The sequence below is a fragment of the Antechinus flavipes genome, chromosome 5 (genome assembly GCF_016432865.1).
Source record: "Antechinus flavipes isolate AdamAnt ecotype Samford, QLD, Australia chromosome 5, AdamAnt_v2, whole genome shotgun sequence".
Lineage (NCBI taxonomy): Eukaryota > Metazoa > Chordata > Mammalia > Dasyuromorphia > Dasyuridae > Antechinus > Antechinus flavipes.
Genome location: NC_067402.1, coordinates 174,012,863 through 174,301,220, shown reverse-complemented (window position 1 = coordinate 174,301,220; position 288,358 = coordinate 174,012,863). Strand labels below are relative to the sequence as shown.

Genomic DNA, 288,358 nt, shown 5'->3' with positions numbered 1-288,358 from the left:
ATTTTTGAAACCATGGAATTTCACAATGGCATAGTTTTACCACAGATAAAAAAGTATCCATTTCAGAGTGATGATTTTCATCCTCAAAAACAATCTGAGGATGAAAATAAAATCTTTTTTCTAGTTTTAGAAAAAAAATTCTTATTTTTAATGATGATAAAACAGCTCCCATTTTTAGACATGTAGGTGAGAAATAAAACTTATGTGAATCTTTGGTGGAAATATATTGAAAATTATTTATAGTATAAAAAAAAAACTCCTATTCACTTGTGCCCAAGCTCTTTTGTCTGACATTACATATCTCTTAGGGATTGTTGTGATATACCTAAAAAATCAAAGAAAGTCACAGAGGGGCCTTTAAGCAATTCAACACAATTTTGAATTGCTCTCTTAGAGACTTAGAGTTTCAGGATCCCAGAGTGACATTGGTTAAAAAAAAATTTGCATGTAATTTTGATTTAATTTCTTTCTCAATTACATGTAAACAAAAATTTTAACATTAAAAAAAATTGAGTTCCATATTTTTTCCCCCTTTTCCTATCTTTTTCTTGATAAGGCAGGAAATTTGCTATGGATTATACATGTTCAGTCATGCAAGGCATTACCATATTAAACATGTTACAAAAGAAAACATAGACCCCAAAAAACTAAGAATAATATAGAAAGTTTTTTTTTTTTTTTTTTTTTTTTTTTTAAGTATGCTTCAATCTGTATCCAGACTCCATCAATTCTTTCTCTGGAAGTGGATAATATTTTTCATCATAAGTCCTTTGGAACTAGCTTGAATCTCTTGTGTAACTGAGAATGGCTTATAGAATAGTTAAGTCATTCATAGTTGATCATTGTACAATATAACTGTTGTTGTATACTATGTCCTCCTAGTCCTGTTTATTTCACTTTGTAAGCAATGCGTACAAATCTTTTGAAGTTTTTCTGAAAGCATCTTACAGCATGATAATATTCTATCACAACCATATACCATAACTTGCTCAGCCATTCCCCAATTGATTCCCTCTACTTCTGATTCTTAGTCACTATAAAAAGATCTTGGCTGAAAATTCAATAGAAACTAAAAGAAGTGAATGGTGATTGAATTGGAGGTCACATGATATATAGCAATAAAATGAAAAAAAATTAATAGAACTATATTTTTCTATTTTGTCATTTTTTAAAAATTTTAAAACTTAGCCATTAGTATATTAGTACATAAGGTTAAAGAATAAATGAATGGCAGCTAAGTAATAGAGTAGATAATGCAGCAAGCCCTGGAGTTATTTTTATTATGCAACAGAGGCAGTGCTGTTTAGTAACGGGAGGGTTGGGTCTTGGATTCTGAATAACCTTGTTTTAAGTCTCACCTTTAGCATAAATTTGTCTGTTTGATCCCCAGGCAAGTCACTCAAATTCTTTGAACCTCTAGGCAAGTCTCTAAGACTAAGTTCCTGTTCTACCTGGTAGGAGTTTTCTCATATGTAAGTCCCTGTACAAATGCAATTATAGATTCAGTTCCTCTCCGTATAATTTCTTTTATGGATCTTACATATGTCGATATTGATACAGCTAGATGGTGCAGTAGCTAGAGCACTGGGACTGGAATCAGCAAGACTTGAATCCAAGTATGACCTCTCTTACTAGCTGAAAGTCACTTAACCCTATTTGCCTCAGGTTTCTTATCTGTAAAATGGTCCGGACAAAGAAATGGCAAACTAATTTAGTATTTTTGAGATGAAAACCCTGAATCATGTCACAGAGTCATACTTGACTGAAATAACTCAACAACAACAAAGTCTAAAATGAAAAAAAGGTTATCAGTACTTTATTATATAAGTATAAATTTTTATGTAAATACAAATTTATACATTTTTATATTTATGTTATATTTTATATCTAGTTCAATAAGACAAAGCTCCTGGAGGATATTCTTATAATTTTTTTTTTGATAATATATACTACATATGCCCAGGAAAACACTCAGTTGAGTTTAGTAAACCTGCCTCCTCTCTACAACTTCTTGAACCCTGTGTGAATGAATTCTCACTAAGCTGTACACTCATAGGTTCACTGAAGTGACTTTTGTGAGGATAGGGGCAATAAGGATTATGTAGTTGACAGTACATTAATAACAATGCTTATACTTTTTAACTGGCCCTCAGGCTTGCCTTTTAAAAGGAAATTAGGAACACTGACACAGGAGGGAGTTGAGGTAGAGAAGAGAGAAACAGATGCAGCCTCTGAGATGCCAGATGTCACATAAACCCTGAGAGGGGTCTGAACATACATGAGGCTGCTGCAGGAAAACATATGGGCTGAGAAACAAGTACCAGATGGAGATGTGAGGAAGACAGATTCTCCGAGACAGAGGAAAACGATTTGGAGACTGACTGTGAGAAGATGGGGGAGGAAACAGTTATGCTCAGCCTTACTTGAATATGGACGGAGGCTCACAGGCCACACCATCTGTGGGGCCCCAATGAGGAAGAAAAACTATCACAGCTGAGAACCAAATGCTTCTAGGAGCAGTTCAGATGAGGCTCTTTGTTGGTTCTGTGGACTATATAGACTGCATAAATCCAGAGAAAAATGGGACCTATCAGAGGGGAAACATTGATGCTCTCCAGAGAAGGAATAAGAATGAAAGTCTAGTGCTCAGATACACACAATTCTTGTCTTTGTATCTGTTTTTGTCTCTATCTGTTTCTGTCTGTCTGCCTCCTTGTCTCTCTGTTTCTGTGTCTCGCTTTCTTTGTCTCTCTGTGTGTCTGTCTCTCTTTCTCCTGTCTCTCTCTCCTGTCTTTTTCTGTTGGTCTCTCTCTGTCTCTGTATCTCTGTCTCTCTCTTTCTTCCTTCCCTCTCTCAAACATTATCGAAGAGAAGGCTCCCAACCCAGTTTAAAGTGATGGAGAAAATGTTAATAACACAAATTAAATTCAAAAGTATGTTGTACTTTTCAAGAGTTGGTTGTTAAACATTTACCAACACACAATTGGTTTTGGCCCTTGAAACTCTGGACTAAGTTGACCTTTGGGGCTTCTTTTCCCCACAATGTTTGTGACATGTTTTGTCCCTTTTCAATGTTTTTCTACTTTCTTCCCAGTTCTGAAAATAGTGTTCTACCCAGAGTATACTCAAAAAATACCTGTGGAATAATTTGGGAGAAAAAAAGAATAAATCTTAATCCAACTACATAAATCTTGCACTCTATATTGGTTTGTGAAAGGCCAACCTTATACACTGGGAATTAAAGGGCAAGACTGAATAGAGTTTGGGGACTAGAAGCTTCCTAGAAACCATCTCATGTGAATGTTTCCATGAAACATTTATGTCCTGCTATCTTGAATATGTCATCCTAAATCAAACAACATTATGTGACCTAAGGCAAATATTTTAACCCTCTTTTAAGCCTCTTTTAGAATTGAGAGGATTGGATTAGAAGATGTCTAACCAGCTCTAACTTTCACAATAGTAGGAAACATGGCACCCAAAGTGTCAAAGGTCTGACTGTGGATGACAACAAACATACAGAAATTGAAGGAATAGCAGATAATATTATTATCACGAATAACTATGAAACTTTTCCTTTGCTTGATTTTTTAAAAAAAGATATATGATAGTCTATTGACACATTTAACTGCAAGAAACTAGTATTTCCCATGTTTACCTTTTTTATTTCTTTTTTTTTGTTGTTGTTCTTTTTCAAGGTTTCAAATGGTTCGTTGCCTTTTATATATTAGGCTTTTTATATTTAAGAGAGAATTTTTTGGTGATTTTGTGGGGTTTTTGTTTTTTGTTTCATTTTGTTTTTCAACTGGGGAAAATTGCTATCTATTGTGGTCTGAGGCCTGTAGACAGAAGCTACTTGTGGATTTTGGCCCTGGAAATGTAGGAATTTTGTTCTCTTCTATGTTAAATCCCATTTTTCAAGGGTTTGTAAAATTTGCTGTCAAAATATGCTTGTGGCTTTAGATTTGGCAGAGAGTTTTGTAAAGAAAATATATTTAGTAATATCCAGAATTTTTTAAAAGTCATGCTATTCTAAAGAACGGGACAAAAAGATCATGATTATTATTAACATTTTTTGAATTTATTTTGCCAAAACTAATTTTTATTTTCAATTTTGTTTTCAAAAATCCATTTGAGATTCTAGAATCTGGATTAGTACAAGGCAGGTTCAATTGATCATGAAAAATAAAAACAAATTTTGCATTCAAAAATTTTGCCACAATGAGCTAATTTAGTTGAGGTCTCAATATTGCCAAAACAAAAGTTTGTAGAATTTAGAATTGGACAGGGGACCTTAGAGATCACTAAACATAGCCTCTTCATTTTATAAATTAACTTAGTGAAACCAAAAAATGTTTTGTTTAAGGTTCACAAAAAAAGTGTCATATCCTGAATTTGAACCTGGGTTTTCTGATTTCAAATCCAGTGCTTTCTCCATTGCACAATCATATAATTCTCCACAGTTATCCTTTCTATATCATGACTTTCCCTAACATAGTTTCAATATATTACAGTTGGCATAAGAAATTAAATGGGAATAGATGCAGAAAAAGCATTTGATAAAATTCAACACCCATTCCTATTAAAAACACTTGAGAGTATAGGAATAAATAGACTTTTCCTTAAAATAATCAGTAACATCTATTTAAAACCATCAGTAAGCATAATATGTAATGGGGACAAACTGCAACCATTCCCAATAAGATCAGGAGTGAAACAAGGTTGCCACTATCACCATTACTATTCAATATTGTATTAGAAATGTTAGCTCTGGCAATAAGAGTTAGAGATTAAAGGAATTAGAGTAGGTAATGAGGAAACCAAATTATCACTCTTTGCTGATGATATGATGGTATACTTAGAGAACCCCAGAGATTCTACTAAAAAGTTATTAGAAATAATCCACACCTTTAGCAAAGTTGCTGGATACAAAATAAACCCACATAAGTCATCAGCATTCTCATATATCACTAACAAAATCCAACAGTTAGAGTTACAAAGAGAAATTCCATTTAAAGTTACTACTGATAGTATAAAATACTTAGGAATCTATCTGCCAAGGAAAAATCAGAATCTTTATGAGCAAAACTACAAAACATTTTCCACACAAATTAAGTCTGATCTAACCAACTGGAAAAATATTAAATGCTCTTAGATAGGGCAAGCAAACATGACAATAAAAGATATAAATAAAGATAACAATAAAGATGACAATACTACCTAAAGTAATCTATTTATTTAGCGCTATATCAATCAGACTCCCAAAAAAGTATTTTGATGACTTAGAAAAAATAACAACAAAGTTCATATAGAAAAACAAAAGGTCAAGAATTTCAAGGGAATTAATGAAAAAAAAAATCAAATGAAGGGGGCCTAGCTATACCAAATCTAAAATTATATTATAAAGCAGCAGTTACTAAAACCATCTAGTATTGGCTAAGAAATAGACTAGTTGATCAGTGGAATAGATTAGATTCAAAGGACAAAACAGCCAATAACTTTAATAATCTGGTGTTTGACAAACCCAAAGACCCCAGTTTTGGGGATAAGAATGCATTATTTGACAAAAATTGCTGGGAAAATTGGAAATTAGTATGGCAGAAACTAGGCATTGACTCACACTTAACACCATACACCAAGATAAGGTCAAAATGGGTTCATGACCTAGGCATAAAGAATGAGATTATAAATAAATTGGAAGAGCATAGGATAGTTTATCTCTCAGACCTGTGGAAGAGGGAGGAATTTATGACCAAAGAAGAACTAGAGATCACTATTGACCACAAAATAGAAAATTTTGATTATATCAAATTGAAAAGTTTTTGTACAAACAAAACAAATGCAGACAAGATTAGAAGGGAAGCAATAAACTGGGAAAACATTTTTACAGTCAAAGGTTCTGATAAAGGCTTCATTTCCAAAATTTATAGAGAATTGACTCTAATTTATAAGAAATCAAGCCATTCTCCAATTGATAAATGGTCAAAGGATATGAACAGACAATTCTCAGATGAAGAAATTAAAACTATTTATAGACATATGAAAAGATGCTCCAAATGATTATTAATCAGAGAAATGCAAATTAAGACAACTCTGAGATACCACTATACACCTGTCAGATTGGCTAGAATGACAGGGAAAGATAATGCAGAATGTTGGAGAGGATGTGGGAAAACAGGGACACTGATACATTGTTGGTGGAATTGTGAACACATCCAGCATTCTGGAGAGCAATTTGGAACTATTCTCAAAAAGTTATCAAACTGTGCATACCCTTTGATCCAGCAGTGTTTCTACTGGGCTTATACCCCAAAGAGATACTAAAGAAGGGAAAGGGACCTGTATGTGCCAAAATGTTTGTGGCAGCCCTGTTTGTAGTGGCTAGAAGTTGGAAAATGAATGGATGCCCAGCAATTGGAGAATGGTTGTGTAAATTATAGTATATGAATGTTATGGAATATTATTGTTCTATAAGGAATGACCAGCAGGATGAATACAGAGAGGATTGGCGAGACATGAACTGATGCTAAGTGAAATAAGCAGAACCAGGAGATCATTATATACCTCAATAACGAAACCGTTTGAGGATGTATTCTGATGGAAGTAGATCTCTTCAGTAAAGAATGCTAATTCAGTTCCAATTGATCAAGGATGGACAGAAGCAGCTATACCCAAAGAAAGAACACTGGGAAATGAATATAAACTGCTTGCATTTTGGTTTTTCTTTCTGGGTTATTTATACCTTCTGAATCCAATTCTCCCTGTGCAACAATTTGGTTCTGCACACATATATTGTATCTAGGATATACTGTAACCTATTTAACATGTAAAGGACTGTTTGCCATTTGAGGGAGAGGGTGGAGGAAGGGAGGGGAAAAATCAGAACAGAAGTGAGTGCAAGGGATAATGTAAAAAATTTACCCTGGCATGGTTTCTGTCAATAAAAAGTTATTTTAAAAAAAGAGAGAGAGAGAGACTTACATGAAGTGATGCTGAGTGAAATAAACAGGACCAGGAGATCATTATATACTTCAACAACAATACTATATGATGATCAGTTCTGATGGACATGGTCATCTCCAGCAATGAGATGAATCAAATCAGCTCCAATAGAACAGTAATGAATTGAATCAGCTACACCCAGCGAAAGAACTCTGGGAGATGACTATGAATCATTACATAGAATTCTCAATCCCCCCCCCAAAAAAAAAAAAAAATTAAATGGGAATTTTTTGGGAGTTTTGCAGAAATCGCAGATGACACAAAAAAGATTTAGAAACTCAGAAATGCATAAATATATGCACAGTAGTTTATAATATCAACCCATATTTTATAAGATACGATAAACACCCCATAGAAGAAAAGAAAAAAAATTCAAACTTCTTCTTTGGTACAAAAGGAGGATCAAACAATTTTATCATGGAGGTAGCTACCTTCTAACTCATTGGAGGTGTAAGGGATAATTGTAGATTTTATATATATGTATGTATATATATATATGTATATATGTATGGATGTGTGTGTGTCTAGTCATTTCAGTTTTAGATTTTAATTTTAAAGTGAGACAATCTCATTTGTGTGTCTATTTGTTCTTTGTTAGTTCTATTAATTGAATAAGAATATGCTGAATGTCTACTGTAATCCATGAAACTGAAGCCAGGGATCTTAATGAATTGGGTTCAACCTTAGGAGCAGATCTCACAATTATATTCTTATTATCTTGCTTCCTTCCTCCTCAATATATTCTTCCAGGGCACAATACTATTCTCTACTCTCTACTCATTCTTGTATAAGAAATGGTTTATTTATGAGTGATGGCAAAATCAAAGTTATGACTAGCTGAAGTGGAGTGGAAGATTAGGTCATAAGAAGTGAATAGCTATTTGGTCAAGATATATCTTGAAATCTCCTAATATAAGGGCAAGAGTTAAGGAAGAGAGAAAAATTGTGAACCAAGTATTGAAATTCATGGAGGAAGTGGGGAGGGTTCCTGTAAGCAGCAGCTACGGGATTCTAATTGGGTGGTAGAGATGGATTGCATGAACTTTAAGGGGTGGCAGGTTACTGAATTATGGAGGTAGGAGGAAAACCCAGAAATAACAAAGGAGAGCAAAAGGTTTACTTCTCTTTCTCCTCCTCCTCTCTCTCTGTCCCCCCCCCCCCCCCCCCGTCTCCACCCCATCCCCCATATTCCTTTGACCTGTGTGCTGAGTCAGTGCAACTATTACTGGAAAAGGTAGTCAGGGAGACTATGTCATCAGAAGTGACAGGTTTCAGTAATAGCTAATAAACAAAGGAGTAGAAGGAAAAAGATTTTCAGATTTGGTAGTCTCCAGAGCACAGTGGGAGATGTGAATGGAACTCAGGGAGATACTATTTCCTCTCCCTGGTCCATAGTACTGCCTGTCTCCTTCCTGATTGTTGCCTGAGACAACTTTATCCTTGAATGTTTAAATATGGCACTTACAGCTTCTAGTTAGAGATAGTGCATTTTATAATAGCTGGACTTTAAAGAAAAGTTATGCCATTTTAAAGGCTTGGGTGGTCACAGTTACTATTACCACTTTTTGAGGTATCTACTATTAAATAGGCTTCTTGATGTCTTCCAATATTCCCTGCCACCTTAGCCACAGTTAAGGTCTGTGCCCAGACTTAGTGACTGTACTGGACTGGGCCTGTTTATTTTGTATTGGAACAAGATGATTTTCTTAAAGGTCTTTTGGAACAAAGTTATATTCTTGTAGGTCTTTTAGCAGTTAACAACAATAACGAGATTTACTTAGCCATAGCAGAAGAACATCAGAGATGATTAAAAACTTCCTGTTCTGGAGTTGACAATGTTTTCCACCAGCCAAGCATCAGAGATCTCCCTTTTTGTACTTTGACAATGAGGAAGTGACATCAACTGTCTAAACCTTTAGCCCCCTGTTTCAATCTTTTAATGAAAAACCATTTAATGGGGGTGGGTTAGGATATTGCTCCTATCACAGTGGATAAACTGCTTATCCCCTGGATTCATTAGTAGCTCTTTCCTCACTCTTCTGGCATTCTGGCTAGACTCAATGACTCTCCCCACTGCAGTGAATCTGAATCTTTAAGTGTTGAAGAATAGTTTCTCCTTTCTCCCAGCTGTCCGGTCCCTCATTCCCAATGACCTCAATCCTACTCTCCTGCCCTGTGCTCCATATTCACCTGCCTTTCCCACTGTGTCTAAAGGAACTGTGATATGCAAACTTCCCTTCATTTTAAACCTCTTCCTTTCTAGTGCTTTTCTTTTTCAGGCGCTCAGGGAGGCCTAGCTTCCTCTGGGTGTCCCTAGCAGTCCTGGCCATCCTTTGCAGTTTTGGTTGTGCTTTTTCTCCTAATACACAACTCATTAGTACAGGAGAGGGAACTGAAATATTTCTTGCTCTGAATTTCAAGACTCTTCCTCTAATGCCATTGTTCAGCAACTTCTCTTCTTTTGGGTCCAATGCTATTTAAATATATCACATAATACAAATTCTGATGATTCTTATCTCGTAACCTCCAGGACATTCTCTCTCTCTTCTCATTGAACAGTTTACTTTTCATCCCAACTCTTAATTTCATTATAGGGGAATTCAATGTATTTTCTGGAATCCTCTACTTCCCAAGTATTTCCATCTACTCAACTTCCTTTCCATGTTCTATTCTTCTATTCTCAATCAGTAAACTTTAACTCCTAATCTTGGCATCAGTAGTACTTAAAACAATGTCTTGCCTTGGTACTTCATAATTATTTGTTGAATTAAATAAAATTAAGGCTATTGAGTCCAGGCAACCATTTTTTTAAAAGGAAGAGTCACATTTTGAGACTACAGGTTGCCATCATTAACAAATTACATTCACTACAGGTTGTTGGTAAACCAAGAGAGCTTAATTCTAAAAACTATTATATAATTGCTTTTTGTTTTAATTCTCAGTGTTTAGTACAGTGTCTGGCACATAATAAGTCTCTGTCCCTCTATGTATCTGTCTGTTTCTGGCTCTTAGTCTCTTTCTGTCTCTGTATCTATCTCTCTCTGACTTTCTGTCTTTCTGTGTATCTGTCTCTCTCTGTCTCTGTATCTTTCTGGCTGTATCTGTCTCTGTATCTCTTTATCTGTCTCAGTCTCAGTCTCTGTCTGTCTGTGTCTGTCTGTCTCTGGATCTCTCTGCCTCTCTATCTCTCTTATTTTCTCTCTCAGCCATTTTTTCATTCTTCATTTTCTCATTCTTCATTTCTTATTTCTCACTCCTATTGGTCCCTCCCTCACTGGACAATTGAAAACAAAACTAAACAAAACAAAAACTAGTCATAACAAATATGCATGGTCTAATAAAACAAATTCACACACCTACTGTGTTTAACAATGCACATCTTATTCTGCATTTTCAGTCTGTGCCTTCTCTGGCAGGAGGTGGGTGGCTTATTTCTTCAGACCTCCGAATTTGTACTTTATATCTGGCTATTCAGTCATCCTGGATCTACTGTTTAATAGTAGATCTGGATTTTCATCAGAGATTGTTGATTGTTTTGATATCAATGTCAAGGGACTATAATGAAGTAGTATTAATGAAAATGTTTGACTTTAGATGATTTCTAAAGACATAAGGTGCTGAGAAAAGTATTTGGGAAGGAGGACGATGACACTACTGCATTTTGTGAGCTGCCTGAATATAACTTTTCCAGATTCTCATGAAAGGGTGTTGGAAAAGGAGGTACTTAGGAATGATTCACTAAACTTTTTATGTATAGTTAAGATTTCCTAAAGAAATTGAGACACATTGTAGAGAAGGACTAAAGATAATGTGAGTGGATTTGTGATGGGTGAGACACCCTTTTATTAGAAATTGATCCACTGCCAACACATGTGCTAATGTACCAATGTACCAATAGAGGGGGGGACAAATTGCCATTTAAACAATAAAATTGGACAAGGGGGAAGGTGACATAAAATAGGCAATATTGTTCTTCCCTGTCTTCTTCCCCATTTCATTATTTATTCATAGCATTTGAAAATTTTTGAGTTCCAAATTCTTTCCCTCTCCAGTCCATTGAAAAAGTGAGCAATATTACCTCAGTTATATATGTAATACAAAACATATCAGCCATGTTGCAAAAAAAGCAAGAAAAATTTAAAAGGTGAAAAATTATTCTTTAATCTGTACTCAGAATTCATCAATTCTCACTCTTTAAATAGAAGAATCTATCATTTCTCTCTCTGGAGGTGGATAGTATTTTTTATCTTCATTCTTTCTATATTTAGATGATATTATTTTGAGGATATTTTATTTCTTTGACTAGAAAGGAAGGACTGAGAAAGGAAGAAAAATATGCAAAGCTAGTTGTTAGAAAGACTGCTCTTGACATTATAAGCACATAGAAGACGAAATATTCTTTGGTCAAGGTTCTGGAATGTTTGTTGATACAGTAGGGCCACTTTGGAGGCAAAAAAAACACATTCATTTTTATTGGGCTCTAGCCTTTCACTACTTGAGATAAATATGTATTCTTGGTTTGAAATGGATACTATATATAATATGGAAGAAAATTCCATATATTCCTTCCTTTTCTAGGATATTTTGACAAAACATCTGTGGAATTTTGTCATAAGCTTTTTTTGTATCCATTTATGCAATAACATGGTAGTTATTACTTTTGTTTTTAATATAGTCAATTATATTCATAGTTTTCCTTGAACCAAGCCTGTATTACTGCATTGCTGATATAAATTCAACCTGCTCGCTCTTTATAATCTTTTAAATATAATCATAGTACACAATGCTAAAATCACTGTAAACAATATAATATTGGAATTAGCTTGTTCAATTTCTTTTTTTTAAAATGAATTATGTATTATTGTTCTGTAAGAAATGACCAGCAGGATGAATACAGAGAGGACTGGCGAGACTTACATGAACTGATGCTAAGTGAAATGAGCAGAACCAGGAGATCATTATATACTTCGACAATGATATTGTATGAGGACATATTTTGATGGTAGTGGATTTCTTTGACAAAGAGACCTAACTGAGTTTCAATTGATAAATGATGGACAAAAGCAGCTACACCCAAAGAAAGAACACTGGGAAACAAATGTGAACTATCTGTATTTTTGTTTTTCTTCCTGGGTTATTTATACCTTCTGAATCCAATTCTCCCTATGCAACAAGAGAACTGTTCGGTTCTGCAAACATATACTGTATCTAGGATATACTGCAACATATCCAACATATAAAGGACTGCTTGCCATCTAGGGGAGGGGGTGGAGGGAGGGAGGGGAAAAAAATTGGAACAGAAACGAGTGCAAAGGATAATGCTGTAAAAAAAAAAATTACCCTGGCATGGATTCTGTCAATATAAAGTAATTATTAAATAAAAATTTAAAAAAATGAATTATGTTCTCTTTATCTGGATATTTTATATTTGTGCAAATATTCATGCATTTCATTTAAGTCATTGGTTTTATTTAATAAATTTGGGCAAATAATTTCTAATAGTTTATATCTTCATTTGTGGCAAATTCTTTTCCTGTTTTTGATGTCATTTTTTTCTCTTTTTTTAAAACATAAAACTAGCTATTTTATTAGTTTTTGATTTCCTTTTTTTATTTATCAACTCTCTCTCTATCTCTCTCTCTCTCTTTGTGTGTGTGTGTGTGTGTGTGTCTATGTGCATATATTTGCCTTCAGACTTGCTTATTTCTTCTTTGATTTTCAGAATTTCTAATTTGATTTTGTAGAAGGAATTCTGTATTTTGTATTTTAAGCACAAGCCTGTAATGTTTATTAATTAATTTTTGGAACAATAAAACCTTAAAGTTCTATATAATTAATAACTATTATTATCTACAAGATATATTCATGGATAATTTTTCAGCATTGACAGTTGCAAAACCTTTTGTTCCAACTTTGTCCCTCCTTCCCCCACTCCCAATGTTTATTAATTTAGATTAAGCTAATTCTAAGCATTTTTTTCTTAGAGTTACAAAAAGTGGTCAGTTGCTTTATACCTTTGAAAATCTCTGATATAAGTCATTTTGGATGGAATTACAATATGTAATATTCTCAAACAATAGACAAAATTTCACAGTAAAGCTAGAATATCAGCCTATTGAAGCCTGTGGACACCTGTTTGGAATAATGCTTCTAAATGCACAAAACAAAATAAATATTATAAAGGAAATCAACCATATTGAAATACAGTTATCAAATTTTTAAAAAGATCCACAGATGCAGGGTTAAGCACTCTTCCCTTAGAGAATATTTTTTTCTAACATCTTTTTCATTCATTCCTTATAAAGATCTTTTCACCTTCTCAAAGTTGAATTCAGGATATTTCCAACAACTGAAACATCCACACCCATGCACACACCCACAACCCCTCCTGCCCCCCCACCCCCCACACACACTTCTTCCTTCTCTTAGTCTCATCATCACTCCAATGTTAAGACATGTTCTTAAGTGGATCAATAAGGACCTTTTGCCTTTGTTCAGTTACCACTCTTCTCTTGTTAGAAAACAGTTCCTACCTGAACCTACTTTCCTCAATAAAATGGTAGGGCTTTTTAAAAGGAAGAAATGGATTTAGTTCAGGACATTGTTTAAGATTTGATAATTAATGAAAGACTGAAAAAATTTTCTTTTTCAAGATGAACCTACAAATTTAAACTGAAACCTTATCTTAATGTCATCTTGTAATATGAAGCAGTGGGAGAAAAGTTTCCAGTAAGGATCCACAGTATGTATTTGGGATATTTCTTGATTTCTTGCTTTTCTTTGTTTTGTTGTTATTTTTGGTTATATAATCAATTCAACGATCTGTTTCTTCTCTCTTTTGTTGATAGAAAAATTTAGACACATAAATTTTCCTCTAAGGACTGCTTTAAATTCATCCTAAAAATCTTTGGTATATTGTCTCATTCTTAAAATTTTCTTCAATAATTTTTTTAAAATTTTACTATATCTTGTTCTTTGATAATGCCCCGATTCTTCCATTTAAAATTTTTTAGTCACTTGAGTTTGAATTTTTTCTTCAAAGGCTTAATATTGACTACTGTATTGTAGTCAATGAAGATTTTTTTTAATATTGGTACTTTTATACATTTAAGATATTTTTATACCCTGGCATGGTATATATGTGCTATGTACAGCTGAGACATTTTCTCTCTCTTTCTCTCTCTCCCCCCTCTCCTTCCTTCCCATATCTATCTATCTCTCACAAGAGATCTATTATTTTTACTTCTATAATTCTATTCAAATATTTAATTTCTTTCTCATTTACATTTTTATTAGTTTTTCTAGGTCTGCAAGTGGGTTCATTGAGGTCCCAAATATTGTATTTTGTGGAATCTTTTATAAACTGAAATGCTATACAATTTTATTATATATATATGCACATATAGAGAGAGCATTGATTTGATTTTATTATTTATCATGACTTTAAGCATAATTTAACTTACTGGTTTATCTCTTTTAATCATATCTATTTCTACTAGTCATTTGTCTGAGCTCATGGTTGCTACTTGCTTTTCTGAGTTTGCTTAAAGCATAATAAATTCTATTATAAGCTCTCTTTTTAATTCTGCATATTTATGTTTTGTGTGTTTGTTGAATTCTACTTTATAATCCATTCTTTTCTTTTGCTTTTTTAATGAGTTTTTCATATTCATATTTGTAGTCATGGTTATTAATTGTGTATTTACTCGTGCTTTTTCCTCTCTATTCCTTCCCTACCTCAAAACCTACTCCACTTTTTACAAAGAAGATAGCAAAGGAGCAGTGTGATTAACATTAATGATGTGAGAGTAATGAAATATACTTCTACTTTATTTCCTGTCTTCTTTTCCTTTCACTCAGACCTGTTTCACTGATTCTTAACCTGTTCTTTTTTTAATCTTACTTTCACAATCCCTGCTCTAAAGCTAGTTTGTTTTGCTTGTGACTATTTCCTTTCCAATGCTATCCTCTTTCTTACAATTTACTATTCCTGCCCTTATGTTTCCCTGTTAAGTTTAATATGTTTACCTATTAAAGTTTTTTGTATGTTTATGTGAATGAATGTGCTCAATCTTCCTTTGTCTAGTTCAAATGACAGCAATGATCATGATATCTTGTCCTCTGTACCATCCATTTCTCATGTTTGTATACTTTTCTTATAATGTTCCTCAGTTATATGAGATAGTTTTGCTCATTTATTCTTCTTTTCTTCCTTAGTGTAATCTTTTCCTTATTCCTTTGATTTTCTCTGTCAATGAAAACAAAACAAAACCACTCATTAGATTATCTGTTAATCTTACCTAACTTCCTTTGTGACTCTTGGAGAAATTAGAACTCAACTAGAACAAATTACCAATTAAAATGTAAAAAAAATTTTCCTTTATTCTAATAGGCCTGGGTGTTTTCTATTATAATTTCTCAAAATATAGCATTTGGACTTTTTCTTTGATTATAGTTTTTCAAGGCTTAAGTGATTCCTAGATTATTTCTCCTTGACCTGTTTTCTGAGTCAGTTGTTTTTAATAGGAGGTATTTTTTCATCAACCTATAAGAATAAGAAAGCACACAGAAGTGACAGCAGCCCAAGTAATCTGGAAATGTCCAGTAATCTGGAAAATATGAGTTCTGTTCCTAATATTTGAGCACTTGAAAAGTCAATCCATTTTTTTTTTTTTTTTTTTTGGCATTGAGAAGACCATTCCAGAAGCTAACATATTAGAACCTATATTTTCCAAAAGATACTGCATATCTGGAGTTCACCAATATCTATATGCAAAAATATGGATATAATTTACTTTTAAACACTTTCCTTTACTACTCTTCCAGCAACTTTGTAGTAATTTATAGCTTGGAAATAATTCTGGAGAAATCAAAAGTCCTTTGGGAAGATACAGAGTATTAACTGTAACTAAATCCTGTAAGAAGAGTTACATAAATTGTTTCTCCTTATTTGGCTAACAGATAATCTACTGCACAGTGACTCTTAGAAGGAAGGGTATAATTTCTTCCCTGGATTTTCCTCCTATGTATTTTACAAGTATTAAGATCTCAGAACTTACTCAATACATATTTATGTATAATGGTGAAATTCCTGATGTTTTCCTAGGATTATATAATGAGATGGTAACAGACTACAGATTAATTTTTGACATGAAGCCCTACACTAAACTATTACACCCTAAAGGCAAACATCTACTGGTTATCCCAAGCACTTTGTTTGTAACCTCAAAATCCAACACTCAAATGCATGAAAATAGATAATTTTTTCCACTTTTGATTTCTAGATCCATGACTATGAATGAGCACCAACTTCCAAAGATACAAATATACAGTCAAATACCATACTTTGCTTACTGTCATGAAGTATGACTCATAGTTTCAATAAGATTATCTGTCTGTAGATCTTTTTGTAAAGATACAGGAATGTAAATGCTTTGGGGCTAAAGAGCTCTGGCCCAATCTTTCTCCTGGGAAGCCAAAGTGCCTTGATTTTCTTCTTGAAGTGTTTATTTTAAACTCAAGCACCTAGTTTGATTTAAAAAAGCAATGGGCTCAGTTTCTGTTTTTCTGATTACATCACATACTGCTTCACCTCAGTTGTTTCTCTTATCATTTTCATCAAAAATTTATTATGCAACTACTTGACCATATTCCAGAGGGGTAGGAATTAGAAAATATATGCTCTCTAGCCCAAGCTTTAGGTGCATAGTTATATGAACCTAAAAAGTACAGAAGAAGTTTATTCAAGAGGAATATTAGCATTTGAATTCTCAAATTAAAAAGAATGATATCAGCCTGCCTGGTAATGGGATCTGTTTTCTACTTTGGCATTTTACCTGATGTAAAAAATACACCAATTTTGGTCTGATGACATAGATAGAAAACCATAAAGTAATATCAACATTGGAAAGTAGAACAATTCCTTTAAGACTTCAGGCATTTCATCTTTGGGAGATAGCTAAATAAGTTGGGTAGACAGATAAAATGGAATATAACTGTCCTGTAGGAAATAGTAAATATAAAGAAGCATAGGAAAATTTATATGTACTGATGAAAAGTGAAGAAGGTATCACCAAGAAAAGCAAGATATATGATAACCATGGCAATATAAATGGAAAAACAACCATAAAAGAAATGAATCTGAATGCTGGGAAATTATAATTATTAAATTTGCTCTCCCCAAAGAGATGTAAGAAGACATTTTAAGAAGAGGGGACAATGGATACACAACAGGAAGATAATATCAGACTTGCCTTATGTATTAGTTTTGTTAAAATATTTTTTTCCTCTTTCATATTCTTTAAGGAGTGGGTGGAAAAAGTGCATTAAGAAATGTGGATGATGCAAAAAATGTATAAATAAAATATTTTTTAAAAGAAAAAATGAGAAAGTAGAAATATTTTTTTAAAATCTTTTGCATTCAATACCAGTAACATAATTACAGAGAAGTTATTTTTGTGTGATAGACATTCTCTTGTTCAGAGAACAACTCAGTGACAAGATTCTGGAGAGACAGTATAATAAAAACTATTAGTCATTTAATTTAATATTCATAAAATAGCAATTTTTCAATTTTAAAGAGAAAGCACTTGCTGTATGTATATTAAATAATAAAAATATTATTGCAGTATAATGTAAGCTCCTTGAACGCAGAAACCAATTCTTTTTAGTTTTTTGCATTCCCAATAGTCACTTATTAAATATGTAAGTGATTTTAAGGAATTTAACCTAAGATATAATAACTTAATTAGTAGTTTATATTGCAAAAGAACAAATGCTATTTTTGTCTTTAAATTCTCTTTCTTATTGTTCCAAAACTGTACTTTTTCATTTTGTATATTCCAATTGGTGTGTCATATATTTTTGTATATGTATAACACTTTTAAAAGCATGTGCATCATAAGCTCTTTTCATTAAGTAATTTAAGTACATGTGAAAATGATTTAATTTAACAGAAGCTAACAGATACTTAAATGAAATAAAGTAATCAGGGTCTTTATGAAAGTAAACTGAAGGTGAGAATGGAAATAGAAACCTCTCTCTTCCCCTCCTCTCATTTCCTAAACCAGGAACCTTACTTCTTTAGATTACTGATGGATTGTACAATTTCTTCATAGAGGAACTGGACTTGAATGGTGAGAACAGTATATCCTCGCTAGCATAGGGAGAAATACAATGTGATAACAAAAAAGATCTTTTTTTGTGAATAGGGATAAGCTATTATTTCCAGCAGCAGGGGAATAGGCCCAGTAAAGACTGTAAAATTGGCAATTCTAGGTAAACCTATTATCACTGGAGGCTTCAAGGAACCCAATTAAAATACTACTAGTCTTTCTATTCAGATTGCCCTGAGTTAAGCAACCTAGAGAGTCAGGCAGGTCTCAAGACAATTAAAAATAAAGGGGTTTACTTAGCCAAGTTCCTGCTTTATCTCTGGCTGAGTAGGTGTGATACATAATTTCTCAGGACTCAAAGAGCAGTCCCCATCATAGATGAAACCGAGAAAGATTCTTTGTTTACCCATGTCTTTCCACATAAATTCTTCTGCACATCTCCTAACTCTTACATGGATGCTGATGGCTATCAATCAATGATCTAGTTTTAATTGACTTCTTGCTGCCAGACACTGTGCCAAACACTGAAAATAAAATCACAGTAGATACAACATTACTGCATAACCAGCTTCAACTACCAAGTTGCAATTTTACAATTCTGATTAAAAAAGAAAAATATGAGTTTTGAGTATTTTGTTGATTAGCTTAAGCATATATAAAGTTTGGTATCATGAACTAACACTTTACTTGTACTTTGTTTATTTTTTCACATTTTAAACAAACATTTATTAAAGATGGACTGTGTGAAAGTAAGAAAACCAAAGACTATAGCATTAGCTTTAGAATCAAAAGGTGCCCAAATCCTAATCTTAAATCCAACAATCTTTTGGACATTTTGAATAGGATATCCTGTAGACACCCTAAATTCAACACATCCAAAACTGTACTCATTATCTTTCCCCCTAAACCTTCTCCTCTGCCTAATTTTCCCATTTGCCACACAATATAATTCCTGTACTATTGCAATATTAGCCTTCTGGTTGGTCTCACTGCCACAAGTTTCTGCCACTATAGCCTACCTTCCACTGAGCTGACAAAGTCATGTTTCTGAAGTGTTCTCCACCCAGAGGCTCCTACTCAAACTCCAGTAGTTCCCTATCACCTCCAAGATCAAATTAAAAATTCTTTGTTTGGCATACCAAATAACATGCACCCATTCTAACTTTAGTCTTCTTACATCTTACTCATGCACATGTACTCTGAGAGCTAGTAGCACTAGTTTCTTTATTGTTCCTCTCACAAGGTCTTTTATCTTTCAACTTGAGGCATTGTCACAGGTAAGCCCCAAGTTAGGGGCAGCTAGGTGTTACAATGGAAGGAGCACTGACCCTAAAGTCAGGAAGACGTGAGTCCTCAGATATTTAACTAATGGTGTGATCTTAGGCAGGTCATTTAGCACTGTTTGTCTCAGTTTGCTTCTCTGTGAAAATGAGCTAAAGAAGGAAATGGCAAAGCACTCCAATATTTGCCAAGAAAACCCAAAATGGGATCATAAAGACCCCAATTGAAATAACTCAACAAGGACAACAAAAACAACAACCCTATGTTTGGAATTTTCTTTTTCTTTATCTTCACTTCTTGTCTTCTTTCAAATCTCAGCTAATTCAAATCTTTTATAAGAAGGTTTTTCTAATCCCTCTAAATGCTGGTACCTTCTATCTGTTGATTATCTTCAATTTATGACCTTATTACTTAGGAGAGTACCTGGTACATAGCAGGTACTTATTAAATGTTTATTGATTGACAGATCAGCCACCAACAGGCTAGGCTACCAGCAGCAAATTAAATTTTTTGAGCTTTGAGTTCCTCTTCTATAAAATCGTGATAATTCTTGTATGACATACCAAAGACTTACTATAATGAGGAAATGAGATAATGTATGGGAAGCACATTGTAAATAATGAAGCACATTATAAATTGACATTATCAGTGCTCTTAATGCCACTCTTGGATTGGAAAGGAATGTTTTATCCTATAAGAGACTCTTGCTGGACTTGTATTGACTGGGTTCAATTCTAAGGTAGTCTGACCTCAAAAAGAGATAGACTAGGTGTGTATGTGTGGTTTTTTTTCTTCATTCATTCTGGCTTTCCATTAGAATGTAAGATTATTGAAAATAGTGAATTATTTCATTTTTTGTACTTGCATCACTTCTTTGCCCCAGCCTAGTGTTTGACATATAATAAACACTTGATAAGTAATTGTTGTTTCAGTATTCATCCTCATCCCCAAGCAGAACACTGGGGAAAATTTTTTACATAAAGCTTAGGTTTGGCTCATGGTTAGGGCCTTCCTAAAAGGCATTAGGAGTATCTCTTCTAGACAAGTTACTTAATGTGTAAAGTAGTAAATATTATATATAAAATAGTCATTTATTTCCTTTACTACAAAAGAAATGTTTAAAAACAAAAATGCCTAAAATGCAGAAAAATGCATTGATGGATACTTAAAACATGAATATTAATCTGTCTTTTCTATTATAATATTCAAGAATCTAAAGACTGTTGGGAGATGTATACCTATTAAGTTAATTTCACTTTCACCTCAGTCTGAATTATTCTATTCTTTTTTTTTAATTTTATTTAATAATTACTTTATATTGACAGAATCCATGCCAGGGTAATTTTTTTTTTACAACATTATCCCTTGCACTCGTTTCTGTTCCGATTTTTCCCCTCCCTCCCTTCACTCCCTCCCCTAGAAGGCAAGCAGTTTTATATATGTTAGATATGTTGCAGTATATCCTAGATACAATATATGTTTGCAGAACCGAACAGTTCTCTTGTAGCACAGGGAGAATTGGATTCAGAAGGTAAAAATAACCCGGGAAGAAAAACAAAAATGCAGATAGTTCACATTCGTTTCCCAGTGTTCTTTCTTTGGGTGTAGCTGCTTCTGTCCGTCATTTATCAATTGAAACTCAGTTAGGTCTCTTTGTCAAAGAAATCCACTTCCATCAAAATATGTCCTCATATAATATCATTGTCGAAGTGTATAATGATCTCCTGGTTCTGCTCATTTCACTTAGCATCAGTTCATGTAACTCTCGCCAGTCCTCTCTGTATTCATCCTGCTGGTCATTTCTTATAGAACAATAATATTCCATAACATTCATATACCACAATTTACCCAGCCATTCTCCAATTGATGGGCATCCATTCATTTTCCAGTTTCTAGCCACTACAAACAGGGCTGCTACAAACATTTTGGCACATACAGGTCCCTTTCCCTTCTTTAGTATTTCTTTGGGATATAAGCCCAATAGAAACACTGCTGGATCAAAGGGTATGCACAATTTGATAACTTTTGGGGCATATGAATTATTCTATTCTTTTAACCAATATTCTGTTTTTTAGCCAAAACAAAGTCTTCAAAGTTATGATTGTAGAAGGGAACTCCTGGGGAAAATATCTGTTCAACAATTCCAGATGACTTGAATTCATAAGGTAATACAAACATTTAACTTATATCACTGTGCCCAAAGCAAAGAAGGCAATCAAAGACTTGAGGTCTTCATGCTCAGAAAGTCCTGGGTTCACCTGTGCTTGCATAGGTGCTTGCACCTGACTTTCCCTTTCTCTGACTCCTTTAAATGTCTGAGGAAGAAAAGGTGTTAACTGTACCTCAACAAAGAGGTATCATCAAAAGAGAAAGGAACATATACTAACATTGTCCTGGTTCAGTCATGAATGATTCTGCTAATGCCTTTTGGGAAAGCCCTCACCATGAGCCAGATCTAACCAGGAGGCTCTGATTACACATGTACATTATCAAAAACCCACCACATATCTCTCATTGGAAGTGGTTAAGATCACTGGAAAGTACTCTGATCCAATAATATAACCTTTGCCCCACTATATGGAATTACTAGAATAATTTTAATACTTATGATAGATACAGTGAGTATTTATAATTAAGCATACAGTAAGTCCTTAAGTGTTAACTGCTAGATATACAAGTAAAACAAGACAGTCCCTGCCTCAAGGGGCTTACTTTCTTTTCTTTTCTTTTCTTTTTTTAATGGCTTTTTATTTACAAGTTATATGCATGGGTGATTTTACAGCATTGACAATTGCCAAACCTTTTGTTCCAATTTTTCCCCCCCTTCCCCCCATCTCCTCCCCAGATGGCAGGATGACCAATACATGTTAAATATATTATCGTATAAATTAAATACAAAATAAGTATACATGTCCAAACCATTATTTTGCTGTGCAAAAAGAATTGGACTCTGAAATGTTGTACAATTAGCCTGTGAAGGAAATCCAAAATGCAGGCAGGCAAAAATATAGGGATTGGGAATTCAATGTAATGGTTCTTGGTCATCTCCCAGAATTCTTTTGCTGGGTGTAGCTGGCTCATTATTGCTCCATTGGAACTGATTTGGTTCATCTCATTGCTGAAGATGGCCAGATCCATCAGAATTGATCATCATATAGTATCGTTATTGAAGTATATAATTATCTCCTGGCCCTGCTCGTTTCACTCAGCATCAGTTTGTGTGAGTCTCTCCAGGCCTTTCTGAAATCATCCTGTTGGTCATTTCTTATGGAACAATAATATTCCATAATATTCATATACCACAATTTATTCAGCCATTCTCCAATTGATGGGCATCTACTCAGTTTCCAGTTTCTGGTCACTACAAAGAGGGCTGAAGGAGCTTACTTTCTAATGGGAGGGAGACAACATATAAAAAGGTACCAGGCAAGGGATGGCACAGAGACTACGGGAATTGACCTAGTCCTTGGCAAGATGCAGTGATTTTTTTAAACTAGAGATGGAGTCCCAGAAAATGGACAATTAGGCAAAGAGATTGCAGGAAAATGGGGTTTTGTTTTCCTAAACAGCTCAGAACCTCAGATGCAATCTAGCCTACTTCATCCTTTTCAGTTCTATACTGGGTCCAGTTCATTGCCCATTTCTATCAGTCTGCCAAGATATATGTAATAATGAACCAGAACCATGATCTTTTCATCCAACTGCAATGTCATAGTCTAGATAAGTCATTCTTTATGCTGTTTTTCCTTTGTAGATTATCGAAGGCTATTGATAATAACTAAATGGTTATGAATCTCATTGTGGAGATTGTCCACAATGAGATACATAACGATTAAACCATTATCAATATTCATCATCTTCATCATCTATGGAGATTCCTCTTTTCATTTGGTATCTTCATTTGACATTCTTTGTGACTGTAGCAGACATCTTTTCTGAGCGTTCATGTCATTGTTTTATGTCTTGTGGTGATCATAAACTAAAATTAGCTCTATTTTCATCTATCAAGAATTCTTTATTAAAAATCTTTCTGGAGGAGTGCCTTTAAGGTTACATTTTACTCTACTGAACAGAATGTTTTCTTATAGTCAACAAACAAGAAAGAACAAATAGCTGGATCTTGTAATCTTTATATTTTTCAGTCAATTGCTATAAAGATGTATACTTTTATAGAATATAATTTGTTAAAGTCTTCCAGAGCCTTTCTCATATTTTCCATCAAAGATTCCTTCAGTATATGAATAGAATATAGATTATTCTCATGAAGATTTTATAGGATTGGGGAAGTAGACAAATGGGCTATATTATATTTTTCAGGTACCTTTTTGGATAATCATGATGTTCACAATAATTCTCCCCAGTCATTTAATATCTTCCTTTTCCAGTTACCTTGGGACTCAAATCTTTCAAAGCCTTCAAAATTGTGTCATCTCCCACAGGACTTTCCTTTGGGTAAACTTGTTTTTGTTTTTTTGTTTTCCTTAGCTACCGTTGCTGGTCTTTGTTTTTCTAGGTTCCATGGCTACTTTTTCATACAACATTCAGAGCCTGAGATCACAGAATATCAGAGGTAGAGGTCACCTTAGAGTTTATCTAGTCATTCAACTTGAATTTGAACCAAAAAAAAAAAAATCTCTACAACTAATAAGTGATTATTTATATTTTGCTTGAAGATCTCCCTGTGACTGGGAACTCACTACCTCCTAAATTAGCTTAGTATTAGAGATTAGACTTTCAATGAAATGGTTCTACTATTAGTGAAATATTAATAGATTTCCTGCCCCTACCACCACAATTCCCTTATATTTTTGTTTCTTGTCTATTTACATAATTTCAGATATAAAAGTTTCTGAATAAAGCAAACTTTGCTTAACATTTTCAATCAAACTGTGTTAGCTGAGGGTCAACCAGATGGCATAGTGGATAGAGTTCCAGATTTGCAGTTGAGAAGGCTTCTCTTCTTGACTTCAAATGCACACTTAACTAGTTATGTGACCCTGGGCAAGTCACTTAATCCTGTTTGCCTCAGTTCCTCATCTATAAAATGAACTGGAGAAGGAAATGGCAAATGACTTCAGTGTCTTTGCCAAAAAAATTCCAAATGAAGAGTAGGACATGATTGAAAAAACTCAACAACAACATGATAGCTGATGTACATCAGTCCAAGATATCTAATATAATAAATCAATTAGCATTTATTAGACATCTTCCATATGCCAGTTATTATGGTAGGTGTATGTGAAAATCAATAGTCCAATTATGAGTCTGAATAATTTGGTAATATTATTTCCTTAAAGAAAAATAGAACAGAGTCAGCAGAAGTTCAATTTTTTTTAAAAGTGAGCTAAATAATAGTGTTTCTGTTTGAGCCAAATTTCTAGAAACTATTTTGTAAAGGAAAGGCAAGTCAGAAGTTGAGACAATGTTAGACTATGTATATATTCAAACCTGTTCAACTCTTGGTCTAGCAATGAATTTACAATTTATGTGAACTAAACTTTTTCTTCCTTCATCATCCCCTAATACTTCTTAAAACTGTAGAGGTCTCAAAAAATTCCCTAGCACTTCCTTCCCCAGGAAAGCCAAAAATAAAATCATCTAATTTAACTTACTATTCTCACTTTATATATGAGGAAACACTTTAAAAAGCGAGACAAATTTGTCACTCTCTGTCTGACCAGAGCAATAAAGAAACTTGATGGGTCTATCCATGTCACCATAAAAATTATAGGTTATTTCAACTTTAGAGTTCAGGAAAAGGGGATAACAAAAATAGAAGTTGATGTCATAGACTGACTTTGATGGTGGGAGTAGTAGCAGCAACATATTATATATTTTGAAAAATCAATTGTAAAACTGCTTAAGAGCTCTATTTTCATGGAAAACAATGTTGAGGCCTGCCATGATGACCTCTCATCACTGACTTAAATAAATGATCCACCCACAGTTACTTCTTCCTAGGAACTTCATGTATATCCAATATTGTTAAAGTCTCTTTGTTTGTGGATACCTAAGAACATGGCCAGCTTTAATTAATTAATTAATTAGATTATAGATATAAATAAATATTAAAGATAGGAAGTAATACTGTTTATAGTATTACTCCAGTCTTTCCTATCAATTAGTTAATAAATTCATTTAATTAAACTATTCTACAGGCCTGAGTGCCAGAGTACTATCTGAACTTGTCAGGGTCACCTATCAGCCATATAAAGAAGGATCATAATGGACCTAAAGGATCTGCTTTAGTCCTTAGTCGTCTCAGGAAAAAAAGGAGTTCTATAAGTATGTGCAGCCCACTGAAAGCTTGAACAACTCCTGGGAACAGCTTAAGGATGCCCTTAATAGTTCATAGATCATGGAGCTAGAAGGGACCAGCCCAGAGATCATTCAGTCCTCATTTTACATAGAAGAAATTGAAGTCCATGGAGATCTGGTGGTATTTGAATTGAAGACTTTCTAAGGACTTCTAATGAGGCCATTTGCTGTGAGCTTCCCTTTTCTCTGCAATTCCATATCTCAAACTCCTCCAACACTCCCCTAATTCCACATTCTTTCTGCTCTTGCTCCAGTTTCAGTAAAGGAGGCCCTTTTCTTTGCCAAGGTTACTCTTTCTCCTTGTGCAGTTTATCCCACTTCTTCATTCTTCAAAGAACCAAAGGGAAAAAAAAAGCTCCCTTGGATTCTGCAATCCTCTCAATTGCTGTCCTCTATCTGTCTTTGTCACTGTTGCTGAATCCCTAGAAATACAGTCATTGTTCTCTTTCTCCACTCACCCTTGGCAAACTGGCTTTTGATCTCACTCCCCAATTGAAACTGCTCTCTCCAAATTTACTAGCGGTCCCTCAATTGCTAAATCCAATGCATTTTTTTCATTCTTTTTGACATTTGCCATGACATTACTGATTACCTAGATACTTTTTTGGTTTTCATGACCTTCCTTTCAGGCATTGGGAAAGACTTTCTTCATGTTTTAGCTAAACTCCTGTTCTTTATAAGAAGCCTTTCCCAGTCTCTTTTAATTCTAGTGCCTTCCCTGAGTTAATTATTTCCAAATTATCCAGTAGATATCTTGTTTGTAGATGATTATTTACATGTTGTCTGCCCCATTAAACTATGACTTCCTATAGGGTAGGGACTGTCTTTCTTTATATTCCCAGATCTTAGAATAGTTTCTGGCACAGACTAAGAGCTTAAACGTTTGTTGGCTAACTGGATCCTCAATAAAATAAGACAATAAAAAGAGAGAGGAGAAGCCAGGTATAGGCATAGGTATACTCCAGGATAAGTCCTGGCTTCTCCTTTCTCTTTTTATTGTCTTGGTGTTGTCCTCTGAGGCAGCTAGGTATATTGAATACTGAATCTAGAGCCAGAAAGACATGAGTTCAAATCCAGTCCCCAAAATTCACTTGCTGTATGACCATGAGCAAGTCATTTAACTACTGTCTACCTTAGTTTCCTCAACTGTAAAATATGGATGATAATAGCACCTACCTCACACAATTATTGTATGGATCAAATGACATATTTGTAAAGTACTTACCAGAGTGCCTGACACATAAAGATGTCTAATAAATCGTTATTTTTTCTATTCATTCCCTTTTATCAGCCTCCATGGATTCAATTAGTATTCCCTTAAGTAGGTGACTCTTAGTCTACATAGCTGGACTTCTCTCAAGAGTTTCAGTAAAGAAGATGATTAGATCACATGGTAAAAGTGACATACAACAAGGTGAAAACCAGAGTGTTTCCCTGGTACTTTTGGTATTTCAGAAAAAATAGTCCAGCTCTTTGAATGGACTTCTTTTGGTGAACCTAAGAGAGAACATGGAGTGGCAGTACACATGCACACACAGATAGATTGTGATTTGCATTGGGTTTATTATGGAAGGGGACTAATAAGATCTCAGATTTGAATATATGAATGCTAATTAACATAAATATAAATAATATATAAAATATAAACATAAATAATAACATAAATGTTGTAAATGCCTTCATTATTTCTTTCCTGAACAATAGTCTCATGTTTCTGTCCACTCTGTTTCTAACAAAGAAATTTACTTACATCATTTTTTTTTTTTTTTGCTCACAAATCTTTCAGGGACTTCCACTGCTCTACTCCCCATCCCTTTAATTTTCCAAATCAAATTATCCCTCCTTGACTGTTAGTCTCCTATAAATGTTATCTTCAATTTAAATAACTGTCAATAGTATAAAATATTGGTAATCTATCTGCCAATGGAAAGTCAAGAACTATATGAGCAAAATTACAAAACACTTTCCACACAAATAAAGTCAGATCTAAACAAGTGGAAAAATATCAAGTGCTCTTGAATTGGTGGAGTGAATATAATAAAAATGACAATGCTACCTAAACTAATCTTTTTATTTAGGGCTATACCACTAAATAAAACTCCCAAGAAACTATTTTACTGACCTAGAAAAATAACAACAAAACTCATCTGAAAGAACAAAAGGTCAAGAATTTCAAGGGAACTAATGAAAGGCAAAATCAAATGAAGGTAATCTAGCTGTACCAGATCTAAAACAATATTATAAATCAGTGGTCATCAAAACCATTTGGTATTGGCTAAGAAAAAGAATAGTTGATCAGTGGAATAGGTTAGGTTCACAGGACAAAATAGTCAACTATAGCAATCTAGTGTTTGACTAACCCAAAGAACCCAGCTTTTGGGATAAGAATTCACTCTTTGACACAAACTGCTGGGAAAATTGGAAACTAGTATGCAGAAACTAGGCATTGACCCACTCTTAACACCATATGCCAAGAAAAAGTCAAAATGAATTCATGATTTAGACATAAAGAATGATATTATAAATAAATATAGAACTTAGAATAGTTTGCCTCTCAGAACTGTGGAGGAGGAAGAAATTTGTGACCAAAGAACTAGAGATCATTATTGATCTCAAAATAGATAATTTTTATTATATTAAGTTAAAAAGCTTTTGTACAAATAAAAATAATGCAGACAAGTTTAGAAGAGAAGCAATAAACTGGGAAAACATTTTTATATTCAAAGGTTTTGATAAAGGCCTCATATCCAAAATATATAGAGAATTGACTCAAATTTATAAGAAATCAAACCATTCGCCAATTGATAAATGGTCAAGGAATATGAACAGACAATTTTCAGATGAAGAAATTGAAACTATTTCTAGTCATATGAAAAAATGCTCCAAATCACTATTGATCAGACAAATGCAAATTAAGACAACTCTGAGATACCACTACACACCTCTCAGATTCGCTAAGATGACAGGAAAAGATAATGACAAATGTTGGAAAGTATGCAGAAAAACCGAGACACTGATAAATTGGGTTAGTTTTTTAAAAATCATTTATTTATTTTTATTTACAAAGCATATGACATGGGTAATTTTTCCAACATTGATCTTTGCATAATCTTTTGTTCCAAATTTTCCCCTCTTTAACCCTCTCCCCTCCCCTAACAGATAGTCTAATACATGTTAAACATGTTGAAATACATGTTAGATCCAATATATGTATACATATTTATGTAGTTATCTTGTTGTGCAAGAAAAATCAGATCAAGAAGAAAGAAAAAGAGAAACTGAGAAAGAAAACAAAATGCAAGCAATTAACAACAGAGAGAGTGAGAATGCTATATTGTGTTAAACACTCTGTTCATGGTTCTCTCTCTGGGTATAGATGGCTCTCTTCATTAATGCACAAGTGGAACTGTTCTGAATCATCTCATTGTTGAAGAGAGCCATATTCATCAGAATTGATCGTCATATAATTTTGTTATTATCTGCATAATAATCTCCTGGTTCTGCTCATTTCACTTAGCATCACTTCATAAGTCTCTCCAGGCCTCTCTGAAATCATCCTGCTGGTCATTTCTTACAGAACAATAATATTCCATAACATTCATATACCATAATTTATTCAGCCATTCTCCAAATGATGGGCATCCACTCAATTTCCAGTTTCTTGCCACTATAAAAAAGGGCCACCACAAACATTTTTGCACATATGGGTCCCTTTCCCTCCTTTAGGATCTCTTTGGGATATAAGCCTAATAGAAAAACTGCTGGGTCAAAGAGTATGCATAGTTTGATAACTTTTTGAGCAGAGTTCCCTATTTCTCTCCAGAATGGTTGGATCTGTTCACAGTTCCACCAACAATGATACTGATACATTGTTGGTGGAACCGTGAATTAATCTAACCATTCTGGAGAGCAATAGGGAACTATGCTCAAAAAGTTATCAAACTATGCATACTCTTTGACCCAGCAGTCAAATTGAGAGATCCACTAAAAACTGAGTAGATGCCCATCAACTGGAGAATGGCTGAATAAATTATGGCATATGAATGTTATGGAATGTTATTGTTCTGTATGAAATAACCAGCAGGATGATTTCAAGAGAGGTCTGAAGAGACTTACATGAACTGATGCTGAGCAAAATGAGCAGAACCAGGAGATCATTATACATGGCAACAACAAGATTATATAATGGTCAATTCTGATAGATGTGGCTCTCTTCAACATTAAGATGATTCAAACCAGTTCTACTTGTGCAGTGATGAAGAGAGCCATCTACACACAGAAAGAGAACCATGGGAATAGAGTGTGGAACACAACGTAACATTTTCTCTGTGTTGTTATTTGTTTGCATTTTGTTTTCTTTCTCAGGTTTTTTTTTTCTCTCTAGATCTGATTTTTCTTGTGCATCAAAATAACTGTATAAATATGTATACATATATTGGATTTAACATATTTAACACATATTAGACTACCTGCCATCTAGGAGAGAGGGTGGGGTAAAAGAAGGCAAAATTTGGAATAGAAGGTTTTGCGAAAGTCAATGTTGAAAAATTATCCATGCATACATTTTGGAAATAAAAAAGCTATAATAAAAAAAAAAGAAAAAAAAAGAGAAATGCTATTTCTTCCTATGAGAATGAAAGCTTATAAGGAATTCAATTACTTAGGCAATTTATATTCCCAATGTTTGTCATACAATAGGCACTTAATAACTTTTTCATTCATAGATTCATTCTCCACTTACAGAACCCATTCCAAATCACTTATCCAAGTCAGGCCCTCCACATGCTGGCTCTAAGAAACCTTTCTCTGTTTATTTCACATGACTCCCCTCTATATGCTTTATTCTCCCTATCAGACTATTGACCATTCCTTGAAAATATCCTACCTCTCTGCTTTTGCCCATATCATGCCCCACACATGAATTGATTTCCATTCCCAGATTTACCTGTTGAAATTCTAGCTCTAGTACCATCTCTTCCATAAAATCTTTTCTCTCCCCAGTTCCTCTGGCTAGAAATAATATTTCTTTCTTTTGTACCCTCAAAACTCTTTCAAACCACATCTATGTATTTAGCACATTTCTTCTATAGTAGGGCTTCTTAAACTTTTTCCACTGGTGACTCCTTTTTGCCTGAGAAATTTTTAATTGACCTTGGGTATATTGGTATGCAAAATAGTCATACAAATCAAATACTTACTGATAATAAATCATGATTTCATGATTCTCATATTTAGTTACGAGACCTCTTATGGGATCATAAACCATAGTTTAAGAAGCTGGGCTCCATGGCATATTTGTTTTGTAATATTTTATTTGTTTAGATATCTAATTTTAAATCAAGAAGATCTGAGTAGAATCCTGCCATAATCAATTCATCCCATTGGGAGTAAAAGAGGACCTCCTTTTTTCCCAATGGGCATAGCAGAGTATGATGACTCACATGGTTTTGGGACATCTGCCAAGTCTGAAGGGCAAAGACCCACATGGGTGGGCCTTTTAGTGCCCTTGGGTGACTAGAAAGTCACATCAATAGTGCTGCAGCTGCCCGGAAATTATGTCAAGGGAAACATAGTCCCTGAGTCAATCATGTCCCACAAATAGTTTTGTAGCCTTTGAAAAAAATCAGCCCAACATATATGCGTGAGAGAATTGCCAGGTGATCCTGGGCAAAGTACTTAACCTCTCTGATCATTTGTATATCTCTTTTAGCATTTTATGATCTGCTCTTAGAAGTATCTTTTTATAACATGTAAAGGATGTTGAAATGATTTTTTTTTCCTGGTTGAGCATCAGTTTGGCTTAATTCTAGAACACTGCCACCCAAAGAAAGGCAGCATGCCAGAAGAGGTAAGAAGAGCACTAAAAAATGAACTTGAACTTGACTTATACTTCCACTAAAGTCAGAAACTAAGCTGTTTGAATGTGCTGTACAGGTTAATTGTGTTTCTAGGAGAATTCAGCAGAGCCCCAGAAACAGGGGAACAGCTCAAGTGTGTCACTAGTAATTACCCTATGAATGATGATTCAGGTGTGCAGAGGAGGCATTAAGCTCCCATTTATGAAAACTCACATTGATACAAAATAAAACTCAGTTTAAAAAAGTTTCCCTAGACACCTAAAAAATGTAATATTTCTCTTTTTAAGGAAACATTGTAACAACCTAGGAATCAGGAACTGCAAGCCAATGGCTGACACATCTAGAGACCAATTCCAGACAAAAAACCCTCTGATATTTGCACCTACAATTTCGTGCAACTTAAAATTTTCTCTTAAGGATTTCATGTAGGTATCTTATATGGAAGGCTCTTGCAGCATATCTGCTCCATTAACTTCTTTGAGGTCTAAAGAAATGGTCTTGGAAGTAGCATACTTAATTTAGAGGAAAGGAAAGAGAATATAGTATCATTTGTGAGTGTGTGAGTGTAAACCAAACCTTCATTTTAAATGAAGTCAGACATCCCCTAGAGACTTAAGAGTTTGTAAGGTGAAAGAGTAGATGTCTGCCATTACTAAAGTCAGGTAGGAGAGGATGAAAGAAAAGAGTCTGAAATTGTCATTGTTCATACCAATCTTTACAGTTCAGGCATCAGGAGACTTCATTTCAAGACTGCTGCCCTGTGGGATCCTGGTCAGGTCACTTAATCCCAATTGCCTCAGCAAAAAAATAAAATTAAAAAAAATAAAGACTGCTGCTCATATATCATGTAAACCTTCTTGTATTTTACTGTGCTTTGTTTTCCTTACTACTATCTGCTACAGCAAATATTAAAACAGAGCAGTCAAAATTCAATTTTCAAGGCTTATATGTAAGTGAAGCCATAAAGTTAAAAGGGGCAATTGGTACTGAATTTTGAAGGCTTCTACTGTCTTTTGTACATATTGTACCTGCTATATTGTACATTACTGCTATTGCATAGAAAAACAAGCAAATTTAAAAAAAAATACAAGCTAATAAAAAATGTTTGGTAACACTAGGATTGTCAAGATATTAAGATTAATTTACCTGAAAGACAAAGAAATTGAATAACAATTTTGTTTGCAGAAGCTTTCTGGTAACTCCTTTTTTAAATTAAATTTAGTCAATCTCAAAATAGCAAATTAAATCATAGTGTCTCATGTGACCACTGGTTTCTGGTCATGGAAGTATTCTAAGAAGTCCATATCTCCAAATGAGTTCACTACCAATTAAACACTTAATTACACCCCTTCAGCCAATGTAATCTTACTGAGAAAACTAGAACTACTGTTCTCTTTACTGGTAATAAAAGATTCAGGCAAGAGCTGAGGTCATTAGCAAAAGAATACAAGTTTGTTCACAATGTGGTAACTTCTATTCCACCCTACCCAGCAGGTTTTTTTAAACCCTAAAATAGGAGAGAGAAAGAGAGAGAGAGAGAGACAGAGAGAGAGAGAGAGAGAGAGAGAGAGAGAGAGAGAGAGAGAGAGAGAGAGAGAGAGAAAGAGAGCGCTTTTTATTTTAAAACTTTGTTGACTAAGGAACTAGGATAGAAAATGTGTCCTACTGAAATATTTTTAGTTATGTAAACTCTTATTGCTAAAGACAAGGTCTTCTGGAGCTACCCATGTTAATTTTTTTTTTTTTTTTTGGCAACAAAGACTGTCATTTAGCTGTATGCTATTAAAAGAATTAGAAGGTAAATCTTCCAAACCTTTATTGAAGGTAGAGAAGGAAAAATAAATAGAATTAGTTTAGTAACATGAAAGCAAATGAATTCAAACAACCTAGCAAGTATATATCCAACTTTTCTAAATTAACAACTTGAAATGTGCCACATGTTGGCATAGAGACATCACTTGCTAGGAAAAGGGGGGTGTCTACATGCAAAGCTGTGGCCCTCTATTTGCCACAAAATAGGCCTCTGGATAAAGCCATAAGATTTTTGATAGAGGCTAAAAATGAAATGTTCTAAGCTTTATTTGCTTCAATGTCTGCTGATCTCAATGCTCAGATCTTAAGTGGGCATTCTGAACCTGCTGTTAGAATCCAGTTCAATTCAATAAGTATTTATGGAGTGCTTACTCCATATTGAACATGGGGGAGAATACAGACAGAAATAAATCAGTCCCTTTCCTCTACACAAGACAGTCCCTACAGCTGTTAGAGCTGCCATGTATCTGCATGTCTTTGGGGGGTGTGTGTGCGTATAAAATACACACACATCTATCTATATGTATAGATCTCTCATTTATCTAGTTTTTATATATCTTTTCCATTAGAATCTGAGTTTTTTTTTCTTTTGAGGATAAAAAGTGACTGACTTTCTTCATATCCCCAGCATTTATCACAGTGCTTAAATCATAATAAATGCTTGATAAACGGAAACAACATGTATACAGATGAGTCAATAAAATATATGTGTGTATATACATGTGTATATACACACATTTTATACACACACAAACACATGAATACAAGTAATTTTAGGTGAAGAGAATGAACAGCTAGAAGCATTAAAAACAAAAAATCTAAAGATAGAAATGGTTATGTTTTGAAGGGAGATAGAGGTGAGGGGAAAACACATTCCAAGTAGGAGGGACCAAGCTAGAGACCGCTAGAGCCAATTAAACCTGGTTCTCAAGAACTGGATGTTAAATTTTCAATATGAGAATCCACATCTCAGAAATCAGCAAATGCTACAAACCAAGGATTGCTCTACTGTGTTATTCCCTTTGTTTAGATTGAAGAAAATAGCCATAATATAGATTAAACTTAATATGAGTACATTCTTGCCCTTCCCCCCCACACCTGACAGATGTTAAATATTTAACTAGCATCTTGATGGTCAAACTTGTGCAAAGATAAGAAAGTGGAAGATGGAATGTCACATATAAGGAACAGCAAGCAGACTAATGTGAACACAAAGTGCATAAGGAGAATTGTGTACTTGGCCTGGGGAAAGATAGATTACAAGCAGATTGTGAAGGGCTTATGTGAAACATAGTCTATATTTTGTTCTAATCCATGAATTCTTAATCCTTTTTGTGTCATGAACTCCTTTAGTCTGATGAAACCGCAGAATGATATTTTTAAATGCATAAAGAAAAAGGTATAGGATTACAAAGAAAATCAATTACATTGAAATACATTTATAAGGATGTTGAAGAAACAAGTTCATAGATCCCAAGTTAATTAAGAATTCTGACCTGACTGAAAGAGGAAACGTGAAGTCTTGAGTCAAAAAGTAGCTTGGTCAGACTCAAGCTTTAGTAATATCAATCTGACAGCTGTGCAGGAGGTAGATCAGAGAGGGCAAAGACAAGGCTGGGGACTAAGTAGAAGGCTTTTTTTTTTTTTTTTTTTTTATAAATAATAGTCTAGAAAAGAGGTAATGACCACCTGGATTAGAGTGGGAGCTGCAGGGGTGGAGAAAGGAGGGTAAATAAGAGATATTAAGGGAGATCAAGCAGATTATATTTGTTATTGAATGGATATTGAAAATAATGGAGAATAAAGAATAAAATAATTTTTAAGAAACAAGAATGACTTCTAGGTTTTGTTCTTGTGGGTAGCAGGTAAATAATTAGAATGACAAAAGAATGTCAGGACCTTTGACAGAAACAAAGACAATGAGATGAAGGGTGGATTTTGGGGGGAAAGGATAAGGATCCAGTGTACTTCCTGACACAGTTATCTGTAAGAACACTGAAATGACAACCATGGCAAATCTAAACTAGAACACTGAGCCTTTTAAAGAAGATGAGAAATCTTCTCCAGACATAATTTTAGCCACTGTGTCTCATTCCTCATATTGACTGATAATTTCAAAAGCTTTTTTCCCTTCAAGTCCTCAACTATACCCCACCCTATACTCACAATAAATGGCCTAGTCTTTTATTTCCTTGAAGTGACTATGGCTACCTTCCAGGCACTCCTATTGCTTCAAGAATCTGAGAATCGGCACCCATTCTCTCCTCCTTTACTCCTGTCTCTGAGAAAAATAGGAAAGATATAAATGTCTTCCTATATATTGTTCTTTCTGTGTTGGCATCTCATTTTGCTTCCTTCAATACCTTTCTCCAACAGTATGGTAAGAACAACATCCTATTCCCTTACCCTATTGGTGTTAAGCTACATTTTCCTTAAACGGTATTGAGACATTCCCTGACACTTCATTGCATGAGAGGACTAAATGCTCAGACTATGAATGAAAAATCATCACCTGAGTTCAAAGCAGCCAAGAGAAACACCAGGTAGGTAGGTCACTGATGCTTGGATAGTAGAACACTCAGACAAGATTGCTTTGCTCAGCTAAAATCAATTCAAAATATCTTTAATAACTATTCTTATGAACTAGAGTAAATCTCTTTTTTGTTAACTATTTAATGATATACATTCTTTTTTTTTTTTTTTTTGCCAGTACTGATCCCAAAGTACCAGGGAACTGGCCTGTCAACCCGCTTTTATACATCTTAAATAGATTTTTTCCACCTATTTAAAAGTAATCTAGCCCAAGTCCCTTAAATTGAAGCTTAATGTAACCAAGAAACGATCAAAGAATTGTGGTGAACTTGGTTCTTTTCAGCAATGGGATGATTCAAGGTAATTCCAATACACGAGATAGAAAGAGCCATCCAGAGAGAGAACTATGGAGATTGAATATGGATCAAAACATAGTATTTTCAACTTCTTGTTGTTATTGTTTGTTGGGTTTTTTTTTTTTTATTCTCTCATGTTTTTCCCCCTTTTGATATGATTTTTCTTGTGCAGTATGAGAAAAAATTTGGGACATCAGAGCATCATTGCAGTAAAAGGGGACTTTCTACCTACCTGACCTTGATGAAATTTGTTTTTCTTTTCTTAAAATTATTTAATAGTATTTTATTTTTCCAAATATATGCAAAGATAGTTTCAGCATTCACCTTTGCAAAACTTGGTGTTTCAATTTTTTTCTCCTTTACTCTTCCTGCCCTTCTTCCCTAGGCAACAAGCAATCCAATATAGGTTAATATTTCCCTATTTCTCACCTTTACTGTCAGATTGCTTGAAAAACTACTCAATTCTCTATACTTCTTCATTAAAGCAGCTACTTTTCAAGCCTTACATTGTAGCTTCTATCCCTAACACTCTACTGACACTTTTCTCACTACCCATTTTCTTAACTTTTGTACAGCATATGGCACTTAACTACTCTGATTCTAGATACTTTCTCCTCCTTTGGCTTCAGAGATACATGATACATTTCTGCTTTTTTTCCTATTCACTTCAAAATTATTAAATGCTTGATATATGTTTATACTAGTCACTGTGCTAGGTGCTAGAGATACAAACTAAAAAAATGAATAATCCTGCTCTCAAGGAACTTAAATTATTTTTCTTTTTTATATATTAGCTTTTTCCAAATATTTTTGGTATTTTTCCAAATACAGACAAAGATAGTTTCCAACATTCACCTTTGCAAAACCTTGTGTTCCAAAATTTTCTCCTTCCTTTTCCTTTTTTTTTTTTTTTTCCTTCTCTGGATAGCAAGCAAACCACTATAGGCTAAATACACACAATTCTTCTAAACATATACATATGTTTTTGCTGAGGCAATTCGGGTTAAGTGATTTGCCTAGAGTCACACAGGTAGGAAGTGTTAAGTGTCTGAGACCAGATTTGAACTCAGATCCTCCTGACTTCAGGGCTGCTGCTCTAACCATTGTACCACGAAGCTGAAGCTGCCCCTAAGCATATTTCCATATTTGTTATGCTGCACAGGAAAAATCAGATCAAAAGGAAAAAAAAAAACCAAAATACAAGAAAGAAAAAGAACACACAAGAAAAAAAGCACTACCACCACACATACAAAAAAGGTGAAAATACTATGCTTTGATTCACACCCACATGGCTCTTTCCATCACCAGTCTATGGGAATTGCCTTGAATCATCTCATTGTTGAAAAGAGCCAAGTCTATCACAGTTGATCATCACATAATCTTGATGTTACTGTATAATATTCTCTTGATTCCACTTGCTTCATTCAGTTCATGGAAGCCTTTTCAGGCTTTTCCGAGATCAGCCTGCTCATCATTTCTTATAGAACATGATAAGAACATTATATTCATACACCATAACATTTAGCCATTCTCCAACTGATGGGCATTCATTCAATTTCCAGTTTCTTGCTATTACAAAAAGGGCTGCTACAAACATTTTTGCACATGTGGGTCCCTTTCCCTTTTTTATGATCTCTGGGATACTGACCCAGTAGAGATACTGCTGGATCAAAGGGTATGCACAATTTGATAGTGCATTGAGCTTAGTTCCAAATTGCTCTTCAGAATGGTCTGATCATTTCTACCAACAATGTATTAGTGAAGGAGCCTATATTCCATGGAGGAGAGAAGGGTAGAAAGTGGGGATGTAGGGTACACAGATAAGCATAAAATTCAGACTATTCCCCAAAAGTTCAAATACTGAATCTTAAATATTTTGGCCTTATATTAAGAAGATGGCACTCATAGGAAAAGATCCTAATTTGGGGGGAAATTGAAGGCAAAAGAACAAGAGGATGGGAGATGATGAGATGGCTATGTTATAAAAGCAATGAATCTGAAGTTGGACAGAGCATAGAAAGGCCTGGTGTTCTATAATTTATGGGATCATGAAGAGCTGGATAAGACTGAACAATGCCAACAACAAAGTATAAAAATATGTGCCACATAAACACAAAGTATTGAGGAGCAGTCTTTAAAGATTGGAGGGATCTGACTTTGTATTTTGTTGTTTTTTATTCTTTTCCTTGAATTCTTATATGGATGTTTCCTAAGGAACTGGTTTTGAAGGTTCTTTTAAGAATATATAATGGTTTTTAACTTAAATTTTTTTAGGGTTTTTATTTTCATTAGGATGGGAGATCTGTTTTTTTTTTTTTTCATACCTTGACTTTTATGGAAATGTTTTGCATAACTTCACAGTTACTTAATTGTGGGTGGGGATAAGGGAGAGAATCTAGAACTCAACAATTTTAAAAATAAATGTAAAAAAAAATGTTGTGTTTTGAATGTAACTGGGGGAAATATGAAATAAATAAAAAACAGAAAAAACAATTAATAATGATTTTGCCTCTAATCTTCTTTGTCTTTACTCTCTTCTCCAGGCTATCTAATTGACTTCAATAGACAAGCAAGGCATATGTGCTTGATGCCTTGAAATGCTTAACATATTCAAAACAATTTAAAGCTAAATAAAGTTAAAATGTGTTATTACGGAGGCATTTATTTTGTCCCCCTTATTTCACGTATTCATCTTTAATAGTGTCTTATCATGAAATGATTCCCAAGCACAGAAATAGAAGAATTTATACCATAACAACTTGGATAATAGTCATATGATGGGGCCAACAGAATAAATCCTTGCCTAAGAGACTCATTTCCCATGTCTGATTTCTCTGCTTTACCAAATCAACACACAGAGATGATCATACCCTCAATCTTGCCTTCATGTTTGAATATTCAATTTCCATGTTCAGTAACAACGAAATTTCTTTATCTGTTCCAAATATCTTATTATTCCACATTTCCTCTGGCCATACAACCCTTAACCCTATTTTTCATCCTTGTCATGTCCTTCAATACCTTCACCCTGCTCACTTCTTTTTTAGGCCATTATCCTTTCTTTCTTTCTTTCTTTCTTTCTTTCTTTCTTTCTTTCTTTCTTTCTTTCTTTCTTTCTTTCTTTCTTTCTTTCTTTCTTTTTTTATATTTTATTTTATTTTATTTAATAATAACTTTATATTAACAGAAACCATGCCAGGGTAACTTTTTTACAACATTATTCCTTGCACTCATTTCTGTTTCGATTTTTCCCCTCCCTCCCTTCACCCCCCTCCCCTAGATGGCAAGCAGTCCTATATATGTTAGATATGTTGCAGTATATCCTAGATACAGTATATGTTTGCAGAACCGAACAGTTCTCTTGTTGCACAGGGAGAATTGGATTCAGAAGGTAAAAATAACCCGGGAAGAAAAACAAAAATGCAAATAGTTCCCATTCGTTTCCCAGTGTTCTTTCTTTGGGTGTAGCTGCTTCTGTCCATCATTTATCAATTGAAACTCAGTTGGGTCTCTTTGTCAAAAAAATCCATTTCCATCAGAATACATCCTCATACAATATCGTTGTCAAAGTGTATAATGATCTCCTGGTTCTGCTCATTTCACTTAGCATCAGTTCATGTAAGTCTCTCCAAGCCTCTCTGTATTCATCCTGCTGGTCATTTCTTACAGAACAATAATATTCCATAACATTCATATACCACAATTTACCCAGCCATTCTCCAATTGATGGGCATCCATTCATTTTCCAGTTTCTAGCCACTACAAACAGGGCTGCCACAAACATTTTGGCACATACAGGTCCCTTTCCCTTCTTTAGTATCTCTTTGGGGTATAAGCCCAGTAGTAGCACTGCTGGATCAAAGGGTATGCACAGTTTGATAACTTTTTGGGCATAATTCCAGATTGCTCTCCAGAATGGTTGGATTCGTTCACAACTCTACCAACAATGCATCAGTGTCCCAGTTTTCCCGCATCCTCTCCAACATTCATCATTATTTTTTCCTGTCATCTTAGCCAATCTGACAGGTGTGTAGTGGTATCTCAGAGTTGTCTCAATTTGCATTTCTCTGATCAATAATGATTTGGAACACTCTTTCATATGAGTGGTAATAGTTTCAATTTCATCATCTGAGAATTGTCTGTTCATATCCTTTGACCATTTATCAAATGGAGAATGGCTTGATTTCTTATAAATTAGAGTCAGTTCTCTATATATTTTGGAAATGAGGCCTTTATCAGAACCTTTAACTGTAAAGATGTTTTCCCAGTTTGTTGCTTCCCTTCTAATCTTGTTTGCATTAGTTTTGTTTGTACAAAGGCTTTTTAATTTGATATAATCAAAATTTTTTATTTTGGTAATGGTGATCAGTAATGGTCTCTAGTTCATCTTTGGTCACAAATTTCTTTCTCCTCCACAAGTCTGAGAGATAAACTATCCTATATTCCTCTAATTTATTTATAATCTCATTCTTTATGCCTAGGTCATGGACCCATTTTGATCTTATCTTGGTATATGGTGTTAAGTGTGGGTCCATTAGGCCATTATCCTTTCATGGATTATACTGTTTTCCCTTCCCAATTCTGATTCCCGGGTGAATTAATTCAACTTTACTGAGGTAGTGGGGATAAATGTATGAAATGATATGAGATGAGGAGGACAGTAGAAGGAACTCATCATATGGCCTTAATTTTTTCAATGAACTATGAGACAAGGACCTCAGCTTAAGGGATTAAGGGAAAGTATGCTGTGGGATACTTGAAGAAAGATCAGAAGGCTTGGAATAATTGTCATGGTGAGTGGGAAAGTAAATCTGTTATGAAGTATAAGAGGATTGCCTTGTTGTAGTGGGAGCCCAGTTATGATTATATTAACACGAATTTGTAGTCACCAGTGTTTCCTGATTTCCTCCATGTTGGAATCCTTACTAACTGCTAAGTAATTAGAGTTGATCTAATCTTACAAGAAGTTGTTTTGGCCAGAACCTGAAACAAGGTACTAAGTAGAACTAATCAAGACAAGGCTTGTGTTCCCACCTTTACTCAAAGTCCACACCTTAAAGCTCTTTGGGCCAGAGAGCACTATGGGAGAAAACCCATAATCCCATTCTCTCAGAAGGTTCACATATAAGGCGAGACAGCCATTCCAGAATACATATTTTCCTCTTGGCTGGCTGATCGCGCTAGACTCGAGAGAAACGACTCTGCTGCAGAGAACACTTTTGGGATTTCAGTGGAGCTACGCCAGAAGCCCTCTCTCCGCGGCAAGTTGGTGCTGGGCTCCCCAGAAGGAGATAAGAGAGATCTTCCATCTCTGTTGGAGGCAGAAGAAGGCAGAGGCAGAGGCTGAAGGACAGAACCTTTGGATTTGGAGACATCCGAAGGGCTCTAAGCCTCTAAACCGGCTGTCCTCTGAGAACAAACTCCAACATTTTGAACTCTTAACACCTCCACATCTCTTCCACAAAAATAGGGATCAAAGATGGAAATATTATAAAGTTGAAGTTGGGAATAGGTCAAAGAGCAAGTGATTGCCATATTAAACAGGGCTTCTTAAACTTTTTCTGTTCATAATCTCATTTTGCCTGAGTAATTTTTATAGACCTCAGGTCTATAAAACAGGTACATAAATTAAACATTTACTGATAACAATCATAATTTCACAGCCTCCTTCTTCAGTTCATCAAACTGTCCAAAATTAGACAGTATTTTCTCAACCTCATTATAGACACACTGTCCTCCCAGTCACCTGGGCTGGCAATCTAGGTTTTATTTTTGATTCTTCTCTCACATAGTCAGGTTGGCAAATCCCTTTGCAACATCTCTCAAATATGCTCTCCACCCCTCTCTCCATTCAAACAGCCACCAATTCAGTTCAGGCCCTCATCACCTCACACCTTTACTATTTCAAAAGTCCTTTGGTTGGTCTTGCTTCCTTGTTGCATACTCCACTTCAGTCCATCCTCTATTCAACTGCCATCTTCCTAAAGCACAGATCTGCTTTGCTACCACTTATCAATCACCTCCAGTTATCTCTAAAACAAAATATAAAATTGTCTGGCATTTAAAGCCCTCAATATCTTGCCATTTTCCACTTATATCCTTTATTCCCCTCCAGACATCCTGTCTTTCTTGCTGTTCCTTGCACAAGCTACTCCATTTTTGGACTACATGACTTCTCATTTTCTGTCTCCCACATGTGGAGAGATCTTCCTCCTCACCTCTACCTCTTGGCTTCCTTTAAAGAGTGTGCTTGAATCTCACTTCTCCAAGATGCCTTTCCTGGTCCCTACCTCTGCTATAGCCTTCACTTTGGAATTAGTGTTCTCTCTCTCTCTCTTTCTCTCTCTCTCTCTCTCTCTCTCTCTCTCTCTCTCTCTCTCTCTCTCTCTCTCTCTCTTTCTCTCTCTCTCCCCTTCTCTCCCTCCCTCTCGGTTTCTCTCTCTCTACCTCTCTCTCTCTCTCTCTCTCTCTCTCTCTCTCTCTCTCTCTCTGTGTCTCAATGTCTCTCTCTCTTGCATGCACATGTGCCTCTCTTTCTCTCTTGTATATGTGTATATTATATATTTGTATATCTTGTATATAGTGCCTGGGTGTTCTCTCTCCTATTAGAATGAGCTCCTTTAGAGTAGGTATAGTTTTTAATTTACTTTCTTTATGTCCCTAGCATTTAGCAAAGCTCCTGAACATGCTAAATATTTAATAAGTGCTTTGATTATTGATTGATTGATTGAAGTGGGAGAGAAAATACAAAGAAAATTAAACAGATGAAAGATTTTCATTTGTACTTGAGAGAGATATATTTCATATTGATAAAACTACCAAAGCAATTTCATAGTGCTGAATGTTCTGCAAAGGAAACAAGGTAAAGGTTAGATGGTAGCAACTGACCAAAGAATTGTTTAGAAAAGTTTTCTTGGAAAATCAGTCAAAATGTATTTATTAAATGTTTACTACAGGTCAGCTACTCCCAGCCCTTAGCATAGTGCTACATAAATATATAGTAAGCACTAAATAAAGGTTTATTACTTATTATTATTATTTTGTGTGTGTATGGGGGAGGGGGAGTAATATGTGTGAAAATTATAAAAGTTGAAAGGGTCAGGTTATGAAAGACTTTAAAAGAGGAAACAGGATTTTATATTTGGTCTTGGAGGTAATAGGGAGTCAACTACTGGAGTTTACTGCATAGGAGGGTCACATTGTCATACTTCAGTTTTAGAAAGAATTCTTATGCAGTATACTTTTCTTCAAATTATATAATGAGCTCAATATGTAACTTTCAAGACTGTCCTGCTTTAGACAATCTATTATTAACTACTTGGAATAAAACAGTCAGATGTATGATCAAAGTTTTTAATATCTGTGATAGAAACTTTCCTTAATAATAGTTATGGATATTAGGAAGTTATTGTAAAAGAAGTTATTTTACCTTAAAATAGTTTGACTACCTCATGGTGAGTTAAAAGCAAGCATTATACTACCTAAGTATTCCAGTTTATAAATGTGTCATTGTGAATGACAAGTTGTTATGTGAGTCAGCAGTGTAAAAATGCTATTTAAAAAGCTGATGATCCTGGATATATTAACAGGAATATGACATGCAGGAACCATGAGGTAATCCTCTCAATATATACCGAGTCCACATGTAATTTCACTTTTTTTTTTTTTAATGGAAAAACTGGAAAGGATATGGAAATGTAACCAAAAATAACCAAGGGATAGGGAAAGTGATTTTACTGATACAGGGAATTCTATCAATGCATGTCAGTTCTTAGATTGTCATATAAGTGACTTCTCTAAGGCATACAACTTAGATGTGGGACTAGAAAACAGATGTTTCTGGTTTTGACTATCCACGATGTTATGCTGCCTCTCAAAATGATCAAGTCTTTGGAAAATAGGATGTACATGATAAGGTGAAGATACTGCCCTTTTATGAAGACATTTTACACTAAATTTGAAATGTAAATTTTTTTTATCTCCACAAAATAAGTATCAAAAGAATGTAGGCATTGCATCTATATCTTTAGATGTAATTGGATCTACACAGATAAATAAATGATTCAATATAAAAACTAGAAAATAGGGCTGAATAGGAAATCGTTCTGTTCTTTGATTCTATAATAGGCCATCACTCAAAAGAGTCAAAAGGTGAGAATTCCAATTGAGAGGTAAAAGAACTTACCACTGTCCTGTGGGTCTGAAGATTAGAATGGAATCTAATGATTCACTATTTCTATGGTAACTATGGTGACCATAGGTTGATATACTAAGTGAATGTTTAAATATTACAACAAGGACTTGCCTATCAATTATTTATGATGACAAAAAGCTTGTTTTAAGAGGGAGGCTAAACTGTGGTTATAACATTTGTAGGGGTCATGCTCATTTTCAGAGCACCGTACCCATTCACATGGTCAACATAATAATAAAAGAAATATTTATTTTCTACAGACAGGTTTAAAACTGAAGTAGTTTATAGTTGTACTCCTTAATGTTATTTCGGATGCCAATAGGAAGGAACACTATTAGCTTATAGGTGACTAAATTCACTTTGTCACATCTCAAAGGTAAGTCTCTTTCTGGGGCCAAAACTTAAAATGACAGAAAAATTGCTTTATGATACATGTTGCTTTTAAAAAAATATGATTTTAGAAAAATAAAAAAAGCAATTATTGGTTGAAGGAAGGGATGATTGTTCTAACTCCGTTGTAAATGATTTCTCTGTTGCATTTATAAATAGGCTAATAGAAAAACCAATAAGCTTTCCTTGCAGTTTTATTATCACAATCACACTGAAAGCACAATTTAGTAATGGTGTCTAAAGCTGAAAAATTTTAAAATGTTGACATTTTAGAAACACTATTTTTCTATGTAATTAGCTTAATGTATTAGTGCTGCTTTTCTATTAAGTTACTCTAGTCTAATTTTACTTAATCAATTCTATAGGTACTTGAAAGTACTCAAACATTTCTTTAATAGATTTGATGACTCATGTTTAATTATTCCTACCAGTCTTTCCTCCACTTAGTAAGACACATACCTCCCTATAGAACTCCGCAGCTTCTAAATCTTAATTTAAAACTAGCAAATTTGTTGCCTCTATTGATTATAAGATTCTTTTATAATTAGTTACTTGCTTAGACTATATAGACCTGAGTTTATTAGCTCAATAAATATTCCAATCCCATTTATCCCAATTTCTGAGGCTATAAGACCCATATTCAAATACTCTGTTCTAGAGTTATCTGTGATTTCATCAACTGACAATCTGTGTGTATATTTCTTCCAGTGATGCAGACCGAAATCCTTTCGTGTCTGTTTGACTAATGGTTTTTGTTCCTCCTCCCCAATATAATGGGGTCTAACCAATGTGTCCCCGCATTTTTCAATTTCTCCTAATCCTTAAGTGGACCAGGGTAAGTTATGGACTATCTGTCCACAAGTTATCTCTCCATCTCCGCACTTGACCTATCCATTTTCTTTCTAAATTATATATTTTCCTTATGATATCATACTGTATTCCCTCTCACACTTCTCTTTCCAGCTTTGTCTTTCAGTTTATTTCTTTATTAGGTTAAGGACAGAGATTTCTTTTATAGGAAACTCATCAACGAGAAAAATCCTTCTACCACCTTTTAAGCAACCTGTAGTTTTTAGAGAGTTGTCTAGAAAATCGATCGGAGATTCAGAGGATTAATTTGCTCAGGACCAAACGACCAATAAGTGCCAAGGAGCTATGATATGTGTTCCAGGTTCTAAGGCCAACTCTTTTTCCCATCACAGCTTCTAGCTCTCATTAACAAGATAATAAGAATTTTACTTGCTGAGTACTATACATAAAAAGTTTTTTGAAAGGCAAAATTTCTTATGGGGAGGAAAAACAAATCCATAATAAATAATTGAGGCTTATTTTATTATGGATAGGGGGCCAACCCATTGACTAGCTTCTGAACCAGACAGGTCCTCAGACCATAAAATCAGTCTGTCATTGGGGTAGACCTGAAGCATCTTCAGTTAGGATCTGCCAGGGCTTGCTTGCATTACATTAGCATTCCTGATCACCTTTCCATCAAAATGAGTTCTTAGTAGTTTAATAAAGATAGGGATGATCCATTTTTCATCCCTAGGGAGTATGTGATTGGAATGATAAAAATGACATTAAATGATATTATGTTCCCTTTGATATAAGCTCTACTTTGGCAAACAGGTACTACCTTCTTAATTTTTTTTTAAACCAAAGCTGTGAATAAATTAGAAAGCTGATTTGAAGTTCATTTCTTTCTCTTCACTAAAAAAAAGCCCCAAAACCTCTCTCTCTCTCTCTCTCTCCTCTCTCTCTCTCTCTCTCTCTCTCTCTCTCTCTCTCTCTCTCTCTCTCTCTCTCTCTCTCTCTCTCTCTCTCTCTCTCTCTCTCTTCTCTCTCTCTCTCTCTCTCTCTCTCTCTCTCTCTTTTGCTGAGGCAACTGGGATCAAGTAACTTGCCCAGGGTCAGACAGCTAGGAAGTGTTAAGTGTCTGAGACCAAATTTGATTTCAGGGCTGTGTTCTATTCATTAGAACACCTAGCTGCCCCTCCTCCCTGCCAAAGAATCTCATGCATCATTTTGCCATTTGTAGCAGAAGAGCAAAAAAGAAATCAAGATTATGAGTAATTCACAAACTGGATTAATTTACAAGTCCTTAACTGAAGTTGACCGTAGACAATCACAACAAAATGGTTGTTCCCTATACTACTCATAAGAAATGAGAATTAATTTATGGACTTATTTTTTGGGGGTACAAGTCCTGTGGGACTTCAAAGCTTAATTATTAATTTTAGAATTCGAGGAAGAAATTACCATAGGCCTTATGTAATGTGGGGTTTTCTGAATTTGTCATATAAAAGCAATTGATTATGTATGCTAGTAGTATTGTATGGGGTATGAGTCATCTTCTCCACCCTTCCTATTCCACTCTTCTAGAAGTAGTAAAAATGTATCGATAGAACATTTTCTTCCTCTCCTAACTCACTGTCATTAGCTAGCTATTAGTAGTTAAATGGCAGGAAGAGAAAAGGGGGCACAATAATTGGTTCTCAGAAAACCCTTAAATAACTGGTCATTTATATTTTATGGGGAGTGAAATTCTCCAAAGTTAGATACACCACAATTTTTTTCCTAACACCAATTCTTCTGGGACTAAACAGACAAACAAATCCCAATAAGAACAAAACTTCTCATGTTAAATGCATTATAATACAGTGTTTTCCTCTATCACCAGCTGAGATCTTTGGGCAGTTTTTCACCTTCTCTTAGATCTTCAGAACTGTCTTAGCAGCGAGTTAACTTGAAATTAATCAATTATACTTCTAAAGTAAGCTGAGTGTTTTCTAGGAAATAAGTGACCTCTTATGTGACTGTCTTCATGGATACCAAATTCCTTTAATTAAAAAAAAACCTGATTTACACAGCAAATTCTTCCTCTTCCTCCCCACTCTTTCATTTGGGATGCTGAAATATTTCCCCTGCTATCCGATGCATAACAGATCCCCACCTCAGGAGCCCCGGACAATCGCCCAGTCGCTACGTGCCGGCCGGCAGTCCCGAACCAAAAAGGAAACCCCAGACCTTGAAGCCCACCCAATCCCGTCCAAAAAAGTTCTTAGAATCCAACCGCAGCAATTTAGGCTTCTCTTCTCTTTTCGACTTCAAGTCAATTTCCTGTTTTCGAACTGTGGTTTGTTGGTCAACTGTGCCTAAAGATTAAATGTGACATAATCATTGCCACTATCTGGAATGATTTTCCACGAATATTCCACGTCAATTGATATATTTCCTCAATAATCCCGCCCTTAAATTCCAAGAAATTTAGCTTTTCACGGAGCATTATTCTCTCCTACACTCTCTCCTCCGTTCCCCTCCCCCTTGTTCCCCAAGGGTTAACAGGAACATTAATGCATACAGTATGACGAAACTGCTTTGGGTCACATTTCAGACTATTTTTTTTTTTTAAGGGTTGTAGGTTCGAGACCACCCCTACCCCTCGCCCCCAATCTAGCTTTTCAGCTTTCTAATCTCCCTGTTTTGTTTAAAGGCCAATGATAATAATAATAATAATAGCAGAGCACCAGTATTTATTTCCTCCTCTCTTCAGAAACCAAGCTAAGCAGCGGGGGAAAACAGGAATGAAATCTTCATTAATCCTGCTCCACCCCAAAAAGGGACGAGACGAGACGAGTCACACTCGTTCCTCTCCTCACGTGTGGCCATAGCGCAGCAAGCTCCGCGGGGGCCGCCGCCCAGGCAAGCGGAGCAAGACTCCCAAGGGCTCTTTAAATACGATCTATAAATACTACGGGCTCTGCGGGGCTCACGTCACTGCCAATCCGTCTTCTGATTGGCTAAAACTCCATCTGATTTGCATTCCGGGATTGCACAACGGGGCGGCCCGAGGGTGTCAGTTTCCCTCCTCCTGCTCCGCCCCTCCTTCATTAGATTAGCTGAGTCGCTAAGCTGTAGCTGCAGGAGGGCGGCGGGTGCTGTGAGCCCTGCTACCCGGCCGGCGGTCGGCCCCTGAGACGCTGATTGGCAGGCTTGGACGCCACGGTAACTAACGTGTGTAAAGCTGTAAGAAGGGTCCAAACGCCTTTGAACTCTGCAACCTTTTAAGTCTTGAATCACGTGGGGGAGAGTGATTGATTGTCCTGGAGCAGAGTCGAGTTTGGCCAGCAGCAAGCAGATTGACCCATTGGAACGTGTATATTTTTTTTATTACCTTCCAGGAAAAAAGGGAAGGCTGATAGATTGCACCGAGGCAGATTGCACCTCTATGTGAATCCCAGAGGCTGAAATTAAGCCACGTGAGATCTCGACACGCAGCCACCAACAAGCCCGATGATTTGTGACTTTTGATTTTCAAAAAATGCTTTTGGGGTATCACCAATAGGACTTGCAGAGAAGAAACAGAAAAAAAAAAAAAAAAGCGGAGGAGGGGAGGGGAAATCCAAAAAAATCCTATTCAGGAGAATTCTTTAAATTTGACTTGAAAACGCACACGCACAGTCAAACATGCCAAAAAATCTGCCAGTCATTATGACAAGACAGCAACTTTTCTAATGCAGTTCTTTCTTTCTTTCTTTTTTAAAGAAAATGTTATGGAACAATGTAAAACTCTTTAATTCTGTGATTCATTGTGTGGGGGTTAAATAAGTAGTGTCATTACTAGAGAATAACAATTGAACTATAGAGAAATTTGACGGTTTTTGATAGTTTGAAAGAGTCTGTTGGAGAACAAGTAGGTGATGTCAAAGAAAAGATCGTGAATTTGGCAGCATTCAACAGTTCTGTGTAGGGGGCCTCTGTCAAAATAGATCCATTGTGGGAAGACATCTTTTGACAATCTGGATTTTCTTATGTTTTAAACTCTTCAGAATATAAACTCTGAGAATAGAGATTGTCTTTTGGCACGTTCTAAGAAGCACCTGGCCTCAAGAAATTTGAATGTTAATGCATAATAAATATACACAATTTATATCATAATTTCTAGGCTGGTGTTTGAGATAAAAAAAAAAAAAGATTGAAATATAGAAGAAGCTGTGTATCCCATGAGGTAATGGAAAGACTTTTGCAAAGACTTTGAACGGAGATAATGGGTTCAAAGTCTTCTTAACCTACTTACTGGCTCTGTAGTCTTAGGCAAATCACTTCATTTATCTGGCCTGTTTTTTTTTTTTTTTTTTTTCATCAGCCCTCTAAATGAGAGGGCTAAGTCAGGTAAGGTCTTCTTAACTCTGTGTGTGTGTCTGGGTCTGTGTGTGTGTTGGACACCTTTTACAATCCAGTAAAGCCTATCGGCCCTCAGAATAATGTTTTTAAAATGCATAACATAGAATGCAAAAGACTATGAAGATAATCAAAAATTAGTCAAAAATAGAAATGTAATTTCTTCCCAATTTGAATCTTCTGAAATCTATCCATCGATTTGAAGTTGAGAACCCCGTGGACTAGGGAATCTCTTTTAGCTCTAAATTATCTGAAATGTGGACAAGTAAATTTGACTTCCGATTTGTGGGGAAAAAAATTATGCAAAGACCCATGGTATAAATTCAAATTTCAAGATTATGTCACCTAGAACAGAAAACATTCCATCCTATCTTTAACATAGTAGATGGTCAATGAATATTTCTTTAATTAAGTAACTAATTTATTTAGTAGCCAAATAGTACAGTGTATAGAGCATTGGGCCTGGAGTCAAGAAGATCTGAGTTCAAATACAGCTTTGTGACCTTGGGCAAGTCATTTAAACTAAACATTTAAACTAAAATGGAGATAATACTAGTACCTATCTCACAGAGTTGTTTGAGTATTAAATGAGATAATATTTGAAAATATTTGGAAAGTGCTTATCATAGTGCTGGTATTACATAGGTATTATATAAATGATTATTTTGTTTCCATTCAGATGCCAGAAACAATATTGTTACCAATCTAAAGTGATCATAGATTTAGAGTTGCAAGGGATATCAGAGTCATTCTAGTCTAACCTAGATTTTTATAGATAAGGAAATTGAGTTTAAGAGAAGTTAAGTGGCTTCCCTGAGCCCAGGGTTATGCTGGTAAATGTTTAACAACTGGCTCTCCAGTATATATTCTGAGGAAACCCTTTTAAATTTAATCCATGTTAACATTTTCTCCATCACTTTTAAAATTCTTTTAAAAATTTAATTTAATTTTTTTATTTTTTTTCACTTTTAAAATTCTATTCAACTAACAAAACAATGTATCAGATGACAATTTGTGACGTTTACTAATTTCTGAAGGGTAAATGCTCACAATGAAAATTTGATATTCGTCTTGGCCTGACTGGCTGCAGTAAGTACACCCCTGCTAAGGTTACATAGGAAGTATCAGAGGTAAAATTTGAATTCAGGGTTTCTGATTCCAGAACAATGTTTTTCCCAGTGAATAATATTGCACTGATGATGCATACAGTATCATTTTTTTCCTCAAAAATCGTGTATGCCTAAGTAAGCAAGATGTGATTTGAAACATCTGGTTTCATTAAATTTTATAGCTGAGTTTGGGAAAGCATTTGATTTTCAAGAATCTTGGATTTTAGTAGAAGAGCTCCCCCTGCCTGTGAAATGGTTGACAGTTAAAATGTCTGAAAGCTGTCAAAACACCTGTGTCAGTCTGAAAGCCAGGAAATTCTGGAAAATCTAACAGATTAGATTTCAGAATGTTTGGAGCAATATCTAGTTTGTGGATTGTTAATTAAATTAAAGCCACTTCTTCAATCAAGGTGTAATTTCAACTATGTGACTGCTAAGTGTGTGTTGCTATCCAGATGTTGAACAAATCACTAGTTAAATGTTATCCTGAGGTCTTTTACATTTTCCTAACGACACAGAGTCATTATGACAGTGACAGAAAGCTTACATTGCAAGCACTGCTTTTTCTAATGAATATGAAATATCGAATCTAAATCTAATTAAATTGAAATGAAACATTTATATTCAGAAATCTGTGCACTAAATGATATCAAAGAATGTTCTTTTTTATTAAAGCTTTTTAATTTTCAAAAGATATGTATTGATAATTTTTCAACATTAATCCTTGCAAAACCCTGTGTTCCAATTCCCCCTTTCTTCCCACTCCCTTCCCTAGATAGCAAGTAATCCAATATATCTTAAACATGGTAAAAATACATGTTAAGTCCAATATATGCATACATATTTATACAATTATCTTGCTGCATAAGAAAATAAAATCAAAAAGGAAAAAATGAGAAAGAAGATAAAATGCAAGCAAATAACAACAAAAAGAGAATGCTATGTTGTGATCCACACTCAGTTCCCACAGTCCTCTTTCTGGGGGTAGATGACTCTCTTCATTACAAGGTCATTGGAACTGGACTGAATTATCTAATTGTTGAAAAGCGCCACGCCCATCAGAATTGATCATTATATAATCTTGCTGTTGCCATGTACAATGATCTGGTTCTGCTCATTTCACTTAGCATTAGTTCATGTAAGTCTTTTCAGGTCTCTCTGAAATCATCCTGCTGATCATTTCTTATAGAATAATAATAAGGAAAGTTCTCCTTCCTAATAATTAGGTAATTTTGGACAACATACCAACTGAACCTATATCTGTACCTACTTATTAGGTATTTTGCCAGTATTTTCCTTGTCAACTTTGCTTTCCTACTTCCTTAATCTAGACCCATTTTTTGAGATAAATTTGTTTTGTGGGAAGAAAAAAAAGAGGGAAATGATAAGAGTCCTTTCTCAGCCTCAAATCTCTTAATAGTTCTACCTTGTTGCTATTTCACATCAATTTCCTCTCAATATAGAATAAAAGAACACATATATATGACTCAATCAAGAATTTATTAAGTACCCACTATGTAACAGACACTTTGCTGGGAATATACTCTGTGTATGTATGAGTATGTGTGTGTGTGTGTGTGTGTGTGTGTGTATGCAAAATTAAGATCTATATTTTATTTTTCTTAAATTTTATTTTCAATTTCAATTTCTTTCTCCTTTTATCCCCTTCACTCATTTTCAAGAAGCTTATATTCTATTGGTTGTTGTTCAGTTATATTCAAGCTCTCTAAGATCCCATTTGGGTTTTTTTTTGGCAAAAATATTGGAGTTCTTTGCCATTTACTTCTTCAGTCATTTTATAGGTGAGGAACTGAGGCAGATAGGGTTGTTACTTGCCCAGGGTCATACAGTACCAAGTATCTGAGACTAAATTTGAAACTCAGGAAGATGAGTCTTCCTGACTCTTGGCCTGGCACTCTATCCACTGTGCCATCTAGCTGCTCCATATTCTAATGGAGGAAGATACAAATACATATATGAGGGATAAGGACTAGATCCTTATTTTCACTGTTTTAGGGAAATCCCCACTGAAGAAAGACCATCTTCCAATGCAACTGGCACTTTTTTTGGCACTTAGATACTTATGTAGCTCTCCATTGAGCACTAGAAAGTTAAGGATCTTGCCCAGGCCCCAAAAACAGTGTCAGAGGCCAGATTAGCATTGAGGACTCCTGGCTCAAAGATAGTCTATGTACTCTTCTATCTGGCTTCTTTATTTACTCATACAGAGAATAAATATGAGTTATTACAAAGTAGGTAATTAGAAGGTAGTGAGAGCACTAGCAATAAGGTCTAGGAAGGCCTTCATATAAATTTCAATAGTATTTTATTTTTCCAATTACATACAAAGATAATTTTCAGTATTCATTTTTGTAAAGTTTTGGGTTCCAAATTTTTTCCCCCTTCCCTTCCTTATCCTTCCCCTCCTTAAGATACAAACAATCTCTTATAGGTTATATATGTACAATCATTTCCATATTAGTAATGTTGTGAAAGAAAACTTAGAACAAAAGGGAAAAACCATGAAGGAAAAAAGTAAACAAAAAAGGTAAAAATAATATGTTTCAATCCACCTTTAGTCTCCACAATTCTTTCTTTGGATGAGGATGGCATTTTCCACCTTCAGTCTTGAATCACTACATTGCTAAGAAGAATTAAATCTATCATGGTTGATCATCATAATCTTGCTATTACTGTGTACAATGTTCTGGTTCTGCTTATTTTACTCAGCATCAATTCATATGTCTAAGTTTTTCTGAAATTAGTTTGTTCATCATTCTTATAGAACAATAACATTCCTTTACATCCATATACCACAACTAATTCAGTCATTCCTGAATCGATGGACATCCACTCAATTTTCCAATTCCTTACCATCACAAAAACCTGCTACAAACATTTTTGCACATGTGGGTCCTTTCCCCTCTTTTGTGATCTCTTTGGTAATAAAGACCCAGTAGTTGACACTGCTTGGTCAAAGGGTATGCAGAATTTTATATCCCTCTGAGCATAATTCCAAATTGTGAAGCCTTCATTTAGAAGGTGATTCTTGAATGATTTTTTTTAAAGAAAGAAAAGTATGTGATGAGGCCAATGAAAGAAGAAAAATGGCATTTATTAAGCTTTTATTATGTACCATGAACTGGGGTTACAAACAAAAACAAAAGGAAAGTTAATCCTGGCTACTAAAAACTACCTTCTAATGGGAGAAGATGATATACAAGAGGGAGTAAAAGTGAGAGGAGGAGAAGAGCATTGGCTATATGAGGTGTCAGAGAATGAGAAATTAAAAGATAATGGCAAATTTAGAAAGGTGAGAGACTGGAAGAAAGGTTGTGCCTTTAACAGAAGGAAGGAAATTTGGGAAAAATATTTTGGGGGACAAAACTAATGAGTTTTAATTTAGATGTATTGAGTTAGAACTATCTCTGAGATACTGAATTTGAAACATTTAGTATGATGCTGTAGAACTGAAGTACAGGGAAGAGACAGATTAGAGAGTTAGATGTGTGAGTTTGTCTATACAGAGATAAATGATAATTAACCTCTTGGAAGATGATGAGAATATAGAAAGAGAAGAGAAAAGGGCCAGCGGGTTTAGGGTATGATATGGAAAATGATTCCATAAAAGGAGACTGAGAGGCATGATTTGGCAAATTGGAGAATTTGGTAGATGGTAGTATGTGGTGGGGCAGCTAGATTGAAAATAGAGAGAATATCAGGTGTAGAGTCAGAAAGACCTGAGTTCAAATCTGGATTCAGACATCTACTAGCTATGTTTCCTCATCTGTAAAATGATCTGAAGACGGAAATGGCAAACTACTCTAATAACTTTGCTAAGAAAACCCTAATAAGGTCATAAGGAGCTAACATAATTGAAAAATAACTGAATAACAGTAAAATGTCTCTTAAACCCAAAGAGATAGAGGATCCCAAAAGAGAGACTGGTTAATGGTGTCAAAAGCAGGGGCTAGGTCAAGAAAGAGTAAGACAGAAAAAGACCAAAAAAATTGTCAAGGAAAACATAATTGATAATTTGGAAAAAAGCTGTTTCAGTTGAGTAATGAAGTCAAAAGTCAGATTTCTAAGTGGTAAGTGTGTCAGGGAAAAGTGAGGACAAAGAATGTAAACATCTTTTTCTAAGAATTTGGTAGGAATAAGAAAGATATAGATTAATTGTCTGAGGGGATGGGAGAGACATATTTGAAGGTGACAGAAAAAAGACAAAAATATGTGAAAGGGAGGGACTGTCAGCTTTCTCTTGTTAGAGAAAATATTAGCCATTATATCTGAGTAGACTGAAGCTAAGTTGGTTTTGAAGAAATGAGCATGACAGTGGAGACTGTGACTTTAGCAGTCCAGGAGAACAATGCATCCAATGGAGAAGGAACTCAGTGAACCCAGAGGGGCAATGTGTCTGATGAAGAACAAGTTCAGTAAGCCCAGAAAAACAATATACTCATCTAGTGAGAAACACATTCATCAGAGATGCTATATGAGTCAAGAAGCAGGCCTAGTGAAAGCAAATTCAGTTGCCAGAAGACATCTTGGGTCTTATAGCATTGGAGACATTAGGTTGCCTCTCTACATATATTTCCCATGTCTTAGACATGCTCACTTTTCCATTAGTGATGTATATTATTTCTTTTTGCTTTGAGCTAATTTGTCTTCTTTGACTAATGAATGGAAAAAATAAACACATTAGTAGAAAATTATGGCTATCCTTTTGAGTGGATGGTGCTATCCTTGTAAGGGGGAGTATTGAGCTTGAAAGAAGGTATATTTAAAATGATACTTAAATGTGAGTTGTTTTTCTTTACCATGAATTCTCTGTGTGATCTTATTTCACTTCTCTGACTTGGTCTCCTCATCTATAAAATGGCAATAATAATTATTAGAAAGAAGGAAGGAGTGAAGGAATGGAAGGAAGGAGGAATAGCTATTTATTAAGTACCAATTATGTGTGAGGCATTGGATTAAGCACTTTACAAATCTTATTTCATAATCTGGGAAGGTTGATGTGAATTGATGCAAAATGAAGTGAGCAGAACTGAGAGAACGTTGTATATAATGATAGCAACATTTTGTGATTATCAACTGTGACAGACTTTAGCTCTTAGCAATATGGTGATCCATGACAATTCCAAAAGATTCATAACAGAAAATGCTATCTGTATGGTCAGAGAAAGTACTATAGTCAGAGAAAGTACTATGGAATCTGAATGAAGATTGAATCATACTTTTCTTTTTTTTTGTTTTTCTTTCTTTCTTGTGGTTTTTCTTTTTTTGTTCTGATTATTCTTTTACAATATGACTAAGGCAGAAATATGTTTAACACAATTGTATAACTTAGATAAGATTGCTTGCTATTTTAGGGAGGGAGGGAGAAAAATTTGGGATTCCAAATCTTATAAAAAAGGAATGTTGGTATCTTTATATGTAATTGAAAAAAATATTTACCAAAAAGAGAGAAAGAAAAATGCGATCTACTGCCAGAGAAGGAACTGGTGAAATGTGAATTCAGATCAAAGCATACTTTTAAACTTTATTTTTATTTTTTGTCTGTTTTCTTTTATAATACAACTAATACGGAAATATGTTTATATGACTGCACACGTATAATCTATAGTCAATGACTTGACTTCTCAAAGAGTAGGGAGGAAAAAGAGAAAGAGAGAATTTTGTAATTCAAAATTTAAAAAAATTAAGATTATTTTTACATGTAATTAAGAAAAAAAGAGGTAACTTAGGTGGCCCAGCTGGCCCTGGAGTCAGAAGGACCTAAGTTCAAATTTGATTTCAGACATTTATTAGTTGTGTGACTGGGCCAGTTTCATAACCCCGATTGCCTCCCCTCCTCCCCCCCCCCCCCAAAAAAAAAAAAAAAAGGGAAAGAGGGAGAAAGAGAGAGAGAGAGAGAGAGAGAGAGAGAGAGAGAGAAATTCAAAGGTTATTTCATTTGCTCTCTTGTTTTACAATGTTATAAGGAACATATGTTGCCAACCATAAAAGTTTACTTTGTAAACTCTTCTTGTTCTCTTTTGCTCCCTTGGAGAGCAGAGAAGAGAGAATAAATATGATTTTTAAAAATTCACAACCACATATCATAATTATTTATGATTGAACACATAAAAGCACCTGCTATTATTTTAGTCTGTCTTCTATTATCACCATTCCTTTGAAGAACACAATAGCTACATTGGAATTCTGGCATGGTTTTGAGTCAGCAGGCAACAAGGAGATAACTAATAAATAACAATCTCTTTTAAAATAGCCAAAAGAAAGAATTGTCTCTTCTGCTGAAAATGCTGATATGTACATTTCATCTGCTTTTTTTTTCCCCACCAGGATTACCTAATTTACCCTTCTCAGAATCATACAGATAACATGTTATGTGGATTTGTGGTGTCCCTGTTAAAATGACAAAAGTGGAAATAGTTGGTTGTTGAGAAACTGAAAACACGTCTTTGAAAATTTTAGAAATTTTAAAAGTAAACTTTAGTGTTGTCAAGCAAACCCATGTCTCTGTTAAAAAAAAAAAAAAAAGCAGGAGCTTTTAACCACCTAGAGTTACAAATACTTTTAGACATCTAGTGAAGCTTATTGATCATATCTTAGAAGAATATTTCTTGCCTGTATTCCAAAGGGTAGGAAATACTAACTTTTAGTTTAAGGTGAAAATAAAGACCTCTTTCCCCCCAAACAAGTGGACCCCTTTAGAATCTATCTATGCTCCACTTGTCTATGCTCTGGATACCATTTCATATTGGTCAAAAGTTTGTACTACCTTTAGACTACTCAAGGACACATTTTTACTTTTACTCCACTCTTTTCATGTTTTTCTAATCAGTGTCTTCCCACTTTACCTCAATTTATCCCAGAATACACCAGAAACAATAGAAATTAGAATTTTCCAAAGTGTTCCCAGGTAGCTGTCACTGATTCAAGGGTTTCACAGACATATTTTCCCCTTCTTGTTGAATTGTAACCTCCCAGAGGGCAGGTCTATGTGGAATTTGGCTTTGTATATAGATCTATGTTGTATTATTGCAATAGAATAGAAGTTTCTTGAGTATAGGAGCTGTTTTGTGTTTGTTTCTCTAGCATTTATTTCAATACCTTATACATAGAAGATATAAAATAAATGTAGGTTGAATTTTTTAAATGGGAATCTTGTAGACAATATGGAGATCATAGTCATGTGTTACAGTTATGGGCTATAATCCTGATCCAAATCCAAAACATGAAATTTAATAGGGAAAAATATAAAGTGAATAAAGGTAGAATGATTTCTTTCTTTTTTTCAATCATTTTCTTTACCTGGTTCTATACAATTTAGGAAAAGTCCCTACTTGGTCATGGATTTAGGTGTGACTTTGTATTCTTGAATTGGGCAGAACCCCCAAATTCAAAACTCATTTTTTTTAAAAAGAGAAACTACTTCTGCTGACCTCCAAGGATGGTAAAAGTTAGAATAGACAAGATATGATTCTTTCAACGTACAATATGGGGAGGAGCTAAAGAATAGGCTTAGACATAGCAAGCAGGCACATGACTAGGAACAAATTATACTAGAAATAGTACAAACGAACCGCAGATTGGTCCTTTAAGTTCTTTATTCTTATTCTTGAACTCTCACTCTTCTCTTGCATTGGAATAATGGCAGGCTCTTATTTCCATATCCCCCACCTCCACCTCCTCTTTCCCTCTTGGTTGGCGAGAGGAATAGAGCTTTCTTTTCCTTCCCTCATCTAAGACCTTTTCTCCTCATTGCTTCCTAACCTCCACTTCACTTTATGAGTTTAAAAAATGTAAACAAAATGCAAAAGGTAGAATAGCCAAGGAGTGTGATTCTAATAATTCTCTAGATTTCAACTTTAACACTACTTTAAGTATTTTAATGAGGAGAAATTCTAATCAGGTTCTCCCCCCCCCGCCCCGATTGAAGCAGTCTGAAGCAGAAAAGGAAGAGAAAAGGGGAATTGCTGGCAGATGCTTACTTTTTTGGAGTGTCCAAGGAAAAGAAAGCATCTTTGGCTCTTACAATATTTTGTTTGTTAAAAGTTCAACATAAAGAATATATATGGATTGGTTTTGTGCATAGGCTGATATAAATCAGAATACTAGATGACTTGCCTAGGATCACAAAACCAGTATATTAGAGAGGATTTAAGCCCAGGTCTTACTGTCTTTGAAGATGTCTTTTTTTCCCCAAATGCTAATTTGGATCTAAATTGATTAAATCTCCTTATTATTCCTTAAACATGTAGCTCACTATTTAATTTCAATGATAGTTGCTTCCCTCAAAGTTCTTGAAGTTTTTGCTAGTGGATTGTAGGCTGTAACAGATTCTATCATGTTGGAACAGCTTCAGATATGGTCCTGGCAACAGAGCATGTTTTCCAAGAGTAGCTTAGCTTAGTACAGAAAGGTTTATTGCTAATAGGTTGACTGACTCCTTAGTGATTTATTCTTTGGCCATGGCAACCTTTGAAAGAGCAACAAAACAATTAAAAATGGCCCTGAGCAGAACCTCATCTTTTTTTGCAGGGGCAGTGGTAGAGGGAAAGAAAAGAGGACAGGTTCCAAAAATATTGTTTTTATAATATTTATAAACTTGAATTTAGCTATCGGTACTTGAAGATGAGAAATTTGTTCAGTGACCAACAAGTATACTAGAGGAAGTGAACCATGTCAATCATAATATTCTTGTGTGATGACCGTGTTAGCACCCTGAATACCTTAGAATCAGCCAGAGTCAGGATAAGCAAAAGTCCTTGGTCTTTAGAGGTAGGAGTGAATTAGATGGACGCAGAATCTCCACTACCTCCTTCTTCCTCATCTACCACCAAAGTGATCCTGGCTAGTCTTACTCTACCCCCTAGTCCTTCCTACAATTCTCTGTATATACCAATTATCGAGTCATCACAGGATAGTGGGAAGGGCCATTTTCCAAGCATATGCTTATAGAGTATTGTCCAATTGGTAATTAACCATAAGTGTTTGGTTGTCCGACCTCAGTGCATGAACTCAAGAGTTACAGCCCTTTATATTCTTGTTATAAAAGAAACCAGAAGGTAGAAGAAATAATAAACAGGAATGTTATTACAGGTTCTCCTTGGAGATACAAATAAAGACATTGGTAACATTGGAACACCCAAAAGTAAAAAGAAGTAGTCTTATTTCACAGGACTTTTGGTCATGTCATATTTCAGTGTTCATGAAAAGTATTTGTAAAAAGACAAATAAAGAAGATAATTGTCACTTTTGTGTCAAAATCTTTTGTAGAAGACAAATAAATAAAGACATTCTATGAAGGGAATTTGATAAGAACTTCCAAATTAAATCAATGCATATTTTGACACAAGGTGTCTTTATTGCAGAATTGGAAATAAGAAAGAGTGACAAAAAATAAGAAAATGTAAATCATGTAAAGGAATAAGAGGCCAAAGACTGCAGACTTCAAAGAAGATATATATATATATATATATATATATATATATATATATATAATGACTATTTTCTTTGAGAAAAGAATAAAAAGGTGTTAGATTTAGTGAGAATCAGAAGCATATGGTAATCATAGAAATTTAAAATTTATTATATTTTGGCAGGAAATGACTTATTCTGATGTGGAAGTCATTCCTGAATCAGCTTTCTGTGTACAATTCAGATTACCAGTTTGTTTGAACAAAGCTTAAAACTAGAATAAAAGAAGAAGACAAAAAATGAGAGAAACCATTATTGTTATACAACTAAAACAATTTCAATATTTCTTTTCAAACAAGTTATTGATTTATCAAAATGTGATGTGGCTAAACAATCATATCTTATTGATTTCTCAAAATGAAATGTGGCCAGATAATAATTTCATTCAGAAGTTTAACTGATATAAATTAATTATCATAACAGCATCACCCAAAGAATCTAATTAATACCTTAATCAGCAAATATTTGACTTAGCAAAGAGACATGGCAGCTAAAGGCTATATAGTTGAGAATATAAATTTATTTTTAATATAGTAAGGAAAGAGGTAAAAGATTATGAGCAGTTCCATCTCAGTAAACGTAGAGAAACAGTATAAGGTAAAACCAGTTTAAAGAAAGTTTGTCAAGAGAAGAATCTAATGAAAGTCAAATTGAAAACTATGTACAACTATAAAGGAGACAACAAATAGAAGAAGTATAGCAAAGATTTAAAAAGATTTTTTTATAATAAATCCTTTTCATCATTGAAGAAATCAGTCATGAATTCAAATATCATAGCACTATATTTGCTTATATAGAGAAGATAGAAATGCTACTAAAAAAGAGAGAGAGAGATGAGGGAAATGATTGGCTAGGACTAAATAGAACAAAAAAGATGTTTTCTGGAGAAGGCAAAATTTCAAGAATTCTGAGGGATACTCAAGCTATGCGAAAAGGGGAAGATACTAAAAAAAAAAAAAAAAAAAAAAAAAAAAACAAAACTCTAGGTTCATAAATATCTCCCAAATGGTGACTGAGCTGACTGTCAGTTTATATACCTGCTTTCTTATCTACATAAAATATTTATAGGAATCATCTAAATGTGCATTAAAGGCATCTCTGATGAGGGTATTAATGGGAAACATCTTGGCTCCAATCCAAAGACTTTTGAACTCCAGTTTTTGTACCTGGAAACTGATTTTCTCTTCCTCTGCAGGCTGTGATATTAGATGTTGCAACAAGACCAAGTTGAAAGATGGAGAAAAGACCAATGAATTTAGAGATTAAAAAAGAGGTCATTGATAGTCTTTGTTTGAGATAGTAATTTTAATAGAGTATGAAATGAGCATGAAAGTTCAATTGCAATGAGTGACAAGATGAGTGAATAATGGGAAAAAAAAGGAGTCAGTATAGACTACCTGTTCAAGGATTTTTGACAGTGAACAATGGAAAGAAAGAAGGGACCAATAGTTTGAGCTTTTATCAGAGTTTTTGAATAAGGGCATGTTTATAGAGGAAGGAAGTAATATGGAGAGGGAAAGACTGAAAATTAACAGAAGAAAGAGAAGACTGATGAAGTAGAACTAAAGAAAGGGGAAAAGGGATGGGATCATTGATATCTACAGCAAAGGAAAGAGGAGATAAAAAGTTCTCTGTAGAGGAAGTAAAGATGGATCCTTGTTCAACCTCTGTTGACATTCAGTAATGTACTAAGGGCAACACATGCAGACTTTGAAGAGGATTCTTGGAAGAAAACTTATTTAGGGAAAAAGTAGAGTTAAGTCCAAATACATCTCCAAAGGATGATTTTTAAATACATCTTTCTTTTGCATGCTTTTCTCAACTGCTTTTCTTTTCTAACAATTTATCTTTTTTTTTTTTTTTTTTACTGTTCAGATTCACTATTCACTTTGTGAAGAGTGGACTAAAATTTGTAGGCTAGGTAAGATGTTTCCAGATGTTTCCTTTTGAGGAGATGACTCTTAAATATTCTTTCTTCTTGCCCTCCTTTTTTCTGCATGTTTGGGACTTCGTGTGTGTGTGTGTGTGTGTGTGTGTGTGTGTGTACCAAATGTATATGTAAATATATACTTTGGTTTCATAGTTACAAAACATGTGATTTTGTTATAGTATACCATATTATTTCATGTATTTATATCTCTATACATCCCCTAATACATGGCATATATAATATACACATGCACAATACACAGGTACATGTTATAACATTAGGTATATATATATATGCATACACATGTCTGTACATATATAACTTAATGAAAATAATGGGTAAATTCAAATGTAGCTCCCAAAGAAGATTCTTAAATGCTATTACATCTTTTTTGTTTGTTTGTTTTCAGTGTTTCTCAACTTATTTCTATAAGGATAAAATCTAGACCTATGATTTCATTGGTCTAAAGAAGTCTTGCATGAGGAAACTACTTCTGCCAATTCAAGTTGGCATCTTCTCTTCAATTTATAGCTTTAGAAAAGTGGATAAAGCATTGAAAAGTTAAAAGAATTTGCCAAGGACCATATAGCAGAACGACCTTGAACTAGGTCTTTTTGGTTTTGAAGCCAGCTCTGTATTTATTGTAACTTTATGTTATGCTTCTTTTTTGGGATATTAAAAAAAATTAATCAGACCTCTTGAATCTTAAAATCCAAATAAGAATTTTTGAAAATGTTTTTCTTATTTTTCTGTATAAAAAAGGACTGTCTACATACTTGAAAATTCTAGCGCTCTAGTTGCTATTGAATTAAATACTTCTCTGTATTGAAAACACACAAGAAGAAAGAATGATTGATGGTTATCCTGTAGATTATTAAATTGGGGAAAGAGTGCAGTTTATTTTTTGTTTTTTGTAGCACATACTTCAGGAAGGAAAACAGAGGCACTCTTATAGATTACCATTTTGCAGAGAATGCTACATAAATTCAGAAGTCTTGAAAGAGCTAAACATGTGTGGTTACCATAGAGTAGTGTGGAGAATAGAGAAAGGGGAGAGTTTTTTTTAAAGTCATAGTACAGAGTTTTTCTCAAAAAAACTAATTCCTTGTCTGTGTTTTAGTTGATTTAAAAAACTGTTTACCCAATGAAAAGAGAGCCACCTTGTGCTTATACAGGGACTATTTGCACCCCTCCTCCTAGTTCCAGTTCCTAAGGTTAGAATTCTGTATAAATGGGACTAAAAATACCTCACATTGGTACAACATACAATCATTTATTGTATTTTTTTTCCATTTTCCATCATTGGCAATAAAATTTGGTTCAGCTTGTTAAATATAACACCTTGTATTTAGACAGCAAAGACTCATCCAAAATCAGCCTGAATTACTTTAGGAAGCAAAGCAGTAGTGATTTTCTGTTTTCACTTTAGCTAGAAACAAGACAATCCAAGGGAGTGGAAAAAAAAATGGAAGGGGTTAGACTAGATAATGTGTAAGGGCTCTTACAGCTATAAATACTATTATTTCTGAGTGTCAGGATCTTAAAGAGGCTGTGCCACGTGAAGAGCCTTTACAGCTATTGCTACTAGGTCTTTAAGACAAAGGCCCTGTTAGCTTGAGGTTGTAAAAGATCACCAATGAAGAAGTACTTGGCACTTTGGCATTCAGCAATATTAAGGGGAAAACCATATTTGAAAAGGAGAGCAAAGCACATTTGGCCTTATGACCAGACCTAAGACTTGTATCCTTGAACTACAAGGATATAGGTGTAAAGTACAGGCTAGCTTCCTGGAGGGCCTCGGGATCAGCCAGAATCAGGATAAATCAAAGTCCTTGGTCTTTAGAGGGAGAAGTAAAGGAGGAAGGCAAGCTGCCACATGGCTTGCCAAAGATGTATCCTGGATTCTGGAGTCCGGAGTCTTCGGCCTCTCTCTCTTTCCTCTCTCTCCCCCAGCCCTCCAATCCTTCCTGTGATTACCTCACTACCACCCATTCAGCCACTGCTAGTGGTAAGGAGAGCCATCATCTATATATGTGCTAATAGAGCCATTGTCTTACATCAAATAGGTAATTAGCCTTAAGGGCTCTGCATTCTGATTCAAGTACACCTTTTCAGAGTTTCAGTCCTCTACATATAGGAAAATCTTATTGGGGGATGACAGATTCTAGGCGTTTACACTTATACCAAAATGACCAAATTGGTCTGGAGAATGATTGTTTCTGATAGGACTTTTTTTTCCTGTTTATCTCTTAAATATAAATCTGTTATCTTCCAATCCATTTAGTTTTATATAGCTTTAACATGTATCTGGCTCTGCACAAGACTGATTTTAAATCTAAGTAGTAGAGGGAGCTGGAGGAGTGCTAAGTGACTTCCTGGTTAATGTGTCCTTCCTGAAATTCTGAGTGTCATTTCTTAAGGGTTGTTTTAAATAATTGTGGATTTTATTTGGGTCAAAACATTGTGTTATTTAGTAGAGCTAGTGCAATAGACTCATTATCAGGGAATAGTCTCTAGGAGAAATCCATGATCACGTAGGGATTTTCCTTGAAGGAATTGAACATAGGAAAAGTGGCTTTTTGATGAAGACAAGAGATATAAAAACATAGATCTCTTTATCTGGCAGTTGATAAAACTTTAATATTGAACTTATATCATCAGAACATACTTCACAAAGATGGTTTGCCAGAGACAACATTTTTTCCTCAATCCATATTAGTTTCTATTGCTGATATTCTACTAAAAACTTTCATCATAATTGTTGATGCCATAGGGTTGAAACTAATGTTTCATATAGAACACTCATCTTGAATTTCTTTGGGGAACAGTAATCTCTAACTACTGTTTCCACAGAGACTATTAGAGATTATAAATACAAGAGGACATTATCTTAGCTGCAGAAATCTCTTTAGTATTTCATGTAAAATACTTGGATCTTTATAAATTTGATTTTCTTTGACCAAAATAATTGTATCAGTGTGCAATCATCAAGCATCTGTAGTTTTTTATATTTATTTACTCTTAATAGGAGCCCTTGAAAAATAGTTAAACTGACCAGGAACCATGTGGAAACTTGATTCAAGATTAAACTCATCCTTCATATCATGTTTTTTTTTGGACTCTAGAAAAACAAGGTTAATCCATTCTTGTACTTCAATGCAGAGCTCCTTAGCTAAAGTTTTTTTTTTTTCCATCACCTAGCAGGACCTGTAATTATTAAAATAGATCCATCCCATTTTGGTTGTTTCTTAAAAATATGAGCTTTTAATCAGGTTTCAAGTTCTTCAACTTTCTTTTTATGAATAGCAAGTTCATTCTGAGTTTCTGGTTTGTATTTACCTACCCATGGTTCATTTTTAGACAGATTTTCATTTAATTCTGCTTCCTTCAGTATTCTGTTTTGAAGAAAATGATTTTCCTTGTTTTTCTAATTAAAAACTTGTTGCTTTCCAGTGTGGAAACAAATCTTTTCTTCTTCAATGAAAATTATTTACTTCCAGAGATGCAATTGTAAGAGACAAGATGTAAGTATACACAACAAAATAATCAAATGAAGGTTTCAGACTTCGTTATTTTTGTGGGAAGCCACCTTTCAGCTAAGAAAAGTTTTTGACATTATAAACCTTGATAGTTCCCATCCATAGTGTGGAACCTCCAATACATTAAATATAAATCACCTGAAGGTAAAGGGCCATGATCCTGTGGCTTCTCCTCTCCCTACTATTCTCTCATTCCCCTCTACTTCCTCCCTCCCTTCTCTCCTCTTTCCCTTCCCAAGGAAGCAGTAGGTAGTGACTCAGGTCCAGAGATGGCAGCCAACAGCACTTGGAGGACCAAAGTAGGAGTTCATGCTAAGGTTCGGCCTTCTGAAGGGAAGGGAAGGGGGTTTCATGGCATAGTTGAAGGATTTTTTTGGAACATGTTGGATATTTCCAGCATTCCGGGTGATAAATACGAAGCTATTATATGTCTGTTAGAAACACTAAAAAAAAAAGAAAAAGCAAAATTATAGGAGTGGGGCAGATGTGACAATGACATAAAATTTAAAATGAATGACACAGATTCTTTGATTAAAATATTAAAAAAAAAACCTTAATGGGGATCTGAAAAATATATCTTCATTTAGCATGAGAAATAATTATCTTAAAATAATAAAATTAAAAGCCCCAAGCAATTCCCAGAAACAGGAAAATAAAAATGTGCTTACAATCACATATACTCATCTTTGTTAGCACTTTGGTCAACCAAAAATAATTGTAGAGCATATTTAGAATATAATGATAAGACATGAAAGGAAAATACTTTCATGTCTTTAATATATCATATTCCCATTGGGCTGCTTATCTAACATGTACTCAAGCTCTGATTGTGTCCTCGGAGGAGAGCTCTTACTTCAGTTTTTAGGAATAATCCTGTGGGTGGCTACTTTTAAAATTGTACAGCCTATGAGCCTCCATCAGTCTGCTTCCTATTAATAATTAGCCAATAGAATGGAAATCAGCTTTCAGCAAAGACATTTACAAAGATGCCATCGTAAAAACAGTTGTTGTAGAATATCTCCTATTCCTGATACCCATCCACAAATATACATGGATTCCATGGGAAAAAAAATGGATCAAACATGGAATACAAAGGAAGTAAGGCAATGTATAGGATATACATGTGACACTTACCATTCCTGGTGCTATGGAATATATAGGTTCTTTCTCTCTCCTTAGAGTTCTCATATAGTTCCCCTTGGGTACAGTGTCTCTATTGGACAATTTGCTCAGCTAGGTTTCCTCATTGTTCTTTGCTGCCAGAAATTATGGTGCTTGAAGTACTTCTTCAGTGAAATAACTTTACATCCCTTCCTGTTTCAAACATATATCTTTATTTCCAGATAAATCGGATGTCTCTTATTGTAGTTTGAGTATCTCCCTTCAAAGTTATACAGTCAGTAGAAGAAAGGAAAAAAAGTCTTTCTTTCCTCTTTGCAGGAGTCTCCTACATGGACTGCTCCTTGCTTGTAATTTCTCTGATTTGACCTCTATAGGGAGAAAAAAAATACATTGTTAGATACCATAGCTGATAAAAGAGAAATCCTTTTTTTTTTCCCCAGTCCTCCAGAGGTCTTATTTCACTCCTACTCTGCTTCTTCCTCTCCATGTTTAGATATTTAAAGTCCCCAGAGTCAGACTATATTTATTTTCTCAATCTCACTTTTACTTTTAATGCATTGGAGAAATGTTTATATATCAGAAAGGTATCAACTGTGTTAATACCTAGATAATAAATACTTCATTACCTCTGTTTTCTGCTTTGTTTTCTGTGATTATACCAACTGAGGTGAGGGAAGCTCTTTTATAAATCCATTTACATGTTGAATGTTAGCCATGTAAAGGCATATTTTTATGGATTAAAAAAAAAAAACTCAACCTAGAAGCTAATAATTGAAACTATCAACATTCTCCCCTTTACCCTCCTCTCATGAGTATTCTTCAGGAGGTTGCCTTTGAAAGGGAGGAAGTAATTTTGTATTTCTAATCCTTTGTGAATAAAGTGCTTTGAGTCACTTTCTCCTGTGTCCTTTTTCATTGTCCATATTATTTACCTTTATAAAACAATATCCATAATTCATTTTGTTGAAAGTTCCCCTGGCCAAGAAGAAGCAAATTGTATTTTGTGACAATAAATATGTATGAATTTTAGAAGAAAAGAAAGTCCTTAGATGTATCTATTGCCAAGAATGCTTAAGGAAAAATAAAGCAAAATAGAAATAGGAAAGATTACATCTTTGAATTCTGCAGTATAAGCTTGGTCCTTAAAAAAGGAATGCAAGGATTATTATCTCTTGCTGAAAAGCATGTAAAATTTCAAAATGTGGTTTAGAATTAGTTAATAAGATTTTTTAAAAAAGGAAAACTTAATTATTTTATTTGGAAGGTAACAATCCCTTTTGGGAGATATAGGACAGAAGACAAGGCAGAGTTTTAGCCTTCTATTCTAGGCAAAATTGATTTATAGGATGACTTGGGGTCCTTTACTGTAGTTTTCCTCTATTAGTTAGCATTATATTGGCTTTTATTTCAAGGTACTGAATTTAGTCAGGATTTCAAAGAGAGTTTCTGCTTGAATGAATTTATAATCTAATAATAAAAAAGAAAGATAAAATGCCTCTTCCTCACCAATCCATATCCATTCAGTCCTTTAAATATACTTCAAACCTCACCCCACCCAAAGGTGATTATTCTTTTGACAATGTTCTTTTTCATCATTGCCTGTAATTTCCATTTACATGATCAAAAACTTGCTTTTTTTTTTCTTTTTGTGTTTCATATGATTCTTGTTTTCTCATTTAGAGCGTAAGCTACTTGATGGCAAGATTTATTTTTTAATATCTTCACAGGAATTTCCTCCACTGTATTAATTGCATTCTCTTGCACAAACCTAAGAACCTTCAAGACCAAGTTCAAGAAGTCAACTACTGTATGAACTCTCAATTCCTCTACTTGTTTGTGCCTTCCCTCTCAAAAATTATTTTATATTTGTTTACCTCTCCTGCTCCAATGCCTTCTCCCCACTTTAGGATCCTTCAAAGAAAATCTTAGATGCCTAAGGGTAATTATTTTTAAATTTTGTCTTTGTATCCTTCAGCACCTTGTGCTGTACTTGATACATAATTGACATTTAGTAAGTGCTTATTTAGTTGCTGAATGAATAGTAAATGGCTACTTGATAATACTTCCTGAATGAAACTATTCCTTGAATTTGATTTGCCCCTATTAATGTTCGTGTGTAGCATCTTATATTATACTTATTTGGGTATGTGTCTTGCCTCAGACAAACTTTAGAAAGGCCAAGGTCATCCACTGCACCTGAGCCATTGCTGGTCATCTTGACTTTTATCTTGCCACTGAACTTTGACTTTGCAGAGTGAGGCTTTTTGCTTAACTCTACCTCACTTAAATCCAATCCATAGATTAAGACATCACTCTCAAGATATCATTGGTCCTTTTCAAAAATGAATGAAAGAGCACCTAAATGGCGCAATAGATAGAGAACCAGCTCAGAAGTCAGGAAGACCTGAGTTCAAATCTAATCTCAGATTACTTCCTGGATGTATGATTCTGGGCAAATTCCTTAATCCTAATTGCCACACACACATACAATTAGTTTTAAAAAAAAAAAGATTAACAACATCACAGATTATGCCTATGGTCTCCATGAGGGCTGTAATTTTAGGCAAGTTGTCATCTGTTTTAGTGCTGAGAATTTCTACATCAAAAGTCTTAGAGAATTTCCTGAAGCACTGAGAGATCAATGATTCACTTAATGCCTTACAAGTAGTATGCATCAGAAGCACAAGCCTTCTAGACTCCAAGGCCCCCTGACATTTGCTCAGCCATACTGCCATTGTCTTGCAGACTCATGTTTTTTTTTTTTTTTCCTTCCCACTAAATTATTTTTCTTTCCCTTCTAATATTCCTAGACCACTTTGTCTGGATCTTTTCTTTCCTCCCCCTTCCCTCCCCCCTTCCAGCATCTATGTGCCTTGTATCATACTAAATCTATGTGTAACACAGTGTCCAAGGCTCCTTACTGGTACAAAAAAGTCTGGGTCTCTTTGAAAGTCTTTAAGGTCTCTGGATCAATTGCTACAAGAAGTTTTTTGTACAAGAAATATTTTATGTAAGTATGGATTCCCAAGGATATTGACTGGCTCCTTTTATAAGCATTCAGGCTAACAAGTTATCAAATACAGACAAAGTTTTATTTATCTAGACAAGAACACAGAAGCAACTTGTACCCAAATCCATAAAGGATCGATTAGGCCATTTCTTCCTTCTAGTAGGTCTTACCCCTTTCATTTTCAGTCTAAGAGAGAGCTATATGATCCGTCTGACACAAACTACATCATTGTGTGAAGTTCCAATGGAGCCAAGTTCGAAGACTCATCGCTACAGCTTTAACTCCCATCATTCATCACTATGTTCTTGTTCCCACTGCTGCTCCGATTTTCCTTCCACAGATGCTCCTTTTCTAGGACTGACAGCTCTTGAATAGCTGAGGTGGTAAAGACTGATTGTCCCCCAGCTTCTTCATCCCCAGGCTAGAATAGCTGGCTGTCAGTCAGTGTCCATCTCTCAGCATCCAGCTGGGAGCAAACAAGAATTGAACTTCCATGTTTTTGCTCTCTCTGATGCTTGGATGGTTTGAAACTCAGACTGAATGAAGGCCACAGCTTGGAATGTGTGGGGGCTGAGTGCTCTGATGTTAACTGATTCATCTTCCTTTAACTATGTCAATTAAATGCTTCTAAAGTAATAGCTTTGTTGAACATAATGTAATAAGGCACACATTCACAAGAAGAAAAAACATTTCTAAGTAGGTGAAGTTCATAGAGATATTTCATTGGCAGAGAAAGATACACATACAAACCTGCACACAGATGTCAGAACCAGAGAGCAATTTACCCACATTGTGTAGTTGTTCTAAGACTAATAGAAAGGCTCTTGTAGTTTGTCTGATACTATGAGCGCCCTCTGGTGATAAGTGGTTATTACAGATAGTAAAAAAGATCTGCACATGGAAAATCTGTCTCAAGATTCCAGGTCCGAACCAATGGAGGACTATGGTATGATAATAATTACTTACACATGTAGCACTTTAAGTTTTACAAAGTAATTTATACATATTTACTCATAGAACCTCACCTCTGTGAGTATAATTCACATTTTACCGATGAAAAAACTGAGGCTCGAAGAGGGAAAATGCCCATGGTTATGATTTTCCTCTCCTTCCCCTCAACCCCCTTCCCAGATGGCAAGAAATCCAATATATGTTATACATGTCAAAATATGTTCTACCATGTTTCTAACAAGTTCAACAACAAATCAATCCATATTCATTAAGCTTCTGGTATATACAGAGAGCATTCTGGTATACGCAGGACAATAAGATAGGTGACAAATAGAAAAGATTGCTTTTATCCATCAGTTTGTTTTATTCATCAACTTATTTTAGTAGTGTATTTTATCCATGAATTATAGTTACAGCATCACATTTAAATTCCAGTGGTGCAATCCTCAATAGCTTATATTACATGCTATTAAATATTAAATGGTACTAAAGAAAGCAAAAATGGGAAAAACCATCTAGACTACTTAGAAGCAGACTTTGTCCCCATAGAACTTATAATCTAGTGGAGAAGCTATGGTATTTATACTTCCTCATGTTTTCTTAACTCAAAATTCATATACATGGTCTGATATCAATTCAATTTGCTCAAAATTACAAAACAAAGCAAAGCATAAGTTTATAAGAGTGGGAAGCTTATCTCCAAGTAGACTATAACCAGAGGGGAGAGTGGGGTCTTAGCAGAGCCACTTAAATCATTGGCCAGATGTATGAATTTGATTGGGGCTGTTGGATGACACAGTGGTTAGGGTGCCAGGCCTGAAGTTTTTATGAGTTCCAATATAGCTATGTGACCTGGCCTAACCTGTTTGCCTCAATTTCCTTATCTGTAAAATAAACTGGAAAAGGAAATAGCAGATCCGTCCAGTATTTCTGTCAAGAAAATGGGGACATGAAGAGTGAGATATGAGTGACAGCAAAATGAATTTGATGTAAAGTAAAATGGCTATGAGCTAGAACCAGTTTGAGATCTCTAATGGAGATTCCAAATATACTATTTGGAGGTTCAAATCTCGGCTCTGATATCTTGAGCAATTTAATTAACATCCTTGGTTTCAGTTTCTTTATCTGTAAAATGAAGCAGTAGGAGTACATGATCTCTAAGGTTCTTTCCAATGATAAATCTATGGTTCTATGATCTGCTGTGATAAAAGCGATGGTAAAGAAGGATCAGATGAAAATGGAGAATCCTAGCTTTTAGAGTCCTCCACAATCTGACCTCTTCTTTACCTTTTAATTTTTCTTATGCCTTATTTATACCTTACTTCTCCCCTCCTGCCATCATGTACTCTTTTGTCCAGTGATACCGGCAACCTTGCTGTTCCTCACACATAACCATTTATCTCCTGACTCTTTGCATTTTTACTGGCTGATCTTCATGCCTGGAATTTCCTCCCTCCTCATTTCTATCTTCTCCAAGTCCCAACTAAAGTTCTATCTTCTGTCAGAATCTTTTTCTGATTTCTTTTAACGCTGCTGCTCTGTCTCTAGGATTATCTTTAATTTATCTTGTATATATTTTGTTTTTACAGGGGCCACTAAACCCTACATAAAGACCTTTTCAAATGCATAATGACTTAGAAAAATTAACATCATCTATATTTTATTGTATATTTGTTTACTTTGCTAAGGATTTGCCAATTATATTTTAATATGGTTCTGCCTACATTACACTAAGGAATATTGTAGATAATGTTTGACATATGCTTTACATAGTTGTTTGCATATTATCTCTCTCGTTAGTTTGTGAGCTTCTAGAGGAAGAACTAATTTTTTTCTTTTCTTTGTATCTCTATTGATAAACACAATGCTTGGCACTTTGTAGGCACTTAATAAAATGCTTATTAACTTGACTATAACAAGCAGAAAGCAGGTTGAAGATGTGACTGTCCAAGGTCCAAAAACAGAGGCTAATGAGGTGCAGTATCAGGGTCCAAAGAACAAAAAAGCTCATTTTGATCTAAAGTTAAATTAAAAACACAGAATGCAAATTGGAACTCAGTAGGAGTGGTTCCCTAAGTCGGCAATGATCTCTGACTACCTTATAGAGTCACAGCTAATTATCACAGAAGAGATTAAATATAATGGCCATTATATGAAAAGATTTTTCAAGACCACCCACAGTGGTTAAATATGGATCCTTTTCCAGAGTTATTTTTAAGTGTGGATTTTTAAATTAGTTTAAACATACAGATTTTCTTGGAATTCTGATTTTTGAAGACATTTCAGAAACACTTTCCTTCTATTTTATTTTGGTTTTGATCACTACTATTATACCTATTTCACCTTGTCTGTCATGTCCTTTCATGATGAAAGAAAAATTCTAGTCATATCACTTTCTCTACTTTGTGGAGTTCTTTATATAGTTTAGTAATCAGGCTGACAAACTTATCAGCTGAACTCATTTCTTTCTCCCTTCTCTCCCCTAGTTGTGGCGAGAAAGAGGGGATTACATCAGAAAATTCATCCTGATGGCTTTTTTTTTTGAGGCAATCAGGTGACTAAGTGACTTGTATAGGGTCATACAGCTACTATGTAGCAAGTTTTTCAGGTCACATTTGAACTCAGGTTTTCCTGACTCCAAGGCTGGGGTTCTACTCACTGTACTATCTCGCTGTCCCTGGTGCCTTTTGACAGTGAAAACATGGGAACAATAAGATAGATGAAAAATGGAAAAGATTTTATAACAATTTATTTTGTCCATCAGCTACAATTGCATTATCATATTTAGATTCAAATTGTGCAATCCCCAAATCTTATATGAAAAATTACTAAATATTTAATGATACTAAATAAAGGAAAAATGGATAAACATCTAGACTACTTCAAATATTCATGGAAGAGGTTTCACAAACTGTTGAAAAAACACTATTTGAAGGCATAGAGAGTGATTTTCAAGGTACCCCAAAGTAGAGACTATATCAAAGGCCTGGAAAATATTTTGGTCCTCACACACCCCCACCAGAACAGATGACAAAAAGAATATTAATAACTACCAATCCATTTCTACAGCAATTTTAGGAAAATAATTTACATATGGAAGACAGCCTTCATGAAAATATAAGAATGGAATAGACAGGCTTGTACAAACAATATTCCACAGCAGACTACAGCTTTGAAGTCACAAAATTGACTGAAAGATGGAGAGAATGTAAAATCTTTGATTTTTAAAATAGCATTGATTTGGTAAAGCAAAATACTCCCTTAATGCTGTACTTCAACAAAGTGTTTCTCAGATACATGTCATTTTTGAAAGATGTAAATAATAAATGATTTTATTTGAAAAGTTTATTATTATTCCTGTTAAGCAAGACATAAAACAAACATATGTACCCCCAAGGTGTTTGCCATCATCTGATTCATGACTTTTGAAGAGTGTAAATAGAAGAGAAGAGGAATTCCACAGAGATTGTGAAATCCTCCAGAGGCCTTTGTTTGCAGATTACATTATACTAATTGCATTAAATTGCAGAATATCAAAGTAAGAATGTCCAGATTAGATCCAAAACCCCACAGAACTGGCCTACTAATCCACATAGGAAAAACTAAATAGATAGAGAACATCTGCTTTCCCAGGCCATGTTATTTAGCTGTTAAGGGGATAGTAGATAGAGTTTGTACTATAAGAGCTATGTCTTAAACAGACATTGCTCATGGAAATCAAATTGAGTCTAGAAATGAATAGTGGGGAAGTGAGGGAACTGGATTGCCTCTGGAAAACTGTTCAGTGTCAATGACCCCAAGCTTCTCTCCTATACAAAAGACATAAGCTTTTAAGCAACAATATTTTTCTAGTGATGTTGTATGGTAATATATCATAAAGTAACATAATCTCAGTACAGTTTAAACTGTGAGCCATTCAAAGGGCCAAGAAAGGTTCATGGTACAATGCTATTAGGTTGAGAAACGTTACCAATCAAGAATTGTGTAAGAAAAACAACATTAAGGATGTAACCAGATATATATAAGACTGGAAAATAAGGTGGGCTAATTCATGTGACAGGAGCAGCTAGATGTCTCAGTGGATAATCTACTGGGTTTGAAGTTAGGAAGACTTCCTGAGTTCAGAGGTGGCCTCATATATTAGCTTTGTGATCCTACTAACTTACTTGACCCTGTTTATCTCAGTTTCCTTATTTGCAAAATGAACTGGTAAAGGAAATGGCAAACCATGCTAGTATTTTTTTTTTTTTTACTAGAAAACCTCAATGAGGGCAAGAAGAGTTGAACACAACTGAGCAAAAATTATGTCAAGATTGAGAAATAATAGATGAACAGCCCATATACTCCAGTAGTGTTCGTACAATATCAAGACAACCAGAAGATGCCCCGTATTTTGGGTAGGGCACCCCTTGGAGGATTTTTGGAAAGATAGAAAAGTCATATAAAATGAGAAGGCATGAACAGGTTTTGATTTGTGTCACTGGAGGAAATATCTATATTAGGGAGATAATGGGTACATCAAAGATTCAAAATAATTCATTCAGACATCATATAATTGTTGGATTCATAGGCAGTTTCTAACTTTTTGCTAATACCAATATCTTCTAATATCAATTTTTATACTGTAAGAGTATACATTATAGAGTTATTGCTTATCTTCATGAGTAAGGAGAATTTACTCATTGGAGTTGGAAGTTTTCTGTGTCAATGATATCACAAGTCCATAACTCCCCATGTACACTGCTCTCCCTAAATAATAAAGCCACCATAACTACTTCATATGGATTGAATCTTATAAACCTTTTAAAATTGCATTCCTAGGATGAAATCCAATAGAATCATTGGATCAAAAGACAAGACTATTTTCTATGACTCATTTAATGCCATATTACTTTTCAATATGCTTGTACCACTCTACAATTTCATTAACAATTATTAGTTCTTTTTTTTTCTAAAAGTCCTGACTATTAAATTCTCTCTTTTTTGTGGTTTCTACTTCTGCCATTCTAATACAGGGTATCTCAGATATCTCAATATCTCAATTGTCAAGATTCATCTCAACTCCTACCTCTAGATGGGCCAAAGCAGAACTTTAGAGAAGAAAAAAAAGAGAAATACTTTAAAATAGCTATTTTGTGGGGAGACAGAGAAAATATGAAGCTGAAAATTGTTTGAGAGTTAACAAATCATTTATACACAAGAAATTACATATATACAAATATATGTATATATTTACATAAACATATACATATACATATATATACACACACACATACATATACTGATAACTGAGATATCTCATTCAATTCTAGAATCACATCCCTATTTTGGTGCAATGTGAGGGGGCTAATATTTAGCTTGAGTACCTATCCAGGGCTTTTTTACTAACAGACACCATGACTCAGTGAGCAAAACACTTAATTAAGTTAGAATAGCAAAAATAAATAACAGAAAATAAAATAAGAGGCTAATTCTTGCCTCTTCAACATGAATAAGTTCAATAACCCATACACTTGATTGCTAGTAAGGGAGAAATTAACTTTCCAGTAATTTAATGCTCCAAAATGAGGAAGAGTTGTGTCATAATTGGACTACTCTGGCCCAACTCCTCATGGTTTTGCCTCTTGGCAACCAACTGCACTTACCTATGTTTAACTGGGAAAAAGTCTTCACGCCAAATATTTCTTATAAGAATCTGATATCCAAAATATACATACATATACATATTTTATATTTACATGTATGTATGTTATACTTACATAAATGAACATATACATATACACGTATATGTTTGTATATCTATTTGTGTATACACATACACATAACTAAATCCATCAGTAAAAGCAACCATGTGCCAAGTCTATGCTAAGCACTGGGGAAACAAAAAGAAGTAAAAGATAACCTAATGGAGGGGACAACAAACAACAAATATATACAAAAAAGCTATATACAGGTTAAATAGTTAACAGAGGGAAGGTATTGGAATTAATAGTGATTGTGAAAGGCTTCTAGGAGAGGATATGATTTTGCTTAGACTTAAGGAAGCCAGAGAAGCCAGGATGAGGAGGGAGAACATTTTAAGTATGGCTGGGTAGAGAAAATGTCTGAAGCTGGGAAGTGAAGTGTCATGTTTGTGTAACATCCAGGAGGCCAGTGCCATTGGATTTTAGAATTGTGGCAAGGGAGTAAGATGTAAGAAAATCAGGAAGGGAGGAAGGGGATAGGTTATGAAAGGCTTTCAATGCCAAGTAGGAGATTTTGCATTTGTTCCTGGAGGCAAAAAGGAGTCACTGGAATTTAATGAAAAGGAGGTTAACACAGTTGGACCTGCTTTAGGAAAATCAATTTAATAGTTGAATGGAGGCTGGACTGGAACAGGGAGAGAGATGGGATATGGGCAAATACATCAGAGGGCTATTGCAATAATCCATGTGTGAGGTGATGAAGGCCTGAACCAGCATGATGGCAGTGTTAGGGAAGAGAAGGGGCCTATGTGAGAGATATTGCTGAAAATGAAATCAGCAGGCCTTGGCAATAGCTTGGAAGTGGCAGGTTGAGAGACAATGAGGAGTGCAAGATAATTCTTAGCTTGTACTGTTGAGAGACTGGCAAAATGATGTTGCCCTCTAGAATAATAGATCTTAAGGGGGAGAGATAATGAGTTCTGTTTTTAACTTGTCAAGTTGAAGATGTCAGCTGGACATCCAGTTTGAGAAGTCTGAAAGGCAGTTGGAGAGACAAGATTTTAGTTCAATAGAGAAACTGGGGCAGTCTAGGTAGAGTTGAGAATCATCAGCATAGATGGAGTTTTAACAATGAAATAGTATAGAGTGTAGAAAAGGCCAAAAAGAACCCAACACAGAATCCTGAAGCCACCTACAGTTAGAGCTTTAAAAATGCACTAAGACTTTTGAGTTACTTTATATGCATACACATGCATGCACACACACATATATACATATGAATGGACAAAAGCCATTCCCCAGTGGATAAGTAATCAAAGGATATTAACAATTATATGAAAGACTTTCCCAGCCCAATGATAAGAGAAATGCAAATCAAAACAACTCTGAGGTTTCACTTTACCACCTATAAATGGCAAAAATAACCAAAGATGGAAATAGTTGATGTGGGAAGGGTTGTGGAAGGACAAGAACACTGATATATTGTTGAGGGGATTGTGAATTGGTCCAACCATTCTGGAAAGCAATTTAGAGCTATATTAAGAAAGCATTCACCTCCCACACTTCCCTGGAGCTCTACTGCTATTGCTACTCCATTCTCTCTTTGGAACCATCATCTGCTCACTGATTCTCTAATACTCCATTAATATTTTGTTAAGCTTTCCTCTGTTACAACAGCTGTTTCTTCATTTTGGGGGAAGCGAGATAATGCTAGGTCAATATGCCTTAGACTAATCAGAAAATTTTCATCATTTTTTGTTATATCATCAGCTGACATATAAAAGGGTTACCCAAGTGGCTGTTGAGACCTTGTTCAGAGCTGGATTTTAGGAAATGAATTCCTTTCACTTCTCCACATACATGCTGATAAAAGAGCCTTTCTCAGACTGGGGATAAACACATTTACGTCTTTTCATCCTTTCAACTTTGATTACGCTCCACATGCTAGTGTAAGGGCCATGCAAATTTTCCTGAAACTACAATCAGCCTCCAGGAGGCACTTAGCAACATTGAAAGGATGATCTGACAGTTTTTTTTTTTCCTTTACATTTCTTGCCAGCAAAGGTCTATGCCTTTTTTTTTTTTTTTTTTTGTTAGGAGCTTTTGATTTTGTTAGTATAGGTTGGCAACCAATCTGAGTTTCTTCTTAGAGAGCTGTTTGAGTCACTGTTAATGAGTTAATTCTCATGTGGTTACTCATGTGTCCTAGGCAAGACCTGAGTCCTTGGACCTTAAAGCCTTTCTACTCATTATACCATGCTACTTCTTACATTGCTTGGCACGTGCACACACACACACACACACACACACACACACATACATACATACACACAATCACCAAGGAAGGCAATCGTCATTTTATATCTTGGTCCCAACACATTTGGATTACAGTAGTTTGTTTGAAGAGCCACATTTTAGGATATTAGTACATATGTTCAGAGAAAGGCAGAGGATTCTGAGGAGACAAAAATTCTGAGGAGACTCAAGTATGGGGATTGAAGAAACTGGGGATGTTTAGCTTTGAGAAGAGAAGGCTTGAGAGACATTCTATCTCCATCCTAAAATATCTGAAGGATTATCTTGTAGGAGAGATATTACTATTTGATCTCGAGAACAGAACTAGGACCAATATTTAAAAAGACAGAAATATAGTTTTAGAAAGACTTTAAATAAGATTTTTTAAAAATTAGATTTATCTAGAAATTGAATGATTCTTTTTTGGGAAGTAGTGAATTCTTCAACATTAGAAGTATCTAGGTAGAGGCTGGTTGATTGCTTATTGAGCATAGTGTAATAGGGATTCATGCGTCAGGCCAAAATTGGATTAAAAGATCTCTGAAGTCCCTTTTGTCTGCAGGGAATAGTAGTCTCATATAATCTCCTATCCCCACCTCTTTTTTTATTTTGTTTTGTTTTGTTTTTGGTGAAGCCATTGGGATTAAGTGTCTTGCTCAAGGTCACACACCTAATAAATGTTATGTTAAATGTCTGAGGTCTTATTTGAATTCAGGTCCTCCTGACTTCAGGGGGCTGGCTGCTCCCCACCCCCCTTTAATGTAGGGGAAGAATTAGTCACTTGGAGAAGAGGCTATCTTCACTTCTCATATGGAACACTCAGAAACCACACAGAAAGCCTCTGTCAGATGAATAATCAATGCAGATGCTTCAGGAAAAAGGAATCAGTATTGGGAGGACTATCATCCCAATCAACCAACAGTTTCTTCAGCCCTCCCACCCAAAGCAATGGAGGTTGGAGTTCTGAGCTAGTTGTCTGGTTTGGCTTTTTTGTCTAGCTCATGCAGGATGAGTTACTGTCTAGACAGATATGTTTTTTGGCAGATCTAATTGTAAGTCCACCTTGGTGGCTTAGTAAGCTCTTCATCTGCAGGTCAGAGAGACAACCTTCTCTTTCTATTCTCCCCTTCAGGACTAGGACTAAGAAGTTGTCTTGTCTCAATTTCCGCAGTGGGCATATTTTCTTTAAGGTGAAGGCTCTGCTTGTTTTCTCTGAGTGTCATAAGGGATTCCAGAATAGAACTCAGTAGTATAGAGAGTGCCATGAGAAAAGCCACATAATAAGTTGTAGCCTCTTGTCTGAGATTGTTGTTCTGAAATATTGAGACATCAGAAGGAATTGGCCCACATTTTACCAATTTGAGATTTTATGACATTTAATTGATTAGTTTCTAATTTAGATTAGCATATGTACCTCCTAGCTATTTATAAACCTTGAAAGATTGCTAAGAAAAGTTCTTCAGAGGAGTTGGCATTTGAATTCAATTCACCTTGGGGACTGTGGTCTCACTAGAATGAAGATAGAATATTTTAATGACAAGACTCATAATAGAGGGTTTTTCCAAAACAAACAAACAAACAAACAAAAAAACCCAATATAAAACCTAGCCAACATTTGGCAATTATAGCATATCACAATCTACATTTATTTCTAAGGGGATTAAAATGAATAACACATTATTGTCTTACATTATGTTGCTCTCAATATTTTTTTTTTGTTCTACTTAAAAAGGAGACTGAAACACAATATAACTAAATAACTTAGAGGAAGGACTCTTCTGGAAATATAGTTATCAGTATGGCACCCGAAGGCCTCACAAAATCAAAGGTATAATCAATTATTGAATGGAATTTAGGCAGCCTCCAGAGAGGGAAAGAAGAAGACAAAGAAAGCAGGGAAACAATAAAGGAAGAGAGGAAAAAAGTCATTATTTGGATAGTTTGGGATTATGTTGATGCATGGACTGAATTGTGAATGTAAGTTTTTATCCCTCCCCCTCCTTTCCTTCAATTATATTGGAATTAAATACTCAGTATATGTTTGTTGAGTTGAACTGAGTAGAATTGAAGTGAGGCTGTTACTTTGCATTACTTTGATTGTTTTTCATTCAAGTCCTGTACTTCAGGACTTGGGAGGCCAGGCTAATAATCAATTAATCATTCAACAAGGACTAATTAAGCTTCTACTCTGTGTTTGGTACTTTATTAAGTTCCAGGGATTTAAAATAAAACAATGAAACTGTACCTGCCTTCAAAGAGCTTGAATTCACTTGGGGGAAGAAAACTATACACATATAAGTATATATAAGTATATAAAAAGTCTCTTCAGTGTGCTCTGGACAGATTGTTTCTTTCTAGAGAACTAGTCTGAAAATAGGTTGACTATGCAAATGGGTGTTGATTTAGCTAATTAATACCTGGAAAGGAATTGCGAGCGTCCTTATTTGCTAAGACTGTAATTCTGGCACCGAACTAGATTTAATAAAGTATTATTTGAGTTCATGAGTTCATCATCAATAAAAGTAATATCTTTTTTTTTGTTTGGAATACTCAGTGGAACTTGGATCTAAGAAATGGCCCTATAATTTCTAACAGATGTTTTTTCTCTTATGCTATTTGGAATACGTTCAAGAAAACAGCAGGAAAAAATGGCTCTTGATTGATTTTTCTTTAACATAGTTGCCAAAAAGCTTCATAATTACCTCTTTTGAGCGGCCAAATACAGCATTCAGATACCAACTCATAGTGCAAAAAGTTCATATTTTCTTGGAAATTAAAAGATTTTAACAGGCCTAGTTTTTTTTTTTTTTTTTTTTTTTTAAGTAAAAAGTGGTCACTAGGGGGCACAATTAGCAGTGAAATAAATGAGAAAGCAAAATATTATTCCTTTGTAATTTTTGAATAAAAACTGTTTCTGCCTGCTTGCCTGCCTGCCTGCCTGTCTGTCTCTGTCTATCTGTTTCTGTCTCTGTCTGTCTCTGTTTCTGTGTCTGTTTGTCTCTGTCTCTCTCTGTCGACATCTCTCTATCTCTGTCTCTGGCTGGTTGGCTCACTATCTCTTTGTCTCTCTGTTTTTCTCTGTCTCTCTAACCATCTGTATCTCTAGCCATCTGTCTGTTTCTCTCTGTCTCTCTTTGTCTATCCATCTCTCTCTGTCTCTCTGTTTCTCTGAATGTCACTGTCTGTCTCTGCCTCTCTCTCTGTCTCTTTCTTTCTGTGTCTCTGTCTCTTTGTATGTCTCTCTCCCTCTGTGTGTGTATCTCTTTGTCTTTCTGTGTGTCTCTCTGTAGGTGTCTGTGTCTCTGTGGTCTCTCTCTGTCTGTCTCTCTCTGTCTCTGTCTCTCTGTATCTCACATTGTGTGTCTCTCTCTTTTTTTTTTTTTGGTGTGTATGTGTGTAACTGTCTCTCTGTATCTCTGTTACTTTGTGTCTCTGTGTGTCTCTCTCTGCCTCTGCCTTTCTCTCTGTCTTTTTTTTCTTTCTCTGTGTCTCTATCTCTGTGTCTCTACATATCTCTCTATCACAGTCTCTCCATGTCTCTCTGTGAATGTGTATCTGTGTCTGTCTCTCTTTTGCCTCCCTCCCTCCCTGTCCTCCATCTTTGTCCCCCCCATCCTCTCTTCTATATTTCATGTTATTCAACAAACTATGTTTCACATTCAGAGTTTTTATTTTACTTTGTTTATTTTTTTCTCTATTCTTGTTTCCTTCTGTTGCATTTTTAGTTTTTAATACACTGACTTGATTAAAAAAGAACTGCTCTAAAATTGGATTACAGGATTACAATATCTCAATTCTGGACTCTCTTTTATAATGTCTTGTTTTAAAAATTTTTCTTTTCTAAACTTTCATGACTTTTTTATATCCTACTCTGACAAAGTTGTGTAATATGAGTAAGGAGTAAGGAAAAGTGAGAGGGAGAGAAGATAATATTTAATTTAATTTTTAAAAGTTTAATTTAATTTTAATTTTAAAAAGTTAATCAAAAATAAATATTATCTAACATTTGAAGACCACTTATTCATTTTTTTTGTACAAACTACCCTATTGTCAGAATCTTATCTCACAGAGTGTGTCAGTGGTTCCAGTAGTGAAAGGACTGAAAAAAATTGGCTGGCAAACAGGAAACTGAATCTTTCTCTGTTGAAATAGAAGTGTTTTCATTCCAAAAATAATTCTTTCTTAATTTTGTGGATTGGTTTAGTTGAAAATTGATTGGACTGGGGTGGGAGGTAGGGGGGGAGAATAATCTTTTATTTTATTGGAATAGGGAACTCCTAGTGTCAAAAACCCTGTAAAAATGCTGAACAGAATTACTCTTTCAACTTTTAGTTTTAGAGTGTAGTCAGGAGAACTGAGTAGTTTAAGTCACTTGTTCAGGAACACCTAGCCAGCACATGTTAGAGGTAAGACTTGAACCCAGGTCTTCATTACTCAGAGGTCAGCTTGCTCTCTGTTATTCCTCTTTTTGGTTAATAAGCAGAAACTTTAAAAAATATTAGCTTTTATGAAATAAATAGAAATTGTCATCTAATTTCAAACCTAGAATTTTTCTGATTCTAATTTAAAGACACCTAACTCCTATCTCTGTTTTTTTTTTTTTTTTCTTTTTGCTGAGGCAGTTAGGGTTAAGTGATTTGCGCAGGGTCACACAGCTAGGAAGTGTTAAGTGTCTGAGACCAGATTTGAACTCAGGTCATCCTGGCTTCAGGGCTGGTGCTCTATTTACTGCATCACTTAGCTGCCCCTTAACTATCTCTTTCTTATAGGAACAGTGGAATAAAAAAGCTTACATCACAAACAAAAATAATTTAAAATTCAGTAATGCTTTGAAGTAAATGGTATAGCCATGATTTATTTTCAAGCTATACAAGAAATTCAATTTCTTTATGTAATTTGTAAGAAGAGGTGGGATACAAATTTATCTTATTAATTCTATATTGTTAAAATAATATTTAAATTTATCTGCCTTCTCTGAGCATGGAGTAGATTTAGAATAAATGGAACAAATGAAGTTAAAGTGAAATGCTGTTGCAAGGGATTCCAAAGGATTTTCATTATGTTATAATGAATTCAAAATGGAAAGAGGAATTTTTGTGTTCCTCACATTTTGGAAGCTCTAGAGTTAATTTTGCAATACATACACACAAATACATACATACATATCTTTGCCAAGAAGACCCCAAAGGAAGTAATAAAGAGAACGTTATGCCATATAAAATATAAATACACACACATATTCATATACATTGACTCCTGTTTTGAATACACCCTAACTGATGGCAGAGGGAGAGTAGCTGAAATATATATTAAACAGGAATATGAAGCCAGTTTGAGTTTTAAAAGTTGCTATGGCTCATGTGGATAATTTAGGATTGAATATTATGGATTCAAGAATTAGACTATACCTTTTTGCAAGAACTGATAACTTACAGGTCTCTAGAAGTGTCTCTGAAAACAGCTAGCTGCACAAAAATATGAAACCAAGGACAGTGCCCCCTCTCTTCCAGAAGCAGAGCCATACTTTAGTCGAGTCAAAAGTCAAGGGATAGGCTGGAACAATGAGCAAACACAAAAAATCCTGACTATAGAAATTGTCACTATGGTGACAAGGAAGATCAAAATACACACTCAGAAGAATATAAAGTTAAAACTCCTAAATCAAAAGTCTCAAAGAAAAATTTGGTTTGATCTTAGGCCATGGAAGAACTCAAAAAGGATTTAAAAAATCAAATAAAAGAAATAGAGGAAAAATTGGGATGAGAAATGAAAGTGATGCAAAAAAATATGGAATAAAAGAGTCAACAGCTTGGTAAAAGAGGCACTGAAAAATGCTGAACAAAATAATGCCTTAAAAACAGAATAGATCAAATAGTAAAAGAGGTAGAAAAAATCCAATGAGTAGAAGAACTTAAAAAGCAGAACTGGCCAAATGGAAAAAGGGGCATAAGAATTCACAGAAGAAAGGAACTCATTAAAAAATAGAATTGCCCAAATGGAAAAAGAGGCACCAAAGGGCACTGCAGAAAATAATTTCTTAAAAATTAAAATTGAGCCAATAAAAGCTAATGATTCTAAAAAATATCAAGAAATATCCTCCCTGCCCCATCCCTGAAAAAAAAAAAAAAGAAGACAATGTGAAAGATCTCATTCAAAAAACAATTAACCTGGAAAATAGATCCAGGAGAGGTAATTTTAAAATTGTTGTACTTCCTGAAAGCCATGATCAAAAGAGAAGCCTAAATATCATCATTAAAGAAATTATCAAGGAAAACTGCCCTAGGGTAAAATAGAAATTGAAATAATCATCTCCTAAAAGAGATCCCAAAATGAAAACTTCCAGGAATATTTAGCCAAATTCCAGAGTTCCCAGGTCCAGAAGAAAATATTGCAAGTAGACCATAAAAAACAATTCAAATATCATGGACCCACAGTGAAGATAACATGAGATTTAGGAATTTCTACATGAAAAGATTGGAGAGCTTAGAAAACAATATTCCAGAGAGCAAAGGAGTTAGTATTACAACCAAGAAGCATCTGCTCTACAAAACTGAGTTAAATCCTTCAGGAGAAAAAAAATGAATATTCACTGAAATAGAGGATTTTCAAGCATTCCTTATGAAAAGACCAGAGCTGAATAGAAAATCTGATTTTCAAGTACAAGACTGAAGAGACGCATACAAAAAGAAATAATAAGGAAACTTCATAAAATTAAAGCATTTACATTTCTACGTAAGAAGATGATACTTATAACTCATAAGAACTTTGTTATTGTTAGTATTAATATTATAATTAATAATTAAATATATAATATATGATTATAATTAAATATAATAATTAATGACAATATGTTATTATTAAGGCAGTTAGAAGGAGTATATATAGATAGAAGGCAAAAATATGACTTGAATATGTTGGCATAATCTCTAAAAATTAACATGATGTGATAAGAAAGGAATACACAGAGAGAAAGCGAAAGAGAGAAGTAGAAAGGGGCAAATTATCTGACATAAAAGAGTTGTAAAAGAGATTTTTATAGTGGAGGGAAAGTTAGGGAAAGGGGTGAGGAATGCTTGAAACTTTTATTAGAAATGACTCAAGGAGAGAATAATATACACATTCAATTGGGTATGGAAATCTATCTTACTCAATTTTCATAGGAGGGAAATGGGATAAGAGAAATGGTGTACTTATAGAATGAAGGGTATATTGGATGAGGCAGTAGTCAGTACAAAAACACATTTGAGAACATATAGGGTAAAAAGAGAGAGAATAGAATAAACAGGGGAGAAATAGGAAATACAGTTATCACTCATAACTATGAAAAAAATTTTGAAGCAAGTTCCTCTGATAAAGGTTTCATCTCTTAAATACATAGAGAAATGGGTCAAATTTATAAAAATAAAAGCCATTCCCCAATTAACAATTGCTCAAAAGATATGAACTAGAGAATGTAGCTCATGGTGAATTCATTGGATTATGACTATAGAAATATAAATGGTACAAATCCAAAAATATAGGTTTGATAAAGTTCAGACATCTTAGAAACTGCTTCTTCTTCTTCCTTTTACATATGATAATAGAACAAATGAAATGTGAGTGCTTATTATTACAAAGTTATCAGCATGTTTATCCACATTTTAAAGATGAGGAGACAGTATGTTTTAGTGGAATAAACCTAGGCTTCGGAGTCAAAACACTTGGAATCTAATCTAGCCTGTGATACTTGCTTACCTGTGTGCTTGTTCCCTCATTTTTAAGCTTGAGATGGGTTTGGATTAAATGGCCTCTGAAGCTCCTTCCTGTTTTTAAGTCTATGATCCTATGAAACTAGGGTTTAGAGAGGTTAAATGACTGTCAAATGTAATAGAGTAATAGAACAAAGACTTGAATCCAGGTCTTTGGGCTCTTTATCATTTATCAAATTGTTAGAAATCTAAATGTCATCTATCTTCATACAATGGATACACAAAGGAAAACATAATTGTAGCACTGTTCAGGATTTGGGTTTAACCAAATGTAATTGACTCTAAATCACAATCTAGCTGGAAATCTAGCTGGAAAATTAATAGTAAACTGCTGATCACTTTGATTATGACACAATTGAGGTTTGAACTTAGCATAAAATCAATTAAATTGCTGTGCTTAGATTCAGGAAAACTGGTTTCAAGTCCCAGCTTTGAAACCTATAGGTTTGTTGAGGTCAATTCACTGAGCATATCAGAATCTCAGTTTTCTAATATTTATATAGAGATAATATTACTCACATCACATTAGGTAACACGTGTAACATGTTTTTCAAATATAAAATCATTTACTTTCTCTTTGTGTACATATGTGTGTATATATGTATATATGTATGTCATTTCTTTCTTATAAAATGAGATAGCATATGTAAAACATTTTTAAATGATGAAGCACTGAAGAAATGCAACTTATTAATATCATTATTTATTATTACTGTACAACTGAAAGATGAACAGTCTGGAAGAATTTAGAGATTGCTTTAAGATCAGAGTCATCCACCAGGAGATCATTATATACCTCAATAACAATACTGTTTGAGGATATATTCTGATGGAAGTGGATCTCTTCGATAAAGAGAGCCTTAATTGATCAAAGATGGACAGAAGCAGCTACACCCAGAGAAAGAACACTGGGAAATGAATATAAACTGCTTGCATTTTTGTTTTTCTTCCCGGGTTATTTATACCTTCTGAATTCAATTCTCCCTGTGCAACAGGAAAACTGTTCGGTTCTTCACACATATATTGTATCTAGGATATACTGCAACCCATTCAACATGTAAAGGACTGCTTGCCATCTGGGGGAAGGGGTGGAGGGAGGGAGGGGAAAAATCGGAACACAAGTGAATGCAAGGGATAATGCTGTAAAAAATTACCCTGGCATGCGTTCTATCAATAAAAAGTTATTAAAAAAAAAGATCAGAGTCATCCATGCCATTTTTGCCTCTTAAGTTATAGGGAGGAGGGAGTACTTTTATATAGCAGGTGAATGAATGAGTTATCTAATTTTTTGGTGCTTGTTGCCACATCTAGATCATTTTAAATTTGTTATTTTTTTTATAGTTCTTTAACATTTGTCAAGTACTTTGCATATATTATTCCAAATTTTCTCCTCACAACTCTGGGAAATAGATGAAATCAATATTTTATTTTACAGATAAGGACATTGAGGCAGATAGAGTTAAGGGATTTGCCTTCAGTTGTATTGCTAAAGTTTAAGAGGTGGATTTAAACTCAGTTTTTCTTGTTCTAAGTCTATCTCTATCTATTATACCTCCTAGCTGCCTTAGTATTTATAGTCAACATTCAAATTCTTCCCCTTTCACGTTCCTGAAATCTATTTTCTATCACCCTATCCTTACTGTCTCCCAACCTCTCAGATGTTCTTCTATATACCTCAATGACTTTTTTTGTACTTCAACACCTTCAGTCATCTTTATTTTGATGACTTTTAACAATCTATCAGCCTCTCTAATTTCCTAAGCTTGTTTGCCTCAAGCCCAGAATGGAAAACTAAGTAAGGCTATAGCTGGAGGCATTTGTCCATGCTCATGTAGTTACTAGTTCTTTCTGGGGGAGAGAAACACATGAAACTACATGTTCAAACATAATAGGACTGTGCATCCTTGAACTTAGATAAGGTTACATTTTCCTTTACTCCTTATTTAGTTCAATGTAAGATTTCTTATAGTATTAAAAATTGGTCAGTAGAGGGAACCAGAGACTAGGAGTTCAATCAACTTGTCCCATTGCCCCAGATTTGTGAAAATTTAATCTTTTTTTTTTCTTTTTAAATATCAATCCAGAAGTTAATGAATTCCTGCCTCCAGTAGCACTTTAAGGCAGCAGATCTGGCCTCAGATTGTCTCTGGAACCTAACAAATGCTTTCACTAGGTGATTGGATGACTGACTTTTTAGGATTGTTTTTGGTCCTTCACTACTGGGGATCCTCAATGAAATACAGAAAGCTAAATTTTTGTAGTTTTCCATCTCCCTGACAATAGATAGACCCCTTCTGAACTGCTGCTGGTATGGTAGTATTCCTTCCAAAATGAAATAAACTTTAGATATCCAAGATTTTTAAAATGAGATAAACTGTCCCTTGTCCTTTATTTTTAAAAATGACTAATAGGTCACAGAGTGATGTCTTTTTTTTTTTTTTTTATAATAAATTTTATTTTATTTAATAATAACTTCGCATTGACAGAATCCATGCCAGGATAATTTCTACACGACATTATCCCTTGCAATCACTTATGTTTCGTTTTTTTCCCCTCCCTCCCTCCTCCCCCCCCCCCCCCCAGGATGGCAAGCAGTCCTATATATGCTAAACATGTTGCAGTATATCCTAGATACAATACATATTTGCAGAACCAAACAGTTCTCTTGTTGCACAGGGAGAATTGGATTCAGAAGGTAAAAATAACTCGGGAAGAAAATCAAAATTGCAAATAGTTCACATTCATTTCCCAGTATTCCTTCTTTGGGTGTAGCTGTTTCTGTCCATCATTTCTCCAATGAAACTCAGTTAAGTCTCTTTGTCAGAGAAATCCACTTCCATCAGAATACATCCTCATACAATATCGTTGTCGAAGTGTATAATGATCTCCTGGTTCTGCTCCTCTCACTTAGCATCAGTCCATGTAGGTCTCTCCAAGCCTCTCTGTATTCATCCTGCTGGTCATTCCTTACAGAGCAATAATATTCCATAACGTTCATATACCACAATTTACCCAGCCATTCTCCAATTGATGGGCATCCATTCATTTTCCAGTTTCTAGCCACTACAAACAGGGCTGCTACAAACATTTTGGCACATACAGGTCCCCTTCCCTTTTTTAGTATCTCTTTGGGGTATAAGCCCAATAGAAACACTGTTGGATCAAAGGGTATGCACAGTTTGATAACTTTTTGGGCATAATTCCAGATCGCTCTCCAGAATGGCTGGATTCGTTCACAACTCCACCAACAATGCATCAATGTCCCCGTTTTCCCGCATCCCCTCCAACATTCATCATTGTTTTTTCCTGTCATCTTAGCCAATCTGACAGGAGTGTAGTGATATCTCAGAGTTGTCTTAATTTGCATTTCTCTGATCAATAGTGATTTGGAACACTCTTTCATGTGAGTGGAAATAGTTTCAATTTCTTCATCTGAAAATTGTCTGTTCATATCCTTTGACCATTTATCAATTGGAGAATGGCTTGATTTTTTATAAATTTGAGTCAGTTCTCTATATATTTTGGAAATGAGGCCTTTATCAGAACCTTTAATTGTAAAGATGTTTTCCCAGTTAGTTACTTCCCTACTAATCTTGTTTGCATTCGTTCTGTTTGTACAAAGGCTTTTTAATTTGATATAATCAAAATTTTCTATTTTGTGATTGGTAATGGTCTCTAGTTCATCTTTGGTCACAAATTTCTTTCTCCTCCACAAGTCTGAGAGATAAACTATCCTATGTTCTTCTAATTTATTTATAATCTCGTTCTTTATGCCTAGGTCATGGACCCATTTTGATCTTATCTTGGTATGTGGTGTTAAGTGTGGGTCCTTGCCTAATTTCTGCCATACTAATTTCCAGTTATCCCAGCAGTTTTTATCAAATAATGAAATCTTATCCCAAAATTTAGAATCTTTGGGTTTGTCAAACACTAGATTGCTATAGTTGACTATTCTGTCTTGTGAACCTAACCTTTTCCACTGATCAACTAATCTATTTCTAAGCCAAAACCAGATGGTTTTGGTGACTGCTGCTTTATAATATAATTTTAGATCAGGTACAGCTAGACCACCTTCATTTGATTTTTTTTTCATTAATTCCCTTGAGATTCTCGACTTTTTATTGTTCCATATGAATTTTGTTGTTATTTTTTCTAAATCATTAAAATATTTTCTTGGAAGTCTGATTGGTATAGCACTAAATAAATAGATTAGTTTAGGGAGTATTGTCATCTTTATTATATTTGCTCGGCCTATCCAAGAGCACTTAATATTTTTCCAATTATTTAAGTCTGACTTTATTTGTGTGAAAACTTTTTTGTAATTTTGCTCATATAATTCCTGACTTTCCTTTGGTAGGTAGATTCCCAAATATTTTATGCTATCAACAGTTATTTTGAATGGAATTTCTCTTTGTATCTCTTGCTCTTGGATTTTGTTGGTGGTGTATAAGAATGCTGAGGATTTATGGGGATTTATTTTGTATCCTGCTACTTTGCTAAAATTATGAATTATTTCTAATAGCTTTTTAGTAGAATCTCTGGGGTTTTCTAGGTATACCATCATATCATCTGCAAAGAGTGATAGTTTGGTTTCCTCATTGCCTACTCTAATTCCTTTAATCTCTTTCTCGACTCTTATTGCAGAGGCCAGTGTTTCTAATACAATATTGAATAATAATGGTGATAGTGGGCAACCTTGCTTCACTCCAGATCTTACCGGGAAAGGTTCCAGTTTTTCCCCATTGCATATGATGCTTACTGAAGGTTTAAAATATATGCTCCTAACTATTTTAAGGAAAAGTCCTTTTATTCCTATGCTCTCAAGTGTTTTTATTAGGAATGGCTGTTGGATTTTATCAAATGCTTTTTCTGCATCTATTGAAATGATCATATGGTTTTTGTTTGGTTGGTTGTTGATATAGTCAATTATGTTAATAGTTTTCCTAATATTGAACCAGCCCTGCATTCCTGGTATAAATCCTACTTGGTCATAGTGTATTATCCTGGGGATGATTTTCTGTAATCTATTTGCTAATATTTTATTTAAGATTTTAGCATCAATATTCATTAGGGAGATTGGTCTATAATTTTCTTTCTCTGTTTTCAGCCTACCTGGTTTAGGTATCAGTACCATATCTGTGTCATAAAAGGAGTTTGGTAGGACTCCTTCAATCCCTACTTCTTCAAATAGTTTATTTAGCATTGGAGTTAATTGATCTTTAAATGTTTGATAGAATTCAGATGTAAATCCATCTGGTCCTGGGGTTTTTTTCTTAGGGAGTTGATTGATAGTTTGTTCTATTTCTTTTTCTGAGATAGGAGTGTTTAGGATATTTACTTCTTCCTCTGTTAGTTTAGGTAAGCTATATTTTTGGAGGTATTCTTCTATTTCATTTAAGTTGTCGAATTTATTGGCGTAAAGTTGGGCAAAGTAACTCCTAATTATTGCTCTAATTTCCTCTTCGTTAGTGGTGAGTTCTCCCTTTTCATTTTTAAGACTAACAATTTGATTTTCCTCTTTCCTTTTTTTAATCAGATTTACTAAGGGTTTGTCTATTTTGTTGGTTTTTTCATAGAACCAACTCTTAGTTTTATTAATCAATTCAATAGTTTTTTTACTTTCAATTTTATTGATCTCTCCTTTTATTTTTTTAATTTCAAGTTTAGTGTTTGATTGGGGGTTTTTAATTTGTTCCTTTTCTAGCATTTTTAGTTGCAAGCCCAATTCATTGACCTTCTCTTTCTCTATTTTATACAAATAGGCCTCTAGAGATATGAGATTTCCCCTTATTACCGCTTTGGCTGCATCCCATACATTTTGGTATGATGTCTCATTATTATCATTTTCTTGGATGAAGTTATTAATTATGTCTATAATTTGCTGTTTCACCCAATCATTCTTTAGTATGAGATTATTTAGTTTCCAATTATTTTTTGGTCTACTTTCCTGTGGCTTTTTATTGAATGTAATTTTCAATGCATCATGGTCTGAAAAGGATGCATTCACTATTTCTGCCTTACTGCATTTGAGTTTGAGGTTTTTATGTCCTAATATATGATCAATTTTTGTATAAGTTCCATGAACTGCTGAAAAGAAGGTGTACTCCTTTCTGTCCCCATTACATTTTCTCCAGAGATCTATCATATCTAATTTTTCTAGTATTCTATTTATCTCTTTGACTTCTTTCTTATTTATTTTGTGGTTTGATTTATCTAATTCTGAGAGTGCAAGGTTGAGATCTCCCACTATTATAGTTTTACTATCTATTTCTTCTTGCAGCTCTCTTAATTTCTCTTTTAGGAATTTAGATGCTACACTACTTGGTGCATATATATTTAATATAGATACTTCTTCATTATTCATTCTACCCTTTAGCAAGATATAGTGCCCTTCCTTATCTCTTTTGATTAGATCAATTTTTGCTTTAGCTTGATCTGAGATCAGGATGGCTACCCCTGCTTTTTTGGCTTCACCTGAAGCATAGTAGATTTTGCTCCAACCTTTTACCTTTAACCTGCATGTATCACCCCGCTTCAGGTGTGTTTCCTGTATACAACATATTGTAGGATTCTGGCTTTTAATCCATTCTGCTAACCGCTTCCTCTTTATAGAGGAGTTTACCCCGTTCACATTTATGGTTAAAATGACCAATTCTGTATTACTTGCCATCTTGTTGACCCCGGTTTATGCTTTTCTCCCTTCTTACTCCCTTACCCCCTCCCTTACCCCCCTTCCCAGTATTAAGCTTGTGAGCTTCCCTTGCTTCTCACAGCCCTCCCTTTTTCAGTATCCCTCCCCTCCCCTTAAAGTTCCCCCCCCCCCCCAACTTACCCCTTTCCCTCCCAGTTCCCGTATTCCCTTCCACTTAGCTTATTCCTTCCTTTTTCACTTTTCCCTTCTCACTTTTCAATGAGGTGGGAGAAGTTTCACCATAGATTGAATATGTCTAAAATTCTTCTCTTACTGCCAATTCTGAAAGCAGTAAAATACTCACTATTTTCATTCCTCTCCATTCTTTCTCTCAGATATACTAGGTTTTCTTTGCCTCTTCATGAAATGTAGTACCCCCACTTTCCCTTTTTTCTAGTACAATGTCCTTTCCTCAACTAGTTTCTAGAACAAGGTATACATGTATTTTTTATACATCTTTACAGCCGAAATATAGTTCCCAAGATTAATCTTTACCTTTTTAGATTTCTCTTTAGTTCTGTGCTTGTAGATCAAATTTTTTGTTAAGTTCTGGCTTTTTCATCAGAAATAGATGAAATTCGCTTATTTCGTTGAATGACCATCTTCTTCCCTGGAAAAAGATGCTCAATCTCGCTGGGTAAGTTATTTTTGGTTGCATACCAAGTTCCTTAGCCTTTCGGAATATCATATTCCAGGCCCTTCGATCCTTTAATGTGGATGCTGCCAGATCCTGGGTGATCCTTATTGTGGCTCCTTGATACTTGAATTGGGTTTTTCTAGCCGCTTGCAGTATTTTTTCCTTTGCCTGAGGGTTCTGGCATTTGGCCACTATATTCCTTGGTGTTTTGATTTTAGGATCCCTTTCAGTAGGGGATCGATGAATTCTTTCAATGTCTATTTTACCTTCTGTTTCTATGACTTCTGGGCAGTTCTCTTTGATAATTTCCTGGAAGATAGTGTTCAGGCTTTTTTTTTCATCATACTTTTCTGGAAGTCCGATGATTCTCAGGTTGTCTCTCCTGGATCTGTTTTCCAGGTCTGTTGTCTTCCCCAGAAGGTATTTCACATCCTTTTCCATTGTTTGATTTTTTTGGATTTGCTTGACTGATTCTTCTTGTCTCCTCGAGTCATTCAATTCCAATTGTTCGACCCTGATTTTCAGTGAGGTATTTTCTTCACTCACTTTTTTAAGATCTTTTTCTAATTGTCCAATTGAGTTCTTTTGTTCTGTGGAATTTTTTTCCATTTCGCCAATTTTGTTTTTTAGAGAGCTGTTTTCTGTTTCCAGTTCACTAATCCTATTTTTCAAGGATTTGGTTTCTTTATCCACTCTCTCTTTAACTGACTTCTCCAGGCTCTTTTGCCAAGCCTCCCTCTCCTTTTGCAGAGCCTCCCTCTCCTTTTCCCATTTTTCTTCTAGCTCCCTTGTGAGAGCCTTTTTAATTTCCTCCATGAGATTCATCTGTGCTGAGGGATATAAGGTCTCCTCCTTCGGGGATTCACCTGGGGACTGTTTGTTTTTAGTCTCCTCAGGGTTTGGAGTCTGCTCTTTATCTGTATAAAAGCTGTCCAGGGTTAAATTCTTTTTCAGTTTCTTGCTCATTCTGTCTATTTATCAAAGACAAACTATCAAAGAAACAGAAGGAAAAAAAACCCCTTGAATGGAGGCTGCTTTCTTTGGGGGAGGGGCAGGGTATTCGTGAGGCACAGGTCCTACTGTGCTATGGCGCCTGCGCACTGAGATCCGAGCGCTCTGAGATCCGAGCGGGCTAAGACACTGTGGGGGAGGGGTGGCCAGGTCCCTAGAAACTCCAGCTGTTTGGGATTGTATTCTTCACCCCCGGTGTTTTTAGCTTCTCTGCTGGGCTGCTGACTTGCTCCTATAGCAAAGCTCTCACCGCAGAGACGGCTGCGGTCCTACCCCCTCTCCGCTCCACCCGGTTCTGAGCTGCTATCTGTGCTCTGGTTGCAGCTGCTGCTACCCGCAGACTGCTTCCAAATACCGTCCCCGCCCTCGCGCAAAAACAGACCTTTCTTGACGAGTCTCAAGGATGGTTTCTCTTGGTAAGTAATTGTATGGTTTTTTTTTTCAGTCGAGCATTAATTCAGAGGCATGAAATGAAATGAATAGTGAGAGAAAAACACGGAGATTACACAGAAGTGTATTTCCTCTCCGCCATCTTGGCCGGAACACAGAGTGATGTCTTAACTCAAGTGTAAATTGGATTTAAATGAGGCAGAGTTGCACAAATCATCAGTCTCATTCTCTCTTTCGGAGTCATCGGAGTCCAGTGGTAAGACAGGAGTCAGGATAAACTAGTGATGGCCTAGGAGACAGTGGGTGATCTTGGCATTTTCAATAGCTGACCACACTGCAAGTGCTCCACAGCATCTGTTTCAGTTACCTTCATGACTGTTGGAATAAATGTTTCCTTTCTGATCATTCCAACAGGGGAAGTCTCCACACGATTAGAGCAGACACTCCACAATTCACTGATAGGTTTGTGATATGTTGGCTATCCACAATCAATCCATTGTAATCCATTTGCTGAGACTTTTTATGGGGACATGGCTACTGTGTTTGCTACAGCTTCTTGAAACCATAGGTGAGTGTTAAAAGTCAAGTGGATACTGAATGAAGATGAACAACCCTGAAAAGAACTCATGTAAACTCTCACACTGGAGATGCTATTCCTCTTTGAATGTACTCTTCTTATGAAATACTGGTTTTTTAGTAGATCATTTTTTAGAGAATTTAACTGGCCCATCTAGGGTGAATTAGCCTGAATGGATGATATTACTAACATGATTACATTGCAATCTGCTCTTGATCATAACTCATCTTGTGGTAGATACTCAAGCCCTATCCTACCATCTTTCCCCTATCTCAAGATGGATATACAAGAAGGAGGAATTTGTGGAGGTCATGGAGTTAACAAGCAAGGTAAAAGAGGGTATATGCATATTGCATATAGGGTGAAAATGACTCCACAGAAAGAATAATGAGTTTGATGTTCCATATTTGTGTAGGACACATGGTGAGCTGATTCCAGATATTCTGGGAGCTAAATACATGGAGAACTGGCACAGTGAGGAGGAGAGAGAAAAGTACTTTGGAAAGATAGATAAATAGAGAAGCCCAGATCAATTATGTTTTTGGAATTAAAATTCTAGAGACCACTAGAATGGATCTCTTTTTAGTGACAATGTCCATTTTCTGTTCTTATTTGAGCATATGTATATTTATGTTATTTCCAACTGGAGTTCATTTATCTTTGTGTATTATTGGTTATATGTTGACCTATATAACTTTTAAAATTTGTTTGTCATTTGATTGGATAAATGGGCTTACTCATTATTTGCTATTTTATGTAACTTGTATTTGGTGGAAAGAATCTAAACTGCAGAGTGTAAGCTAAGGGCTACTCTACCTCTTAAGAGCAACTCAAGAACCCAGACTTGTAGGTCAGACAGAGATGTGACACACAGACATAATTCTAGCCCAATAATACCCTTCTCAGAGACTGGAGAAAAGAATATTCAGCCTTTGCAATTATTCTGGGTTTGGCTGCCTTTTCCTTCCTTTCCCAAACTAGCATGCTATAGTGTAGTTACTACTCTCAACTTTCCTCCTCCCCAAGAAGGCAGACCTGTCCCCCAATTCTTTCTATCCATGACCCCCATAGGTCATGTCTATACATTTACACTTTCTATGTGTACTACGTGTACATATCTTATATGGGTAAGGGGCATCAAGGGCCCAAATTCACTCTTATTTCTAGACAGACTTACACCCATCAATCCATTTCCTTCTAACTCTTAAAATTGTACTCCGAGGTCTCGTTTGTTGTAGTTTGAAATGTAATGAATTCAGAAACTTCTACAAACTTTATAGACTTAGTGTTGAGATAGAGATATCCTGTAACCCTAGATCTGTTAAAAATTTGACTAGATGAAAGTCAAAACAATTGTTAAATGCCTACTCTGGTCTGAATTAGTAATATAGGAGACCAAACATCTTTGAGTCTGAAAGGTGAAAGTTTGCAAGGTTTACAATGCCCAGACATAATCTAAAAATACCCTTTTTCCCCCTAGTAGTAGTGGGAATTGGTTCACTGGAGCAACATACCACATGGGCCTTGGAGAAAGTCACTTTCCTTTCTCAATACTGCTAGTTAATAACACTGGGCTAATTTCTTTCTTTCTTTTTTCTGAGGCAATTAGGATTAAATGACTTGCCTGGGGTGTCTGAGGTCATATTTGAACTCAGGTCCTCCTGACTCCAGGGCTGGTGCTCTACCCACTGCACCACCTAGCTGCCCTCTGTGTTAATTTCTTAATCCAGCTTCATACCAACTAAACCCCTTAGCCAACAAATGAATTTCCTATGAAATCTCCTCTTCCAAGAATGTGATCATGATGATGAGTTAAACCTGATTGAGTAAGAGAAGTTGCCTCCATTTAAGCTTTTCAGTTATGTCATCAATCTGATTCTAGGAATTCTAATCCCGACTACTTAGATCCATTTACATCAGGCTAGATAAAGAAAATCTAATAGGAATTCTTGCCAAAAAAAAAAAAAAACTAGAATAAGGGGTTTAATGGGTCGCCCACCTATGTTGTGCTATTAGTATTATTACTTCTGTTCATTCAGTGCTGTCCATTAAAGAACAAAGGTGGCTGACTGAGGCCCCAAGACAACTATAAGCCTGAAATAGTATCATCTCTATGATGTATCCTTCCTACTCCTGACAGCCAGTTTGATAAATAAATTGGCAAAAGTGATGAATTTATCAAATGGGAAGTAGGGGTTTTGAAGACACAAGGAAGATAAAATGGACTTCTAGAGACAGTATAGCAAGAATAATTGAATTATGCCATTTGGTTTGTATAATATCTTTGTAATTTTTCAGACTAATGAATTTTATCAAATCAATATTTGTTAAATCAAGTAATTATGACTTATTATGTGATACTCTTACCAATTCCAGGGATCCTATCTAATAAATACAGTCTTTTCCCTTGATTTTCCAACTTGATGGCACACCTGATCAACCTGCTGAAGCATCTCATATCTTTCCAAAAGATACCAGGGACTACTTTAGAATCTGAAAAAGAGCTTATCTCATTCCTATTCTTGATATTTCTGACTTCAGAAAGAATTAATTATGGAGATTGATACATATAGCCTTGCCCTGAGAGCCATCTTTTTCACAGGACAGACCCTCTTCTTCATGCCCCAGCTCCACATCATTCTCTCACAAAGCCTCACTGTGATCTCTAATCAATAAGGTGTCCTTATTTTTTCAGTTAATCACCTATCATCCATACTGTACTCATTTTACCTCTTTGAAGACTTGATCCTAGAGTTGAACAGTTCAATTTCCCCTCTCTCCCCCTTTCATTCCTCCTATCATCACTCATTCCTTTCCAATCCCCAGAAATGAGTTACTCTATCTATCCAGTTCTCCACTCCTATTTATATGTGACTGAGCCACTGGAGGAAATCACACAGCTATATTGACAGGGTCTACTACAATTTTTTGTTATCTCAATTGGCTCCTCACTGTTGCATAGCAATTATTCAGTTCTTCTTTGAGTGACTTTCATTGTACTCCCCACAAGAATTGTGTCAGACCTTCTTGGCTCTCTCCTGAGGCCTCTGATGTCAATCTCTCTTCTCTTTCCTTTAGCTGAAGACCTTTTCTCTCTATTGTTAGTTCCATTTTATCCCCATTTTATATCTCACAACACCTTTAAGAAATTCGTCTTTTTTTCTATTCTCTGACAAAAAGGTGCCCTTTTCCTTATCAAGACCATTCCTTGTGCTCTTTTATTTCATTCCTTCCCATCTTCTCCAATAGTTTATATCTTCCATTATTCTCCTCCTTTCTCTTGTCTTCAGTTCCTTTTTATCTATTAGCTTCATTCAGGCTACTTAAAATGTGTGTATTTATCTTTTGTATTAGTCCTTTCGATTAAAAATAAATCTTCACTTGGTCCTTACAACAACTGAAGCTTTGAGTGCTATATCTTGCCTTTCAAAATCAGACTCCTGGAAAAATCTGTCTATGTTTTTTGGCTTCTTTTTCTCATTTTCCACTCACTTCTCAACCTTATCTCATTTGATTCTCATAAAATTATTATCTTTATTCTTTATGTATTTACTATTTTTTCCTTATTGCCTACAAGCAAAACCTAAAAAAAAAAAACAAAAAAAACCTTGAACTTGACCCTGCTAACTCTTCAAGATATTATATTTCCCTTTTCCCACCAATGATATATTCATAACTTTTTCTTAATTTTCATTTTCCTTTTGCCATTAAGACAAATTGATATTTGTGGCAATTTTGTCTTTAAGAACAGTACATTTCTTAAAATTATTTTCTTACTAGGATACTACCATGTTTCCCCGATAATAAGACACTGTCATTAATTTTTTGGACAGAAAACCACCAGAGGGCTTATTTTCAGGGGAGGGCCTATTTTAATGAACATTGACAGCAATTTTAATAAACAGGTAAATGTGAACAAAAAAAAGTACCTTTATTCAATAATGATCATGTCATCTTCTTCAACAACATAGTCATAAGTGTCCATACCCTGAATTCCGTCTGCGCCTCTATTTCCTTCAGAAGAAGTGGACCCAATCTGTCATGTCCAGCAATATAGCTCTCTTTAAATGAACATGTCTTGTCCAGGTAACCTGCTCGTAGTGCCTTGGTGACACAGCTATCAATAATTTTATCCCATGACTTCTTCACCCAAGTCACGACTTCTTGCAGACAGGGCTTCACAAAGTTTCCACGCTGATTTCTTTCCATTCTATTTTCAATGTAGTCATTGACTTCCATGTGCAAATGGTCCTTGAATGGCTTATTTATTGCAATATCAAGGGTCTGGAGATAGGCAGTCATTCCTGCAGGAATCATTACTTGATCTATTCTTCTCTCTGCAAGGAAGTTCTTCATTTCTTTAGCGCGGTGAGTGCTGGCTGAGTTCTTCTTTTATCCTCCATCATGCCCCTTTTATCCTCCATCATGCCCCCTCACTCCCGCTTACATACCGGGTTTTTATGTTGTCCTGCCTCAGCTCTCCTCTGCGGCACTGCTCTCAATGGTGCCAGCAAGCAAATCACTGGGGAAGAACAGGATGATGCGCTCACTGCTGCAGCTCTGATTGGATGAAGCTTGGAGCGCGGCGTGCGTTTCACCCAGGGGGAGGGAGGGAGACGGTGCATACAGAGGGTACCGTAATGTAGCGTGTAGCGCAGGGGATCACCTTCACTACAGTATCACTCTCAATAGGGCTTATTTTCGGGGGAGGGCTTATTTTAGAGGAATCTTACACAGTAAGGGAAGGGCTTATTTTGAGGATAGGTCTTATTATCGGGGAAACACAGTAGGATAAGCAACATCTCTACATATAGGAGTTCTGGCTCTATATGTATTAATCTAACAAACTTTTAAATAATGCAATTTTGTGAATCACTGTTGTCATTATGATTAATTCTCTTTTGAAGGAGATGAGCATAATACGTTCGTGTTTTGGTTGTATCTGCCTTTCACCCACTGCTCTAGCTGGTAAGGTACATATGTAAATTTCTTTAATCTTTTTCTTTTTTCTTCTTTTTTTGGGAAGCAATCAGGGTTAAGTGACTTGCCCAGGGAAACACAGCTAGTAAGTATTTGAGGCTGAATTTGAATTTGGGTCCTCTTGACGCCAAGGCTGGTGCTCTATCCTCTGTACATTTAGCTGCCCCTGCACTTTGCTGCTGAATATAGGATGTGTTTTGATCTTTTGATTTGTTCATCCCCAAATAGTACCACTTATAAAGCCTGATAAAGAACGCACAGTTTATTTGGCATTAGACAGAAAGTGATATAATTCATTAATGCTGTTTTTTCCTTATACAAGGAGCTATTTTTAAAATGTAGACTGACTTTAAGGTCAACAATGCCCTATTTAATAAATGGCAAAAAGTGGAGAGAAAAAATTAAAGTTATTTAAACAAAAAATATGTTATCTTTTTAAAATATATTCTATTATCTCACTATTAAGTGAATACTTAAAAATATTTTTAACATTTATTTAAAATTTTTTTGAGTTCCAAATTCTTGCCCTGCCTCTCTCTCCTTTCCCCTCTTTGAGAAGGCAAGGAATTTGACATAGCTTCTACATACAAAGTCATGTAAAGCATTTCCATATTAGCCATGTTGCAAAAGAAAACACACTAAAATAACCTTTACTATCAATTTTGTTCCTTAGTAAAATATCACAAAAATTTTCTTTAAAAAAAAATGATTAAAATCAGGAGATGAAGGAGATCATGAAACTTCAAGACAGAAATCACAACCGCAACAGGGGAATTGATATAATATAGATTTACTGGGAGTTGGGCTGTTATTATAGAGGAACATTAGGATCAGAAGTCTTAGGACTAGAAAGAATTTTAGAGGTTATCTCATCCAATAGCTGAGATTAGAACCCCATGGCTTCTGACTGAAAATCAGGTGCTCTTCCCACTAGATTGACAAATCTAGGAAACAAATCATAATAATCAAAGATTTCCCCTTTAAACCTTGAGTTTACTCTATGATAAATATACATATTCAATGGAGAGTTTAGATCTACAAAAGAATTAAAAGTGATATATACATATAATGCCATGTCTGTGACTAGATCATTTTCAGGAAGGGATGCACACACAGAATGGGTGTCACCCAAATACACAAGTGGAAGAACAACTCATCTCTTGGATTTTGGAAAGCTGCCTGTGTCATATTCAAGCTACTGTCAAATCATATTGTTCCTATCTTTGTAGTATCTTTTGATTCCATCTCCTTATCTCCACTTACACAGTTGCCATTCTAGTCCAAGCCTTATCATCTCTTGTTTGGAGTGTTATGATAGCCTTTTGGTTGCTTTCCCTAACTTAAGACTCTCCCTTCTTCCAATCTTTCCTGAATTCAGCTGCCAAAATCATTTTCCTAAGGAATAGGTCTAATTGTATCTTTTCCTAACTCATTAAACTCCAATGTCTCTCTGTTAACTCCAGGATCAAATACAAAATCCTCTACTTGACATTTAAAGCTCTTCACAGTCTGGCCTCTTCCTATCTTTCCAGTAATGTTATTTTTTGCTCTCCTTTACAAACTTAATGATTTCAGTTATATTGGCTCACATATGACATTCCATTTCCTGTCTCCTCACCCTTGTACTGACTGTCTCTTGTGCTTGGAATACTCTTCCTTCTCACCTCTGACTCTTAGTTTCCCTGCATTTTTCAGGACTCAGCTCAAATTCTGCACTTCATTCCAGCTACCTAGCATCTTCTTCTCTGAGATTACCTTCAACCACCTCTGTATATATCTTCTATATACCCAGTCATTTTCATGTTGTCCCTTATTAAAATGTGAATGCTTAAAATTATTTTTAATATTTATTTTCAAAAATTTTGAGTTTCAAATTCTTGCCCTGCATCTCTCTCCTTTCCCCTCTCTGAGAAGGCAAGCAATTTGACGTAGGTTATACACACACAGAGTCATGTAAAACATTTCCATATTAGCCCCATGTTGCAAAAGAAAACACACACCAAAAAAACCCCAAGAAAAAAAAGAAGTTTAAAAAATCTGCTTTGATCTGGATTCAGACTCCTTCAGCTCTTTCTCTGAAGATGGATAGCATTGTTCATCATAAATCCTTTGGAATTATCTTGGATCATTGTATTATTCAGAATAGCTAAATCACGCATAGTTGATCATAGTACAATATTGGTGTTCCTGTGTTCTCCTGGTTCTGCCTGCTTTACTTTGTATCCATTCATATAAGTTTCCCCAGGTTTTTCTGAAAGCATCCTTATCACTTCTTGCAACACAACAGCATTCCATCACAATCATATAGCACAACTTATTCAGCCAAAATGTGAATACTTTGAAGGCAAGAATTGTTTTTGCCTTTCTTACAACTTAACATGGTAAATGGCACATGGGAAACATTTAATAAATCCTTGGTGACTAATTGATTGACTATTTTCTGTTGATTTCATTATTAGCTTTCTGCTGGATCCCTGAGCATTTCTTTTTGTGATTCCCTTTAGCATTGCATTTTAATTTGGCATTGGCTGATGTTCCTTGCTGTGCATTATGTCTCTTTTTTAGCTGATCTTCAATGATCTATATATCTTTGGGGTCATTTAGTGCCCTGTTTAACATTCACTTGGGATTCTGTGGTTAGGAAGCTTCTTTCTTTCAAAAGTTTTATCTTTCTTGATCAGCTCCTTTAGATGCTACCATTATCCACTGGGGAGTGCTATGATTATTTTTTTTCTCCTGAATAAAAGGTCTTTTAGGTTACAAAGCATATTTTTTCAGCTCTTTCTAGTCTACTACTATCCTGTCTTCATTCATGGAGATTCTTGACATTATTAACCTTCTTCCTTAGAGAAAAGAGCTACATAGCTCTCATCAGCCAGTTTCACTCAGGAATTATGAAGAACTTTTTAATTACCCTAAGACAGCCTTTTCATCCATTGGCTATATTGTTCTCTTCAGCTCTCTTGAGAAGTCATCTTAGAAAATTGATAAGAAACTCCTCCTCTCAGTCAGGCCATCCAAAAGTAGCAGAGAAGAATATATTTATGTTGCATGTGTAAGCTATATCAAATTTGTTCTTTTATTCTTCTTATAAACTCTTCTATTTGATTTTCCCTTGTACTGAATTTTTTGATTCTGAACTACTTCCTCCCCAAGATCCTTTAGTTCAACTGTAACCTATATGACTTATATAAAAGCCCATTTTAAGTTTTAGTTTTTCTAGCACCCCTTTGGCTAGGTTAATATACCTAAGGCTTTGCTTTGGTAAAATGGTAAAGGATGCTTCCTTGAATGTTGCAAGGAAATTGGTTTTCAACCTTCTCTCATCATCCTCCCAACACAGCCTGGTTTCTTCTGAGTTTCTCTATATAAAAATAAAACAAATTCAAGGAAATTCATCTGTGAGGCAGCTAAATGGTATGATTGGAGTAAGGAAGCTTTGAGGTCTAATCCTCCCTCAGACACTACACTAACAGTGTAACCCACAGACAAAGCATCTGACCTCTTTCAGATCCAGAGTCCTCTTCTCTTAAATGAGGAATCTAGATATGATGACATCTAAGGTCCCTTCCAGCTCTAAATTATGATCCTATTAATATTGTTCTGTACACTGAAGCTCTTGATGCATTAGCCTTTTTTTTTGTCTGTCATGTCCCTGTAAGGATTCAAATTGAGCTGTGATCAGCAAAGCTTCCTGATCTTATTATCTCTGTGACCTGACTTCAGATCTCAACTCCATCACTTGCCAGCTGTATAACTGTAGGCAAATCACTTAATCCCTAGAGATATTTCACAGGGACAGATAAGTGGTAAAATGGGTAGCACTAAAGTCAGGAGAAACTGAGTTCAAATCTGGCCTCTGGTGTTTATTATGTGACCCTGGGCAAGTCATATAATCCTTACCTTAAAAATGTAATTTAATTTGATTACTGGTCACAAAAATTAATATATTTGAACCTGAAGAAAATTATTGAATGAAGAGAATACTGTAGCTTTGATCTTTATCAAACACAAGAAATAACAGAAAAAGTGTTATGGTTAGAACTTCAGATGTTTATAACCCCTGTACCAAATATAATAAAATAGAAACCTGGGATGGCTCTATTTGATTTATACTTAAAAAGAAACAAGTTTCTTTTTTAGTTATTAAAGAAAACAATCTTTAAATTTAAGCAAAGGGAAGAGGGATTTGTATGGGTATTATTGTTTGGTTTCATAAAGTTCTATGCTTTGTTTTACCATGTTCATATCTGCAATGAAAGCACAATTTCTACATGGTCCATGATGCTGAGTGAAATTAGTTGCTAATCAGCAAGCAGTGGTAGTAATTTTGATATTCTCATATCATTAATGTTTACTATCCAGGTTACATCATGGAATTCTGGAAAAGAGGTGAAGGAAAAAAGGTGTGTGAGATTTTCTCTACAGGATTTTGAGTTTTGATTATATCATTCAAGTTTTGTCTTCATAGTTCTTTTCTGATTCAACTAGGTAAGATATTCTTTAACTCTATTCAATTTAAATTTTAAATTTAACATTTGTTAAACCTAGAAATAAGAGAAATTTTTACAGAAACTCGACATGTTGGTGAAAAGTCAGTAAATGGACCATTTGGTTTCTCCTATATGGATTTTTAGGCTGATCTCTTTTGAGAGACCATGGATCTCACTGAAGAGAACTCAGTATTTTGGTACTTGGTGTAATTGTCACAAAATCCCAGGAACATTCATCTGTAGATATGATGGAGAGGGCTCTGGGATTGGAATAAGGAAGCTCTAAGGTTGAATCCTCCCTTAAACATTTTAGACTAATGATGTAACCATGGCAAGGCATTTGATGCCTCATCTGTTAAATGAGGAAATGTTCTCTAAGGTCCCTTTCAGCCCTAGATCTATGATGCTATGAATATTATTCTGCAATTGAGCCTCTCAATGCAGTCTATAATAGCTGTGTAAGACATTTTTCTTGCCACTGGTAAACAACTTTGATAAGGAAAAATTTGGTCTTCTCCATTCCTGTGTACTTCTTAAAAGAGAACAGTTAGACACTTAAGAGAGGAATCTTCTTTCCTCCTAATCTGCTGTAGGAAAGCAGAATTGAGAGGACTGAAAAAGAGTCAGAGATAGTAAGATAGCTCTATAGTGATGAGGAATCATTTCAATATTTTTTGGCAGGAGACCAACTCTGACTTCAACTACTGAGATAATAAGTCTTTACATCAGATGAAAAGTGGCTTATCCTATCATCACTCTATGAAAGATGCATGTCAGCCAGAGGGCATTTCCATGAGTATTTATTTAGATAATTTTACAGGGTGAGAAAGTGAACCTCTTGGCAGTTCAAGCAGGGATATGTAGATAATGAGGTCTAGATTGGACTTCCATTACAATCCTTTTTGCTCATTGAAATCCTTAATTTTTTTTTCAAGATCCAAATCAAATGCCATCTCTTAAATAAAAATTTTTTTGGATCCTCCCCCCCAGAAATTATCTTTCCTTCCTTACTTTCTGATCTCTCTTTTTTGAAACTCTCCTTTGAACTTAATACATTCTTACTAACATTATTGTTATTTAAGGTTATCAACCACTCACCAAACTGTTAAGTTCCTCAAAAGCAGACTGTCATTTTTTATCTTTGTCATCCTTGACACAAGTCCCTGCCCTCCTAGTGCTTACAATCCAGGCCAGGGGAGCCAGGTTATACAAGAAACTTAGACTCCAATCTTTCAGTGAATAAAAGATAGTACCTTTACTATACACACATCTTTGGCTATATCCCTCCATAAGCCTGCCATATATAATTCACTTAAATATACTGGAGACCTTCCAGTGCAAGTTCTTTGAGATCAGAAACTATTTCATTTTTCCCTTTCTACCTCCAGCACTTAGCACAATCCTGAACAAGTGCTTTAATACAGGCTTGGTAATTGAGATCATAGATATAATACAACAATTGGGCTATTGATCTGTAATACTTCATTCTTTTTTTTTAAATACTTCAATCTTCTTAAGTGACTGGCTCTCTCACTCTTTAACAATTATTTATTTCTTAGATAAATATATACTATGTGGGAAAATCTTACTTGTGCTCAAATGACTTGGAAAAAATATGCTGAAGCCTATTTATGCCTCCCATCCCACTCTTCATTGACATTTTGGTCATCTACAATTTTAAATCTTTGGAGAATGTGTTGTTCCATTATTCATAGCCATGGAGCATTACTGGGAACATACTCATGTTAAAAAGATGAGACTCTGTGTCAGGGATCATGTCATCAAAAGTATTAACCCTATTTTTCAAGTGCAATTATGCTTTCTGTTCAATTGTAGACCTAGTCCACTTATGGTGCCTGTCTAAGATCACAGTACTAATGGACTTAATTAATGAGCTTCACATGTCATAGACAGAAAATATGTATTTTCAACTATTTGATTTCTCCTATGTGGAATGTTAGACTGATCACTCTTGAGAGGCTATGGATCTCACAAAGGAGACTTTGTAGTATTTTGGGACTTGGTGTAATCAGCCAATATAATAGGAACACTATCAACAGGGAATTCCACCTTCCATTCTGATTCTGAATAAGACATTCAACTTCACTCTGGTGAACAATTCTGGTAAGTAATATCCCCTATTTTGTCTTTTTTTTTTTTTCCCCTGAGGCAATTGGGGTTAAGTGATTTGCTTAAGGTCACATAGCTAGGAAGTGTTAAATGTCTGAGGACAGATTTGAACTGTCCTCCTGATTTCTTCCTCCTGACTTCAGGACTGGTGCTCTATTTACTGTACCACCTAGCTGCTTCTTATTTTGTCTCTGACAAAATACGGGTCACTGAAAAGAATCATTTCTTTTTCTAGATCTTCTGAAGAGTCTTGTATGATCCTACTATTTGCCTAGGAGACACTTGAAGGAGAGTCTTTAAGGTTTCCTTTGGTTTCAAAGGATCAAATTTCTTTTTAAAATCAGTGAAGACAGTGGATTTATATTCTCTACATTTTTCAGTCAACTATAAAATTGTGAAGATGTTCTCTACCTAAAATTAATTGTGAAAACTTGACTATCCCCTTCTTGGGTTTTCATCAAAGCTATACTTTCTAGATATATTTGTATAAAATTCTCATCAGGAGAAAGTAAACCTATGGCTCAATACCTGCAGCTATCCTTTAAATCATCTTTTTTGGGGGAGGGGAGGGTAATGGCCTCATTTGTAACTTTTTCAAATCATTTTACATCTTTTCCTCTTTAAAATATCTTCAAGGCCTTAATTCTTTCAAAATTGCATCACCTCCAGCACAATTTCTTCAGGGTATGCTTAATCTGATTCATTTGCTCTTTTCACTTTATTTTCTTCTGTTATTTACTTATATAGGATTAGATACTAAGATTTTAAGACTATTTATGGGGTGGTTCTGTTAACATCGATGGTGGGAATACATTGAAATGCTGACAAATCTGTTGAATTTTTTTGTGTGTATATGTTAGTTCAGCTTCATTTCTTAACAATTTAATTGAGTTGGGTTTCATCCCAAGATTTCCATAGACTCATTTTCTTTTCTACTATTTTTCATGTTTTGCAAGTCAATCTTGCTTATCCTATTTAACTATTCTCCTGTTAGTAACAAATTTGCTTAGGCTGCATACTGGGTGTTGAATAAGTTTGGCTATCATATCTCTTTGTTGGTAAGGAGATTGCATTTTCAGGCTGAATATTTTCTAGGCTGAAGAAGTTTTATGGATTGTCATGGCTAAAGAGCAGTAGTCAATAGTAATAGTAGTAGTAGTCATATTTGTCATCATAGCCATTGTCATAGTAGTACTAGTAGAATTGGTACTAGTCAGATGTCATTTAGGGGTCCCAAACCACTAATATAAGTACAGTTGGGGAAATGATTAGTATACTATTATATGTAAAATATATATTTTGTAGGAAACTCCACCATATTATTTGTATATTTGCAAATGACTTCTGCATTTGCTCTATTGTAAAAAATGTGGATAGATAATTCTATATGCTATATATTTGCATGTGACTTATGTTGTGTTATTTGTGATGTCATTTATAATATTTCTGTATATCATGTACATATTTGATTTATTTCATGTAACTCTAACTTGGATGTTATGTAATATGATTCTATATGTGGCCTTTGTATCTATAAAAATTGGTTGTGCTTTTCTTGTATGCAAAATAATAAATGCCTTCTGATACATATGATCACCATTTATGATTTGTAAGTTCTGAAAATTTTTTCAGGGAGGATGTAATAGAAGCATGTTCTGGGAAAGTTTTTAAGTTCCCACAAAGCTCTGGACTAGGTGGAGCCAAGATAGTAGAGAGGAAGCAAAGACTTGCTTGAGTTCTCCCCCAAATGCCTCCAAACAACTTTAAACAACACTCCAAAACAGATTGGAGTGATAGATCCCACAAAAGGATGGGGTGAAAAATTTCCAGCCCAAGACAACTTAGAAGATTAGGAAGAAAGGCCTATTGCACACAGGTGAGAGTAGAGTGCAGTTCAGCCTAGGCTGTACCCCAATAAATCAGCAGAAGACTTGAAAGGGGTGACTGAATCATTGGGAGGAAGAGTAATTTCCAGTCCTCTCATCCTACAGATGGCGAAGGGATTGGCCAGCTGGCCAGAAGAAAATTATAAGGGTACCTATGCTGGCACAAGAGACAGGACTTTATTGCATTGTTCTTATTTAGTTATAGTTTGCAGCTCTGGCTCTTAGTCCCAGGGTAAGGAGGAATACTAGCACACTAGAGCTTGGGATTTTGGTCAGAGTTTGAGGACAGAAAAGAGTGCTTGTAGTTACTCACAAGCCAGAGCACAGATCAGGAAAGTGCTAAATAAATTTCTCTCTAGCTCATGCCATTTTGGAACAATCAAAAATTTACAAGCCCCCTGAATTGTCAATGAAACAACTAGCTGCACAAAAAGCTGAAGCTTGGGACAGTGCCTCCTCTATTCCAAAAGAAAAATATCACTTTAGCATAGAATTAAAAATTAAGAAATAGATTAGAAAAATAAGTAAGCAGCAGAAAAAGATCCTGACTATAGACAATTACTACGGAGACAGGGAAGATTAAAACACACACTCAGAAGTTAAAACTGCTACATCCAAAACCTCCAAGAAAAAATATGAATTGGTCTTAGGTCGTGGAAGAACTCAAAAAGGATTTTAAAATCAAGTAAGAGAGGTAGAAGAAAAATTGGGAAGAAAAACAAGAGTAATGCAAGAAAATCATGGGGGAAAAGTCAACAGCTTGGTAAAGGAGAAAAACAAACTGAAGATAAGAACACTTTAAAAATCACTTTTTACAGTAAAAGAAGCACAAAAATCTAATGAGAAGAATGCCTTAAAAGTAGAATTGGCTAAATGGAAAATAGTATATGAAAACTCACTGAAGAAAATAATTCCTTGAAAATTAGAATCGGGCAAGAAGAAGCTAATAACTTTATGAGATATCAAGAAACAATAAAACAAAATCAAAAGAATAAAAATAAGAACATATGAAACATCTTATTGGAAAAATAGCTGACATGGAAAATGGATCCAGGAGAAATAATTTTAAAATTACTAGACTTCTGAAAGCCATGATCAGAAAGAGCCTAGGCACTATATTTAAAGAAATTATCAAGAAAAACAGCCCTGATAGTCTACAGCCAGAGGGTAAAATAGAAATGGAAAGAATTCAGTTATCAAAATTCTAAAAGAGATCCTGAAAAGAAAACCTCAAGAATATTATAACCAAATTCCAGAGCTCTCAGGTCAAGGAGGAAATATGGCAAGCAGCCATAAAGGAACCAATCAAATTCTAAATTACCATTTAAAGACTCAATTAAAAGACTCAAGGAACATAAAAAGTTAAATAGAAAAGAGAGATCATAAAGCATTCAATAAGGTTAAACTGCTTACATTTCTGCATGGGAAAATAATATTTGTAATTTAAAATTTTTCTAATTATTAGGACATTTAGGAGGAATAAAAATAGACAGAAGACATGAGTGTGAGTTAAATGTGATGGGATGGTTATTTCAAAAAATTAAGGGGCAAAAAAAGAAAAAATGCATAATTTAAATGAATGGAGTATATTAGCTAATATAAGAGGTATGAAAAGCTTTTATAATGGAAAGCAAGTGGGGAAGGGGGAGCATGTGAACCTTTCTTTCACTGGAATTGGTTCAAAGAGGGAATAACATACATGTTGGGATATAGAAATCCATCTTATTCTACAGGAAAGTAGAAGGGAAAGGGGATAAGAGAAGAAGGGGAGAGCTGATAGAAGGGAGATTGGTTTGAGAAGGAAAAAAGTCATAAGCAAAATAGGGATAGAGTGAAAGGAGTGAGAGTAGGATAAATGAGGAAAATAGGATGGAGGAAAATACATAATAATTATAACTATGGAAAAAATTACAGTAAATTTCTCAGATAAAGATCTTATTTTTCAAATATATTGAGAAATGATTCAAATTTAAAGAAATAGGAGTCAGTTCTCAATTGATAAATGGTCAAGGGATATGAACAGGCAATGTTCAGATGAAGTCATCAAAGCTATCTATAGTCATATGAAAAAAAATACTCTAAATCACTATTGATGAAAGAAATACAAATTAAAGCAATCTGAGGTAGTACTTTGTACCTCATCAGATTGGTTAATATGACAGAAAAGGAAAATGACAAATGTTGGTGAGGATGTGGGAAAATTGAGACATTACTGATTAAGTTATATGCTGATTCAACCATTCTATAGAGCAATTTGGAATGATGCCCCAAAGATTCTAAAACCATAAATACCCTTTGACCAACCAATATCAACTACTATGTTTGTATCTTAAAGAGATAAAAAGGAAAAGGACCTATAAGTACAAAAATATTTATAGTAACTCTTTTAGTGGTGGCAAAGAATTAGAAATTGAGGGAATATCCATCAATTGGGAAATGACTGAGTAAGCTGTTATATATTATTGTGATGGGATACTATTGTTCTATAAGAAATGCCAAGCAGGATGCTCTCAGAAACACCTGAAAAAATATATGAACAGATGCAAATTAAAATGAGCAAAACCAAGAAAATATCATAATAGCAATATTGTATGATGGACAATGACAATTCTGAATGATGTATGATGAAAAATGCGATCCATTTTCAGAGAAAGAATTGATGGAGTCTGATAGCAGATTGAAGCATACTTTTTCTTTCTTTTTCTTATTTTTTGTCTGTATTTTCTTTCACAATATGACTAACATGGAAGAGTTTCACATAATTGCACAAATATAAAATATATTAAATTGCTTTTCTTTTCAAAAAGAAAAGGTAAAAAAGGAAGGGAGAGAGTTTGGAATTCAAAATATTGTTTAAAAAGAATATTATAATTTGTTTACATATGTAACTGGGGAAAAATAAAATATTTAATAAAATAATGAATATAATAGTGATTCTCAGGTCTGAATTTTCCATAGCATTATGTGATTTCAAGCTAGGGTAACTGGATCATGTGAGAAAGACACTAATTGACATGTAGAGATTTCGGTAAAGAAAAATGGGAGACCGGCAGAGATGCAGTCATGGAGGTATGGGGATCTAGTAAGAGTGACAGCAGCAGTGCATCTCACTCAATAGTTGCTGAGAATAATGTAAGGTGAACTGAAAGAGTGTGGGGGAAGGGAAGGAAAGAAGGGGTGTTTGGGTATGGGTATATTTGTATATGGGAATATCTCATTGTGATTAAGGTTGTAGAAAATGGCAGATGCTGGGAGTTGGGTTTCTGGGTTTTTTGTGGAGGGCGGTGAGGGAAGAAAAATACATTTAGATGCAGCAGGCATCAATCTTTCCTTTTGTATGATCTCTCAAGAGACATTTATTATTCCCTCATCCACAATAGGACATGTACCTCAAAGCAATATTTTTAGTTGCACTAATAATTTAGCAATTCTAATTTTAGAAGTGTATATATGTGTATTGTTTTGCTAATGTTGTAGATTTAATCAGATATTTCAGTTTAAAAATGTAAACTCCTTGTCTGTTCAATTTGTTTATAAATTAAGCTTAAATGATTTTTGGAGGGTTTCATTTGGGATGAGGTTACAAGCCAAATGAAGTATTCTTGCCATCCAAATCTGATATTGAAACCATTAATTCATATGGATTCAAAGTTGAACAGTATGTAAAAGTTTGTTATAAAAGAGATTAGACACATAGATTTTTAAGTCTATGAATAAAAGTATATACATATATTTATATCCATTGGTAATTTCTCTATCCTGCATATGATTTTATGCTCTAATGGGGAGGAAGGCATTATAAAAATGATGAATGTTTTATGATATTTTTGTGAAAAAATTTTGATCCTAAACTCATACATTTAAAGTAAAAAAAGTTGTCATTTCATTAGAAAATAGTCATAAAATAAATTGTGAAGCAGAAAACACCAGAATATTTTGATCAATACTTTGTGAAATATCAGTGCAAACCTGTGAGATGATAGGAATCAGACAATCAGCTAAGTTTCTCACTTTGGTAGAAGGTGAATCTAGAGGAACGGGTACTCTGTTTACTTGGAGAAACTATACCTAATAGAAGTATTAGCCCAGTTTAAAAGGATAGGAAATCATGTGGAATGGGGCAAAACATGGAAGAATGGCCATCTGAATAGATGTTGAACATGATAAAAGAAAAGCAAGCCATTGACAAAAGAGGAGAAGCCAGTCTGGCAAGGGGACTTCCATAAAGTGAAGAGAAACTCCTGGATACTGGATACAAGAAAATGGAACCAATTTGGCCCTAATATTTGGAGTTCTAATAGGATGATATAGGCTAGATGATGCTCTGATACTGAGAAAGTGATTTAAATGGAATTTTTCTTTCTATCCCTTGCTGCCGGGATTTGTTGGTAACATGTGGGAATGCTGATGACTTAGGTGGATTTATTTTATATCTTGAAGTTTTGCTAAATTTGCTAATTATTTAAAATAGTTTTTTAGTTAATTCTCTAGGATTTTCTATCATCATATCAACTGCAAAAGATAGTTTTGTTCCCTCATTGCCTTTTCTAATTTTTAAAATGACTTTTTTTTTCTCTTGTGGTTAAAGCTAACATTTCTAGTACAATATTGAATAATAGTTGTGATAATGTATACTCTTGTTTCACCTCTGATCTTATTTGGAAGGCTTCTAGCTTATCCCCATTTTAGACAATTCCTTAATGATAATTTTAGATAGATATTACTTATCATTTCAAGGAAAGTTTCTTTTAGTCCTATGATCTCAAATGTTTTTAATAGGAATGGGGGCTATATTTTGTCAAAAGCTTTTAAAGAAGGTGATTTAGCAGAAACTTTACAGACAGTACTCTCTAGTACTCTAATATTTGTTGGTCATGAGTTTAAATGAACAGTGTCTTTCAAGAAATCAAGAAGCCTGAGGCTCACATGGGACTATAAATCACCAGTTGCCTTAGGGCATTTGGGGAAAAAGTTTCCTGGTCATGGGCACCATGGCACACTAGTTACCTAATTCATGCCCTTAATTATTTACCTCACATTGCATTTTCTTCTTCCTTTTGTGGTCCAAATTCTTGAGGTGGCTGTCCATAATAGGTGACTCTGCTTCTTTTTCTTCACTTTATTCTCAACTTTTTGCAGTCTTGATTCCATAATCCTCCTTCAACTGAATCGGTTTCCTCTAAAGTTAGTAATGATCTTTATATTGTAAAACGTAATGGGCTTTTATCAAATCTCAGTCTTCTTGACCTTGATACAACCTTTATTTGATTATTCTTTTTTTCCTTGTTACCTTCTTAGTTTTCATGACATTGGTTTTTCCTGGTTCACTTCCTTCCTGTTTGACTACTTCTTCTCTATCTTCTTTTTTAGACCTGCCTCCATACCCATTAAATATGGAGGCTTGGGCTTTCTTCTATTCTCCCTTCATGCTATTTACTTGATGAAATAGTTTCATGGTTTTAATGATCATTCTATGCAGACGATTCTCAGATTTGACTAGCTGTCTGACCTTTCTGCTGACTTACAGTCTTGGATCTCCAATTGTATTTTAGATTGAATTAGATGGCTGTAGAAATCTTAAGTTCAGAATGTCTGAAATGAAACTCATTACCTCCCCTTTAAATCCTTCCCTCTTCCTATAATTGTCAAGGACATCTTTTCCCTCTTAGTCAGCTGGCCTGGCAACCTAGGTATCATCCTTGACTTCTCATTCTGTATTATCTTTTATATCCAATTTGTTGTCAAGGTCTGTTCTTTTTACCTTTTTTTTTTTTTTTTAACATCTCTGGTATTTAACCATTTCTCTTCTCAGATATTGCAATTACCCTGTTGTACCTTGCTCACTTCGTGTATAAACTATTGCTATAACCTATTGCTTGGTCACTTCACCTCAATTTTCTTCCCACTCCAATTCATTATCTACTCAATTATCAAATTGATTTTCCTAAAAAAAAAACCCTAAAACATAGGGGCACATTACATCCATAGAGGAATCCAATGATTTTCCCCTTACCAACAGGATCAAAAATAAAACCCTCTGTTTGGCTTTCAAAGTCTTTCATTGCCTTTCTCCTTTCCATCTTTCTAGCCTTCTTATACTTTACTACATTCCCTGTACTCTTTAATTCATTGTCAGAGACTTGTTGTTCTTTTTCACATTTACTCCATCTCCTGCAAGTGTTTTTACTGGCTGTTCTTCACGTCTAGAATTCTCTCTCTCTTCATTTTTACTCCTAGTTTACCTGGCATACTTCAAGTCTCAGCCAAAGTAACATCTTTTCTTAAAAGCCTTTACCAGCTTTCTTTAATATTAGTACCTCTGCTCTAAGATTACCCCCAATTTATCTCTTCCTCCCTTTTTTCCTTCCTCCCTCCCTCCTTCCCCACCTCTCTCATACATACACACACATACATACACACATACCACTTTGTATGTCTTTCCCTCCATTTGTCTGTTTTGTCTGTCAGTTCCTTGAGAGTGAGGAACTTTTTGTTTTATTTAATTTTTTTTGCCTTTCTTGGTATACCTAGAAGCTAGCATTGTATCTGGCTCTTAGTAGATGCTTAATAAGTGCTTATTGACTTAGTTTCACCATCTATAAAAGAAGCATGTAAGCTTTTGTCTTACCATTTTAGGCTTTTGTTGCTGTTGTGAATTTTTATTCTTGCTTTGATGTATTACAAAAATCTTTTGTAATTTTTTGGGTTTTTTTTAATCTATAAACTGATGGATCAAAATCCTCTGGCCTCAAAAGCTTGTAGTGATACATTAACAGTTCTTTTAAAGTTGCCCAACTCTTCTTATGGTTGTTCAATTTCAGAGATCTCTATTTACCTGGGAAAAGTTCTGCTGCTATATATTTAGTATTTAATGTAAGTAATTGAAATAAAAATTGTATTTTGGAATTCTAAGGTGGGATGGGAGGGATTTCTTTCTTTCTTTTTTTTTAGAGAACAATTTAATAGTTTATTAAATTGAGAGATTTATTGGGACCAAATGATCCATGTTTGGTCCCAGGGCTGAACGAGACTATCGTCTCAAAGAATCCAGCCAGATGGGAGGGATTTCATGTTGTCTTATGATACCCTGGGGTGCCAGAAAACAGGGGCCAAGAAGCACTGCAGTATTCTATTGTAAGTCTTCTTCATCTTATGCTGTTCTCTTGGAAAGTGAGTGCTAGGATCCCAATGAGACAGACTACTAGATCTAATTTTTTTAGATGTTGTTTAGAGCTTTACAAGGAAAAATTTTATACTATTTTATAATTACCTATGAACCTCTTGCCCATCTGGTTTCTCTCAGAATCTGAGCAAGGAGAAAAGGCAAGGCAAACATGTTTTAGACTCTCTCCTCCACATTATACCACATAGGGCCTCTTGATTTTATTAAATTCCTAGGGATATATCTTAATTCCACCCAGAATCATGACAAACCTCAGATCATGACCTGCCAGTAGTCTTATTCTTCAGTTATCACCCATTCTTCCATCTGGATTCATCTCTCTGGTCTGTCACTCCCTTCTGTTCTCTGATATTACCACCATTTTAGTGGCTCTCATCAATAGCCTGTTGGCTTATGTCTTTGCCTCAAGTCATTCAGTCCCTACTTCATTCTGTTGGCAAAGTGATTTTTTAAAATTACAAGACTGACCATGTCATCCTCCATTCAATCAATTCCATTGTTTCCCTATTGCCTCTACCTTCAAATATAAACCTTTATGGTTGTCTAAAACTCTTCACAAACATGGCCCCTTCCTACCTTTCCAGTCTTCTTAGTAGCACTTACAGCTCTCACTCACACAGAGTCTGGGATCCAGTGGCATTGGTTTCCTGATTTTGTACACAATACTCCATCACTATATTTTGGGTATTTTCACTGTCTCCTCCCTACTTCTGAATCTCTCTGTTTCCTCATCTTGAACTTCAGGCTTTCTGCAAGTCTAAGCCAAAATCCCTTTGCTTTTGCCTTTACTAATTTTCCTTAATCTTGCACTTTCCTTCTGATACTATTTCCAATTTGCCACAATATATCCTGTTTGTGCATAACTGTTTGTTTGTTCTAACCTAAAATATTGAGCAACTGGAGAACAAGGATTGGATTATTGTATCCAGAATTTAGGTGCAATATAATGTTTAGTAATAGGAGTCTAATAAATTCTCTTGATGATTCTTAGAACTGTTGAAAAAAGAGACAAATTTATATTTCTATCCTTTTATTATTGCCTCAGAAATAAACATATAAAACCCAAATTTAGGTTTAATTTCTTCATCTGTAAAATAAGAGATTGTAAATAAGGGAGATGAGGGTAGAGGTTTCATTTCTTTTTTTTTTTTAATAGCTTTTTATTTACAAGCTATATGTATGGATAATTTTACAACATTGACAATTGCCAAACCTTTTGTTCCAATTTTTCCCCTTCTTTCCCTCATCCCCTCCCCCAGATGGCAGGATGACCAGTACATGTTAAATATGTTAAAGTATAAGTTAAATACAATATATGCATACATGTCCAAACAGTTATTTTGCTGTACAAAAAGAATTGGACTTTGAAATAGTGTACCATTAGCCTATGAAGGAAATCCAAAATGCAGGTGAACATAATAGAGGAATTGGAAACTCTATGTAGTGATTCATAGTCATCTCCCAGAGTTCTTTCTCTGAGTGTAGCTGATTCAGTTCATTACTGCTCTATTGGAACTGATTTGGTTCATCTCATTATTGAAGATGGCCACGTCCATCAGAATTGATCATCATATAGTATTGTTGTTGAAGTATATAATGCTCTCCTGGTCCTGCTCATTTCACTCAGCATCAGTTCCTGTAAGTCTCTCCAGGCCTTTCTGAAATCATCCTGCTGGTCATTTCTTACTGAACAATAATATTCCATAATATTCATATCCCACAATTTATTCAGCCATTATCCAATTGATGGGCATCCACTCGGTTTCCAGTTTCTGGCCACTGCAAACAGGGGTGCCACAAACATTTTTGCACATATAGGTCCCTTTCCCTTCTTTAAGATCTCTTTGGGGTATAATCCCAGTGGAAATACTGCTGGATCAAAGGGTATGTGCAGTTTGATAACTTTTTGAGCATAGTTCCAAATTGCTCTCCAGAATGGCTGGATGTGTTCACAATTCCACCAACAATGTATCAGTGTCCCAGTTTTCCCACATCCCCTCCAACATTATCTTTCCCTGTCATTCTAGCCAATCTGAGAGGTGTGTAGTGGTATCTCAGAATTATTTTAATTTGCATTTCTCTGATTAATAATGACTTGGAACATCTTTTCATATGGCTAGAAATAGTTTCAATTTCTTCATCTGAAAATTGTCTATTCATATCCTTTGACCATTCATCAATTGGAGAATGGCTTGATTTCTTATAAATTAGAGACAATTCTCTATATATTTTGGAAATGAGGCCTTTCTCAAAACCTTTGACTATAAAAATGTTTTCCCAGTTTATTGCTTTCAGAGGTTTCATTTCTGTATTTTGATTCGCAGGTTTAAAAGCCATTTTAAAAGGTTTGTTATTGGTGGGAACAATTTAACAATTTTTGGCTGACACTTGTTAAGTGTGTACTAAAAGCTAGTGGCTCAGTGGATTGAGTATCACATCTCTAATTAGGAAAAGCTGAGTTCAAATCTAGCCTCAGAGACTTACTACCTATGGCTCTCAGTAAGTCATTTTAACTCTGTCTCAGTTTCATCAGCTATAAAATAGGAATAATAGTACCCCTTATCTCTCAGGATAGTTGCAAGATTAAGATGACACAATATTTGTAAAGAGCCAGATCCTGGCACATATTAAATGTTTAATAAATGCTTATTCTAATCAGACTTCTATGAGAAATAATGAGCAGGTGGATTTCAGGAAAATCCTGGAATGATTTACAAGAACTGATGAAGTGAGCAGAATTGGGGAAAACATTGTACACAGTAGCAGCAATATTCTGTTATGATCAACTCTGATAGACTTAGCTCTTCTCAGCAATACAATGGTCTAAGACAATTTCAATAGCCTTATGATGGAAAATGCTATCCACATCCAGACAAAGAACTATGGAGTCTGAATGCAGATTGAAGCATACTATTTTTACTTTTTCTTCTTTGTCATGGTTTTTCCCTTTTGTTTTGATTCTTCTTTCACAAAATTCTTAATGTAGAAATTTATTTAAAATGATTATAACGTACAATGTTTTTCAGATTGTCTTGGGGAGGGGGGACAAAGAAAAAATTTGGAAATCAATCTTATGAAAGTAAATGTTGAAAACTATCTTTACATGGAGGGAATAAAATGCTGTTAAATGGGAAAAAAACTTCTAAAATCTATTTGCTCTGAGAAAAAAATGCTTATTCCCTTTCTCTCCCCTTATGGTGAATGGAAAACTATACTACAATAGAGACAAAAAGCTTGTCATAATCCCTGCCACCATAAAAGCTAACACACTAATAGAGGGATAAAATTGATACAAAGATGGAATGGAATGGGATGGAATGCTTACCATATGCCTGGTAATGTGCTAGATACTGAAAGTGCAAACAGAAAAAAGAAAGTTCACATTCTACTGGGGGGAGACATCTCATAGGATACCTCAGCTGCTGGGTAAATGGAAAGAACTCATGGTTCTTAGATGCTCAATTGGAAGGGGAAATTGTGGTGGGATCCAGGTAGAAAGGGTTTGGGGTGAGGTGCTGGGGGAATCAAGGAGTCCCAGGGTGGTGGGGTAGACTCTACATTCTGGAACACTTTGATGATCTCTGGGCTCAGGAATGGGTGTGGAACAATTTCTGATGATTATTGACAAAGCAATTAGAGGATTTCTGTAGAGTCCCTTAGTGGCCCAATAGGTTCTGTTCTGCTATACACTACTGTAGTCTCTGGGCAGGGTTGGAGCGGGATGTTTGGGGAACATTTCTTAGACACACAGATATTTAAGGTAAACAATAACAATGATAAATGCACCAAAAAAGTACAAAACAAGGCACTATATGAAGTCAGGGATCTGAGAAAATGAAATTTTCTTATCAGCCTCAAAGAAACACTATTATAAAAAAATCTCCAAGTCCTAAAAGGAACAGAAGATTTGGGTTGTCAGTGATGAGTAAGTGCTATCTGAGCTGCTGGTTTGTAGTTTAGATTTCATATCCAAAGCAAAGCCCCAATTTCCTAGGTGGCCCTCCTGAGCCCTTTGTGTCATCTGCCTTGCCAATTTGAAATTCAGAGTGTTTTTGTGATGAATATGAATAGCTAAACTTACCCGAGAGACTTTGTCTCTCAGGTTTTAGCTCTTCCTATCCAAGCTTTCAAATATTATTCACCTGTCATCAGTCACAGTCTCCCACTCTTGATTGCAATAGCAGCTCTCTTGGCCTATAAATTCTGATGGAAGAAAAGTTGAACAAATCTGTCCAATCTTAATCAGCATATAGTTGGATAGAGACTTAAGGAGAGAAGAGAAATAGATTTTATTACTGGAATGAACCTTAAAAATGGTCTAGTTTAGTCCTTTCATTTTACAGCTGATGATCTAATCCAGGGGTCCTCAAACTTTTTAAATAGGGGGCCAGTTCATTGTCTCTCAGACTGTTGGAGAGCCAGACTATAGTAAAAACAAAAACTTTGTTTTGTGGGCCTTTAAATAAAGAAACTGCATAGCCTTGGGTAAGGGGTATAAACGTCCTCAGCTGCGGCATCTAGCCTGTGGGCCATAGTTTGAGGACCCCTAAATCCATCCTCCTTCTTTGAGGGAGTAAGGTATAAGAAGATTGGAAATGTAGGAGGGGGGGTAGATTACGAGGGGCTTTGAATACTAAATAGAGCTTGTTATATTTAATATTGTAGGCAATAGGGAATCACTGAAATTTGATGATGGGGGTGGGAATGGGGGGATATCATAAGACTTGTGCTTTAGGAAAATAACTGGGTGGCTGAATGGAGGATGGATTAGAATGGAGAGGGCCTTGGAACAAGCCAATCCACCAGCAAGCTATTGCAATAATCCAGACATGGGGTTGTGAGAACCTGTGCCATAGAGATGTCAGAACAGAGAAAGTGGAATATGACAGATCTTGGTAATAGATTGGTGAATAAGAGAGTGAGGAGACTTGGAAGACTCTTAGGTTGCAAGACCAAGCAACTGGGAGGATGATGTTGTCCTATACAATGATAGCAGGGCTAGGATTGGAACCCATGATCTTCTGGATTTGAAATCTACTGCTTTATCCTATTATTACTATATATATATATATATACCCTAAATCACTGAATTCAGCAACCAGTTTAGAAATACATGTGAAACAAACCATACCTCCTCTCAACTCTGAACCTGGTTCCACTATCAATCTTCTCCTTGGCCTGAAAGGAACATTTATTTGGAGAAAGTAACATTGATGGACACTATGTAAATAATAAATGGAATGATGGTATTTGATAATGTGCATATGTCCATTCTTGATAATCTTCTGAAAGCTTTTATAAGTATCATAAAATCTTACTATTCTGGTTTAGGGTCTGTAATAATATAACATAAAAACAAGACAAATATTTGTCTCCCATTCTTGGCATTTATAAGTCTCTCTTTTAATCTTTCCTGTCTCCTTTATATAGATATGAAAGGAAAACCAGCAGGGATATGCTGGAGTCAGCTGGTTAAATTTTGAATATAAGCATTTACATCTCAGAAATGAGCAAACTAAAAACAAAGCTTGACATAGTGTTTAGCTGATTATCTATATTTCAGAAAGTGATCAAAAATATTAATAAAGCAGATTAAATTAAAAATTTATGAGCTGTTCCTTCTCCCCCTCCCCCAGGGAGTCATTGTTAAACATTTGCCAGCATATTCTCGAAACTAGCTCTGTATACCTTTGTGAAAAGTACCTAATTTAATTCAATTCAATAAACAGTTGTTGGCAAGGTATTATGCTAAGACTAAAGATAAGTAGACAAAAAAACAGTCCCTGCTTTCAGTAGTTTATATTCTACCAAAAAAGATAAATAACATGTGGCACAGTGGATAGAGCAAAAGGCTTAGAGGCAGGAAGATTTTTCTTTCTGAGTTCAAAACTGGCCTCAGATATTTACTACTTGTGTGAATTGGGCAACTCACTTAATACTCTTTACCTCAGTTTCTCTTTTGTAAAATGACTTGGAGAAGGACAAATTATTCCAATATCTTTCCCTATTGGGGTCACAAAGAATTAGTCATGACTAAAAAACAAGTGAATAACAACAAAGTATGCAGCTTATTTCAGAATGGGCAGAAAATTAAAAATGAGGGATTAAAAAAAGACCTAATTTAAAGTGGCCTCCTAACCAAAGCCTAGAAAGAAGCTAGGGATTCTAGGAGAAAGAAGTGAAGGAGTGCATTTGAGGGATATAGTTGAGGGACCATTTCCACAAGGGCAGAGGTAAAAGTAAGTCTTAAGGGTTAAAAGGCCAATTTACTTGGAAAGTAGATCCACTAAAGAAGAATTATGTGAAATAAGACTGAAAAGATAGGTGGAAACCAGTTTGTAGCAGGTTTTCAATGTCATGCTGATGAGGATGTATTTCATGTGAAAGGTATTAGGGAGGCACTGAAAATTATTGAAGTGACTAGAATGTTCAGTGATGTGACTAGATCTCTGTTTCTAAAATATTCTTTGACAACTGCATGGAGAATGTATTGGAACCAATGAAGTATACTTTACATTTTATCTCTTGCTATAAACATTTTGTTTCACTAGCCATCCATTCTGGAAGTTGTTTTAGCCATGTACCATGACATCATGGCAGATGTTTCAAATCCTACTATTGTTCAAAGCTGAATGAAAGTGAATGAGAGAAAAGAAGGAAATTTCTGAATGACTCATTTAGAAAACATCTTATTTTAGTTTGAAATCTAAGATTCTAACATGCATTTAATGCCTTACCCTATTTAGCTCCTCAGAACTCAAAAGTTGAATCTGCATGTAATTTTCACTGAAGGATTGTGTTACTTGGTTTTGCTTTGCTCTCCAGTTCAGACTTTGTGCCTTCTTCAGCTTACTTTACAGAAAAGGAAACTGGAGCAAATACAGTTAAATGATTAGCCCAGGGTCACACAGCTAGTAACTGTCTTAGGTCAGATTTGAGCTCAGAAAGATGTCTTCATGATTGAAGCCCAGGGATCTATTCACTGTACTACCTACCAGCCTTTTTGTCCACTGTGCCATTTATGTATTTTACAGCTTCTGCATACAATTAGGGTTGGATCTGATTCCATTTAAAATATTGTCAAGTTCTAAATCTGTTTTTCTATGAACATAGAGAGCACCTTTTATTTTTCTGGTTTTATAACAATTTACATTATTTGATTTCCTGATCAGTTAGAACTCACGATGGTTTGAGTATTGGACTAGGAGTCAGAGAGACCTAGTTTGAATGCTATAATTTTATATTGTCCAAGGACCTTTTTCTAAAGGCAATTCTGGGTTTTCAAAGGTTACACTAGGGAAATGTAAGCTCTGGCATTTCTTTCCCAGGTGGAAAGATATTAAACATAGGATTGGTTTGAAGCCCAGCCCAGCCCAAATTCACCATTTCATCAACAGGACTATTGAAGGAAAATAGATATTTTGATTATAAAAACTTTTTCTTAGGACCATCCAGCTAGTTGCGATAGAATTGTGATTTGAATCAATAAAAATAGACATTGAAAGCTATACATGTGACATAACACTTGAAATTATTGAAGGAAATGCATAGAATGCAGACAAAAGTTGACTATTTTGTTGATAACATGACTATTTTTTTCATTCAGTCCCAAAGTATTGAAGAGGAATGAATCAAAGCAGACCAATATCTTCTACTTTTTATTCACTGGGAAGTCCCTTCTTTCTACTTTTCTTTAGGAAATCTACATTCCAGGCAAATTGGCCTTCTTACCTTTAAGACATACTTTTACCTCTGCCCTTGTGGAAATGGTCCCCCAGGCCTCAAATTCATTCCTTCACTTCTATCTCTTAGTCACCAGTTCTGTTGAGGGAGGTAAAGTCTGCCTAAACTATTAATATTTTTTAAAGTTTTTCTTCTCCATTTTCATAGATTTCTAAGTCATCTTAATGCATAGATCTGACTATACATGTTCTTGCTCTGAATCTTTTGGATAGTTGGGCTCTTCTACAATCTGAAATGTGGTATTTTTTTTCTGGTATTAGTTCATAGTGGTCTCCTTTATATACTCTGAATTAACCAAATGGGACAATCAGATATCTTTTTCTATTGTCTTATATTCTACCAACTTGGCACATTTGTGTATTTTATTCTCCATGTTTAGGCCATAAAAATCTCCATTTACACTGAATGCTTCAAATAACTATGTTGAATCCTGATTGAAAAAAAATACATATATATATATACATATATATATATAACAAAGAAATAGGCTAATAGTCGTCAGCTTGTCCTGCTGAGAACATAGCTTGATCACAAGACTCTGCCACTCCAGCAATCTGGACAGGAAAATCTATCTTCATGAAGACCACCCTGGTTGATTCTATCCTTCATATCCTTCACACTACATTCTAATGGAGAGTTACAAAGACAGAGTTGTTCTCCTTGAGTCAAGAATTTAACAAGACTGGATTCTGTTTATAATCTACTCTATCCTGATTGGGTGGGGTCAGCCCAAGATTAAAGAACATATTCCCCATAATCTCATGAATCAGCCATGTATTTCAGAGACTGACCAACTAACCTATAGGGGCTGGGCCCTAAGTGAGCAAATAAAGGAGAAAAACCCCTAGATTCCAGATTGATAATTGGTTATTAACATAATAACCAAGTAACTATTTCTCTCAAATATTATATTCTTTCTCTCTATGTATATGTATATGTATATGTATATATATATGTATATATGTGTGTATATATATATGTGTGTGTATATATATATATATATATATATATATAGAAAATTTGCCTTTTCTTCTTTTTACTTTCCCTTCCCCATTTGAGAAAGAAAGAAACACAAAATTCACATTGCAAACAGGCTACTGTTGTTCAGTCATTTTTCGGTGCTGTCTAACTCTTCGTGATCCCATTTGGGGTTTTTTTTGGCAGAGATACTAAGGTGGTTTGCCATTTGCTTCTCTAGCTCATTTTACAGATGTGGAACTGAGGCAAACAGGCTGAAATGACTGACCCAGAGTCACACAGCTAGTAAATATGACTGAGGTCAGAGTTAGAACTTATAAAGATGAATCTTCGTGACTTCGGATCTGACATTTTATTTTTATTTTTAAAACATTTGCATGGATAATTTTTCAATATTGATCCTTGCATAGCCTTGTACTTCAGATTTACCTTCCTTCCCCCTACCCACTCCCCTAGATGGCAAGCAATACAATATATGTTACACATATTAAAATATATTTTAAATCCAATATATGTAAACATATTTATACAATTCTCTTGCTGCACAAGAAAAATCAGATCAAAAAGGAAAGTAAGAAAACAAAATACAAGCAAAGAACAACAAAAAGAGTGAGAATGTTATGTTGTGATGCACACTCATTCCCCACAGGCCTCTCTCTGGATATAGATAGTTCTCTTCATTACAAGATCACTGGAACTGGCATCAATCATCTGATTGTTGGAAAGTCATGTTCATCAGAACTGATTGTCATATAATATTGTTGTTGCCATGTACAATGATCTCCTGGTTCTGCTCATTTCACTTAGCATCAGTTCATGTAAGTCTCTCCAAGCTTCTCTGTATTCATCCTGCTGGTCATTTCTTACAGAACAGTAATATTCCATAACATTCATATACCATAATTTATTTAGCCATTCTCCAACTGATGGGCATCCACTTGGTTTCCAGTTTCTTGCCACTACAAAAAGGGCTGTCACAAATATTTTTGCACATGTGGTATCCTTTTTCCTTCCTTTAAGATCTCTTTGGGATACAAACCCAGTAGAAACACTGCTAGATCAAAGGGTATGTGCTATGAGCCAGAACTCTGAACTTGAAACAAGGATGCTTACAAGGTACTAAGTGGAATTGAGGAGACATTGGTTATCTAGTTTTGCATGGTTTAATATGATTGATTTAATCCTACAACAAATGTTGGTTTCCTAGTGATATGATTGGTTTATACTCAGTGTAGAGCATATAAGCTAGAAACTTCAGCCAGATAGAGTAGGAGAGATTCAGAGAGGCAGCGGCAGAGAAGACAAAGGACTGATGGCAGAAGCTTAAGCTCTCAGAACCAAGGGGAGAAATTCAATTCTATCTTCAATCTTCCTGGTGGCTGGCCTGGACTCTTGCACTTCTCCCACTGAGACCAAGGCCAGACTGAAAGGCTCTCCAGAAACTGCCAAACCCCAGGAAGGAGATAATAAAGCATCTGGACTATAAGAAAACTAACTGGGCCCCAGGAAAGGAGACAAGACTTAGAAAGAGATAATAAAGGATTTGGACTTTTAACACTTGGCTGTACTTATGGTGATTACTTGGACTGAAAAGAAGGCTGCCCAGAGACCCCAAGAAAAACAAAACAGAGAACATTACAAATATGCACAGTTTGATAACTTTTTGAACATAGTTCCAAATTGCTCTCCAGAATGGCTGGATCCAGTCATAGTTCCACCAACAATGTACTAGTGTCCCAGTTCTCTCAATCTCCTCCAACATTTATCATTATCTTTTCCTGTCATCTTAGCCAATCTGAGAGGTGTGTAATGGTATCTCAAGAGTTGTCCTAATTTGAATTTCTTTGATCATTAGTGATTTAGAGCACCTTTTTCATATGATTAGAATTGGCTTTAATTACTTCATCTGAAAATTATCTGTTCATATCCTTTGACCATTTATCAATTGGAGAATGGCTGAATTCTTATAAATTTGAGCCAGTTCTCTATATATTTTAGAAATGTGGTCTTTATCAGAACCCTTGAATGTAAAAAGGTTTCCCCAGTTTATTGTTTCCCTTCTGATCTTGTCTGCATTAGTTTTGTTTGTACAAAAACTTTTCAACTTAATATATCAAATTATCTATTTAGTGTTCAATTATGAGTTCCAGTTTTTCTTTAGACACAAATTACTTCCTTCTCCATAGATCTGAGAGGTAAACTATCCTATGTTTTTCTAATTTGCTTATGATATCACTTTTTATGTCTAAATAATGAACCCATTTTGACCTTATCTTGGTATGTGATATTAAGTATGGATCAACGCCTAGTTTCTCCCATACTAGTTTCTAATTTTCCCAGCAGTTTTTGTCAAATAGTGAGTTCTTATCCCAAAAGTCTTTGGGTTAGTCAAACACGAGATTGCTATAGTCATTGACTATTTTGTCCTGTGATCCTCTATTCCACTGATCAACTGTTACTCTATTTCTTAGTCAGTACCAAATGATTTTGATGACCGCTATTTTATAATATAGTTTTACAAACCCAACACTTTTTAGTTAAGCAAAAACAAATGTCCACATTGGTCATGTAAAAAAAAATACACAAATATTTATAGGTATTTTTTTTAAGTGGTAAAGATTTCTCCATCAATTGGAGAATGGCTTAAATAAGTTATGGTTTATAATTGTAATTCCCAAATTGTAAGAAGAATATTTTTCATTTAGAGGAATCTTTAGAAAATATTTGGAAAAAAATTGTTTTCTCTCCAGAGAAATATTTAAGGCTCCTTAAAATGTGAAATTCAAAGGGAAAGAAAAAAAATTTTGTTAAAATAAAATCATTGCTATTATTTTATTTATTGGTGATCTTTCAATCCATCTACCTATTTTAATCTCTATATTACAAAAATATTTCTTTACTGCAATTGAGAAGCAAATAGCACATTTATGTTAATTTTGCAGATGGAGAGGGATTAAGACTCAGAGAGTGAAGGGAACTACCATCTGAGTCTCTTACTAATAGGGAGAGTAGAGGTAAGATTTAAACCTGAGGTCTTCTGAGCCACATCTAGTGCTTTTTCCACTATATCAAGCTACATCAACATACACTGGTTTTTAAATTAGGGTCATAGGATAATCATAGGACTTAGAGATAGAAGGCTGTTGGATTAGCTGATTTCTTATTTTTTCCCAGTAAGGCAAACCTAAGATCACACAGCCTGTAATAGTAGTAGTAGTAGTAGTAATAGTAGTAGAAGGAGGAGGAGAAGGAAGAAAAAGAAGAGGAGAAGAAGAAGGAGGAGGGTGAGTAGGAAGAAGAGGAGGAAAAAGGAGAATGAGGAGAAAGAAGAAGAGAAGAAGGAGAAGAAGGAGAGGAGGAGAAGGAGGAGGAAAAGGAGAAAGAGGAGAAGAAGAAAGGAGAGGAGGAGAAGAAGGAGGAGGAAGACATTTTTTTGAGTTGAGCTGTGTCATCCTCAGCAAGTCACTTAACTGTGCTTGCCTCAGTTTCCTTATCTGTAAAATGAGCTGGAGAAGGAAATGGCAAAGTACCCTAGTATCTTTGCCAAAAAAAAAAAATTCTCAAATGGGATCACAGTGTTGGGCATGATTGAAATGACTTAATAACAAAAAAATAAAATAAAACTATTCTGTACACTAGTACCAAACCTACAGATTGATCATTTTTTAGGAAACTTACATCAAAATTCCTTTATGGATACTTGGAAATTTTTCTTTGCCTTGGAACAAGGGAATAAGAATTTATTAAGTGCCTAATACATGCGAGGCACTGGTGTTAAGTGCTTTAAAAATATGATCTCATTTAATCCTCAAAACAGTCCTGTGAGATAAGTGATATTATTCCTATTTCATAGCTGAGGAAATTGAGGAGGCCAGATGTTGTGACTTGTTCAGGATCATACTGCCAGTATCTGAGGCTGAATTTGATTTTCCTGACTTCAAGCTTTGAACTTTATCTACTGAGTCAATGAGCTCCTCAATTCTAGTTCCACAGAAGATTTAGCAAGTAAGTGAATGCTTTGGATATGGCTACTTTGACAATGGAGGACCAGAGCATTCCAAGTGGTTAACCAATCCAGGGATAAGGAATTCACTGCTTGTTGAGGCAGATTTTCTTATGCTAAGCCAAATCATATTGCCTTAGTTTATAGATAAGGAAGCTTATGTTCCAGAGAGAATTGATTGCTCAGGTATAGGATTAAACACAGGTATTCTTATCAAAATACTCCTTCTATCATACCATAGAGCTGAATTAGGACACTTTTCTGAAGGTGCACATCTACTTATCACCAAAAAATTTTCAGTTTTCTATCTCAGAAGTTTCTAAAATGAAAAGCCTCAACTCTCTTAAAACTTCATTAATAAATCACAAATTTTGCCCTCACTTGGCTAGTATAATAAGACCTCACTAATTCAGACCAATTTCATGGAAAGACTTCAAAGAAAAGTTTTTCTTAAAGAAAAACAGTTCTAGGAATTACGGTCTAATTCTGTTTCTTTAAAGATTGTTTGATAGTCAGAAGTAATTTCCTAGGATAGAATTTTAGGGAAATTGCTTTAGAAAGCACATAGCAAGTGCAAGTACTCCTTCCATCAAGAATGAAGATTTTAGAAAATAGCATAAATTATCCCAAAATTGTCAATGAAGTATCATATAAATGAATTTTCTACATAATTGAAGTTTGCCCCTTTATTTGTTCCATTTATTTAATTACTTAATTTTATATTTATTTATTTAAATTTGTTTTATTCTATTTATTTATTTATATTTGTTTTATTCTAGTAATTTCTGCGAAGAATTTACTCAATAATTGTTAAGCTCTTAAATGCAAATCACAGGCACATGGAACTTTCAAGTAGGTGTGATCTCAGATTTATTTGAATATCTGAATATGCACAAAGCACTGTCCTATATAATAAAGGAGACACAAATGTAGCTAAAACAAGATCCCTGCCATTATTTTTATGGAAGTAATTCATGATATCTTGGATTAAGGAAGAGCTACTATGAACTAATTTATCAAATTTTAAATAAAGCCATTATTATAAGCTTCATTATTTTAGCCATGACATCTTTTCAGTTTGCCATAACACCAACTAGCCCAGGACTACAGATTAAAAAAAAAAGTTTTATTTCACAACATAGCTCTTTTCCCTTCATCCCTACCTTAACAAATCTTACATTGTGATAAAGAAAATCATCAACAAATGACTATATGAAGGTATTTTGCAGCCATTATCTCCCATTTCTCTAGCAAGAAGAGGGAAAGATCTTTCATCATCTCTCCTCTGGGATAAAGATTGGTCAGAGATAGTAATGTGAATTTTGTTGCCTCTTAGGGTTGCTTTTGTTTGTATCATTATTGTTATTTTCTACAGTGGTCCTTGTTCTACTTCTCCCTGCTTCAATTCATTCAGCTCTTTCCATATTTCTCTGAATTCCTCACATTCCTCATTTATAATAATATTCCATTATATTTACATACTACAATATATTCATCACTCTCCAATTTGGGGGCATGCCCTTGATTTCAAGTTTTTTGTTACCACAAAAGTGCTATTATGAATATCTTAGTATACATATTACTACATACTTTTGTATGTCTTTGACTTCCCTTTCTTAAATAATTCTTAATCATCGTTCAGAATTGGCTAGATCAATTCATAGCTCTATCAAAGCTGAGCTCTTTTAGTAATACTAAAAGATCTGTCCCCTCTCTTCACATTGGCTTTAGATATTGTTTTTTCTACATGTCATTGACTTTGCTCTTCTTTATTATTTATTATTTCCATTTTGCCATCAGTTGTAACTTAGGAACAACAAGGAAGTTGCCACAGAAAACCAGTTAACCAAAGTTGTTTAATTCATCCAACATGTATTGAGTTCCTCAGAGCTTCTAATTAATGTGGAAATTATAGGGGAGCTCAAATAGCCTGTTGCCTGAGAACCCTCCCAGGAACTAATCAGAACCACAAGGGGACAACTCCTTTATTTATCCAATGTTTCTCAGAATTATGATCCTGAACACTCTATTTGACCATAAAATACTATTCACCCTCTTGAGTATCAGGCTGTCAGGTAATGCTGAGCAATGTCACTACAGGTGATTATTTTAAAATTTTATTTAATATTCCAATTCTTATATTTATAGAACACTTTATACTTTCTAATTTCTAGTAGAATTCTTCTTTAATACCCAGTCCCTATGGGTTTGGGAAAATGATTTTCAGTTCTTGATGACCACATCAGGGGAATGGAATATCCTATAGAATGGGAAAGGTTTCAAATACACACAAATGGATTGTATCTGAAGTATCTGAAGACTACCCAAGCTAAGTTCAGAGATTTGTCATACCAAAAAAAACTCACTGTTTATAGCTTGGAATATAAGTTAATAAAGGTTTATTCTATATGTTGTTACATGCCAAAGTAGGGAAAAATATAAGTTGGCATGTAGACAAAGTATATCTTAGCGATACAAGTGGGCTTCTGAATATATCACTTCACATAGATACTTATAGGAAACAAAACATCAAGTTATATTTGTTTAATAACTAATATGTCACTGGCTTTGGGGAAAGTTGGTAGTGCTTCAGAAGAGAGGAGACAGAGACTTTTTGGCATCATTCATGTTAAAAAAGGGACAATATTGAATACCCTTCTCTTTGTCACCCCAGACCCATCCCTAGGTTGACTTTAAGATAATAGATTTCTCAGTCCCAATTTCCAAAGGTTAGTGGTGTTACCAAACTTTTTCTTTTTGATATTATTTTTAGCAGTGAAGAAATGGGAACATCATGGGAGGGTCAGGGGACTGCATGGGTAATTTTACAGCATTGACAATTGCCAAACCTTTTGTTCCAATTCTTCCCCTCCTTTCCCCCACTCCCTCCCTGAGATGGCAGGATGACCAACACATGTTAAATATGTTAAAGTATAAATTATACAAAATAAGTATACACGTCCAAACTGCCATTTTGCTGGTTCAGTTCATTACTGCTCCATTGGAACTGATTTGGTTCATCTCATTGCTGAAGAGAGCACGGCCATCAGAATTGATCATCATATGGTATTATTGTTGAAGTATATAATGATTTCCTGGTCCTGCTCATTTCACTCAGCATCAGTTCATGTAAGTAAATCATATCCTTTTGAGATTCCAGGATGATATTGGCAAAAAATAAATGGGATAAAAAGGAACAGGTTTATGTTTCAATGATGTTCTGTTTTCATGATCAATGTCAGTAGAACTATCTATCCTATCTGGTGAAGATGTGGTATACAAGGAAGTTGAAACAATATTTATAGAGAAAAATTAGGAAGAATAGGTGGAGCAGGTCAAATATAGAACCAAGAAATATATATTAAAGACAGCATAAATCTTGAAGCCATTAAGGCAGGGGTTCTTAATTTTTATGTGTGTGTCAGAGATCTCTTTGGAAGTATGAAAACATCTATTTTTTGACTCAGAATAATATTTTAAGCAATTGAAACACCAAATTTCAATTAGAGGTTAGTAAAAACAAAAATGTAATTATTTTTACCATCCAAGTACCTAGAGCCTCTGAAATCTATCCATAGATTCCTTGGATTAGGGGGCAAGGATGTTAATCTGTAGAATCTAGAGTTAAGAACCTTTGCATTAAATAAACATTTTAAAAAGAGATCTCTATTGAGATAGAAAACACAAAAAGATTACTAGGATGGAAATTAACAGAAAATATCACTGTCCTCCCAAAATATTTGAACCTATCAATAATCATCAATTCATAAATCTGATTTCTTATTTTTATAAAATCTTTGGGAATGATCTGCACATATATTGAGTGTACTCAAGATGAAAATGAGAACAAGTCATCTTTTTCAAGTTCAAATCAATGATCACATATTTTTAGTTGTAACTGACTGGAAGGTTCAGATAATACTATACAATGTACTGCTTTATTTCATTAAAAATTTTAAAAAGCATTAGACTTGGTAATGCAAAAAGTAAAACCTTCCAACACTGATAAATACAACCACAGAGACAACTATTGAGTCACATTCTAATTATTTCTTTTTATTATTATTAACTTTTTTTAAAATAACTTTTTATTGATAGAACTCATGCCAGGGTAATTTTTTACAGCATTATCCCTTGCATTCACTTCTGTTCCAATTTTTCCCCTCCCTCCTTCTACCCCCTCCCCCAGATGGCAAGCAGTCCTTTACATGTTGACATTCTAATTATTTCAAAATAAGATAAGGATAGAAGGAAGTTTAGTCATCAAGGATGTATATTTCTCTCATGAAGGATGTATTGTACAGAATATATATAGAATCCCTAGAGGCAGTTGAGTCCTATATTGCTTATACAAGTTCATTGACTCCCAGAACATTAGAAATCTCAACAATGCGATTCAAGATTTAAAAGACTGAACTTTGATAATTAACACAGGAAAAACATAAATAGATGAAAAAACCCCAACCTATTTTCTAAATGACCAGAAATACACACACACACACACACATGTTGTCACACACATGCACACACACATATTATACACAGTAAATTGGGTCCATAGTTGGGTTTAGGATAAAATTCATATGGGAAAATTTCCAATTAATTTAATAATCCCAAGTCCTACACAGTATAAATGCTTCCCCAGGGTTGCTTTATGGTTGTGAATTATGGAACACTACAAACTTCAGTAGCATCTAAGTTATAAATGATTCAAAGACTAATGGAATGGAGTTATGGTGGACATTAAGAGACCACAGTATATATGTAATATCTATATGATATTTGATAATCTATAAGTGAGAAGTGATATAAAGTATGTAATTCAGGAATATATAATTTGGGATGGCCTGTTATGTAATAAGAGTAGGAGATCAAAAATGAATGCTGAATTATTACTCATATAAAAAGCCCTACAGGAAGGCCTATAGAATGTTGGAAAATTCTCATGAAAATTCTAGAGGAGAATATGAGAAACATAGGATAATTTGTAAATTATTTCATGTCTTGAAACTTGTACTGATGGAAAGAATACTTGCATTAATGGGTGTACAGATCTGCCGAAGTAATCATAGCTCATTTCTGTAGTGCATTTAGGTTTTACAAAATGCTTTTCCCCCTTATTGTGGTATTGATTCAAGATAATGTTCAGTTAACTCAGTTATGTCCAACTCTTTCTGATTCCATTTGGAGTACTCTTGGCAGAGATATTGAAATGATTTGCCATTTCATTTTTCAGCCATTTTACAGATGAAAAAACTGAGGCAAACAGAGCTATTAAGTGATTTGTCCAAGGTCATAGAGCTGGTCTGAGGTCAGATTTGGACTCACAAAGATAAATCTTTCTGACCCTAAATCTTGTACTCTACCCACTGAATCACCTAGCTTCCCCAATAAAAATAATAGCTGATATTTTAGTGCTTTGATTGCCAAGTGTTTTATCTTATTTTATAGACTGAACCTGTAAAATTAAATGACTTGCCAACGGTAAAGACAGCTCAGAATTATGTGAAGTAGGATTCAAAATTGTGTCTTCCTGCCTTTAAGTCCAACTTTCTCATCAATATATTGTGACAGCTTTCAAAATGAATTATATTACAATTTTAGTATATGTTTTTGCCTCCTGGATATTTAAAAAATTGTGATACCTGTGTGAAGTGAAAATTAAAATGCTTGAGGTGATGATCTAAATGTTCAGACATTTTGGAACCAGAATTCTACATATTAAATCTTTCATTAAACTTTATGTCTTGATGTCAAGTACTTTAACTGAAGGTATATGCAAAGCTCAAAAGGCCAAAAAATTATCTGTAAGATGATACAGTGATAAAGTGCTAGGTCTGAAGTGAGAAAGATGAGTTCAAATATGGTCTCACAATCCTGCCTCAGACAAAAGGCATTTACTAGCTGTATGACACTGAGCAAGTCACTTAACCCATTTGCCTCAATGTGCTCTTCTGTTAAATGGAGTTCATAATAGTTGTGAGGATCAAATGAGACACTAATTGTAAAGTACTAGGCACAATGTCTAGTATATATTAAATGCTATATAGATGTTAGCTGTTATTGGTTAAGAATTTGCACATCTGCTGAATGACCCTTAAGGTTTTGTGAGCCTTATGAAATGAGGTGTGAAAATGAGATTTGAAAAATTCAGCTAAAATATGATTCAATTGAAATACTAGGTGTAGCAATTTTAGGAGCATTGTACTTATAATCTATCTCTTCAAATGTACTGCTTTGAGAACCCAAAGATACCCTTTCCATATAGCCATGGATTTGTGTAAACTCGCTTTAAGAGCCAATGACACAATTGAAAAAAAAATTCATGTTTATATAGAACTTTTAAAAGCCTACAAAATGCTTTCCTTAAAACAATCCTGTGAGGAAGAGAGGCCAAATATTATCACACTTTGTAGATGAGGAAGATTTCAAGATTTTTTTCAGGATCACACAGCCAGTATTAGTTTTACAGTTTATTATTCCTTGAGAAGCATTTATAATGTATGCTTTAAAAGTCTATAAAGAGAATCTCTTGATATGAACTGCTTTAATTTCTACCATTTATGCACTCTAATTTCTATCTACCTTAATTTCTAATTAGTGTATTCTCCTGACTTGCATTTTTAGAATTTTCATAGGAACTGTTGTCCAGTCATTCCACAGAGATTTTTTGGCCTGTCATTTGCCAGCTTGCTTATGGGGACCATTGAGTTTGCTCTCCAACGAAGGCATTTGGCCTGAATTTTGTTAAGCTTCTAATGGCACACAAAGAAAATACCTTTTTCTCTTTTCTGACTTTAAATGGATAGCACCTGTGCACCTCTTCAGCTTTGTGTCTTTCTTAGGGACAGTGGGTCATGAATGATCTTTAGGGGTCTCCTTTTTTTGTCCCAGTTCTGGGTTTGGGTTGAGGATCATTCAACTGAAGATAAAAGAAAATTGATCACTGAAGCCCCTGCTTCCTGCTGACATTGCAAAAACTTATTGGAAAAGAACTAAATTTCTTATAGAAACTTATTCTCAGGGTTACAGCAAAACCATTTAATTCATTTTGAAGAAGTAATTTTGATGCAATCACAACAATGTTTTCACTCATTAAAATCCTCTATTTGTGCTTTACTCAGTGTTGTTTCAGAAATAATGTTAACCTGAGGAAAATCATTAGGAAGGTATATCTTTTTCCAAAGCCTATAAATTTGGACAGCCATGGCTGAATTCTGGCTGCTGAATTCTGGCTTTTGCCCATTTTTGCCCATTATGCATAAATATAAGCATAAAATATAAATACATAAGCAAAAAATAAAAGCATAAATGAGGCTATTACAGCAATTTAAAAACTTATCCAAATGGCTAAATTAAAGCAACATGAAATAACCTCTTCTATTAATAGCAAGGGATGGTGGTCTGGAAAATCTCTAACTTTAACATCTTTCCTAAAATTTAGATACTTCAAGGTTTGTTGCCATTTTGGAACAGTTCATCATGGGACCTGTGTTTAGATTCATTTTTATTTTATCATGTCTAAATCATGAAATTATGTGCATGTCTTTAAAATCACCCAACTCTGGGAAATACAGGAAAACCTATAAAAATAGGTTTATAAGTTTATAAATTCAGGTTTTTTGTTTTTTTTGCTGAGCCAATTGGGGTTAAGTAACTTGCCCAGGGTTACACAGCTAAGAAGTGATAAGTTTAAGTGATTCAGTTTTAGAAAATTAATTTGTTTTGACACCAACAGTTACATAAATACTTTCTTCCTCAGCAAATAAAAATATTTATCACCAGGCTACAGATGGGAAAAATAACATGGTGAGTTTTCTGTGGTCCAAGAGTATCATCACAATTGTGTAGTTTTTAAAAAAATGTTTAATATTTTTATTTTCCCCAGTTACATTTAACATTTTTTCTATTTAAAAAACTTTGAGTTCTAGACTCTTTTCCTTATCCCCCCTTAACCCCTATTAACAAAGTACATGTGAAGTTATGCAAAACATTTCCATAAAAATCACGTGAAAGAAAAAACTCTCGTCCTCCTTGAAACCTTAAGAAAAATCAAGTTTAAGAGTATGTTTGAATTTCTATTTAGATAGTTTTTTTTCTGGGTATGGGTAGGATTTTTCATTATTAAGTCCTTCATAGTAGTCGTGGATTATTGTTGTGCTAATAGCAAAGTCATTCACAGCTGATCATCCCAGAACATTGCTCTTTGTACACAGTATATTTCACTTTGCTTGAGTTCTTGTGTCTTTCCAGATTTTTCTGAGTGTATCCTGGTCATCATTTCACATAAAATATTCCATCATAATCACATTGCATAATTAAATCATTACTGAATTGATGGTCATCCCCTCAATTTCTATTTTTTTTTTATTTTTGCTCTGAGAGCTGGTTTTGGGGAAGGAGGTTTGTATATAGGTCATTTTCCAATTTTCTAAATTTGGGATTCATACCCAGTTAATGTTTGTAAGTCAAAGGATATGTATGGTTTTATAGCCTTTGGGGAATAATTCATATTTTTTTTTATTATTTATCAATTGGGGTATGGCTCTTATTTATAAATTTGACTTGGTTCAATCTATGAGAAATAAGGCCTTAGAGAAAACTTGCTTCAAAAATTTTTTTTACAATTACTATTACTATATTCCCCCATTTATTCTATTGTCTCTCTTTCACACAATCCCTTCTCAAAAGTGTTTTGTGGGGCAGCTATAGTTGATGCAGTGGATAGAGTACTAGCCCTGAAGTCAGGAGGATCTGAGTTCAAATCGGGCCTCAGACACAATACTTCCTAGCTGTGTGATTGTAGGCAAATAGTGTTAATCCCAATTGCCTCAGTGTAAAAAAAATTTTTTTTACTGGCCACTCTGCCACTCCCCCCCCCCCCTTAATATGCCCTCTCTTCTATCACCCTCCTCTCCCAATTCCAGTTGTACTTTCCTGAAAGGTATGTATGTTATTTCTTCTGAACCAATTCTGATGAAAGTACACTCACTTCCTTCTTTCCTTTCCCTCCACTGTAAAAGCTTTTTCTTGCTTTTTATGGTAGATAATTTATACCTTTCCACTTCTCCCTTTCTCTTTCTCCTAGTACATCTCATCCCTTAACTTCCCATTTTTAAAATTACCCATTTCATATTAAACACACTTGTGCCCTCTGTCTATATATCCTTTCTACCATAATAACAGTTTTAATGAGGTACAAATATCCTCCCCATGTAAACAGATAAATTGTATGAAGTCCCTTATATCATTTTCCTGATCATCTTCTTAGGCTTCTCCTGAGTCCTATATTTGAAAATCAAATTTTCTATTCAGCTCCAATCATTATAAATGCTTGAAAATCCTCTTTCGGTGAATGTCTACTCTTTCCCCTTAAGGATTATTCTCAGTTTTGCTGGATAGGTGATTCTTGATTGTGCAGCTAGCTTCACTGTTCAGAATATCACAAATCACACCCTTTGATCTTTTAATATAGAAGATACTAAGTCTTGTGCTATTCTGAGTGTGGCTCCATTAGAATTGTTTCTTTCTGGATGCTTGCAATATTTTCTCCTTGATCCAAGAGTTCTGGAATTTGGCTACAAAATTCCTGAGAGTTTTCATTTTGAGATCTTTTAGGTGGTGATTGGGGATTCTTTCCTTTTATATTCTAGAATATCAGGACATTTTTTTCTTGATAATTTCTTGAAAGATAAAGCACAGGCTCTTTTTAAATGACTTTTAGATAGATCAATAATTTTCTCTTCTGGATCTATTTTCTAGGTCAGTTGTTTCCCCAATAAAACAGTTCATATTTTCTAATTTTTTCAATATTTTTTGGTATTGCATCCTGATTTCTTACAAAATCATTAACTTCTATTCAATTTTAAGGGATTATTTTCCTCAGTGATCTTTTGTATCTACTTTTCCATTTCGCTGGTTTTGTTTTTAAAGCATTCTTCTCTTTATGGCTTTTTGAATTTCCTTTTTCACCCCTCTCAATTCTCTTCCTAATTTTTCCTTTCTCTTGATTTTCAAAATCCCTTTTGAGTTTTCCCATAGCCTGAGACCAATTCTTGTTTTTCTTGGAGGCTTTGGCTTTAGGAACTTTGACTCTTTTTGTGTTTTAAGCTTGTCACCATGGTAACTTTCTGTGGTCAGAATCTTTTTCTGCTGTCTGCTCGTTTTCTTAGCCTATTATTTAGCTTTTAACTCTTTGATAAAGTAGGACCACCAGTACTGCCACTTATTCAGAAGTCCCTAGGCCTGCTTTGTTGGCACAGGGGCCAGAGTTGGGGATAAGGCTGGGGCTGTATAAATGTAGCCTGCATCAGAACTGCACACTGCACTCTCACCCTTCTGTCACAGACTTTCTCGCTGACTTTCTAAGTTGTCGCCAGCTTTATAACGTTCTACTCCATGTTTCTGTATGTTCTCTTAAAAAAGTTTAGAGTCATTATTTAAAGGAATTTGAGGCAGCTTGGAGGAAGAGATGAGTTCCTATTTTTACTCTAACATCTTAGCTCCCCCTCACAATTGGGTAGTTTTACAACAAAAAGGTACCAAATTCTTCTTGAAGGCTGCTTAGGACTGCTTAATCTCCATCTTTTAATTTTCCCTATGGAATATTTCAAAGATTCCTGGATATCTGGCCCATCTACTCCTATCTTACTGTCACTTCAGGATCTTGTCATTATTGTAATTAGAAACCCTTGTAGATAGAGAAATTAAAGACTCTTCAGTCATGAGATCGTATATATTTTGATAGCTATTTCAATGTCTTAGTTTCCTCATGTGTAAAATAGATAGTACCTACTTTCCAAAGTAATTGCTATCCATCCATCCATCCATCTATCCATCCAATCATCTATATCACTTTGCAAACATTGAAATGCTCTATCAGTGTTAATTCTTATCATTATTAGTATTTTGGCTTTGTACCTGCTCTAAAGTGAGATTCTATAAGAGAATTTTTACTTTAATGAAGGCTGGCTAGGTGTGGGGCCACTTCAGGATCCAACAAGGATATTTGTTACTGGACTATCACTCTATATAAGCACAAAGGATTGAACTTTTTCTTCATTCTCTGAATATCTTTATTTCCCTACATTTCCACTATCCCTTCTTGAAATTCTCCTCTCTTCTTTCTTCTCTGTCTCTTCTGTGTTTCTATTTCTCTCCTTCTATTTCTCTCTTCTCTCTCCTTTTCTCCCTCTTTTTCTCTGTCTCTGACTCTTTCCTTACCACCCCCCACTCACACCACAGACACAGACACATTCTCCACTTACTCTTTTGAGTCTCAAAGTTTTCTCTTTGAACTAGATATAATGCATGTCCTTCATATTGCTTGCCCATTTATTTGGTTGCCAGATTTTCCTGTCTCTGCCCTCCTTTACCCCAGATACTGGATACTCCCAGACCAACATTTATTGATTTATGACAATGGAGTATCATCAAGGACAAAACTGTTCTGTGTAGAAACTAGTTTGGAAAAGTGCTATTTGAGGTAGCAAATGGTAAGATGCTCTAAGAAGCATATACTTCAGCTGCAATTTTCCATAAATGAAATCAAAGCATAAATATATTGGTCAGCACTGAACACCCCAGGGTGCAGGGGATCCTGTAGAAAAGAAATCAAAAGAGACAATATTTTATTAAGTTTAATGAACTGGAGACATTTAGATAAGAAATTTTGAAATGATATAAACTTAAAGTGCAAGGAAAATTGCTCTATTTCAAAAATGTTTCGAAGCAGGTAAACTATGCTCATCCTGGGAGAATAGTCTGCGACTCTGAGCTTAAACACTATTAGATATATGGTGGGAGGGAAAAGAGGTGAAAGGAGAAATTATCAAGAAGGAGATTTCTTATTGGCAATAGTCTTCGGAGCTAATTTGACTTTATGTTTATATTCTCAATGTGAACAAGATAATCATTACAAAAAAAGACAGCTGGAAGCAATGATGAATCAGGGAATTGATTAACTTTTATTGTACACTTTTGGATGCCCCTGTGCTCCCCTCACAACATTGTGATCGCATTGTTTCTATAGCAACTACAAAATTAAAAAGGCAGAACAATCTCATGCAACGTGGCAAAACATATGCCCAAGATATCATACTTAAGAATACAAAGTGGCATGAAGTATTGTTGACAGTGTTCTGAAAATGTACAAGTGATTCCTGAGGGACCTAATGGGGAGCTATTAATGTGAATGGTTTGGGCAATGGATAGTAAATCATAATGTGACATCATTACACAAGGATTTATGTGAATCCTTTTTATTATAAATTCCAAAATATATGACAAGTAATTATGTGAAACAAAGGATATTAAAGGGACAACAAAGGGATATCTCCACATTTTAGGAAAAGCATACGATCAACAGAAAAAAATACAATGTTTTAGTCTTAAATGGCTAAATCTGGCCTGATAACTAGTATATTGTTCTCATATTCCATGTTCCTCTTCATCTATCATGTCCAGGACTTATATCCCACATCTTTCTGCATATATAATACTTTCTTAAACACCCTAGAACATAGCTTTATAAAAGCAGTTATTCAAATGGATAGAGTTATAAGGCAGAGAAACTTTCTCCTTAAACTAAGAAGACCAGTGTCCTGATGCAAGCCACATAGACATTAGAAACAGGCCTACATCCTTTATTTTAATCTCTGAACTTTTGATAGGAACAGGTGAGACAGCACAGTTTCAATTACACTACACAATTTAGAAGATGATTATCCTACTGGAACTTCCCATTCATGAGATTTTCTACCCAATTTTGCAAATCTTAGGGATGAAAATAATTTGGGTAGTGATGAGCTATCAATAAGCTAAAAAAATCCTAACTACTTACCTTCACATATCACTTCCAGACACTAGAAAGCCAAAGTAACTAAAGCTATGCAGTGTGTCTATTTTCAAGAGAATGTACCCTGAAGTAGACAGACTGTCTAGATCACAGACATATGATTTTCTGTCACAATTTGATTTTGGAAAATGCATCTGCATAAACAGCAGGAGTTACAGATCTGCCACTTTGTATGGTAAAAATGATAGAAATATAAATGATTTTCACGCATCCTATGCCAAAATAAAGGCTAGACTTAGTTTTGCTTTTGATCATCTTATATGCTTAGTTAATAAACTTTAGCCTGATCAATACTCTCCTGCTTTGAGAAGCTGACATACCAAAGTTATATAAGAAATTATTCTTTTTCAAAAAAGAACCACCTTCTTGCTAGCTGCTGACTTTGTCTCTTAAATGATGAAGGTTGAGCACAGCACATTGTGGTATCTTATTGTTCACTAGATTTGAATTTCCTCCTCCTGGATAAAAATAAAATTAATGCATTGTGAAATATATCTTAGAGAACATGGCGAAATTGCTAACAGGGAAGTTAAAAGTTCTCTTGTATTTTACTTTAATTACTATTAAAATGTAAGTATGGTATATAATGGGCTGTTCTTGGAATTAGGAAGACTTGCACGCCAATCCTACTGTTGACATGTACTAGCTGGATGATTCTGGGCAAGTGGCATGCTCTCTGTGGCCAAAGCAATTTTTTTTCCTCAATAGTATTTTATTTTTCCAATTATATGTAAAGATAACTTTCACCATTCATTTTTATGAGATTTTGAGTTCCAAAATTTTTCTCCCTCCTTCCCTTATCACCCTCTTCCCCAAGATAGTGAGCAATATGATATAGATTATACATATATAATTATCTTATTAGTCATATTGTGAAAGAAAAATCAAAAACTTTTTAAAGCAAGTGTTTATAGTTTTCCTTAGATATCTGATTTAGGCAAATAACTAAAAAGAAACTAGGAACTGCATTTACAAACTCTCCTAGGAATAGACATAGTATATGATGATGATTCTGTTTTCCATAAACAAGGAAAGATTTTGATATGGGGTAAAGACTTTGAGGGAACATATGAAGAGGCCTGGATTGAAAGCTTTCACATAATTTACCTCTTCCTACACATCTATGGCAAAGCAACAATATTAGTAGTAACAAGGAATAGGATATTAGCAGAAATTGGAAGGACAGTTGAGGAATACAAAGTATGCATAGAAATCATTAGAATAGTTTTATGAACAATAGATTTGAAAGCTGAAAGAAAGAACAGAATATCATTGAAAGGAAAAAGAAGAAATGGAAAGACAGTAAAGGAAGCAACAAAAATTGGTACAGAATTTGAGCCTACAGATCAAACCAAATAAAATCTCTCTTTTAGTATTTTGTTTATGCTTCAATTTGCAAAATAACCTTTTAACAAAAATCCAAATGGAAAGATTTTTAAAGAATATCTATAGACCTGAGAAGCTGTTTTTTTTCTTGGCTAAGGAGCTCTCAAAAGAAAAAAAAGAGAGAGAGAGATATCCATGAACAGGTTCTTCTCTGCAAAGAACAGAATTCTGTACTAAGTGCTTATTGTTATTCAGTTGTTCAGACTTTAAGTGACTCCATGGACATTTGTCTATAAGATTTTCTTGGTAAGGATACTAGAGTGCTTTGCTATTTCTTTCCCCAGCACATATTACAGATGAGGAATAATAAATAACTATACTAATATATATATGTAATATATGATATAATAAATAATAATAATAAATAAAGATTAAGGGACTTGCCCATGGTCACACAGCTCATGAGTATCTGATGCTAGGTTGGAACTCAGATCTTCCTAACTTCAAGCTTTGTGCTCCAACCACTGAACTACCTAGCTGTTCCACAATAAATGCTAGGATCTGTCTCATTCAAAATCTATAAATGATTTGCTAGAATGATAGTACTTTGAAATCCAAGCTTGCACAGGGTGGCCTCAGGGCCCCATAATATCCAACTGCAAGGATTCTGAAACTTTTCCTGCAAGTAAGCTCAAGAAAATATGTGTACATAAGATGTTTTTATTTTCAAAGACATGAGTTTTTTACACTGTGACCCAAATCAGCACTATCCAGAACTACTAATAGCATTTTACAATGTGGTCCAAATATAGAACACATACCTTGGCTCAGGTCCTTATTTTCCTCACATGGATACTTTGAATTAGCCTACTTATTGGCCTTTCTCCTTTTATTCATCCTAAACACTGCTGCTAGAATAATCTTTCTAAAACAGACATCTATTCTTATGACCATTTTGATCAAAAACATTCAATTGCTTCTCAATGCATACAGGATAAAACAAAAATTCCTTAACATGGCTTTCAAGATCTTCCAAAATTTGACTCCAACCTCTTTTCATCCTTATCACTTATGATTACCTTACACACACATGCATTATTAACCAAGTTACTTATAAAAACTAAAACCTAAACTCATCTTGTGTTTTCCTACTTTAATGACCTTCCTTGTGTGTGTAAGGTAGTTTTGCCTTGCTCATGACCTCATAGTCTAATATATAGCTGGGTGCCTTGCTTCCCTGTATTCCTCTGTCTCTCTCTCTCTCTCTCTCTCTCTCTCTCTCTCTCTCTCTCTCTCTCTGTGTGTGTGTGTGTGTGTGTGTGTGTGTGTGTGTGTAGTGCCCTTAGCTGTATAGCTATATAAAAGGCTATATCTTTAAAAAACTGCCATTCTGGGACAGTCTCTTTTCTCCAGCTTCTCTCCTACTGAGCTGAGAGGGTTCACCCTTATCTTGGCATGTGAACTAATTGAAAGTGGGCAATACCTTCCCTCTTTTTGTTCCACTTCCAAGAAACGGCATGGGAGTACTTTTGTTCTATGTCATTTGTCCTCAAGTTTTAGGCGCTAACAGCAAATGGGAATTTGAGTCATGGCAACCTCTGGAGGCAGAATTTCAGGTTGGATGTTGCAGTCAACCAGCTTGGCATGGAAACCCTGAGAGAGACTGGGATTCAAATCCAAGGGGAACGTTGGCCTTGGAGCTTGATACTGTGGTTTATGGAAAGAGAACTAAGCTATAAACCCAATGCCCTTCTCTTCTTCACTGTTGGAGATCATTGGCAGGAGAGCAAGAGGAAGGAAGGCTCATAATAAGATTGTACATTTGTGACTATTTTAGTTGTTTAGTTGTGTCTGACTCTCTGGGGTCCCATGAATTACATACTAGGCCCAGTCCCTTCTATCCTCTCATATTTATCTTTCTTAGTCTGTGCAAGTTCATGTTTATTGTTTCATGATGCTATTTATCTCATTCTCTGCCATCCTCTTTTCTTTTTGCCTTCAATCTTTCCCATCATCAGGATCTTTTCTAAAGACTCCAATCTTTTCATCATGTGGCCAAAGTATTTAAATTTTAGCTTCAGTATTTAATCTTCCTGTGAAAAGCCTGAATTAATTTATTTTAAGTATTGACTAATTTGATTTCCTTGTTGTCCAAGGGACTCTCAAAAGTGTTCTTCAGCATCACAATTGCAAAGTTATTATTTCCCTGGCAGCTTTCTTTTTAGTCCATCTTTAACAATCATACTTAGTTAATGGAAAAACCATAGCTTTGACTATATAGGTCTTTGGCATGGTGAGGATGTCTGCTTTTTAGCATATTGTGAAGATTTGCCATGGCTTTTCTTCCAAGAAGCAGGCATCTTTTAATTTCATGGCTGGAGTCATAATTAATTGAACTCTAAGTGGATAAGTGAGCCTAGGGTATAGGGGATCCACCCCCTATAATTGGGGGAACATCATAAGTGGGAACTGGAGCCACTGGCAGAGAGTCTAGACATGGTCAGTCCCTGTAAGGGTATTGGAGAACTCTGAAGAAGGGGTAACATCTAACTCACCTCTCCTTCAGGCAGTAGAGGGCATGGTAGTCAGTATCATATTTAGAATGCCTTTCCCCTGTATATGTGTGTTAAAATCCTATTTATTCTTTAGCTCCATTTGAAATCCCCCTACTACCAACTGATAGAACATTCCCTGATCATCCTAATCATAAGGAATTTTACCTTTTTCCATGCATCCATAACATTCCACAATTTACCTCTTCTATTTGCAATGATCACATTCTGCCCCTATTATAGCTATTGTGTTCCTCATTACTAATTATATAACTTCCTTATTACTAGCCTGGAACATGATCAATGGAATATGTGATGGGAAGTATTACAAAAATATCTGGAAAGGTAGATAAGTACCAAGTGATGGATAACCCTGAAAGATAGGCAAAAGTGTTTGAATTTTGTTTACTAGGCAAGAAGGAACCACTCTAGGATTTTAAGCAAAGGAGTGTAAGTCCAGAATAATATAAAAAATAGATTTTTCTGACAGATGTATGAAGGACAAATCAGAAGGTGAGAGGAGTAGTGAGAAAACTTGTTAGGAGACTACTACAATAGGCATCTGTACAGAAGAAAGGGAGATCTGATATGTTGGGAAAAGCACTAGGGCTTGGAATCAGGAGAGATTTGGATTTGAAACCTGTCACTGACACTTAATTTGTTGAGCTACAGTCTCTTCATATGCCAAACTGTAGCCACCCCACAGGGTTTTTCTGAGAATCATACAAGATAATATATATGTAAACCTTTGTAAATCTTTATAAATATCAGAAGGCACATATGTTTAACAAATGCTTGCTGATTTATTTACTGATTTATTGAAGGTGGCACTTGAGGGGATAAGATTGCCGAAGAATAGGTTAAAAAAAAAAAGAAATAAAAAGGGCCAACAACAGATCCTTGAGGAGCATACATATAAAGGGTCAGTTAACAGGTATGTGATGATAATACCAGGGTTTCTTTTTTCCCTTAACAGGGATTAATTTTCCTCGCCCCCAAAAAGCATCAAAACTGGTCCCCAGATCCTGATTAGCTCCAGCTTTCTAGTCATTTAAGGGCATAAAAAATTCTACCTACATGGAGTTGGGGCCTTTTAAATTGATGAATGTCTGACAACCACTTAAGTTGTCATTCCTTATTGATTAGATGCATTTCTCTGGGAAAGGAGATAAGGAGGAGGGATGTACTAAAGTACTGCTTTATCTCTGTTACATATCATTGCCTCCTACTCATATGGAGAGATTACTTCACTGAGTTCCAGAAAAGGTGGCCTAGAGGATTAAAATGCCACCTCTAGCACCTTTTGGTTGCTGTTGACTATCTTGCAGAATTAGGACTGACAGCGTAATAAAACTGGAAGTGAACTAGCTTATATATTCAGCAACTAGAGACTGTGATTTTGGCTTAAAGGGACTGTGCAAAGAATTTGAAGGGGCTAGTAGCTATGGATGTAAAGGGGCCTTTTTTGATGAGGATGGAGACTGACAGGTTGAAACCATGAACCCACTTCATTGTTTTGATTTAGAAGTTCTAATTCCAGAGATTTCATTTCCATTGTGTCCTTCTGAGATTGAAATCATCACACAGGAAAATGAGACCAGAAGAGAGGAAGAGAATTGAAAATTCACATAGTGGTTTAAAAAAAGTCCTAGAATTATTTTTGCTTTAGAAAAGAAGGTGACTCCTACTTTGGGAGCAGATTTGCAGGATAAATTCAAATAGAAAAATGACGAATCACTGAATCAATGGTTCTTAACATGGTCTAATGTAGCTAATGCTGAGATGCTCTTTGCAGTTGAATTCCATATTTTTGGGAACTCCAGGATTTGTTATTACAGTCAGATGAATTGATTTGAGCATCCAGAAGGAGAGCTTTTGTCTCTTTTTAGGTCACTGAAATGGGCACTTCTTAATACTTGGCCCCATAAAGATGAATTCTTATTGTAGTTGCAGCAGACTGCCCAACTAGGATCAGCAAAGGGATCCAAAGCTCCCAAAGGAAATGAGTTTGAGAGATCGCATCTATTTGGCCATCCCATAGACTACTATACCCTAACCTAGCTTGTCTTAGATGTAATTAGAACTGATTTTAGGGGTGGAGCCCAATTAGAGTAGCTTCAGACTTAAACACCATAACTATGGTGGTGTGGGCTGAAGAATTGGTGAAATTTGAGGATGAAGCAGGGATAGTTGTGGGTTTGGCAAATATTGTTATCAATATGAAGAGATGCTCTGGGAAAAGGGAAGGTGATACAAAGCCTGCTGCCTTGACAGATGGGGCAGAAGGCATAGACGCTGTCCAAAGGGATCTTTGGTGTGGTTCTTAAGACATGAAATTGATAAGAATTGATGGCTAGCCTATGAGGTTGTTAATTAAACTTCCCAGGGAAATTTAGCACTAGGGTTCATTGGTTGTTGTCCTTCACTCTTGAAGAGGGACAAAATGACATCACTAGGTTAGAGTCAAGTTACAGTGTGTTCAACTATGGCCTATCAGAACAATATGAGCGCAGAACGCTATGCCATAGGTCAGACACAAATAGTTCCTATAAACATTTGTGTGTATTCTCTAATTTTGAGCATCTCCAGTTTCTTTTTCATCAAATCAATTCTGCTTTGCTCAGAGAATACAGCACCTTTTCTGATGAGGGCATGCCATGCTGGGCAGTCCTGTGCCAGTGTTTTCCATGCAATCAATTATAAAGTTTTTAACAAAGACTTGAAGTGTGTCCTTGTATCAAATTTTTTTCTGACTACCTTGTGAATGTTTGCTTTGTGTAAGTTCTCCTTAAAATAATCTTTTTGGCAAGCACACATTTGACATTTAAACAACATGGCCAGTTGAATGGAGTTGTGCTCTATGCAGAATTAGAATACTTGGCAGTTTAATTTAAGAAAGGACACTTTAGTGCCTGGTACCTTATCCTGCCAGGTGATCTTCAGATAATTCCTAAGATAATTCAAATGGAAATGATTCATTTTCCTGGCATGGAGCTACTATGCTATCCAGGTTTCACAGGCATACAATAATGAGGTCAGCACAATGACTTTGTAGACTTCAATTTGGTAGTCACTCCAAAACCTCTCCTCTCATACTTTCTTTTGGAGCCTCCCAAACATAGAGCTAGCTCTGGCAATGCATGTGTCAATCTCATTATCAAGGTGCACATCCCTGAAAATTATACTGCCAGGATAAATAAACTCATCCACGGCATTTAAAATTTCATCATTTGCTATAACTGATGGTTCCCTGTATGGCAACAGAGAACTGATTCATTCTTTGTTGTATCTTGTCTTCAGAGACTGCAGTGTGTGCACAATCATCTGCAAATGAAAAAATCATTCACCAATACTCCATCTACTTTAGTTTTGGTTTACCATCAGTGTGTTAACCAACTTTAATGCTATGTTTGTTCTCATTGAAGGTATTTGACAACATGGCTGAAAATATCATGCCAAAAAGCAGGGGAATATGCACACATAGTCTTGGTACTCCACTGGTGAGCACTGCCCATTGTCCAGAACCAGGGCAAGCATACCATCTTGAAATGGACTACTATACTAAGGAACTTCTCTGAGCAATCAAATTTTGACATAATTTTCCATTAGCCCTCATGACACAGTATTAAAGATTTCAATCTGGTCCATAAATGTTGTATATAGACCTCTGTTCTGATTCTGGCATTTCTCCTAGAGTTATCAGGCAATAAAGTCTATATTGATTGTTCCTCAGACTCTTCTGAAGCAACTCTGGCTCTAAGATAGATGATCTTTTTCCAGCCTATTAAGGGAGGACTCTGGCAAGAATTTTGCTAGCAATAACTAAGAGAGAGAGAGACCTCCTTGTGACTGTCACAAGACAATCTATTCCCTTTAGCTTTATAGAGATGGACAATGGAGGCATCCTTGAACTCCTGGGGCATAGCCCCCTCTTGCCATATTTAGCCCTTAGCTCTTTCTAAATATAAAGCATCTTCTAAAGCATCTGTACCATTGGATCATTTAGGGGAGGCCACAAAAATAGCAGTATTAAGGATTCTTACTAGTCAATACCTGTGAGGGCCCTTGTAAATATCCTGTATTTACAATACATGTAAAATTTTGAGAAGCAGCTGAGATCTTACTAATCACTAAACAGATGACTCAGGATGATATAATCATTCTTTGGTGCTACTTATTATACATTGGGTAATTCAAGATGACTCTTTTAACAAGATGGATGTAACCTACAAGGCTGCTATTGTTAAATAGAAATGGCAAACTTGGTGGGTTCCCTCTAGTGTCAATGCCCATATGTAGCAATTATACTAGAGACTGGGATTTCCAGTTCAATTCCTGGAATCTTATCTCCTCTGCTAACCTTATGATCCTCTCTTTCTAATGACTTAGAGCTTAAGAAATGCTCTTTTTCCTTCTGATGCTATTTTTTATTATAGTTTTTTATTGACAGAATATATGCATGTGTAGTTTTTCAACATCGCCTGTTGCAATCACTTCCGTTCCATGTTCCCTAGATGGTAGGCAGTTTCATATATGTTAAAATATGTTAAAGTATATCCTAAATACAATATATGCAAAATGCTATTGAGAGGAGCATATTTCACCAGCCACTTACTAGGTAACATTGATGTTTGTTTTTATAACACTAATAATTTTCTTCTGTCTCATTCCAGGCACTGTCTTTAGTCACCTACAATTCCAGCACAGTTGTACTGCCTGAGCCTGTGGTTGTGAGCAGCCATTCCATTAATGTGTTCATTTCCTAGGTCCTTCCTACTTCTTCACCTTGATGAAAAGCTACTGATAAAGATGGTCATACCTTGATCTTACCATCACCCATATGTGTTCCACTTTCATTTCTATATTTATGAAATCTGAAATTACCTTGTCTAATCAAAATCTGTTATGGCCTTATCTCTCCCTCCTTCTTCCTTGGAACTCCAAACTTTGTTCTTTGTTTTTATTATATCATCTAATCTTTCCCTCCCTCGGTTCTTTTCCCTTCCTTTTCTTGACTCCTTGGTAAAACAGTTTCAGATATATTAAAATTCTTCAGCTTATAAACTGACAGTTAAGTTGGAATAGTCATCTACAGAATTATGATGCAGATAAAGTGAAAAAAGATTTTATTTCCAAATATTAAAATAAGATCAGAATTCCAAACCATCTGGATAAAATTATGAGTGGTAGCTATAAAGCTACTAAGTGATGTTGGAATAATATGTCTCCTGGGACTGCTTTTGGCAACTGACCCCTAGGCTGAATGGTCATCAATGTGATATAGTATAGCACTTTCTATGTTGCTGCCTTGTAAGAGCAAAATAGCCAAAGAGGCAACAAGAGATGAAGAACTGGGAAATAGATCTAAAGTTGCAGGACATTGCCAAGTGTATATTATTTGAGTTTTTCGAAATGAGTTCATAACTATGACTACTTTTAAAGATGATGAAATTCAGATCTATAAAGTTTTTTTAAAATAAGCTTTAGGATTTATAGCTAGTTTGTGGAAGAGTTGAGATAAGAACCCAGTTTCATTGACTTTTAGAATATCTTTTTCCGTATGTCCAACTACCTCATTATTAGAAACTTAACCTTAAGAGGAAGTGATCATGGAAAGTTCCATATTTGATTGCTTTAAGGTCCTAAGGAAGAGGACATTGAAGAGCATGGAAACGTGAGCAATTCTAAGTTGTATATGCTGGCCCATTGAGAAACAAGTAAAAGTGGATCCAGGACATGTGCTCAAACGATTAAAATACTTATTCCTGTATGTGATACAGTAGATAGAGTACTTAGCTCAGAGACAGGAATACTCCCTTTTCTTGAGTTCAAATCTGGCCTCAAACATTTAGTAGCTATGTGATCCTAGACAAGTCACTGTTTGTCTCAATTTCCTCATGTGTAAAATGAGCTCGAGAAGGAAATAGAAAACCACTTTAATATCTTTGCCAAGAAAATCCCAAATGGGGTCATGAAGAGTTGGACACGACTGAAATAACCCAACAACAAAAGTATATAAAGCTCTATTCTGATGGTTATTATCATTGTATGGAGATATGGGAATAACTATGAATTTCTGATTGTTATGCCAAGTCCTACCAGGTTAAGAAAACATTTGAATACTAGCTCTATGTATATCTGCTGTAGAAGAACCAAAACTTTTTAACCTTTTTTTTTTTTTTTTGATAGCCTGATCCTTGGATAACAGACACATTATTTCTCTCTCTCTCTCTCTCTCTCTCTCTCTCTCTCTCTCTCCATATGTATATTATATATGTAGATCACTTGGTAGGCAACACCACCTCCCCCTACATATATTTATATGTATATATACATATATAAATATTCATTCGTGTGTATATTTGTACATATATATATACACAAACTTTCTGGCAGGAACTTGTACTAGTTGCTTTGTGAAGGGATTTAAGTCACTAAAGATCCTGGAAATTCTATTTTTTTTTCCCAACCAGATAAGGCCTGTCTAATGCAGAGGGTATTTTAAAAAATCTCTTTGGCTTCAAGGACAGAGGAGATAGTAGTAGCAAATGCTGCTTTTTCCTTTTCCTGGATAGCTTGGTTTATTAAGAGAATCTAACAGAGAGTGATAGAATTATGGTTTCTCTAAGAAACTGTTAGGAAATGAATAATGAATCTATTGGAGTCTCCTCTGCTGCCACATGCAATGGGAGATAAGCTTCATTACTAAGGGAGTTTTCCCCTTCTACTTAAAAGTTTTGCTTGCTGTTAATTTATACTTTTAATAATAGTTTGCTAGAAAAAATAATTTTTCAATTTATTTTGATAGTAAGAGTGAAGGATAATTTGTAGATAACTGATTATGCTAAATTTAACTGGTTGGGAGATTATCTTCTTCATCTAGCAATCAACCAATTGCCTGGGAGTTCAGAACATTTTACTAGTTAGTTGAAATTTTTTATTTAAAGTTCTTTTTTAGTTTTTAAATCATCACAAGTTAATCTTATCTAACTAAGTAGACAGATCTTAGCTCTACTCACTGAAGGAAATGAGAGGAAAGGGTAATAGAGACCTAAGAGATCTCTAGAGAAGATCACACTGCTGAGCAGGTTAAGGTGATCTCTGTATGTGTGTGTGTGTTTTAATTTGGTAGCAAATATTTGATAGCAAACCTGGGTTCAAATATTGATATATATGAGAGGTAGCAAGGCATAGCAGATAGATCTCTAAATTTGGAGTTAGGAAAATTTGGCTTAAGTCCCATTTCTGACTCAAAATCAGCTGCATGTAATTCAGGAAAAGTCATTTAATCTCTCAGTGCTCGAGGCAATGTTTTCAGACTATAACTTGTAAAGCAGATACTGATATGCATTAGTAAAGAGGATATAATAAGAGCTAACATTTCCTCATCAGGAGTTTCCTCTGTCAATGAAATCACAGGTTTGGTCCAAATATATGTGTATAAGTATATGTATATCTATCTATATTTGCTACTGCACATCATTAAATATCTGCTAAGGTGTAGAAGGGCATTGACAAAGAGAGAAACTATATAGAAAAAATCACAGATTCTTGCAGTATTTATATGTGTCAAGGCTTACACTATTCTGGGAAGAAGAGCATGGTCTTTCATTCAATTAAGAACTTACTCATATCTTGTTATACATTTCCTTTACAATCCAGAACCTCTATAAGTCCATCCAAATCCCATTCCTAACTCCCTCCATTTGATTCCTTATTATCATCCTCCTCAAATCTTCCATCCCAAAGTCCCAATCAAATGCTATCCACCCTTCTACTATGCCCTCTGAAATGCTTGTTGCATAAGCAAACTTAAGTGTAAACAACTTTATCTGACCATAAGCTAATAATTTCCCACTTCTTGCTCTGCTTTTCCTTATTAAACCTCACTCTTCATCTACATCATGATCTTCAATACCTCAGTCCCTCAGTGCTCTTTCAGGCTACTACCTGTGCACTATTTACTCTCTCCTCTTTTCCCCTTTTTGACCCTTTGGTCAATTCTACACTGTTCTCTCCTCTAGAATCTCCGGCCTCCTTTTCCTACCAATTATTTCAGCATTTCAGTGTTCAACCTTGATTCATTCCTTTTTTCCTATATAGGTGCTACTAAATAAGATAGAGAAAATCACACAACTATATTGATTGGGAACATTACAACTTTATCTTATCCAACTGAGATTTCATTGCTGCTAGACAATCTTTCTCACCTCCCTTATTAACTCACTAATAACAGCTCTTCTAAACCTTTTTATCCTTCCTTCCTACCCCACTTAGATAAGAAAAAATTGAGGTCATTTACCATCACTCTCTCTTTCCTCTTCTTTCTCAGTTCATATTATTCACATGCTATTTGTCATTATCTCTCTCCTTTATTCTTGTCTCTACATCTCTTGCTCTTTGTGGTTAAAGTCTTTGAGAAAGCCATTTACAATAAGTATCTTCCACCTTCCTCTCCTCATGCTCTCTTTTTAATTTTCTACAAACCATCTTCTAACTTCATTACTCTCCTGAAACTGATATCACTAGTGGTCTTCTTAATTGTCAAATCTAGTGACCTTTTCTTAATCCTCATTCTTACTGAATTCATTTCAGTCTTTGAAATTATTGGATCAAAATGTTCAAGACACCACTCTCTCCTTATATCCCTTCTTACCTATTTTCCTTCTCTGGTTTCTTTGCTGAATCCTCATCCTGGTCACACTTACCTACTATTGGTAACCTATAGGGTTCTTACCTGGACCTTCTATTTTTCTTCTTATATATGATTTCATTTGGTAATTTTATCAGTTCTCATAGATTTAATTATTATCTCCATGCTGGTGATTCTCATCTACCCATCTTGCTCTAACCTTTTTGTTGATCTCTAAAATCACCTTTCTATTTGCCATTTAGACATCTCAAATTGGATATCCCATAGACATCTTAAACTCAATAGGTTCAAAATTAAACTACTTATCTTTCCCTCTCCTCTACTGAATACGGTTAAGAACAACATAAATGTTCCAGTCTTAGAGGCTCTCACTGTAGGTGTCCTCCTCAACTTTTCAGTATCTCTCACTTTCCAAATTAATCCAAATTGTTGTCAAGGCCTATTAATTTTATCTTTGCAACATCTCTCTAACATGCCCCATTCTTTCCTATGATACTGCCATTACCCTAATATAAGCCTTAATCACTTCATCATAATAGCCTGCTGGTTGGTCTGCTTGCTATAAGTCTCTCCCCATTTAAGTGTGATTTTTCTAAAGTGCAGGTCTGATCCTTCTCAATAAATTCCAGTGGCTCCCTATCATCTCCAGAATCAAATACAAAATATTCTTGTCTGGTGTTCAAAGTCCTTCATAATCTAACCCCTTTATCTAGCTTACCATTCTTTGTATATTTCACTCTTTTTACTATATATTCTTCCTTCTAATGACACTGGCCCATAGTTCTTCTATGAATTAGATTCCTCTATCTAGGCTCCAGGCATTTCTCTGGCTGTCCCCCATGGTTGAAATTGTCCCTCCTCATCTTCATCTCCTGGTTTCCTTTAAGTCCCAAATAAAATCTCACCTTCTAAAGGCAGTTTTTTCCAAACCCCTCTTAGTTCTAGTGCCTTTCCTCTTTTAATTATTTCCTATTTATCCTTTATGTGTGTGTATATATCTTTATATATTTGTACATATTTATTTGTATTATATATTGAGTCCTATAGATACAAATATGCTGTACATGTTCTTGTTGTCTCTTCCAGCATACTAAGCTTTTTGGTGGCAGGAATTGTCTCTTGCCTCTTTTTGTATTCCTAGTGCTTATTAGCACAGTGTCTGACACATAGTAGGCATTAATAAATGCTTATTAACTGACTTATTGCTAAATATGTTTTTTTTGGAAGAGGTACTCTCTAGCTCAGTGTTTTTGCCTACATTGATTACTTACTACTATTCATAAAGCCAGTTCTGAAGATGTTACATATTCTAGCTTCTTATTTCATTCTTCTTTGTCTATTACCTCCCAGTCAAATGTAGGACATTTGCGACCACATGTTGCAAGATTTTGCCAAATGGAAAAATAACCTTTTCCCCTCTAAAATTCCTTGATTATCCTCTGCTACCCTTACTATTATGGGAACTTTTGAGAAAGTTGTATATGCAGCTGTTTTTCATTTTTGTTGCATCACCACACCTATGCAATCCATTAGTCTCACAACAAACTCCCCCATATCCATGGAAAGCAATGGGATCTGGAAGTTATTGTACTGGGAGTGGAATACATTTTTAACTGCTTTACAGGAATGTGACTCATACTCAAAGGACCTTGAATATTGAACAATCCTTTTGTTTCGTTTGTTCCAAACTATTATGGTTAAATTTGTGATTTTGAAAATAGTCCCTCAGTTTACTTTGCAGCAAATATCAGCATTAAGATTTTTTACTATTCAATCTTCTTCTATTGGTAAAAGCAAAACATTCTTCACTGTTTATTAAAAAGATCAAGTAGAGTTAGTGATTATTAATGTTATCATTAGTACAAAAAGGGAAAAAAAAAAAAACAAAAGAAAATCCAAACACTTTTTACTTGTATTCCCTCTTCAGTCCCTAACTTATCACTGAGGGATGTTTATGAATTCTAGTTGTACTAATGAGAGCTGAAAGATGTCTTTGTTTCAGAGAAGGATTATAACATAATCTTTAGTGAAATGCTAAACTGTTAGGACATGTACACTTCAGACTAACATGTTTTGGAAAGAAACTGTTATTTCGCTAACAGGAACTCCTTCCTTTCTTACCCCATCACCCCCACCTCCCCTCAAAAAAATCTCAAACAGCTTTTGTTCCAAGAAAATTATCTTAGGATACAAAAAAATGGCTAGACCTAAAGACACCAATTAGATGGAGGTGGAGGCTGTAAAAAAATGGAACTAAATATATCTTCAGGGGATTAGAACTTTTTAGAGTAATATAAGTGGGGCCAGCTTAGGGGAAAACAGATTTAAATTTGCCAATATAACTAAAGTGGAGAGAATCAACTAAAAAATTTCCTCATGAGTTCTAGTAATGGCAATGGAAATCTTAAGAAATAATGGGTTTTGGTGCTTAATGGCCAAGGAGACAGACAATTTTTTTCCTCCTTATCTCATGTCATTTTCTTGCCTTAGTCTATAGTAAAACATACAAAAAACTCATATTGCTAAAATTTATGTAATTTAAGAATATTTCTATTCTATATTGAACCAGGAAACCAAAGGGCAGTTGAATTGTGGACATAAAACCGTTTTCTCAGATGACACAATGGTCCAGGAGCATAGAGACTGACTGGAAAAAGTGATGAACTCCCTAAGGGTATTTGTGTTTACCTGTCATGGTAAATTGAAGGTGCTAGATGGTAAGTGATGATTAGTGGTAGTTGTTAAGTCACTCAAGACATGTCCAACTCTTTATAAGCCAATTTTGGTTTGCCATTTCTTTCTCCAGCTTTTTTTTTTTACAAAAGCGTGACTTGTCTAGGGTCACACAGCTAATAAGTGAATATGGTCACATTTGAACTTAGGAGGATGAGTCTTCCTGACTCCAGGTCAGATGCTCTATCCACTGTGCCACCCAACTACTACCCTAGTAGTAAGAAAAGTATAAAGAAGAGAGCAATTGAAAAACTCAGGAGTAGATGGTTAATATTGATAATCAAAATAGAATAATTAGTCTTCTGCAAAGGCATCAGAATCAAGAACATGTGAAAATAGAGCAAATAACAGACAAGAAAACTGATTAAAAAGTAGTTTGGAGTTGCTAAATAAAGAGCTGGTTCCAGAAATTTCTATAGTTATAGTCTTAGACACACTGTGGAATTAGGATTTAAGTGGTTTTGTTTTTGATACAAAATGAAGGGATAGATCTGAGTTCCAATCAGAAAAAGACCTTGCTCATTCAGAGATCAAGGGAACCGAGAAAAAGAGTTCAGGCTAAGGATGACTTAGCAAAGAAAGCATAGTGACAAAAATTACTTGGGTCAGGGAAAATGCTGAAAACAGACCACATTATTGCTTTAAACTGTTTTAAAATACTAAGATGTGGTCCTTGAACTTGTAATCTATCTGTAGTCATTTGTTTCTTCAGTTTTCCTAATACTGTAAGATACTCTCTTAAAAACAGCTGCCTATTTATGGCATAATGGAGTGAGCTCTCTGGGGAAGAGATAATAAAGAATAAGTCATGAACTCCTGGGAGATAGTTCTTAGAAGAAGAAAAAAACCACCTAGCTTTGATTTTCTGAATACAGCATAAAAAGTTATTCAGAGAGTAGAGTGAATTGGCCAGAAAACTTGATGTTTGGTAAGCATTAGGACATTAAACGGCTGAGAACCTGATACTTGGCAAGCATTAGATCTTGCAGTGTAGTGAAAGAATACTGAACTGAGAGTCAGGAGATTGGGGTTCTGGACTTGCCCATGTTACTAACTAGCTATGGGATCACGAGCAAATTTGCTTAACCTCTTTGGGGATGGACATATTAGATGTTAGTACTAACATTCATTGAAATGGTAATTTTTAACAATCGAATTTTCATTTTCTAGCTATCAGAACATAATGCCATGTTCATATTTTAGGTAATAACCCAGAGCAATCAAAAATACCTCAGTAGCTTTAACTCAAGTATTTCATAATTAATATATAAATAGATATTTCTTCATAGGCTACAGCATAAAATATCTTTCTCAGTGTCAACTATAATAAATGTATCCTTGTAGAACATTTACTTTAGTATCATTCCTAAATATAGTATCATTTACAAAGGTCTTTAGATTCCAGGAAGACCATAGTCAAGTCTCCTGCCTCCCTCAAATAATAAATACCTAAGAAGAATCCTTAAAAGCCAAATATCTTCAGATGTTTCTAGCCTCTTTCCTACCACTGTAGTCTTCTAGTTTAATTTTAAGAAACAATAATACATTTGATCCTCAAGACAATTTTGGTAGTATAAATATATTGTTCTCCATTTTGCAGAGAAAGTAACTGAAGATCAGAAAGATTACCTGACTTGTCATGCAACTAGTTAAGAGACAAAACAAAGACCAATACATAAGTCTTCTAACATCTTATCTAGCAATTTTTTCATTATCCTCAGGTTTGTCTACAATATCATTAAATCAAAGTTTTAATATTTTCAGAAGAAGTTGTTCCAACCCCATGCCTAATTTAAATTTATATTACTGAATGGTCACCATTAAGCTGATAGGCAATTCTGCCTAACATAGGGCTTACTTAAGATAGACCTTTAGGGATAGATGAAGGCCATTTTTCATTAGCTCTTCTCATTGTAGTTAGGTATTGGGATTTCTATTTAGTAGGTTAAAAAACGAAATGAAACAAAGCAACACTGTAGAACTTTGTTACAATCCAAGCTTAGAAAAACATTTCATAATGAAAGCAAGTTTCTAATGGAAATAAGGGTACCACAAAAAGATAGATTTTTGCATAAAAACTTACAATCTTTTCCACTTAAATAATTTCAGCTAATATTCTGTTAAATCATAAGGGGTTCAAAAAAGACTGCTGATGTTAATGGAACTGAAAGATACCTTCAAACTATTTTTCCAGCTCATTCTGGAAATTTTTTTTTTTATAAAGTACTAGGCACTTGGATATAGAATGTAAAAGTGAAGTTTATTTCCTATCTTCACAGACTTTGCTAGCTAATAGGGAAAACAAAATAAATGTAGATAAATCATCAAGTTTTTATGAAAAACTACTGACCTGAGGCTGCTACAGAATGTCCAGTTCCACAATAGGTTTTAAAGAGACTTCTAATGATAAGGTTGTTTTCCTCCTAAGATTAAAAAAAATACACACAAGATTTACAACATTCTTATGTACCCCTAAAGATAAAGCTGATCTTCTGCCACTTTTGTGATTTAGATGGACTGTATTCATAGTTTTGTTTCTTTAGATTCAAGCAGACAAAGAGAAAAAAGACTAGGAAGGGAAGATGTGATGTAAGAATCAAGTTAATATTTCAAATGGAATTTAATTTTCTGCCATGGCACTAGTAGACTGACTATTCAGATTTCACAGGACATACTACAACAAGGTCAGCACAATAGCTCTGTAGACATTCAGTTTGATAGTTGGTTTAATAATTTTCTTTTCCCACACTTTCCTTTGGAGCCTCCAAATACTGAGCTAACTCTGGTAATTCATGAATCAGCCTTATTATCAATGTGTATATCCATGAAAAGTATACAGCCAAAGTTAAGTGAATTCATTCACAACATTCAAAATGTCTTTATTTACTATTAACTGATGTTTCCCTATGTGGATGCTGTAGTGCTGGCTGATGAAGTGTGTCTTCTTAGTATTAATTGTAGGGCCAAAATAAGCACAAAGGCAAAAGAAATAATTTTTCAAAGGAATCAGTGATTATATGGATAACAATTTTTTATGAACATTCAAGAGAATCTCTCACAGATAATCATTGTCAATTGAGAGATGAGAGAAAAGAGAGGAGAGGAAAAGAAGTTAGATTAAGTAGTAATTGATAAGAACTAAAATTTAATGTGAAACCTGTAATTATTCTGTGCTCTTCATATTTTTAATTTTGTTCTGTAGTATTTCATTTGGTTATTTTTTCTTTTGTCTGCTTTTGTTTTTTAGCAAAAGGGATCAACTACTAACACTATCATTTCAGTATTAGAAGGGCCCCATTTTGATCAGTGTAGTTTCCCACTAACTTAGTAAATGGCCTTCCTCAGGAATTGCTGTATACAAATTCATTACCTGCTTGCCAACCTTTTGGTGATTATCTTCTCTGCACTTAGTCTAGTCCTCATGTGACAGATACTTAATCTATGTCTGTTGGAATCCTTACTAACTGCTAACTAATTAGAGTTGATCTAATCTTACAAGAAGATGTTTTGGGCAGAACCTGAAACAAGGTACTAAGTAGAACTACCCATAATCCCTCTCTCTGGAAGGAGCATAAATAGGCCAATGGGCCAGTCGGAGAGTTCTTCAGAGCAAGAAGCTACAAGTTGAGATTTCACCGGAATGACATGAAGACTGGAGCTGGCTGGAGGCTGAAGACAGCAGAGGCAGAGCTGAAGGACCAGACCTTTGGATTTAAAGACATTTGGAGAGAGCTCTTGGAACCAAGCAGAGAGATAGGCCTCTAAGCTAACCAGGCTAGAAGAAAAAGCTCACCACATATGTCTTCTTTTTTTACTTGGAAACTTTCAATTGTGGTAGTATTAGGGCCAATGGTAAAATCACAGCTACAATATCACAGAATTTCAATGTTGGAAAGAACTTCATAAGCCATATAATACAACCCATATTTGAAAAAGGATTCCCTATTAATATTTATTGATAAATAATTATCCAGCCTCTACTATAAGAATTACAATGATTGTGAACCCATTATCTCTGAATATTCGGCTTTTATAAAGGCCTAATTGTTAGGAAGTTTTTCTAGACATCAAGTTGTACTTTGCAACATCCCTCCTTTTTCCTGCTTCTGATTTTATTTTTTTTGAGGGGTCTAGTCTTTTTTTTTTAAATAATTAAAACTTTTTATTGACAGAATAAATGTCAGCCCATTCTGGCCTGGGTAATTTTTTACAACATTATCCCCTGCACTCACTTCTGTTCCGACTTTTCCCTTCCCTCCTTCCACCCCCTCCCATGTTAAATATGTCACAGTATATCCTAGATACAATATATGTGTGTAGAACCAAACAGTTCTCTTGTTGCACAGGGAGAATTGGATTCAGAAGTAAAAATAACCCAGGAAGACAAACAAAAATGCAAACAGTTTACATTCATTTCCCAGTGTTCTTTCTTTGGATGTAGCTGCTTCTGTTCATCCTTGATCAATTGGAATTGAATTCCTTGTTGAAGAAATCCACTTCCATCAGAATACATCTTCATACAATATCATTGTTGAAGTATATAATGATCTCCTGGTTCTGCTCATTTCACTTAGCATCAGTTCATGTAAGCCTCTCCAAGCCTCTTCAAGCCTCTCTGTATTGATCTTGCTGGTCATTTCTTACAGAACAATAATATTCCATAACATTCATATACCACAATTTACCCAACCATTCTCCAATTGATGGGCATCCATTCATTTTCCAGTTACTAGCCGCTACAAACAGGGCTGCCACAAACATTTTGGCACATACAGGTTCCTTCCCCTTCTTTAGTATCTCTTTGGGGTATAAGCCCAGTAGTAGCATTGCTGGATCAAAGGGTATGCACAGTTTGATAACTTTTTGGGCATAATTCTAGATTGCTCTCCAGAATGGTTGGATTTGTTACAATTCCACCAACAATGCATCAGTGTCCCAGTTTTCCCGCATCCTTTCCAACATTCATTATTATTTTTTCCTGTTATCTTAGCTAATCTGACAGGTGTGTAGTGGTATCTCAGAGTTGTCTTAATTTGCATTTCTCTGATCAATAGTGATTTGGAACACTCATATGAGTGGAAATAATTTCAATTTCATAATCTGAAAATTGTCTGTTCATATCCTTTGACCATTTATCAATCAGAGAATGGCTTGATTTCTTATAAATTAGAGTCAATTCTCTATATATTTTGGAAATGAGGCCTTTAACTGTGAAAATGTTTTCCCAATTTGTTACTTCCTTTCTATTTTGTTTGCATTAGTTTTGTTTGTACAAAGGCTTTTTAATTTGATATAATCAAAATTTTCTATTTTGTGATCAATAATGATCTCTAGTTCATCTTTGGTAACAAATTTCTTCCTCCTCCACAAGTCTGAGAGATAAACTATCCTATGTTCCTCTAATTTATTTACAATCTCATTCTTTATGCCTAAATCATGGACCCATTTTGATCTTATCTTGGTGTATAGTGTTAAGTATGGGTCCATGCCTAATTTCTGCCATATTAATTTCCAGTTTTCCCAGCAGTTTTTGTCAAATAATGAATTCTTAACCCAAAAGTTAGGATCTTTGTCAAATACTAGATTGCTATAATTGACTATTCTGTCTTGTGAACCTAACCTATTCCACTGATCAACTAATCTATCTCTTAGCCAATACCAAATGGTTTTGGTGACTGCTGCTTTATAATATAGTTTTAGATCAGGTACAGCTAGGCCACCTTCATTTGATTTTTTTCCCCATTAATTCCCTTAAGATTCTCGACCTTTTGTTCTTCCATAAGAATTTTGTTATTTTTTCTAGATCATTAAAATATTTTCTTGGGAATCTGATTGGTGTAGCACTAAATTAAATAGATTAGTTTAGGGAGTATTGTCATCTTTATTATATTTGCTTGGCCTATCCAAGAGCACTTAATACTTTTCCAATTATTTAAATCTGACTTTATTTGTGTGGAAAGTTTTTTGTAATTTTGCTCATATAATTCCTGACTTTCCTTTGGTACATAGATCCCCAAATTTTTATGATATCGACAGTTATTTAGAATGGAATTTCTCTTTATATCTCTTGCTGTTGGATTTTGTTGGTGATGTATAAAAATGCTGAGGATTTATAGGGATTTGTTTTGTATCCTGCAACTTTGCTAAAGTTATAAATTATTTCTAATAGCTTTTTAGTAGAATCTCTGGGGTCCTGCTTTTGATTTTAATGCCAAAAAGAAACAAATATAAGCCCTGTTCCACATGGCAGCCCTTAAAATACTTGAACATATCTATCATGTATTATTTAAGTTCTCTCTTATCTAAGCTAAACATCTCTAATCATTCCACTCAAAGCAGTTCATCATATTGGTACTCTCTAATTTATCAGTGTCTTGTGTAGAGGTAGTGTGAGCATGACAGAGTATAGAGATATTGTCATTTATTTGTTCCTAAAAGCTATGCTTCTCTTAATGCAGTTAAAAATTATATTAGGGTTTTTTTTTATTGCCATATTATATTGATGACAACAGCAGTATGAAAAACCTAAACCTTGGGTCAGTGCTCCCTCAATCTTGGGAGCAGACCCCAATTTTAACATAAAGTTAAAAATCAATAAATAGGCTAGGGAAAATGAGCAAAGAACAACAAAAAAGAACTTTGACTATACAAAGGTACTATGGTAATAGAGAAGGTCAAAACAGAAACTCAAAAAAAAAAAAAAAAACAAGGTCAAAACAGCTACATTCAAAGCCAAAAAGAAAAATATGAACTGGTTTCAGACCCAGGAAGAATTCATGAAAGAACTCAAAAAGGATTTGTAAAAATTAAATGAGAAAAAAATGCAAAAATTGGAGAAAAATGATTTAGCTGTTCTTAGCAACATAATCAGCCAAGACAGCTCTAAAAATCTGATGATAAAAACTGCTATCCACCTCTAGAGAAAGAAGTAATAAAATCTGAATGCTGATCCAAACATTTTTTTTGCATTATTTTTCCTTTTTTTATGACAATACACATATAATCTATATTAAATTGCATGCTTACTCAAGTTGGGGTAAGAAGGCAAGGAAGGAGAGAATTTGGAACTCAATATTTTAGAAAATGTTTTAAAACATTTTTACATGTACTTGAACAAAAATAAAATATTTAAAGGATAAAATTTTAATTGTTAATAAACTAAATTTTCCCTCACTGCTGTGACCAAGATGACACTGGACAACTAACAACTATTCTTCAAGTCTAATCATTAATTCCTTTTGACTCAAATTAAGATAATATTTGACTTATCAGTTGATATCTTTCCATGTTATATATAATTACTATGAGAAATTTTATCAATTGTATAGCTAAAAGCTAGATAAGTTACACCTACAACAGTTTTCTGATCAATTAGTTTAATAACTTGTCAAAAAAGGAAAGGTTAATTTGGCATGACCTATGGATGCTTGTGATATTTTCTCCTTAACCTAGGAGTACTGGAATTTGGCTATTACATTCTTGGGAGTTTCCATCTTAAGATCTCTTTCAGGTGGTGATTGGTGAATCCTTTCAATTTTTATTAATCCTCAGGTTCTAAAATATCAGGATCACTTAATTTTTTGAAAGATAATGTCTCAGATCATTTTTTGATCATGGCTTTCAGGTAGACTAATAATTTAAAAATTATCTTTCCTGTCATGTCAGTTGTTTTTCTAGGTTAGTTGTTTTTCCAATGAGATATATCACTTCTTTTCTATTTTTTCATTCTTTTTGATTTGTTTTATTGTATATCTTGATTTCTCATAAAGTCATGAGCTTCCATTTGATCAATTCTAATTTTTAAGGAATTATTTTCCTCAGGGACCTTTTGTACTTCCTCTCCCATGTGGCCATTTTTGTTTTTTTAAGGCATTTTTCTCTTCATTAGCTTTTTTTGTATTTTCTTTTACATCACTCTCATTTCTCTTTCCAATTTTCCTCTACTTCTCTTGCTTGATTGTCAAAATCCCTTTGAGTTCTTCTGTGGCCTGAGACCAATTCTTATTTTTCTTGGAGGTTTTGGATATAGGAAATTTCCTATCATCTTCTGAGTAAGTGTTTTGATCTTCCTTGTCACCCTAGTAGCTATCTATGGTCATACTCTGTTATTTCCCAGTCTATTACTTGACTTTTAACTCTTTATTAAAGTAATCTTGCCACAGTTCCAGGAAAGAGGCACCTGCAATTTCTTTATGACTGTTCCAGCTCCCCTACCTGTCTGATGAGATGTCTGAAAGCTGCCACAGTCACTGTCATTATCACAATGCTAACTTGCTGCCACATTTGATTCATTGGTTCCCAAAGCCAGATCCCAAGCTGGAATTTTGCTCACACCCTAATGTGCCAAATCTTTCCTGCTGAGCTGTCCTTGGACTCTGTGGGCTGAGAAATCTGGAGATAGTCGCCACTGCTGCATATCCCACTGCTTGTTCCTGGTTTTATGCTGCACTGGGATTGTTTCACACTTCCTCTGATGCAAAAAGCTTCTGTTGACCTTCCAAGCTCAATAATAAGAGTCATTATTCAAAGATATTTGGAGCAATCTGGGAAGAACACAGGCGAGTCCCTACCTTTACTCTGCCATCTTGGCTCCATCTCTGTAATCATTGATTCTTATTCTATATATTTAATGACTCCAATAATATGATCTAAAATTTTTCCAGGAATTACTCAAGCTCACTGGCTTACAATGTGTAGACTTTGTTCTTGTTCCTTTCTTTAAAATTAGAACTATATTTTCTACATTGGATAGCCAACTATCTATTCTCCTGCTATTGGATTGCCCTGCTATCTATCCTCCTTCTGAAGTGCATTTGTATTCCCCAAATCTAGGGTACATGTCAGACTATTTCCAGCATTTCTTTTTCCCCTAACAAAAATTCTAAGAAGCAGCAGTTACTTCAATCCAGTGATCCCATTATTTCCACCACAGCAACTTCAATTTCTCCCTTTTAAGTGACAAGAATATCGAGCACAGAGTTATCATTTATTGATTCCTCCAGCTTCTGAAGAATGAAATTACCCTTAAGGCAATTCAATCAATTATTGGCTAGTCTGTTTAGCAGATATATGGAAAATGATCCTCTCATCACTACATAACATGTTATTTGTTCTCATATTTGTGATCTTTTTCTGGAATTGTTCTTTCTGTATGAGTGGTTTACAGCATAGATTGATGATGAAACCCTTTTATGTTTCTGCCTTCCTTCATCTTTACTCAAATGTTCTTTATCAGATTTACTCCTTTTCTCCTAAAGATTCCTGTATTTCTCCACATGAATATATCTTATTAGTATAAATGCTCTCTACTCTTTTTGCCTACTCTGTTCATTTTTGAATGATGGCCTTCCAAGGCCATATTTCTATCATGGTTTTCAAACCACAATGTCTTAGTGTGAACTAGAAGTTTAAATTTATTTCCTTGCATTAAGATCTATTAATGCCTCTTACTGACTAAAATTAGGGCCTTTGTGCATACATTTAGGGCTCTAGAATTTACTACTGGTAGCTTTCTTAAATTTTGTCTCCTTGTGAACTTCTGTGTTTTTAACTTTTTTTCTTTCAACTTTTTCACTATCTACAATTTATGTTGGAGAAATAAAGGTAGTTTCCTTCTTTTCCCATATTTTTTTAAAGCTTAGGAGCCCTCCTGATTATAGTTGTAAGAATCTAGGCAAATACATTTTTACCTGCCTTGGTTAAGAACACTCTCAAGAGTTTAATATTACTCTACTTTAAGCCATGATCCAGAAATCTTAATCTAGTTTTCAAACATCATCTTGTTAGCCAGAATTCACTTCACTAATTAATTTTTTTCATTTTCTTTTTTTCCCCAGTATTCCTTACCTTTGATGGAATGCACTAAAGAAAATCAACTTTTGTTCCTATGGTTTTTAATTTATATTCTGTGATCTTTGGCAAAATTTTTTAAATTTCCTCTGGTAGTATCATTTCTGCCCATGTGAATCATGAGGTATTGGTAATAATTACATATTTTGATAGGTATTGGGAGATAGTCTGTTATATCTTGGATATACACCTAAAGGAAGACTACATGAATTATCCCCAAGCATAAAGTTATTCTTTTCTTCATCTGACCTTTTCATTTGATATTATTTTGTAATATTCTTTCACATAATTGATTCTGGAATTTAACTTTAGCATTCCTTGAAGGACAAAAAATTCCTCCTATTTAAAAATAGTTTCAAAAATTATTTTTTAGCTTTAAGTTTATGGTCCTTATTGATCTTCTTTAGCTTCTCAACCTCCTGACAATGGTTATTTCCTCTTGTATACTTCGGATCCTCTTTGCCACATAACTAAATACTTTATTGTCACTATTAAATATTAGAGACATCCCCTTGGGAACATGGGGCAACTGGCTACAGTAAAAATGTAATCTTACAAGTCTGTGCAAGTTCCAACAAACTCTTCTCCCTGATTTCCATACTAATTGAGTTATCTCAGCCTTAAAAAATACCTACTACCAAACTACTTATTGCTCTTTACACTTGAACTCTTATATACCACCTTCCTTTAGACATTTTATTATTTTTCAGACACCTTTACTGCTACAACCAACTTCATTTCCTTTGTCACAACTTCATAAACACAATTAATACTTCCATTTCTTCTACTTATCTTGCCTGATCTTTTCTTCTTTTCCTTCTCTGTTTTTCCTTGATTCCTTTTCTTCAGTTCCTTTTTCCTTAATTCTCTTTAATTTTGCTCCTCTTTCAATCTTTTCTCCAGGAATAATAAATGAGGAATAAAATCTAAATCTGAACACTTTTCTCCTTATTTCTTCATTTTTCCTAATTTTCTTTTGAACAAATGCAATCTTTGGCCTTCCTGAAAAGTCCAAAGTTTCTTATTCTTCTTAGATACTTATTTTGTGTTTACTTCATCTTCTTCCCTCTCTCTCTCTCTCTCTCTCTCTCTCTCTCTCTCTCTCTCTCTCTCTTTCCCCTCTCTCACAAAAATTTGAAATAGAAACTGTACCTCATGACTATTTTCCCTTCATATTTCACTTAATATTTTCTAAAATTCTCTTTTTCCTTTCAATTGGACTTTTTTCTTAAGTCCAAATTTGTACAAACTACTTACATAATCTTCTTATTCAGTTCAATACCTTCTTCTCTTGACATCTTTTCTCCTAATAGTCTTTTTCCACCAAAGTAGTCTAGTATAGATCCCCAAAATCCAGGACCAGGTCCATGCTATACAATGAGTCAATGGAGTAGGTAAAGGGTATTTTTATTTTTGTAGAAAAGGGGGACTTCTTCGGGAGGAGTCAAGATTACCGAGTAAAGGAAGCACTGAACTAACTCCCAACATTCCTCTCCAAACAATTTTAAAATAATATTTCAAATCTAAATCTGGTGTGCCAGAACTAACAAAAGGTCATGGTAACACATTTTCCAGCTCAATACAACTTAGGAGATGGGAAGGAGAAAATTCCTGCCACAAGGAATTTATGTTTTAACATAAATTCAAAGCCAAGAAAATAGGCTGAAAAAATAAGCAAACACAACAAAAAATGAACCCAATCATAAAAAGCTAAAAGAACATAGTGATAGAGATCATGACAAACTAGAAAAGACAATGAAATCAAAATAGTTACAAGCAAAGTCTCAAAGGGAAAAATTTAAATTGGACACAATCCCCAACAAGAATTCCTGAAGTTCTAAATATAATTTTTTGAAATCAAAAAAGAATGGTAGAGCAAAAAATAAGTAAAGAAAAAAAAAGAAAATTATGAAAAAGACAATTAACAGTTTGACAAAAGACTCACAAAATACTGAAGAAAATAATACCTTGACTAGAATTGATTAAATAGAAAAGGAAGTACAAAACTTTACTGCTGAAAATAACTCATTAAAAAGAATATTTGGGCAAATGGAAAAAGGAAGTGCAAAACCTCAGTTAAGAAAACATTTAAAAATTTGAATTGAGTAAGTGGAATCTAATAACTCTTTGAGACATCAAGAAACAATAAAACAAAGTCAAAATGAAAAAAAAAATTAAAGAAAATGTGATATATTTCATTAGAAAAAAACTGATATGGAAAACAAACTGAGGAGAGATAATTTAAGATTATTGGATTAGCAAAAATCTAAGATCAGAGAGAGTCGAGATATGATAACAGCAGTTTTCCTGTAATCGGCTGATCTCTTTACATATACAACTGATCAATGTCATATTGCTTGCCTTCCCTAGAAGTGGGAGAAGGACAGGAAAAAGGGAGAAAATTTAGACCTCAAAATTTTAAAAAATGAATGTTAAAGATTTTTTAGATGTAATTGAGAGATATTTAATGCATTTTTTTTTTAAAGAAAAGACTTATTACTGGATCACGCATTCTTTTCTCTCCATATCTGAGGAAAGTTTAGATAGTTAGGTTTCTATACTGAGAACTGCCAAGGACCTCAAAGGTCATCTTATCTTGCAAATGAAGAAATTGAGGCTTAGAAAGGTTAAATGACTTAGCCAAAGTCACATACCTACTAAGCATTTTCCTAACTCTGAATTCAGAACTCTTTACTTCATATTATGTTAATATGTCTATTTATATCACTATAGATGTTGTGGTCACTATTCATAGATACTCATAGATCGAAGAGAATTCAGATAAATCTGTAACATTTCAAAGACAAGGTCATTTAACTTCTACTTGAAGTTTTCTAGTGAGGGAGCACCTGTTCCGTCTTACAAAAGTTCTCTCTATTTTTGGACAGCTCTACTTTACTTTTGTGATAATCATTCACTTAATATGTGTGAAGTATCTATGATATGCCTTGCATTATGTTGGGCAGGAATACAAATAAATAAATTAAATAATCCTTATAAATTGCAAGGAATCTACATCATAAGAATTATTCAAATAACAGCAGGCATTTGACTATCATTTGAAAGTTTTCAAAGCATTTTATATACTTTCATTTGATTCTTACAACATCTCTCTGCACTAGATTTTTACAAATACTTTTGTCCTAATTTTATGGATTAGATAACTGGGTTTCAGAAATATTAAATGACTTTTCTTATAAAGATATAGCTAATAGATATCAGAGATAGAATTTTAACCCATATCTTTATTGAGCTCAAGTACAATATACTCCCATTTATTCTATCACATTTCTTTCAAGTATAATGAACATGGGAAATAATCACTGTCTATGTGATTGGTCTTAAAAACCCAAGCCTATAAGGTTACAATGTATCAGAAAGGATACAGTTTTTTGTAAGAATATACTACAGATTTCCTTATAAATGAATGGAATTAATTAGCAAATCTTCAGGCACCTCTCAACAATGTCTGCTTTCCTCTTGACAAATAATAGTTCATATTTATATAATGTTTTAAATTTTACAATATTATCCTTAAAATAACCCAATAAAACATATAGATGAAATTCAGAAAAGTGAAATGTTCAATAATAAATAGCTTTTTCAAAGATTTACTTCAGAGTTCAAAAAATCCTTCTTATCATGAGGAGGTGGTTTCTGATAAGTCATAAAAACCTTAGTGTGAATTTGTTTAATATGTTACTCCTCTCAGAAGTGTTTGTATTTCATGAAAGGACCACAGGGACTAAAAATCAAAATGAATAAATCCCTAAGGGTACAATTTTGATTCTATTATATCTAAGAGGAAGAAAAACGTTTTTGAACTGAGAGATCTTATTGTAAGCTTTTAAACAACACTACATAGATAACTTCTTACTCTGTGGGATCTACAAACAAGATTCTCAATGGTCACTCTACCAAAAAAGAATTAGTTTTCTTAGAAAACAGAGCAAGAAAACAGAATTTTAATTTCTCAGAAGGTCAATACAGAACATTGTTTTCTAGTGAGCATTATTGAATTGACTTCCACCTATGTCCTCCCACATAGTTAGCTGAGATAATTCTTCTACCATTTCTACTTCTGAATGCAATGAGTCAATCAATGTACTGTTTCCATATATTAAAGCATTAGCTTTCTGAATAGTAAGTTACTGGTCTGAAAGAGGTAAACTGGTTTCCAAAGATGATAAAGAATAGTTTGATTATTGAGAGAATTTATCTTATTTTCTCTCATCTTCAAAATAATCCCCACAGGACAAAAGTTGTATGTTTGCATAAAACATATGTTATAAACTTTGGAAATGATATATCTCACTGAAGATCAGCACTAGGTACTATAGCTTTATTGAACCTGGACTGATTCCCTATATTCAAAATAAAGTGGATGGAGGACTGGCCTTGGAGTCAAGAGGATCTGAGTTCAAATCTAATCTCAGACATTGTCTGAGATCCTGGGCAAGTCATTTAACTCCTATTGCCATCCCTTCCTCCCTCCCACCCCCCAAATCCAACAAACTGAAGCTATTCAAGAAGCAAAGTACCTTCTGTGGCTAAGAAACATTTATATAAAATATTCATTTAAAATACCTTGAAATTTAGTCAAAGGCTCAATCAGTAGTAGTTGTGAAACTTGCCTTAGTTTTTAGAATAAGGACTTTCTCACAGGTAATGAAGAGTTTAAAACATTTAGAAGTTAGTTTATTTAATCTGAACCTGATTTGCTGAAATTACATTTTTACCTAATGAAGTAAATATATGATTATTTGTATCTATTTCTAAAAATGAGGTTTAAACAGAAGTTTCTCTGGTTTATAATTCATTATGGTGAAGTGGTCATTGTTTCACTTATCTTATTACTTTATTCTAACAACTAATGCCCTGAAATTAGATGCACATATTTAAGAATGTTCCCTTACTTCAATTGTAGAAAATACATAAAAACAATCTTCACTTGTCTAATCATTGCTGAAAATAATCCTTAGGAATATGAGGTACTTTAAACCTAAAATCCTAATAAACACTCCACAGTTATTATTCAGGAACACGAGATCTTATTCTTCACTTAGCCAAAGAACAGATGAGAAATTTTATATTTCATTCATTGTGAATTTTTTGGTTAATGTTTTAGTACAGTTAATAAAATCATGCTTGACTATTATGTAATTTTTAAAAAGTTTTTCTTAATTGAATTAGATTCCATTAGTCTTTAACATATATACCTATTAGATATAGTTCTATCTTCTGAGCAATTAGGAAAATATAATTCTTCTTACAAATACCTGTCCTTTAAATATTTGAAGATAGCATATTTCTTTCTCTCTATTTAGGCTGAATATCTTCAGTTCCTTTTATCATTCCCTATATAGAGAACATGTTTGTGGATCCTTTACTACAAGAGAATATCACTCAATGGCAGAAATTCTTTCAGTTGCATTTTCTGGAAGGTTATGTAGGAGCCTGCAGCGTAGTGACATCAATTCATGCAGACAATGATGGAGTGAGTGAGAAGGCTCCCAAGCTAGATCATAGATTAGCTATGACTTTGAAGATCAGGGGATGCCCTTAATGCTTTTGTGAAAGACTTAATATCTTTCTATTAAGCAGCTGAGATTGATAATAGCTTTTCATCACAATAAAACCAAAAAGGTTAGTTTCTCTACCCTAGTGATCAAGAAAAATATACTTTTGTCTCCGGCTTAAAATCAAACTTACAGAATAATTATATAATAACCATATCCCTTGTTATAGATATTGTCTTTCTTTTCATTCATTTATTCAAATATTTCTTGTGTGCAACAAATGAATAAGCAAATGTTATTCTATGAATAAAAAAGTATGTTATTGCTCTCAAGGAGCTTAAATTCTATGAGAATACTACAGTGCTCCTAGAGAAGGAAATACAGGACACATAGAAAATAACTACAAAGTCCTGAATGTGGATAAAATGGAGTAAGAGTCATAAGAATCAGGAAAAATGGCTTGTTGAGGAAAGTGGTATTTGAGCTAATCTAGAAGAGAGCAAGGAATTCCAAGAAGCAGAGGTGAGGAAAGAGAGCAACTTAAGCATCAACAGTCTGAGCAAAGGCACAAAGGTGGATGATATTGTATCACTATAGGGAACAGAAAGTGGGCCTGTTTGGCTGAAATGTAGAATACATGATGGGAGTGTAAAGTATTAAAAAACCTGTAAAAGTAGAGTAGGAACAGATTGTGAAGCTCTCTCAATAACAAAGAAAGTTTTGATTCTGTTTTAGAGATAATGGAGATCCACTGGAACTTAGAGTGTGATATGGTTGGTCAGTTATTCAATAAACATTATTAAATGCTTATGTGCTAGGAATCGTGCTAAGTGCTGGTGATACAAGGATGAAAAAGAAATACAGCTCCTGTTTATCAAGGAACTTACAATCACAATTAAGACAATTTATCAAAGAAAGCTAAAAATGAGGACAGGGAGAGATGGTACCCAGAATAGGAAAATGATGGAGAAATCCAAGGAACTACAGTTAGTTAGGATTTGGAAAATACTTGACTTGAGCATTTTGCTTAAATGGAGGTCTTGGGAGCTCACCACCCTGCCTTCTAAACAGAGGGTCCAAGAGAAATGCATCTAAGTGGGAAATGAAGAGATGGTCAACCTGGATGTCTTCCTTAATTGAAGATTTTTGGTTAGATTTGTGCCTTAGAAATACCAGTTGATAGTAGTGTGGAGAATCAAATAGCGATAAGAGACTAGATGTACTGATATCAATTAGGAAGGAATTGTTCTAAAGTAAATTAATATCAGTGTGACCTTATTATGGCATATTTGAGGGCCACCAAGAGAGAACAGATAGTTACTGAACTTTCCTCTTGAAGATCATATATTTAAGTAGATACTTATTCATATTGTTGCTCCTTTTCTCTTTTTATAAAAAACTGCTTCTTGGCTTACCTGCTTTTAAGTCAAGTATAGCTGATTGTGACACAGACTGTCTGCATACAGTGGTCCCATCATTGCCCACGGTAAGTGGTCCAAACAATGTGTAGTTGGGATGTACAATACAGCTCTGACTGAGACCCCATGGGCTACGATTGGGGAAAAGACTTGGTGGGATTTCTTTTTCTCTGTAAAATAAAAATAAAAATTATGTTTTTATATTAGACAAATTGAAACTATGCAAATTGTTTAAGATTGTGATAACTAAAATTGCATTTCAGATCCAAAGAAAATAGTCCTGTCTCTAAGATCCATTTAGCAGTAGGAATTAAATAGGTATACCTGATATGAATGCTATGAATATATCTAAAAGCAAGATACATATTAAAATATGAATCCTTTAGCAAATTCACTTCAGCAAATTATTACCACAATATACCCGATTATAGAATGAATTGAAGTACTCAATGTTAGGCATGAAATGGGTACTCAAGAGATGCTTATTAACTGCTTCACATTTTTACAGCTTCAATACCTTATCGTTCAGTCATTCAATCATGAATGACTCTCCATGATCCTATGGCCCATTGCACACCAATATTATTCATGGGGTTTTCTTGGCAAAGGTATTAGAATTGTTTGCTAATTCCATATCTAGCAGATTAGGCAAACACAGGTTAAGGATTTGCCCAAGGTCAATGTTTAAGACTACATTTAAACTCAAGTCTTTCCTAATTTCAGACACAACTCCATCTACTGAGCTATCTAGGTGTCTCTAAGGTAAACGGAGATTACATGACTGACTTATTAAGTTTCTGAGACAAGATTTAAATTCAGTTCTTTCTGACTTGAAGCTCAACTCTATAGCCATTGAATCACCTAGGTGCCTCTATAGTGGTGCTAATGAGCAAGGAAATGGCCAAAAAATTTGTGTAGGTTGTATGATATAAACCCTTTGAGAGTACCTATCCTGACATTTGTGCCTGCCATTTGTGCCCTGTCATATTTTTATACTTGTAGTATGTAACAATGTAAAGAACTATAATAGTAAAAAAAAAAATTAAAAGTTCTTTCATGGATTAATAATGTGAAATAAAAATTTCACATTTATATAGCACTTTACAGCATGGATTCTTTTCAAACTTGTAGCAATAGTTTGTGTTATTTCTTCTCTACCTCTGTTGGTCCATTTTCCCTTTTGATTTCATCTTGCCACTGATTCTTGAATAGTACTTAGTTAACAACCACAGTGAACAAAATAAATATGGGTACCTCTTTAGAAAAACTCGAACTTGTTCCTCCAGCATTGATGCAGTTTCTTGTTCTCGTTTTGCTTTGATTGCTGCAGATGGTATTTCCTGATTCATTTGTTCTTTAGACGATATTATCAGTGGACTTCTGGAAGATTTTTGGTCAGAATCAAATCTCTCCCAAGCTCGCTTCCAATGGATAGGAGAATACCAAGCAATAGCCTAAAGAGAGCGACCCGTTACTGAAATATAGTATTCAAGAGCTTTATTCTTTTAATTTCTTAGGCCTATCATAATAAAATGTGTTGAAGAGATGATCACAATTGTATTATCTATTAAATCTAATTTTAAAGTTTTTAAGAGATTTTATACACACACACACACACACACACACACACACACTGCTCAGCAACGTAAATTTAGGATGGAAATGGGACGACAGCACCAGTAAAGCACTGTATCAATGATTGTAAGGTCAAAGTAGGAGCAGATAAAAGAGGGAGTTGCCAGGAGTATAAGAAAGGGAAGTTAAAGGAGAACTATTTTTTAATATTGCTTTTCATATATTTAAAATATGTTTTCATACATTTTTAATTTCAGAAAATTCTGCCTAGCATGGCACCTAGAAATTTTATGATGCCAAGTTACATATGTTATAGTGAAGGACAAACCCACCTGAGATATTTGTATATAAGACCCAATCTTAAAATTCAGGGTCGTGAAATTTTCAGATGTTTTGTGGGACCCACAAATGCCTTCTTTTTCTGTAATCCTTTGGATAATTTCGGTTTACCTCTTGGTTATGAATGTATAGGAGACAGCAGAAAGACACCCTAAAATGTTAATAAAGCAGCAGTGGTTGTTCAGAGGCTAAGTAAGAGGGAGGGAAGGTTATAAAGCTCACATACTCAACCACGGTCAGTAGTGGTAGGGAATTTCATTTTCCTACATGTTCTACATATTTATTAGAATGATAAATTAAGAGAAAGCCTGACTAAGCCCTAACAATTATATGTTTTTCCATAGAAAGCATTAGCATCAACTTGTCGGCTTAAAATAGAGAGATGCTGAATAATAATTTCTCATTTTAGCCTTCCAAAGTACTTTCTTCACAATAACCCTGTGAAGTGGGTATTGGTTGTATTTTTATTTCTATTTTGGAGTGTACAAAATGTTGTGGAAATTCTACTACCTCAGAAGTGAGGGCTGCCAAGACCTTTTTAGGGCCTTTCATGTCTACCACTTGCCTCCCAACTTTCACATGGGACTCTCCAAGAAGGTGTACCATACGCAGCAGCCAGCCCCTGGTAAAACTGTTCCAGCAGATAAACTAAACTAGGTTAAGGGTAATTAAGTCTGTTGATGACTTAGGGGAGTGTCTAACCTAAGCATGTGAAGACTTCGCTGGTGGAATGGGAGGATGAGAAAAATTTGTTCCAATGGGCCATGAAGGTGGAAGCAGATGGGGTTTGGAGCTTATTAGACACTGATAGTATTCTGAGTCATCACTAGACATCTTGACTTTGTCTTGCCATTAGATTCCAATGACTGGAGAAGAGACTGATGATATTGTGCTACTTGACCTCACTTAAATCCAATTTATGTGCTAGTTAAATGACATAAGTCATACTATATTTTACCATTTTTACCTATCTTGAAGTGGAGCAGACAAGTGATAAAACAGCAGGTATAGACTGATTTGGTCCTGCACACAGGCAACTTACAGCACTGTGTTATTGTCTCACTGGATTGAAGTAGCAATAGCATTTTGCAGCCTTCTGGTTGTCTGAGCAACCTTTTAAAAAAGGACTGAACTATGCATTTCCTGATGTAATGAAGGGGTTAGAAAGGTGTCCTAAAAATTGTCTGCTTTGGAGCAGCTAGGTGATGCAGATAGAGCACCAGCCCTGAAGTCGAGAGGACCTGAATTCAAATTTGACCTCAGACACTTAACCCTTCCTAGCTGGTTACCCTGGGCAAGTTACTTAACCCCAATTGCCTCAGCAAAAAAAAAAAAAAAAAAAAAGAGTTGCCTCCTTTACCTCATCTAATCCTAGTCTGTTCATACAAAAGCTAATTGAAATCATCTGGGTTATATGACAAGGGGAGGTTATTCTAGGATATTCTCTATTGTCTCTCACTATAAGGAAAAGGAAATAATTGTCCTGTGATAAACATAGTGGAAGGAGTCTCTCTTAGTCATTGCTGGCAAGATTCCTTCCAGAATCCTCCTTAGCTGGTTAATCCTGGACCTAGAAGATGTTTATCTATGCAGAACTAGCATGGTTTCAGAAAGAGTTAACAAATGGTTGATATAGTGCTTGCTGCAAGAGAAATGCCAGGAGCAGAACAGAAATCCATAGACAATGTTCAGTAATATGACCAAGGCCTTTGTTATTATCAGTCATGAGGGCTTGGAAGATCATGACAAAATTTGTTTGCTCACAGAAGTTCATTATTATTATATATTATTTCCATAATGTCAGGCTTGCATGGATTCTGGGTAATGGATGATGCTTTCATGCTTTCCTAATCACCAATGGAATGAAGCGGGGCTGTGTCCTTGTTCCCATATTTCTTTTAGTATGATATTTCCAGGAATGTTGTCCTATGCCTTCGATGAGGATGAAAATAACATAAAGCTCAGCTATTACACAGACAGTAAATTTTTCGCCTTGGAACGATTAAAGCTAAGACAACAGTGGATGGAGAGTCAGTACTTGACTTTTTGTTCAAAGATGAATTTGCTGAAGGCTGAAATGCAATAGAGTATGGATTGATTCTCTTGCCACTTGTGCTCATCTTGACCTGACAATCCCCAAGAGAGATTCTCCACCAACCAGCATTGCACCATTTATAAATGGAATCATCAGCTATAGCAAAATTTTCCTCATTTGTAAAAGGAGCTAGTTACACTAGATGACTCTTACATTTAAGATTTAAAACACATACAACCTCCACTCTGCAACGAAGGAAGCATATTTTATGCTTCTTTTTCTCCCCAAGGAATAGGCCAGTGTGCTGAAAATCTATTTAGAAATCAAAGGGATAGGAGGGCACCAGGTTCAAATCCTTCAGTTATAGATGGGAAACTGAGATTCAGGAATGTGAAGTGTTGTAAAATCCATATAGTCAGTATAGGAAGAAGTAGGATTTGAAACCCAGATGGGATAAGGAAAAGCTTTTGTTGGGTATAGACAGTATTTTTTGTGTATATATAAAGAATATGTAATCAGAGATGCTTTCAAATTCTCAAATTCTGTGATTCTGTTGTTGAAATTCTGAACTAGTCATCAATGATCAATCTAAAGCATAACATTGTCTTCTAATCTTAGCAATGGCTCAATTAACGATGATAACAAAATAAGGCGATATGCCACCACTAATTTCAATACCATTTCTAAAAGTTGGCTAGGTAATGAGACTGATTTTTTGTAGATCAACCATTTTGTTGTTATTCAGTATTATCTGATTCAGTGTTACCCTACTTGGAGTTTTCTTGGCAAAGATGATGAAGTGTTTTGCCATCTCCTTTTCCAGTTCATTTTACAGATGAGAAAAATAGATAAGGCAAAGAGGGTTAAATGACTTGCCCAGGGCCACATGGTCAATAAGTCTCTGAGGCTGCATGTGAACTTAGGAAGATGAGTCTTCCTGAATCCAGGGTTGGCGCGCTATCCAGTGTGCCCAGACCAATCAAACTGCTCTTTAGAGTCTCTGAAGATATTTAACCCTTACAATGTAGTAATGGGGTCAATGGGAGTAGTGTGGGATGATTAGTGACTATTTGAAAGGTTTATAGAATTTTAAAATCTTAGCAATCATTTAATACAATTGCTCATTTTAAAGACGAGTTTAAAAAAACCCTTAGAAATGCATGATCAGGGAGAGAGGAATTAGAAGTGAGCTTTCTTGATTCCCCTTCCAGTGTTCTGTTAAGACTATCAACAAATATTCTCCAATGGCAGTGAAAAGGCAGATTAGGAAAAGTCATATTTTCTATGTTTTAAAAAGTGTGCTTGATTTCTGTTTGCTCAGGCCAGAGGACACTTTTCAGGCCCTCAAAATATGGCTCATGGTAATTCATGTCAAACTATTTGCAGATTTTGGCTTTTTATACTATAAAGTTTTCAAATTTTCTATTATATATTTATATTTCCTCAAAAGAGCTTTGTTTTCATTAGTGAGAGCATATATTGCCCACATCAATAAACACTATGATTTCTCTCTATATGGAAGATCTCATAGATCATTATAACCTCCAAATATACGAGTATATCAGCAGTAGTCCTTGATCCAGGTATAGAGTTGCATAACTTATACAGTGGAAAAAGAATTTATAACAGGTTATACGGTTCAATAACTTGTCCTTTTAAAAGTTTATGGTGAGAAATGCAGAAGCTTATTACCACTAGGGTTGAGGTAGAAATGTTCTCTTGATTATCAGGTAGAATGTAAGCTCCTTGAGAAGATGGGCTATTATTTCAACTTTGTTCTCCTAGGACCCAGAACAATAGCTGATACATAGTTCCAGGAAGTCATTTAATAGTTTATATTATAATAAATATATATACCTATACATACACATATGTATATGTATATAAATTGTTTTAAAGGTTTGCTGAACTGAACTGGTTTTTTTTATTACAGAATTTCTGGGAAATTAAAACCTGGTTCAATGATTAATTCTTTTATATTTGTTTCTAGAGATCATATTTCAATGTATTTAATATTTCTAAGCATCAACTAACACCATTTCTATCACTATAGCACCTAGAGGTTTTACCTTTTTCCTGTATGCTTGCTAATATTACTGTGTTTTCATAAGGGATTTCTATTGTTATAAACCATACTTTTAGCATTTACATACTAAATGACATTTATATTTTCTATTCAGCTCTGGTCTTTTTGAGCCCAAATGCTTGAAAATCCTCTATTTCATTGAATATCCACCTTTTCCCCTGAAGAATTATACTGAGTTTTGCTCAGTAGATTATGCTTAGTTGTAATCCTAGCTCCATTGTTCTCTGGAATAGCATATTCCTAGTCCTCTGGTCCTTTAATGTAGAAGCCGCTAAGTTTTGCCTTATCTTGATTGCAGCTCTGCTATACTTGAATTGCTTTATTTCTGGATGCTTGCGATATTTTCTCCTTGACTTGGGAGAACTGGAATTTGGCTAAAATATTCCTGGGAGTTTTCATCTTGAGATCTCTTTCAGGAGGTAATCAGTTTTTCAATTTCTATTTTATTTTCTGATTGTAGAATATCAGGGCAATTTTCCTTGACAATTTCTTGAAAAATGATGTCCTGGATCCTTGTTAAAATATGACTTTTAAGATAGTAATATTTAAATTGTCTTTCCTGGATCTATTTTCCTGATCAACTATTGTTCCAATGAGATATTTCACTTTTTTATTTTTTTGTTTTGTTTTGCTTCATTGTATCTTCATTTCTCCTAAAGTCAGTAGCATCCATTTGAGCAATTCTAAGTTTTAAGGAGTTATTTTCCTCAGTGAGCCTTTATACCTCTCCTTTCCCATTTGGCCAATTTTGTTTTTTAAGGCATTCTTCTCATTAACTTTTTGTATTTCCTTTTGTGCTACTTTCAATTCTTTTCCTAATTTTCCCTTTATCTCTTTTACTTGATTTTTAATATCTCTTTTGAGTTCTTCCATAGCCTGAGACCAATTCTTACTTTTCTTGGAGATTTTGGTTGTAAGAGCTTTGACTTTATTATCTTCTTCTGAGTGTGTATTTTGATCTTCCTTATCATAGTAACTTTTCATGGTCAGAATCTTTTTTTCTGTTGTTTACTCATTTTTTTCAGCCTATTATTTGACTTTTAACTCTTTGTTAAAGTAGAGCTCTATTTTCAGGGTGGAGGGTGCACAGTCCCAAGCTTCAGGGACAGCTGTTTATAAAATTCCTTCTAGAGACCTAAATATAAGCACTCTTTTCTGCCTTGGAATTGTTAGGAGTGTTCACACTCTACTGTAGCTGTAAGATCTAGCATGCTAAATTAAGCAACAGAGTTCTTCCTCAGTGCCAAAAAAGAGAATTCCTGTGAGCAAAGGACTCTGAAAGCTCCCATCACCATCACCATCACCACTACCTATATCCACTCTTGGTATGCTGGTTTCCCAAGGTCCTCTCACTCTACTGACAAACTTTTCCTTCTGAACTTCCAAGTCATTAATGGTGTCTCTGGGCCCCAATGCTGCTGATTCAGAGGTCTATATCCCTGACCCTGCTTTGCTGAGGGCTGGAGCTGTGAGGGCACTGCAGGACTGCGTGCTGGACTCCCACTCTGGTTCCATTGACCTTTTCTGCTGAACTTCCAAGTGGTCTTTGGTGTCTCTGGGCTAAGAGGTCTGGAAGCCACCCATAATGCCACTGATTCACCTAGATCTGTTTCTGCTATGGACCCCAGTCAGCCAGAGGTTGGGGTTGCATTCACATGACCTGGGACTATATGCTGGACTCCCACCATGGTGCCACTGACTCCACCTGCTGACCCTCTAATTTGTCTTTGGCTGAAAAATGTTCTCTTCCCTCTTTTAAGATATTCTGATGCTCGCAAATTTGTTCAGAATCATTATTTAAAGGAATTTGAAGCAATTTGCGGGGAGAAGCCAGCAAGTTCCTACCTTTACTCCAACATTTATATTTTTTATTGAATTTTAAACACTGCCATCATAAAGATCCTCTGTTATGAAGTGTTTTCTATATTTCTTTTAAACAGAAGAAGAAAGTGAAGCACCAGAAAGCAAAGAATTTCATAAAAATTCTCATGCTATTTTCATAGATAAAACAAATATGGATTAAATAATAGTAGAGTTGAATGGATTTGGAACTAGGTAAACAGATCTTAAAAAGTAGTTATTTATGGTTTGGTGCTTGGTCCTATGCTGTCTTAACATTTAGACAAAGGCATAGCTAAGCATGCTAGAGAAGTTTAAAGATTCACAGAATTTTAGAATCAGAAGAGATCATCTAGTCTATTCCATAGCTGAAAAGAAATCTGCTTTAACATCTGATCTATCAAGTGGTCACTCTGTTTTTTCTTGAAAAACTCTATTAAAGGAAACCCTCTATATTCCATATAGGAATAGTTATATTTTTCATAATGTCAAGTTTAATCTTCCCCTTTGCAACTTATTCCCATTGCTTCTGTTTCTGATATGAGATATTAAACAGAACAAATGTAATAACAGAATCTATTTTCTACTTAATAGCCCCATAAATGGTTGACGACAGCAATTCATGCCCGCTCCAATGAAAATCTTCACATATCCCTGTTAAACATCTCCAGATTCTTCATATGATCCTCATATGACTTGTAAACTCAAGACCCTTTATTATCCCAATTATCCTCTAACTTATCAATGTTCTGTTTAAATTGTTGTGTCCAGAAATGAACATCTTAGTACACGTGATCTGACGGAGGCAGAATCCTGTGAGACAAATATTTCCTTATTCCCAGAGATCTACTCTTAGGACAGCTCATGACCACATTAGTTTTCTTTTGTTCTTTCACTTCACAGTTTACTTCCATCGAACTTACTATCCACTAAAAAATATGAGATTGTTTTCCAGATAACTGTGATCTAACTAGGTCTCCTCCATTTTGTACTTATGAAATCAATTTATTAAAAGCAAATATAAAACTTTTAGCCCTATTATATTTTACCTGATTTACTAGCTTTAGTCTAACTGACTTCATTATCCAGTTTATGAGCTATTCTTCCTAGTCTTGTAAAAGGCTAAAAATATGAAAAGCAAGCTTTCTATGTCTTTAACAAAGTCACTGATAAAAATATTAAACAGCACAAAGCCAAATGTAGATCCTTAGGGAACTATATTGGAGACCCACTGTCAAGCTGGCTGACTATATTTCTAGTCTGATCATTCAACCAATTTTGAATTCATATACATTCATACTCGTCATCTTTGTAAATGACACATTAGAAAGGTTAGCTAACTGTATGATAGAATCAGCATTCAACCCAATTTTGAAAGGAAAGAATGTTGGACCAAGACTAATAAGATGAAGTTAAGTTTTTTGAACCTAAACACTTGAGTTCACAATTATGAGTTCAGGGGTATGTAAGGTAGCTAGTAGGTTCTCTGAAAAAGGTTTGGGATTTTATGGTTAAAAAGCTCAATGAGTCAACAGTACAATATGGTGGTCAAAAACTAATTTGATCTTAGCCTTCCCCCTTCCAAAAGGAATAAGACATAATTTTAAGGAACAAGGAAATGGTAATCCAACTATACTCTTGTCTTAGTCAAAGCACAAGTAGAATTCTAGGTCTACTAGGTGCTACATTTTAGGAATGCTATTGATCAACTATAGTGTAGTCAAAGGAGGGCAACCAGGATAGTGAAGGCCCTTAACATGCTATATTATACGGGTTGAAGGAACTGGGGAAGCTTTGCCTAGAGAAGGTATTATCCTTATAGCTGTCTTTCAAGGAAGAACTATCTGAAGGATTATCTCATAGAAAAGGCATTATACTTATTCTGATTAGCCTTAGAGGACAGAAAAGAAGCCTTAGGTAGAAGTTACAGTTATGGTTAGGTTTCTATAAGGAAGTGCCCAAATCATAAGCTATCCAAAAGTGGACTGGGCTGCCCTAGGAGACAGAATTCTTCTTATTGGAAATCTTCAAGCAAAGAGTAAATGAACTTTTGTTGGATATGCTGTAAAGAAAAAAGAGTTTTGAGGGTCTGCTAGGAAACAATGTCCACTTGGGTTTTTATACTCCAGGTTCAGTCAAAGATTTCTGGGTTGTTGCCTTCCAGGGGTCCTCAAACTACGGCCCTCGGGCCAGATGCAGCAGCTGAGGACATTTATCCCCCTCACCCAGGGCTATAAAGTTTCTTTATTTAAAGGCCCACAAAACAAAGTTTTTGTTTTAATTATAGTCCGGCCCTCCAACAGTTTGAGGCCCCCTATTTAAAAAGTTTGAGGACCCCTGCTGGCTTAGGCAAATAACTTAAGCTCTCTTCATGTCTCCTTTTCCTCACCTTGAGGATTCAAATCTTATGTTACAGAAATACTAGGAAATTTAGTGTAATTTTATAAAGACCCCTAAAGAGAAGTGCATAGAAACTGATAAAAGACTAATAAGGGTTAGTAGTTATAGGAACAGGTAAATTCTCTGGTGAATGTCTGGGATCCTGATTTCTTGCCCTGATCATTTCTGTAGTCCTCTAGTGATGAGATTAGTGAGAGCCCCCAGTTTTATTTTTCAAGAGGTACACAGATGCTACCCTTGAAAAGTTCAGTGAAGCAACTAGATCTTTTTTTAGGGAGTCCCAGAAAAGAATATCAAGATGGAAGGAAAATCTAGACCAGATGTTGAGAGAGAATTGCTTCTTTATCTTTCTGATTTGTTTTATAAGCCTTTCAAAACTTTATACTGTAATATAGACTGGCTACAGCCTTGTTTGTTCAACCGTAGTTTTCATAGCCAATTCTCTCTTAAATATATAGAGGCCTATCCCCATTACGTGAACTAATATAAATTTCAATGCATATTTGCTAACTTATTTTGTTAGATCTTATGTCTTGCATGAAAATGAACGTCCTGGACCTGTAAGCAAGAGGACTTTAATGCAAATACAATTATGATTAGTAGTGTGACAATGAGCAAGCCATTTAATTGCCCTGAACCTCAGATATCTCTCTGTGACTTATTCACTAAGTTATGTAAAGACTGAAGTCTGTGTATGGAGAGAGTCCTCATATTCCTAGAACAAAGAACCTTGATATATTAAAAATTAAAACCCACTATTTTTATGTTCTGATTATGGGACTATATTCATCAGGTTCCCTGTCTTTATTGAATGTCAGTAAAGACATTTAAGAGAGAAACACTATCAGAGATATTGTAGAGGGGATTCCTACATTTTATAGAGGGTTAGCCTAAATGAACTGTACAAATCTATGCTTCCTGAAAGAAATTCTTATCTACTTTATTAGTAGCAATATGATTAAATACATCAGACTGCAGATGAGACAGTAGCCACAAAACTCTCCAACCATTTACTTACTCCAGATACTCTTTAGGTATTTACTTTCTTTACTAGCCACCAGGGACAGAAATAACCCAGAAAAAGGTCTGAAATTGCATTGTTTTCACTTTTGCATTTCTCTAAAAATAACAATGTAAAAGATAGATATGCAGGCATTGTTCACAGTGCTCATTGCTACCCAATGCACACTTCACATCAAAAAATTATAATTTTATATTATTGAGTGAGTAGTCCAAAATTATACAGGGATTTGAACTTAGTTCCTCTGATTTCAAGTTCAGACTTTTCCTGCTCTATATGTTCTTAATCCAGTTTTGACATATTGCTTCTGGAGAGCAGAGGCTGATGATTTTTCTAAATGGATGACTGTATTTGGTTGTGGTTCTTGCTAGATTTTTAAATATGCCAAAATAACTGAAAGGATTAGGGGGATATCAGGAGATCTATATATAAAGTTGTAATCAATTGTTAAGAATCCAACACTGACTTCACCATTAGGTTTACACAGGATGGTTGTACAGTTGGTACTTGTTCTAAACTTGTCCTGTTCCTTCCAAAGAAAATCTGATGGTGGTTGATGCTTTACCTTAGATGCTGCTGCCCAAACCTATAGAAAAAAGGAAAAAAACAACAACAACAACAACAAAGAAACAGACACCAACTGAGTAATCAATTGCTAGATAAATGAACTCCTTGATTCTCTTGTTAGCTCAAAATTAACCAAAGTAAGAATCAGAGTACTTTCTGCACTAAAGACTAGAAGGGGAGAGATCTACAAGATATTATACGTAAAATTTCTAATAAATCATTAAAGTAACAAAAACTATTAATGAAACATTACATCTGAAGATATTCAGAGCTGAGAGATAAAAATGCTAGCATTTATCCAGAGAACAGAGGAGTAAAGCAGAAACAACAATATCGGGTTTTTGCCAAGACTAATGGATTTTCTTGGCTATTGAGTTCTTAGGAGGTGAGATGTTAACAGATGACATCAAGAGTGTAAGCAGCTACCACTACTCGAAGAAGATGATGTATGTTGCGGTGGGATTTAATGTTCTGCTAAAGGTAGAGAAATAACAGTTGACATATTTACTCAGGAGATAACTCTTTCAAGGAAAGAGACATTTGAAACATGTCAGAAAACATCTAGCAATGTATCAAGTCTGAGGACTGCTATGCACTCATGGTGCTTCAAGTGGGCATGAAATGTGCCATCAGAAAGAATTGTGAAATGATCCTTAGAGTTTATGAAGACCTCACCAAAAAACTGGAGAATGTGAGCATGAGAATATTATTTCATTACTGTTACCAAGTGAAGCCAGGGATTTTGGACTAGAAGGAAGGATAAAAGAAATGAATAGCTGGCTTAGAAAACTGCTTCTAAGAATGAACTTCAGCTTCCTACACCTTGAATTAAGACATAGAGAGGCAGGGTTCTTACCTAAATTTTGTATGTGTGGTTACATACACACAAAAAATGTTCTGAAAATGTTTGTTAAATGAATAGGTTTATATTCAGAGATGTTACATATAAATAATAACTAGAAATTATTTGTCCACGTACTGATCTAACTAAAAGAAAAAAAGAGTTCAGACTTAGCTGCTAAAGCAGATATCAACAGGTATAATGGAAGAATAGGAGAAGAGTTGCCAAGGATTAAAGGTAGAAAAGGAGAGCACTCTAGTCACGGAAAATAACCTGTGCAAAATCACAAACACAATTAAAAAAGAACAAATTATATAAAGGATAGGACTGTACTTTAGGAAATTAATTTAGCTTTGTGAAAAGCTATAAACCTCAGTGGAAGAAACATTGTGAAACTCATTTTGATGAAGACCAAAGGAGAGAAGAAGAAGTAATAATATAATGTTAGTTTAATGTTTCATGCTGCCAGGACAACTGGAGGAAATGGATGATGAGATTAAGCCCTTTCACTCAAAGTAAGAGAGAAAACTGCTACAACTGCTGATGAATATTCATGATCATCTCACATTTTTGCTGTTATCGTGTACAATGTATTCCTATTGCTTGCTTTGCCCAGCATCAGTTGTAAACCTTTCCAGGCCTTTCTAAAATCAGCTTGTTCATCATTTTTTTTTATATAGAACAATAATATTCCATTATCTTCAAATACCACAACTTGTTCAGCCATTCCCCAATTGATGGGCATTTTTCAATTCTTTCCTACAATAAAAAAATTGCTACAAACATTTTTTGTCCTTTTCCCTCCTTTAAGATTTCCTTGGGATACAAATCCAGTACTGGCACTGCTGGGTCAAAGGGTAAGTACAGTTTTATAAACCTTTGGGTATAGTTCTAAATTACTCTCCAGAATGGTTAGATTATTTCACAATTCCACCAACAATGCACTGATGTCCCAGTTTTCCCACATTCCCTTCAACATTTATTATTTTCTTTTCCTGTCTTCTTAGCCAATCTGAGATGTGTGAGGTAGTATCTCAGAGTTGTTTTAATTTCTATTTCTCTAATCAATAATTATTCAGAACATTTTTTCATATAACTATAGATGGCTTTAACTTTGTCATCTGAAAATTGTCTGTTCATATCCTTTGACCATGTATCAGCTGAGAGATGACTTATATAGAATAGATTGTTGAAAAGATGGTTTATGAATACTGAGAAGGAAAAGTGTTCATGATAAGACATTACTATGAGTTAAGTTTTTTGGACAGCTTTAGTAGCATGGTAGATCAGAAAAAAAATGTGATAACATATAACACAGGGGAGATATGGATTGAAGGATTTGTTGTTCAGTTGTTTCAGTCCTGACTGTGACCCCATTGGGGATGTTTTTGGCAAAGATACTGGAATAGCATGCTATTTCCTTCTCCAGATCATTTTACAGATAAGAAAATTGAGGCAAATAGGATGAGTGACTTGCAAGGATCACACAGCAAGCAAGTGCTTGAGACCAGATTTTAATTGAGGAAGATGAATTTTCCTGACTCCAGGACCCCCATCCATTGTGTTACCTACCTACTGAATAGACCGGAGGATAATACAATTATATGGATTCAGAACTAATTGAAAGACAAAATGCAAAGAACGTCAGTTAATTTCAACCTGAAGAGAGGACTTTAACAGAATAATGAAAATAACATGTTATTTATCCTTTGCTTTAAAAGAGAATCAATGACATTATGGCATGATATCTTGACCAGTTCATGAACTGGATATAAGTGAGCAGAGTGATGCAAAGTCTACCAGTACTGTTCTCTCTTCCAGAATCATTGAAGTCTATTGTTAAGGCAGAACTGGCAATGGAGAGGGATGCAGTGGATGACCTTAGCTTCTCTGATGCTTGACCAAATTTTAAGTGCTTCACAGTGCCTGCTTTAGCTTTCTTCATAGCCACTGGAACAACTGTTCTCATCTGCCCATTCTCCTGGGAGAGGTCGTCACATGTTTGGGAGAGACATCTCCCTAACTCACCAAAAGGTTTAGCACTTTTTGATTATTCTCTATCTGGTTTAGCTTGTCTGCTGAGATAGTTTACCAGAGTATGGCCACTCTGCATGCTACAACTTCGTGAAGCCACAGGTCAAAGCGCCCATCATCAGCCAGGCAGAAGAGCTGAAAAGGGCTCAGCAAGCCCTTACACTAGACATGCTAGTTCTATAGTCTTTATTCATGTCAACATTTCCATCAATGATCTGAATGAGGCATAAATTATGTCCTTATCAAATTTGGGGATGACACAGTATTGGAAACTAACATATTGAATAAAAGAATCAGAACCTGAATATTGAAGGCCATATCATAAAATAATTTTAAACAGAACCAAGTCAAGTACTTTCTACAGCTATGCCTAAGAGAGAATTCTTTAAGGAAATAGGTATAAATAATCATAAAAAATTAAAATATTTCAATTGTACAAAATCAAAAAACTTAAATAAGCAAAATCAATGCAGTTGGAATAAGAAGGGAAGTGGTCAACTGGGAGGAAAAATCTTTGCAAGGCATATCTTTGCTAAAGGTCTGAAATCCAAGCTATAAACTTAATATAAGAACAAGATCCATTCTCTAATGGAGAATTGGTCAATGTATGTGAACAAATGATTAACAGCCATAAAGGATATTGCACCAAATTACTAATAATTAGAAATGAAAATGTTAAAAAATAATCTTTCATCTCACACCCAGAAAATTAGCAAAAATGACAAACTATGAGACTCATCAATGCTGGGGGCAAGATTGTAGGAAAATAGACTAATGTGTTGTTGAAGGAGCTATGAAATACTTTAATTATTCTGACAAGCAACTTAGAATTATGCTAAGAAAGTGATCCAGATGAACTGATCAAACTGTTCTGGAGCACGATTTGGAACTATGCCTAAAGGGCTATAAAACTGTACATTATCCATTGATCTAGCAATATCACTACTAGATCTATATCCAATGACATCATAAAAAAGACAAAATGGCCCATATGTACAAAAATATTTAAAACAACTTTTTATGGTGGAAAAATATTGGAAATTGAGAGGATGCCTATCAATTAGGGAATAAACAAGTTGTAGTATATGAATAAATGGAATACTACTGTACTATAGACATGATAAGTGGGTGGATTTCAGAAAAAAACTTTTAAAAACTTGCATGAACTAATAATGAGTGAAGTGAGCAGAAAGAGTGGAAATATTATACACAATAAGAATTATATTGAAAAATGATCAACTATAACTGACTTAGCTCTACTCACCAATATAGTCATCCAAGACAATTCCAAAATACTCTTGATGGAAAATGCTATTGGGGGCAGCTAGAAAGTGTTAGCCTGAAGTCAGGAAGACCTGAATTCAAATGTGGTCTCAGATACTTAAAACTTCCTAGCTGTGTGACCCTGGGCAAGTCACTTAAATCTAATTGCCCCAGCAAAAAAAAAAATGCTGTCCACATCCAAAGAAAGATTTGAGTGAAGCATACAATTTTAATTTTAATTATTTTTCTTTTGTTCTGTTTATTCTTTTACAACATGCCTAATTTGGAAATATGTTTTAGGTGAATACACACATATAACCTATATTACCCTTGCTTGCTATCTTGGGGAGGAGAGAAGATAGAGGAAGGAAGAAGAAAGATTTGGAATTCAAAATCTTTCAAATAATGAATGTTGAAAAATTGTCTTCACATATAATTGGAAAAAATAAAATATAACATTTTTCTTTTTTAAAATAAGTGATCCAGAGATCTCACTGCTTTCATATATACCAAAGGTCAAAGATATGTTTCATACTTCAAAATATTTATAATTTTAACTTTTTAAAGTAGAAAACTAGAATTAAATGACTTTCAATTAGAGTATAACTATACAAATTCTGATACATGAATATAATGGAATATTACTGTGCCTTAAAAAACCATGAATATGAAATTTTCAGGGATACATGGAAAGACATAAGCTGATAGAAAATGAAATAAGCAATGATGCAAACAAAGCTGGGACATTTTGTATTTGTAATTGTAGAGCTTGGCTCAAAAGTCATGAGAATGTATCCTCTTGCTTGTTTTTTCCCTAACAGAAGAAGAAGACCATTGATGAGGAACATTTACATATATTATTGGACTTAATTGATGTGTTGTAAACTATATCTTAGATTTTATTTTTTATTTTTCATCATAAAGAATACCTTTTGGGGAGTGAGAGATAGGGAAGAACAAAATGTAAAAGATATTATTAAATATAAAAATATCAGGATCCCAAAGATCTTTGTAACCTAGAACTTTTTGTTAATTCTAACTTGATGAAATTTAATGGGAAGGTACAATTGCAAACTTCTACACTCAAGATAACAAATTCAATTTCACAAGGGCATGATTGAGGAGACATGGCTAAAGAGCAATCCATGTGGGAAGGGGGAAGGATTTCTGTAAATTATCAAGATTGGTCCTAAACCACATATGCCTGTATGCTTCTGTATATATGCATACTGAGATATCTTAGGCTGTATTAAGAGATATATAGGATTGACAGCAAAAGAAGTGATGGCTTTTAACTTGGGGAGACCACATTTGGAATACTGTCACTACTACTAGTACATGTTAGAAGAGATGTTGAAAACTGGTGTGAATAGAAAGGAGAGTGACCAAGACAGTGAGAGGACTCAAAAAATCTTACAGGAAATTCAGGTAAACTAAAAATATTTAGCCTGAGAAAGATAAGACTTAGTGGAAATGTGACACATGTCTTTGAACTTGGAATAGATTATATAATGTCTTAGATAGATTAGATTAAAAGTTATATAGATTTCATGAAGTTTCAGGTAAAGATATGTAAGATAATGGCTATTTTAATTTATCATCATCACAGGGTTATCATATAAGAGAAAACTGATAATGGATAACAGAGTTAGAACCAATAAGTAGTAAACATAGGAAAACATATTACACTTTTGCTAAAGGAAATGTTTCCTAACAATTAGATCTGTTTTTAAAGAAAGGGATGATTGTGGAGGTCAAGAGTTCTCTGTCACTGAAGATCTTTAAGAAGAAGACTAATAGATAACTTGCTGTGTTGCTGTGGCTCTTGAAAATGGGTTTCATACTTCGAATAAAGAATGGCCTAAGCAATTTTTGAAGAGACTTTCAATTGTATTTCTATGCTTCTATAATATTAATTATAAAATTATTAACATGAAATTACTTGTTCTTTATACATATTATTTAATATATTTATATCTTATACTCACAGTTATTGCAGCATTGGCTGGCAGTCTAATATTTGGGTGGAATCTGTAAAAAGAGACTACGCGGCCATTGACATTTTGTTGGAGAATATGATCTCCAATTGTCAGTTCTTTGTCAGGAGAAGAGTTAATTATCTTCACGAACAAACCACTCACTTCAACTATTTTAATGTCTCCAAGAGCACTATAAAATAATATAAAGTGCTTTTAAAATGCTGTACCTTTTGTGACCAAAGCAATTTAATAGCAGAATAATAAAAGACCCTAATATGTTATTTAAAAATCTATGAAAAATGTGTTATTATAGGAATGCAGCATGTAGCAGTAGAAAGTGCATTGTATTGAGATCCTGAGTTCAAAGAGCCTGGCTCCAAATCCTGGCTCTGAACCAAATGCCTCTCTGGACTTCAGTTTCCCCAACTATAAAATGAAAAGATTGGACTAAGTGGCCTGAGGTCTCTTTCAGATTGATATCTATGATCTTTTTTTTTTTTTAAATTTATTTATTTATTTATTTTTTAATGATTACTTTATAATGACAACATTATTCCTTGCACTCGTTTCTTTTCCGATTTTTTCCCCCCTCCCTCCCTCCACCCCCTCCCCTAGATGGCAAGCAGTCCTTTATATGTTGGATATGTTGCAGTATATCCTAGATGCAATATATGTTTGCAGAAGCGAATAGTTCTCTTGTTGCATAGGGAGAATTGGATTCAGAAGGTATAAATAACCCGGGAAGAAAAACTAAAATGCAGATAGTTCACATTTGTTTCCCAGTGTTCGTTCTTTGGGTGTACCTGCTTATGTCCGTCATTTATCAATTGAAACTTAGTTAGGTCTCTTTGTCAAAGAAATCCACTTCCATCAAAATATGTCCTCATACAATATCGTTGTCGAAGTGTATAATGATCTCCTGGTTCTGCTCATTTCACTTAGCATCAGTTCATGTAAGTCTCGCCAGTCCTCTCTGTATTCATCCTGCTGGTCATTTCTTACAGAACAATAATATTCCATAACATTCATATACCAGATATCTATGATCTTGTAACACCTTTTCTAGATCTAAATCTACAATTTTTCATCTTAGTGGATTAAAGCATAATATTAAAGAAACCTTGAATCTAGTTATAATTCAGAAGCTGTTGTTAAGTGAGCATAGGCAAATATCTTAATTTCTTTATGATTCCTTTTCCAAAATTGTTAGCTCCCTTAAAGATATTACATGAAAAATATTGTTTGGGAACATGAAAGTAGAGTTATCTTTTTTCATTTTTTTATACTGTTCCTTGTGCATGAAAGCTTCAAAATGGGAATATTGTACTCTATTGGAAAGAGCTTGGGGTAGGAAGTCAGGAAATTTCCTAAGATTTGCTACTAACAAGTTTCATCCATGTCTATTTTCTCATTTAAAATTAGGTATGGGGCCAGCTAGGTGGCAAAACAGAATAAGAATCCTGGAATCTTGAGGACCTAAGTTTGAATTCAGCCCTTATTAGCTGTATGACCCTGGGCAATTCAGTTAACTATAATTACTTCTCTAAACACAATACAAAAAAAAAGAAGAAGAAAAAGAAAAATGGGGATTAAAAAAATGCCTGTCCTAAGAATTTCAGAGAGATTTTGATGATGAAATGAGAAAATATTTATGAAAAAAATTTAAAGTTGAAAGGACATATAAGATATTTTATGCCATAGGGGGAAAATCATGTCTTTCTTTTTAAATGAAGACATTAAGAAAGATATTCGAGCCATTTTTAATCATATGAAAATATGCTCTAAATCACTATTGATTAGAGAAATGCAAATTAGAACAACTCTGAGGTATCACCTCATTCCTAGCAGATTAGCTAAAATGACAGGAAAAGATAATGATAAATGTTGAAGGAGATATGGGAAAACTGGGAGACTAATGTATTGTTGATAGAATTGTGAACTGATCCAACCATTTTGGAGAGCAATTTAGAACTATGCCCAAAAGGATATAACACTATACATACCTTTGACCCAGCAGTGACACTATTGGGTCTGTAGCCCAAAAGGATGATAAAAGAGGGGAAAAGATCCCATATGCAAAAATGTTTGTAGTAGTTCTTTTTGTGGTGACAAAGAACTGGAAAGTGAGTAGATGATCAATTGGAGAATGGCTGAATTAAGTTATGGTATATGAAAGTTATGAAATATTCTTTTTCTACAAAAAATAATGAACATCCTCATTTTGGAAAGACTTGGAAAGATTGACATGAACTGATGCTAAGAGAAGCAAGCAGAACAGGAAAATATTATACACAGCAACAGTAGGATAAGGTGATGATCATCTATCATAGACTTGGCTCTTTGTGGTTGGGTGGCTCAAGGCAATCCCAATAAACTTTGGATGGAAAATGCCATCTGCATCTAGAGAGAGAACTATGGAGACTGAATGTAGATCAAATCACTAGTTTCACCTTTTTTCATTCCATTAAAAATTTTTTTTAATTGAGGTTTTTGGGTTTTTGTTGTTGTTGTTGTTGCTGCTGCTGTCCAATCATTTCAATCTGATTTTATGCTATCTTATTTGGGGTTTTCTAGGCAAAGATACTAGAATGGTTTGTTATTTCCTTCTCCAACTCATTTTACAGATGAGGAAACTGAGGCAAATATAGGCTCAGTAGTTGTAACTTGTTCCAAACTCCTCTCTGTATTGGTGTTGAGCCAATTCTGGAAACTGAATCTTTGGATTTTTATTTTAGCTTAGTGTTCTTTCCTATATCTCATCATGCATTTCCTTGGCAAAATCTAATACAATCTCAATAAAATAAAGGCTTAAATTCATTTTTTTACAAGCACTAGGAAGAAGGGATCTATATTGTCTATATGAAGTACATATAAAGTTTTTTGGTTATTTTTTATAAGTGCCATAAGCATATTTATGTACATATAACATATCTATCCATTCATCCATGTTTCTTTTCTTCTTCTCTTCCTTCCTCCTTTCCTCTCTCCCTCTATTTCTTCCTTCCTTCCTCCCTCCCTCCTTTCCTGTCTCCCTTCCTTCTTTCCTGTTCATCCATTCATCTATCCATCTATCTGTCGAGCCATTCATCCATCTATCTATCTAGGAGGGTTTGGGGAATAGTTAATTTCTTAACAAACTAAATTCCTACTTCTTTCCTTGAAAGAGAATACTCAATATCATTTCATGCCTCTCTAGATAGGTTGAAAATGAAACATTCTATTCTTTTATTTTATAAATGTTATTAACTTTGTTATTTTTTTTAAATAGAAGATTGCTTTGTCCTTTTTTTCAAAACAGGTTTTTTATCATTCTCCTGCACAGGACATTAATTACTAATTTATAAACTATGCATTTAAATAAATAAAGAAGACATAATGTTTTTGGCTATTTTTAAAATTACTTATATATGCAATTAATTGATATGCATGCTTTTTCTTAAACCTCTGATAACTCAAAAGTGCTATTAATTTATTAATCTTAAAGATGCATTTTTACCATTAAGCTTAATATGTTAATTAACTGCATATTTGCTTTACACCAAATGACTTATTTTAAAATATCAGAACTAATCATTTCAATTGCCTTTCTTTTGAAAAAGACCGAAATCTATGGACAAACACTTCACAAATTGGCAAATACTTCAAATTCAAGAACAGCGGACCAATCTTTTTGTGAGGTGGCCTTTTAAGTTACCTTTTTTGTTACCTTTTTTTTTTCCCTTGCCCACATCTACATGCTAGGTAAGAAAATGGATTAGGTAAACTGTTGTTCTTATATCTTCCTCTTAACCACTCTTCCTCCCTCTAGCATACACCAGCTAGAATTTTATATAATTGATTGACCACAATGGCACCATCTTACCAATGCCTTTTCCTTTCTCCCTATAAAAATGCCATCTTTTAATTATTATAAGAGAACTATGATAAAGTTAACTTTCTTCTGAATGAATGAAAAAAATAATTAAATACTTAAAATATTTTAGCTAACATTATCCTTTGTAAAATAGTCACCTTTGTATTGTAGGTTCTCTAAGATAGTATAGTAATCTTATTTTAATTTGCTTTTAGATGCTTCCCATTACTCTGTAGGCTGTCAAATTGTTACCTGGAAGTTGCCTTCATTCCATTGGATTTCACTAATTCATACCTGCCCAAAACTTGTCATCAGTTGATTAGTGGGAGAAATTATCAAGATTTCCTCAATGGTTCAAGTTGAACTTGGTAGAGAATATTCAGTCTGACTATTGGTAGAGTTGGGAACACTACATTTGTCCTAAGAAATCCATATAAAATGTCAGCTTATCTCAAAATGTCTAAAGAATTAGAATGGGCAGGTAAATTTTACATTCTAGTTCCCTAGTATTTTTAATCATAGTCTTGCTGTCTTTCCCTATCTGAACATACCTAGTACCCATTGGGGTGCTGGTGGGAGTGGGAAGATATCTGCTACTATGGCAATTTAGTATTTGGTATTCAGCAAGAGTCTTGGGGGAACCTTCTCTCAAAATCTTCCTGCCAATTTTATCTTTTCTTTTTTTCCCTTAAGACTGACTGCCTTCTTCTATCCTCATTCTGCAAAAGGAAATGCAGAATCTTCCCTTCAGGGAATGTTCTACCCAGTAAACTCAATCTAGCACTAAAACACATCCAATACCCTGAGGTAATTCCCAAAATTGACCTGGGATACTCTTAAATTAGCAGTGATGTAGCCAGGCCTCCTGGAGTCAATTTGGATAAGAACCATTTTTCTCTAAATATTGAGATAGGAAGGTGACAATGTCCATAGAAATATTGTTTTTAGGTCCCACCTGAATTAAACATATCAAATCTGTTACTTCCATTCTTTTCCCATTTTACCTTTAATCATATTTAGTAACCTTTGACAATGTAACCTTTAATCATATTTAGTCCTTGATCCTCTGTTCTTTCTCTATTCCTTCCCTTACAGAATTCATCCACATTCACAGTTCAAATTCTCTACTAATAACTCCCAAATTTTTGTCTTCATGGCCATATTTTCACTTGAAATCTCTAACTACTTTAAAGTTAACATGTCCTAAAACTGATAGTTTCTTCTTATGAACTCAACTTTTTTTTATCAGTGGTGCCAGCATTTACCCAGTTACTCAGATTTGAAATGGTGAAGCTGTCTTGGACTCACTCTTAATATTAAATACTCTACATTTTTTCCTTTGAAACACCTCTCACATTCTCACTGTCTGTTCTCATCACTACCATCCTACTCCATGTTCTTATCTCTTTGCAACCAGATTAACAGAGTAACCCCCCTAACTCTCCTCTCTTCTCTAATTCATTCTGTACAAAACAAAGAATGAAACAACTTTCAATATCAGTTTAATCATGTCATTTCATGATTTGAAACCGTCAATGGCATTTTTTCTTAACCATATTAAATCTGACTATAAATCTAAATTTAAAGTGGATTCTACCATGTTTTCCTGATAATAAGACACTGTCTTATTAATTTTTTCGGACAGAAAAAACACCAGAGGGCTTATTTTCAGGGAAGGGCTTATTTTAATGCTCTCAATGGCGCCAGCAAGCAAATCACTGGGGAAGAACAGGATGACGCGCTCACTGCTGCAGCTCTGATTGGATGCAGCTCGGAGCGCGGTGTGTGTTTCACGGGGGGGTGGGGGTGGGGGCAAGATGGTGCATACAGAGGGCCGTAATGTAGCGTATAGCGCAGGGGATCACCTTCACTACAGTAGCAATGTCAATAGGGTTTATTTTCGGGGGAGGGCTTATTTTAGAGGAATCTTACACAGTGAGGGGAGGGATTATTTTCAGGATAGGTCTTATTATCGGGGAAACACGGTAATATGACATTATTTGATGTAGTTAATGTTACTTCTTACCATTTCAATATCTTCTCTGATCAAACCTTTCATGAGAGCTCTAATAATCATTATACAAGATTGATCTGAGAAAAGGCTACTTTTGTCTCTTTTTGGTTTAGGTCATTTTTATAAGCAACAAGAAGTTTGAGAAAGGCCAAACAACAAGGAACAGCAAAATACAGGAAAGAAATCATCCTGAATAATCCACCAACTAGAAAATTGGTCTTTGAACAATCGAACTGTTTGTATTTCTAGATTTTCTTTAAAGTTTTGGCTCATCTGGAATATTTTATCTAATTTTAAAACATCATTTATTTGCTATGAGGTATGGAATATGACTGAAGGCTATGGAATAAATCAGTGACAATGACAATAAGAATTTCTGGTCCTTGCTTTCCAATGGCAATAATGTGTACCTGTAAGTTAAATAATAACTTTTAAAAAATCGAGAACACATACTTGGAATTAGATGTGTCGGAGTCATCTGGAGACAATCCAGAAGTTGTGAGGTGTCTCTTTGAGTTGAAGAACAAAGAGTGAAAGTAGTCCTCCCCTTCTCCTAACATGTGGGACTGAGATGTACCGACAGCAAAATGGGTCTCCTGGAGTATAAGCTCAGAAAGGCTGCCAGCATCTTTCCAAAGGAAGGAGAGACCAAGAGTGAGACAAATAAAAGAAGCAGTAATTTACATCTTTTCCCAACTATAATGAAGCATTTTCTTTTTTTATAATTCACATTTTTTAATAATCACTATAAAACCATCTCTTCAATGAGAATCCTTAAAATTTTAAACCTAAAGATACAAAATGACATCTAGTAAGTGAATGTACTTAGGGATATGTCCATTTATATCCTGGGGAGAACTGGTTAGGATGAATAATGTCACCAGCAGAATAATCATCCTGAAATTTTGGTGCTACCAGCAAAAACATTATTGTGTAAGAGCAAATAGAGCAACTGAGTTTATCTCTTCCAAATGAAAATGTACCAGAATCTGTATAAATATAACTTTGTTTGATATGGGAAGTAAGGAAGAACCACCAGTCTGCTCCAACTTGTGCTCCTAAACATTTCTTAAATAAGTTCTGCTCCCTTTCCTTTCTTAGGGAAATTTCCCCAAACTTCCAGCAACAAGATGGTGAAGGCAAGAACTCCCCAGAGACCTGAATTCCCCTCCAAACCACCTTGAAAATACCTCAGAACCAGTTTAGAAGTGAGGAAGCAGCTTACCAGCACAGTAGGAAAGCTCTGGCTCATTTGGGGTTGGAGGAGAGCCTGGTAAAAATCAGGGCACCAAGCCACACTCCAGAAAGCCTGCAGCAAAGCTTTGAGCCCCAGGTAATCCACCAGGGAGGCCCTACTACTATGCAAGCCAGCAGTCCTAGACCAGCAGCACAGAGAAGTCCCACCCCCAGTGAACCAAGCAGGAGGCTGCAACTCCTAGTGCAGGCCACCAGTGAGGCCCCGCCCACACTACTGACCAGTAGTGAAGCTCCGCCCCCAAGCCAACCAATAGCAAGAGATCCTGATCTTGCCCCAGAGCAGGCCAATCATGAGCCCTTAGCCCTGGGATAGGCTGACACAGGCCCTATCTCATAGTAAACCAGCAGTGAGAACTCACTCCTGGGATGGGCCAGCAGTAAGACTTCGCTCCTGAGGTCAGTTGGCAGAAACACCTTGCTTACATAGCAAGGCAGCAAGGAGGCTCCACCTTCTAGCACAGGCCAACAGAGAGGCTTTACCCCCATGGGGAAGCCCATCCCTCACTTCTATCTCCCCATCTCCCCATTCCAGTGCAAGCCAAGGCCCAGTGAAAGTCAGAAGCAAAGGGTTCAGTTCTGGCAGAAAGCAGCTTAAGACTGTGTAGGACCAGAGCCCAACTCTCATATAAAAGTGCCAAGTCAAAAATACAGGCAGAAAAAGAGCAAAAAACACAAAAGAACTTGACTTTAGAAAAATAATTTGTGACAGATATAATCGAGAAACAAACTTAACAGAGGGCAACAGTATCAAAATAGCTACATGTAAAGTCTCAAAGAAAAATGTCAAATGTTTGCAAGCTTCAGGAACTCCTAGAAGAACTTAAAAAGGATTTTAAAGTGCAAATTAGGGAAGAGAAGAAAAAGTGGGGAAAGAAATGAGAGTAATGCCAGAGAATGATGAAAAAAGAATCAACTTGATAAAAGAAACAAAAAATGGAAGAAGATACACAAAAGTTCACTGCTCCTTAAATTATATGTGTGTGTATATATATGTAATATACATTATATGTGATAATATACATGATATAACATTATATATATGTCATTAATATACAATATAATAAATAACAAATAATTATATGTATATAACAAAAAATAAATTAGCCAAATAGAAAAAGGTGGTACAAAAGCTCATTGAAGAAAATAATTCCCAAAAATTTAGGATTGGGCAAAGCAAAAGTTAGTGAGATTCAATGAGACATCAAGAAATGATAAAATTAATAGCATAACAAAATAGAAAATATGAAATTTCTCACTGAAAAAACAACTGACCTGGCATATGGCTACAGGAGAGAGAATTCAAGAATTCTTCAACTATCTGAAAGCCATGATCTAAAAAGACCCGGGTTATCATATTTCATGAAATTATCAAGGAAAACTGCCCTAATATCTTAGAACCAGAGAGACAAAACAGAAATTGATAGAATCCATTGATCATAATCTGAAAGAAATCTCCAAACAAAAACTCTCAGGAATATAATAGCCAAATTTCAGAGTGTCCAGAAAATATTCAAGGAATCAGGAAAAAAAATAGTTCAAATACTGTGGAACCCTGATCAGGATTATAACTAATACAGCAGCTTCTATATTAAAGAAGAAGAGTGTTTAGAATATGATTTTCAGCAGGCAAAGGAGTTAGGATTACAATCAATAATCATCTACCCAGTAAAACTGAATATAATCCTTTAAGAAAAAGACCTGACATTTAAAAAAATGAATAACTATTTGTACAAAAATAATTACAGCAGCTATTTTTGTGATGATTAAGAAATGGAAAATGATGATGCTTATCAATTGAGGAATGACTGAACAAGTTGTGGTATATGAGTGCGATGGAATATTATTGTGCTATGAGAAATGATAAGTAGGATGATTTCTGGAAAGACTTACATGAACTGATACTAAGTGATGTGAGTGGAACCAGAAGAATACTGTAACTGCACATTATAATAGCAATGGTATACAATGAAGAATTGTGGATGACTTAGTTATTTTTAGCAATGTAACAATTCAAGATAATTCCAAGAATTCATGAAAAATAATATCTCCTCCTCCAGAGAAATAACTGATTATTTGGTCTGAATACAGATTGAGACATACTATTTTCAACTTTCTTTTTTTTGTTGTTTGAATCTTCTTTTACAAAATGACTAATATAGAAATGCTTTAAACAATTGCACATGTATAATCCATTTTAAGTTGTTTACAGTCTTAGGGAAAGGCAATTGAAGGAAGTAAGGGTTAGATTTTGAAACTCAAAACTTAAAAAATAATAATTTTTTAAAAAGTTTTCCACAAATGAAATCAGTACTTTCTCAAAAGACACTTAAAGTTTAATCCTTTCTACAGGAATGTCAGTTCTTACATTGGTTGACATTCCGATAGAAAGGTTTAAGTTTAAGGTTGTTCAGTGCAGAATCTGATTCTAATGTCTACACAATTTTCCTTTTGTGGTAGAATACAGTTATCACTGATCTCTATCAAAAGAAAATCTCAATAAGTTTTTCAATCAATTTGGTATGCAAAAATTGATGCCAAAGAAGTGTAATAATGGAGTTGTAGTGGAAGAATTTTTCTTCAAAAACCTTACTCTCATAGCTCATTGTAGGGTGTAAAGATACCATGATGTAGTTCTGTCCTCTGAGTACTAGCTTTGCTAAATTTGAAAGGCTCATCTTCAACAATAGGTTAGCTACAAGGTGCTAAAGTGTTTTACTCAAATAAACTCATGAAGATGATTTAATAAATGGTACAAATATGGACTATAATGGTGAGTTATAATAATGTGAAAATAGTGCATATCTTCTATCAGGTACAATCAAGACATGGCATTTCTGGTTGTCATCCATACACAGAATTTCTTTGAAATTTATATTTTCAGTTTAAGAAAAAAAAATTATACTAAAGTGAGTAGGACCAAGAGAACATTGTAAATAGCAACAAGATTATGTGATGATCAACTGTGATGGACTTGGTTCTTTTCAACAATAAGGTGATTCAAGGAAATTCCAATAGAACTGTGATGGAAAGACCCATCTGCATCCAGAGAGAGGACTGTGGAGACTGAATGTGGGTCACAGCATAATATTTTCACCTCTTGTTGTTGTTATTGTTGTTGTTCATTTGCTTTTTTTCTCTGATTGTCCTCCTTTTGATCTGACTTTTCTTGTGCAACATGATAAATGTAGAAATATGTTTAGAATAATTGCACATGGTTAATTTAGATGGGATTATTTGCTGCCTAGGGAAGGAGAGATGAAGAGGGAGGGAGAACCAAAGTTTTGCAAAGGTGAATGGTGAAAACATGCAAAGATATGCATGTATTTTGAAAAACAAAAAGTAATTATTATAACAAAGCATTTGAAATAAAGTTATACTTACCTATGTTGTCAGTTTTGGAAAAATCTGTTGAAGACGATTTAGGAGATTTTTGTGTAAATGAAGGTGTAGACCATTCTGAACTTAGAGAGCTGGATACATAGCTTTTCAGAGACATGTCTGATGAAAATGGTAAAAAGTGGACTGGAGATTGTTGCTGCAGATTTGCGCTGTGTAAACCTTTTTCTTCACTTCTGTGTTCAAAAATACTATAAAACTTTAGTCATCAAGGTAGAAAATTAATATTACATAGACTAAAAATATAGGAGACAGAATTCACAGCAATACTTAGCTTTCTTTTAAACATATACTTCTTAGTTTATGATATCTTTTATCATTTATCAAATCTGAATGAAACTGTTATTTCAGAAATAGTATAAAACTTAAATTTAATTAACAAGGTAGGAAATTAAGATTACATTGAATAGAAATATAAAAGGCAATATATCAGTAATTTTTAACCTTTTAAGCATACACTACATAGTCTAAAATAACGTGTATTACTAATCTTAGAAATCTGAATGAAATTCTTTGTGATTGTTATATTACATGCTCTTCAAATATTTTATATATTAATAAGGATTTCATAGTTTATTTATATTCTGAGAAATTACTTTGCTACATGCTACATACAAATAAGGATAGAAAAATAATAATTATATTACAATGACAGTTATAATTACTAGAATACTTTAAGGTTTGCAAAGCACTTTACATATGTCATCTCAGTTAATATAAATGTAAAAAGAAGAAATGCATTTTAAGTACTATTATTACTTAAGTGAATTTTACAATGGAAACAGTTAAGAAGGTCTGTAATTTTAAAAAAAAGATTATTTACTATTATAGTATTGCATGATCATCTATAAAATGAGGGAAATAGAACTAGATGATATTCTGAGATCGTTTCCAGCTCCAAATCTATCTTTTTTGAAGATTTTTGCATTCAGACTGCATAGTTCTTTTTCTGGATGTGGGTAGCATTTTTTATTTCTTATTTTTTGTCTTTTTTTTTGTATTGCTGAGAAGAACTATGTCAATCATACTTGATCATCACAATGCTGCTGTTGATTCTTTTTACTTCACTCAGCATCAGTGCTGCTGTTAGTTCTTCTCACTTCACAGCATCAATTCATGTAAGTCTTCCCAGGTTTTCCTAAATTCCAACTGCTTATTGTTTCTCACAAAACCAGTATTCCATTACATTCATACACCACAATTTGTTCAGCCATTCCCCAATTGATGTGCATCCCTTCAATTTCCAGTTCTTTGACACCATGAAAAGAGCTATTATATTTTTTGTACCCACAAGTGTTTTCCCTTTTTTAATCTCTTTCAGATATAGACCTAGTAATGGTATTGTTGTATCAGAGGGTATGCAGAGTTTTATAGCCCTTTGGACATCGTTTCAAATTGCTCTCCAGAATCATTAGATCAGTTTACAACTTCATCCACAATGCAATGGAGGTCTAATTTTTCCACATCTTCTCCAACATTTATCATATTCCTTTTCTGTAATATTAACCAATTGGATAAGTATAAGATTGTATGTCAGTTGTTTTAATTTGCATATGTTTTAAAAATATAGTGACAGAACATTTTTTCATATGATTATAGACAGCTTTAAACTGTCTAAATCATCTAAAAACTGACTATTCATATCCTTTAACCATTTATCAATTAAGCAATGACTTGCTTTCTTATAAATTTGACTCTGTTCTCTATATATGTGAGAAATGAGTCTTTTATCAAAAATACTGGCAGTAAAAATTGTTCTATTTTTAGAATTTGCTTGTGATATCTTTTATGTCTAAATGATACACCCTTTTTTTTTACTTTAGGGTATGATTGATTGATGGCTAATTGGATTTCTTTAAGTAATTTGGCTATAATAATCCTGAAAATTTTCATTTTGGGATATTTTTCAGGCGCTAAATTGGTGGATTCTTTCAATGACTATGTTACCTTCTGGTTCTAGAACATCAGGTTGGCTTCCTTGATAATTTCTTGAAAGATGCTTTCCAACATCTTGTTTTTAATAATGATTTCAGGTAGTCCAGTAATTCTTAAATTAGCTTTCCTAAACCTATTTTCCAGGTCAATTGTTTTTTCAATGAAGTATTTTACATTTTCTTGTATTTTTTCATTCTTTTAATTTTATTTGACTGATTTTTGTTGTCTCATAAAATCATCAGCTTTTACTTGCCCAATTATCCAATTAGCTTTTGTACCTTCTTTTTCCATTTGGCCAATTCTACTTTTAAAAGACTTGTTTTTAATCAATGAATATTTTCTCCATTTGGCCATTTCTATTTTTTAAGGAGTTATCTTCTTCAGTCAGTTTTTATGCTTCCTTTTTTCAAGATATTGATTCTTTTTCACAATTCTGCATGACTTGCATTTCTTTTCTCAATTTTTCTTTTATCTCTTATACTTGATTTTTTAAAAAAAAATCTTTTTGAGATGTATCTCAATTCATTTCTTTTGAGGTTTCACTTTTTGACATTGCTATCCCCCTCCAAGTTTATTTTGATTTTTCCTGTTGCCACAGTGACTTTCTATGGTCCAGCCTTTTTTTTTCTTATTTTTTAAAAGTTGAGTTCTGCACCTGGGACATAAGGTACTATCCCAAGCTTCTTCCTCCACAGAAGGGCCAGGGTTCTGGTCCTGGCTTTCTGTGCCTGGTCCTCGGGTACTTGTGACTTATCCACTGTGTTGGATGGAATGGCTTGGCCTAGCCATGCCTACTGGGTTGGAGTTCTGGGGCTGGCAATTTGCCTTCTGTGTTGGGACTGACGCTGACCTCCTATATTACCAGCTGGCTGAGGAACCTTGGTTGCTATCTCTGCTATGGCTAAGAGCCTCTTTCTCCTGTCCTGGACATACTTTGTGCTAGACTGCACCTTCCTTTTATCCAAGTGAGACAGACCTTTCCAGAAGTTATCTTAAACTGAAAAATTGTTTCACTCTCATATTTTGTGGGTTTTGTTGTTCCAGAATCCATTTAGATGCTTGCTTTAACATTGTTTCTAAGGGAAACTAGGGTAGCTCAGGTAACTTCTTGGCTTCTCTTCATCATCTTGGTCTCTTTTGGGTTCAAATACAGTACTTTTTCTAGCATATCATTCTGGACCCAAGATACTTAAGAGCAAGTCACTTATACTATCCGAGCCTTTTTCTTATGAGTAAAACAAAGATAACACCATCCGTTCAGAGTTGTAAAGATCCAATAAAATAATATCTATAAAACCCTCTGAAAAATTTAAAAGTACTATGTTATATTCTTATTGCTATTCTTAGTATAAAAATTGTTATAACTTTATCTTCCCTGCAGGATTGCTGTGATGAAAGCAAGAAAACACTTTAAGCATTCAGTCTCTATGTGTATGTATGTGTGTATATGTGTCTGTGTATTGTATATATAAACACATTACAGATATACATACACACACTTATACATACACAGACACAAAACACATACAAATATATGTATCTATATGTGTATCTATATGCATGTTAGGGATAGGGATAGGGATTGGACTTGTGATTTTACTGGAATATGGATCTCACAGTTTAAGAAATTTCCTCTACCAGTATAAGCCACCACATTCTCTGCAATTTATAGTCTTAAAGAATTGCCTGAAGCTATGAGAGGTAAACTGAGTGGCTGCAAGTTACACAGCCAGTATGCATTAAAGACAGGGCTTGAACCTAAATGTGACTAGTTGTAAAATCAGCTCTCTCTTCAGTGTGTGTGTGTGTGTTTGTGTGTGTGTGTGTGTGTACACATATATATGTGTGTATATATGGATATATAAAATCATTCTTTTCATTCAGTGTAATAGTTGATTTTTAATTTATTTGCCCTCGGCTTCTCTCTTAGATGCTACATTCAGTGAGAATTGTTAAACCCTATGCTCAAACTTCTTTTAAATCCCCAAAGTGAAAAACAGTCACCCTTACTTTAACATTTAATATCTGACAGCTTAAGAAACCAGATTTATAAACAAGACTTTGATTTTCAAAAGAACATGATGACAAAAATTTCTGAAAATTAAGGGGATGGAGAGCAGGAAGTGAGACTATTTCAATTCCAGTCAAATGAGATGACACAGGATAATGGAAAGATGTTTTTCAGACTTTGAGAAAGCAAGAAATAGTTTTTCCTTGTTTCAAACTCATCATATCTGGGTGTCATTTCAGGCAAGCTGGTCATGTCTTTTTCATAGGCTTCATTTTATAAATTTCACCCTTTTTTCCTTCCCCTCTCAGGAAAACATTTTCAAAGAAAACTGAATCAATTTATTACAAAACAGAAATTCCTTCTCCAAGTGTTCAAGGATGTTGTACTTAGGGAAAGCTGGCACAATGCATCTGAGCTTTTTCACTTCTTAAATGGTTTAAGACATTTCTAATGGTCACAAATAGCTTAACTTCAATAATGGATTTGTACAATGTTGTCATCAAAACTTACAATGATTTCAGCACTAAAATCCTAGGGCAGAGATGAAAATATTCCTCATGTTTCAAAAACTTTCCACTAGGATAGAGAAATTTATCTCCTGTTATAATTTTGACTTTGTCAAAGTAATTGCTTAAATGCTAAGGCAGAATTTTTTTTTAAATTACTAACTCAGTATTTCAATATTGTTATAATTGGAGAAGTAGTGAATTAGTAATATCAACAGCTATGGTCTTTTTGATCTTTTATTTTTTTTTAAACACTCACACTCCCTTTTGTTCAAGAAATTTTTATATGACCCTGGGCATACAGGTCTATAAGATACATATACTAATGAAAGATTTACTGATAATAAATCCCTACATTCAGTTATAAGACCTCAAATGGGATTGTGAATCACAATTTAAGAAGCTGGGTTTTAGGTGACCTTTAGCTTTCAAATGTCAGAAGATAAAATTGAAATAAATATTAATTAAAAGATATCAGGTTTGAAAATCATAGTAGTTCAACTATGTTTGTAGTTTAAGTAACTGAATATATATAATGAGGAAGCTTTATTTTTTTGTCCTCGAAACTTGTTGAAATCAATGTCAATGCTTAAGAATCCAGGATTATCAGTAATTTTAATGCTGACTTAGTAGTTATCTTTTACAGACTTGTATTTTTTAATAATTTATACTTGATAATTTTAAGGCAGTTTGTAAAAGATAAAAGAAGTCCTCAGAAGGCCTCTGGAAACTTCTGAACTGCCTCTCAATTTTTATAAACTGTTACAAAGACATATACAAATTCCTTTCATTGTTAAGTTGCATCTGCTCATTATATTAAGGTATTCTTTCATACATTTACTTATTCAACAACTGAATATAGAATGAAGAGTCTTATATGACCCTCGTATAACTGATGAGATGTCTTCACTTCTGTTTAAACCAGGGGTTTTATAAAAGTACTAGATTGTTTTGCTTTGGAATAGAATTTGAAGTTTTGTTCTTGTTCTAATCTATTTTACAAGTTAACACAGTTTTGAACATTTTGGGGCTTTCAGTCTTTATGATGGAATCCATAAATAATAGTTCAGGATACTCTCTAAGAATAAAGAGAGATGAGAAAAATTTAGGGGTATGTATAATCAGCCAATTTTAGAATATAAAGTTTTTATATCTGAATCATTTAACATTTATTATCATAGAGGAAAAGGTATTGCCAGCATTGAAATTGTCTTAAGCAACCATATTCACAGTGCAGGGAACATTAGGGTTCTACAAAACACAATTTGTTATTTTAGAGAATTCATGAGTTTAAGTATATTTCAAATTAATATACTTGGCTCTTAAAAAAACATACATACATATGTAGTTCAGTTCAAATGCTTGGTCCTAACTTCTCAAAACTTAGTCAATATTTTTCATTTGGCTTTTCTAGTTGTGATGCTCTTACCGATATTCTTTGTTTGGCTGACTTCCAAGATCATGCACTTCACTTTGTAAGTGTACTTTATTTTTTAGAATTGTAGCATGTTTCTGAGGCGATTTTTCCTTTTTCATCCTGATTGGAAGATCTTATGTTTCCTAAAAAATAAATTTGTGATGTCAGGTAATGAATCCAGCTGAAGTTCAGGTTTTCAAAGTGGCCTAAATTAAATCAATTGAGCCAATTAACTGAAAATAAACCAAAGGCACCTGTTAGGTTTGATGTCAGGATTAATGATTAATGACACATGTCAGAAATGTTTGATGCCAGAACCAAGATTTTATATAAATATATATATATCCTTATACTATACAATGAATGTACTATCTAAGTTCTGTGGACATTGTGCACTCTTTGTGCCTCATTTTCTCTTTGCTTATCAAACATACATTATACAAATGCTGTGAAGATAAAAAGTCAAATATTAGATATGAAAATCTATAGATAGATCTGTACAGTAACAATCCAGAATATTATTATTGAAGATGATTCTTTTGGACTAAGATTTACAAATTACTCTATATTAAAATGGGTCTTGCTAGTGGCCAAAGAAATTGCTGGGGGAAAAAAATCACAAAGTGGAACTGAGTTGCATTCTATAGCTGAGGAGCTAAGATTTGGAATTTGACATCTAGGCTAAGAGTCTGCAACTGTAGATCACAGACTAAATCCAGACAATTGCCATATAGCCAATGAACTAAGTATGGTTTTTACCTTTTAAAATAAAATATTATTAAGAATGTCCTCCTTTAATACTACCTAAACTAATCTATTTATTTAGTACTATACCAATCAGACTCCCAAAAAACTTTTAATGACCTAGAAAAAAAATAACAAAATTCATCTGGAAGAACAAAAGGTCAAGACTTTCAAGGGAACTAATGAAAAAAAAAATTAAATGAAGGTGGCCTACCTGTACCAAATCTATTTATAACTCAGCGGTCACCAAAACCATTTGGTATTGGCTAAGAAACAGACTAGTTGATCAGAGGAATAGGTTAGGTTCACAGGACAAAATTGTCAATAACTATAGCAATCTAGTATTTGACAAAGACCCCAGCTTTTGGGATAAGAATTCACTATTTAACAAAAATTGCTGGGAAAACTGGAAATTAGTATGGCAGAAACTAGGCATGGACCCACACTTAACACTGTACATCAAGATAAGGTCAAAATGGGTTCATGATCTAAGCATAAAGAATGAGATTATAAATAAAGCAGAAGAACATACTCAAGTTTACCTCTCAGTCATGTGGAGGAGGAAGAAATTTGTGACCAAAGAAGAACTAGAGATCCTTATTGATCACAAAATAGAAACTTTTGATTATATCAAATTAAAAAGGTTTTGTACAAACAAAACTAATGCAGACAAGATTAAAAGGAAACAATAAAACATTTTTACAGTCAAAGGTTCTGATAAAGGCCTCATTTCCAAAATATATAGAGAATTGACTCTAATTTATAAGAAATCAAGCCATTCTCCATAATAAATGGTCAAAGGATATGTATGAACAGACAATTTTTGGATGAAGAAATGGAAACTATTTCTAGCCATATGAAAATATGCTCCAAATCACTAATAATCAGAGAAATGCAAATTAAGACAACTCTAAGATACCACTACAGACCTGTCGGATTGGCTAGGATGACAGGAAATGATAATGCTGAACATTGGAGGGGATGTGGGAAAACTGGGACACATACATTGTTGGTGGAATTGTGAATACATCCAGCCATTCTGGAGAACAATTTGGAACTCTGCTCAAAAAGTTATCAAACTGTGCATACCCTTTGATCTAGCAGTGCTACTACTGGGCTTATATTCCAAAGAGATCTTAAAGAAGGGAAAGGGACCTGTATGTGCAAAAATAATTGTGGCAGCCCTTTTTATACTGACTAGAAACTGGAAATTGAATGGATGCCCATCAATTGGAGGATGGCTGAATAAGTTGTGGTATATGAATATTATGGAATATTATTGTTCTGTAAGAAATGACCCAGCAGGATGATTTCAGAAAGGCCTGGAGAGACTTACATAGAACTGATGCTGAGTGAGATGAGCAGAACCAGGAGATCATTATATACTTCAACAACAATACTATATGATGATCAATTCTGATGGATGTGGCCCTCTTCAAACATGAGATGAACCAAATCACTTCCATTTGTTCAATAATGAAGAGAACCAGCTACACCCAGCGAAAGAACTCTGGGAAATGAGTGTGAACCACAACATAGCATTTCTAATCCCTCTGTTTTTGTCCGCTTGCATTTTTGATTTCCTTCTCAGGTTAATTTTATCTTATTTCTAAGTCTGATTTTTCTTGTGCAGCAAAATAACTGTATGGGCATGTATACATATATTGTGATTAATATATACTTTAACATATTTAACATGTATTGGTCTATCTGCCATCTAGGGGAGAGAGTGGGGAAAAGAGGGGGAAAGTTGGAACAGAAGGTTTTGCAAGGGTCATTGCTGAAAAATTATCCGTGCATATAGCTTATAAATAAAAAGGCATAATTTTTTTTTTAATTTAAAATAATGTAAAAAAAAAAAAGAACTAAGCTCCAAGGGCAATCAAACTGTGTAAACCCTTTGATCCAGCAATGGCATTATTGGTTTGTATCCCCCCCAAAAAAATAATAAAAGATGGAAAAGGAAAAAAAATACACATGGATGTGGTAGAGGTTTAGGAAGAAGAAAATAGAAATAGCTTATTGTCCATGTTTCTTTCTTTTCCTTTTTCTATGTCCATATTTACTGGCTTTTAGAGGAGTTTTTTGATTTTGTTTTTAATTTATATTTTTTATAAATGGCAAGGATTGTATTCCTGAAAATATTTTTATATATGTAAAAAATCTCATTTTATTCACAGTGCATCATTTGTATCTTTTAATAATCAAATGTAAAATTTAATAATAAAGATGATTAGTTTTTTAAAAAGAAAAAAAAAAGGATATCCTACTTTGAACAAATGCAAAGCCTAAGAGTGAGGATAACCTTCTATAAAGGGAAATAATACAGTCTAGTGGATATAAATACTAATCTAGAAGTGAGAAGAGCTAAATAATGATCCTGGCTCTGCCTATAATGAACACTATTTTAAAACAATTTAAATAATCTCTTTATACATAATTTTCTTCATCTGTAGATTGTACTCTGTTGGAATCTTTACAAACTGCTGACTCATTAGAGTTGATAGATTATTGATCTGCTCTTACAAGAAGATGTTTTGGGCCAGAACCTGAAACAAGGTACTAAGTAGAACTAATTGATACAATGCTTGTGTTCACACCTTTACTCATTGAAGTTCACGCCTTAGGGAGATTTCAGGGTTTAGTATGAGATATCCGAATTCACACTTCCCTTGAAGCTCTTAGGGCCAGAGAGCTCGCTGAGAGATATCACACAATCCTACTCTCTCATATATAAGAAACAGACAGAGGCTCTCCGAGAGAATTTAGCTGAATTACATGGAGAAGGGAGCATCAGTTCAGCTGAGGAGAAGCACTCTCTTGGAGGCGCAACTAGATTCATCTTCATCTCACACCACTGTGGTGGCTAGGCTCCTGCACTTCCACCACTGAGACCAATGTGGTCTAAAAGGCTCTCCAGAAAGCTAGCCGAGCCCCAGGTGATGGAGACAAGAGATCCATTCCATTTTGTGCTGCCTGGAAGCAGAAGAAAGCAGAGGCAAAGGACAAGCTGCAAGAGCTCTTAGAACCAAGTTGAGAGAGAGAAGCTTCTAAGAAAAACTAACCAGGCTATTTTGGAAGGAGAAAATAAACATTTGAACTTTTATCACCTGGCTGCATTTTGAGGTGATTATTACTTTCAACTAAGTTGCTGCCTCTAGAAAACCTCCCCAAGAAACCTGCTCTCCCCCAGAGAGAACCATTATATTATTATAAAGAATAAAAACACCACAATACTCCTTCCTATCTTTTGTGGGAATAATATGAGAGTAAAAGCATGTATAACGCTGGAGACAGAGCAGCATAAAATTAGTACAGATTTTTGAAAATAATTATTATTGGATAAGATTTAAATTTAATTAAAACATGCTGCTTTGCATAGTAAGCACTTTCATCCATTCATTTACAAATTAGCATCTTAGAGTAAATAGTGCTATTAAACTCAAAAAATCAGTATGAAGCAACAACTTATATTTTAATATTTTAAACTTAAAAAGTTTTTTTATATAGTTGACAACTCAGTTTTATAAGATAAAATATGTGTCTATCTTTATTCCTTACACTGATGAAATAAAATCTCTTGACAAAATCATTATGGACCAATTATGGAAATTTAGTATCAAAAATTTGTGGGTTTATCCTTGATTTAAAGAAATTAAAATGGATTTATCACTGCATATTATTCCAGATTCTTAACTCTCTCAAGTGAAGTTTCCTAGTTTGAGAAAGTTTTATTCATGAGTTATATAGAAAATGAAGCTAATTATGACCTCAAAAACATAACATTGAATAGCTGATTATTCATTCATTTATCAAAGAAATTTAAACAAAATGTCAACTAAGAGGAGCTTTGGGAAGTTCTGAATCTGAGAGTGTCTCCATTTTCTATTTCCCTATTTCTCATTTTCCTCTGCTTTTCTTTCCTTATTGGATGATGACATTTGCCTGCAACAAAACAAATTTCTATTTTTCAGGCTACTCCAACCAGAGGAGCGTTTCTCCCAGAGATAGAGGAAAAAGCCTTTTAAACAACCTTAGAATTCAAGGTTTGGCAAAGTTTTGGCAACAGGCCAGGTGCCACATGCATTATGTTTGTATGCTTGAGAAGAATTCTAAGACGACTGTTAACAACATTTCTGGTATTCTAGCATACATACAGAGATAAAAAGATGGCCTCAAAAACCCTGAGAGTCAAGGTTGGTAAACATAGGGTTTAGGCAGGGAAGAGACAAACAGAAAATGGCATTTTCTCTGGTTCTTATGTAAAGAAGCCAGAGAACTCAGAACCTGGCTGTGGTTTCAGTGAACATCTTGTTTCCATATAGAGAAGCTCAGCATCCCTGTACCTGCAGCTAGTTGCCCTCACAACTTCATATGAGTGACTGATATAATTTTCCTATTATGTCGGTGGTAAGACAGAGAACTTACCTGGGAAATGAGATAAGCATCTCTCAGTGGACATGTGTGAAGGTGGGGATTGGAGCAAGCAAGTATGTTTTAATGCCTAACTAAATTTTGATTAAATATGTTTGCTTAGAATTCATGGTGAACTGGTTTGATTTGTACAAGAAACATTAATGGGGGATATGCAGCTATGGATTTGAACAGATTAGATAATTATTCTAACAGTATTATGGCACCAGGAAAAAAAATTAGAAGGCCTTCACACAGGAGACCCAATCCATGAGGCTAGATCATTGGAGCTCATTTAGAATCTCTTTATTTGTATGTTTTAGCATTGCAGGGATCCACGGAAGATTTTTTTTTTTTTTGTAATTTTTACCTCCTAAGCTGTGATGAATAACAAAGTTTTTCATTATTACTTTTTTAGGCCAAAATAATTGATTTTTTAAAATAATATATTCTATTGTTTCAAGGAGCTGTTAAAGCTACTATCATTTTTTGTTGATGTGATATTATTGAATTGTTATTGTATGTGTGAATGAAAAGTAGTGAACTTATTGTCACTATGGTATTCAGTTAGAATATTTTTACCTAATATTTGGAATAGATCTCTATTGAGGATCATTGTTCAGGAAAATAGTCTGAGGATAAAAATATTGCAAAGACTTATGCAAGGCTATTGACATCTTGGTGTAATGTATTATAATACTGTCAAAGGTATCCAGGATGCAGAAGTGATAGCTGTATTATATGAACTGTCTGAAACAATGGTATATATTCTAATAATTCGATTCTCTACTGTTATACAGAGATTACTGAGAAAGTTTAATTCAAACTCTCTCTCTTTTTTGTAATGGGAAAAGGAAGGCAGTGTGGTTCTGTGACAAGAGCTCAGAACTTCAGCCTAAAGTTCAAAGCCCAACTTTGTCATTAATTCTGTAGGACTTTTGGCAAATCTTTTAAGATACCTAATCCCGGTTTCCTCAATTATAAAATGGTGGGATTAGGTTAGATGATCTCTATGGTTTCTTCTAGCTCTAAAGAGATAATTCCATCCCTACTTATGTGATAGATGGGCAAGGGGAAATTCTTCTAGCAGCTCAAAATTTGAAGGCATTCCTCTCCTTAATGATGACTTGGTACTCATACCTTCCTCAGCAACTGGTGATTTAATAAATGCTCACAAAAATCAGATTATCATCTCAACACTGCTACATTGATTTCAATTCAGTATTATAGGATTTCTGTGTGCTAGAGAACTATGTTGAGACTCTAAGGGACAAAAATGCCACTGCCTTCAAAAAACTTCTAGATTCTACTAGGAAAATGTGTGTTCAAGCATAAGGAAATACAAAGTAAGGACACTAGATAGTGCAGTAGATATAGTATTGGGCCTGTAGTCAGGAAAATTTCTTTTCATGAGTTTAAATGTGACCTTAGACATTTAGTAGTTCTGTGACCCTAGGCAAATCACCTAATCCTGTTTGCTTCAGTTTCCTCATCTGTATAATGATTTGGAGAAGGAAATGGCAAACTACCCCAATATCTTTTCCAATAAAACTCGTCCCGAAGAGTCAGACATGATTGAAACAACTGAATGAAAGGCAATACTCAACCAGTGTTGTTTGAGTCCAAGTTTGAATATCTGAATAAAAACAAAGTTATGTTAAATAATTTCAAGAGGAAGAGAGCAATAACAACTAGGAAGGGCAAGAAAAAGTCCTCATGTAGGAGGTGATACCTAAGCTATGTTTTGAATGAAATTTGGCAAAGATGCAATGCATTGTAGACATGGTGGAACTCTGGGTAAAGATACAGGGATGCAAAAGGGAATATCTCATACTTGACAAAGCATTGAGACCAGTTTGACTGTATTACAAATTCTGACTATGTAGGAAATTGAATTCTCTTCAAGCAGATGGTAAATGATACTGAGAAAGAGGAAATTTCTTAGATGAAAAGTACATCTGTGATGTTCATGGACTAGCCTAAATCAAGCATTCATAAGGAACTAATACAACAAGTCTGAGGGAGACAAAGGAAATCGAATACATCATTTCTTCCCTTGAAATTTATATAATCTTTCTTTTAAATTCCCCACAAAAGAGAAAAAAATAATCAGTTATCATGGAAGAGCAATAGCTGAGACAGGTAAAATAGGAAAAGCATAATGTCAGGCTGACATTGAAGTTAGCCTTGTTATAATTCCAACCTCAGTTGACTTAAGTGAAATAATTGCTGGATCATTCATCAGTTCTGGTGTCAACCTTGTCTTGACCTTTGTTTCTTTTTTCACTTTAAACTTAACTTTTATAGAATTACAAAGGACCTCTGTAGTCACCTAGTACAACCCATGACTAATATCTCTGATGATTCAATATCTTTTTGAAGAGCTCTAGTCAGAGGGGATCTCCAGAGCATATTCTATTTTCACAGTTCTAATTGTGAGGAAGTTTTTTTTCCAACTTCAAATCTAAATTTAACCTCTTAACCAGTTACTTCTGATTTTGTCCTTTGAGATTAACAGAACAAGTTTAATCTGTTATTTTTATAATAGTTCTTCAAACATTTAAACACAATTATCACATTCCCAATGAGTCTTCTCTTATCCAGGTTAAACATTCCCCAGTTCCTTCCACCAATCTTTAATGTGATTTGGATTTAAGGCCTATAGACTGCTCACCTAACACTCTTTGGCTTATCAATGTCCTTCTTAAATTTAGGCACTGAAAAATGAATACAATATGCCAGTTGTTGTCTGACCAGCTTAAAATACATAAGATAATCACCTTCTTATTTCTCAAATCTAAACTCTTAATATAGTTGGAATTTGCATTAATATTTTTATCTGTCATGTCATTGCCAACATTTTCTGACTTCCAATCATGAATTTAGAATTCTTAAAATCATATTTTCTAATTCTCTTATTTACAGATAAGGAAACTAAGACCTGGGGATGGAGGTTAAATGATTTTCTTGAGGTCATATAGGTAGCAGTTTTTTAACCGAGGTCCTACAATCCAGTGCCCTTTCTTTCATACCATGCTATCCCTAATCCATGTCTCTCTCTCTCTCTTTTTTAAATACCAAGATAGGGAAATGAAAACATGATGCAATATAAAGACAAAAGTCATTGATAGCCAAGATAGACTTTTTTTTTAAAATATAGTATTCATAAAAATAGAATATTATCGTTTGATTTAAAATTTTTTATAACTCAAAATATACAGCTCATCTATGATAAACTAGCTGGCATTTTTTGAGAAGATGGAATATATAGCATGCAAATAGTCTATATAAAAACAAATGGCTTTGTGTATTTTGTGATTCTGGATACATACATTCACATCTTTATATCACATCATAGTATCATAACTTTAAACTATAATATTGTCCCTTTAATTGCAAATATATTTTATATGAACTGGGTCTAACATCATAGTCATTTTTGTTTTTTACAATGTTAATGGAGGTGGAGGAAATGTGCCACGTCTTTCAATAAGGGGTAGAGGAAAAATTATTAATAACAGAGAACAAGAAGCTACCAGTGACTTAATAGATAAACATAACATTTTATTATTCTTACATAAATACAAAAAGGGAAGAGGGCATACTAATGAGCTTTCCCAACCTAGTTTAGAAATGTGCCTAAACTAGACTTTATCCTTGGGGTTACAGGACAGCTGTCACCACTCGATCTAGCCAGTTTGGGTACTTGAACATAATTTTTTTCCCTCTACCTAGCAAAACTAACTTATTTCACATATCTACCCCCTCATCTACCTTCCCACTTACAACTTTACCTAGTCCTCCAGTTGTCCTCTATTCAACCTCTATTTATAGTTAATAAATTGCCCTTTATGCTAGACCACTTCCTCTAGTACTACTTCTATCTTCTAGAATCCACCAAAATATGATTCCTTCCAGAAGATTCTGAATCCCTGCTTGTCCTCCTTCTCTCATGGTTCAAGACATATTGGTCTAGGAGGGGAGTAGACATTCCTTACTCCTTGCAGTCACTTCCAAAATTTTTCCGTAACTCTAACCCCTATTCTCAAAACTCCTGACATCCTTTCTTATTTTTCCTATTCATTAATGAAGAGATAGTCTTTTATCATAAATCTCATTTTCTTTAGGAGCTTGCTCCCTTCTTTATTATCACTTCTTTTTCTAATTTTTCATTTCTTCCTATTTCATTTGTTTTCTGGCTGTTTTCTAGCATAGTTATGTCTCCCTCATCCTTAAAATCCTTTTTCTTGACCCTAACAATCCATTAAGATGTGATCCTATATTTTTCCTTCCTTTTTATGGCCAAACTATTAGAAAAAGCTGTTTACACTTATTGCTTCTGCTGCTTTTACACTCGTCTCTACTTTCTCTCTCTTGCTTGCTTTTCCCAATTTTTCTCCAACTCACCACTCTCCCAATTCTACTAAGTGTCTTTTTCTCTGAGATTATTCTCTATATACTCTATATGTATTGTATTTGCTGTTATTTACATTAAAATGTAAAAGTAAAAAACAATTTTACTTTTAAATTGTTTTTTCTATATTCAGTGATTGACAATTGGTTTTGGCTTGCTATTTGGAATACTGTAAGCATCTGATAAATTCTAGCTAACTAACATTTTGATCTTCCTTAAGCAATTTTCTCCAAAGTTTGCAATGATGCCTCAACTGCAAAATCCAATTATATTTTGTCAGTACTAGTCCAATGACATTTCTGAAAATACTGACAATGGTTGACCATCTTCTCTTTTTAATATTCCCTCATTTCTGGATTTTTATAATTTTGTTTTCTACTGATTCTTCATTATCTATTTGACTAATTTTTTATTCTCCTTTGTTGGATAAATCCCTATATCCCACTTTCTAAATCTGAGTTTTCTCAAAAATTCTATTCTGAAACTTCTTCTCTTCGGTCTCTGTATCCTATTCTTTCAGTAACTACATGAGCTCCCATAATTATTTCTATAAAAATGACTTCTAGATCCATATTTCTAGCCCCAATCTCTCTCGTAAGTTCCAGCCCTACTTCGTCAATTGGCTGTCATATCCTAATGGATTTCAAAGTCAGAACTGTTCCCAAACAGAACTCATTATCTCTTGCTCCCAGTTCCCAATTTTCTACTTTTTTTGAGACAACTAGTAAACTTCTGGTTACTCAGGTTCACAGCTTTAGAGTCATCCTCAATTTTTCTTTCCTTCACTCCTTATATACAATACAAATAAATATAAATATAAATCTTATCATTTTAATTTTTATAATATCTTTCAAATCCCTTTCTATCTACTACAAAGCTATGCCTCTAGTTCATGCCTTTGATAATCTCATAGAATTCCTAACTTCCTTGAAAGTTCAACTCAAATGAGAGCTTTTATATGAGGACTTTGCTGACCCCCCCTACTTGCTACTAGGTCCTTATCCCCAAATTATGAAAACATGTTATTTTCCCTGACAGAATTCAAACTCCTTGAGGATAGGGTATATTTCAGTTTTGAATCCCCCAACACCTGAATCTGCCATATTTGGTGCTAAGTAGAAAGAATAACAAGGATAGCAAAGGAAATTTCTACAGCATCTAAGTTCTTAGTTTGCCTAGATTCCTGATCAATACTTAATCTAATTCTGGCTCAAGATATTCTGGATGATTCAGTTTACTAGATGTGGATAAATTTTTTTCAGGTCATCCTAGAGGCATCCTAGAATGTTTTTCCCTTTGTCTATCTTATTAGGGGATCTATATTTTCAAATATCCTTAACCCCTTGGATATTACTCAGGTCTTCTTTCCATCCTATTCCCAGAGTAGGCTGAGTGTTTTAGTCACACATGGCTCTGTGGGAACAGATAATTATTACAGGCCATTTAATTTGCTACTTGAAGTTTGTGAAAGAGATCATTATGCCTCAGAATTTATGGAATCATATCCCAGTTTCAAGTACAAACTTCAGGGGCTTATCCCCCAAATTTTTATCTTACTCTTGTTATATGTTTATTTCCCATCCTCTGGAGAGATAATCTAATCAATCACATATTTGTTCTTAATAAATATTTGTCCTTTCCAGTTTGAGATGTAAGAGCCCATGAAAATAAAATATAGGTAATAGCAGATGAATATACAATGTAAAAAATTATACTTAATGAAAACAGTATCTCTGGATTCTTTCAAATTACTTAAATGAAATTTTCTTAATGCTGATACTTCTTTGCACCATTATCAATAAGTATTTCAATATATATTCCATGTAAAGCACTTCAAAGAATATGAAGAAATGCACTCAAAACTGAATAAAATCTAAAGATAAGGTGTTGCCCTATGTAATTGAGCTCCAACCTTACCTCCCTTACCAGAACTGTCTCATCTGGTGAATAACCTCATACATTTGGCATATTTTAATATAGTCAAACAGATTACATATCATGTCCTAAACATGTCCTGTACTTTCCTGTTTACATCAGGATGCCCTTGCCATAATAACCTTCTCCACTCTACTGTATCTCTAGCTACAGAAAAATTTAAGGTTAGCCATGAAGCTTTCCCTGTTTCTCTTAGCTAAAAGTGCTAATATTCTTAAAATTATTCTGCCATTTTGTTTGTATTTATATTTTATTCTGTGTTCTGTTTAATTTTGTATGTCTCTTCTCTCCTAGGTATTGTAATTAGGACAGAAGCTATGGCTTTTTATCTATGCATTCACTTTAACAGAAGTGACCTGTGGTAGTAGAAAGTGCTGTCTAGATACAAAAACTGTTTCTGATACTTAGGACCTGTATGAACATCACAATGTTTATGAGCCTCAGGAAACTGTGTAAGATCAGACTGAGTTTTTAAACAGAGTTCCTTCATGAAAAATCTCAAGTGCTTGGCAATTTGAAGTACTCAAAGGATCTAGTACCATATTTTGGACAAAGTAGATGCTTAATGAATTTCTATTCAACTGTATGTATATATTTTTATTCACAATGTATAGTACAAGTACAAAGAGCTTTAGAAACTCAGAAGGATTACTTCAATGTACATTAAGCAGAGAGATTTCAGAGGATATTGGCATTTGACATGGGCTTAGATGTATTAGTATGATTTTAACAAGAATAGCATAAAGGGAGGATGAACTAGGGTAAATAACATATATATAGACCACAAATGTACAAATCTTGTTCAGAGAATAACGAGGAGACAAAGTTAACCAGAGAAAAATCTGATTAGGGCAATTGTGAGAGAATGTAGAATCCAGGTAGGGACGAGATTTTAAAAACCTTAGAATACCAAATCCATGGCCACAATGTAGACCATATTAAAATGTAATTGGGAAACACTTAACAAAATAAATAAAAATATAGTACAATATAGATATTGTTAATATGTGGTTTTCTAAGTTGATATATGGCCCATGAGATCCTTATATATAGTTTAATGATCCCTATTTTTTATTTCGATACTACTGGCCTAGACCAAAGAACTATGTATATAAATATAATATTCCTATATGTTATATACCATTTGATTTGTGGGTATTAATAGATGATTTAATTAGTAAATGATTTGCTCATTATGTATCAGTCAGTAAAAGAAAAATATCTTTTGACATTCAGATAGATAAAAGGTGAACTTGGCAGTGAACTTGTACAAATGAAACAATGAAAGGCATTGATCCAAACTTGTTTTGCAGACTATTTGGGGGGGAGAGGGTTCATTACTTTTTACAATTAAATCTCCCTCTAGAGTCAAAGTTTTTTTTCTTGTGAAAGCAGAGGAAAATGGCACTAGAACTTTAATATAGAGTAATTTATGATATTTAACAAAATGGGATAAGTCAAATGTGTTAATATTAAGTCAGCACAAATTATTTATACTTTTGAATCTATTATTGTCAACCTAGTTTTTGACTTGACAGTAGATTTGCTGATTGCTCTGTTTTACAGTGTGTTTCTCTCTAATTTGTGGTTCCTGCACATATACAACAAACTAGATAAGAAAAAACCTGAACAAAATCAAAAAAGGACTTATTAATGAAACAATTATATCAGATGTATATAGGTAATAAGAAAATCCTGAACTATGAAGAAAAATTAGACTTCATCAATTATCACTAAGACTTTGAGGGATGAGATTAAAATTTTACTCTAAGGTATATTTACCTTTACCTTATTTTTTAAAATAGAGTATATATAAAAGGAAGATTCAAAAGGGATTATAGGTCAAAGAAACATACTCATGTGAAGAAATCCAGAAAGCAGAGAAGGGTTGTATAGTAGATAATATTTAGATAGCAAGTAAGAGATAAATTGAAGGAAATATTAAAGCAATGTTGTCTTTGGAATACATTACAAATAGAGAAGAAAAAAAATAAAACAAGTTGTCACAGAGACATAAAATAATACAAGGACTTCAATTACCTACATATCTTTTAGAGCTTTCACTCTGACAAAAGAAGAGCAACTAATAATTGAATTGTTTTGACGATAATCTCATCCTTTAAATAATGGATAGGGCAAAAAAGGAGTTTTGTGCTAGATTTGATTCTCACCAACAAGCAAGACTTGTCAGCTTAAGTAGAAATGAAAGAAATCTTGGAGGGAAATGATTTTACCATCTTAGAATTTGCAATGGATTAAGGGAAAGCTGAACATAATCTGACCCACATCTTTGATTTTGAAAAAGCAGATTTCAAAGTCTTTAGAAAAAAAGGATAGGTAGGATTCTGTGATCTACTTTTTACAGGAAAAGTCAGCCTAGAGGGGATGGTGAGCACTCAAGAATGAAATTATAAAGGCACAAAGAGTGTTAAGTATAACGAGGAAGGAAAAGGAAGAGTTGTCTAAAAAGCATATGGGTGTACAGGGAATTAATTCATCAACCAACATATATTTTTAAAAAGACAAATAGAAACTGGAAGTGAGGACAGGTAGTGAAGGCTATAAAAGCATGGCTTGATTTGTATAAGAACTGCATCAGTAGTGCTAAAGTTTAGAATAAGCCAAAGCTGTTGAGGACAAGTAAAAAGGTTGCATGTGTGTATTTTGTTTTGTTTTGTTTTAAGTTACTTTAAGGGAAAGAAGAAAACCTATGAAGTAGAAGACTACAGTTTAGGGATAATAAGACAATAACAGTAGTCAGCAAACAAAAAACAGAACTATTCAATTCTCAATAATCTTCTATGTTTTCAAAGAAAATGACCTATGCAGTAGAAAAAATAAAAACGATAAAACAAAATGGCTAATAGAGAATCAAAAGTCTGAAACCCTGGTGTGGAAAGCCAGGACCAGGTCCTTGCTCCCCAATACAAAAAGCTTGGGACAGCCCCCCTAAACCCCAGGAGCAGAGTTCAACTTTAAAAAAAATGAGCAAAAACCCAAAAAGAACCCTGATTATAGAAAGTTACCATGATGACAGAGAAGATCAAAACCAATAATGTAGAATATTAGCAAGGTAGAATTGGCCAATAATGTCAAGATTCCTATATATGAAGCCTCAAATAAATTGGTCTCAAGTTCTCTTGGGTAAACTTAAAAATGTGTTTAAAGATCAAGTACATGAGGTAGAAGAAAAATTGAATAAGAATAATGTGGCAGAATTATGGGGAGGGAAGAGTTAGCAGCTTGGAAAAGAAAGCTCAGAAAGGATTCCTTAAAAAATAGAACTGGCCAAATGGGGAAAGAATTTCATTGAAGAAAACAACTCTTTAAAAGAACAACTAACAAAATGTAAAAGGACGTACAAAATCTTAATGGAGAAAATAATTCCTTAAAAATTAGAAAACTGATGATTCTATGAGACATAAAAAATCAAACAAAATGAAAAGAATGAAAAAAATAGAAGACAATGTAAAATTCCTCACTGGAAAAAATAACTGACCTGAAAGATAGATCTAAGACAGCTAATTAAAGAATTATTGGACTACTTGAAAGCCATGATCAAGAACAAGAGCTTGTATAGGATCTTTTAAGAAATGATCAAGGAAAACTGACTGACCTGACAGCCTAGAACCAGAGGGTAACATAGTCATTCAAAGAATCCACTAATCACCTCCTGAATTAGATCCCAAAACAAAAATTCCAATGAATATTTTATCCAAATTCCAGAGTTATCAGATCAAGGAGAAAATACTACAAGCACTCAGAAACAAACAATCCAAATATCAAGAAGGCACAGCCAGGAATACACAGGATTTAGCAACTTGTACCTTAAAGAATAAGAGGACTTGTAATATGATTTTCCAGAAGGCAAAGGAGCTTGGATTATAGCCAAGAATCAAGTACCTAACAAAGTGAAAAAGGGGATTTCCAGCTTTCCTGATGAAAAGACCAGAGTTGAACAGAAAATTTGATCTTCAAATACAAATCTCAAGAGAAGCATAAATAAGGAAACAGAAAAAAAGAAAAAAAACTGTTACTCAATAATATTATACAGTTTTCATCCCTACATAGGAAAATGATATTTGTAACTATTAAGAACTCTCTCTCTTTTTCTTTCTTTCCTGAATGAAAAAGCATTTATTAAGTGATTACTATGTGCCAAGCTCTATGCTAATCACTTGAAGTGTAAATAGAAAATACTTAGTTCTTACTCTATAGGAAAATACATTCTTTTTTTCCCCTTCTTGCTATCATTACTTATCTTTCTTTTTTCTTTTAAAATTTCAATAGTATTTTATTGACATTTATTTTTTTTTAACATTTTGAATTTCAATTTTTTTCTCCTTCCTTCTCTTATCTCCCCTTCCCAAGATAGCAAGCAATCATTTTAAACATTAATAGTCATGTTGTGAAAGAAAAATCAATGCAAAAGAGAAAAACCTACAAGAGTAAAAGTACTATGTTGTAATCCACACTCAGTCCCCACAGTTCTCTCTGAGTGCACAAGATCTTTGGAACTGGCCTGAATCAATTCATTGTTGAAAAGAGCCACACCCATCAGAACTGATCATCATATAATCTTGCTGTTGCCATATACAATGATCTTCTGGCTCTACTCACTTCACTTAGCATTAGATCATGTAAGTCTCTCCAGGCCTCTTTGAAATCATCCTGCTAGTCATTTCTTATAGAACAATGATATTCATAACATTCATATAGCATAATTTATTCAGCCATTCTCCAAGTGACGGGTAACCACTCAGTCTCCAGTTTCTTGCCATTACAAAAAGGACTGCCACAAATATTTTTGCACAGGTGGGTCCTTTTCCCTTTTTTATGATCTCTTTGGGATACAGGCCCAGTAGAGACACTGCTGAATCCAAAGGGTATGCAGAGTTTGATAGCCTTTTAGGCATAGTTCCAAATTGTTCTCCAGAATGATTGAATTAGTTCGCAACTCCATCAACAATGTATTAGTTTTCTCAACATTCATCACTATCTTTTCCTGTCATCTTAGACAATCTGAGAGTTGTATAGTGGTACCTCAGAGTTGTCTTAATTTGCATTTCTCTGTTCAAGAGTAATTTAGAGCTCCTTTTCATCTGCTGAGTCAAATTTATAAGAATACAAGTCATTCCCATTTGATAAATTATGAAAGGTATAGACAGGAAGCTTTCAGATGAAGAAATTAAAGCTATCTATTGTCATGTCAAATAATAGTTGAAATTCCTATTGATTAAAGAAATACTAATTAAAACAACTGGGAGGTAACATCTCATACTTATCAAATTGGTTAATATGAAAGAAAAGAAAAATAATAAATACTGAAGAAAATTGGAACACTAATGATGGAGTTGTGAAGTAATCTAACTATCCTAGAAAGCAATTTAGAACTATGCCTCAAGGGCTATAAAATTGTGCATACCATTTGATACACTAATACCACTACTAAAGTCTATATCCTAAAAAGATCATAACAAGGGAAAAAAACCCACAAAAATATAGCTGTTCTTTTTGTGGTGGCAAAGAATTGAAATTTGAAAAAATTGTCATTTGGGGAATGGCCAAACAAGTTGTGATAAATGAATGTTATGGAATCCTATTGTTCTGTAAGAAATGATGAACAGGTGGATTTCATAAAAAAAAAAAACTGGAAAAATTTACATGAATTGATGCTGAGTGAAGTGATCAGAACCAGGAGAACATTTTACACAGTTAACACAGTTAATTTTGTGTAATGATCAACTATGATAAACATAGCTCTTCTCAGCAACACGATCATCCAAAACAATTCCAAAAGGCTCAATTCCACAACAATTGTGGAAAATGTGATTCACATCCCAAAAAAGAACTATGAATGAAGCATACTATTTTTATTAATTTTGCTTTTTCTTTCTTGTAGTTTTTCCTTTTTGATTCTTCTTTCACAATATAACTAATGTGGAAATATGTTTAACATGATTGTACATGTATAACCTACATCAGATTGCTTGCTCACTTGGAGATGGGGGAAGAAAGGAAGAATAGGAGAAAAACTTGAAATTCAGTCATATAAAAATGAATATTCAAAATTATCTTTACATGAAATTAGAAAGAAATAAAATAAAATCATGTGGTAGGGAAAAGGATTGTAGATATACCTCAGAATTTAGAAGAGTAAATATATTTTTTAAAAGAAAAGAGAACAGAATTTACATAAAGGCCAATAAGCTTGACTAATAACTAGCAAAGTTCTAGGATACATTTTTAAAAGAATGATTGTGAAAACTGAGAAAAGGAAGTAGTGAACAGAAAGTTAAAATGGCTTTGTCAAGAAGAGGCCATGTCAGACAACCCTTTTTATTTTACTGGAATTCAGTAGATTAGAGTTTATCATGATTTTATTTTAAAAAATTCTAAATTTCTTATATGACTCATAAAAAAACGATAAGATGTAAGTTTGGCAATAATTTAATGACTTGATGTCTACTTGCAAGTAAAATTCTAGATTGAAGTATCCTGTGTCACAATTTGTATAGGTCTAATTGTTACCATGTTTTCCTATAGAATTAAATTCAAATCTATATTTCTGTAACGACTTCTTCCTTGTTCTGATCTCTGGAGCTGCATAGATTAAGTCTAATATTTCCATACGGTAGAACTCCAAATATGTAAAGACACTATTTTCCTTTATATTTCCTCTATTCTAGGATGAATAAACATATACATAAAACCAAGTATGGTATGGTTTTAAATCCCCTAACTCTTCCTGAAACCTTCCTCTGAACATGTCAATTTGGCATTTTCCCCTTTAAAAAATATGGTCTCAAGAATATATTGAAAATTGTATAGAATCATAGATTATTTAAGTTTAAGAAGACCTTTGAGGTAATTTAGTTCAACCATCTTATTTTACATATAAGAAAACAGAAGTTCAGAGAAATGAAATTTCTTGCACAATATCATCCAGAAAGTTAATAGCAATGCCAAGACTAGAACCAGAAACTGAGTCTCTTGACATTCACTTTAGGTATTTTTTCACAGCTGCCACCAAAGATCATCTGATTGTATTAATTCTGTAAGCAACCAGATCACATTGTTGATTTGCCTTATTTTTTTAGAGTTAAAATCGTGTCAACAGTTATACTTAATCCCCACCATTCAGAATTTAAGTAGGTGATGATTTTAAGTGCATTTACATTGACATTTATTATTAATTAATTTCATTTTGTATTAAACAAGACAAGCCCGTCCTTCTAGTCTGTCTTTTTGGATTCTTTTTCTGTTAGTGACACCACCCTCCTTAACTTTATGTTGTTGTAAATTCGATACTATCGACTTCTATCTCTTCATGAAAGTTATTAAAATATGCTTGAGCATAAAAATACTTAACATTGCTGCTTGCACTCCGAGTTACACAGGTGCGATCCCAAACACATATTTGAAATCATGTAACTAGAACTAGAGGCAAAACTAGGGAAAATTGAAGGTTAGGAATAACCAAAAATTAATAAGTTTATTTCACATGAGATGATAAACATAAACTATAATAGCATTATTATCATTAAATGTAATTAAAATCATCAGCCATAAATCAACTTGATGAAATGGCAAATATATCTTTTTCTGCCTACAAATGACATAACAAATCATCTATTTGATCATGATCTAGTGCCATTAACTTCTCTGCCTCTTTCCAAACAGGGGTGGAAGCTTTTTAAAAAGCAAGCACGTGAATAACCTATATTAGACTGCTTGTCTCAGAGAGGGAAGGAGAGAATTTGGAACTCGATATTTTAAAAACAATGGTAATAGTGTTAAAAATTGTTTTTATATGTAATTGGTAAAAACATTATTTTAAAAAAGTCAGGCACAGTTTTGAATGAGAAAAAAATCTACAGCTGATTCCAGGATCCCCCAAATTTAGGAGAATTGGAGCAGCTGGGTAATTCCCACTTTTTTTTTTTTTTTTTTTGGCAAGGAACAAGTAAAATGGAAAAATTACTGAATTGGGATTTAAAAGACTTAGGATAAAGCTTGACTTTTACTACCTATAGCTATTTGACTTATCATTTCATCTCTCTTGGTCTCAATTTCCACATCTGTAAAATTAGGAGGCTATATACAACATGATAAAATGAGGAGATTATACAACATGATGTCTAAGGTCTCTTTCAGTTCCAGTAATCTGTGACTTCAGGTGTCCATGCAACAGAATTATCTACTGTGTCTTCATGGAATGGTAAATAAAAGGAAATAAGAAAAACACTGAAAACAATATATCTATTCACTTAATTTTATTTAGGACCCACTTCACACACAGCCAGACAAGAAAGGATTTGCAATCAGGTCCTTCAAAATCAGTACTCTGATCATTGCACAATGCTTCCTTTTCAGTGATGGGTGATGCTGGTGACCAGAAGGATTAAGTAAATTTACCATGGTCACAAAAATGTAATTTTGGAAGAGTCAGGATTAAAATGCAAATTCTTTGACTCCCAATCTAACTCCTGCACCTGGTGATTCAATTATGTAATAAAATGTTATTCTTTGCATTTAAAAAAAGTTTCATTGATTCACTCTCAGTGAATATGCTTATACTTTGAATTGCTTTACTGTCATGAAAAGGGTGGATATGTGCAATCTGTCTACAAACTTGAGCCAGGCCCCTCTCATGCTTAGTGCATGCCATTTGCCAGGCATCTGGTCAAAGGAAAGCATTCACTCTGTGATCACAGAATAGTGCCCTGTCTAAATTTAATTCTTACAATACACAACAGTTAAACTTTGAAGACATGATTTAGGAGGAAGAGTCTGACAAAAATTAATTGATCCAAAAAAGAGAATGAATCACTGGAGTGCATCATAATTTGCACAAATAACAATCTTTTCTTATTCAGAATTAATAAAATCACACAGCAGGTGCACAGAGTTCCCTAAGAATTGATTTTTAATGCCAGAGCACCCCCCAAATAGCCTACTTGACAGAAGCAACCTTGGACACACTCTGTCCTTTCTTTGGCTACTAAACAATCTATCTCATGATTTAGGCATGTACTATTAAGCAACAGGAAATGACACAAATGATTTATAGCAACAACTGCAACAATTCATCTTTTTAAAAAAACTTTGCAATTAGTGCTTTATGTAACTGACCACATTTGATCCTCATATCCACAAATAATATTAATTCATATGAAAATATTTCATAGTAGCTATGAAATGTAAGCTATTTATAACAAAGAGGTGAATATTTCACAAATACCCGAGATTATTTATAATCATCCTTTGAACTATAGCTCCTGCAACTTCTGAGCAAATTACCAGTTTTTTAAGGGGTTAAAATCATATGATTTTGAACTAGAGGGGATTTTATAGATCATTCAGTCTATTCTTCCAACTTTGGTGATGATTTGCTCAAAGGTTCACAGGTTATAAATACCAAAGCTAGTATTTGAACTCATGTCTTCTGTCAATGAACTCATATATTTCCACTTTATTACATTGTTTCTCTAGTTGGTTATGAGAAAGGTTGTTTTTTTTTTTTTTTTAGTAAATCCAATGCTAAAGTAGATGTGCTGGGGAGAAGTGAACGATACAGATTAATACTTTGTCTGTTTTTGAAGATAACAACTGTCCAATAATGAGGTAAAAACATCAAAAGAGAATTAACTCAAGGGACAAACTCAAGTTGAACAAACAAGGCCAGAGATATTTGACTATTGTTCAAGGTTTTCAGGATGTGCCTGTTCTGTCTCTGATTCAGAGGAGATCCAAAGTGTAACACATTCTTGAATAGGTTTCTTTTAAGGGCAAAATTCTGTTCAAGCTATCATAATGGTATAAATTATTTAGAAGAAAAAACAACTCAGAAACCTTGGACAGAAGGCAGAACAATAACATGTTTCTTTTTAAGTTTGGGACCATATTGGGACCATATTGATAGTAAGATGTTTCTAGTTTATGGAATGTAAGGGCGAGGTTGCTTAAGAAGGTAAGGCAAATTTGAGGAGAGACTAAGATAAGCTGGCTACTGGAAGGGAGAGTTAGTTTCTGGTTTTGCAGTAATTTTCCTGTGAGATCATGATTTCTTATATTTAAAGGAGGTTTTGAAAAAGCTCAAGAGCATAACAGTGAATGACACAGTGAAAGGTTGTAGATGGGGACATTAACTTCACCTAGGACAATCAGAAACTTGTTATATCTGTCTAGAATATATGTATTTACTTTGGGCAAATGACCCAGAATAGATGAAAGCAAGAGAATGACCGAGGCTAAAATTATGAAGTTTCACTGGTAAAGGATCATGTATAAAGTTGCATATGAGCATGTGAAAATGATTATTTCTCTCTGATATTTGTAAAAATTTTATTAAGACCAACATTTTCCCCCTTTTCTACTTCCTTGTTTAGAAATCAACTGGTATGGGAAATCTTTCTAAAAGACTTACCTAACTAGAATGGCTGAGATCTAATCAAAGAAAATAAAAGAAATTCTAAGTTTAGGCTAATGAGTGCATTCCTGTTCAATATTTGTTCACACAGATCAGGTGAAATATGGATCCCCTTTTTTCAGATAGGTGATATGGAAATCGCTGTCTCTTTGACCAAGATATGGGTGATCCAAGTCATGTACTCCAAACACCCTCATTTTAATATAGCCCATTATAATATTATAATTCTATTATAATATTCATTCTTGATTATTACCTGTTGACCAATCAGAGTTGATTTTCACCCTCAGGTGTACCCCTTTTTCAAAAGGCTTTATAAATATTGAAGGTTGAACAAGTTTACTTCTTTAGTCACCAAAGACAAAATAAGTCTATTTTTGTTGATTGCTATCTAAATGTAGTCAATAAAACTGATTTTAATTTACCCAGAAACTTGGTCTTTTGGAACTTTTTTAATCATTTCAAGCATGAAACTTGGGAGATCACAGAATTAAAGAAAATTAATTAAGGATAAGAAAAAATTAAGGAGCCAGAACTCTGGAATGGGCTTTCTTTTCTTTTTTTAGGTCTATAGTCAACAAGCCTGAGGTAAAACTGCTAATAGTTCCTTCTATGCCTGATGCCCAAAGAAAGAACAGAGTGACAGGGGTACCTGCTATAGGAACTATATGGTAAAGGCTTCTACATCGAGAGCCAAGTTAGGAAAGCAGATTCCTATACAGAGCAATGTATGTAGAATGTTTGCCAAAGATAAATCTAGATTATCTTTACCTACGATCCAATCAGGATTAGCCATCTGGATTCCATGCTAACATTTGGAAGAGAGGGTTCAGTTAGGTAAAAGAGGAAACTAGAAAAGGCCCAATTCTACTTAAGATGAGGATAAGACACCTAAAATCTTAAGTAAAAATGTTGCTTTTACTTAAGTAAAAGTGTTTAGCCCACTATTGTTCCTGTAATAGTGCTTAATACTAAGTTTCTTAAAGTAAGAAAATACTTAAAAGAACGGCTCTGGTTGGCTTCAGAAAATAGGCATTGAAGAAGGGAAGAGCTTCATCTAGAGTGGCTCAACATGTTGGCTGGAAAGAGTGGTGTGATAATTGACCACCAAAAGGGTGGTACTGGCAAATCAACTCGTGTGCTTCTGCTAGAAATAAAGTGAAGTGTTAATAGAATGTAGTTGGTCCATGGTAGCATACCTGGCCATTATATGCAAAAAGGATAGAAAAAGGGTATTTGGGCCATATTCTACCTGCTAAAACAGCAGCATAATATAAGAAATGATGAAATAGATTCTCCTTGCTATATATATATATATATATATATATATATATATTATATATATGTAGTCTGATTCTTTCTCCCTCTCCCTCTCTTCTTCCTTCTTTTCATCTCTCTTTCTTCCCCCTTCCCTTTTCCACTTTCTCTCTTCCCTTTTTTTTTTCTCTCAAATTAGGAAGTAGAATTTATTTTGCTTTTTAAAGACATTTTTCCCCAAGAGAGACAACAATGTTGGAAAGAAAAGAGGGTCAGTCTTGGAATCAAAAAGAACCTGGGTTACAATTTTGATTCTGATAGATAAAAAGGAAAAAACTCTCCTTATTGTCCTTAGCATTTGTTTACCTCAGCTTATTCTAGATTTCAGCATTTCTGAAACTTCTTCCACATGTATGCATAACAATTTTTTATTCATCCACAATTATCTATCTTTTTATGTGTCTGAAGAAGAACTATAGCTTGGGGGCCTATTCTCTAATACTTTATATTACAGATAAGTTGAATTGATGGAAAGAGTTTACCTACAGGAAGTTTTCCAATACTAAAGAAATCACAAGTGTCATATTTTAAAAGAATATATTGATGAACTAGGGTATGATCTTTTGTTGTTGTTGTTGTTGAAAATTGGTTTTTATATGTAATTGGGTGGAATAAAATACTAAATAAATAATTGAACATGGTAATACTTTATCAACTGCATAGTCATTCAAATACTTTCATACATAAAAATGCAATATTAATTATTACTGTCCTTAAAAATAATAACTGGAAGTTACATAAAACTTTGATACTTTTACACTTTATATTTCATTTAATCCTTGCAACTAACCCAGGATTGGTACTATGAACATTGTTTCCTATTTTACATAAATGAAAACTGAGGCTCATGATGGTTAAATGACTTGGTCATGATCATATAATTAGTAAGCATAAATATAATATTTAAACCCAGGTCTTACTGACTCTAAAACAAGAACATTATTTATTTCCTTTGTTAGGAATTGTGGACTGAAGTTACATTCAAAAGAATTGGCCCTTGGCAAAAATTATTATTAATCAATAATTATAGCAATAGTGATTCCTCTCAATGATCTTATGAGAAAGTAGTAAAATGATAAAGTAGGTGACTCTTGTTTTTGGTACTTTTCCATATCCCATTGTTGAATTCGCATTGAAGACCTATGATGTGATTCAGGCATGCTAATTAAAAATAAGTATTTGAGCCAGAAATCATTAAAAAAAATAAAAACTGGATGGCTTAATTTGCTTTGAATGATTTCTGACTATTTCTCAATTGAAATGTCTTTTTTTAAAATAACTTTTTATTGATAGATCTCATGCCAGGGTAATTTTTTACAGCATTATCCCTTGCATTCACTTCTGTTCTTATTTTTCCCCTCCCTCCCTTTACCCCCTCCTCCAGATGGCAAGCAGTCCTTTACATGTTGAATGGGTTACAGTATATCCTAGATACAATATATGTGTGTAGAACCGAACAGTTTTCTTGTTGCACAGGGAGAATTGAATTCAGAAGGTATAAATAATCTGGGAAGAAAAACAAAAATGCAAGCAGTTTATATTCATCTCCCAGTGTTTTTTCTTTGGGTGTAGCTGCTTCTGCCTATTTTTGATCAATTGAAACTGAATTAACTCTCTTTATCGAAGAGATCCACTTCCATCAGAATACATCCTCAAACAGTATCATTGTTGAGGTATATAATAATCTCCTGGTTCTGCTCATTTCACTTAGCATCAGTTCATGTAAGTCTCACCAGTCCTCTCTGTATTCATCCCACTGGTCATTCCTTACAGAACAATAATATTCCATAACGTTCATATACCACAATTTACTCAACCATTCTCCAATTGATGGGCATCCATTCATTTTTCAGCTTCTGAGCTAGGGTATGATCAAAGCAACTGAAGGAACTGGAAATAATAGCTCAGAGAAAGAGATTTATGGGCAAGATGGTCTTCAGTTTTATAGAGTTGCATATGGAAGAATTAAGACGTTTCTTCTTTGGACTAGAGAAAAGTTGCAAACTTTGACTCAACATAAAAACACAACCTATGAATCAGAGCTATCCAAATTTGAAATTGGCTATCTGAGGAGTGCCATCATGAGCTTGATTACCTTTCAATCTCATTAGTATACAATGAGTTGACTACAACATAGTCAAATTGTATCAATAATTATTAATTCCACAATATCTTGAAAGAAATCTCAATAGATAGGTCTATGAAAAGGTTAAAACTAAAGAAAGTTGTTTGAAAGAATGAACACAATGTATCATATGAGAACTAAAGGAAAATAAGTAGTAGAGAGTTCTTAAATGAAGACATTGAAATCTGATGGTCTGATGGCCCAAAAAAGGAAAATATAAATTGCAGCATAAAAATTATTGTTAAAAATAGAATAAAAATGACAGTGACTGTACAAAGCACTTTATTTTGCAATTTTAGTTTACTCATTTTCCATTGTTATCATTACATTTACTTTATTTCCCACTATATTTTAGTTACAAAAACAGGAGCTATCTCTTATCTAAACTCTGTCTCAACTTCTAACACAGTGTTCTGCTGAGTAAACAAATAACAAATGTTTGTTAAATTGAAATAGCAGGTTTATATGGAAAGAGAAATGGATTTTTAGAAGGCAACAGTATTGCTAAAAGAGTCTCAATACCTAGAATACAGTCCTAGCTCTGTCACTAGCTTGTATAATCTTGGATAATTCCCTCTAAGATGTGAATAAGTATATTTGCCCTGGAAAGAAATATTCCTTAAAGATGTTCCTTGTCAGATAAGTAACAAAATGGTGGACTAGATATTTTCTCTGATCACCATGACCTCTCAAACCTCTTCAAAACAGAAATTATATACCAAAGATAAAGCAACTTCAGCTGTTTCCACGGTATAGGACACCAAAAATTTAGAAGAAGTTATCAGGAAGAAGACTTCTCAAAGGTCTTGAACATGAACAGAGAAACCAAACAATAACAACAGTTGGAAAGATTGCCTCCAGATCTAGTAAATTAGTTCAGGCAGCTATGAAAAAATACTGCAAAATGAAGAAAAATGATCCAATATCTGATGATACAGGATATTGTGGAAGTTAAGGAGAGCAATGGAATCCCAAAACTCTGTTCTTAAGTGGTTTAAAAGAGAAACGAGAATTGTGAGAGCTGAATTTATGTCCTGCACAGCAAAAATAATGAGCAGAAAAGAAAAATTTGAATATGTAATGGCAAACTTCACCAAAGAAACAAAAGAGAGAATAATAGATTGAGAATGCAAATACAGAGAAGTGAAAGACAACCTAGAAGAAGAGAAGCAAAAAAAAAATTTTTTTAAGAAAATTTGCTCACTATGCAAGTAAGTAAAACATAGTGATTCTAAAGGCATACAGAGAGAAAACCTAAGGATCATAGCTCTCCCAGAAGAACATGACAAATCAAAAAATTGTAATATCATAATGAAGGAAATAATAGACTACAACTGTCAACAACCTTTGTATATAAGTGAAATTCAAGTTGAAAGAATTCACTGGTTGCCTCCAGAAAAAAAATACCAAAAGACCCCAAACATCCAAGGCTGCAAACTCCAAGACAGTAGCTAAATTTAACATTCAATTTAGAAGCAACATGGTATGTAAGCTATCAAGAGAAAGACCTTTAATATTCTGAAGGGCAATAAAGTTCAAGATAAAGTCCAAGGTGATCTAATCTAAAAATCTGAGGCTAACTGCAGAGAAAAAAAAAAGGATGTTCAATAATAAAGAAGAGTTTGAAATATTTTTTAGAAAGAAAACCAGAATTGAAGAGATTTTTTGCTTCTTGAACACCTCAAACAACAGAAATGCCGAAGGAGTAAAGCAATGCATCAGGCAAGGACAGCAATAGCAAAAGAGTGACAAAAGAGAGACAAAAGATTTCTTTCTAAATGTACACAAGGATTGAGGGAATAAAGGTGAAATAAAGAAGTGAAGATCCCTTCTTGTCTACAAGTGTATGCTTCTTTTTGTAGATTACTTTTTATAGTTTTTGTATGGTAGAACATAGGAAGATGCATGAAAGGAGTGGGAAAGCAGAGCAAGAGAGGAATGGATGATATGCTGAGGTCAAATAAAGAACAAGTAATAGTGTGTTCTTAGAAAGAAGAAAGCTTAAAGGGAAGATTTTAAAGGGATGGGAGTGGGAAGAAACCTCCCTTTGGAGGTGGGAGGATATCCCATTGAGGAATATTCCTATTGATACAGGGAGATGATTACCCTACTACACTGGATGAGACTTAGGGGATTTGATGCTTTAAAATCTACTTGTTCTGGGAGAGTATTGGAACTTCATGGACACAGGAAGATTTCCAGGCACATGTAGAGAAAAAAGGTCATCAAGAAATGGTGAAGATCAGAAATGGTAGAGGGACTCACATGGAGCAGTGTCCTTTCTGCTACCTAAAATAATTAGCATTTTTCAAAGAGACACAATGAAAAAGAGGATACATGGGGTAAACCCTAGGACAGTGGTAAAAATTGTCCATAAGAGAGAGACTAGCATGGATACCTTGGAAGGGCTGATTGTCTGAAGAATACAGAGAAAAGAAATTATAAGGGGTTATAAGTCAGAGAATGAGGGGCTAGAGTAAACAGAAAGTAGAAAAAAATGAAATTAATAACAATAACAACTGATGAACAGGATCAACTAATAAAGAAGGAGAAGGAGGAGGAATTTATTTGATTAACTGAAAGCGAAAAAAAGATGAAGAAATACATAATCAGATAAAAGTAAAGGGAAACTCATAAACAAAATTTTAAGGGGAAAAGAGGGTAAAAAAAAAGTCAGAGTGAAGAAAAGACAGTCAGTGGGAATAGGGCCATCTTTAAAAAAAGATTAAAGTAACTGAAGAAACATAAAAAAAAATTTATTTACAAAGCATATGCATGGGTAATTTTTCCAACATTGACCCTTGCATAACCTTTTGTTGCAAATTTTCCCCTTCTTCCCCCCATCCTCTCCCCTAGCTGGCAGATAGTCTAATACATGCTAAATATGTTGAAATACTTATTAGATCCAATATATGTATACGTATGTATACAATTATCTTGTTGCACAAGAAAAATCAGATCAAGAAGGAAGAAAAAGAAAAACTGGGTAAAAAAAAACACAATGCAAGCAAATAGCAATTGTATGGCATATTAAAAAAAAACAAAACAAAACAAACAAACAACAACAACAACAAAAAAGGAGCAGCTACATGGTGCAGTGGATAGAGTACCAGCCCTGAAGTCAAGAGGACCTGAGTTCAAATATGACCTCAGACACTTAACACTTTCTAGCTATGTGACCCTAGGCAAGTCAATTGCCTAGACCCCAATTGCCTCAGCAAAACAAAACAAAACAAAACAAAACAGTAAAGTAAACATTAAGGACAACTTCTAATGACTGAAAATTTTAGATGAGGACAAGAGTATAGAGAAAAAAATAGAGACAAATTTGTCCTGTGGTCTTTTTCATGCCTTTTAGGAAATAGGTAGGTTTATCTATTTCGTCCAAAAGTACTACCCTATAAGCCAGGGTTCCTCTGCACTTATAAGAAAACTAGCATCATTCTTGTATTGTTTATAAATCCTTGTAAAGCGCCAAGTTTTTAGATAGCAATCTGGAGATATATTTGGATCCAGGAAATTAGCAATTACAAGGTGTTCTTTTTGTCAAAAGCTATACAGCACCACAATTACTTACTTCTGTGAAGAAATTGGTCATTTAAAATCCTTTGTAGTAGGTGGAACGGTGCATGCTCTACCCACAGAAAAGAAGAATGGACATCATCTGGATGCATTTTCAAATATAACATGTTATTCTTATGTATAATACAATTTTAAAAGATTTGTTTCTATTTGATTTTAATCATCACTAAAACATATTCAAGTGCAATTGGTCAATTGCCCCATTGCACAAAAATTTCCAAACTAGATCTCACAAATATACTCATTTGTTTACCTCAAACTAGGCTTTAAAAGTCAAGTAAAACACATGAATTTTAACTGGCTTATTATCCAAACTGATGCTTTCAGTTATTCATATTAGCAGAGTCATTAGTGTTTCCCTGGTGATACTTTATATGTGGCTACTTTATGTGCAACAATAAGCACAGAAAAATAAAAGTCATTTTTTCAGATAGATGTGTTCTGATATAAATTTTAGCTATTGGAATTGAAGAACAGATAACAGAAGTAATTGGCCATTCCTCAGGAGTATGTAAGGGTAAGTGGGAGGGTACTATAAATGAAACTGGATGATTCCACCAAAGAAAACATGTAAAGGAAGTAATAAGACCCAATTTGAAAGGAGGCATATCTACATTCCATTAAAGAAAAAGAAAAATTAAATTGCTTTGATTCTTTTGAGAATACAAAGAAATCCTGTATTGGCTCAAACATAAATGTGTTTTGATTAATTTTACTTCCAGTTTCATTTAAATCTCAATCTAGAGAGAGAGAGAAATGAGAATTCCTATGAGGGAGTCAAAAAAGGCCAAACTCCTTTACCTATATAGATGTTTGTATATTCCCCCAAATATATAAGAATCATTTTATAATTTGATCCTCAAGTAAAATTTATTACAAATCTTGATCCCACAATGAGACAAGGACAAGGACAAGATACTCAGGTTAAAAGTAATAAGCTGTGACTGAAGTTAACTGTCTACTATTCCACATGCATATGATGTAAAATTTCAAGAAATTATGATACAATTTGGAGATAACTTATTGATATTAAAAAAGATGTAAGGATAAAGTAGTTTAAAGAAAGCTGATGTGAGTCTATCAGACAATGTCTAGAATTATCAAAGGGAGAAGATTCCCCTAGTCAGCATGCAAACATGACAATTCTTGGTCTGGAAAGCAAGTCTATCCCCATTGTGGTCTATATTTTGATTCCTCTGGGACAAATATAAAGAGATTTAGAGTTTAAGGAAAAAAGCTAAAGCATAAATCAATTTATATTCACATTGCTTTGTTTCTGAATTAGAATTTAAATAAATTTGCAAAAAGAGACTAAGAACTCACATAAAGGATAGTCCAGGATAATCCACACTTTGACAAATTATCCTTTAAGAACTTCAAATTCTCCTCCCCCCTTTTTTTTTCTTCTTCTAGAAATCCATGCTCAATCACTTCCCAGTTATGGATTAAATTTTCCCAGATATGGATTAAGTTTTCCCAAATATCTTAATCCTAGGAAAGAAGTTTTCCAAATAATGGATAGATGTATTTCAGGTCCTCTTAGCAAGTAGAATTATTATGTCATAGAATCATCATCATAAAGTAATAGAATCTTAGAGTTGCGATGGACTTTCTGGTTTATAACATTTAACTTCATCATTTTATAAGTGAGAAAATTGAAGAGGAAGATAGATGACCTGTTTTGTCTGAGGTTTATCTCTCATTTTTGTTTTGTTTATCCTGTTCTATTCTTCATGATCCCATTTGGATTTTTTTTTTTTTTTGGCAGAGATACTGGAGTGGTGTGCTATTGCCTTCTCTTGCTCCTTTTACAGATGAGGAACTGAGGCAAACAGGATTAAGTGACTTGCCAAGGTCACATAGCTAGTGTCTCAGGATGGATTTGAACATAGGAAAATGAGTCTTCCTGACTTCAGGTCTGGTACTCTATCCATTTCACCATCTAGCTGTCCTATCCCTCACTGAAAATTAATAAATTAGAATTTTTCTATTCAATTCAGCAAATATTAAGTACTTCTCATGCACAGAGCAATGAATGAAGAAATGTGGAAGAAAAAAGAGTTAAGATAAGATATAATAACTAATCTTTAAAAAAGTCTGTAGTCCAGATAAATCTAGAACATAGATAACTATAATGGATGATATTATATGATATGTTATAGAACTAGAAATCCATGTTCTGAAGTCTTTATCAGGGCTTTGGGAAAACCAACCAATTCTTATAGAAGCCTGTGAGCATGAACTAGACTTAAGGACTCTTGTAGCCATTCATTTTTATAATTATGTGGTTTATGGCCACATCCAGTTGGAATTACTGTTAGAAATCTGGAAAGAGGGATAGGACAATTGAAAAGCATGAACTGTATTAATACCTGAAAGGAATAGTGAAAGCATTTGCAATATGGAGTTGTGGGGAGAGGAAGGAATGTACAGAGTAGTAAGAATTTATTTCTCACTTCAGAAATCTGAAGCTAATTGCTATTATTATCATTTCACTGATCTTTGCAAAATGACTCAGCCTCAGGTGACTCTTCAGATTTAAACAAAATTAAAACTATATTACTGAGATCCTTGGGAGACTTCCTTGATGTTAGAATGTTACTTTTTATCTCTATTGAGTCACTAACTCCTGGGAAGGTAGTCAGGCAAGCCATAATTGTGAAAGTGTCTGTTTTAGGCATCTTATATGCTTGGTAAATGATCCTATTGGCTGAGGGTCAATCTAGCATTAGGTGAATTTGGAATAACAAAACTTTCCTTGCATAGCCTACAGCTTTATCCAATTCTACAAACTATATAATATTTGGCCTATTTTGAGAGTGTTTTGAGCTGAAATGGAAAAGATGCAAAAACAAGTGCAATATGAATTACTACAGTGCTTTGGGTTTTGCAAATGAATCTTAATATCAATAAAGATTTAGATCTATGCATAGGACCTGATCATCTCTTAAGTGAGGGGCATGATTATTCAAAAGAGATAGTTTTAACAATCCACATAGGAAATAAGGAAAATGTCTATTGTTTAAACTATGATATAAAGTTGAAAAGCCACTGAAGCAGTTGAATAGATTTTCTATCTGCTCTAGATAATATAGATGGACAATGAACTGGGTATAGGATTAAATAGAATAGAATAGAATGGAGAGTGGATTATATTGTATGATGCTTTAAAAAAACAATTTTAAAGGAATCACAAATATCTCAAGTGATATTTCATGGTTGTATGTCAATACCACAATCTCTAGCAGGGATCCTCAAACTTTTTAAATAGGGGGCCAGTTCATTGTCCCTTAGACTGTTGGAGGGCTGGACTATAGTAAAAGCAAAAACTTTGTTTTGTGGGCCTTTAAATAAAGAAACTTCATAGCCCTGGGTGAGGGGGATAAACGTCCTCAGCCGCTGCATCTGGCCCGTGGACCATATTTTGAGGATCCCTGCTCTAGAGCATCAAAATCTTTGGGGTGGCCCAAAAGATCATGGAAGGATGGATAGTGATCATGTCTAATCAAGCTGAAGAAAATTTATAAGGATGATCCACATTTAAGCAGTGGCTAAAATAATATTATTCTGAAATTTTATAAATGAACAAGTTGGACTAGTTATACAGCAAGGTTAAGGGATGAATAGTGAGAGTGCTACAATGTTCCCCATAAGATGTGAAAAAATAATAAAAACAACTATAAAAAATTTAAAATAACTACAACAAAACCTAAAGTAAAGCCTCTGGATTAAATTGGACTTGATCTTCTGTTAAAATGTTTATGGGAGAACTATACAAGATTAGATGGTCATAACACTCAATAACGAGGGAATAAGTACATCATTGAGGCCAAAGAGCTGCCGGAAGTACACAAGTACAGCATTTCCTTTTTTTTTTTTTTTAAGACTAATTCTGCTATCCAAAAGAAATATGAGACAACAGGAACTCTTGCTTTCTTTGAGACTCTTCTTAAATCTTCCAAAAAATAATGAAATTAGCTTAGTGCTTACAACTATTTTATCTTAATAGTACTTTCTTTAGAGCATACAGAATCATAGAACTACAGAGTCAAGAAGGAAATTCAAAAGCCAATTGATGCAATCTATATCTGAACAAAAATCTCCTCTAAAACAAAAAAAATAAGTAGTGATCAAGTCTTCAATTCAAAATCTCCTTGGAAAAGAAAGCAATTACTTATGAAAGCAGCCCAATTCCTCTTTGGGATAGCTCTACTTGGTAAGAATTTTCTCCTGACAGTAAACCTAAATTGACTTTTCTGTACTCATCACTCTTAGTTTTGCCCTCTGAAACTAATCAAAATAAGTCTAAACTCTCTTCTAATTGAGTCTTGCAAAAACTTGAAGAAAGTCATTATAGTGCCTCACTCCTGAACTTCATTTCTATTGATCCTTCGATGGAATAAATGTCAGGTTCTTCGCTAACCTGATTGCCCTCATCTGGACATTTTACACATTACCAATGTCTGTCTTAAAATGTAGCCTCCAGAACTGAACCCAACACTTCAGATGTGGTCTGAAAAGGGCAGAATACAAAAATACTATTACCTCTCATACCATGGACAATATGTCTCTGTAAACAAAGCCTAACGTTGCATTTGACTTTTTGATTGCTGTGTTACAACCCAAATGGAACAAAGCTCTATCAAGTTGGGTTTTTTTGTGCCATGCTTAACAATATTTCATGTATTATATCAGCAACTTTATGTCTGTTTTACAAGGATAAGCCCACTCAATTATGTAGAGGCTTATCACCAATAGGCTAGCCACTTGGTAATTCTATGTCCATGGAAATCCATGAAACAAAGAAACATTCAAGATGGCCTTTAATCACCTTCTATTGCTACAATGATGCTACAATATTCAATGAGTATATTGGCAGAAAGAGGAATAGAGGGTGCTTTTGGAATCATAGAATTTTATATCACTTATAAATATTACTTTTTTGATACATTAAATGTGAGATCCTGGTTCAGTAACTGAGAAGTAGACCAATACTCCTATAGGAACTGTATTATTATTGATCTAAGGTTTTCAGTATAAGTGAAATAAGAAAACAAAAGGCAAAGCTACAAAATGAAAAAATGTCCAACAAGTTCTTTTGGGCAAAGCCAGCAAAGGAGTTGTCAGCACTGGCTTTTATCATTTCTCCAAAAGCAATAAGAAATGTTATTTCATGGGATCCTTGGTCATATCTTATTGGAGTGCTTATGACAAATATTTGTAAAATGACCATCATGAAGATAGTTGATGCTTATATCCCAATATATGCTACAAAGAACAAGGACATTGTGAAATGTTACAAAGAAGTTGCTAAGTCCTCCAAATTCAATCAATATTTAAACATTCAATGACTTCAATGTGAGATTAATATATGCTATAAAAGATCTATATTAAAAAGAATAATTTGAAAGTAAAACATGAGGCATTAAAGAATATTTACAAACTTTATATCTACATATTAGAGCTATTTCCTTTTTAAAATTTTATTAATACTTTTTATTTCTCCATCACAATAATTTCTGAATGTAATCTCTCCTTATCACCACCCCCAAGCATTATGAACTGTCATGACCCATTCTTAATGAAGCTCCAGCAGGATAGTTTGTAATTTTCACTTCCTTTTCTATGTTTATACTAATCATCCCTTTAATAATATGCTCTGGAATTTTGACAGGAATTGAAGTCAAGTTACCTGACTTATAATTTTAAGATTCCATTATATTCCAGTTCTTGAAACTTGGGATATTTGCCCTTCTATAATACTACAGTACCTTTCCCATTCTCTACAATCTTTAAAAGAATATTGATAATTCATCAATTATATCTGCTTATTTCTTCATTACCCTTAGATCTAAGCTCATTTGAGTCTCATGCTCGAATTCATCAAGAAAAGTTAGATGTTCTTTTACTATCTACCTACTTACCTACGGTATCAGTTCTCAGTTAGCCAATTGGATTCCACTGAAAGAGCCTTGAACCCAAAGCTATTCCTCATCTTTATTCCTGGCTCTCATCTAGGCTGGAGGTAAAAATATCTCTGAACAAATATCATTTGGATTCATAAATTTTGTGTTGGGCTGTCTTATCTTCTCACTTTGCTAGTGTAGACACTAACATAAAATATTCATATTTTTTGCCATTGTATCTAGTAAATTAAATGGGTAAAACAGTTTAAGATATATTTTCATTTTAAGAAAAAAAATCTTACGTACCTCAAATAGCATTAATTCAAGAGACTATCAGTCTTGTTTCATAGGCTGCTGAAGTTGTTATTCAAAATCATTCTTAATGATTTTTTTTAATTAGACTGTGAGTTACTTAAGGAAGTACTAATAGTATTCTTGTATTTCCTTTACTGCCTAAGCACAGAACCTTGTATATACCAAATACTCAATATGTCTGTACTGAAATTGAAATAAAGGACACTGAAGCAGCAGTGTGTTCAAATCTCATCTTTGCTACTTATCTCCTATGTGACCTTAGCCAAGTTATTTGTAATCTTTTTGAGAACGAGTATCATCTGTAAAACAAAATTAGTTCTAAGGTGTCTTCTACCTCTCAATCTTACATTTCAAATGATCAAACTCTTTAGATTTCAACACATTGTAGTTTCACTGAAATCAGCCTTACTTTTCAACTAGAGAAGTTTGACATCTGATACTGCCTAGTTTCAGATAGTGGTTAAGTGATTAAGAATAGGAATGAAGGAGAAAAAAGTTGATCTTAACAAAATGATCAGATATTTTTCCATGGGAGCTATTCTGGATTGATTTAAGTTTTATCTATCTAACACTGTCTACCCTTTTTTTTTTCTGAATTTGGAACAACAAAAGTTTCTATAAATTCAAGCTAAGAAACATCTGAATTCTTGGTACTAGCCTGCTAAAGAGAAATCTATATCAATAGAAATATTTTAACACTATTAAAAAAGTAGGAAGAAATAAAAGATAAAAATGTGTTAAAAGCCTCTATATGACAATCATCTGTTTCCTCTCATAAGTCTTGCCAGAGAATTCATTGTTTAACAATTCAGTTTTCTCCATTGTACCTACCTCTAGCTTAGTGGAGTACTGATTTTTTGTCAATTAATTTTATAAAATGTAACCAGATCTTCAATCCTGTGTTCAAAATTATAACAGAAATATGTCTTAATATTTTAGTTGGTATCTGAAAAAAGCAACTTTAAAAATAGAATACAGATCTAACAAACATCCTTGGGAAACCATTTGATAGAACTAGCTCTCTCCTTGTTCTTGTAGACAACAAACTTTAATATGGAGAGTTAAATTTTACCTATCCTCTAAAAACTCACTGGAAACATCCTTTTTTTCATAATAGTAAAAATGGAATAAATTAATTTAATCCTTCAACAAATATTTATTGAGAACTTAATGTGTACAGAGCACTGTAATGGACAGTTTGGATAATACACAAATGACTGACACATTCTCTGACCTTAAAGGATTTAAAATGAATAAAGATAAGATATATACAAAAAGCTATAATAATATCCAAATTTTAATAAGTGAAATATAAATGAAGCACAAGATGCTATGGAGATCAGAGGAGTAAGAGATTATAAGCAGTTGCAGATATTTAATAAGATTCATGGAAAAGGTATCAATTGAGCTAAGTCTTGATAAGTCTATCAGTTTTGAAAGTCAGAGGGACATTAAAGGAATGTCAGGGAAAGAGGATATTCTTGATTCTAAGTAGTATAAGCAAAATGATGGCTAAAAAGGAGGGTCCATGTTTGTGAATCAGTGAATAGTTAGTACATGCAGATTATAGAGAGTATAAATTTATAGGTAGATTTGTTGGTTTGTTGGCCTTCATTCTCAGATGACCAAAATGACACCCCTCTATGAGAGTCAAATTACAGTATGTCTGACTGTGGCTGATCAGATCACTATGAACTCAGGATGCTCTGCCACAGGTCAGACACAAATAGTCTATATGAACATTTGGGGTGAGTTCTCTAATTTTGTGCATCTTGTTTCCTTTGGGATAATTTGATTCTGCTTTAATTATAGAACACAGTACCTTCTCTGATAAGGGTACACCATGCTGGGCAGTCTTGTGTCAGTGTCTCTTATGTCATACAATTGATTCTAAAGTTTTTTAAGAGATATCTTGAAAGTGTTCTTGTATTGCCTTTTCTGACCATCTGGTGAGCACTTATTCTGCATGAGTTCTCCATAAAATATTTTTTTTGACAGGCATAACTTTGTTATTTAAGCAATGTGGCCAGACCAATGGCATATTCTCTGTAGTAGATTATGAATGCTTGGCAGTTTAGTTTGAAAATAGACCTCAGTATTTGGTATCTTATCCTGAAAGGTGATCTTCAAAACCTTCTTAAGATAATACAAATGGAAGCAATTGAGTTTCTTGGCATGGCACTAGTATACTGTCCAGGTTTCAGAGGTATACAACAATGAGGTCAGCACAATGGCTTGATAGACCTTCAATATGGTAGTCAGTCTAATACTTCTCTTCTCCCATATTTTCCTTCAGAGCCTCCAAAATACTGAACTAGTTCTGGCAATGCATATTCTAGAGCATAAATAGGGGAACAATAGGAGATAAAATTGAAATGCAGTTTGGGAGTATTTTATTTTTGCTATTGAGTGTCAGGTTAAGAAGTTTAAACCAAATTTGACTATCAATTACAAAAGATCAACTAGGTGACTTTGCTTATATGGCACTAAAACTTTTACATAAACAAAATTAAGCACCTGGAAGAATGGGGGAAATGTTTGTATAAAATTTTCAGGCAAGGGTTTGGTATCCATTTCATATAAAATCTAACATATATAATATGTATTGTATATATGTGTGTATATGTATGTATGTATCTCTCTCTATATGTGGACACATACTACATATAATAAAGATATTTCCAAAGAGATAAATGTCAAAGGACATGAACAAATAGTTCTCAAATGAATTACAAGTCATTAAAAATCATCTCAAAGAATGTTCCAAATTACTAATAATAAGACAAATGCAAATCAATGTGGTTTCATTTTAAACCTTAAAAAATGGAAAAAAATAAGAAAAGATAGGAATAGTTAGTGTCAGAGGGGTTATACACTTGTGAATTGTGGATGAAGCTGTAAATCAATACATCCATTATGGAAAGCAAATTAGAATTATACAAATAAAGGGACTAAAATAGCTATATCTTTGGACCCAGAGATTCCTTTAGTAGGCTTACAGAATTGGTGGATAGCATGCTTCATTTTCAGCACTCTGGAATCATGATTAGTCATTGCAATGTCTCTCAATTTTTTTCTTTATAATGTTATTGTTGAATAAATAAAGAGTTCTATTTTTGCTCATGCCACATTATATCAGTTCACATGAGTTTTGCCAGGTTTCTAAGAAACCATCTTTTTCTCATTTCTTACAAAATATTCCATTACATTAACATACCATTATTTGTTTAATCACTCTCCAAATTATGGCAATAGTTTGAAGTTTCTCCCTAGAACAAAAAAATGCTACCTATAAATACTTTTGCATATATAGGTCCATTGAGCTCTTTGGGGATAGGCATAAGAATGTCACAACTAAGTCAAAGGATCTACACAATTTAGTGACCTGAAGGATAGGAGAACCCAGTATTCAATGAAACTAGCCATTCCAATGTTAGATAGGATCCATTGTTAGGTACTCCCCCCCCCCCCTTTACAGCAATCCTAAATCTGGCCTTCTGCAACTTTCATCCATTGTTTTGAGTTATGTCCTCTGGGACTTTTCCACATGATAACAGCTGTCAAAGACAGCTATTATGTTGCCCAGGTTTTCTCTTCTATAGGGTTATCTTTCAAGCAATTCTCCTATAACATTATCTTTCCTTCCTTCTTCCTTGCTTTCTTCTTTCTTTCCTTCCTTCCTTCTTTCTTCTTTCTTCCTGCTTTCCTTCCTTCCTGTTCTCCTTCAGACAAGGGTTTGGTATCCATTTCATATAAAACCTAACATATATAATATGTATTGTATATATGTGTGTGTATCTATACATGTATGTATCTCCATATGTGGACACATACTATATATAATAAAAATATTCCCAAAGAGATAAATGTCAAAAATCATTTACCTCCTTCCTTTCTTCCATTTTTAAAAAGTAATGAAGCATAGTATGATGGGAAAAGCACAAGATTAGGGAGTGAGAAGATCTAGATTCAAGTCCTGACTTTTCCACTTAACAGCACTATAACTTTAGAAAAATCATATAATATCTTAGGATCCAAGCTCTTCAGCTATAAAATAAGGATGATAATTTCTGCTCTGCCATTCATAGTATTGTTATATGGACCAAATATTTGTGAAATTGCTTTGTAAAGTATTATACAATTGTAATCTATGGTTATAGTTAAACAAAATCTGCAGACAACTTGAAGAGGGAACAGAGCTCACTCACTCATTTAGCAGGTGAGACCTAAGAGGAAACTTTGCCAAGATCCTGGGAGAAAGGATCATATTGCAAAGTGACTTTCATAAAAGGAAAAGATGGCCAAAAGCAAAATGAAGCTTGGTTAAGGGGACTTTTGCCTAGAGATGGAAACCAATCTTTAAGAATTTACAGTGAATGATTAGCAATGTGCAAATTTGGCAGAAAAGGTCCCAGAAAAGATGACTGTGAATAGAATTCTTGCCAACAGTTAGCAATTTAGTTTAAAAAACAAACACAATTCCTGGATGTATAAATAGAAACATAGGAATAGGAATTGTGTGGTAAGCCTGCAGTTGCATTCAGTAATAAAGTACCATGGCCAATTCTGGGCTCCAAATCAAAATAAGAAATGGAATAGGGTTCAAAGTGGAGCTGGAAAGATAAATCAAAACTTTGATATCATGCCTGTGGGGAAAGCTAAGGGCACTAAGACTGTCAAGTACAAATTAAAAAAAAGGCTGAAGATTAATATGATAATAGACATCAGCCCTAAAATAGGTGCTTAGCCAATGGTATCCAGCTGATTTCCTCTCAGAGGCCAGGTGGCTATTACAGAGTTGGTTGGGTTCCTGAGGTGGGCTGGTAATTGCCATCTCAGGAGGCACTTCCTAGGTCTGAGGTGGTTTGGGTATGATCCTGTCTGAAGATAAGCAAGATGAACTTTTAGAGCAGTCTCAATGCTTCTTTCCAAAGAATCCCAGAAATAGAATTTCAGAGCTCAAAGGGAGCTTAGCAGCCATGTGGTCAACCTCATGCCTGAAAAAGAAACCCCACTACAAGATTCCCACTGAATAATCATATAATTTTTGCTTGAAGACCTCAAGTTACAACTCACTACCTGTCAAGGCAGCCCATTTTGCATTGGGTTTTAATTATAGGTAGTTCCCCCCTCCCTTCCCCACATCAAACCTAATTTGCCTCTCCACAACCTCAAAAGATTATTTCTAATTCTTCCTTCTTTGGTCAAACAGTAAAAACATGATTTCTCTTTCCCATGATAGTTTCTTTTAAAGTACTTGAAGACAGAAATTATATCCCTTCCCAAGATTTCCCTTCTAGACATTCTGTCAATTGCCAATCCTGTCAAGATATTTTGACTTTGTCATCAAGATATGCTTAGCTTTTATCATCTTCAAATTTTATAGCAATGCTACCCTGCATCATTGATAAAAATAAAATAAAATAAACATTAAAGGCCAGATCCCTGGCCCCAGGCATCTATGGATCCCTGGAGAACCCCTTTAAAGAGGAGTCTCTCTTCCATGTTGACATAAAACTAAAGATGACTCATTGAATCTTGACATTAAACCAGTTATGAATCCATTTATTTGTACTAGCCCAGATCTCTTATTTTTTTTAAACCAGAATAGTATGACATGCTTTAACAAACACTTTATAAAATCTTGGCAAACTATAACTCCAGCATTTCCCTGATGTATTAGTTTAATAACATTGTCAAGAAAAGAAATAAAGTTATCAGGCAGAGTCCTTTCCTTAAATCATGGTGATGCTTTGTAATCACTGCTTCCTTATCTAGATGTTTATAAAACCATCTTTTTAATAATAATTCTAGAATGTTCTCAGGAATCCAAGTCAAGTTCTCTGACCTTCTGTGTGAAGACTCTATTCTCTTCCCTTTTATGAAAACTAGTACATATATTTTTAGTTCTCTGTTACTTCTCTTGTTTTCTACAATATATGAAATATCATTGATAGTCTTTGAGCACTCACATTTTCTGGTTCTTTTGTTGAAAATAGTGCCCCTTTTTAAAAAAAATAGCAATTTATGTCACTGGGTACAGGAAATGTGTATAGCTTCAGGTCTAAACAATCAGTCCATTAAAGGATATTTTTGAAAGTCATCATCCATGTTTTTATGTGTCAGAAGTAGCTTTACCACAGAATGAACACACAGCTATTTTCCCAAGGACCACTTTTGGAAGATGATAATAGTTCACATATCACTTTTCTGACAATAAGCTTTTATGGCAAGTAGTACAGTTATTTTTTTTATTTGATAAAAAAACTGAAGCTTATCAGGATAAAGTGACATGGTGATAGAGGTAGTTAGGGGCCAGACTTGAATAGTCTTCTGTCTTCAAATTTAGCATTCTTTCCCTATCCCCACAAAGTTGTCCACTGAATTCAGTTACTTTTGGTTTTTTTCTCTTCTGTTTACCTTCTTGTAGTCATTATATATATATATACATATATACATATATGTGTATGTGTATATATATATAGTTTGCTTATTTTGGCCTTCTTCATTCCTTTTCTCTTCCTAGTCCACCTCACTATTTATCAAGGGAAAGGAGTTAAACTTGGATAAAGAGACTATAGAGGCACAGTAAGAAAAGACTAAATCTCAAGTCAAAAGATAGAAGAATGAATCCTGGATGTACCACTTATTAGTAGGCAAGTCATGTACCCCACAAATCTCATTTTCTTCATCTATAAAACGGGGGTTGGGTACCATGTTAGAAAACCTCTCAAGTCCCATCCAGCTCTAAATCTATTAATATTATGAAGAAAAGCTGTAATAAAGGCTGAGTCCCTGAGATGTTTTTAGAGCCTCACCTCTCTTCTATAACTTTCCACTTGTGAATTAAGTTTTTACTGAACATAAATAGAGGATATTATTTATAAAGAAGAGATGAGGGAACAATCTTTACCTAGCCATAGCCTCTCTGCTTTTATTCTATCAAATGGAGAACTAGAGTAACACAGTCCTTCTCTCAGTCTGGGTCTTGAATTTCTAAAGATTAGTTTTGTAGATTGTGGGTTTGTTTGTTTTTTGAGAGAAATTCATTTCAATCAAGTGCATTATAAAATATTATAGGATAATAAGTCTAGAGCTTAAAAAAGAGCTTCTAGTCCAATCCATTTACTTACAGTAAGCTTAATTGATTTTCCCAAAGTCACACAAGTACTAATTGTCCCTACAGAAATTACCAAACACTATGAAGTTACACATGCCAAAACACTTCTGGGATAAACCAGAGCCAGGATCTGAAGGTAGCATGTCCCATTCTTTTTAACTCTAGTAGCATGAATATACTGTATTAGAAGTGTGGCCCATTCATAAATGTTTTTTTTTTAATGATTTTAATATCATTGTAGGTGATATATTTTAATGAAAGCTTTGGTGTAATAATTAGGCCCATTCTTTCTATTCCAAGCTGAAGAAATAACAGTATTTAGTAGAGTCTTTTGAAATTCAACAAAGTTAGGATGAACTTTAGTATTCTAATTTCAAATTTCTCAGAAAGAAGTACCTCCTATACTATACCTATTATTAAATTTAATAATCCCAAGGTCAAAAGGCATCCATCCCAAATAACAAGAGTAACTTCTCTGCTCCCTGCCTTTTGTCAAAAATATATGCCACACTTTCTATCTCTTTATCATCCTTACTGTTTTCGGTAAGTAGATTTTTTTTCTTAAACAGGTCTAACATTGAAATTTCTAAGTAGTTTTCTGAAGTTGTTTCTTTATATCTCGTTTTTTTATCTACAAAAATGAGCCTACAAATGTCATATATTTATATACTTTGACAGCCAGTTCTACAACTTGCCCCTAAAATCCATTTCTGCACAGATTAAAGGTTAAAGTCATTAAAGTCAATCATTTTGGATCTTTTAGTAAGTAAAAGGATATGGCCATTAGGCAATCCAATAGTCTCAGCTGCAATTACTTGGTGGACTTTCAGATACATTGACATTATCTGGACAATTTAGGACAAAACTGATTAAGTACTTATAGATTTTTATTCTGCCACTTTTAACTATAAAATTAACCAAAGTGTTTGTTTACTGAATATACTCTCAGTGGACAGTAAATCATTTCATCTTATAATAATGAAATCTATCTCCCCAAAAAAAAGTACAGAAGTAACTTGAAAATGTAAAATTTTAATTCAATCAAAAGCACTTATTAAGCACCTATTATTACCAATATACTATGCTAGTTTACTTCTAGAAAGCTTGCAAATTCTAGTAGGAGGTGATAAAACATGTATCCAAATAACTTTCAAACAAATCAGACTATGATGAGTAGATGAGAAAACGTGACCAATATATGTTAGGTACAGAGGAGGGAAATATTACAATCTGAGAGACTCTAAAAGGCCTCATGAAGGAGGTCATATTTGACCTGAGATTTAATGAGGAAAATGTTGATGTTAAGCAGTGTATTGTGGGGGGAGGAAGTAGCACACTTTGTGCAAAACCTCAGAAGTAGGAAAGTATGTTGAGAAGAACAAGTGGTTCCTTTTAGAAAGAGTAAAGACTACATCAGAGAAATGAGAGATCATGCTGGTGAGTAGGCATGAAATGACAAACAGTTCTGAATGTTAGACCAAGGCATTTCTCTTTATAGAGCTAGAAGGGACTTTAATGGTCATAAAGTCTGATGTATTTGTTTGATAGATGGGAAAGCTGAGGTTTTGAGAGGTTAAGTGACTTTCCCAGAGTCACAAATGGAATAAAGAGGTTCTCTAACCCCCTAAAAGTGCATACATTTTGTTCTTTCTACTAAATCAGTTATTGAAGACTTTTTAGCAGGTACATGACATGATCAAACTCATGCATTAGGAAGATGGACTGAAGGAAGAATAAACTGGAGATACCATTCTTCTGTTTAGAAAACTAGCACAATAGTTCAAGTGAAGGGTCCTGAGAAAGTCCTAAACTAAGATTGTGATCATGGAAATGATAATGCATGATACTCAACATATTAGACTATAAGAGAATATAATGCAAAGTTAGATGTTTCTGTCTTGGGACTTGACACTTTCACTCTGAAATGGAGATGTAAATTTTTTTTTCAATCTTTTTTTCAAAATATGTTCATTGGAGGAAGGGATGTGTTACATTTTGAAGACAGTCTTTCTGTTTACATCATATTTTTAAGAATTATAAAAGCAATATTGTATTTATCTACTTTTGTAAGTAAAGAAAACAATTTGAAAACATTTAATTCACAAAATTTGGGCTTTGAGAAGATTGCTGCCCTTTGATGTAATTGTTTCATTTTTAATTTCTATAAAGCAAATGGGATATAAAATTAATTTTGATGGGAAGGAAGTAGGCAAGCTGAAGAGTGGGAGTGGGGATATGCTGACAAAAGCTTTTGTTCTATTAGGGATAAAGTAGAGTCTCAAGTGTCAGAAGGCTGAAGAAAAATATAACAGAAAGCTTGCTCAGAGAAATAAAGATAAATGTCCATCAATGGAGAAATGGCTAACGAGTTAGTACATAAATGTAACAAAATATTACTATGCCATAAGAAACACAGATTGAAACACAGAGGAAAAAAGGGAAAACCCGTACAAATGGATACAAAGTAGAATAAGTAGAATTAGGAAAACAATATACACAGTGATCACAATAATATAAATGAAAAGAATGAGAAAAATGCAAATAAATGCTACAAATTATGATGACCAAGCTTGACTCCAAGAGAAAAAAAAAGCAATTCACCCCATTTCTTAACAGAGATGGTGATCAATGTGGGACATTTAAAATTATATTTTAGTTTTGCTAAACTTTTTTTCCCTTTTTAATTTTTACTTATAAGGAATAATTCTCTTGGAGGTGGAGAGGGCAAGAATATATTGGGAAATATAAGTGAGATAAAAACAAGGTATCAATAAAATGATTTTTAATGAAGAAAATGAAGTTGAAAGAATACAGACTTATGGGAGTGGAAATTCAAGCTGAGAACAAATAAAGAATTGCTGTAAGTCAATAATTAAAAGCTTATATTTAACACCAGAGAAAATAAGCAGTTAATGTCTTTGTAAGGAAAATCACATGTTCAGCACAGTACAATTTGGTTTTAAGCATTAAGAAAAACATCTAAAAGTTCAAATGTTTCTCTGAATACCTCCAGAGTTCCACACTGGACTGGAAGTCCTTAGATACCTCTAATATAGAAGCTTATAATTTCCTGTCCTAATGCTCCTGGCTCACCCTCACAGTGCTCTCTTGACTGAAAACCAGGGGAAATTTTGGCAAAGTTTTTATTCTCTATAGCCAATTCTAAACTATTGTTTTTGATGCTATTATTTTCCTTTGAAGTTCATATAATCTATTTAAACTAACTTTATCCCATTTCTGTTGGTCATTATCAGCCAACCTCTGGAACCTTCTTCACTAAATTTAGCATCTGATCACAGAATTCCTTTTCACCTTGCTCTCACCTTTTGTTATACAGTGCCCATACTGATACACTTTTAACACCCTGACCTAACCTCCAATCCAATGACTTCTATTTCCACTCTTCTCCAGTCATCTACTGGGAATATCTTAGAGCACATTATCAACCAGAGACCCTATACCTAAAAGATCTTAAATGGTAGTTTCCTTTAAAAAAAAAAACTGCAGTAATGGAGAAACCTATCTCCTTCATCTGCTGAATGGGGACAGCTTCAGTGGAGCGGAGCATGTATCTTGTCTCTGTGGGACTTAATTGCTTTCATTTGAATTGTCTTAGGAAGATTTTGAAGATCACCTGGCAGGAGAAAATACTAGACACTGAGGTCCTTTCTCAAACAGACTGCCAAGAATTCCAACTCTGCTTCAGAGAGCACAACTCCATTGGACTGGCTGCATTGTTCAACTGCCAAAAAAAATTATTTTATGGAGAATTCACGCAGGACAAATGCTCATAAGGTGGTCAGAAAAGTGATACAAAGATATTCTCAAAGTCTCTTTTAGAACTTTAGAATCTATTAAATGACATAGGAGACACTGGCACAGGACAACCCAGCATGGTGTGCTCTCATCAGAGAAGGTTCTATGCTCTATAAGCAAAGCAGATTGAATTAACCTAAAGGAAATGCAAAATGTGCACAATTAGAGAAGCTACCCCAAATGTTCATATGGACTAATTGTGTCCAGCCTGAGCCAGAGTCTTCTGAGCTTGTATTGATCTGATCACCCACATCGGACGCAGTGTAACTTGTCTCTAACATAGCAATATATTGGTTCTCTTTGAGTATGAAGAACAATAACCAGCCAACTGATCAACCAACCAACATGAGCTGTGACTCACTACTGAAGGACTTATTCTTTAGATTAATAGTAATCCTTGTCGCCTCCAGTCTTAATTAAGTAGAGCAATGTTCAAAAGGTCTGGCAACTAAGTCAAAATAAGAAAAGCTGACTACTTAATGGTCAATAGTGAGGAGAGATTATTTTCAAGGCAATCCTTTTTGGGGAATACAATTCCCCAATTTCAGCAATTATGGTGACTCCATGTACATGGCAGCACTTAAGCTATCTGGGCTAACATTAATGAGTGAATGTTCCCAGCCTTAGTGACAATCTCAGGGAATGAAGAAGTCAGGAGTTCAGAGTTGAACATTAACTGTCTAGAAGGTGATTTCTATAACATCATCTTGTAGAAAAAAGCAGTACTGCTAGAACTCTGCTATATGAAAGCTATTATTGGCCAGCCAGAAAATTGGAATTGTATTGGTTGCTCAGGCAGATAGGTCTGAGGAAAAGTAAAATATTTGTTCCATTGATACACAAAATTGTATTTGCCATAAGAAAAAATATTGCAGAAATAGTAATTTCTTTATGTTTATGTATCAACTATGTATTTTATGGGATTTAAGCATTTCATATGTGAAGAAAATAACTGGAAATAGGCCTAGTATTTACTTTTGGATAATAAGTACCCATTTTGGGGGGAGGGAGGGACTACAGACATGAAACATTTCTAAACTTTATTTAAGAAATAAATCTCCACCAGAGAGAAATAGTTAATGCTGGAATGTTGTGTCCTGCTTTCTAGACCTCCTAAGTTGGGGTGACAAAACATACTGTGCTTTCTAGAGCCCCCGTGTTCAGGTGTTGTGTGCTTTCTAGAGCCCCCATGCCGGGGTGCCAAAATATACTGTCTTAGTGGAGAAGTAATGAGGTGACACTCCCGAGGATGGTTAAAACATGGTGTCCGTTTATTCCAAGGTCTTCCCCCTTTATATATCCTAATAGGCATGCACTAAGTATATACTGTGCATGTGGGACCACATAAACAACTTGCTTTTGTATCTAGTTTGCCACCTGGTATCATTCTGCTTCAATCACAACACAGGTTGTCACCAACCCCTGGCTTTTCAGGAAAGCAAAGAGAAGGGCTCCTCCAAGAAGAGGAGATAGGGAGCTGAACCAGACATTGTTAGCAGGTTCCATCTGGGCTGAAGGGTCTTATACTTTACCCAGCATTCCCCCATTGATTGTGACCCTCTATACTAGAACTCCTTCCATCTTAGGCTTAAGCTTCCCCAGACTTGAACCTAGTATTCCCTTTACATAGGAAGGAGACTCCCTTGTATAACAAGTAAAATCTTAGGCTTTGTCCAGGATCTAAGGAGTTCATTCTAATGAATTCCAATAACATCATTCCTTTTGTGAATTTTCATATAAATATCTGATACTTATTTGAATTTGTTTGTTTCAGTCTTCCTCAACTATGATATGGTAAAATTTTAGTAATCCATTAATGGAAAATGGGGCACCCTTGTCTTAAGTGTCCTAATAATCCCTGGAGAGTTTTTGTCTACAAATTTTATCTTAATTACCCTAAGCATACATAGGGATGTACTACATAGGGAACACAGGGAAGAAACTATTGGTTACATAGCCCTATGCATTCACAGGGAAGAAGCTATGGTTAATCGTGTTCTGGAGAGTTTCCGGGAGAAATTTTTACCCAGGACAATTTTGTTTCATATCTAGGGGTGAAGGGTAACTTCAATTAGCAGTCTATAATCACTATTGGTAAAGACCCAGATTCACTGAGAGATCATTTGGAACTAGACTTGCCTTCTGAGAGGGAAAGCTCTCCTTTATCCCTTTCCTACTATTTATTTTAGTTTTCTTGCTTCTAGTTTCTTTTATTTTAATTTTGTCCTTTCCTAAATATTTTGGAAGGTACAGGTTCTTATAAGCACCTAATAGAGTATTTTATCAAAGTTATTTGCTTTTTGAATTTGTATAACTTTGAATTTAGGAATGATTGAAATCTTTCTTCTACGAATTGTAGGTCTTGGTTCTCAAAAAACTTAATTTTAGCATTGTCTAAGCACTGAGCTGAATGGGCTATGGAGACCTTTTTTCAAAGGCTTTCAAAACTGTACCATATAGACTATTTAGTTGATTTGTTGGGGTCACAGATATTTAAGTTGAGGGCAGTCAAACAAGATTTATGAGGAAAACTGTACTGAGGGAATTCCTATTGACAAGTATATGGAAGGCAATTACTTCATCTATGTTACAGAATGAGTTGGAAAAGATGTTACTTAATTACAATGAGAAGAGATTTATATGAAGATTTATAAACTTCTAGGAACAAAATACTGAGAGAGATTGTAGAACAGTTCCAGACATTTTAAATAATAGGATAAGCAACCAGATGTTTGGTATGGTTTAGTTTGACAGTTATACTGACAATCCCTTCCATTATATGTAATGAATACTGTCTCAAAATGTCCTCTTAATTGAGAGCTTACTGTTTGATGGTATGTTCCTATATATGCCATTCACCTTTCTCTAACCTTTTATAGATTATAGTGGTGAAATTATAATATACATACACCCAAGCCTTCTGATTACAATTCAAATAGCCTTTAACAGGCATATCTAAGGCATTTGGGAAACTATAAGTAGGAAAACAAAACTTTTAAACAAATCTGTTTAAATTTGGCTTCCTTCTACAAATATTAAGTTACAGAACACACCTGGAAAACACTGCCTTAGGCAGGCACATCTAAGTAATGTGACAGGCAGCCCAAGAAGTTTTCAGGAGAAATATAGAAAAAGTAGGGATGACAGATGTCCTTGTTAGAAAAGGTTATTAACCATTATGAATAGACTAGCAGAATGATAATGAATTAGGAGTCAATGAAATTCAGGCAACTAGAAGGTAAAAGTAAAAATTAATTTGATTTTTGTATAGTTCACTTTAAATATAAATGAGAAATAGTCTAACAGGGAGTTATCTGTGGGGGAAAAATCCAAATTCCCAAACCTAACACATCTTGTAAATTTAAAAATACTATGACTCAAGGCCTTCCTTTCTTGACATTTTTGCTGAATGAACTTAATCAACATTTAGTTGTTCTAGAATGACTGTGGCTTCTTGGTGAATACAAGAATGAATGTGGTCCCTTCCCTCAGTGGATTTACAATCTATTAGGAGAGAAAAGAAATATACATAGCATGGTATGACAAAAAGTCTCCCTGCCCCTAAATACTTAAAATTTATCAACAAGAGCTAAATTATGTTATACATATACACATACTTAAGTCAAGAAAGAGGATCATATGCTTTAGAAAAATTTCTATAAAATTATTTAAAATAAAAAGCTTTTGAAGCTTAATAAGTGATGATCTAGATTTCTAAAAATTTCACTTATCTTTCTCCAACACTGCTGAATAAATGAAGTACCATCCATAAGTGGGACTAGATATGTCATCCTTTGCTTACAAAGTCATCATCATATAAGTCTCCTATATTGTTTTCCCAGTAGGGAAGATGGATTTACACTGATTCTGACCCAATTCTTACCTAATGATGTTAATTTGTATGACAGGTGGCTGGGGTTAGGGGTTCTGTGGAAATTAATGAATCTGAGGCAGCTAGATGGTGAAATGAAAAATGTACCAGAGTTCAAATCCAACCTCTGACACTTGACTTTTACTTACTATATGACCCTGGGTCAATAACTTAATCCCATTGCCTCACAAAGCAAAGCAAAACAACAACAATAACAAAACCACCCCCAAATTAATTGGCCCACACAGGGATCAGAACTTATAAGTTGGGACTTCTTTATACAGGATATAGTAAACAACTAAGAAAACCAAGTTCAAAGCCAAACCCACACCATAGAATTTTGGGGGGTAAATTAAGTTTGTTTGATTGTGCTTAAATTTAATGAGAACTTTCCCCTTCTCACTTTCCTTTATGAAAGGTTTTTTTGGAGGACAATTTACTTTTCAATTGGGAGCACTTTACAATTGATTCCCTACTAACAGTATCAAAAGGCATTGTAAATAAAGTAGATAATTTTTGCAGTATAAAAGAGTTTATAAGATTTTGGAAATGGTTACAAGTTCTCTGAGGATGTTATTTGTCAGGGTTAAAGGAGAGTTGAGAGATTGTTATCTGGGTCTGTTCTCTCTTGCTCATGATTAATTACATTTGACTATGTGACCTGGGTCTAAACAACAACAACAACAACAACTTTACAATATGATATACCTGCAAACTAAAGGGGAAGGAAACAGAAGGAAAATGTGCTTTCTGGCAATCATCCCAGCATCCACAAATTGTTCTGCAACTGTACGGCTTTCTTTTATTTTTTTTTTTCTTTCTAAAATGTGCAGCCCCTGTGTTGAAAAACTAAGAATCTCCATTCAAAAGAAAATAATTGCAGAACAATGAACATCTCTTTGAATAGAGTATGTATTTTTATTTTTTAAAAGCAAGAACATTGTTCAATGGACATCATTAAGCATTCCTCTGACATATTTCTATTAGCTAAGTACTTTCTAATCACTTTCATTCATTTCCCTTAACTCATTAGGGTAAAGTTATGGTTAGCCTTTTAAATAATTTGACTGAGAGGTAGAAATGAGATTTGGTGATCTGCAAAAGTCTCCCAGAGTTTTAGGATTGCTAAACCTGGTATTCACAAACTTCTGTTAGATTACTTAATTCTTGCCATGTTTTCATTTGTGACTCCAATTGTATAATAAGAAAAAAAAATAATCTTGTATAAAATAATCCATATAGAAGAAATATGATATTCAAATGCTACCTCTAATGCATTTCTGGTACTTATTAGCACCATAACCATGGCCAAGTGACAACTAATCTCAGACTGAGTTTCCTTATTTTCAAAATGAGAAAAATGAACTTAGACTCTCGAAAGTCCCTTTTAGCTCTAAGTCTACAATCCTACTCTCTACATCTAAGATTTCAAAGCAGTTACTTAAATAGTGGTAGGGGAAATTCCCCCAAAACAATAGAAAGAAAGGTTGTATTTTTCAATTTATCTTATCTGCTTTTTTATAATCTCATTGATATCATGTTTATATCATTATTCATCTTAGCTCCACTGTAATCCTCATATGCTTTTCACATTCTCAATCGAACTATATTTACTTGTATCTTCATCTTGCCTTCTCCATAATTTTCATATACTTTTCACAGTCATAACAGAATATTTACTTATATGTTCATCTTATCTCCCCTACAATTCTAATACATATTTTATACTCTAACTTGTATATTTATATATGTATCTTATCTCCCCCACAATTTCTTTATGTACTTTTCATATTCTCAATCATACCATGTTTACTGAATATTTCTCTTATGGTCCCTCTTAATTGTTATACTTTTTATCTTTTTCAATTGCATTATAACTCATGAACTCATCTTATCTTCTCTATAATGCATATATGCTTTTCATAGTTTCAAAAGTCTTAGTGTAGTTGTAAGCTTCAAATATCCAATTTTAAATTTAAAACTACACTAAGATTCTTGAAACAATACTTATGTATTTATCTTATCTCCCCTGTAATTCTCATACATTTTTCAAATTCTTTATGTATATCCATATTTTTCACTCTATTTGAAATTTTTGATCAACCAGCACTTTTTAAGTGCCTGAAAATAAGTTAAATACCAACCTCTCAAAGATAAAGCAAAAATTCCCTCTGGCCAAAAGATGCTTACACTCAAGTGAGAGTCAACACAGTTTAAATAAGCACACAAACAACATGATGGATGGAAGATAATCTTGGAAGGAAGGTACTAGTAATTGGGGGAGAAGCTAGGTGTGGAGAACAGTAGATGTTGGGAAGGGGAATGGAGTACGGGATGACACCTCAGATGCCAGTTTGGTTGCCCCACGGCAATGGCTTAGCCCTCAACAATAATAAAGTATTTAGGAAGGAGTGAGGATTTGCCTGGGTGTTAGTGGGAAACATCACTGAATTTTTGGATATACGAGTTTCATATATCTATTGGACATGCAGTTTGAGATGCTCAAGAGGCAGTAAGAGACGGGAACCTGGAGGTCAGCCTAAAAATGAAGGCTGGAGGAGGAGAATCCGAAAGGTTCTCCCACCCTGAGGGTGCCTTATTTTATTTTATTTTTTTACAATTACCTACTGTATGTATGGATGAATGGAGCATCACGATGGGGGAAGGGATAGTGCCCCACTCTCCCAGCCCAGTTGCAGGATCCTTCTCTCTGCCTCACCCTCTTCCGCTAGAGGTCTGCTCCCCTGGAGGTCATCTCCTCCCTCCCCCACCCGATCATTCCCTTCCCTATTTCCTCCTCTTTCTTATCACCGGCAAGTCTAACCCACGAATTTTCTTCGAGCTGCCCCACCCATTTCTGGACCACTGCTCCATGTGCAGCTCTTGAACCTTCGAAGAGGTTGCGTCTTCGGTGGCAAACCAAAGGGGGTGGGAAGGAGGCAGTCAGCCTCAAGTTACATTTAAGTATAAGCATCTTTTGGCCAGAGGGAGTTTTTGCTTTATCTTTGAGCGGCTGATATTTAACACATTTTCAGGCACTTAAAATTTTTCACCCCACTCCAGGGCATATTAGCCAGGCTGTGACACAGCGAGTCTCCCAGCTCCGGGCTTCTCCCAAGTCTCTGACCCGCACTAATTAAGTGTGAGAAAAGGACTTTTGTTTTCTGCTTCTGTCTAAAGAAAGCCTTCTAGTCTTTTCGCTTGGCATGAGGTTCAAACAGTTAATCAGTGAATACTTAATTAAATGCCTACTACTGTTAAGGTACCGTGCTAAACCCTAGAGATGTAAATACAAGGACTGAAATCATTCCCTACTCACAAGGAGGTTGACATTCTGAAGGGGAAGATAAGTACATAGAAAAGTACAAGCCTCAAAAATACAAAGTTAATGAATACAAATATACACCCAGTCACCAAGTACAAGGCGATTTAGTGCAGGCATTAGGGGGAGGAGGCCAGGCTTCCTGAAGAATGCTGTATTTATTACCTCATGGTACATTACTGGGACCTTTGCAAAGATGCTTACTGGATACTACAAAAGGATAATCTCCCCAAGCAACCGAGCTCAATCTATAAACGTTTAGTAAATACCTGCTAGGTGACAGGCAATATGCTAGTTGCTGGAGTTACAAATACAAAAAAATGAAAGAATCCCAACTCTCCAGAAGCCTACATTTCAAGGAAGATAATGTATACATAGATGTATGTTCATAGAGACAGAATAAATATGTGCAGAATAAATAAAAATAAATACCAGGGAGTTAGATGCATGATAGCTAGAGAAGGACAGAAAGCACACAGTTCTACCTCCAGATTGTACGCAATGCCTTTTTTCTTAAATACTAACAAAGGAGATTTTGCATGCTAACAAGAATAGTGGATCAGATCTATTTGGCAGCATAATCTATCCTTTTCAAGAGCCACATTCTTTTTCTGCTGAGGCTACTACTTAGAACAAGCAAAAGGCCATTATCCAAGTTCTCATTCAGTAATGATGGCAGTTCTTTGTAAAGTCACTGGAGTTTAGGAGTTTTCTGTTTTTTTTTTCCTTTTTTGAAATGCAATGGCTTTTAAAACCTCTAAGTGTGATATTGTTGTTGAAAGGACCATTTCCAAGCCTCATGATGACTTTTTCCTTCTCCCAGTTTACTGTGTGAGACCATTAATCACTACTTTTTATCTTTTGAATCTTTGCCAATAGAGAAATGTTACTATGCTCAAGATTTCCTTTAAGAACTGAGGTGAAAACAGCTCTGGAGAAAAGGCCAGTTCTGAAATGAGAGCATATCACATATTTGCAAATAGTATATTAAAGTCTTCTCTATAGGAAGAAACCCACTTCCATTACACACAATTGTTTCAATTATGTTGTCATAGTTACTTCTTTGCTTTATCTAACTCTTCAGGATTGTAATTGTACAGTGGATATTTATTAATTGTAAAGATAAAGAGAGGCAATTCCAATATCAAGATTTTTTGAAATACATGTGTATTTTATTAAGTACAATACCTTCTATATTCACTGAACAATATCTGTATGTGGAGACACAGAGACAGGATGATGAGACAGAGAAAGAGTAGGATATCAAAGAGTAGGATATCATGAAGAGAGTGCTAAACTTGGAATACAGAAGATAAAGACTCAAATCTTATTTCCAACACTTTTTAGTTATATGACCACAGATCATATGTAACACTTCTAAAGTTGTTTTCCCATTTCCAAAATGGGAGTAAAAATACCTATTATAATAGGATTGTGCAACCTATCTCGCAAAAACTTCTGGTGCCATTCCCCTCATTTTACAGATGAGAAAACTGGAAGATTAAAGAACTTGCCCAAAGCCAGATAAATGAGTAGCAGCTGACATTTACATAGCATTTTAAAGGTATCTGTAGTTCACCCATAATTTCATTTGGTCCTTATACTCTGTGACAGAAGTACTACAAATATCTCCATTTTATAGACAAGTTAACTTCTGAGAGGCCCAAATGAGAAAATGCATGTACAATGTTCTTCAAATTTCACGTAAATATTATTAATATATAATTCATTCAGTCTAAGGAAGATACATTTATTATTATGCTGGCTTATATTGCATTTTTTGTTGGAGCTAATGGGGCAGTTAGGTGACAGAGTGGATAGAGCACTGGGTCTGACATCAGAAAGACAAGAGTTCAGTAAATATTTCTATATCTATGACAGGGGTGAACTCTGAAAATTGTATCCCCTAAATTGTGTACCTTTTTGACATGGGTGAACTCTGTAAAAATTGTATAAAATAATTACTGAAACTATGTCTTTTTTGATCTGCAAAAGAAGAAAGATTGGGATCTTCCAGGTTCCAGAGAGTTTAAAAGAAAACATACTTTTCAGACTGGGTCTTTTCTAAAGCAAATCATGCATCCAATTGGTAGCTGGATCCTCATTCAAGAAGCCTTCAAATTGATTTCCATTCAATTGGAGATCCAGGCCTGATATTGATAAGCATCTAGGCCTGGGGACTTTGGCTTTCTTTTCCATTTGAAACCTGAGCCTCAGATTTCCTATTAAAAAGCAATTTTAAACTCATTTCTTTGCAGAATGTGGAAAGCAGGACTATGTTTTGTCAAGGACTTCTCCTTGGAATAGCTGCCTATCAGGCCTCCTGCCCACTATGAAGATATATTCTTCTCAGTGCTAAACCCCATTTCCATACTAGGACCTTGTCACTGAGGAAGTTGGTCTTTTAGCAAAGCTGACTTCTCATCCAACAATAAACTTCCCTTTTTGCCACTTAAAACTTTTCAGGTTCATGAATTCTTTCACGAAGAACCTGTGCCAACCAGAAAGGGATTTCCCATTTCAACTCTTTGCACTGCCACTAACCTCATCATCTATACCCATATAAATAAATAAATATGGGTAGATTTATTTTTTTTTTCTAGCAACTAGATGAAGTAGTAAATAAACTGCCAGGCCCGAAATCAGGAAGATGTTCTGAGTGATTTCAGAATTCAAATCTGGTCTCAGACACTTTCTAGGTGGGTAACTCTTAGCAAATTCTTCAAACCTGTCTGCCTCAGTTTCCTCAGCTGTAAAATGATCTGGAGAAGGAAATAGCAAACCACTTCAGTATCTCTGCCAAGAAAAGCCCAAATGGAATCATGAAGAGTCAGATACAGCAAAAATGAATGAATATTAACAAAGGTCAAAATAATAATAGTATATCTACACAGTCCCAAAACCTTTATAGTGATTGCTTATTCCAAGAATCCTCAGTATACAAGTTAGAGACCACTGACTTTGAACAACAACAAAATAGTACTTTTATTGTATAATCTATCGTTTCAGTCATGTCTAACTCTTTGTGGTTCTATTTGGGGTTTTCTTGGCAAAAATAGTGGAGTGATTTGCCATTTCATTTTATAGATGAAGAAACTGGGCAAACAAGGTTATGTAATGAGTCTAGGGTCACACAGCTAGTAAGTGTCTGAGGCCAGATTTGAATATAGGAAGATGAGCCCTCCTGACTTCGGGCCTTGTACTCTATCCATGTCATTATCAAAAAGTACTATACTTTTTTTTTAATCACTCAAACTTTGTCTTTTTGTTGATTTGTCAGATACAGTAGGTTCAAATTCCTTTCCCCTTCCCTTTGAAGTTTGTTAATAAGGGGAAGGGATTCCCTTTCCTAAATTAATGTAATCACATAGACAAATCAACAGTCAATCAACCAAGCTCAGAAGTAATTACAAAGTATAAACTAAGTATTAAGGAATTTTCTCACAATCCTACCACTTAATGTAATAATACCTCCTTAAACAATTAGAAAGGGATTGTTAGTCTCAGATTAGTATATGATGAGAAATGATGACCCATGTAAAATACCTCATATTTGGCTGAAATAATCAGGCTGGATTGATGTATAAAAGCAGTAGTTAGTTCTGCAATGAATTCCTCTAGTAGTGGATGGATTCTAAATTTAGAAGTTCAAGACTCTAGGCCTAATAGGAAATCACTGTGGGGTGAGGGCAGGATTAGAGTTTAAGGGGTTGGGATTAAAGGATTTCTCTGTCTACTATTCCCATCCTCTACTGATGGTGGGACTCAAAGACTAAAACATTACCAAGCAATACCTCTAGATATTAGTGGAGAAGCACATCAAAGAGGAACAGGGTAATGCCTCATGGCAAAGAGAGACACCAACTATGAATGCTAGAAAGGGGTTGACTCTTAAGAGTACAGTAGAGAGCTACCCATTGAGCAAGCTTTATAAAAATGACATGGAGGGGGAGAACTTCCTTCCAGTTCAAGAGTAGTGAATTATCCCTTTACCATATGGGATCTCTATATATTCCTCATTACCATTTTATTCTAAAATAGAACCCACTTTCCTTGAGGTCATTATCTGTATTTGTGGGACACTCATTCCAGGCTTGAGGAGAATTTTTTTTTAGCAACTATTTGTACTAGTCCACCTAAATAAATACCTTTAGATAAAACTTACTTTTTTTTCAGTTTTGCTGCAGCTAAAGTGCCACCATGGATAGAGTACTGGGCCTGGAGTCAGAAAGACTCATCTTGCTGAATTCAAAACTGGTCTCAGATACTTAGTAGTGGTGTGACCTTAAGTAAGTCATTTAACCCTGTTTACTCCTGAAGCTGGAGAAGAAAATGCCAAACCACTGCATTATCTTTGCCAAGAAAACCACAAATGGGGTCACAAAGAGTTGGACTTGAATGAAAAACAAAAGCAAATATAGACTATTAGCTTATAAAACATTAATGAATTATTAGAGATACAAACTCTCAGATTTACCTTTCTTTAAAATGTGATAAAAATAGGTCATCTATCTTTCTAGATAATATGTAAGTGATTAAAATGTTATTAATAATACCCATAGTACCTAGTTCAAATGGTTATTGTGAATTTCAAATGATATAATCTATGTAAAATCCTTTGAAAAGTGCCTAGTGACAATGCACTATTGGTAGAGCTGTGAACTGATCCAACATACCTGGAAAGCAATTTGGAACTATGCCCAAAGGAATATAAAATGGTATCTACCTTTGACCCACCAATACCACTGCTAAGTCTGGATCTCAGAAAGATTAAAAAAAAAAAAGAAAAAGGACATCTACCTATCTATTTATACATACATTTATGGAAGCTTTTTGTGGTGGTAAAGATTTGGAAATTGAAAGTCTGCCCATCAATTGGGGAATGGCTGAACAAATTGTGGTATATGATTGTGATGGAATACTATTGTGCTGTAAGAAATGACATACATAAACTAATACAAAAATGAAGTAAACAGAACACTATATATAGTAAGAGCAATATTGTATGTTGACCAGTTGTGAATGACTTTTGATATTCTCAGCAATACAATGATCCAAGACAATTCCAAAGGACTTATGATTTAAAATGCTATTCACTTTTACAGAAAGAGTTAGTAGAGTCTCGATGCAGATTGAAGCATACTATTTTTTACTTTATTTTTCTTGACTTTTTTTTTGATGTATATTTACTTTTACAACACAACTAAATTGGAAATATGTTTCATGACTGAACATGTATAACCTATATTACATTGCTTACCTTCTTAATGAGGGATGAGAGGAGGAAAGGAGGGAGAGAATTTAGAATTAAAAATTAAAAATAAAACAAATTTTAAACATTGGCTTTACATGTAATTAGAAATTAAAAAAAACACACACCAAAAATAAATAAATAAAAAATAATGAATGAAATTTTAGCAGCCCTGTTTAATATAGAGCAGTGCTGATTGATGAAATCTTGCCACTTCAGGAGGAGACATATAACTTCTGACAGGGTAGAGAGGAAACTTTGTCATGAGCACTGGTAAGAGACCAGGTCTTTAGGAATCAGATTGATGTTTTGGTCCAAAAGTATTGATGTTTGTCTTGTTTAATATTTAATAAAACTTAATTGCATACCCCCACTTCTCCCACCATCACCAAAAAGGAAGGAAAGGAAAGGTGGAAAGAAAGGAAAAGAGAGAAAAAGAAATGAGAGTAAAGGAAAGGAGAGGAAAAGAGGAGAGTAATGGAGAAAAGAGGAAAGGAAAAAGGAAGAGGAAGGAAAGAGAAAGGAAGGAATGAAGGAAGGAAAGAAGGAAGGAATGAAGGAAGGAAAGAAAGAAGGAAGGAAGAAAGGAAGGAAGGAAAAAGGGAAAGAGGAAAAGAAGGGAAGGAGAAAGGAATGAGGGAAGGGGAAAAAGGAAGGGAGGAAGGAAAAAGGAAAGAGGGATGGATAGAGAGAAATAGAAATGCTTAATAGTATAACAAAAAATATTTGAATTGTAAGTTTCATTTGGAATAATTTTTGTCAACTGTCTATTTACACGATAATGAGAGCAGGAATATAAAAACCATTTACTTCTCTATCGTTTCTTGTATTTCATTCTCATAAAAATCAGTTCAACTGAAGTTTACAGGAAGAAAAGATCTTGGAAACTATTCATATTAAAAGTTTCCAGTTTGCATGAGTTCATATCTAGGAAGAATAAGAGTTGCTTAATTGATTCACATAGACATACAGTATTTTGCTTTCATGGAACACCTACAAACTTAGAATTCAAATTTTTTGGGGCAATGAGACCCTTCCTTTACCATGGTGCATTTTTATGCCAATAGCCTTTACTTCTCACATCTTAACCCCTAGTGTGATGTTAGAGTGATGCAATCCATCATGTTCAAATACCCTATTCAATAACTATTAGAAATCTGGAGTCCCATGTAAAAACAGTTTTTAAAATAATAAGAGAATGATACTAAACAGTTGTCGGGAAACTTTACCCACTAATTTCCCTCTGCTTTCCTAAACCAATCCTATTCTAGAGAAATTTTAAAAAATATATATTTTTCCCATGATCATCAATGTCATTGGAGTTATAAGAACACCTTAGAATAATTCCTACGCAAAAAAAGAAAAAAATCACTCTGTAAGAAATTTCCCAACTCAACCCTAAAGCTCAACTTTCTCTCCAAGATCCTCATTTTAGGAATTCCCTAACATTGACATATCAGTTAACAAATTACCTTGAACTGAAAGAAAATACCATTTTCTTCCCAAGTTAATTGTTCTATTGTGTTTTTTTTTTATTTGAAACAAAAGTAAAAAGACTATTTTTCTCATATTGAAGACACAATTCTATTTAGAATTCCAATCTTTTTTTGGCCATCTCTAATTCAGTAGCACAGGCACCAGAGAATAACTATTAGATTCATTGTCCAAATATAATTCTCTTCTTTTTTTGCAAAGACTTTAGTGACAAGAATGGATTTTTCAATCACTTATTTTACTCTTGCACTTAAGAAAGAGAACAACCTCATGAAACTCTATCTTGGAAATAATTTTATGATTTGGTCAGAGTTACCTCATAGGTCAATAGTTCTAATTTTGTCCTGATGCAATCTCATCAATCAAAACACAGGCAAACCAATAGGAGATTTATATGATTATATATACATATATATGTATGTATATATATATATATAAATTGTCCATGAATTAAACCTCAATAGGTCTCAATTTTGTAACATAGGTATTCATTTTTCAAAATATGTATCCCATGCATGTGTAATAGCCTCTATGAGACTCCTTCCCCAATTTATATTGACATTAGTAGGCTGGTTCCCAGAACGGGACTGCTACCCTACTTATCTAATGTTTATATTAGTCATAGTAGCTGCATTTCTATTACTACTTCTCATTTTTAAAAAAATCAACCAATCACCACAATTGCTTTTAGATATTTACTGAAAAAGCAGAGTAAGAATAGTAATTACAAAAAAAAAAATTCCCCTCTCCCATCAAACAAGTACAAAACAAAACAAAACAATCAAACAATTGGGAGGGTATCCTCCTCTTGTAAATGAGATATGATACCTGGGGAAAAAATGGGCTCAAACCTCAAATACAATGGTAATGAGACAAATACGTAGAAAGCATATGCAACAGAGGCATATTTTCTAACCTGTAAATTTATTTTCTTCCTTCTTAGCATCCTTGAAAACCTGTTCTGAGCTCTCTGTTAGGGTCACACCTGTTTTACCATGGGGAATCTATGTTCTTGAACCTATCACTGTTCCTGGATTGATATCTTTCCCAAATGTCTTCAAATACTTTATCTGTTGACAAGTACCACCATGTTAACCACTGCTATTTCTATTTGCCAGTGGATTCCACTAATCTCAGACTCACATGATGTAGGGGCAGGAGAGGGAAGAAAAGGAATAAACACATACAGATAGAAACAGACATACAGAGAAATAAGACAAAAGAGAACAGAGATTAGACAGACAACTGAAACTAGAGAGAGACACAGAGAAACAAAGACAGAGAGACAAAGAAACAGAGAGTAACAAAGATATAGATAGAAAGACATAAAGAAAGACAGAGTCATTAAAAAAGAGACAAACATAGAAAGAGAGAAATCCCATGCAACATTTCATCTCCTAACTCTTTGCTTTTTCACCAGCTTTCCTCCATATCTAGAATACTTTCTCCTCCCCCTCTGCCTTTTGGTTTCCTTAGCTTCAGTCAAGTCTCAACTAAAATCTCAATATTTTTCTAGTTTTCCCTCCTGAACCTCACATCACCCCTTTCTAACTAGAACACTGAGATTATCTTCTATGTGTAATATAGTTATGTATATATTACACATAGAAGTCAATATGCACATATAAGATATAGACACATAGAGATATTTATATGTTGTATGTGTAGTTATTTTCACATTTTTCTTCATCATAATGTGAGCTCTTTGAGGTCAGAAATCATGTTTCTGCCTTACTATATATCACCAGGACTTAACAGAACGCCTGATATATAGTAAAAATTTAATAAATGCTTGTCAATTGATGACTGATTGATAAGGCATCTGCACCATCTGTGCTTTTATCTAGGTCACTGAAAAAAAAAATAGCATGGGGCCAAGCACAAACATTGGTACTATTCTACTGGATGCCTCTTGTCATTTTAAATTGAATTATAAATAACTATACTTTGAGCCCAGACATCCAACCAATTCTGAATTCATTTGATTTTATTTTTACCCAATCCATATTTCTCCATCTTCTTCACAATAATAATCTGAGTGATTTTATCAAAAGCTTTAAGCAAACTCTATCCATAGCATTCCCATCACCAATTAGTTTAATAATATTATCAAAATAAGAAATGAGATTAGTCTGTCGAAATCTATCCTTAATAAAGTCATATGGACTTTTTGTAAATCATTACTTCTTTATGTACTTACTCATCAATCATCTCTTAAAGTTAATTCTAGAATTTTACCCAAGAATCTAGGTGAAGATCATTGGTCTATAGTTTGCAGACTAATGAAAACATTACTGTTTTGTTTTTTTAAACAATGTTATATAAAACCACATCAAATGAAATCATTTGGATAAGATAGGTAGCATATTCAGATAGGTAGCATTTCAAGAAACATTTCAATTATTTCTTGATGATATTTTTGGAGCACATTGTAAATATTTAGAAATAAATTTTTATAAATGTTAACCAATTTTTTTGTAACTCCTGGTTTCTGGATCTTGCACCAAGCAGACCAATGTCAATCAAGACTCCCTCACACTTTGCTTATGGTGCCATTTTCTTATTATTTAAACAGATACGCCTGTTTATTTGCATCTAAAAATACATTATTAGGTTTTTTTTTCTTTAAAATTGACCATAAGAACATCGTACCACATGAAATTTTGACAATTGTTTAATAAAATGATGGTTAGACCTATGCCAATTTCTAAAACTCTTTTTTGGAAACAAAGAAGAAAAACTATGCATTTTTATTTTTTATTAAAATTTTTTAAATTTTCAAAACATATGTGTAGATACTTTTCATCATTCACTCTTGCAAAACCTTGTGTTCCAATTTTTTCCTTCCTTTTCCCCATCCCCTACTCCAGATGGCAAGTAATTCAATATATGTTAAACATGTGCAATTCCTCCATACATATTTCCACAATTATCATGCTGCACAAGAAAAATCAGATCAAAAAGGAAAAAAAGGAAAAAGGAAACAAAATGCAAGAAAACAACAACAAAAAAGTGAAAATACTATGTTGTGATCCACGCTTAGTCCCCACAGTCCTCTTTCTGGATACAGATGGCTCTCTCTATCACAAGATCATTGGACTGACTGGTTCTGGAGAGACTTAAATGAACTGATGCTAAGTGAACTAGCATCTCTCCAGGCCTCTCTGAAATCATCCAGGTGATCATTTCTTATAGAATAATAATATTCCACAAAAACATATTCAGCCATTCTCCAACTAATAGACATCCATCAGTGAAACTTTTAATAATAAAAACCGAATCAATAGGACCTTTGTTTGCTGCATCATAAGAGTTTTCATTTTTGTCTTTGTGGAATGAATGTCTTTGTGTGGAGGTTTGATTCCTTCAATAATGACACCCAGTGAGAGACATTGCTGAACGGGAGAAGAGCCTGGACATCCCTTCTCCCTGTTAAAGCCAGGAAGCCCTAAGAAAAAGGCTTTGATTTTTGGCTATTTGTTTTTGTTTGTTTTTCCCAAATCTAGGTGAAGATACTGGAGTCCCTGATCTTATGAGTTTCAAAAGGTCAAAAAATCAGGCATCTAGACATCCCAGCATTTGAATTTGGCAGTTAGTTCAACATCAGTGCTCAGAAAAGTTAAAAAAAAAATGCTTTGGGGACCTAGTCCAGCAATAGTTTTTTAAAAAGTCTAATCCAGTAGTCATGCCACATTTGGCAATGAAGTTGGTAGGACCAATGTTATGTAGATATTAAATTACATTTTAGCTGACTTCCCAGAAACTAAGATGGATATGAGAATGTGTGTCTCTGGAATGTTCTGGGGAAATGGTTGTAGTTTTCTTATTAATTAGTCAGTCAGTCAACAAACTATTCAAAATACAAGGCAAACTGTTTAATAATACAGTAATACAAATCTGTGTTCCAACCACTAAGCCAATGAGACCAAAGTTTTATTTATATATGAATATCTACATTTATATGAAGACCTACAACATTTTCTAGAAATAACATTAAAAAAGATGTTCATTCATCATATGGGATTGGAATGTCAAAGTGGGAAATCAAAAGATAATTGAAATAACAGGCACATTTTGCCTTAGAGAACAAAATTAAGAAGGCTAGAGACTAATGGAGTTTTGTCTAGATAACTTGCTGCTCACAGCAACATTCTTTATCAATAATTGAAAAGATGACTCTGTATGTGCCCATCACCAGATGATTCCATGTGAAAATCAGATTGATTATATACTTTGCAGCCAAAGGTGGAAAATAAGAAACTCATGATCTCAGTCACAGTCAGATCCAGATCTCGTCAGTTAAAACTACTTCAGGTTAGAGAGAGTTACTTTGGAACATTGACTGGGGTTGAAGAGGAGCACTCTGGGAGGAAGCCCACAAGCCCTCTCTCCGAGGCAAGAGAGATCCATTTCATTTTCCACTTGGCTGGCTGGAGAAAGCAGAGGCAGAAGCAAAAGACAATGTACAAGAGCTCTTGGAACCAAGCAGAGAGATAGGCCCCAACTAACCGGGCTATTTTGGAAGGAGAAAATAAATGTTTGCATTTTTACCAGCTGGCTGCATTTGAGTGATTATTTACTTTTAACTGATACTAAGACTGCCTCCAGAAAACCTCCCCGAGAAACCTTCTCCCAGAGAGAACCATTATATTATTTTAAAGAAGAAAAACACCACAGTTGCCCTTTCTAAAAATTAATCAGTGTTAGCTATCTAAATGTATATTACTCTTAATTCAACTACTCCTTGGCATCTAATTGAGGAAAGAACATAACCCATGGGGACTTCAGACATAGCATATCACTTCTTCTAGAAAATTTTACAGAAGCAAAATTATTTTTTAAAATTTTGTCCAAATATTAAGCTTGTTTTTATTTATTTATTTTTATTTTAATAGCTTTTTATTTACAAGATATATGCATGGGTAATTTTACAGCATTGACAATTGCCAAACATTTTGTTCCAATTTTTCCCCTCCTTTGCCCCACCCCCTCCCCTGAGAAGCAAAATTATAACTGGGATAATTTACATGTTCTTTCCATGTTTCCCAGACTTCAAAACCCTGTAAGGGAGTAAAGTGTGAGGCAGAGTTGGATAACTACATCCCCAGTTTCTATCCTGGCAAACCCTTTATTTTGATTTTCTTTAGTTTCTCTCTTCCCATACAAAACCTTATTTGATAATTCTGGCACTTGGGACCAACAATGTGAAAGATACCCTCAAATTTTTAATTAAAAGATTTTTATTCATTTTCTTTTTACTTCATCTAAATTTCTCCCTGTAGCTCCTTCTCCCCCCCTTTCCGAAGAGCCATTCCTTTTAATAAAAGATTTAAAAAAAAAGATAAAGGAAGTGAAAACAATCAGATTATCTTTTAAAGATGAATTCAATTTGGATGGAGAAACTTCAAACCTTCTTATGGAAGAACTTGTAGAGGGAGAGGCCTGGCATCCCATTCCATAGGGTTCCTGGGATACCATAATTCTACTGCTTGAAAGACCTATGCCAGGCAAGGGAGCCAAATAGACCCACTTTGGGAAAAGAACTCAGGGTACAGAGGAGGCTTTCTTGAAACTCCTTATTTTAACTCATTCTTTTTTTCAGTTCATTTGAGTCAGAACCCAAAAGGGTACTACTTTTCAAACCAAACTTCCAGAATCATAAATATTTAATGCAGAAAAATAATTTAATCCGATAATGGGATCTTTCAAGGGACAATAGGGCAGCATAGAAATTGATTTTTATTAGTACTAGAAAGGTATGAGTGTTTTAGGGGATGGTAATGTATCAATCTATGAGGATGATTTGGGAAATGATCCATATAACATTCAAGATCCAAATAAAAACAAGAAGCCAGATCCATGGCACTGTGAAACAACTACTTGATGGATTATGAAAAGTTTTCTATAAAGAATAAATACAAATGGCATTTTGTCAATTCATATAGAAAAGGAAAGTAGAGTATTTCAGACCCAGGTTTAAATCCCAACTTTAGCATGTGCTATATAACTGCTTTGTACCTCAACTTCTTCATCAGTAAATGAAGATGTTGAACTGGAGATTCTCTACATTCCCTTCAATTTCTCAAACTATGACTCTATGATCACATCTCCTTATAAAGACTGAGCTTCTTTTAAACATATTTCTTTATAGTGTTGACATGTCATTAATTTGTCATGATTTTGATGACAGAGCAGAAGATGTATTGAATTTTAAAATTTTGCCAATTGATTGTTGATATGTGATAAATCAGAAACAGTATCCTGGATATTTGAACTGTGGAAAGGTGCTATACAGAAAGAAGTTAAACAAAATCTACTCTAAGTGTTTTCAAATATAGCAGCTCATCTGGTCTTCCAAGAGTCCATGTCCTTATATTACATATGGAAACATCAAAAAAACTAAAAATTCATTCATCACCTCTGATTAAAGGCAGAATATTTAGATTTCAATCAACCATTTGAAAGCTGTGTGAAACCAATAATTAATCTTTCCATTCCCTTCTAAGCTTCCAATACTTCTACAAAAGTAACTTTATGATAACAAGATATTGATCAATGGATTTTGTTTACCAAGAATTCCTTTTATCTGAACTACTAACTCCTGAAACTGTGAATACTGTTCACTCTATGTTCAAAATTGTTCCTCCTGAGATTCATAGCTGTTAGGTTATTTCAAGCAATCAAGGTTTGAGCAATTTCCAAATGATTTTGATATAGCTGGAAATTTCCAAACCCAGCTGGAAGGTTGGATGGCATTTGATAATAGAGCAAGTCAATTTAGAACAAATCAAATAATGTATCTTTAGAACAAGCTGGATTGCCAGGTCCAGAAGATCATTTCAGAAGAGGCTATTGATCTAAATCCTCTAGATGGAGGCATGTTTTGATCAGCATCAACATCTCTACTCATGTCAGCATAGTATATTTTAAAGCTTTAGGGCAGCAATTTGCCTCAGAAGGTTTCAGAAGTAGACTATTCATAGAATCATAGCTCTAGTGTTAGAAAGGATTTCAGTATCCATCTAGTCTAATCCTCTCATTTTACAAATGAAAGTGAAGCATAAGGAGGACTTGTCCAGGGTCACATAAGTAGTATCAAAGGTGGAATTTGAATACAGATCCTCTGACTCCAAAATCATTATTCTCTTATACCAAACTGTTTTCCAAAAGTTGTTTTATGCATTAATGAAATTGGTATTAATTTCCCCCCAAAGGAACAGGAATCAATCACTGCTGTAGGAAGAAAATATAATGAACCCATTATTGACCTGTGTGACAGTCTGTGTGACAAGATTTCATATCAGTTGCATTTTCTGAATATGAGTTTATATTCCTGGTATTTGATGCCTCTCAGCTGTCATTGACTAGTCTAATCTAATAAGAAGAATGAAACTTGGCACACAGAGCCCCAGTAATGAAGCAAGCAGTCAGGTTTCCTTAATTACCCATTTGTGGAAGATAAGATGGCCCATTATGATGTAAAGGCCACTGACTCTGCTGGCATGTATTTTCTCCAGCTGACCCTGAGTGTTTTAAAGGGAAGCCAGATTATATTCTTTTATGTCACATTTTCAACAACCTGGATTGTTCCAAACCCATTTAATTGGTATCCTAGTTTGTCCACATAGCATGGTTTAGTTTTTACCTTCCTCTTTTGTTTTCTATAGAACAGTATGAAAGCAGCATCCCTTTATGAAATATTTTTAAAGGGAATCTTTATTATATACCAGATAATATTAATGAATGCCACAGTCTTGCCAGTTGAGGAGGAATTCTTTTTTTTTTTTAACCCAAGTTACATTTATGGCATTCCATTTAATTGTGTTTCTGAACCTGTTCACAGTTTGAAATGTCTCAAGCAATTAGATGACAGATATTTTTTGTTTTGTAAAGTTTTTCTTCCTGTGAGTGACTTGATCTATAAGGCACAAGGTCAAGATATGTTGTTATCCTTTCATCTGAATTTGATTTCAGTACACTTTTATTTATAATGATCTAGGGAAAAGAAAAATAGAAAGAATAAAAGCTATAGGAAATGATAGAAAAACATAAGACTAACAAATAGTCTATCAAAAAAGATCATCAGGGAAACTGAAAAATAAAAAAAAGTGCAAAGAGATTAGAATCAAGCACTAATAAAAATAACAATGACAACAAACACTGAACCAAATGTCTAGAATTTCTATATCCTTTAAGGAAGAGTTCAATCATTTTTTCTTTGGATTTATGATTTAGTTCCCAAATTTAGGAGCCACATGAATTTTTTAGCATATAAGTAAAAAAAACAAAAACAAAAAGGAAAATTTTCCCAAACTCAAAGCAAGACTGAATTTCAATATCTCTTTAAGGGTACTGAAAGAAATTCTAGGTTTACTCAAAGTAGAGGCTAAACATTTCTGGCCATGATACTTCTGGCATCATATAGAGGAGCAGGTTACCAGTGGCCCTTCCCTTCTCTATTCTAAATTGAAATGCCAATTGCTGAACTTAGTTGCTGTCTTGTGATCCTCCTTATAATCCCTTCCAGAACCTAAAGATGGTATAAAAGTACCCAAGCACAATTAAATCCTGAGTAGTCTCTGTAGAAAAAGAGTGTCCATTCATGTAAATAGATCCATAATGATTGAAAGCAGGATACTTGTAATGAGTCTGGGCTAACTATGATATATTATTCTTGGAATTCTTCTCTCTTCATTTCAAGCAAAATATGTTATAATGGAAATGGCAAGGGGGCAAGAGGAAGGCAGAGAAAAAGAAACAACTAAAATTCAGAGGATTGCAAAGAGGCTGTTACGTAAGGTTAGACTAAAATTTAGAGTGAGACTCTTTAGTTTGGAATCTTAAAGACTGAGATAAAAATAAACTGACATAAAAATGGATAAAATTTTGAAGAGAATGGTTAGGGTAAGCATGAAACTTTTTACCAAAATTTGAAATTAGATGTAATAAAAAGTAAGTTTAGGAAAAGTAAAAGAAACTAGTACTTTCCACAATGAATAATTTATAGAACTCATTACTTAAAATATGGTCCTTGATGGAAAAATAAACAGATTCAAATTTTGGAATCAATTACTAAGTGATTCAGCTCTTTCTAGTCATTGGATAAATCCTTGGTTTTGATCCATCATGGCATTTGCTGGATTCTTTTATGTGGACTTAGTAGAGGATTCTTTATAGGATAGTAAACAATCTCATAATGAATTTATAACAGAATTTCAAATGTAAAATTTTAGTTTACATAAAGCTTTTTTAGGAATTTACATGTATTATATTTTTCTTAATAAGAAACACAGATTAACTGGTTGACTTTTAGAAATTAGTAATAAAAATAGGAGTTATTTAAATTGCAATAAATCTATAATATTTACCAAATATATTTTAAAATATTGTTAATGTCTTTTGCCTTTGCAAATATCTTTGCAAATTTTTTGTATGATTTAAAATCATCATCACCAAAAATATATTTATTTAGTATTCAAACTGTGCTGGACAATAGGTTTACAAAGAAAGACCCTGATCTCCAGTAGCTTAAATCTTTTTTTTGGAGATAGCATATTTCAAGAAATAATACATAGTAGCAGCTTACAATAAGTTTATTTATTTAATATGCCTCTTGGATTCATCTGCCCTTTCTCTTTTATTTCTATTGTTATCCTTGTCCAGTGATCTCTCAGATTCATTGGCTTCAAAATTTTTCTCTCTTGCTTCAAGGGAATAGTATTCCCAATCCTTACTATACCTTGATAGCAGATAAATCTTTCCAAGTAAAATATTGTTCGGATACTGTAGTTGCCAGCTTAAAACCCTTCAAATTTCCCTGTTGTATACACAGTAAAGGACAAATTTTAGCATTTCAGGTCTTTTGACTTCAATAGTCTTAGTCCTTTATACATATATAGCATTCCAATTCAATTGAATTAGTTGCCATTCTCCAAATACCTTTAACATTTCCTGCTGATACACTTTTGCTTAATGCCATTCTCACCACTTATAATGTCTTCCCCACACATCTCCACCTTTCTAAATTCTAATTTCAAAGTAGATGAGTAGATGTCACATAGGTAAGATAAGGGCAATATCTCTAAAGACTGATCATAAATGAGAAGGAAAAGATAGAAATTATAAAGAGCAGAAAGGAAGTTTTCTTTGTAAAACCTCCTTGCAGACAACAGCTGAGGGCACCTTCTGTTTGTATTAGAGCTTTGGCGAGAATTTACTAATTGAGAATTGAACACAGCTGAGGCAGGGAGCAAACTAATGTCCTGTGTGTATGAGCAATTCAGGGAAGAACCAAGAAAAACAAAAATGAAGCCAGGAAAAATCACCACAGATAGACGTAAAAGGCCAAAAATGTGGCTAAACAGGAGATAAAACCCTTATAACTGAGCAGTACTTTTTCCTCATTGTACTCATATATACGGAAAATCTGTAGAGCCTGAGATCACCTTTCATTTATACTGTATATATCTTGTTTATACATATTTATTTAAATGTTATCTTCCCTAGTAGAATATGGGCTCCTTGAAAGCAGAGGCAGTGTTTTAGCCTTTCTTTATTTCTCTAGAACTTAGCCAAAGCTCTCCAGAACTCCAGTACCCAGCACAGAGTCACCATTTAATAAATGCTTGTTGACTGATGAAAATTGAGAAACTGAAAGATCCAGAAATATCAGAATTCTTGTCATGGTGCTGGGAGAGTGGCTTCTACATAGGTGATGACTACATGCAATTAAGTCAGATAACTTTTTTGACCTAAAGCTAGAAAGCAACTTCTGATAACTATATAGGGCCCAGTGCTCAGGTAAGATAGTTTCTAAAATTATAGCTTAGCCTAAGGGCTATTTTGATTGATTCCGCTTTGTTTTCAGAGCACAGAATATTGTCCAGTTTGGATAAAACACATTGTAAAGTGCATGTGTTTTATCCCAAAGCAAAGAGAGAACCATTAGAGCTTTGTGTTCAGGAGAATTACAAGTTTAGACTTGAGATTTAGGAGAATATTTTTGGCATCTAAGCAGACTTGATTGAAAAAAAGTGAATGAAAGCAAGAAAATCAATTAGGAGGCTATTGAAATAGTCCAAGTGAGAGATAATAAAGTCTAAATTAGAGTGACATCTATGTGTATGGAAAAAAGGAAAAAGATGTGAGACATATATGGAGGTTGAATTGATGAAACTTAGATTACTGAGAAGGAAGAGTTAGGGATGAGTCTGAGGTTGTAAATTTGATGATAGGAAGGATGGTAATGGAATCAGTATAAAACAAAAAATAATGAAGTATGTGTGGGAATTAATAAGTTCCATTTTAGATTTTAAATTGGAGATGTATATAGCAGATCCAGTTCTGAAATGCCTAGGAGTAAGTTATTTCTATCAAAGAGATATAGGTGAAATAAGATCACCAAATTATGAGTTTAGAAAGAGAAAACATGAAGTCCCAAGCACCTTATGGTACACAACACATAGTGGGGCAAGTCATGGATGATGATCCTGCAAATGATACTAAGAAGTGGTCTGATGGATTGAAGGAGCAATATCATGGAAATACAAAGAAGAAATAATATTCCAGAGGAAGGGATGATTGACAGAATCAATACTGCATTCAATACTGTGAGTCTCTGCCTAACCCCCAGCCCAGGATGTAATCACCAAAAAAAAGGGTAAGATAATGATTTAATGATAAAACATATGTGCAAGCCCTACATTTTTTTTTTTTTATGAAGTCAAGTAGTTCCTTAACCTGAAAGAAAATTGAGCAGTTCAGAATTGTTATTTCAGGGAAATCTGAAGCATAGTTGAGACACATTGAACTAGCAGTAGAAACTCATATTCGGTATGGGAATAACATGGAAAAGACTAGCATTCCAGGCAGGAATTAGCCTGACAATAGTCAGACAGATAAATTTTAGAGTTCCTGATCATGATAGTGGAACACATATGGGCAATGGTAAGATCTTTGTGTGGCCATATTTGTGTGTAGATGAGATGGATTAAAAGCGTAGGTCATGGATAGTTAGGAGGTTGATGAACTTGGGGTTTGTGTTGATTCAGGAGACAGGAACATGTATATTAGGATCCTGAAGTATTAGGGAAAGTATCAAAGTGAAGAGGAAGACTGTGAGTTTAGTATTTAATTCTTGAGAAAACAAGAATGATTTGTTTGAACTTAACATTGCAGCTAAATAGTGCAGTGGGTAGAGTATCAGGGTAGAATATTAGGAAGATCTGAATTCAAATCTACCCTCATACACTTAACTAGCTATGTGTTCTTAAGAAAGTCACAACCATGCTTGCTCAATTTTTTTGTCTGTACAATGAGCCAGAAAAGAAAATGACCAGTAGCTTTGCCAAGAACATTCCAAAGAGCATCATGAAGAGTCATACACAACTGAAAACAACTAAACAGCAACAAAAATATTGTCTTCAATGGTTCAGTGGTTCAAAAACTCATTGCCCTTGAGAGGATCCAAATCAGTTCCAATTGATCAGTGATAAACAGAATCAGCTATACCCAGTGAAAAAACACTGGGAAATGAGTGTGGACCACAACACTTTCTGTTGTTGTTTGCTTGCATTTTTGTTTTTCTTCCCAGGTTATTTTTACCTTCTTTCTAAATCCTATTTTTCTTGTCCAACAAGATAACTGTATAAATTGTGTGTGTGTGTGTGTGTGTGTGTGTGTGTGTGTGTGTGTGTGTGTGTATAGTATTTAACATATACTTTAACATCTGCCATCTAGGGGAGGGGTGGAGAGAAGAAGAGGAAAAGGTGGAACACAAGTTTTTGCAAGAGTCAATGTTGAAAAATTACCCATGCATATGTTTTGTCAATAAAAAGCTCTAATAATTTTTAAAAGCTCTAATAATTTTTTAAAAACTCATTGTCCTGTGGCCATCTTTGTGATTTAATATATCTTCATTTATATCTTCTATCGCATATGACTCCTGACACTTTAAGTTCTCTATGTAATCAAACTCTTTTCAAGTATTTTGGGAATGAATTAATCTACCTGTAAGGCAATTCATAATTTTTCATTGTGAAGGCTCAGATTTTTCTTGTATCAAGTATTCTTAAAACTGTTACCTTTGTACCATGTCATTGGATAGGCAGTCAAGTCAATTCAATTAGCAATAGATTTATTTCAGTTTATCTAGATGTACTAAATTGAGTAATGTTATGGATTCACCAGGCTCCTGAAAGGTAAAAGAATCATAAAATAATATTGTCTGAAAAGACCCTACATCATTTAGGACACAGTTGACAACACTATAGTTCTATTCAAGAAGAACTTGAACTATGGGGAAGTTACTAGGCTAAGGGGATCAGGAAGACAACTCTAGAAATAGTAGATCTACAAGGGTAATTTAATTATTATAAGGCAGGAATATGCGTTACAGGGAGATCATTAACTCAGATAACACTAAAAAAAAAGGAGATATTAATCAGCTCTGATGTTATAGTAGGTGCAATTTGCTCTGTTCCCATTTGACTGATTTTCTTGCTTTGTATGACTAGCCCTGGGTTCATAAATATTAATTATAAGGTGATGATTATACTGCAGTATAGAACAGAGTTTCCAGATACCCATATTTTGAAACTCTATCTAGCCATGAGATCTACAGCATTCTGTAACTTGGTTGGCAGAAGCAATTTCAGACATACCAAGTCAGCAATAAGGTCAGTTTGTTGCTAAAAACCAATATTCAACATGGCTCTTCCAACTGATAGAAGCCCTTCTATCAGAAGCAAGTTGAAGGGGCTTAGTCACTAAATAAAATAAAGGAAGCATAGTCAGGGCCCAAGTATGGTGGCCAAATGTGACTCCAAAATCTCCTGTCAAAGAGATAAGGATAAGTATGACCTCTGTCTCTGTCTTATCGTTATATCTTGTCAGGTCTTCATATCAATACCATTTGTCCCATATAAGACCATAACAGCTCCTATTCCAGAAACAGTTATACCTAGAAAATGTTAAGCTGCTACATTAATAACTGCATTTCATATAGAGACTGGAGGTCTTTTAGATATTGCTTCTGTAACAAATTGCTAATGCCTAGAAGATGCCATGTGCTATTGAATCATAAGCTCTATTATATACTAAGAAGCAAATAAAAAACAGGAGTATTTTTTTAATTTTTTAATCAGAATCAGTAACCAAAGGAATCAGAAAGAAAAGTGTAGGCAAGCAGTAAACAGATACCAAAAAAGGGGAACCAAGGGCAAGTTGAGAAATAAGTCAGGAGAACTGGTATTGGCAATTAGAAAAGAAGGCATCATGGAGAGAACTAATTCAGAGACAACTATTTGTTAAGATGTAACTCCTGACTTAAAAATATAACCTTGCAACATTATTCTCCTATTTAAAGATAACAAAGTAGATAAAAAGAATAGTAGTGCAGCATTGGATATTCACAACATAGTCTGATAGGGAAATCCATGAACTGCAGGGAAGGATAATAATGGAAAGAAAGCATTTTGTGATATAATGATCAATGGATTAAGAGAAATAAATGAATAGATTACAGATTACCATAGCAGAAAGAAGAAATATGAACATTAAAAACAAAGAAAGAAAAATAAAACCTTAACTTTATTTAGCCTTAGGATAATCATGGGTTTAACTTTTTAATAGCTTATTCTATTTGTACTCATTTACCTTTTATGTGTTTCCTTTGTTTGATGAGTTTCCATGAGAAATGTCCTTTTCTCTTCTGGTTTCTTTTAAAGAAAAAAAAACAAATTCTTATTTTTAAGAGCCCATTAAAAAAAGCTTAATTTTGTTGAATATTTCCTCTTAAAGAGAGACTGCAAAGAAATTTTTGCTTTTAGAATGTCATATTCCAGTTTTCCTTTTTAATTATTAATAAAGGAAGTATAGTTTTGGGTAATTTGGATTTTTAAAAAGAATATGAAGGGTTTCTTTCCTCCAGGCTATTATATTTGTTGTTTAATACTGAATTTCTGAAAGTTAATTACATTTCTTAAAGAAGTAAACATGTAATTTCTTCCTGTCCATATCTTATAATTGTCTTTACTTCTACTTACTGATGTTTGTTTATTTTTAACATTTGTTTCATCATTTTTCTCTCTGCATTTTTTGAGTACTTGGCATGGGGATTGAATATGGATCACAACATAGTGTTTTCATTTTGTTGTTGTTTTCTTGCATTTTGTTCTCTTTTTCATTTTTTCCTTTTTGATCTGATTTTTCTTGTGCAGCATAATAATTGTGGAAATATATATAGAAAAATTGCACATGTTTAACACATATTGGATTACTTGCCATCTAGGGAAAAAGGTAGGGGAAAAGGAGGGAGAAAAAAATTTAGGACACAAGGTGTTGCCAGGCTAAATGTTGAAAATTATCTATGCATATATTTTGAAAATAAAAAGCTTTATTAAAAATAAAACAAAATAAAATAATTACTAGGTATTTGTAAATTTATTTGGATAGAAAACACATACTATCTATTTTTTATTTGGTTATTTTATTAAATTTTTCATCTACTTGAGTTTCTTGAGGCTGTTCAATTCTATGAAGGATTTCTCCCTAGGTGATTGCAATATTTGTTGTTTTGTATTAAATTTGGTCTAGTTGTTATTTATTCTAGTGGTGTTATTCTTTTCTTTTGTAGTGCTATTTTTTTCTTTTGGAGATTCTATACTGCTTTCTTTTTATTTCATAATATTCATTGAATTGTATTGTATGTGGTAAGAGCTGGATTTACATATAATCATTAGTCATTCCCTGGAATTCTTCTTGCTTCTCTTTTTGAATAAGGTGTTGATTATCCAACATATAAAGGACTGCTTGCCATCTAGGGGAGGGGGTGGAGGGAGGGAGGGGAAAAAAAATCGGAAAAGAAACGAGTGCAAGGGATAATGTTGTCAATATAAAGTAATCATTAAATAAAAATTAAAAAAAAAGAACAAGGTGTTGATGTATTAATGATATACATACATGAAGATCTTCTTTAGTCTAGGAGCCTTTGCCCCTTGTTTTTTGGCCCTGTGTCATATTTCCAAAATATTTCTCATTGCTCTATTCTATTCTGTTCTTTGCATTGAAATCACCAAGTATTAAAATACATTTTGATTTAATTTGGAGCCTCTTACTGAGTTCTTAATAGAATTCCTCTATCTCCTTATTCATTGTGACAAATATGGTACTTAAGTTGCAATTATCTTCATGGTGGTCTTTTTGTTTATATTCATAAGTATGGTTATTATGATCAAATGGCCATGAAATTATACTTCTAATTACATCTGTATACATCATAAATTCACATCTTTCCAATGAAAACAAAATTCTAGGTGAAACATTAGGTAGAGGATAAATGCATATCTTACTGACTTGGGCAATCAGGAGAAAATTAAATACTTTAAAATTGAAAAAAATGGGGGAAATAATTCTCAAAATTCATTTTTCAAAAAATAAAAATAAAGAGTGGTAATAACTGGTTTATAGAATAGTATTCACTTATTTTTTTTTCCTTTTTTTGGACTTAAATTTTTATTAGAAATATTTCAGAGCAGACATATTATGTATTCCCTTGGCTTATTTATTTTCTGCCAAAAGTTAGTTGATCAATATGACCACTTTCAAAGGGAATAGCTTATTCTATTGGAAGAATAAGAGCTAGAAAATAGAGCTGAAATAAGGATTCCTAATAATCTAGACCTGTCTCTATCCTCGTTCTGTCTCAATCTATCTTTCTGGTTCTCTATCTCCTCCTCCTCCTCCTCTTCCATCCTATTCCTCCTCCTCCTCCTCCTCCTCCTCTTCCTCCTCCATCTTCCTCCATCCTTTTCCTCCTCTATTCTCCTCCTCCTCCATCCTTCTCATCCTCCTCCTCCTCCTCCTCCTCCTCTTCCTCCTCTTCTTCTTCTTCCTCCTCCTCTTCCTCCTTCTCTTCCTCCTTCTCCTTCTCCTTCTCCTTCTCCTTCTCCTTCTCCTTCTCCTTCTCCTTCTCCTTCTCCTTCTCCTTCTCCTTCTCCTTCTCCTTCTCCTTCTCCTTCTCCTTCTCCTTCTCCTTCTCCTTCTTCTTCTTCTCTCTCTCTCTCTCTCTCTCTCTCTCTCTCTCTCTCTCTCTCTCTCTCTCTCTCTCTCTCTCTCTCTCTCTCCTTCCATCCTCCAGCTGACAATAATTACAAACATCTCTGAAAGTCAGCTGCTGAAAAATTGCAAATGACCTGAAAATTCCTTGGTAGCAACAAATGTTATCTCATGAGTCAACCAGAGGATTGCAGTGTGGCAGGCTGTTGCATGATGCATGATCTGTCATGCAATAAATTCACCTGAACTGCTCAAGTGATTGGTCTTGCTTTTCCATTTGTCCCATTTGACAAAATTGCCAAATGGCTATATTGCTATCTACATGTATGAAGAGTTCTGGAACTGATTTGTTACCAAAGTGATGATGATGATGATGATGATATTTCATATTTATAATATACTTTAATGTTTACAAAGTATTTAACATAGTTTATCTGGTTATAGTGTATCTTGCAGTAATCTTGTGAAGCAGGTCTTATAAGTATTATAAATGTAGAAATTGACACACAGAAATGTCAAATGACTTGCTTTTAGATACAAAGTGTCAAAGACTCATTTCAAACACAGGTCTTCCTTAATCCAAATTTAACATTCTAGTCATCATGCCTTCATAATACTCCATCAGCAGCCTACATGTGAATCCCTAATTTCATATTCTTAATAATAATAATAATTACTTGTTCTATATAATGTTTGTAGTTTATCAAATATTTTAATGGTTTCATTATAAGAATAATAGGTCATATTTTCTATTGTAATTCACAGGTTTTCTAATACCTTCCTCAGAGTAGCTTGACAGGTAAATAGTAAAATTATTATCTCCATTTTGTTGATGGACAAAATGAGGCTCAGAAGTGTTAATAAGTAGTTAATAAGTGAAAGGACTGAGGCTTGAAGCTAATTTTTCTGACTCCAGGTCTAGTCCTCATTCCAAAAAAACCTTTTTCCTTCATCACTTAAAAAATGGCTTGTTAATTTAGATCATGAGAATTTGCCATAACTCTTATGAGTTAGGATACCCTGCTATACTTGACCATGCTATATCTGAACTTGACTGTTACTGTTAAAATATATGTTTCTTTGAAGGAACTTTCAAAGATTTTGTAATCTTCTTAATGTAATTGTTAATTATTCAAGATAATAGGAGGAAGCTGCCAATACACAAGATATTGAACAGAGATAATCAGAAGGTAACAAACTAATATTATAATATCAATGACAAAACGAAGGATGAGGCTGACATATTAGTATAAAAGTACAGCCAAGTCAATGGCCAATTGTTGTGATGTAATAAAAATTGAACCTGATTGAAACATAGAAGCTTAGATATTGGGACAGATCTACAGTCCATTGAATCCAATCACATCCTCTCATAAAATGTCTTAGTATCCATTGCTATTGATTTTTGAGTAATTGATTTGTAATGCTAAGAATAGTGAAACATGCTTATCATCTCTGGTACTGAGGAAGCTGAGGATGGTGGCTCTCTGAAGCTCAGGAGTTCTGAGGAGCAGTGGTCTAAAATGATTAGTTAACTGTCTAGCCTTCTAAATTCAGCTTTGGCATGTTGAATCCCCAAGAACAAGGAGAGACTAAATTGTCCAAAGAAGGACAACAAGCTCAGTTGGAAAACAGAATAGTAGATCAAAGCTTCTATTCCTATCAGAGAAGGCTTGGACTTCCTGCCTGGACAAGACACATAGAGTCACTTTCAAAAAAAAGTGGTCTTTATTAGCTCTCTTTGCTCCCTTTTAAATTCATATAAAGCTCCTGCCAGAACCATCATTTGGGATAATTAATCCCATTAAGTTTATTATAGCTTGTTTGAAGTATTAAAAGAGAACAGATTTTAAAAATTCCTATCTGTAAGAAGAGTTAGTAGGCATGTAGACCAATGGTTTTATTGGTTTAGAGAACTAAATGAAGAAACTTAAAAAAAAAAAAACCTTCGCCAATACAGAACAGCACTTTCTTTACAATTGATAGGCTTACAGAGTTTTCTAGAGTGCTAAGAAGTTAAATGATTTGTCCAGAATTATACATCCAGGAGATATAAGAGGTAAGTCTTGAATTTAAGTAGTCTTGGTATTGAAGTCAACTCTGTATCTACTGTGCTCTACTGCCTTTCTTCTATAAAAAACTAGGTTTTACATTCCAATGGCTTTTTCCAAAAAATAGCATTTTTTCCAATTACAGGTAAAACATTTTTAATATTCATTATTTTAAAAAATTGAGTTTTTATGTTCAAAGGGCTATCAAACAGTGCATTCCTTTTGATCCAGCAGTTTCACTACTGGGTCTGTATCCCAAAGAAACCATAAAAGAGGGGAAAGGACCCACATGTGCAAAAATGTTTGC

At 34.4% G+C, this 288,358-nt stretch overlaps 1 protein-coding gene across 4 annotated transcripts; it reads right to left on the bottom strand.

Annotated features, from left to right (window-relative positions):
* Window positions 1-136,858: 136,858 nt before the first annotated feature.
* Window positions 136,859-267,069, bottom strand: LMNTD1 (lamin tail domain containing 1). Of its 4 annotated transcripts, none has more exons than XM_052001321.1 (11): window positions 267,019-267,069; window positions 208,901-209,031; window positions 203,005-203,195; window positions 198,820-198,994; window positions 192,509-192,689; window positions 186,282-186,401; window positions 175,775-175,974; window positions 174,518-174,690; window positions 160,085-160,157; window positions 142,791-142,928; window positions 136,860-141,213 (listed from the first exon to the last, which is right to left on the bottom strand). In XM_052001321.1, the coding sequence occupies exons 2-9, from the start codon at window positions 209,005-209,007 to the stop codon at window positions 160,135-160,137; spliced, it is 1,170 nt and encodes a 389-aa protein (XP_051857281.1). In that variant the 5' UTR covers window positions 209,008-209,031; window positions 267,019-267,069; the 3' UTR covers window positions 136,860-141,213; window positions 142,791-142,928; window positions 160,085-160,134. The 4 variants fall into 4 exon arrangements, with proteins under 4 accessions (XP_051857282.1, XP_051857283.1, XP_051857281.1 ...); XM_052001320.1 differs by having other exon boundaries at window positions 142,833-142,928; XM_052001322.1 differs by lacking the exon at window positions 142,791-142,928 and having other exon boundaries at window positions 136,859-141,213.
* Between the last annotated feature and the right edge of the window lie 21,289 nt (window positions 267,070-288,358).

What these genes read in the sequence shown, in the direction of transcription:
- LMNTD1 (XM_052001322.1), bottom strand. Translation starts at nt 209,007, where the DNA reads ATGAAAAAGGAAAAATCGCCTCAGAAACATGCTACAATTCTAAAAAAT. An exon ending in TGTGTAAACCTAATGGTGAA is followed by an intron (nt 175,975 to 186,281) that starts GTCAGTGTTGGA and finishes CGCTCTCTTTAG; the next exon opens with GCTATTGCTTGGTATTCTCC. An exon ending in TATACTTGACTTAAAAGCAG is followed by an intron (nt 160,158 to 174,517) that starts GTAAGCCAAGAA and finishes TTTTAATCTTAG; the next exon opens with GAGGAAAACAACCTTATCAT.